A 288358-nucleotide genomic window follows, 5' to 3' on the forward strand; every position below is an offset into this window, starting at 1 on the left:
GATATGCTTGGACTAGAAGTTGAAAAGATGCTTTGCAGGGGGGGGAAGACACTCATTGATATCTTCTAAAAGCTGCAGCTTTTCTGGGGAACCATTTGCTAGCCATACATTCCCAGACTTGCTTAAAGTGAATCAGTACCAAGTCCAGTTACACACCCTCTTTGAAGCCAGAGGCCCATAATAGGCATAGCAAAGATTTCAAGCTTTCACCTTAGCTTTTGCAGCAGAAAAGAATGTCTCTCCCTCTATCTTGGGAAAAATTGATGGACATGTTGCATCCAACAGAATTGATTCAAAGGTTCCATTATAGGGAACAAATGGTTTTGAGTTTAGAGATAAAAGCTGTGATGGAAAAGTCTCTAATCTCAGAAGAAACTATGCAGATGTTTAAAATCTCAGAACAAGTTAATTGTCAGATTCAGCATCAGGGAAACTTAAAGGGGTTGCTAAAAGACATATATGGAAATATTAAAAGCAAAGGAAAAAAGACACGAGCAAAGTGATTTGAATCAATATAACGAAGGGTTGCTCTGGGTCATGAAATATTCAGCTTATCAAAAGGAAATTTATTTTTATTTATTTTTATTTGTCAATTGCTTACAAGATAATAGGTATAAGTAAAAACATAGTTATGAATACATGGATACATATAAGAAAAATAAAAATATATATAAAAGAAACAATAGGACAGGGACGGTAGGCACATTGGTGTGCTTATGCACGCCCCCTAAAGACCTCTTAGGAAAGGGGTGAGGTCAATAGAAGACAGTCTAAGGTTAAAGTTTTGGGGGTTTCGGGAAAAAACCACAGAGTCAGTTAGAGTATTCCAGACATTGACCACTCTGTTGCTGAAGTCGTATTTCCTGCAATCAAGTTTGGTGTGATTAACCTTCAGTTTGTATCTATTGTTTGCTCTTGTGTTGTTATGGTTGAAGCTGAAACATTCATTGACAGGTAGGACATTGCAATGTATGATTTTATATACTATACTTAGATTGGACCGAAGGCGGCGTAGTTCTAGGTTTTCTACATCCAGAATTTCAAGTCTGGTGGCATAAGGTATTCTACAACGAGTAGAGGAGTGGAGAACTCTTCTTGTGAAATATTTCTGGACTTTCTCAACTGTGTTAATATCAAATACGTAATGTGGGTTCCAGACTGATGAGTTGTATTCGAGTATTGGTCTAGCAAATGTTTTGTATGATCTAGTTAGTGTGATATTACCACAGAAAAAGCTACGTAAGATTAGGTTACAACTCTTAATGCCTTTTTGGCTATGTAGTTACAGTGGGCTCTAGCACTTAGGTCATTTGAGATGAGTACTCCAAGATCCTTGATAGAGTTTAGATCATCAACAAGGTCTTAACTATTCAGCGTGTATTTTATTTTCTGATTTTTTTGCCAATATGTAGGACAGAGCATTTATTTGTTGAGATTTGAAGTTGCCATTTGTTTGACCATTCTGATACATAGTCAAGGTCTTTTTGAAGGGTAGTAGTATTGTCTGTGGTGTTGAATAGCTTTACATCATCAGCGAAGAGAACGCAGTTGCTCTTGATATGATCACAGAGGTCATTTATGTGGAGTATGAAAAGAGTTGGTCCTAGAACACTGCCTTGGGGGACACCACTGTTGACAAGTACAGGATTTGATAGAACGCTCCCAATTTTGATCATTTGTTGTCTGTTTGACAGGAATGCTTCTATCCAGTTATGCAGGTGTCCAGAGATACCCTAAGATGTTAGTTTTAGTAGTAGTTTGTTGTGTACCACTGAATCAAAGGCTTTACAGAAGTGTATGTAGATTGTGCCTATTGCTTTGCCCTGATCGAGTTGTGTAGTCCATATGTTTTTGCAGTGTAAGAGTTGCAGATTACAGGATAGTTTTTTAATGAAACCAAATTGTTTATTAGAGAGTAGATTGTTTGTTTCTAAGTGGCAGATGATGTATTGGTTAATAATTGATTCCATGACTTTACAGGTGACGCAGCATAAAGAGATTGGTCTGTAATTTTCAACTAGGGTGGGATATCCCTTTTTTAAGATGGGGATGACCGTGGCTTGTGACCATAGGTTTGGCAAGGAGCTGGCCCTGAAAGATATTTCAAAGATTATGCCTAGAGGCTCTGCTATGGCAGTAGATAGCCTTTTTAAGAAGTAGGCACATATTCCATCCAGTCCAATAGATAGAGATGGTTTTAGATTGCGTAGTGCTTTTTCAACATTGTCTTCTGTAAAATCGATGTGTATTAGATCATTGTAGTTGTCTGTGGTTCGACTAGGAAATACTGGGCATGATCCATTGCTGTTTACAAATACTGAGCCAAAGAATATGTTAAAGAGGTTGGCTTTAATAGTATCATCATTGCAGTCTTTACCATTAGGTCCTTTCCTGGGTGGGATGGACCTTGAGTCTTTTAGTTTGTTGTTTACAAAATTGTAGAAAGCACAGGTGGAATTGGTGCATAGAAGGTTTTCTTCTTGTTTACTGTAATAATGGGTGCATTCAGTTTTTATCTGGTGGCATAAATTTTTGTATCGGCTTTTGAAGTTGGCAACGTGACCAGATTTGTTTTTCTGCCAGAGTGATTTCTTTTTGGATTGAAGCTTCCTTATTGTTTTGGGTAATTTTTTTTTCTGGTTTTGGGAGTTGTTAATGGTACATATAGTTTGATTACTCTTTTGACTTCAAGTAAAAATACTGTATGTTGTAATGGTCTTCTACAGTATTGCATCCAGAGAATAGAAATTGCCAATCAAGGGATGAGAGATCGTTGTTTATAAGATCATAGTTGCCTTTTTTGAAGTTATAATTGGGGATTTCATCGTTGTGATGATTTTTGTGTGGACGTATGTTGAGACAAAAGTCAACCATGTTGTGGTCACTGTTGGAAAAGGGTTCTTTAATTTGTATTCCATAAATTGAATTCAAACTATTGCAGAAGATGAGATTGAGGCAGTTGTTAAGTCTAGTGTTGTTGGTCTTACATGTCTTACATGCAACAAATTTGAAGAAATCGATTGCTTTGCAGTTGTGTGTCATACTCAAGAGCTGAGAAAAATTACAAAGCACAGTGATTCCCAATCTGCTTATATATTCATAAATGTTTCATGCCACCCCAATTATCACGATTCTGGGTGGTTTATTTAAAAAATTCTGGAGAATCAATGACAACAAAGCTAAAACTCCAATATCTCTCTGGTGGTCTCTTCTGGCATTTCATCTACCAGAGAGACCCTTGGGATTGATGCACAATCACAAGTGACATTGGAGCAATCCAATCAAGACCTTTGTTACATGACCAGTGGTGGGATTCAGCCAGTTCGCACCACTTCAAGAGAACTGGTTGTTAACTTTGTGAGCAGTTTGGTGAACTGGTTGTTGGAAGAAATCATTAAGGCAGAGAACCGGTTGTTAAATTATTTGAATGCCACCATTGTACATGACCATTCCAATCAGTGACAAGAAACACCGGCAAACTACGTATCAGCTTTCTAGGATGAACCTTCAGCTCCTTCAGGAATTCTAAAGGTGTATTGGAATGGAGCAAGTAAATATATCCTACTTCCACTGGGGATAGGCAGCCAAACAACATATCATTATCTGACCAGAGCAAAGAATTAATGGAAAGTAAGAATGCTAGACTTAGATTCTCCTAGCAACTCAATTCCAACTGATCTCTATAGCTAAGTTTCAAGCAGAAGTTGCACACCCAATTATTTGGTTGTCTTGGTCATACATGTCAGATCATCCATCCTATCCATCAATAAATCATGAATAACAAAGATCTTACTTCAAACGCAAGGTGTCTAACAGCAGCAGCTATACCCAAGAGCTTCCAAAGAAACAATAACTTGGTTCAGACAATTTTGAGAATGATCAAACAAGTCTAAACCAATACTCCAGCTATGCCCATGAGTGGGCTATGCTCCATTTCCCCCCATTTTTCCCACTGCCCATAACCAGGGGTGGAATTCTCCCGGTTCAGACTGGTTCGGGCAAACCCCTTGTTACGATGATCAGCCGGCTCCAAACAGGTTCGCTCTGATGAGCATGGGCCCACCCACCTGCCTCTGCTCTTTCCTGTGCTTTATGTCTTTTTGTTAGAGCACAGCTGATTCACGCAGCAGAGCGGTTTGCTGTGCCTCAACTGTTTTCTTCAGCTGCAGTTGAAGGTAAGTATTAGCTTTTTTAAATGTGGAGCACACACATGCGTGTGTGCGAAGCATGTGCTTACCAAACCAGTTGTTATACTGGTTGAATCACACCCCTGCCCATAACAATCTTGATTGACTTCTCCTGCCCTCAGTTGGATTCAACTACTTGCACACCACCCAAGCCAAGGAAACAAGTCATATATACCTCAGGGAAGTAAATCTTCTCCAAACATATATACTAAATACCAGCAAAAACATTCTGACAGGATGCAAGAAAAGAAAGAGACATAGCAAAAGGAAATAGGAGGTGTGATGATCCAGTGGACCAAACCTTTATAGTGACCAAGCTGACACATCTCTGTTATTCTTTGGCCCCAGTATTGATCAGTTTAATTCCATTTATTTGTTTATCATATTTATATGGCTGTCCTTAACTAAATAGTACAAGATTTGTTCCTGAAGTAAATAGTAAAATATTTGTTCTGTTAGTTTTTGTTTACAGGCATGAAACTTTCACAATTCATCCTGAATCCTATAATTATAATGAATTATATATAATTATCATAAAAGCTAGTTTGTTGGGCAGGACAAATATGTGAAACCAGTTTTGCAAAACTTTCATAGATCCTATGCATATGTATATAACGTGCAGGGACAAATCACATTCCTGGGGAGGAAACAGAACTGAGGGCAAAGGTTAGAAGTCCTGTATTAAACAGAGCATCTGATATTTCAGTAGAAAGGATAGCTGGGCTATGCCTAATACCTTGCTTTGAAATACATGACAGAATCATTTTAGTTTACAAAATTCATCTTAGTTTTTAGTGAAAACTGCTTACTAAAAAGAAATGGATTGTATTGGACCAATTTTAATTGTATTACTATTTATTCTTGCAATTATGTTCCTTTTGAAAAATGGAAGTTCCAAGAATAACAGCTCTCCCAATCTCCCTCCAGGGCCCAGGGCCATACCCATTTTGGGAAATGTACACGTGATGGATCTGAAGAGGCCTTACAAAACAATGATAGATATAAAGCCTATGATTAACAAGCACGCATATGTTTTGCCAAAATTAGTTGAGATGGAACAAAATCTTGATAAGCTACCCAAGTAAGTCTCATGTGTTCCCTGATGATTTTCAACTCTATAAAATATTTTAAAAATAGAAATTTACTAGTATCTGAATATCCTGAACAGACTGTTTCAAGAACATATTTTTGTTAATGGATGTAAAATTTTCTAAATTTTCTAATTGTTTATTCAATTATTTTTTTAAATTTTCTAATTAAAAACAATGTTTAATTATTTATTCAGATTTTCCAAAATTATTCAACCCTCAGTGGGCTTTTGAGGAAATATAAATGCTATTAAGCTGAATGAAAAGGATATGAACTTAGCAGTACTCCTATTTATTGCATATTTTAAGCAGAATTATAAGTCAAATTGTAATACCTGGTTTCTTAAACCATCTTTATTTTATTTATTTATTTATTTTTGTCAATTGCTTACAAAATAATACCATGTTTCTCCAACAATACGACCTCCCGCAATAGGAAGACCCAGCATGTTTTCTAGGCATAAAATGAAATTAAGCCCTTCCCCCCAAAATTAGGCCTTTTAAAACATGCAAAATGGGGGGAAGGGCGGGGGGACTTGCCCTTAGGAGCGCCCCGCGGGCAGCAATTCCTTGCCACCAGCTGCTCCTAATGGGCGATCATGGCAGAGCGTGGAGAGTTCCCTACTCCTGCCAAGCACCTTTGCGGCAGACCCAAGACCTTCAGCGCCCGCCGCTGTTGATTTCCCTTCTGCCCATGCCGCCACCGCATTTGGAGCTGCCACTTCCACATTTGGAGGACCACTGCTGTTTGGAGCACCGCTGCCGTTTGGAGCTGCCGCTTCTGCATTTGGAGCTGCCGCTGCATTTGGAGCTGCCGCTTCCATGTTTGGAGCGCTGCCGCTGTTTGGAGCACTGCTGCTGTTTGGAGCTGCCGCTTCCGCATTTGGAGCTGCTGCTGCGTTTGGAGCTGCCGCTTCCGCATTTGGAACCCCATCGCTGTTTGAAGCACTGCCGCTGTTTGGAGTTGCCATGTCCGCATTTGGAGCTGCCGCCGCGTTTGGAGCTGCTGCTTCCGCGTTTGGAACACTGCCGCTGTTTGGAGCACCACCACCATTTGGAGCGCCGCCGCCACTCCAAACACGGGGGCAGCTCCAAATGCAGAAGTGGCAGCTCCAAACATGACGGCGGTGCTCCAAATGGCAGCGGCACTCCAAACACGGAAGCGGCAGCTCCAAACATGATGGCGCTGCTCCAAATGGCGGCGGCACTCCAAACACAGAAGCGGCAGCTCAAAACGTGGTGGTGGAATGGGCAGAAGGGAAAGCAACAGCGGCGGGTGCCAAAGGTCTTGGGTCTGCAGCAAAGGTGTTTGGTGGGAGTAGGGAGCTCTCTGCGCTTCGCCATGATCACCCGTTAGGAGTGGCTGGTGGCAAGGCTGCCCGCGGGGCACTCTAGATGAGGATGCAAGAGGGGGAATTAAGTCACCACCGAAAAGACAGCCTAGCCGTTTTTTCGGGGCTCAAAAAAATATAAGACCCGGCCTTATTTTATGAGAAACACGGTAAAAACATAGTTATGAATACATGGATACATATAAGAAAAATAAAAATAAAAGAAACAATAGGACAGGGACAGTAGGCAGGTTGGTGCGTTTAAGCACGCCCCCCTCTTAGGAAAGGGGTGAGGTCAATAGAAGACAGTCTAAGGTTAAAGTTTTGGGGGTTTCGGGAAAAAACCACAGAGTCAGTTAGAGTATTCCAGACATTGACCACTCTGTTGCTGAAGTCGTATTTCCTGCAATCAAGTTTGGTGTGATTAACCTTCAGTTTGTATCTATTGTTTGCTCTTGTGTTGTTATGGTTGAAGCTGAAACATTCATTGACAGGTAGGACATTGCAATGTATGATTTTATATACTATACTTAGATTGGACCGAAGGCGGCGTAGTTCTAGGTTTTCTACATCCAGAATTTCAAGTCTGGTGGCATAAGGTATTCTACAACGAGTAGAGGAGTGGAGAACTCTTCTTGTGAAATATTTCTGGACTTTCTCAACTGTGTTAATATCAGATACGTAATGTGGGTTCCAGACTGATGAGCTGTATTCGAGTATTGGTCTAGCAAATGTTTTGTATGCTCTAGTTAGTAGTGTAATATTACCAGAGAAAAAGCTACATAAGATTAGGTTAACAACTGTTAACGTCTTTTTGGCTATGTAGTTACAGTGGGCTCTAGCACTTAGGTCATTAGAGATGAGTACTCCAAGATCCTTGACAGAGTTTGGATCATCAACAAGGTCTTGACTATTCAGAAGTTACCATTTGTTTGACCATTCTGATACATAGTCAAGGTCTTTTTGAAGGGTAGTAGTATTGTCTGTGGTGTTGAATAGCTTTACATCATCAGCGAAGAGAACGCAGTTGCTCTTGATATGATCACAGAGGTCATTTATGTGGAGTATGAAAAGAGTTGGTCCTAGAACACTGCCTTGGGGGACACCACTGTTGACAAGTACAGGATTTGATAGAACGCTCCCAATTTTGATCATTTGTTGTCTGTTTGACAGGAATGCTTCTATCCAGTTATGCAGGTGTCCAGAGATACCCTAAGATGTTAGTTTTAGTAGTAGTTTGTTGTGTACCACTGAATCAAAGGCTTTACAGAAGTGTATGTAGATTGTGCCTATTGCTTTGCCCTGATCGAGTTGTGTAGTCCATATGTTTTTGCAGTGTAAGAGTTGCAGATTACAGGATAGTTTTTTAATGAAACCAAATTGTTTATTAGAGAGTAGATTGTTTGTTTCTAAGTGGCAGATGATGTATTGGTTAATAATTGATTCCATGACTTTACAGGTGACGCAGCATAAAGAGATTGGTCTGTAATTTTCAACTAGGGTGGGATATCCCTTTTTTAAGATGGGGATGACCGTGGCTTGTGACCATAGGTTTGGCAAGGAGCTGGCCCTGAAAGATATTTCAAAGATTATGCCTAGAGGCTCTGCTATGGCAGTAGATAGCCTTTTTAAGAAGTAGGCACATATTCCATCCAGTCCAATAGATAGAGATGGTTTTAGATTGTGTAGTGCTTTTTCAACGTTGTCTTCTGTAAAATCGATATGTATTAGATCATTGTAGTTGTCTGTGGTTCGACTAGGAAATACTGGGCATGATCCATTGCTGTTTACAAATACTGAGCCAAAGAATGTGTTAAAGAGGTTGGCTTTAGTCATCGTTGCAGTCTTTACCATTAGGTCCTTTCAGGGGTGGGATGGACCTTGAGTCTTTTAGTTTGTTGTTTACAAAATTGTAGAAAGTGTGGGTGGAATTGGTGCATAGAAGGTTTTCCTCTTGTTTACTGTGATAATTGGTGGATTCAGTTTTTATTTTATTTTTCAATTTTTTTATGTTTTTATGTTTTCATGTTTTGTGTTTTGTTTGTGTATGTTTGTTTATTGAAAATTAATAAAATTTTGAAGAAAAAAAAGAAGGTTTTCCTCTTGTTTAATGTGAGGAAAGAATACAAAATTTAACTGTGCGAAAAGAATACAAAATAGACCTATTTGATCAGGGGTAAACAAAAAGTATTTTAATAAATGATTGAAAAATCCTTTATGGACTTTTGCTGAAATCAATTAAATAAAATGTGTTATGTTTTATTCATTAATTAAAAAGTGTTAATACAGGAAGTATATATCATATGTTAAAGAAGGGAAAGACAATAAGCTTGTTTGGAACTGCTGTATAGACAATTAGAATTCACTTGTTTTTCTAATATCTTTTTCCCCCTGCACTTTTTCTTTTATATTTTTAATTTTGTTTAACTTTCTGTTTTGTATTTTCTCAATAGGTGGTCTCTCAAATACCTAGGACCTATGCCATGTAATGTTTATATGTCACAATCAGCCCGTTAAATCACATGTATAAGCAAACTGGTAACCAGTTCTACTGGTGGAGGAAGGGTATCACATAGGCATATGAAGGCATGTCTGACACTGCCTACATTGCCACATTCTGAACTACTTAATGAAGTTGCTTCCAAGAGCAACCGCTTGCAAAGCAAGTGTATTGCATGGCATGAGTAGGGCAAGCATAACATCAATTTTCTTTCATGGATACAAAGTACCTACAAAAAAACCAAACAGCTAAGATAGGCTCAAGATCCAGATGGATCTTGAAAGACTAGAACACTGAGCTGTATCTAACAAAATGAAATACAGTGTAGAGAAAAGTAAAGTCCTACAGTTAGGCAGGAAAAACCAAAAGTACACATATAGACTGGGTGAAACCAGGCTCAATAGCAGTAACTGTGAGAGAGATCTTGGAGTCTTAGTGGACAACCAGCTAAATATGAGCCAGCAGTGTGCAGCAGCAGCCAAAAAAAGCTAATGCAATCCTAAATTGCATTAACAGAGGGATACAATCGAGATCAAGTGAGGTACTAATAGCACTCTATAAAGCCTTAGTAAGACCACACCTAGAGTATTGCATCCAGTTTTGTTCACCACATTATAAAAAAGATGTTGAAACTCTAGAAAAAGTACAGAGAAGAGCAACCAGGATGATTAGGGGACTGAAGGCTAAAACATACAATGAACGGTTGCAGGAACTGGGCTTGGCTAGTCTAGTAAAGAGAAGGACCAGGGGAGACATGTAATGGTCTTCCAATATTTGAGGGGCTGCCACAGGGAGGAAGGGGTCAAGCTATTTTCTAAAGCGCCTGTAGACCAGACAAGGAATAATGGATGGAAACTGAACAAGGAGAGATTTAACCTGGAAATAAGGAGAAACTTTCTGACAGTGAGAACAATCAACCGATGGAACAGCTTGCCTTTGGAAGTTGTGGGAGCACCATCACTTGAGACTTTAAAGAAGAGATTGGACTGCCATTTGACTGAAATGGTGTAGGGTCTCCCGCTTGGGCAGGGGTTTGGACTAGATGACCTACAAGATCCCTTCCAACTCTGATTATCTGTTATCTGTTATCTTTGTAAATTGACTTTTATGACCAAAATGTACTAAGGAAAAGAAAATAACATGGTCCCTTCTATATCCTTTCTTAGAATACTCTTCTTCTAGCATTTTTCCTGAAGGGAAAGAAGGGAGGAAGGAGAGGAAGGGAGAGAGGGATGGAGGAAGGGAGGGAAGGGAGGAAGGAAGGAAAGAAGGAAGGAAGGACACATTTTCCCTTAGCATGTATGATAAGAGGGAACAAAAAGAACCCAATTGCAGCCATGTATAGAAATGTGCATATAGTACATAACCTCAACTTTTGTGCCAACCCTATGCAAATGCCAAGGGAGATGCCCATTTAGATGAGGAGTTTCAATTGTGTGGCAGTTCTTATCCACAGTACATATTTCAGCCCAGTGGTGGGATTCAATTCTTTTTACTACTAGTTCTGTGGGCATGGCTTTGTAGGTGTGGTGTGGCTTGGTGGGTGTGGCTTAGTGAGCGTGGCAGGGAAAGGGTACTGTAAAATCTCCATTCCCTCCCCACTACTGGGGGAAGGTTACTGCAAAATCCCATACCCTCCCACCTCACTAACCTGCTTTCCAGCTCCGTTGTCCTGTGCAGGGCAACAAAAGAAGACCCAGCCAATCAGCTGGGACTCAGGATGCAGAGAACAGATGGGGGCGGGGCCAGTTAGAGGTGGTATTTGCCGGTTCTCCAAACTACTCAAAATTTCTGCTACCGGTTCTACAGAACTGATCTGAACCTGTTGAATGCCACCTCTGTTCCAGCCCTCCCATACAGATAGGCCTTCAGCGATACAAGAAGAGAGAAAGTTTGTCACAGAAATCTTTGTTGTCCAAATAAAAGATCATGCAGAAAACAGAAAACATTCACCTTTTCCTACTCAGAGAGACATGAAAAATCTTTTATCATTAAGTGAAAACATTGGCTAAATAATTGTCTAAATAATGGCTCAAGAAGTTAGATCTTCTTTGGGTTTGATATTGATTAGTTCAATTCTATTTGCAGAATTCCTTAACTGAATGGTGAAATGTTTACCATGAAGGTTTATTTATTTATTTATTTATTTATTTGATTTGCCAATTGTTTACAAGATAATAAGTATAAGTGTATACATAGTTGTGAATACATGAAATGGGTACATATAAGAAAAATAAAAGAATAAGAGAAACAATAGGACAGGGACGGTAGGCACGATGGTGCGCTTATGCACGCCCCCTACAGACCTCTTAGGAAAGGGGTGAGGTCAATAGTAGACAGTCTAAGGTTAAAGTTTTTGGGGTTTGGGGAAGAAACTACAGAGTCGGGTAGAGTATTCCAGACATTGACCACTCTATTGCTGAAGTCGTATTTCCTGCAATCAAGTTTGGTGCGGTTTACTTTGAGTTTGTATCTATTGTGTGCTCTTGTGTTGTTATGGTTGAAGCTGAAGTATTCATTGACAGGTAGGACATTGCAATGTATGATTTTATATACCATGCTTAAGTCAGACCGAAGACGGCGTAATTCAAGGTTTTCTAGTTTTAGAATTTCAAGTCTGGTGTCATAAGGTATTCTACAACGAGTAGAAGAGTGGAGAACTCTTCTTGTGAAATATTTCTGGACTTTCTCAATTGTGCTAATATCAGATACGTAATGAGGGTTCCAGACTGATGAACTGTATTCGAGTATTGGTCTAGCAAATGTTTTGTATGCTCTGGTTAGTAGTGTGATATTACCAGAGAAAAAACTACGTAGGATTAGGTTAAAAACTCTTAATGCCTTTTTGGCTATGTAGTTGCAGTGGGCTCTAGCACTTAGATCATTAGAGGTGAGTATTCCAAGGTCCTTTACAGAGCTTGGGTCATCAACAAGATCTTGACTATTCAGCTTGTATTTTATTTTCTGATTTTTTTTTGCCAATATGTAAGACAGAGCATTTATTTGTTGAGATTTGAAGTTGCCATTTGTTTGACCATTCAGATACATAGTCAAGATCTTTTTGTAGGGTAGCAGTATTGTCTGTGGTATTGAACAGCTTTACATCATCAGCGAGAGAACGCAATTGCTCTTAATATGATCACAGAGGTCGTTTATGTAGAGTATGAAGAGAGTTGGTCCTAGAACACTGCCCTGGGGGACACCACTATTGACAGGTACAGAATTTGATAGAACGCTCCCGATTTTGACCATTTGTTGTCTGTTTGACAGGAATGCTTCTATCCAGTTATTCAGTTGTCCAGAGATACCATAGGATTTTATTTTTAGGAGTAGTTTGTCGTGTACCACTGAATCAAAGGCTTTACAGAAGTCTATGTAGATTGCGTCTATTGCTTTGCCCTGGTCGAGTTGTGTCGTCCATATGTTTTTGCAGTGTAAGAGTTGCAGATTACAGGATAGTTTTTTTCTGAAACCAAATTGTTTATTGGAGAGTAGGTTGTTTGTCTCTAAGTGGAGGATGATGGATTGGTTAATAATTGATTCCATGACTTTACAGGTGACGCAGCATAAGGAGATTGGCCTGTAATTTTCAATAAAATATTATTACCATCTGTTCTAAAAGTCAGACTGTTGAAAAATTCAAACAAGTTTAAACTTTTTTGCAAAGGTTTTGCAGATCCTGCTCATACATAGATAAATTCAGGTCATGTTAAGGGGGAGGAGAGAGAAAACAAGGGAAAGGAGAGAGATTCTCTCTTATACAGATGATTCTGATGATTCAGTAGAACGAGTAGATTAGGCTATGCCTACTTCAGTGCTTTGAAATACATGCTTGTATCACTTCAGTTTGTAGAATTCATTGTAATTATTACTGAAAACTAATTACTAAAAGGAAATGGATTGGACTGGAACAATTTTAATTGTATTACTATTTATTCTTGCAATTATGTTCCTTTTGAACAAGGAAAGATCCTGGAAAACCAGCTGTCCCAATCTCCCCCCAGGACCCAGGACTATACCCATTTTGGGAAATCTGCACATGATGGGTCTGAAGAGGCCTTACAAAACAATGATTGGGGTAAAACATGATGATTAACAAGTATCTTTACCATTCTTTGTCAAAATTTGTTGAGATAACACAAAAATATGATAACTTGTTCAGATAAGTCTTGTGTGTTCACTGAAGTTTTTCAATGTCTATGGACATATTTTAAAAATGAGATTTACCTAATATTTGAATATATACTGCTTGAACAAGGGGTTGGATTAGAAGACCTCTAAGGTCCCTTCCAACTCTGTTATTTTGTTATGTTTATGAGTCCTGGAAGAATTATTCAAATAAAATATTTTTGTAAATGAATATTTGGAAATTGAGTGATGGCAACTGGACTTCTCTTCTTTTTTGGTTTGAAACATTTGGCTGCTTATCCAAATAGCTTCAAGTTGGGACCCCATATACCATATGTCCTCCAGGCTGGTTCCAAGAGGTATGTAAGTCTATTGCTATTTCTCACTTAATCTAGATAGGCTATTAGGACCCATCTAGGAGAAGGATTTTTGACCAATGACCCTTACCAACTCTCTGCATACTCATTTAACTACCCTGGAGTGTCCTTAACTATACGGAGTCTTCTGCCCCAACTTGTTCAGACTGAAGAAGCTACTTGGATAAGCAGCCAAAAGTTTCAAACCAAAAAAGAAAAGAAGTCCACTTGCTATGACTCAACTTCTAGGCAACTCTACCTGGAGTACTGAAAGTCTTCACTGACATTTATTATTAGATGTAAAATTTTGTAACTGTTTATTCAGATTTGCAGAGCTGCTTCAAAATCCATGGAAATGTACATGCTGTTAAGCTTAACTTTTTGAATGATTTCATATGTATGTATGTTCTTAGAGGCACTGTTATGTTTTAAGCAAAATTCTAATTAAAATAATTTCTGCAGGGAGCAACATTAGGTGCAAGATTTTCTTACAGCTTTTTAAGAAGAGGAGGGGGCTATTTTCCTGATTTTCAGAGTCATTTATGAGAAAATATTTTAATTTCTTTCCTTAAGGAATTCCCATGATCATCTTAAGAAACTACAAGGGCACAACAGGAAAGTTTCTGTATGGTCCTTTCAACAACCGGGCAGAGTCTCTTTTAAGTAAAATTCAACTATGTCCAGCAATAGAGGCTTCAAGGCAGCTTTGCAAAATGCTGGAATATAAGTAAACTTCTTGTGCAGTCTTTATCTTCAGTGTCCTATGTAGTTGAGCCCTTTATGGGAATGTTTATGAGAAACATTTATCAATTTGACATGATCATCTGGAGTCAGGGGTGGGATTCAAATTTTTTAACAACCGGTTCTGTGGGCATGGCTTAGTTGGTGGGTGTGGCCTGGTGGTCATGTGACTGGGTGGACATAGCTTGGTGGTCATGTGACTGGCTGGGCATGGCCAACTCAACATCACTCACATCGAGGCACACATCTCCTCGCCTGGCCTCTCATGACTGTGGGATGCTGCAACAGTCGTAAGTGTGAAAAATGGTCATATGTCACTTTTTTCAGTGCCACTGTAACTTTGAATGGTCACTCCATACAAGCAAAGTACCAGCAAAGGAGGGGGAAAAAACTCCAGAGACGTTCCTGAGACAGGAAGTCCAGTCCTGCCAAGAATGTAATAAGGGTTAATAGAGAGGCAGTTTCTGTAAGCAACACCAGAATGTTTCCTTCCTGATCCCAACTGTTAATAGAGGGAACTAGAGAATAAAAAGTAATGGCAAAATTGTAGTAAAAACATTTTGCACCCTACACACACACACCCACACACACCCACACACACACCCCACACACATCAGGTTTGATTCCACTTCTTTGAAAATTTGGTGTGAAGTGTCCCAATGTTATGCATGTATTTCTCTTTATTTTTCTCCTTATATACATAGTTATATACATACCGTGTTTCTCACATAATAAGGCCGGGCCTTATTTTTTTTGAGCCCCGAAAAAATGGCTAGGCCGTCTTTTCGGGGGTAACTTAATTTCCCCCCTTTCATCCTCATCTAGAGCGCCCCGCGGGCAGCCTCGCCACCAGCCGCTCCTAACGGGCGATCATGGCGAAGCGCAGAGAGCTCCCTACTCCCACCAAACACCTTTGCTGCAGACCCAAGACCTTTGGCACCTGCCGCTGTTGCTTTCCCTTCTGCCCATTCCGCTGCCGTTTGGAGTGCCGTTGGAGCTGCTGCCGCCGTTTGGAGCTGCCTCTGCCGTTTGGAGCTGCCTCTGCCATTTGGAGCCGCCGCCGCCGTTTGAAGCTGCCGCTTCCGCGTTTGGAGCACTACCGCTGTTTGAAGCACCACCGCCACTCCAAACACGGCGGCAGCTCCAAACACGGAAGCGGCAGCTCCAAACGTGACGGCGGCACTCCAAGCGGTGGCGGCGGCTCCAAACAGCAGAGGCAGCTCCAAACACGGAAGCGGAGCCACCGCCGCCATTTGGAGCTGCCGCCGTCGTTTGGAGTGCCGTTGGAGCTGCCTCTGCCGTTTGGAGCTGCCTCTGCCGTTTGGAGCTGCCTCTGCCGTTTGGAGCCGCCGCCGCCGTTTGAAGCTGCCGCTTCGCATTTGGAGCACTGCCGCCGTTTGGAGCACCACCGCCACTCCAAACACGGCGGCAGCTCCAAACACAGAAGCGGCAGCTCCAAACGTGACGGCGGCACTCCAAACGGCGGCGGCGGCTCCAAACGGCAGAGGCAGCTCCAAACACGGAAGCGAGCCACCGCCGCCGTTTGGAGCTGCCGCCGCTGTTTGGAGTGCCGCCGTCACATTTGGAGCTGCTGCTTCCGCATTTGGAGCACTGCCGCTGTTTGGAGCACCACCGCCACTCCAAACATGGCGGCAGCTCCAAACGCGGAAGCGGCAGCTCCAAACGTGACGGCGGCACTCCAAACGACGGTGGCAGCTCCAACGGCGGCGGGGCTCCGCTTCCGTGTTTGGAGCTGCCTCTGCCGTTTGGAGCCGCCGCCGCCGTTGGAGTGCTGCCGTCACGTTTGGAGCTGCCGCTTCCGTGTTTGGAGCTGCCGCCGTGTTTGGAGTGGTGGTGGTGCTCCAAACGGCGGCAGCAGCTCCAAACGGCAGAGGCAGCTCCAAACGGCAGAGGCAGCTCCAAACGGTGGCGGCGGCTCCAAACGGCAGAGGCAGCTCCAAACGGCGGCAGCAGCTCCAACGGCACTCCAAACAGCGGTGGTAGCTCCAACGGCACTCCAAATGGCAAGTCCCCCCACCCTTCCCCCTATTTTGCATGTTTTAAACTAGGCCTAAATTTGGGGGGAGGGGCTTAATTTGATTTTATGCCTAGAAAACATGCTGGGTCTTCCTATTGGTGGAGGCCGTATTGTTGGAGAAACACGGTAGTTATCCATTCCTTTCCTTTGAGCAACGTTTCTGCCAGTTTCTCTTCCCTGATGCACAGTATGGTCTAACCTTGATGGAAACCAATAATTTGTAGAGCCAGTTCTTAGTGTCCAGTTAGTGATGGAAATGGCAGTGTACAATAACATTGTTAAAATATAAAAAACAACATATGGAAATTAAAAATTTAGAAAATTTAGAATTTAAAGGATGACTTAAAATTTGTTGAAAATTACTTTAAAAACCAAAGGGAGAGCTCTCAGGGGGCCAACCAATTTTACACATTTGACTGCAACACCTCATCAAAAGCAAAAATATTTTTAAAAAAGAGACAAAAGCTTTCTTTTCTAATAAAAAATAAGGCAAGAGCTTCCACTTTTGACTAAAAGCCAAATTACAGCTACTCAGTAATGAATAACCTATGTAAATTTTAAAAAGAACTACAGAAAGCATCAAATTACACTTGTTTATCCTCCTTAGCCACTCTGCATATTGAAAAATAAAAGAATAACTTTACCAGATAATAAGTAAAGCAAAGGAAACTAACCTTAGAATTTCAAATGTAGATTCTCCAAATAGCCCCAAAACTTTTCTTCAAATTTATCAGTCCACACAACTTCAGTTCCCAACTAAATAGTCCCTGAACATTCACATTTCTTTTCTAATTATTATCACAATTCCATCATCCTTACTAAAGTCATAACAAAAATAGTTTCAAAAATACTGATTTATTCCAAGAAGAAAAATTAATTATGTGCTGAAAGAAAGCCTCTGTCAGACATAAAACTAAACAAAAAAGAAAAAGAAAAATGCTTAGAAATTAGAATGTTGGCACTAGAGTCCTTTATGGGGCTAAGCCCCAGCTGAATGACAAGATAGGAAATAGGAAATTCTCTAGAATTGTGTGAAAATATCAGCTGAATAATTACTCAAAGAAGTACGTAACTGTTGCTCTTTGGATCCAGTACATTAATAGACTAAATGATTCCATTTGATGGATTCCTTATCTGAAATGTTGTTAACAAACAAGAGGATTTCATAATCCAATCCTTAAAAGGTATTGTTCCAAGTATTGGATTACTGTGCAGTTCAAATACATTTAAATATGTTTTGCAATGCTTTAAGCACCACCCACACTGTAAGATAGTGAATGGTAAACAGATAGAAAACCATGGCAAGGTTGGAAGTCATTCAGCATAAGGGCAGTCTGATTATTGAATAGAAATAGTAGCTGGGCTCTGCTTAGTGCAATAGTTTGAAATACATGTTTGCATCATTGCAGTTTTCAGATTTCATTCTAATTGTTCTGAAAACTGCTTCAGAAAGAAAATGGCTTGGATTGGACTTGTTTTATTATTATTGATATTTATTCTTACAGTTTTATTCCTTTTCAAAATGGGTAGTTCCCAGAGTAACAGCTCCCAAAACCTTCCACCTGGACCCAGGACCATACCCATTTTGGGAAATCTGCACATAATGGATTTCAAGAGGCCTTATAAGACAATGATAAAGGTAAACCTGATGATTAACAGCTATGAATGTTCTTTGCCAAAATGTACTGATGCTGATATAAAAGTTTAGCAATTTATCAGGTTATCCAGTTAACTGGAATAAGGTTGATATGCTCCCTGTTGGTTCTCAGGGGTCTATGGAAAGCTATAACAATGACATTAACTTGGTGTTTGCATTTGTTTACATATGCTGCAAGGATTATACAAATAAAAATCTTTGTTAATCGGATGTACATTTTTCTAATTGTTTATCTGAAACTTAAACGGGTGGTTAAAATTGCCTATGACTATGTAAAGGAAGGGAAATGTAAAAATTTTACATTAATATATGTATTAATATAATAATCTGTAGGTTAACATATTATAATAAGTTATATTCTTAGTGAAATGCCCATTGTTCAAAACCTTTGGCTCTATTTCCTGCTCCAGCGAATTTTTCCAAACAGCTGAGTGAAAAACATAATTTTGAACCTTACTCACAGGATTTTAATTCCAGTTTAAACATGACAAGGTTCAAAGAATTAAAGGATTGGAAATGTCTCCCCTTCTCCCCCCACCCCCAAGATTTTGCAGCTCGCTTTAACTTTTTGAAGTTGTTTTACAAAAGTGTATGAAATAATTATTTAAAAAAACCGTCAGGTGTTGTTATAAAATATTTTTAAAATAACTGCATGGGTTTTTGCACTAGATTCCTTTAAATTCTGATATATTATATTGTTTAGAAAATAAATTCAAAGCTGTTGCATTTTTATAGAAGCAGATGAGGTTGTTGCTATTATGCACAATAATCTTTCACATTTCAGACTGGTAAAATGAGAGAATATGTGATAAACGGTGTCATTATAGACTGCATTGAAAAAAAATCCTTCATCCATAGTTCATTGCTGAACATGTGAGGTAGTCTAAAGTTCCCATTTTTACAGCAGAAATGGGGACATTTGTAAACAGGATGACTGGGAAGGAATGAGTAGAAAAACATAATGTTTCAAGACAGAAGCAAATATATTGATAATTTTAAGTACGTTCCTGTTTTTGTTGTAAGTAGCTAATTCTTCCAAACCATTTTGATTGGAAGATCCTTATCAGCCCTGTCCTGTCCTTTAGAATTAAAAGGATATACTTGCAACCTTCGGTGGCAATGAAAGATAGGAGTGGGTTCTGCAGCAGCAGAGGAAAATAACATACCACATCAAGTCCAACATAAATGATTAATAATGTAATGAAAATGTAGTACTTGAAGGACAACTCGGGAGCTTGGAAGTCAGACTTTCCCTGCTTTAGCAGGTGATGGTGTCAGCCCCTTCCTGTCACTTTAGGAAAGATTACAAAATACAGAGAAGTTTCCTGATTTAGACACAGGACAGATCTGAGAATAACTGCTGCCATTTTATTTTCTAGGCACTTCTTAAAACTGTTTCATTTTCTTGAGGTGTTAGAGCTTATGCACAGCTGAGCAGTCAATGTGCCATGTTGTGTGCAGTGGATCAAGAATGGTGCTGTGTGGAGGGATAGAAATTAATACATCAGAAATTGTTATTATTGAAAATGTTCTTCCTGCATAGCTAACTTCTTTAAAATTTCCAAAACTTGACCAAATTCTGTCATGAGTAACCAGTGGACAATAGTACTTGTATACTTGTTAAAAAAATAAAAACAGTATAATGACTTATACCACAAAAGAAAGAAAGAAATACTTCAACGTTGGATTTGTGAGACATGATTTGTAACAGTATTTTCCTTATGTGAAACTAATTGTTGATCAGAACTGTCTCTCATTTTTCATCTGCTGAATTCCAGTTGGCAAAAGAATATGGTCCTATTTTCCATCTTCAAATGGGAGGCCAGGAAATGGTGGTGCTGACTGGCTATGAGACGGTCAAAGAGGCATTGGTGAAACACGCAGAGGCATTTTCAGGGAGACCTATTGTCCCCATTTTTGAGGATTATACAAAGGGGTTTGGTAAGTTGTTTATTCTGGATTGCAGTTGACACTCCTTGCAAAACTCTAATCAATATTATGTACAACTCACTCAGAAATACAACAAAAATATGTTGGTAATAAATGGTAATAAACAGTATTTAAAAAGAACATTTTTTTTCAACCAATGCATGCACTTACACCCAAATTTATTGCACCAAACTAAGATGGAAGCAACCAGTAGTGTTTGATCTTTGCATCTCTCTCTCTCTCTTCCCCCCTCTCTTTCTCCCTGTGTGTCTCATGATTTGTTTAGCAACCCTATCACATAAAAACCTTTTCATCAGAACTATTTACAGATGATAAACAAGGATTACATGTAGAATGTTTAATCTGAAGTTTTCATAGAGGTAACATCAGAGAACTTGGAGGGCTTCTGGAAATCACAACAGATTGACTTGACTTAATCCAGGGGTGGGATTCAAAAATCCCAACAACCAGTTTGTTGTGCGGTTGCTGGGTGGGTGTGGCCATGGTGGGCGTGGCCTTCTGGAACTTCTTGGAGGGCTGTTTTTTGCCTTCCCCAGGGCCCAGAGGCATCCCTCGGGCCTCTGGGAGAGCGAAAACTGCCTCCTCTGGGTTCCAGAGACCTCTGGAAGCTGGAAACAGGCCCATTTCCAGACTTCCAGAAGGCCCGTTTTTCACCTTCCCAGAGCCACCATGCAGACGCTGCACTTACTTGCATCCAAAATGCACCATGTGGAGACTCCTGGAATGGGCGGGGCAGGATGGGCAGAGCTAGCTGGTCAGTTCAACTACCAGTTCGGCAAACCAGGTGTAAATTTAACATCCAGTTTGCCTGAACTGGTCTGAACTGGCTGAATCCAACCCCTGACTTAATCCCTCAGTGCTAATAGAGGCATCTAGAGAACAAAAGATATGCCAATTTTTTATTTATTAAATATAATGGTCACCTATCTAACTACAGGATAACTCTGTAAGGAATAATTGTACTAACAGTAAGAATCCAATCCTTGAACATGTTTGTTTACTTGTTTGCAAATTTAGGGTGCAGGAAACCCCAGTATCATGCATGCATTGTTCTTCATTTGCCCCAAATAATGGTACCTGAGAATTTGCACAGCCAAGTCAGTAGTAAATGTTGGAATAAGCTGGTCCACTGTCTAAGGAAGGAAGTGTGGGTATGGGAGGGGGTGGTCTCCCAAAGTTCCATTTGGATTATCTCCTGCTATTTTTCCTTGCAAGAGACCCCAGGGATATTTTTAGAAGCTGAACTGCAATCCTTAGTCATCATAGGCAGCTTAAATTTTAAACTTCACACTTAAGCACACTGATTTTCAACTTGAACTCTTCTTTACCTCTCCAGGTATTGTTATGGCTCATGGTGAGAACTGGAGGCAGATGCGGCAGTTTTCATTATCTGCATTACGGGCTTATGGAATGGGCAAGAGGATTGTTGAAGACAAAATCAGTGAAGAGTGCAGTGTCTTGATAAAAACATATGAGACTTATGAAGGTGAGTTGGTATTCCATCCTACAGACTTACCAGTTATCTTTCAAGACAATCTGTGCATAGAAAATCTAGAGGAACCTTTTCAGGAAAAATGTGCTAATAACTGTTATTTATGAGGAATTGTTATACGAAATTAGCTGTTGAAGTTTACAGGATAACTTGTTTCCAATATGAACACTACTTTTGCATATGAAAAGGTGTTAGGAATTGGACTTACTTGTTCCTTCAGGCTTTCAGTCAGTGATATTCATGTTTTCCAATTAAGTAGAATAAGTTAAAAACCTAAGCACCAAACCAACAACATCCACCACGATTCTTGGCTCTCCAAGTGATCCACTTTCCTATACCCTCTCATTCATTTCCACCCAGGCATTCCCCTCTTTTAACACTCTACCTATCACCACAAGATCACATTGAGATTATTGCACAATTCCCTCTTAAATCCATGGCTCAGAATGCTATTATCTTCATTCCATGGAACATAATATGCAACTTTCACCAATGTATAAATTCATATTTTCATCCCACATGTCAGGCATACCAAATTTTGAAAGAATGAAGAATGAATGTGGCTAATAAAAATATCAACATCTTTCTCTGTATTTAATGAAATTATTATGGTAGCTCCCATCTTAATACTACATTTTTTTCTCATTAACAATTCATTGCTTGCAATGTATTAAATAATCAGGACGCATTAAACTTGCTAAAACCTTCCTGGAGTCAGCAATATTTCCATATGTTATCTGGAAATACATTGGTCATGATGATCATCTGCTTTAGGAATTAGGTAGTGGAAACTGCATTAAGAAAGAGTGACAAAATAGTGGATGCAAAATCTTCTGAGAAATGTATCAAAGTTAACCTAAGTCTAGTGTCTATTAGTTCTGTTGACAATTTCAGCGTCTCTTTATGGTCCAGCACTCTGTTCCAGATTATATGACTCTCTGTTAACTTAATTCTGCAATGATGGGTGAGGAGTTAGGTCTTTAAGACATCTTATTATAACAGTCTCAAATTTTGAAAGGAATACAATCATTTTGAATAACAGCAAAAACAAATTGTAGATAAAAGTGAGTTAGCTTAATCTCTGATGAGAAGAGCTGGGACTCTGCCCTTCATGATAGAGAGGGGATCTATGCTCTGAAGCCTTAGATCTATTTGTTAAAAGCTTTTGTGTTACTCATTTTATTTTTCCTGCTGCTGGCAACATGGCCTATCTTCAGCTGTTCTTCCACTTCCACTTTGAACAGAGGGACTAGAATGCTCCATTTTATCTGTCATCAGAAACGTAACTGCTTCTCACTCCAAAGAAAGCATATCTCTAGTGCTGCATTCATGTGTAGCTATTTCTGTTTTTAAAAGGATAGGTTACAGAATTATTCTTTGTGTTACTGTCAGTAAATATTAGTTCATAAACCTGCATCTCTTGCTATCTTCTATATCTCTGCAGAGTGCAAACTAGTTTCTATGATAAATGCTATGTATAATCAATCTTATCCTCAATCTTAATGTGACGAAGAACAGGTTTCATTCTGGGATTCTTTCACAATTCTGTTTTAATTTATTGCTCATGACCAGGAAAGCCATTTGAGCCAGCAACAATTCTGAAAGCTGCAGCTGCCAATATCATAGTTTCTTTTTTACTTGGCAAGAGGTTTGAATATGAAGATGCTACACTTCTAAGACTACTGGAGTTAATTGAAGAAAATATACACCTTGTAGTAACCCCTGCTGTGTTGGTAATGTAATCTTTCATATGAAGAAATACATCATCCCTACAGTTTATTAAGATTTAATTTGTGAAATTTGGATCTTAATTAATTAGAAAACTTGATTTATCATATCTTTAGCACTCACATATTTCATAGTTGATAATAATGATGGTGATTTTGGAGAATGTGGAACAAACCTATTTGGATAAAAATGCTTTGAGATGTCTACCAGAAAATATATTCCTAGTATTCAGCTCTCTTAATATGTTTCTTCTCTTATTATTCTATACTGTTTCAGGTATATAATATGTTTCCCATGTTGGGATTCCTTTTGGGTGCTCATAAAAAAATCTTGAATAACAAAAAAGAGTACCATGAATTCATACAGGCCACATTCCTTGAAAATATCAAAGAGTTTGATGAAAATATTCAGAGGACTTTTATTGATGCATTTCTTGTTCAGCAGGAAAAGGTAATAAAGCATTTTATTACATATAGTATGTGAGGAATTGTAACTGATGTTTTTTTCTTTCACATGTTTTAAAAATATTCTGGCTGGTACCAGAAAACATGCAGTTGGGGAAAATCCTTGCTTTAGAAATGTCCAAGAAAATAATTTCCTGGAGTGAAAGCAAGGAGTGAATATGTGAGTATAGTTTGGAATGTGTGCAACCCAGTGGTGGTATTCAGCCGGTTCTCCCCTAATTGGGCAAACCAATAGTGAGAATTTGGTGTGGGTCACCGAACCAGTAGTAAGTTCTGGCTAGCCACACTCCCGACCTGGTCGCCCTTCCGCCCGATGCTCACTCACCTACCCGCCTGAGATTCACCTAAGGTATTTCTTCCCCCCCCCCCGACAATCAGCTGTACATAGATAAGCTGTGCCAGGATTCCCCTTGCTGAGGCCCAGGAAGGCAAAAAATGGTTCAGACCCTTCCCCCATTTGTTGCCTTCCTGAGCTTCAGAGGAGCGTTAGGGGAGCAAAAATGCCCCCCAGAGGCTCTTTTGAGGCCAGGAAACTCCCAAAATGGAGCTTGGAGGGGTGCTGTGCGCCCTTCCCATGCTTTGTTTTTTTTCTTCCTGAGCCCAGAGGAGCTTTAAGGGAGCAAAAACACCCCCTAGAGGCTCCTCTAAGGCCCAGAAAGCCCCCAAAACAGGTGGGGGCTGCAAAAGAAAAGGCACGCTCACCAAGCCATGCCCAAAGAACCGGTAGTAAAAAGTTTTGAATCCCACCACACGTGTAACCTCATTCTCAGGTTCTGTGGGGATATAAACTTGAAACAAAAATAGTAAAAATTAATAACCTCCATCAGCAAGAACATTATTAAACAGCCAAGGCTGATTAAAACATTGATCATGTTTAAAACTTCATGAAACAATATTCAACAGGAGCTGTAAGCAGAGGTGGGATTCAAAAATTTTAACAACCAGTTCTGTGGCTTAGGTGGTGGGCGTGGCTTGTGGTCATGTTATTGGCTGGGCATGGCCAACTCAATATCACTCACATCGAGGCACGCATCTCCTCGCCTGGCCTCTCATGACTGTGGGGATGCTACAACAGTCATAAGTGTGAAAAATGGTCATAAGTCACTTTTTTCAGTGATATTGTAACTTTGAATGGTCACAAATACACAAACAAAGTACCAGCAAAGAAGGGGGAAAAAGGTCCAGAGACGTTCCTGAGACAGGAAGTCCAGTCCTGCCAAGAATGTAATCAGGGTTAACGGAGAGGCAGTTTCTGTGAGCAACACCAGAATGTTTCCTTCCTGCCTTTCTTACAGGATTAGGCCAGTAATTTCTTCCAACAACCAGTTCTCCGAACTGCTTAGAATGTTAACAACTGGTTCTAGTGATTAGGTACGAACTGGTAGAATCCCACCCCTGGCCATAAGCACCTCCAGGGTATAAGATTTCCCATTATTTGGCAACTCCACATCTTCCTGAATTCTTGAGAGATGACTCTCAGAAAGTCTTCTTGCAGCATCCTTGCTGGCCAACAGATTCACTGTCCATGTGATGTCTTTATTCCTTGCATATCTATTAAAGCTACTGCAATGCTGGTAGACCTCTAACTGGATTTTTTCCCTGTAAAAAGTAACACTGTTTTTTGTAGAAGTTGAGTGAAGAAGTCACATGGGGGTCTCACTTAACAACCCCTTTTCTCAATGTCCAATTATAGTTATAAGTCAAATATTCCAGTAGGGAAATAGTCAGGTGAGCCCTTGGGAAGCAACCTTTTTATCTTTATTTACTTTATAAACATTGGGATATTAATTATTGTGATATGGGTTGGGATATATAGTGAATGCTCTTCTGATTGGTCCAGAAACTGATCTGTGCAGGAGAAGAGGAAAGCCATTCTTTCTTTTTAAAGAAATTGTAGCCTAGGGAAATCCATGGGAAAGGGAAGGTTTGCTCTAAAACCTGAAGTCTTTCTTCTTCGTGATAGTTAAAATAAAATCCCTCTTCATGAAAGAAATCATTGACCTGGCATGTATTGAGAAGAACTGGCAGAGAGATGTGGAGGAAGTTGATCAAAATTTATCTCCAAGCTCATTCCTGGTTCTTCGATTGACATCATTCACTGGGACATAATGTGCAACAGCCACTTGACCTATGCACTTTACTTCATAGCCACAGCAAAAGGATGTCCTGAGTTCATGTATCCTGACATTACATTTTTGTCATTTCTGTGGTAATTGATCCTAATTTTAATTCTGCTGCATACATTGATAAATGCCAATCTACAAGATTAAGTTGTCTTCATTTAGATCAAATTCCTTTTCCTTTTTCTCTTAAATTCCAAAACAGGAAACATTTTACTTTTTCTTTATTTCAATTCATTCAGTAATTCATGGTCTCTGCCATATCTTTTTCATTATTAAAAGTCACAGTCTTATTTAACCCTGCCCATAAACAGATGTGCCCATAAACCCTAGTATCCATCAGCTTTTTGGTCAATCAAGACCTTGACATAATTCTTTGTGGAAGGATATGAGTGTTAGGCTCCCTGCTAATCACAGAACACCAAAGATGGGGACCACATCAACTCTTTTCCAGTCCTCTTAAAAATCCAAGATTTTTAAAATATATGGTACAATGCTCCTGAGATAACATCTGCCAGCTCCTTCAAAACTCTGGGATGTAATCCATCTGGTGATTTATATTAAGATCAGACAGGTGTACTCTTACATTCCCTTGCTTATTTTAATTTTTATTTCTAGTCTGTCTTTTACAATTATGTTTTGGTTGGGCTATAGGTTCTTTTTGCGTGAAGACTTATTCAAAAAATGAATTGAGCAGCTCTGCTTTCTCTCTACTGCCTTTTACTTCCTTGCCATCTTCATCCTTTAGTGGATCGTCTGTTTCCCTGACTATTTTCTTTTTATTTATATGATGACAAAAAAACTTTTTAAAAACTATCTTTGACTTTTGTTGCAAGTCCTTATTCATTCTGAGCTTTTGCTTTCCTGACTTCATATTTGCAGTTTTGGGCTATGTTGAAATTCTGCCTTATTTATGTGTCCCTCTTTCCATTTTTTGTACTTCACCTTTTTGTCTGTCAGTTTATCAGAAGGATAACCTTGTAACCATGTTAGTTTCTTTTTGGCTTTCTTTTTATTTTTCAGTGGTATTGTGTTGGACTGGACTTTTATGATCATATTTTTTTCAGATTTTCCCACACTCCTTGAGTTGTTTTCCCCTTTAGAACTTTTATCCATTGAATTTTTTTAGGCTCTCTTTGGGTTTGTTAAAATCAGCTCTTTTAAAGATTAAGACACTGGTTAGATTATATTCTATTCCTTGTGTTTGCATTATATTGAGTTCAAATATGTTCTAGCAACTTCAACTCCCTCTATAATTTCTTCTCTGTTAGTAAGAATATAATATATTCTTATATTCCAATATAACGTGTCCTCTAGTTCCCTCCTCTACCTTTTGGGTAGCAAAGTTATCAGCTAAGTTGGTTAGGAATCTGTTTGATCTGTTTGATCTCCCACTTGCTGCAGAGTTTGTCTCCCAGTTGATATCACAGTAGTTAAGTCTCCCATTACTACTATGATTTTTTCCTACATTTATTTATTTATTTATTTGATTTGCCAATTGTTTACAAGATAATAAGTATAAGTGTATACATAGTTGTGAATACATGAAATGGGTACATATGAGAAAAATAAAAGAAGAATAAGAGAAACAATAGGACAGGGGCGGTATGCACGTTGGTGCGCTTATGCACGCCCCCTACAGACCTCTTAGGAAAGGGGTGAGGTCAATAGTAGACAGTCTAAGGTTAAAGTTTTTGGGGTTTGGGGAAGAAACTACAGAGTTGGGTAGAGTATTCCAGACATTGACCACTCTATTGCTGAAGTCGTATTTCCTGCAATCAAGTTTGGTGCGGTTAACTTTGAGTTTGTATCTATTGTGTGCTCTTGTGTTGTTATGGTTGAAGCTGAAGTATTCATTGACAGGTAGGACATTGCAATGTATGATTTTATATACCATGCTTAAATCAGACTGAAGACGGCGTAATTCAAGGTTTTCTAGTTCTAGAATTTCAAGTCTGGTGGCATAAGGTATTCTACAACGAGTAGAGGAGTGGAGAACTCTTCTTGTGAAATATTTCTGGACTTTCTCAATTGTGCTAATATCAGATATGTAATGTGGGTTCCAGACTGATGAACTGTATTCGAGTATTGGTCTAGCAAATGTTTTGTATGCTCTGGTTAGTAGTGTGATATTACCAGAGAAAAAGCTACGTAGGATTAGGTTAACAACTCTTAATGCCTTTTTGGCTATGTAGTTGCAGTGGGCTCTAGCACTTAGATCATTAGAGGTGAGTATTCCAAGGTCCTTTACAGAACTTGGGTCATCAACAAGATCTTGACTATTCAGCTTGTATTTTATTTTCTGATTTTTTTTGCCAATATGTAAGACAGAGCATTTATTTGTTGAGATTTGAAGTTCCCATTTGTTTGACCATTCTGATACATAGTCAAGATCTTTTTGTAGGGTAGCAGTATTGTCTGTGGTATTGAACAGCTTTACATCATCAGTGAAAAGAACGCAATTGCTCTTAATATGATCACAGAGGTCATTTATGTAGAGTATGAAGAGAGTTGGTCCTAGAACACTGCCTTGGGGGACACCACTATTGACAGGTACAGAATTTGATAGGACGCTCCCAATTTTGACCATTTGTTGTCTGTTTGCCAGGAATGCTTCTATCCAGTTATTCAGTTGTCCAGAGATACCATAGGATTTTATTTTTAGGAGTAGTTTGTCGTGTACCACTGAATCAAAGGCTTTACAGAAGTCTATGTAGATTGCGTCTATTGCTTTGCCCTGGTCGAGTTGTGTCGTCCATATGTTTTTGCAGTGTAAGAGTTGCAGATTACAGGATAGTTTTTTTCTGAAACCAAATTGTTTATTGGAGAGTAGGTTGTTTGTCTCTAAGTGGAGGATGATGGATTGGTTAATAATTGATTCCATGACTTTACAGGTGACGCAGCATAAGGAGATTGGTCTGTAATTTTCAACTAGGCTTGGGTCTCCCTTTTTGAAGATGGTGATGACTGTGGCTTGTGACCATAGGTTAGGCAAGGAGCTGGTCCTGAAAGATTTTTCAAAGATTATGCTTAGAGGTTTGGCTATGGCAGTGGATAGCTTTTTTAAGAAGTAGGCACATATTCCATCCGGTCCAATAGATAGAGATGGTTTTAGATTGCGTAGTGCTTTTTCAACATTGTCTTCTGTAAAATCGATATGTATTAGATCATTGTTGTTATCTGTGGTACGGCTAGGAAATACTGGGCATGATCCATTGCTGTTTACAAATACTGAGCTGAAGAATGTGTTAAAGATGTTGGCTTTAGTGGTGTCGTCGTTGCAGTCTTTACCATCAGGTCCTATCAAGGGTGGGATGGAGCTTGAGTCTTTTAGTTTGTTGTTTACAAAATTGTAAAAAGCACGGGTGGAATTGGTGCTTAGAAGGTTTTCCTCTTGTTTAATGTGATAATTGGTGCATTCGGTCTTTATCTGGTGGCATAAATTTTTGTATCGGCTTTTGAAATTGGCAACGTGACCAGATTTGTTTTTCCGCCAGAGTGATCTCTTTTGGATTGAAGTTTCCTTATTGTTATGGGTAATCTGCTTTTTTGTTTTGTTTTGGGAGTTGTTGTTGGTACATATAGTTTGATGACTCTTTTGACTTCAAGTAAAAATATGTTGTAATGGTCTTCAACAGTATTGCATCCAGTGAATAGAGATTGCCAATCAAGGGATGAGAGATCGTTGTCTATAAGATCATAGTTGCCTTTTTTGAAGTTACAATTGGGGATTACATCATTGTGGTGATTTTTGTGTGGGCGTATGTTGAGACAAAAGTCAATCATATTGTGGTCACTGCTGGAAAAGGGTTCTTTAGTTTGTATTCCGTAAATTAAATTCAAACTATTGCAGAGGATGAGATTGAGGCAGTTGTTTAGTCTAGTGTTGTTGGTTACTAGTTGTTCCAGTCCCAGATTTGTAATAGCATTGTAGAAGGTTGTGTGTATGATTTCAGTTGTACATTCATTTAGGGTCCAGTCAATATGAGGTAGATTGAAATCACCAAGAAAGATAAAAGGGTATGGGCAGGATGCACCCCATGTTAGTAATGTATTTAGCTTGTTTACATGTTCAATGTCATAATCAGGTGCTCTGTAATATAGTCAGAATTGAATTGTGATATTTAAGGATAGTTCACAGATGATGGTCTCAGGAAGAGCAAGCTCCTGGGTAACTTGGATATTTTTTAGATGTAAGGACTTTTTATAGAAGATAGCAACACCACCTCCTCTACAAATTTCACGATCTGATCGGTAAACATGATAGTCCCTTACTGTGGTAATGGAGTCAGGGAGAGATGCATTGAGCCATGTTTCACAGACAAATATAATGTCGAATTTAGCCATATTTAGTAGGAGGAAAAATTCAGGTATTTTATTCACGAGGCTTCTTGCATTGAGTAGTTTGCATTTAAGGCCAGTAGTAGTTGGAATTGAGGTAGTTAGGGGCGTGCATGCCTAGTCTTGGGTGATGGTGGATCGGTTGAGGTAGGGTTGTGGTTGAGGGTTAAAGCTGAGTTGCGGGTTGTGTGGCTTACTTTTGATACAGTCAGCATGGTAGTCAATGTACAGGTCCTTCTCTCCATTGTCTAGACGTTTTTTGAGTTCAGTGCGGAGTACACAGGAGCGGGCACGTTGCTGTATGGTTAGGTCAGGGCGACAACGGAGGTTCTTATGGTTGGTGTTGGTTTTGGTGAGTGAATTTATAGTGTAAATGAATTTACATTTGCTTGATTCATTTTTGCAGATGACCCTGCACAAGCGTGGGGCCACAGAGCCGTCTCTGTTTTTGAGCTCTCGGCCAATGCAGGAAATGTCAAGTATTTCATCAGCGGAGATGGTTGATGCTTGATAATCACTGATGATGTTTCGGACAGTTGTGATGTCATCATTGTCATTGATGTCCTCTAGACCAAATAAGATGGCGTTTGGATGTTTCCGTTCACGCTCAACAGCTTCTCTGATGAGGATTGGGATATCAATATTTGTCTGGGTTGTGTTTATTTGTGGATTGGGCTTTGGATTGGGTTGTGGTTGTTGGGTAGAGATGTGGTTTGTAGCTATTGGATGTTCAGGTTTTTATGCGTTGTGTCTTTTTTTTCAAGGTTGGATATTCTTTCTTTTACGGCGTCCAGGGATGCTACTATGGTGTTAAGGGATGTTTCAATGGTTTCGATGGTATCAACTCTTTCAGACAGATCCAGTTTGGGTCTGCATGATTTGCAGAGATATGGAAACTCATTGGATGATTCTAGGTATTGAATCATTTGCTCAGGTAATCCCAAGCAGTCATGATGAGCGTATTTTTTACACAGAGAACATTTGATGGAGTTTTCATTATCCTTTAGATTTTTGTAGCATTTAAGGCATGTGCAGGAGTCTTGTGGTTCATTGGTGGGGATTATCTTCTCTTTAGGTTGTGGTTTGACATTGGATTTTCTTTTTGGCATGGTAGGTTTGTTAAGATAGTACGTTGATTGAATTAATTAAAGGAACAATTTTGGGTAATCTATATAGCCAATATCACATCAAACAATCAATTGCAGTAATCTCTCTAGTCAGATAATATTCCTGAGCAACAATCAGCCTAATCAATTAATTACTCTAATCACTAATCAATTAATTTATTTTCAATTAATTAATCAATTAATTAATCAATCAACCTAATCAATTAATTACTCTAAACACTAATCAATTAATTACACTAATCATTAATCACACTGTTCATTTAAATTCACTAAATCATTGATTTTACTATTCAATTAAATTACATGAATCTTGATCTTTTCAACTAGTCAGTAATCACACTATTTGCACTAAACATTCTAGTCACACTAATCAATTAGGACAATAAATCAATTGAACCATTAATAAAATATTTTATAGAAATTGATTATCTAACCGTTGATATAGGTGATGAGGTAGAAAAGTTGTAAGTTTTGAGGTAATGAGTTAATCAGTGTTTGATTAAAGTAATGAGGTAGTATTAAGAGTCTGCAAGGAAAGGGTTAATGCTGTTGTTGACTGAGAGGAATTTGTTGCTCTTAGTAATAGTAGATTGCTATTACTCTGTAGTTGTAACACGATGCTCAAAGGGTTTTTGAAATAGTGTAAAACTTTCTTAAAGCTCTTCAAGTTGAGTAGTAGAAAAAAAAAACAGTCACGTGTGGCTTGGGTTAACTTATCCGATCTGTCCTTTACTTCCAACTAAATCTGGTAGTAACTCCGGATCGTTAATCGCAGCTATTTTCCTCCTTAGAGTTCCACTTTCCAAGGAAAATTCCACTGCAGAAATTGGAGTGATTTTCCACCAGGATTAAGCACGCTGTTGCAAGATCGCTCCTTTCCTTTTACTTCAGCCACAGCTTTGATCTAGCCACGCCAAGTCTCTTCTTAGTTCGGATGGAGGGGCCCTCTTCGGGTACGAGCCTCAGGGCTTTTTCCTCCCTCCTTGTTTATTTCTTTTTTCTGCCAGCTAACAGATGTGAAAACTGCGTGGGGGATATTAAAAGAAATGCATTGTCTGGCGTGGAAGACAACTTCTATCAGCTGTGTGAGGGATTCAAATGAAGGTAGGTTATTTGCTCTCTGTAGGCAGGCTCCGAGTGAAGGAGAGGGCTTTGTTTCTCTGGGGAAGGAGAGGAGGGCTCCGGATCTGTTAGCAGGAATATTTGGGCTCCACCGGCTTCAGAATCTAGCGTTTTTGGGCTTGTTTTTTGGGCTCAGGTTTACTCACGGTTACTGATGTAACAGCATCTTTAAAAGTGGTTTCTGGTGCGGGTGATGGCTTTATAGGGAGGTAATGCTTCAGGAGCGAGGTCTTCACCTTCCTAGTTGGGCGTCGCCATCTTGATTGGTAACATATATTTGTCCATTGATTAGCAAAGAGTTCACCTATTTCTTCTGCTTGGCTGTGGGGGGGATGTAGTATACATCTATAGCAATGTCTTTGTTTCTCTTTTATATTGACCCATATGGATTCTAGGAGATTTTCATCCTTGGTTTTGTGTATTTCTGTAGAGGTATAGTAATCTTTTATATATAATAAACTCTCACGATATCCCGACACTGGAAATTTGGAGGCCACTACTTTATATAAGCAGAAATCTACATGATCATAATTGGTCAATCATGGTCATAATTAATCATGCTCATTATTAATATATAACCCGAATTTTAACCCTAATATTTATTACAGATAAGTAACAAAGTGTACTCCAGTTCTTGTGAACTACATCTCTCACAATCTCCTGACACTAAAAATTTGGAGGCCACTGTAACATCTGTTCATGTATGTAAATTATAGAATACATTGAATGTCCTTGATATGTTTTCTTTATACTCTTCAGGAGAATAAGAAGTCAATAGATAGCTATTTCCATAATGATAACCTTATAGGTCTTGTGGATAACCTATTTATTGCTGGCATGGATACAACTTCAAACACTTTGTGCTGGGCAATACTCCTAATGATGAAGTATCCAGAAGTTCAGAGTAAGCAGTTTTTATTTGACTGATTTTCAATAAAAAGATAAAAATACCTGCCAAATAACAAGGGGTGGGAGAATAAGAAGCAAGAACGAGTTGCCCTATTTATTTATATTTGAAGGTATTAATGTGAGGTGAGAGTGAATATATAAGATGTCACCATATGAAGGCTTCACACATGTACTTCAGAGATTTCTGAAAGATATATCAGTCACAGAATGTGTGTTATGCACTTATCACCTCTCATTACTGCTGAATATGAGATAAGGCTGGAGAGAGTTTTCAACTATGAATTATACATTCCAAGCACAATCATCCCTTAATAGACTTCTTATATCTCACTAATCATTTCATAATTTATAGACCTTAAAATATAAATAATCAGTGATTAATCAATCTTTTTCTGCATGGGCATAATCATAGAATAAGACATATGGTGAATAAAGAAAAAAAAGTACAGTAAGAAAAATTACAAGCATTGATCACAAATGATTATCTTCAGATTTGTGTGATGACCCAGGGTGTGGCACAAAGGCAACACAGTTAGATAATCAGTAGGAGTCCCTTTATTAGCTCAAACTTTGCCCCCAGGGTTACCTTCTGGCTGGAGAAAACTCTCCCAGGAACAGCCTTTGGCTGCAGAGAATCGAATCCAAAATGTGGTCAACAAAAACTGTAACTATAAGTCCAATCAAGGCAAGATAAGTCCAGCAGGGCAAGAGAAAGAATTCCAGACGTGAAGGAACAGCAGTAATTCAACACAGTTGGGAGTATGCCAAGAATGCAGATAACCAAAGTCAACACAAGATAAACTCATGTTTGTTCCCAGAAGACCCCGGACCTCAGCTTGCATCTGTTTTAAACTCTCATTCCCAGGTGTGGCTAATGAAGAGAATCAGGGTCCTTTCCTCCCCCATAAGCCATGGAACCCATGTTGTTCTCTTCTCCATTCCTCTCTGCATGCCCTAGGATGAAGATGGGATGGGCCTGGGTCTTCCTCTGAACTCCCTCTTCCTTGTTCTAACTCTCCGCTGCTCTGCCCAGCCGGACTTTGCCCTTCCCCAGCCTCCTCCACAGCCAACGGAGCCACACTCCCATTCCCTGTCAGCTGCTTGTCTTCCTTTTCGGATTCAGATTACAACAGGAGCATAACAATCTATACTATAAATGTACTTTGGAATTTTTGCATAAAATCTCCTTTAAAACAAAATTGATGTGATTCTATTCTCCCAGAGAAAGTCCAAGAAGAAATTGCCAAAGAGATTGGGGTTCGTCAGCCAAGAACAGAAGACCGAGTCAAAATGTCTTATACCAATGCTGTAATTCATGAAATTCAAAGGTTTGCTGATATTGTTCCAACCAATTTCCCCCATGCAACCACCAAGGATATAACTTTCAAAGGTTTCTTCATTCCCAAGGTAGTTTTTGTGAAATAATAATCTATGCTTGTTTTTTTCCTTAAACTTTTTTGAACTACTATGTTTCTCCATGCATAGTATTTATTACACAGTACTATTAATACTATAGTAAATTTAAGTATATAATACTATAGTATGTTTAAATATATTTGTTATACTTAATACTATACTATTACATATAATAATAATCTTAAAAATAATTTCCCTGTGTTATCAGACATAAAGGATTTATATTCTTTGCAGTCATGTGGTCATTAGCTGTCTTTGTGAGAGTCGGTCCATTCTCCACCATTCAGTCAGAACTGAAGAAGTTTCTTGGATGAGAAGTGAAACCACTTCTAGCAAAAGAAGAAAGTCCAGTTGCTTTTTAAAAGAAAGCACCTTTGGGACTCTGTCAAAGCAATTAACCTAATCAGGGCAAATTATCTTTTTTTTATTATTTGATGGAAGAATTTGGCACTGATAGGCTCTTGCAAACAAAAGGAAATTCAAGAGGATATACCTTTTTCCCCACAAACACATACATCCTTTTCAAGATTTCATATTATATAGATTTCAAAGGGCCAATAAGATAGTCTAGGTGGACATTTTACCAAATCCTTTTTCTGACTGCAATCCAGTTAATTTAACAGTTAAAACAAAAGCAATTTCTTTTAGATGGAGACTAATTGAAGAAATACTTCAAAAAGAATGGATTGGGGAGTACCATAAAAAAAACTAAATGAGGTTTTCGGATAAAAATATGGAGATAAAGACTGTGACAACAACAAGGTTATAGCTGAGGGTATTTTGTTCACTGCAATTCACAAGAAATAATGCACAGTAGATTAGAAGAAAATGTTTAAAAGGATGAATTACATAAAGCCCTAATAGACTCCACTATTTTATATCAAATTAAGTTTTTATAACAACTATCTATGTTAACTGTGAGAGAAATAGAAACTAAATTATTAGTCTTTGGTACTAAGTCTTTTGTACAGGGATGGGATTCCACCAGTATAACAACCGGTTTGCGATCACCCCTGTACAAAAGATTTAGCGAGATGAATGTCTTATTGAGGATGTTATTTTTATTTCAAGCTATATCGATGTTGTCAATTGTTTTACCTTTAAAACAATGGCATAACATTTCATTATAATAATTTCTACAGCAATGTGTTAAATGGAAAATACTCTTCTTTATATAATTTCAATGTTTAGGGAATGCATATTGTTCCATTGCTGTCATCGGTGCTCCATGATGAATCCCAGTGGGAGAAACCTCATGAATTCTATCCTGAGCATTTTCTTGACTCAGAAGGAAAATTTGTGAAGAAAGATGCATTCATGCCATTTTCTGCAGGTAACATCAGTTAGGAATAGTTAGGAAGGTTCATTAAGATTATAATTATTCATTTGAGGCAATGTGACTATGGAAAGCCATGTAAAATAGTTTAAGAAGCCAAAAATCCCACCATTTTTGCTATGTATGCTTTCTTCCAGGTTACAGAGTATGTGCTGGTGAGAACCTTGCCAAAATGGAGCTCTTCCTCTTCTTTACCAACCTCCTCCAGAGATTTACCTTCCAGCCACCTTCAGGAACATCTAAAGATGATCTGGACCTGACTCCTGCTCTTGGATTTATCACCCCTCCCATGCCTTACAAGACCTGCGCTGTGTTATCTTGATCTGACAGAAGAAGAAGAAAAACTCATAATAAGCTGTTTCTCACCTTTAAAATGCCTTTATTTTGACAGAGGGACAAAATCTGACAACCTGATTCCATATTGCATTATATTAATTATAATTATTTTGTTTGAATTCCACCTTTATTGTTTTAACAAATAACTCAAGAAAGTGAACATATCTAATACACTATCCTAGCCCTTATTTTCCCCAAGTTCTTTGGGCTAAGAAGAGAGACTGGGCCAAAGTCACCCCCGCTAGAACTCACAGTTTCCTGGTGATTAGCCCAAAGTCAACCAACTAGATTTCACGGCTAAAGTACGACCTGAACTCACAATCTCCTGTTTTCTAGGCTGGTGTCTTAACCACTAGATCAAACTGTCTATTGTTTAGGCTTCATGTGTTGCCTTAAAGAAGAATAGCAATAATCTATAGAAACATAAATTATAGGTTCTGATAGAGATGAACAGAAGGGAAATCTTGAAAAGCAAGGTGCTTTGTATCATTATTACTGAATTTTTCTTTTGTACAAATGATACAAAGCACTTTGTTTCCTTTGGCGTTTACTATTTTTTCTCCTTTCTGTTTCTGTTTAGAAAGTTTTGTCTCTTTTATTTTAAGTATTTTAATTACTTTTTAAAAAGCAGTCTCTCTCTCGTTTTCTTTTTTTCTTTTCTTTTTTGCAATAGTCCTAATTGTAAATTCATATATTTGCTTTATAAACCTAGTTGTCATTTCTATTATTTCTTCAAAATCCAATAAAATAATATTTTACATCAGGAAATTCCACAAGGCCTCCAGCAACAAATCGGGATATTGGGGGGAGGGGGGGCTATTGCCAAAACCAATGAGATAGAGCTGAATGCCGCATGACCTAACATCTCTTTGCCCAACACCTCCAGAGGAAATCTCACAAGGCAAGCTATGGGGTCAATATCATCCATTATGATCAAGATCCCCCAGGATCTGAGGCAGATCTTATATGAGACAAACTACCCTTTAGGGGAGTCTTTACAATCTATTGTTAAACAAGTTTGCCAATATAAATATTTTGATAAGAACATAGTGTCGTACATTATGTTGCGGGGGTAAAAGGTCTTTAATCCATTTTGATGGCTTCCCTGATTATTCTATTGTTGAAGTGTTCAGTATTGGAGATTGATTTGGTTCCTTCAAAATTAATTTCATGTCCTGTGGCTTTAAGGTGCTGGAAAAGGGAGGAAGTATTTTCTTCTTTTCTGACTGTGTTCTTGTGTTCTGCGATGCATGCATTTATTCTCCCAGCCACAAAAACCAACACTGGACCCAAAACAACACATGACGCCACCACCAATCTCCCTCACCAGACTCAAACCCAAACCCACCCCATAGACGAAAGGCAACCACCGTCCAGAAACCAGACCACAGCTGCATCACCAGCTGCCACACACCCCGATCCTCAAACCAAGCAAACAGACACACGCCATGAACACATAGCCAGGCCTCAAACTCGGAGCCAAACCAAAACCCAGAATGTCATATCACAGCCACCCACTCTGGATATATCATGGAACTCAGGAGGTTACACTACAAAACCTCAGGATGTTACAACACAGCCAACAACCCAGGAGATTATAGCACAATACCCAGGATGTCACAACAATAAAACTCAGAAGGTCATCACACAGCCCATTACCCAGGTCATTACAACCCAGGAGATTACAGCACAAGACCCAGGATTTCAAAACAATAGAACTCAGAAGGTCATTACACAGCCCACTACCCAGGTCGTTACAACACAGGAGGCTGATAGACACACAGCCAATACCTCAGCCACACATGTTCTTACGAAAAAGCCAGCCAATTTGCAGACATCAACTCCATTAACCAATCAAGAGGTGACAGCACACCAGCCTCCCCACTAGTATTTATAGAAAGACGGCAGCTCAGATCATGCTTTGCTCGCACAAGCATGAAGCCGAAAGCACCAGCCTGAAGATGGTGAGTGGGACCTCGTCGAAACATCACCTCCCTACACTTACTTGGGAGCCAGACGGGCCTAATGGGGAGTCCTGGGAGGGGTGGGGCGGAGTGAGAGTGCCAGTCGGTAGTCGGAACTACCAGTTCGCTGAACTGGATGTAAAATTAACATCCGGTTTGTCCCAGTCTGAAGCGGCTGAATCCCATCCCTGATAATATGCATATATTACCAAATAAAAATCCCTGTTTATGATCAGACATGCCACATTTCAAAGTATGAGGAATAAGTATAACCCATAAAAGTTCTCAAAATCCTTCTTTGTATTTAGTGAAATGATTATGGCAGTGCCCGTGCTATTTAAAATTACATTTATTCTCACATCAATTCCTTGTTTACAAACAAATAATTATAAATCATCAAGATGCAGTAAACTTGCTAAAACTTTTGTGGAGTCAGCAATATTTCCAGGTGCTATCTGGAAGTGTGTTGGCCATGATCATTGTTTAGTTTAGAAATTACAACTGTTTACATTTCATTAAGAAAGGGAAACAAAATAGTGGATGCAAAATCTTTTAAGAAATATTTCAAAGTTCACATATCAAAATGCCTGTGTGAATCTAGTGTTTATAAATCTAGTGTTTATTAGCTCTGTTGACAATTTCAGTTTATCTTCATGGTTGGGCACTCTCTGTTCTAGATGATATGACTCTCTGTTAACTCAGTCCTGAAATCATGGGAGGAGAGTTAGGTCCTTAAAAACTTTTATTGGAACACTTTGCAAGGAATGCATTCATTTTGAACAACAGCAAAAACAAATTGTAGATAAAAGCGCGAAAGTTCCTTCTCTGATGTGGATAGCTGAGGCTCTGCTCTTGACTATAGAGAGAGGAACTGTGTCCTCCGAAGCCTTAGATCTATTTGTTAATCTAAAAGCTTTTGTCTTTCTCATTTTATTTTTCCTGCTGCTGGCAACATGGCCTATCTTCAGCTGTTCTTCCACTTCCACTTTGAACAGAGGGACTAGAATGCTCCATTTTATCTGTCATCAGAAACGTAACTGCTTCTCACTCCAAAGAAAGCATATCTCTAGTACTGCATTCATGTGTAACTATTTCTGTTTTTAAAAGGATAGGTTACAGAATTATTCTTTGTGTTACTGTCAGTAAATATTAGTTCATAAACCTGCATCTCTTGCTATCTTCTATATCTCTGCAGAGTGCAAACTAGTTTCTATGATAAATGCTATGTATAATCAATCTTATCCTCAATCTTAAAGTGACAAAGAGCAGGTTTCATTCTGGGATTCTTTCACAATTCTGTTTTAATTTATTGCTCATTGTTAAGTTTGGAGAATAATGGAGACCAGACATCTGACCAGTGACTTCAAACTCTTTAATAACAGTAGATAGAACAGAACAGAGCAAGGCTATGGGCAGCAGTAACCCTTTTATAGGGTTGGCTGCTACCCTATTAACCAATAATATGTGCAACAAGTTCAACTAATACCCAATAAGAAGTGTCCTAATATGGGCCAATCAGGGACTTGTTATGGACCAATCTTTGTTCGTTGTTTAAGGACCAATCAGGTGTGCAGGCTTTCAAAACCCGCTTTGCATTTGGGCTTAGTTACTTTTTATTGATTCACAACACCCCTCCCCCTTGGGCTCCTTTTGAGGGGAGCTGTAACAAAATCCTCAAGATAGACAGGCCGTTTGGTCTGTCTGGATGATTTCCGTGGTTCCACCGGGTTTGGCCTAAAGTCCGGTTCCGGTGGAGCATTTGGATGATCTCTGTTAAGCTCCGTTTCGCTGCACGGAAATTCCGTGCTGCTTTCGTTGTGGTTGTCCCCACCAATCAGTGTTTCTTTGGGGTTTCACAGTTCGGTTTCCCCCGTGTTCACGTCCCATGGGAAAGTCAACTCCCTCCCTGCTTCGATTCCCGGTACTTCGCTGGGCCGTAGGGTTTCCGTTGGCCTGCTATCTGTCATATCGAAGTCAATTTCCTCGATATTTCCTCCCCCCTCAGTTGGTGAACCCGGGGAGCCATGGGCGCTGGGTGGTAATCTCGAACGGAGTTGGTCTATGTGGCGTTTCCACACCCTCCCATCGTCTGTTAGCAGGTGGTAAGATCTAGGCCCTGTGAGGTGGGTGACGGTTGCGGGTATCCATAAAGGGTCGCCGGAGAAGTTTTTGGCAAAGATTAAATCGCCTACCTTAAATTCCTGGCATTTGCTGCTGGAGCCGAAAGGCTTTTCGGGTGCGTATGCGGGGTGGAGCCGGTCAAGGTGCGATCGTAGTTTCCGCCCCATGAGAAGTTCGGGCGAGCGTTTTGTTGGTAACGCTGTGGGGCGTGATGTGCTGCAACAATAAAATTCGATTGATTTTTCATCGATGTCGCCGAATTCCATTTTGTGGAGGGTCTTTTTTACAAACTGTACCATGCGCTCTGCACGTCCGTTCGCCGCAGGGTGCGCGGGCGAGGTTAGCGCATGGCAGATGCCCCGGTCAGCAAGATATTGTTCAAATGGTAATGCTGTGAACTGTGGGCCGTTATCTGAAACCAGAACGTCCGGAAAACCATGTGTGGCAAATAGTCTGTTTAATTTGTTGATAACTGAGTCTGTTGTAGTTGTGTTCATTCGATGGATCTCGAGCCAATTTGAATAGGCATCGACTGTAATAAGGAAAGTGTGCCCTTTCGTAGGCCCCGCAAAGTCAATATGAATACGGGACCATGGTCCCCTCGGAGTTTCCCATTCGGTTGGGCTTGCTTTAGGTGGGGCGTTGCTGACGTCCTGGCAACGTTGACAAGTAGCGACCCAGGCCTCGATTCTTTTGTCGATTCCCGGCCACCAGGCGTAGCTCCGTGTGAGTGCTTTCATTCGCACGATGCCCGGATGTCCGTCGTGCAATACCGCTAAAACAGTTTAGGGTGGCCCGGTAGTTTCCTCAAATTCTCAGTGACCCATCAGGCTTGATAGGCGTCACTATTGGGGTTTCCCACCGGGCGTGGTCGGTGGGTTCCAGCACGCCCTGTGCTATTAGCTTATCGAGTTGTTCGTCGATTTTAGGTTTCAGGTCAAACGGTACCCGACGCGGCTTAAGGCGGATGGGTGCTACCTCAGGGTTCAAGTTAAATGAGATCGGGGTCCCCTTGTACTTGCCTAGTCCATTCGCGAAAATGTCTTGGAATTCTTGCACGAGGGCTTCCTCCCAATCGTTGCTCTCGGCACGGTGGACTCCGGCTACAGTGATTCCGAGAGGTCTGAACCATTGCAGGCCTAAAAGACTAGGCCGGTCACGGTCAACGACAGTCAGTGGCAGTGCGACGGTGCGGTCCTTGAAAGAGACCTGGAATCGGCGGGACCCGACAACGGGAATTCGGTTACCCTGGTAATCTTTGAGTATAACCCTTTGAGGGTTGAGGTCTTGGCGGCGAATCGTCGGAACGAGCTGTTGGAGTGTCTTCCAGGACACCATCGAGAGGGATGATCCTGAGTCCACCTCCATTACACAAGGTTTGTTTTCGATAGCGACCTTCACTCTGATTTTCCCGGCATCTAGGGATGTAGCATGGCCTATGGTAATTGTCTGGTGGGTCTCTTCCCGCCTGGTTTCTTCCCGCCTGGTGGAAGTGGTGGACGGTTTGTTTCTGTAGGAGTGGCTTCCCCATTGGTGATTCAGTTTGTCTCGGGGTGTGCCGATGAATCCTGAAGACTGGCATTTGGCCTGTCGGGGTTTGGAGTTGGAGTTTTGTTTGCTTCTGCAAACCTTTGCGATGTGACCTCTTTTCCGCAAACGCGGCAGAGTGCGCGAGGAATTTACAGCTGGATCGTGGGTGATTCGCTCCACATCCTGCACAAGGTCGAAGTGAGCGTTGTGTGAACTGGTCTCGTTCAGTTCGGAGTCGGTTGACCTCTTCCTCATCACTTTCTGACGGGTATTCTAGGTCTTCGTGGTGAGTCGATACCGGGTGTCTCTCTGAGCAAGGCGAGGTATCATTGGCGAGTTGACGTAGCGGTGCGCTGGTGCGGCGTATTCGGGCTGCCGACTTCTTGGTTGCTTCTGCTGCAGTGGCTTCTTTAAGGGCATCGGTGAGGCTGATGTCCCCCTTAGCCATGATTTTGCTCTGGATCGTGCAGTCTTCTAGGCCCAGAACTATTAACCAATAATATGTGCAACAAGTTCAACTAATACCCAATAAGAAGTGTCCTAATATTGGCCAATCAGGGACTTGTTATGGACCAATCCTTGTTCGTTGTTTAAGGACCAATCAGGTGTGCAGGCTTTCAAAACCCGCTTTGCATTTGGGCTTAGTTACTTTTTATTGATTCACAACACTCATGACCAGGAAAGCCATTTGAGCCAGCAACAATTCTGAAAGCTGCAGCTGCTAATGTCATAGTTTCTTTTTTACTTGGCAAGAGGTTTGAATATGAAAATGCTACACTTCTAAGACTACTGGAAATACTTGAAGAAAATATATGCCTTGCAGAAACCCCTGCTATATTGGTAAATGTAATCTTTCATATGAAGAAAAACTTCATCCCTACAGTTTAGCAAGGTTTAATTTAACAGATAACAGATAATCAGAGTTGGAAGGGAAATTGTAGGTCATCTAGTCCAGGGGTCCCCAACCACCGGGCCGCGGACCGGTCCCGGTCCGTGGATCACTCTGTACTGGGCCGCAAAGAAAAAAAAATAAAAAAAATGGCAGCTTTCTTCGCCTTCGGTGAATGCTGCTGGGATCAGGGATCAAGGACACAAATGAAAGAAGGGGAGGGAGGAAGCAACCAAAGCCTGTCCTGCTCTCCGGCTCAGTGGCTTCGGTTTCCTCCCACCTCGTTCCTCTCTCAGTCGCTCTCTCGCTCCTCCACCAGCCCAGGAAGAAACTGCTTCAAAGAAGCCGGCAGGGTGGCTTTTCCTGTCGGCGCAGCTTCCCCGAAGCGCCCGTTCACCCCCACCCCGCCGCCAATCAATCCAGGTTCAATCCAGTGCTCCATTCTGCCTGCCTGCCTGCCTTCGTTTCTGGTAGTTTTGGAGCAGCTTCGGCTGAGAATAATAACTATTCGCCTCTTTTACTCAGCCGAAGCTGCTCCGAAACTACCAGAAACCAAGGCAGGCAGGCAGGCAGGCAGAACGGAGCACTGGATTGAACCACGGGCGGCGGGGCAGGGCGGGGATGAACGGGTGCTTCGGAGGAGCTGCGCTCCGAAACCACCAGAAACGAAGGCAGGCAGGCAGAACGGAGCACAGGATTGAACCGTGGGCGGCGGGGTGGGGGTGAACGGGCGCTTCGGAAGAGCTGCGCCGACAGGAAAAGCCACCCTGCAGGCTTCTTTGAAGCAGTTTCTTCCTGGGCTGGTGGAGGAGCGAGAGAGCGACTGAGAGAGGAACGAGGCAGACACCTGAGGGATGAGGCTGAGGGAGGGAGGGAGACACCTGAGGGATGGAGCTGATGAAGGCAGGGCCGAGAGGGGCTTCTCAGCCGTCCTGCAGGGACTATCTGTCACTCAGGGTTGCAATGAGGAGGCATTGGCGCTCCCTGAACTTGGTGATTTGCTGGCAGACGTTTTATTACCCGACTAGGTAACAACATCAGATGTTATCTAGTCAGATAATGAAACGTCTGCAAGCAAACCACCAAACTCGGACTCTTCCCCCCCCCCCCCGTCCTTGAAAAAGTGTTTCTGCGTGAAACTGGTCCCTGGCACAAAAAAGGTTGGGGACCACTGATCTAGTCCAACCCCCCACCCAAGTGGGAGACCCTACACAATTTCTGACAGATGGCAGTCCAATCTCTTCTTGAAAGTCCCAAGTGATGTGAGATTTATATTTTGTAAGATTTAGATCTTAATTAATTAGAACACTTGATTTATCATATCTTCAGCACCCACATATTTCATGGCTGATGACAATGATGGTGATTTTGTAGACCAGGTGTGTCAAACTGGCTGCCCATTGGCTGGATATGCTACATGCAATCCACACCCATCCCAGTTCCACAAAGGGGAAAAACATTGTGATATGCCACGTGATATCACGAGTTTGACGCCTGTTTTGTAGACTGTGGAAGAAATTGATAAAAATGCTTTGAGAAGTCTATCAGGGAATATATTCATAGTATTCAGCTCTGTTAATATCTCTCTTATTCTATACTGTTTCAGATGTATAATGTGTTTCCCAAGTTGGGATTCCTTTTGGGTCTTCGTAAGACAATAATGAATAACCGAAAAAAGTACCATGATTTCATACAGGCGACTTCTTCTTTTTCTTCAGCGTTTGTCTCGCGCTCTGGCGAGGTCCGCTAATGTCCTTGAGTACTGCTTCCACGCCTCTCTGTCTGCCACGTATGTCGGGTCTGCCTTCGCGATCTCTAGATCGGCCTTGATCGTGTCCATCCAGCGTTGCTTAGGTCTACCACGCGGTCTCGCTCCTCCGACAATCACCTTCATCGCAGATTTGATGATGGATTCTTTCTTGGCGCGACTCACATGGCCGAACCATCGTAGCCGGGACTGCCTCATGACCGTGGGGATGGGCACGACGTTGAACCGTCTGCGCACTTCTTCATTCCTGACGCGATCGACACAGGCGACATTCCTTGAAAATCTCAAAGAGTTTGATGAAAATAACCAAAGGACTTTTATTGATGCATTTCTTGTTCGTCAGAAAGAGGTAATAAAGCATTTTAAGTATGCCAGGAATTATGGGTTATTTTATTTCTTTCACATGTTTTACAAATATTCTGGCTGGTACTAGAAGCATGCAGCTGGGGAAAATTTTTGCTTTAGAAATTAAAATACTTATACTGAAAAAGTAAAAGGTCCAATCTTATCAGTCCTGATAAAACCACAGAAGGAAAACATTCCTGCTGTTGCTGCTCCTTCATGTTTATCTCTAAAAACAGCATATAAAAGTTAAACATTTAAAAAAGAAGCAAGGGTACCCGGTTAAAAAGTTTAAAAGGCCTAAAAATAATTGAAATATTAAAACATTAAAACTACATAGATTAAGATTTTAAAAACTAAAGTGAGCTATTGTAAACTGAAACCAGAACCTCTAAAAATGTCAGGGAAAACCATTTCTTGGAGTGAAAGTGAGTTGTGAGTAGGTGAGTGGCCAACAGATTCACTATTTGTGTGATGTCTTTATTCCTTGCATGTCTGTTAAAGCTACTACAATGCTTATACACCTCTAACTGGAATTTTTCCCTGTAAAAAGCAACATTGTTTTTTTGTAGCAGTTGAGTGAAGTCACATGGGGGTCTCCTTTAACAACCACTTTTCTCAATGTCCAATTGTGGTCATAAGTCAAATATTATCTGTAGTTCCACTTCTATTGTCTCTTATTGAGGGATAATTCCAGCAGGGAGATAGTCAGGTGAGCCCTTGGGAAGCAACCTTTTTATCTTTATTTACTGTATAAACATTGGGATATTAATTATTGTGATATGGGTTGGGATATGTAGTGAATGCTCTTCTGATTGGTCCAGAAACTGGTCAGTGCAGGAGAAGAGGAAAGCCATTCTTTCTTTTTTTAGAAATAGTAGCCTAGGGAAATCCATGGAAAAGTGAAGGTTTGCTCTAAAACCTGAAGTCTTTCTTCTTAGTGATAGTTAAAATAAAATCCCTCTTCATGAAAGAAAGCATTGATTGAGAAGAACTGGCAAAGAGATGTGGAGGAAGTTAATCACAATTTTAATGGGTTTTTTTTAATCTTATTTATTTATTTTGATTTGTCAATCACTTACAAGATAATAGGTGTAAGTATATACATAGTTATGAATACATGAAATGGGTACATATAAAAAAAATAAAATGAACAATAGGACAGGGACAGTAGGCACGTTGGTGCATTTATACACGTCTCGTACAGACCTCTTAGGAAAGGGGTGAGGTCAATAGTAGACAGTCTAAGGTTAAAGTTTTGGGGGTTTGGGGAAGAAACCACAGAGTCAGTAGAGTATTCCAGACATTGACCCCTCTGTTGCTGAAGTCACATTTCCTGCAATCAAGTTTGGTGCGGTTAACCTTGAGTTTGTATCTATTGTGTGCTCTTGTGTTGTTATGATTGAAGCTGAAGTATTCATTGACAGGTAAGTCATTGCAATGTATGATTTTATATCTATACTTAGATCGGACCGAAGACGGCATAATTCTAGGTTTTCTAGGTCTAGAATTTCAAGTCTAGTGGCATAGGGTATTCTACAACGAGTAGAGGAGTGGAGAACTCTTCTTGTGAAATGTTTCTCGACTTTCTCAACTGCGTTAATATCAGATACGTAATGTGGGTTCCAGACTGATGAGCTGTATTCGAGTATTGGTCTAGCAAATGTTTTGTATGCTCTTGTTTAGTAGTGTGATATTACCAGAGAAAAAGCTACGTAGGATTAGGTTAACAACTCTTAATGCCTTTTTGGCTATGTTGTTACAGTGGGCTCTAGCACTTAGATCATTAGAGATGAGTATTCCAAGGTCCTTTACAGAGCTTGGCTCATCAACGAGGTCTTGACTATTCAGCTTGTATTTTATTTTCCGATTTATTTATTTTTTGGCAATATGTAAGACAGAGCATTTATTAGTTGAGATTTGAAGTTGCCATTTGTTTGGCCACTCTGATACATAGTCAAGATCTTTTTGAAGGGTAGCAGTATTGTCTGTGGTATTGAACAGCTTTACATCATCAGCGAAGAGAACACAGTTGCTCTTAATGTGATCACAGAAGTCATTTATGTAGAGTATAAAGAGAGTTGGTCCTAGAACACTGCCTTGGGGGACACCACTATTGACAGGTACAGAATTTGATAGGACAGTCCCAATTTTGACAGAAATGCTTCTATTCAGTTATGCAGTTGTCCAGAGATACCATAAGATTTTAGTTTTAGGAGTAGTTTGTCGTGTACCACTGAATCAAAGGCTTTACAGAAGTCTATGTAGATTGCGTCTATTGTTTTGCCCTGATCGAGTTGTGTAGTCCATATGTTTTTGCAGTGTAAGAGTTGCAGATTACAGGATAGTTTTTTTCTGAAACCAAATTGTTTATTGGAGAGTAGGTTGTTTGTCTCTAAGTGGAGGATAATGGATTGGTTAATAATTGATTCCATGACTTTACAGGTGACGCAGCATAAGGAAATTGGTCTGTAATTTTCAACTAGGCTTTTTGAAGATGGGGATGACCATGGCTTGTGACCTTAGGTTAGGCAAGGAGCTGGTCCTGAAAGATTTTTCAAAGATTATGCTTAGAAGTTCTGCTATGGCAGTGGATAGCTTTTTAAAGAAGTAGGCACATATTCCGTCTGGTCCAATAGATAGAGATGGTTTTAGATTACATAGTGCTTTTTCAACATTGTCTTCTGTAAAATCGATACGTATTAGATCATTGTAGTTTTCTGTGGTTTGGCTAGGAAATACTGGGCGTGATCCATAGCTGTTTACAAATACTGAGCCAAAGAATGTGTTAAAGATGTTGGCTTTAATGGTGTCGTCGTTGCAGTCTTTACCATGAGGTCCTATCAGGGGTGGGATGGACCTTGAGTCTTTTAGTTTGTTGTTTACAAAATTATAAAAAGCGCGGGTAGAATTGGTGCATAGAAGGTTTTCCTCTTGTTTAATGTGATAATTGGTGCATTCAGTCTTTATCTGGTGGCATAAATTTTTGTATCGGTTTTTGAAGTTGGCAACGTGACCAGATTTGTTTTTCTGCCAGAGTGATCTCTTTTTGAATTGAAGGTTTTTTTATTGTTATGGGTAATCGGTTTTTTGTTTTGTTTTGTTTTGGGAGTTGTTATTGGTACATATAGTTTGATGACTCTTTTGACTCCAAGTAAAAATATGTTGTAATGGTCTTCAATAGTATTGCATCCAGTGAATAGAGATTGCCAGTCAAGGGTTAAGAGATCATTGTCTATAAGATCATAGTTGCCTTTTTTGAAGTTATAATTGGGGATTACGTCATTGTGATGATTTTTGGGTGGGTGTATGTTGAGACAAAAGTCAATCATATTGTGGTCACTGTTGCAAAAGGGTTCTTTAGTTTGTATTCCATAAATTAAATTCAAACTATTTCAGAAGATGAGATTGTGGCAGTTGTTAAGTCTAGTATTGTTGGTTACTAGTTGTTCCAGTCCCAGATTTGTAACAGCATTGTAGAAGGTTGCATGTATGGATTCAGTTGTACATTCGTTTAGGGTCCAGTTAATATGAGGTAGAATGAAGTCACCAAGATAAAAGCGTGTGGGCAGGATGTTGCCCATGTTAGTAGTGAATTTAGCTTGTTTACATCTTCGATGTCATAATCAGGTGCTCTGTAACATAGTAAGAATCGAAATGTGATATTTAAAGATAGTTCACAGATGATGGTCTCAGGAAGAGCAAGCTCCTGGGTAACTTGGATGTTTTTTAGATTAGGGACTTTTTATAAAAGATAGCAACACCACCTCCTCTATGAATTTCACAATCTGATCAGTAAACATGGTAGTCTCTGACTGTGGTAATGGAGTCAGGGAGAGATGCATTGAGCCGTGTTTCACAGACAAATATGATGTCGAATTTAGCCATATTTAGTAAGAGGAGAAATTCAGGTATTTTATTCACAAGGCTTCTTGCATTGAGTAGCTTGCATTTAAGGCCAGCTGTAGTTGGAATTGAGGTAGTTTAGGGGCGTGTGTGCCTAGTCTTGGGTGATGGTGGATTGGTTGAAGTAGGGTTGTGGTTGAAGGTTAAAGCTGAGTTGTGGGTTGTGTGACTTACTTTTGATACAGCCAGCACGGCAGTCAATGTACAGATCCTTCTCTCCATTGTCTTTGCGGAGTACACGGGAGCAGACACATTGCTGTATAGTTAGGTCAGGGCGAGAACGGAGGTTCTTATAGTTGGTGTTGCTTTTTGCAAGTGAATTTATAGTATAAATGAATTTACGTTTGCTTGATTCATTTTTGCAAATGACCCTGCAGAAGCGTGGGGCCACAGAGCTGTCTCTGTTTTTGAGCTCTCGGCCAATGCAGGAAATGTCATGTATTTCATCAGGGGAGATGGTTGATGCTTGATAATCACTGATGATGTTTCGGACAGTTGTGATGTCATCATTGTCATTGATGTCCTCTAGACCAAATAAGATGCCGTTTGGATGTTTCCGTTCGTGGTCAACAGCTTCTCTGATGAGGATTGGGATATCATTGTCCCTCTTTCCAGTTTTTGTACTTGTCCTTTGTGTCTTTCAGTTTATCAGAGGGATCTTTGTGTAACCATGTTAGTTTCTTCTTGGATTTATTTTTATTTTTCAGTGGTATTGGACTGGACTTTTATGATCATATTTTTTCAGAGTTTTCCACACTCCTTGTTTTCCCCTTTAGAATTTTTATCCATGGAATTTTTCTTAGGCTGTCTTTGAGTTTGTTAAAATCAGCTCTTTTAAAGTTTAAGACACTGGTTAGATTCTATTCTATTCTTTGTGTTTGCATTATATTGAGTTCAAATATGAACTCTCCCCCAAGATTCCAGGAACTTCAACTCTCTCTATAATTTCTTCTCTATTAGTAAGAATTGGGTCCAGTATAGCTTTTCCTCTAGTTTCTTCCTCTACCTTTTGGATAACAAAGTTGTCAGCTAAGTTGGTTAGGAATCTGTTTGATCTCCCACTTGCTGCAAAGTTTGTCTCCCAGTTGATATCACAGTAGTTAAAGTCTCCCATTACTACTATGATATGTTTCCTATATACATTTGTTCATTGATTAGCAAAGAGTTCCTCTATTTCTTCTGCTTGGCTGAGGGGCCTGTAGTATACATCTATAGCAATGTCTTTGTTTCTCTTTTATATTGACCCATATGGATTCTAGGAGTTTTTCATCCTTGGTTTTGTGTATTTCTGTAGAGATGTAGTGATCTTTTATATATAATACAATTCCACCTCCTCTTTTGTTAGGTCTGTTTCTTTTGAATAATTTGTATCTTTCCATCAGTACATTCCAGTCATGAGTTTCATCCCACCAAGTTTCAGTAATGGCAACTGTATCATACCTGCCTTCAAGTTTACCCTGTTTGTTCACTAAACTTTGGGTTTTTTCTTTTTTTCTTTCTTCTTTCTCTTTACTCTCTACATTCTTATGTGATTGGTTATCTAGTGGTTTTTGTTTGGAATTAGGTCCTAATGGTGATGGTCATGAAAAATTGGTCTCCCTCCCCCCCTTGATTTTAGTTTAAAGCTCTTTTGATAGAAAAAAAAAACTATGACCTCTAATTTAAAGTCTATTTTGCAAGCCACTCTACTATTGTTTGCACCACAATACAGATAGTCCTTGAATTATGAAAGCAATTCAGCCTGGAATTTCTGATGCTGAGTGATGGTTGGGAAGCATAACCTAATTGCTTAGTGATGGGAATCCCTGTATTTCCAACTGCTATTGTTAACTGGATTGAAGTGGTTGTTAGGTAAGGACTTCCTCACAACTTCCTATGGCTTCCCACAATCAAAGCCAGCAGGGGAGAAGCCAACAGGAAGTTGCCATCCCAGGGGGCTTCCAAACAGCCAGCAGGTTGGCAAATAGTTGGTGCCAAGTGTGGGATGACATGCAGGGGTATGTAAGTGGCGGGAGCAGCATAGTGCAAGCACAGAATGGCTTGGAATGATTGCTGCCAGATGGGGAGAGAACTGAGAGTGTGCATAGGATTGTGTGGTGTGCAAGGGAGCAAGGGAGGGGGTGTCAAGTCTTGGGAAGGAGTGTGGTGTTGCGTAGAGGGGCAAGTGGAGAAACTTACTCCAGAAAATCCCTGCTGGGTCCCCATTATCTTTATGGAGAAAACAGCAAGGAAAATTGCAAAAGGCAAGTACGTAATCACAGCCACTGAACTATAGTAAGTGCTAGATGGGTGCCAAGCGCCCAAAGCAGGATCATGTAATTGTGGGACTGCTCCGATGGTTGGAACTCCAAGAACTGGTTGCAATCACCATTTGTTTACTATCATTTCAACTCGAAATGCTCCTAGAATGAATGGTCACAAGTTAAAGACTATTTCTAGGAGGTACATATGTGATATATTCTGAGTGCTTATATTTTTCTTTCGTTTGTTTAATAAGGCTTTATACAAGTTGAAATCTCGAGTCTAGATTTAATCATGCTCACAATCACTGTAACTATATTGATATTCTTTATCCTATTATAAATAATATTCCTAAGACTTATGACAGATAAGCAACACAGTATATTCCAGTTCTTGTGAACTATAACTCTCACAATCTCCTGGAGGCCGTTGTAATATCTGTTCATGTCTGTAGATTATAGAAATACATTGAATGTCCTTGATATCTTTTCTTTATACTCTTCAGGAAAATAAGAAGTCAACACATAGCTATTTCCATAATGATAATATTTTAGTTCTTTTGGATAACCTATTTGGTGCTTGCATGGAGACAGTCTCAAGTACATTGTGCTGGACCATACTCCTAATGATGAAGTATCGAGAAGTTCAGAGTAAGCAGTTTTCATTTGACTGAATTTCAGTAAAAATATATAACTATCTGACAAATAACAAGGGGTGGGAAAATAAAAAGCAAGAATAAGTTTCCCTACCTATTTATATCTGAAGGAATTAATGTGATGTGAGATTGAATATAAGATGTTGCCATATGAAGGGTTCACACATGTACTTCAGAGATTTCGGAAAGGTACACCAGCCACAGAATGTGCGTTATGCACCTATCACCTCCCATTACTGCTGAATATGAGTGAAAAACGAAGACAGCTTTTTGCTAAGAATGATATATTCCAGTCATAATGCTACCTTAATTGATTTCTTCTACTTCACTAAACATTTCATAAAATAAGACATGTAGTGAATAAAAAGGGGTGGGGAATACAAGCATAGATCACAAATGGTTATCTTCAGATCTCTACTATGAATTGGAATTTCTCTACTCTACTTGATGTGATTCTATTCTCCCAGGGAAAGTCCAAGAAGAAATTGCAAAAGAAATTGGGGTTCGTCAGCCAAGGATAGAAGATCGAACCAAAATGCCTTATACCAATGCAGCAATTCATGAAATTCCAAGGATATAACTTTCAAAGGCTTCTTCATTCCCAAGGTGATTGCTGTGAAATAATCCCATTCAAATCTTTCTTTGTTCATTATAAACAATTTATGACCATCATTGAGCCCAGAATTTTAATCATACCGTATATACTCGAGTATAAGTCGACCCGAATATAAGCCGAGGCACCTAATTTTACACAAAAAAACTGGGAAAACTTATTGACTCGAGTATAAGCCGAGGGTGGGAAATGCAGCAGCTACTGGTAAATTTCAAAAATAAAAATAATTAATTTGGGAAACGATCTCACTATCATGAAAGGTTTAATTGATTCACTAACCCAAAAGAAGATGATGATGATGACAGCGGGAGGCAGGAGTCACTCTCTTCCCCTCCCTCGGAGGCCCCTGAGTCAGGAGTCGCTACCGCCGGCGCGCCCCAGTCCCGCGTCGCCTCGGGAAGGGAAAGGCAAAAAGGAAGAGCCGCGGCAGCACTTTGCAACAGCAGCAGTGGCACCGGAGGCTCAGGCTCAGCGGCTCCTGGTTTTGCCCCACCCTTCCCAAGGCAACGCGGGACCGGAGCCGCACTGGCGGCAGCAACTCCCAACAGCCCCAGCCGGACACCTGAGCGGAGATGGGGAGAAGGCAAAGCGACGGAAGATCCTTCAGGGAAACTGAGGGGAGACTCACCCTTGGTCCAGATGAGCCCCTTCCCGCCCCTAAGGAAGCAGAGGCAGCCAGCAAGGGCAGGCAAGCCCCTTCACAGACTCCGTCCGTCCTCACTCCCACCCACCCACCCACCCAAAGCCACGAAGTCCCCAATCGCGCAGCCCAGAATCGCCCTCCCTCAGAAGGCAGCAACGACACCCGCCAGCGCGTGGAGCAGGACGGCCCGGAGATCGTTGGCTGCCTCTTCGCAGCACGGGAGGCCTCCCCGGCTGGCCAGCTGCTCTCCTCCTTCTCTGCCTGGGGAGGCTTCTTGTGCTGCAAAAGAGGCGGCTAATGATCCCCGGCTCCACTGGGCTTCTCCAACATCCGGCACCACCCTGTTCTATGTGCCGGGCCCGGCAAGTCCGAGCAGCCAGCGTGTGGAGCAGGACGGCGCCGGAGATAGTTGGCTGCCTCTTTCGCAGCACGGGAGGCCTCCCCCGGCTGGCCAGCTGTTCTCCTCCTTCTCTGCCTGCGCTCAGCACTGCCGCGGCTCTTCCTTTTGCCTTTCCCTTCCCGAGGCGACGCGGACTGGGGCCGCACCGGCGGCAGCAACTCCCGACAGCCCCAGCCGTACACCTGAGCGGAGCCCGGGCGGAACTGCCTGTTGCCGCCGTGGGTGCCGTTGCGGGCGCCTGGCTGCCCAAGTAAAGAACAGGGCCGCGCCAGACCATCGGAGAAGCGGAGCAAAGCCAGACACCAGCAGCCGCTCCTCGGCACAGAAAGCCTCCCCAACCAGCCGGGCCGGTCTCCTCCTCCTCGGTCACACAGAACAAACAGGCAGAGAAGGAGGAGAGCAGCTGGCCAGCCGGGGAGGCCTCCCGTGCTGCGAAAGAGGCAGCCAACGATCTCCGCGCCGTCCTGCTCCACGCGCTGCCTTGCGGCCGGCACATAGAACAGGGCGGTGCTGGATGTTGAAGAAGCCGAGCGGAGCCGAAGCCACCTCGGCTCGCGTTGTTTTCTGAGCCCACGAGCCTAGAGCCAGGGCGCTTTCATTGCACGGCGGAGCTTCTTGTCTCGGGAAAAACCGGGCGTCGTTGCTGCCCCCTGAGGGGAGGGCGATTCTGGGCTGCGCGATTGGGGGACTTCGTGGCTTTGGGTGGGTGGGTGGGTGGGAGTGAGGTTGGACAGAGTCTGTGAAGCGGGGCTTGCCTGCCCTTGCTGGCTGCCTCTGCTTCCTTAGGGCGGGAAGGGGGCTCATCTGGACCAAGGGTGAGTCTCCCCTCAGTTTCCCTGAAGGATCTTCCGTCGCTTTTGCCTTCTCCCTACATCTTCCCTCTGTTAAAATTCCCCCACACACACACACACTTATTTTCGGGCGGATAGATTTCGTGTCTGAGCATTCTCACATGAGGTGAGTCTTCCCCCCACCCTAAAAACAGTTAAAAAAAGAAAAAACATATCCTCATGCAAGAACTTTTCTGCTTCCGATTACCCCCATGCTTAAAAGTTGCAAAGGAAACACGGAAGCAGGGAAGCGCCTGCCCAGCTCCGGATCTCCACACCATTTTTTTTTCAGAGGGATTTGACTCGTATAAGCCGAGGGGGGTTTTTTCAGCACAAAAAATGGGCTGAAAAACTAGGCTTATACTCGAGTATATACAGTAAGTCATGATGGACATAAAGTGCATCACCATGTGACCATGCCCAATTTTAATTACCTTTTTTGTGGCACTCATTAAGCAAACATTGGGGTCATAAAGTGAATGCTGTGAATACTGGGTTCATTAAATGAACCCAGTATTCACTGTAGCACTTTTTGGCCAGAAATTGAAAGTAAATGCTGGTTTCTTGCAAAAACATAAATTGTAGTCATATGATCACAGGAGGCTGCAAACAACCATAAATGTGGGCTGGTTGCCAAGTACCCAAAATATGGCTATGTGACCATCCTGGGTGGGAAGTTCAGGACATTGGAACTTCAAATCTGGCTTGTTTTTCAGGGTCTGTTGTAAGTGCAACTGATTGCCAACTGATCAGTAGTAAGTCGAGGATTCTCTGTAAGTAAAATGCAATTTTAAATCCTGTTTAACACTGAATATAGGTGATAATCTATTTGCTTGTTTTTTCCTTAAACTTTTTTGAACAAATATATTTATCTATGTATAGTGTTTATGTCTCATTATTTAAAAATGTGTATATTTACAATACTACCTTTAAAATTTCATTATAAAGCTTCTTTTAAAAAAATATAACTTTATTGAATTTTCAAAACTAGAAAGAAAAAAGATATAAAAAAGAATAACTTTCAACTTCAGTACAAGTACAAATATATAATAAAATAACCTCTTATTTTAATGTTAAACAAAAGTTAAACATAATATATGGAACATACATAATAACCAGAAGCAATAACAATATAAATATTTTTATAATCAAAACAAATCTAGTTATCATATCACCAAATCAGTGTTTCATTTGTATCCTTTTCGGGCAAGCAGTCCAAAAGTAGTTTCCAAGTAGAAACAAAGCAAGACAAATGTTTGTTTTTCATCAAAGTATTAAATTTTGCCACCTCAGCTAGCTCCATTAATTTCAGAAACCATTTCTGTGAAGGAGTAGAGGTTTTATTTGGAGGTTTACATATCTTTCTACCAGTATGCATATAAAAGTTTTGCTGCTGTTATCTTATATAAAAACAAAATTCCATGTTTCCTTTCAATCTGTGCATTCGGCATGCTTTAAAAAAAGGGTTCGTTTTAATTGCACATCATTTTTTTAATATCTTCTGAATCAAAGTATGTATTTGATCCAAGTGTTTCTCAGCTCTCTTGCAAGTCCACCAAAATGGATAAATATACCTTCACATTTATTACATTTCCAGCACTTATTTGACATTCCCTTATAGAATTTTGACAAATTATCAGAATTAAATACCAATGATATATCATTTTATTAAAAAAAAATCAAATGAAAATGTAACTGAATGTTAACTTCAGTCTTTTTTCTGCATGTTTTCAATTAGTAGAACATAATATATAACGTTTTTCACCCATTTAACCATACAATGTTTAATGCTTTTATGTTCCTGATTATTTTCAAGAGTAATTTATATACTTTAGCAATAAGATGTTAATCATTAGTCTCTTTGAAAATCCGGGTTTTTTTCATCTACAAAAACAAAGTTCTTTCTATCTCTTTTAAGTCTGTCAATTGTCGATAGTTAAATTAGTGATAAATGTGACCGTCCTTTTCCAATTCTTCTCATTTCTCATTTAGGTTCTCTTTCAGTAAAAGCCAATAAATCAGCATGTCAACTAATTATGTGTAACTGCCATTTCTCTTTAAAAACTTCATGTGATAAATCCTTCCATTCTGCACCATTCAGTCAGAAATGAAGAAGTGTCTTGGATGAGAAGCAAAATGTCTTCTAGCAAAACATTGCCATTTCACAGGGCCAATAAGATAGATTAGATAGACATTTTACCAAAACCTTTTCTGACCACAATCTAGTTAATGTAACAGTTAAAACAAAACCAATTTCTTTTACATGGAGACTAATTGAAGCAATACTTCAAAAAGAATGGATTGGGGAGTACTGTAAGAGGTTTTTTATAATAATTTGGATAAAGGTACATAGGTAAAGACTATGACATCAGCAAGGCTACAGCTGAGGGTATTTTATTCACTATAACTCACAAGAAAACATGCACAGTAGATTAGAAGATTTTTTTAAAAAAGATGAATTACAGAAAGCTTTTATGACAATCATCTATGTTAACTGAGAGAGAAATAGAAACTAAATTAAAATATGTGTAGCAGAAAAGTTTTGAGTTTGCTAAGAAGTCAGGAAAATTGCAAACTTATAAGCTCAGAGAGCAGTGTTCTGTTGGTACAGGTGTGACATATACAGGTGTGGTTCTGTAAAATAAAAGAGAGACTCCAGTTTTTTGTGTGATTATAAGTCAACATATTTATTCAGCTGAACAAAGATGGGTCCCTCTGAAGGAGAAGGAACCCAGAGCATAGTGCAAGGCAGTTATTTATACTTTTTCTTTATTTTCATTTCATTACATAATATGCAGCTGGCACCCTACAGATAAGATATGGAAAAGAATGTAAAGAACATCTAATGAAGAAATTGAAGTATTTGAGCATATTAGCTGGTTTTAAAATTAATCAAAAGAACAGAAAGATGTTGACTAAAATATGAGACCAAAGGATGAAAAAAAATAGAGAAGAAGGTTAAAAATCTAGGGGTCACCCTGACCAATATGATTTGCATATTGTTTTATAAAAACTATTCTAAAATATGGAACGATGATAAAAAGAACTTAGCCAGGCCCAGCACCGATGCCTCTCCCACATGGCAGCCGCCATCTTGGCTAGGCCGCTGGCACCAGCCCACCACCTTCCCTTGCCCACCTCCTCCTCCTGCCGCCGCCGCCACTTGCCCAGTCGAGAGCCGACTCCTGGGCCGGACATCCTCATCGCAGCAAGCTAGAAGACTGAGGAGGACCCCGGCATAGTTGGCTAGCCAACTTGCCTGTCTCCTTTTTGGTAAGTTGCTTTTTTATATTTATGGTTTTTTTTTACTATCTGTTTTTGTTTTTATTAATCATAAAAACAAAACAGATGATAAAGAAATAAATAAACACTTAAATAAAAATTATTTTACTATTTATATTGATATTTCTTAAGAAGAAACATCAAGATAAATAGTAAAATAATTTTTATTTATGTGTTTATTTCTTTAGTATCTGTTTTGTTTTTATGATTAATAAAAACAAAAACAGATAGTAAAAAAAAATATAAATACATAAATAAAGAAAAGCAACTTACCAAAAGGGAGACAGGCAACTTCTTCTTACATTGATATTATAGCTGTATACAATCTATAACATCAATGTAACAAGAAGTTGCCTGTCTCCCTTTTGGTAAATTGCTTTTTATGTTTTATTTTTTTTAAACATAAACAAAACAAACAAACATAAACCATCTTCAGTTACATAGTGTGTTGGTTGGTACAAATCACTTGTGCACAATCTCTGCAGTCTTTCCCTTCCAATTTGCATTACTCCTTATATCATAAATCCACTATGTATATTTATATTATTACTATTATTAATTACTTACTAGACTACTAATATTATATCATTTGATGTGAGCAAATCACCATTTTTACTTAATTTATTTTATAATGTTCATTTCATCATCACCAATCTATTCTACAACAATATATCCTTACTTTACCTTACCTCTGTAATTCTATTATCCTTATATTATAAAGTATTATAAAATATTTCATAAATGAAAAAGCAAAGCAGAAACAAATATCAATTAGTACAGCAGTGTAACAGAAAAATTATTTAAATTTCTTTGTATTGACTTATTTCTAATTTTGTTAATTATATCAACATGTTTATAATTATCAACCTTCTGTATTTAATTCATACATACGTTCTCCGCCTAATTTCTTCCTCTTATCTCTATCCATTTCTGTACATTGTAATTTTTTAATTTCATTTTCATCTATGGGGATCTCTTCATTTTTCCACGATTGTGCACACAATTCTAGCCACTGTTAACACATGTAACATTAAATATGTATTGTACTCCCTTTATGTGGGTACCAACAAAATATTTCTGGTTTTAAAATTTAAATCTATATGTTGCTTTACCGTTTTTGCTAACCTGGACACTATATCCTCTTGAATAGCTACACTAGCAGTGCCCAGTTCATATATTCCAGTTTTTTAAACTGAGGAATAAATTTCAGAAAAAGAATTCAGTATTGCTCTGTAAATGTAATCTAACTTCTTAGATGATTTTGTACTATGATCTTTTTTTTTGTACTATATATCTGCATAAGGCTGTAAAAAGCTTCAGTATATCTTTAAGCTGCATTCTAAAAAGGTTAAGCGACCAAACATGGCTTCCCCTGGCTTCTCTCTCTCTGCTATAGAGAGAGCATTCCATTAGGGACTGTTGGTCCAGGTAAGTAGTCTTGGCTAGGAAAGATTTTTTTGCCACTACTGGCACAATATAACAAACTCTCTTGGTTTGTTAATAGTATTTCCATTTCAAATGTTTCTTTTTCAATTAATCAATTGTAATTATGAAGCCATTCATAATTATCAGCCAAAGAATTATCAGCCATTCTTTTATATACACAGTGCAACATCTTTTTTATAGACTGTCATTTTCAAATCCACTTTCAGTTCCGTCTCATTCTTGTCTGGTGAAACTTGTTCCTCTTCCATAACATCCTTTAAACACTAACTAGCTATAGTGTCAGGGACTTTTAAAAGTAACTGAATATTACTGATCTCCATTCCTCGCCTGCTTTCTTTGCTTGCCACTGCCTTCACCACTCAACTTAAAACAACAATCGAGTCCAAACCACTGTTGATTTTTTTTTTTTTTTGCAGCATATTGCCAAGATGAAAAGGCAAATGAATTTGTCTGCTTTCTTCGTCAAGAAAACAAAAGGAGATCCAAAAGAGTCACAACTACAACCATTGGAGTCTGAGGAAAGCAGAGCCAGCACATCATCCATAAAGAAAGTGGAGCCAGCACATCATCCACACCAGAACCAGAGGAAAGAGCCAGTACATCATCCACACCAGGACCAGAGGAAACAGCCAGCACATCATCCATCGAAGAAAGCGGAGCCAGTACATCATCCACACCACAACCAGAGGAAGGAGCCAGCACATCATCAGGTACTGGAAGAGCTGAATCAGACATTGAAGGGAGCCTTCCTGACTGCTGGACACTGCAACAGTACAATAATTTTAGGGAAAAATATGATGGACTGGACGTTTCCCAGAAAAAATTAGGTTGCAAGTATTGCAGAAGATTTGAAATTTTGACCAAAGAAAAAAGTGTCCACGGAGCTGAGGAGTGGAAGAATTACCAAATTGAACCATCAGGAAGGAGTAAAGAGATCCAACAAGCTTCCCTCAGAAAGAAATTGAAGGAACATTTCTCATCTAAGTCTCACAACATCTGTATAGAGAAGTTAAAGCAATGTGAGCAGGATGCCATAAGCAAAGGACTGGAGAAGATGAGTGAGAAATATCTGGGTAGTACATGTAGAGTGTTTATTACAGTTTATAGTCTGGCACAAACGTGCAGACCATTTTCATATATAGAAGATCTGATTGAGTTACAAAAAAGAAATGGTGTAGATTTGGGAACAGGGTTGCATTCATGTAGAACTGCAGTTGCAATAGTAGATTTCATTGCAAAAGATATCAGGAAACATTTATTTACCAAAATTATTGAGAAAACTCACAAAATCTGTTTGATAATTGATGAAGCCTCAACAATATCTTCCAAACCAGTTTTTATACTGTACTTAAAAGTTGAGGGTCCAGTTTTCTCACCAACAATTTTCCTTGAACTAGTCGAATTAGATAGACAAGATGCAGAGACGATATATTGTTTGGTTATAGAAAGTTTGGATAAAGTTGGGTTTAATAGAAACTATCTGGAGAAACATTTAATTAGATTTTGCTCTGATGGAGCCAGTGTTATGCTTGGGAGAAAATCTGGGATAAGCACTAGGATAGCCAAAGATTATTATGTTATAATATTAATATTATATAATATTATATTATATTATAAGTATTATATTATAATATTATAATATGGCACTGTTTAAACCATCGTCTGCAACTTGTTTTAGATTATTCTATTAGGGAAATAAAGCAAATCAATCATTTTCAAATTTTTATTGATAAAATATATTCTGTTTTCCATCAATCGAATAAGAACCTAATTGAACTTAACAAAATTTCCGAACAACTTGAGATTGAAATTATAAAAATTTGTAGAGTTTTTGGACCAAGATATGGGCTGCCTGTAGTTTAAGATAAATCCTAGCTGTGTGGCGGGGTTATCCAGTGCTACATCAGTTTTTCTGTTCAAATAAAAAATTCTCTGGTATGGCTGCCCGTTTTGAAAACTCATATTTTCTCACTGATTTGGCCTTGATGATTGATGTGCTAACTGAAATATCTCTCCTTTCTAATGCATTGCAAGCGAGAAACATAGATATTATAAAGGCTGAAAAACTTGTGCTAAGATCAATTAGATCATTTGAAATTATTATAGAGGAAAAGGGTTCATATGAAAATAAGGTTGATGAATTAATTACTTCAGAAACCTTTAAAAATATAAATTTTATACAAAATCATCGATTTGTGGGACTTCCTTGTGAAAAACTTATACAAAGCATTGTAACTAGTGTGAAGAAAAGATTGATGGATTGTGAACATTTAAAAACGGTCTGCCAATTTGAAGACATTGATCAATTAAAATTTCTAAATTATTTGGAGCCAGAATATTGGAACATTGAAGAAGTGGTGGTTCCATTGAGAGCAGTGAAGGACAATTGGTTGCATATGGTCAAATTTTCAATTATGAAATCGATATTAATGATTATCGTGATTTTATAGAAAATGTACTAAAAGATTCTAAAAATTATACAATTCCTTGCAGCATTAAAAAGGCTAGAGATATTATTAAAACTATTGCAGTCAGTTCAGCAGAGGCGGAAAGGGGCTTCTCGCAGATGAACATAATATGTTCAGAAGGTAGAAGTCGCTTTACAGTTTCCAATATTACAAACCTCCTGACCATCAGTCTAATTGACTTACCTGTGCAAGAATGGGACCCTGTTCCTATAGTAAAGAAGTGGTTATGGACACATCACACAGCTGATGATGCTCGTGTTAAACACAAGAAAACTGTAACTCAGGACGATAATAGAAAAGAAATTTGGGAGTACTTTAAATAAGTTTTATTGTTTTTTGTAAAGTTTTGTTATGTAATAGTTTTTGATTAATATTTTAAAATGTTGTAACAATGTAGTTTTGTGCACCTTTACATTATTTAAGCATTAAAGACATGACATAATAAACTACCTTTTGTTTTGGTATATCTTTTTTAATACGTGATGTTGAGTTGGCCTCGCCCAGCCCTCTGCAGCCCTCCCCATAGCTGCCCGTGCCCCGCCTTGCCCTCTCCAGGGTTCGTCAGGCCTTGGAAACTGGCAAAAAGCACTTGCTAAGCAATTGGCCACTAAGCGAGGACCTGGTCATTAAGTGAGGACCACTTAAAATTGGGTTGCCAGCCACATGGCCACCTGCCCGGGCCTTGCCTGGGCCTCCCCAGGCCTTGGAAACTGGCAAAAAGTACTTGCTGTGCAGTTGACCACTAAGCGAGCACCTGGTCATTAAGTGAGGACCACTTAAATTTGGGTTGCCAGCCACATGGCCATGCCCACCCCAGTCACATGACCACATAGCCATGCCCACCCCAGTCACATGACCACGTAGCCATGCCCAATCAGCAAGCCACTCCCCCCAGTCACATGGCCACCAAGCCACACCCACAAATTAGGCCACACCCACAGAACCAGTTGTTAAGAAATTTGAATCCCACCCCTGACTAGAATGGGACCAAATGATCCTACATTAGTTCACCAATTTAAGATCCATTATGAGGAGAATATACTAGGAAGCTTTGTATTTTAGAGAATTTAAAGACCTAAAAGCTACCTGAACATGTCTACATGCAAGACAGGTGACTGCACATCTAAACCTATGCATTCTTAATGGTTCCATAAGTGCAGGCCACCCAGCAAAAAATACCTATTGGGTGAAGGGGCCAGGAGGAAAATCTATAGTTGATTATTGCATAGCATCATGTGAACTTTAAAAAATTTTATGAAAGAAAGAGGTAGACTCATGAACTGGAAAGTGGCCACTATTCAATAATTATAACTCTGACACTCTTTAAGAGCTACCCATCAATAACCTAATAGTTATGATACCCAGATGAAAATTAAATGGATGGAAAAAATGCAACTGAAGCCACTAAATGCTAACCCCAGAGCTGTGGTGGGATTCAATTTTTTTTTACTACTGGTTCTGTGGGTGTGGCTAGGTCGGCATGGTTAGGGGGTCATGTGACTGGGTAGGCATGGCTAGGTGGCCATGTGACCGGGTGGGCATGGCTAGGTAGTCACAATCCTTGTTCCACCTATGAGGCTTCCCCCATCTGGATCTTTTGCAATCCCCCAAAGGGTCAAAGGAAACCAGAGTCCATACAACTCTGAACCTTTAAGGCAAACCAAATACAAGTGGTCCTCGCTTAATGGCCGGTTGCTTAGGAAGTGTTCTAATTTATGACTGACCTCCCCAGAGCTACTTGACCTGTTTTTGAAGTTTTGACAGCCATGCGTGCGCACACACACACGCACACACAGACACATACATTTATGACCAGTTACAACTTCCCACACAGTCATGTGACTGAGGTTTTCTATGTTTTTTGCCAGTTTCCAACAATTCCTTCTGGTTTCTGGTTAAAAATGCCCATTGGGGAAAATGGACTTGTTTAACAACCACAGTGTTTGCTTAATGACCACAAGGTTCACTTAATGGCCATGGTGTTTGCCTAACCCAGGGGTCTGCATTTGTTTGAGTAGCAGAACATCTTAGAAAATCCATTTAAATCAGAGTGGTACAAGCTAACAGGAATTATATCTCAGGAAACTGTCTGGCAGAAGTAATAGATCAAGCAGAAGATGGGCAAAGTCCCTACTTCCTTCTCAGTTGATTGGACAGAGATGGGAAAATATCAGTTGAATCAAGAAGGTATATCACTGTTGCTCTTGAGATCCAGTACATTAATAGAGTAAATAATTCCATTTACTGGATTCCTTATCTGAAATGTTGTTAATAAGCAAGAGGATTTCATAATCCAATATTACTCATTAAAAGATGTTCCAAGGTTTGGATTACTGCAAAGTTCAAATAAGTTTAAACTTGTTTTTCAATGTTTTCATTTAAGGATAGGCACCACCCATTCAAATATCACAGTGAACGGTAAACAATCAAACATAGAGCCAATGCCTAGGTAGGAAACAGCCAAGGCAAAGTTGGAAGTGATTTAGTGTAAGGGGCAGTCTGATGATTCAGTAGAAATGACTAGCTGAGTTTCTGCTTAGTGCAATAGTCTGAAATATATGTTTGCATCATTTCAGTTCGCAGATTCATTGTAATTGTTCTGAAAACTGCATCGGAAAAGACATGGCTTGGATTGGACTTGTTTTATTATTATTGATATTCCTTCTTACAGTTTTATTCCTTTTCAAAATGGGTAGTTCCCAGAATTACAGCTCCAAAAACCTACCTGGACCCAGGACCCTACCCATTTTGGGAAATCTGCACATAATGGATTTCAAGAGGCCTTATAAGACAATGATAAAGGTATTGACTAATGATTAACAACTTCTAATGTTCTTTGCTAAAGTGTATTGATGCTAATATAAAAGTTTAGCAATTTATCAGGTTATCCGGTTAACTGGAATAAGGTTGATATGCTCCCTGTTGGTTCTGCAGGAGTCTATGGAAATGTATAAAATTGACATTGACTTGGCATTGCATTTGTTTATATACGTACAAAAATTACACAAACAAAAATCTTTGTTAATAGGATGTACATTTTTCTGTTTATCTGAAACTTGAATGGTTAAAATTGCCTATGATTGTGTAGAGCAGGGGTGTCAAACTTATGTCATCACATTGTCACATGACGTATTGTGACTTCGCTAAACTCGGGTTGGCCATAGCCAACCCATGGGCCAAAGATTTGACACCCTTGGTGTAATGGAAGATATATGTATTAAGAGGAATTCTTAGGTTAACATATTTTAAGAAAATATAAGAAGATATATATTTTAAGATATATATTATGAGTAACAATTATCCAAATCTTTTTTACTGTATTTTCTGCTGCAGGATATTTTTCCAAAATACTGAGTGAAAAACATAATTCTGAACCTAACTTACAGGCTGATAAACCCAGGCTAAATATGAGAAGATTCAAAGACTCAAAGGATTGGAATCCTGCCCCCATTCCCATCCCAGGGTGGGATTCCATTTAATTCATTTTGTGGCTTGCTAAAACATTTTGAAGTTTTTAGCAATAGCAATAGCACTTAGACTTATATACCGCTTTACAGTGCTTTATAGCCCTCTCTAAGCAGTTTGGAGAGTCAGCATATTGGCCCCAACAATTTGGGTCCTCATTTTACCCACCTCGGAAGGATGGAAGGCTGAGTCAACCTTGAGCCTGGTGAGATTTGAACTGCCAAATTGCAGTCATCTGGCAGTTAGCAGAAGTAGCCTGCAGTACTGCACTCTAACCACTGCATCACCACGGCTCATTTTACAGAAGAGTTTGATTTTTTTTTAAAAAAAAAAATAGAAATCTCAGGTGTGATTATAATTTTTTTTAAATAGCTGCAAGGGATTTCGCAGTAGATTACTTTACATTCTGATATTTTTATATTTTTATAAAAATAAATTAAGTTCCCCGACTGTTGCCTGTCACTTTAGGAAAGATTGCAAAGCACCAAGAGTTTCCTGATTTAGACACAGGTTAGATCTGGGAATCACTGTTGGCATCTTATTTTCTGTGCATTTCTTAAAAGTGTTTCACTTTCTTCAGTTGTAGGTGCTTGTGCACAGCTAAGCAGTCAATGTGCAGTGTTGTGTGTGGTTGATCAAGAATGGTATTGCCCATGGAGGCATAGAAATGAATATATCAGAAATTATTATTATTGAAAGTTATTTCTGATGTCTTAAGTACACTGCAAAATATAAAATATATACTGTTTAAAGTATACTTTATACTTCAAAAGTATAACAGCATATAACAGAAAGTTAGCCTTGAGTTTGTGAGATATTACTTTTTAAAGAATTCTCTTTACATGAGTCTAATTGTTGATCAGAATTTTGTCTTTTTTCATCTGCTGAATTCCAGTTGTCAAAAGAATATGGTCCCATTTTCCATTTTCAAATGGGATGCCAAAAAATGGTGGTGCTGACTGGCTATGAGACAGTGAAAGAAGCTCTGGTGAACCAGGCAGAGGCATTTGGAGAGAGGCCCATTATCCCCATTTTGGAGGATTATGCAAAGAACTTTGGTAAGTTATTTCATTCTGGATCGTATTTCACAACCCTTTCAAAAATCTGATCAGTATTATGTACATGTAATCCACATTTAGCAACTGCCTCAGATAGTGACTCTTTGCTAATATAAAGGTAGTAAATGGTAATAAAAAGTAAAGAAAAACCATCATTTTTCAATCAATGCATATATTTACACCCAAATTTCTGTGCATCAGACTGAGAGTAATGCTGGCATTTCTTCACAACAGAACTTTATCCAAATATGGTGGCAACAACTGATGAGCTTTAACACACACACCCCTCCTCTCTCTCTCTCACTCACATGATTTCCTCAGCAACCATGTCACATAGCAAACATTTTGCCAGAACCAATCATTAACCAATGATTGATAAACAAGGATTCCCTCTAAAACAGTGATCCCCAACCTTTTTGACGCCGCGGCCCGGTACCGGCATCAGCTGGGCGCCGCGGCCCGGTACTGGCATCAGCTGGGCGCTGCCATCTTTTTTTGATGAAAAGTGCTTCCGGTGACCTCACCAGAAGCACGTTTCATCAAAAAGATGGCGGCGCAAGCTCGGTGAGCTTTTCCGGGTAGAAATGGCTTTCTACCCAGAAAAGCTCACGAGCTGCGCCGCCATCTTTTTGATGAAACGTGCTTCGGTGAGCTTTCTCTCGGAAAAGCACACCGGAAGCACTTTTTCATCAAAAAGATGGCGGCGCCAGCAAGCCCGCCCGGTAGGAGTTGTTCCGCGGACGGTACCGGTCCACGGACCGGTGGTTGGGGACCCCTGCTCTAAAACATTTCACCTGAAGTTGTCATCGATAGTAACCTCAGAGAACTTGTTCAGCTTTTGGAAATCTAAACAAGATAGATAAAAATATTTATTTTGCTGCCTTGATTTACTGTATTTTTCAGACTATAAGGCACTCCAAACCATAAGACGCGCTTAGCTTTTGGGGAGGAAAACAAGAAAAAAAAAATCTGCCTCTGCCTCCCAGCAATCTGCCTCCTTGCAGCAAACAGCAAACAGCCTGGTCAGTTTCAGCACAGCCTGATTTAGCACGAGCAGCTGATTGGTGGTTGGATGGGCCTCCCAGAATATCAACAATCAGCTGTTTCAGGTTGCAGGGACCTCCATTGCCTATCGCTGTCTCCGCGCACCCCATTTTTGGCCTCTGCATCCTGTTTTCGGCCTCCGCGTGCTCTTTTTTCAGCCTTCGTGTGCCCCATTTTTGGCCTGTTCCGATCCCCGCTGCTTGGGACTATTTACATTTTAATGGTATAATTTTCCTGATACAAATTGATTTTCAACTTAATCTCTTCTCTCTACTCCATTTCAGGTGTTATATTTGCTCATGGTGAAAACTGGAGAGTGATGCGGCGGTTTTCAATATCTGCATTGCGTGATTATGGAATGGGAAAGAGGATTGTTGAAGACAAAATTACTGAAGAGTGCAGTGTTTTGACCAAAACATTTGAGACTTATGAAGGTGAATTGATATTTCCTCATACAGATTTAGCAAATTATCTTTCTGTGAATAGAGGTCTTAGAAGAATATTTTTCAGAAAAATATGCCAAGAACTATTCTTTATGGGGAATTGTTATACTAAACTAGCTATTAAAGAGTATAGAACAAGGATGTCAAATGCATGTTGTCACGGCAGCATCACGTGACGTATCTGGACTTTTTTTCTCATTCGCTAACCTGGGCGTAGGCGTGGCCAGCAAGTGACACATCCAGCCCATGGGCCAGGAGTTTGACATCCCTGGTATAGAATGATAAATTGTTTCAGTAGGAGCACTAAATTCTATACGTGAAACTGTTTGGTCATACTGCTGACTACTCTTACCAAAAAGAACTGGTCTTAGCATAGTACAAGATAAAAACATTCCAACTTCAGCTTTTTCTTTTACACATTAATATATAATTAGCTATTTCTATAACAACAAATCTTTCTGATCAATAAAACCGAGGTCAAAGTCTCATTTATGTATCAAAATGCCTGTACATCCTTTATAAGTCTAGTATTTATTAGTTCTGTTAACAATGGAGTCATAACATCTAGAACAGACACACTTTGTTATGATTCCATGTTATGAGTCCTGCAATCATGGGTGGAGAGTAAAGTACTTATTGGAACAGTTTCAAATGCACTCATTTTTAATAACTGCAGAAAATGTAAATTGTAAATTAAAATGAGAACGTTTCCTCTCTGCTGGGACTCTGCCCTTCATTATAGAGAGGGATCTGTGTTCTGAAGCCTTAGATCTATTTGTTAAAAGCTTTTATGTTGCTCATTTTATTCTTCATGCTGCCAGCAACATGGTCTAGCCTTAACTATTCTTCTATTCCACAGTGGGACTAGAATGTTGCTGCACCTTTTTGTCTATGATCAGAAATGCAACCGCTTCTAATTCCAAATAATGTATATCTCTATATAACATTAATGTGTAACTCCCTCTGGCTCAAAAGGATGGGTTACATAATTATTCTTTGTGTTACTGTCAGTAAATTTTAGTTCATAAACCTGTATCTCCTGCTATCTTCTATATCTATGTAGAGTACAAACTAGTTTCTGTGATAAATGCTATGTATAAGGAATCTTATCCTCAATCTTAATGTGACGAAGAACAGGTTTCATTCTTTCACAATTCTGTTTTAATTTATTGCTGATGACCAGGAAAGCCATTTGAGCCAGCAACAATTCTGAGAGCTGCAGCCGCCAATATCATAGTTTCTTTTTTACTTGGCAAGAGATTTGAATATGAAGATGCTACACTTCTAAGACTCCTGGAAATACTTGAAGAAAATTTACACCTTGCAGGAACCCCTGCTGTGTGGGTAATGTGAAATTTCATATGAAATAAACTTCATTCCTACAGTGTGTAAAGGATTAATTCATAAGGTTAGGAACTCAATCGATTAGAAATCTTAGTTAACCATAGCTCCAGAACCCATGTATTTTATTGTCATTGTTGATGATGATTTTGTAGACTATGGAACAAACCTTATTTGGATAAAAATGCTTTGAGAGGTCTACCAGAGAATATATTTATTGTATTCAGCTCTGTTAATATGCTACCTCTCTTATAATTGTTTCAGATGTATAATGTGTTTCCCAAGTTGAGATTCCTTTTGGGTGCTCATAAAAAAATAATGAATAACCGAAAGGAGCTGCATGATTTCATACAGGCCACGTTCCTTGAAAATCTCAAAGATCTGGATGAAAATAACCAGAGGAGTTTTATTGATGCATTTCTTGTTCGACAGAAAGAGGTAAGAGCATTCCAAATATGCAAAGAATTATAGCTGATTTTTTTTTTCTTTTGCATGTTTTAAAAATATTCTGGCTGGTACCAGAATACATGCAGCTGGAGAAAATCCTTGTTTTAGAAATGTCCAAGAAAATAATTTCCTGGAATGAAAGCAAGAAGTGAATATGTCTGTATAGTTTGGACTCTCCACATCTTCAGGTTCTATGGGGAATATAAATTATAAAATATAAAAATTAATAAAAATTATTAACCTCCACCAATATGGCCATCATTAATTAGGATATGAGATTTCCCATTATTTGACAGCTCCACATCTTCCTGAATTCTTGATAGATGGCTTTCAATTCTTTCTGCAGCTTCCTTGCTGGCCAACAGATTCACTGTTTGTGTGATGTCTTTATTCCTTGCATATCTATTAAAGCTATTACAATGTTTGTATAATTTTCCCTATAAAAAGCAATACTGTTTGTTTGTAGCAGTTGAGTGAAGCAGTCATATGGGGGTCTTGCTTAACAACCACTTTTTTCAATGTCCAATTGTGGTCATAAGTCAAATATTATCTGTAGTTTCACGTCTATTGTCTCTCATGGAGGGATAATTCCAGTAGGGAGATACAGGTGAAACTTGAAAAATTAGAATATTATGCAAAAGTTCATTTATTTCAGTAATGCAACTTAAAAGGTGAAACTAATATATGAGATAGACTCATTACATGCAAAGCAAGATAGTTCAAGCCATGATTTGTCATAATTGAGATGGATGGAAGTTATTTACCACACCTTTAGCTGGTTTTATAGCAAAGATGTGTTTGTTATATTTAATGTAGATTAACAGGGACTGATTTAAGCTTAGACATATTTACACCACTGAAATGTAAGTCCCCTTAACAAATCTAAGTACTATATAACCCATTAATTTCAGTGGGTCTACTAGTTATGATTAGTATGATTCAACCCAAAATTTAATTTTGCTCACAGGACTGTTGTTACAACTTTATTTATTTATTTATTTGATTTGAAGGACATCTGATTCCCAGGTAATTCCAGGTGGCCTACATAATTAAAAGAAGACAAAAAAGAAAAGAATATGCACATCTAGACAAAACCACTTAATGTAAAACAAAAGAAAATGACGCTGGGCTCAATAAATAACCTAACCCCAAATGGGAGAAAATCCCATTGTCAAAGACATAGGTAACCCCTGTACAGTGAGAGACATGCAAATCTCTGGCGGCATGCTGTTCCAGATGACTACACAAGAGAGAAAGTGTGCTTCCAGGGTCCTATTAGATGACTAATTAAAGGGACTGGACCACTCCTACTCTTCCCAATGTTATTTGATGGGCAGAAACCACTGAAGAAACATGGTTTCTCAAATAATGAAGTCCTCTTCCATGAAGGACTTTATAAGTGACAATCAGTATTTGAAGTCATGTGGCTATCAAGGCAATTCACACAGCACTGATGACACATGGGCATTTAAAACATCCCCATTACTAGCTGTGTTGCTGCATTCTCTCTTGCTTACAAGTGCATGAAACATCAAAACAAAAACTATAAATTCCTGCTCTTTTAGAGTAAGATCATATATGAATTTTTATAACATGGCAGTTCAGGAATTTTGGCATACCCTTCTTCATATGAAAATGTGCTTTAAAAAGGAGGGGTTACATGGCGAAATATAGAGAAATACATTCTGGTTTTTTTTTTAAAGTCAGTAAAAAAAGTCATAAAAAGATTTGATGACTGGGAGAGAATCCACAAATGTTAGCTTTTTTCCCTCCTTCTATAAGGGAAAAATTGTTGTAGAGAGATAGTTGACTTTGCATCTCTCTTCCAGTTGCAGGAAGTACTCCTCTGATATCACAAAGAAGTAGAATAGAAATAACACTGGAGTATTTTGAGAAAAGCAGCAAATCTCTTGAACCTTTCTTATTCTTGGCAGAGGGAGAGGTAAGAGAATCTTAGCCAGGTCTGAAGTTAGGCTCATCAATTCCAATGAAACAAAAGATTGGAGGGGGAGTAGTTCAATATTTTTTATAAGAATTGTTAATCGAAACCAACTTTTTAACCTTTAATGTAATGACAAAAATAAGACTCGACAAGTGCCAACTTCCACAATGTTGCTGTGGCATTAAACTCCTGTTTAATGTTAACTCCTTTTTTTTTTGGCTTTCAAAACGAAGAGTTATCTTTCGGCACTTTTCTGATGATGAGAATGAGAATCTTGACTCTGCTGTTTATAATAATACTATCATTTAGATTGGAGTTCCCTAATACACTCATTTTAAGGGTTAAAAAAACAAACATTCTGGGTAAGTAGGTGGGAAGCAATTCCAGCCACCTAATTTGTGCCATACTCCCGCAATTAAAACCAAAACCAAAAACACTGATATGGCAAACTTCAGGAATCACCCCATACATCCCTGGACAGTTTGAGCTTTTGGAGAGATCACTGAAGCTGCGTTTGCAATGCCCTTGGTGAGTGAACAACTGAACTATCTTGTCATTCAGCTGGAGCATAGCCTCATAAAGGACTCTGGTGCCAACATTCTAATTTCTAAGCACTTTTTTTTTTTTTTTTTTTTTAGTTTTATGTCTGACAGGGGCTTTCTTTTAGTACATAATTAATTTTTCTTCTTGGAATAAATCAGTATTTTTGAAACTATTTTTATTATGACTTTAGTAAGGATGATGGAATTGTGATAATAATTAGAAAAGAAATGTGAATGTTCAGGGACTATTTAGTTGGGAGTTGAAGTTGTGTGGACTGATAAATTTGAAGAAAAGTTTTGGGGCTATTTGGAGAATCTACATTTGAAATTCTAAGGTTAGTTTCCTTTACTTATTATCTGAGAAAGTTATTCTTTTATTTTTCAATATGCAGAGTGGCTAAGGAGGATAAACAAGTGTAATCTGATGCTTTCTGCAGTTCTTTTTAAAATTTACATAGGTTATTCATTACTGAGTAGCTGTAATTTGGCTTCTAGTCAAAAGTGGAAGCTCTTGTCTTATTTTTTATTGGAAAAGAAAGCTTTTGTCTCTTTTTTAAAAATATTTTTGCTTTTGATGAGGTGTTGCAGTCAAATGTGTAAAATTGGTTGGCCCCCTGAGAGCTCTCCCTTTGGTTTTTAAAGTAATTTTCAACAAATTTTAAGTCATCCTTTAAATTCTAAATTTTCTAAATTTTTAATTTCCATATGTTGTTTTTTATATTTTAACAATGTTATTGTACACTGCCATTTCCATCACTAACTGGACACTAAGAACTGGCTCTACAAATTATCGGTTTCCATCAAGGTTAGACCATACTTTGCATCAGGGAAGAGAAACTGGCAGAAATGTTGCTCAAAGGAAAGGAATGGATAACTATGTATATAAGGAGAAAAATAAAGAGAAATACATGCATAACATCAGGACACTTCACACCAAATTTTCAAAGAAGTGGAATCAAACCTGATGTGTGTGTGGGTGTATGGGTGTGTGTAGGGTGCAAAATGTTTTTACTACAATTTTGCCATTACTTTTTATTCTCTAGTTCCCTCTATTAACAGTTGGGATCAGGCCAAAATAGCAATAGCAAATATTGCTTCTCTGTCTTGTTTGGATTGGCAGAAGCTCTCCTGGTTCTCTGAGGTTATTGCCCAGGGAAAATTCAGGTGAAAAGTCCTACAGAAACCAATCACACATCTGAAATTATTGTCATCTGTGATCCAAAATGAAACAACTCACCAAAGCCCTTTGAAACATCCCTAAAAACGGGGACGGAGGCTCTCTCTGCAAATGCATCTGCTTGGTTCACTAGAGCCTCTTTGACCGTCTCGTAGCCAGTCAGCACCACCATCTCCTGGAATCCCAGTCTGAGGCGGAAAATGGGACCATATTTTTTGGACAACTGAAATTCAACAGATGAAAAACAAAAGACTATTTGATCAACAATTAATAATAAATCATGTACAGAATTTTGTTTAAACTTTAATGTCTCACTATTCAAAGACTGAGATCATGTTATTTTCTGTTTTTGCTTTATGGCATGTTATGATGCTGTATTTTGATGATTTTTAATTTTCATTTTATCTCATTTATTATAGTGTATGTGTACCAAATCAAAATGAACCTCATATAATAAGAGAGTTCTTGCACTCCAGACGGGTGGGATTCTACAGGTTCGCACCTATTCGCTAGAACCGGTTGTTAACATTCTAAGCAGTTCAGAGAACTGGTTGTTAGAAGAAATTACTGGCCTAATCCTGTAAGGAAGGCAGGAAGGAAACATTCTGGTGTTGCTTACAGAAACTGCCTCTCCATTAACCCTTATTACATTCTTGGCAGGACTGGACTTCCTGTCTCAGGAACTCTGGAGTTTTCCCCTCCTTTGCTGGTACTCTTATATGGAGTGACCATTCAAAGTTACAGTGGCACTGAAAAAGTGACTTATGGCCATTTTTCACACTCGACTTTGCACCATCCCCACAGTCATGAGAGGCCAGGCGAGGAGATGAGTGAGTGATTTTGGCCACACCAGATAAAACATGACCACCAAGCCATGTCCACCCAGTCACATGACCACAGCCACGCCACCAACTTTGTTAAAAAATTGAATCCCACCCTGGTGAGGGCAATGAAATTGGGGAAGGCACAGCAAGGCTTGGAAAGGTGGACAAGGGTAAGGAAGGTTGCAAATGGCAAGCATGTGACTTTCTAGGGTCACGGGCTCAAGGTTGACTCAGCCTTCCATCCTTCCGAGGTGGATAAAATGTGGACTCAAATTGTTGGAGGCAATATGCTGACTCTGTAGACCACTTTGAGAGGGCTGTAAAGCACTATAAAGTGGTATATAAGTCTAAGTGCTATTGCTATTGCTAAGTGCAAGAGAATTGTCAAGCACCCAGATCATGATCACAAAATTGTGGGGGTTCTGGGATTGTTGGTACTCCAGGAATGATCACAACAACCATTTGTTCAGTGTCATCATAATTTAAAACACTCCCTGAATGAATGGTTGTAAGTTAAGGACTACTTGTAGGAAGTATATATGAGATCTATTCAGGATGGTTGTTTTTAAAAAATGCTTTAATAAAGCTTTATATAAGCAGATTTTTATACAATCTCTTGACATTGTGTAAAAGATGTCACAAAATTTAAAGGCCACTATTACATCTGTTTGTTTATTTAGATTGTAGGAATACATTGAATTTCCTTGATATCTTTTCTTTATACTTTTCAGGAGATTAAGAAATCAACAGACAGTTATTTCCATAATGATAACCTTATAACTCTTGTGGATAATTTATTTAGTGCTGGCATGGATACAACTTCAAACACTTTGTGCTGGGCCATACTCTTAATGATGAAGTATCCAGATGTTCAGAGTAAGCAGTTTTCATTAACTGGAGTTCAATAAAAATATATACTTACCTTGCAAATAACAAGGGGTGAGAGAATAAGAAGCAAGAATGAGTTACCCCGTCTATTTACAGGTGAAACTCAAAAAATTAGAATATCGTGCAAAAGTTCATTTATTTCAATAATGCAACTTAAAAGGTGAAACTAATATATGAGATAGACTCATTACATGCAAAGCAAGATAGTTCAAGCCGTGATATTATGTCATAAGTGAGATGAGTATGGCTTACAGCTCATGAAAACCCCAAATCCCCAATCTCAGAAAATTAGAATATTACATGCAATCAATAAAACAAGGATTGTATATAGAACAATATCGGACCTCTGAAAAGTATAAGCATGCATATGTACTCAGTACTTGGTTTGGGCCCCTTTTGCAGCAATTACTGCCTCAATGTGATGTGGCATGGAAGCTATCAGCCTGTGGCACTGCTGAGGTATTATGGAAGACCAGGATGCTTCAATAGCGGCCTTCAACTCTTCTGCATTGTTCGGTCTCATGTCTCTCATCTTTCTCTTGGCAATGCCCCATAGATCCTCCATGGGGTTCAGGTCAGGCGACTTTGCTGGCCAATCAAGAACAGTAACCCCACGGTCATTGAACCAGGTTTTGGTGCATTTGGCAGTGTGGGCAGGTGCCAAGTCTTGCTGGAAAATGAAGTCAGCATCCCCATAAAGCTTGTCTACAGAAGGAAGCATGAAGTGCTCCAAAATCTCCTGGTAGACGGCTGCGTTGACCCTGGACTTAATGAAGCACAGTGGACCAACACCAGCAGATAACATGACTCCACAAATCAACATAGACTGTGGAAACTTCACACTGGACTTCAAGCATCTTGCAGTGTGTACCTCTCCATTCTTCCTCCAGACTCTGGGTCCTTGGTTTCCAAATGAGATGCAAAAGTTGCTCTCATCAGAAAAGAGGACTTTGGACCACTGAGCAACAGACTAATTCTGTTTTTCTTTAGCCCAAGTAAGATGCTTCTGACATTGTTTGTTGTTCAGGAGCGGCTTGACAAGAGGAATACGACATTTGAAGCCCATGTCCAGGATCCGTCTGTATGTGGTGGCTCTTGATGCACTGACTCCAGCCTCAGTCCACTCCTTGTGAAGGTCCCCAACACTTTTGAATGGCCCTTTCCTGACAATCCTCTCCAGGCTGTGGTCATCCCTGCTGCTTGTGCACCTTTTTCTTCCACACTTTTCCCTTCCACATAACTTTCTATTAATGTGCTTTGATACAGCACTTTGGGAACATCCAACTTCTTTTGTAATTGCCTTTTGAGGCTTTCCCTCCTTATGGAGGGTGTCAACAATGGTTTTCTGTACAAAAAGGTCAGCAGTCAGGTTAGCAGTCTTTCCCATGATTGTAATTCCTACTGAACCTGACTGAGAAGACCATTTAAAGGCTCAGGAACCCTTTGCAGGTGTTATGGCTTAATTAGCTGATTATGGTGGGACACTTTGAGCCTAGAATATTGAACCTTTTCACAATATTCTAATTTTCTGAGATTGTGGATTTGGGATTTTCATGAGCTGTAAGCCATAATCATCAAAATCACAAATCACAGCTTGAACTATCTTGCTTTGCATGTAATGAGTCTATCTCATATATTAGTTTCACCTTTTAAGTTGCATTACTGAAATAAATGAACTTTTGCATGATATTCTAATTTTTCGAGTTTCACCGGTATATTTGAAGAAATTAATGTGAGGTGAGAGTGTCAGCATAAGATGGGCTTACACTCACACATGTACCTTCAGAGATTTCTTAGAGGCGTACCAGCCACAGAATGTGCATTATGCACCTATCACCTCCCATTGCTGCTGAATATAAGCTAAGATTGAAAACAGCTTTTTGCTAAGAATGACATATTCCAAGCACAATCTTCCTGTAATTTATTTCTTCTACTTCACTAAGTATTTAATAGTTTCTATTTCTATTTAAAATATAAATAATAACTCATTAATTAACCTTTTTTTCTGTATGGAGATAATCATAGAATAAGACATACAGCATAGTGAATAAAAGCAAAAAAAATACAGAAAGAAAATTACAAGCGTAGATCACAAAATGTTATCTTCAGAACTATATTATAAATGTACTTTGGAACTGTTGCATGAACTCCCCTTTAAAACAAAATTCAAATTATGGAATCATCTTGATGTGATTCTATTCTCCCAGGGAAAATCCAAGAAGAAATTGCCCAAGAGATTGGGGTTCGTCAGCCAAGGACAGAAGATCGAGTTAAAATGCATTACACCAATGCTGTCATTCATGAAATTCAAAGGTTTGCTGATATTGTTCCAACCAATTTGCCCCATGCAACCACCATGGACATAACTTTCAAAGGCTTCTTCATTCCCAAGGTGATTGCTGTGAAATAATCCCATTGTTAATGTTCCAATCATACTTTGTACAGTATAAACAATTTATGACTATTATTGAACCCACAATTTCAATCATAAGTCTTGACAGATGTAAAGTGTGTCACCATGTGACCATGCCCAATATTATGACTGTTTTTCTGGCAGTTGTTAAGCAAACCTTGAGCTCTTGGGATTCAAAAACATTTACTACCGGTTCTGTAGGCATGGCTTGGTGGGTGTGGCAGGGGAAGGATACTGTAAAAACTCCAGTCAGATGTGGTATTTGCCGATTCTCCAAACTACTCAAAATTTCTGCTACCAGTTCTCCAGAACTGGTCAGAACCTGCTGAATACCACCTTTGCTCTTAAAGCATATACCATAATCATTGTCAGCTCATTGTTCGCTATGGCATCTGATTCAGCTATGCCACAAACAATATCTATGCATAATGAACACATGCTTTGAACAACCCAAGTGGTGACACTTGGACTTCACCAAATAGAGAACATTGAGACCAAATAGACTACATACAGGTAGTAGAGGGGGTATTCAGCAGGTTCTGACCAGTTCTGGAGAACCAGTAGCAGAAACTTTGAGTATTTTGGAGAACCAGCAAATACCATCTCTGACTGGCCCCGTCCCCATCTATTCACTGCCTCCCAAGTCCCAGCTGATTGGCTGGGTCTTCTTTTATTGCCCTGCACAGGAGAATGGAGCTGGAAAGCAGGTTAGTGGGGTGGGGTGGGGAGGGGAGGGAATGGGGATTTTGCAGTATCCTTCCCCTGGAGTGAGGTGGGAATTGAGATTTTATAGTATCTTTTCCCTGCCATGCCCGCCAAGCCACGCCACGCCCACCAAACCATGTCTACAGAACCAGTAGTAAAAAATTTTGAACCCCACCACTGACAGGTAGTCCTCAAGTTATGGATGTAATGGAGCCTGCCATTTCCATTTGTAACCTGAGGACTCATGGGAGTGAATCTCGTACCTTGAGCAAGATCACTCTCTTCTTTCACCCATGCATTTGCTAATTGAATACAAGGCTAGTTAAGTGCACATGAAGTATTTCATGGTCAGTAGTGGGTTTCCAAATTGTTTCCTACCAGTTCTATGAAAGCACATGAGATCTAGTTATCATATCTCCAAATCAACTTCAGATCTTACATAATTTTATTGAGTATGATAAATGTGGATTTCTACCTAGAGGATAACTAAGGGACAATATGAGAACTGTTTTGAATACAATGGAGTATGTCTAATATCAAATGAGAAATAAGTAGCACTTTTTGTATGTTGAGGAGGCCTTCAATAATTTGAACTGGGATGTTATGTTCAGCATTGTAGAAGATGTGGTCTTTGGGGATAATTCTCTTGGAATCCAGTAAGTCTATTTATGCATTCCAGAAAGCACATATTACCAGTTTTGAATTTACAGGAACCCCAGAATGATACAGAACATCTAATGAAGAAAGTGAAGCATTTGGGCATATTAGCTGGTTTTAAAATTAATCAATAGAAGAGAAAGATCTTCACAATAAAATAATAGAAAAGGAGATGAAAAAATAGATAAGATGATTAAATATTTATAGGGGTCACATTGACCAATATGAATTGCATTTTGTTTTAGGAAAACAGGGTTAAAATATAAAATGATGTTACAAAAGATCTAGTGGGATGGGACAAATTATTGTCTTTATTGAGTAGAATTTTGATGGATGTCTTATTCAGGATGTTATTTTTATTTCAGATTAGACTGATATTGTCAATTAATATTGCCTTTTAAGCAATGACATAAAATTGCATTATAATATTGTTACAGAAATGTTTTAAAGGCAAAATGTTCTTCTTTATATAATTTTTAGGGAATGCACATACTTCCCTTGCTGACTTCTGTGCTCCATGATGAATCCCAGTGGGAGAAACCTCATGAATTCTATCCTGAGCATTTTCTTGACTCTGAAGGAACGTTTGTGAAGAGGGATGCGTTCATGCCTTTCTCTGCAGGTAACATCACTCTGTGTGTGTGAAAAGGTATCCTTGAAAGAGTATCAGTGTAGCAGGTGGGTTAGGAGGGTTCATTATTTCTTTAAAATGATTCCTTTGAGGTAATATGACATTGGGAAGCCATGTAAAATAGTTTAAGAAACCAATAAACCCACCTTTTCTTGCCATGTATGCTTTCTTCCAGGTCAGAGAGTATGTGTTGGTGAGAATCTTGCCAAAATGGAGCTCTTCCTCTTCTTTACCAACCTCCTCCAGAGATTTACCTTCCAGCCACCTTCAGGAACATCTAAAGATGATCTGGACCTGACTCCTGCTCTTGGACTTACCACTCCCCCCCTGCCTTACAAGACCTGCGCTGTGTTATCTTGATCTGACAGAAAAAAAGTCATAACAAGTTGTTTTCTCAGACTTTAAATGTCTTTGCATTGATGGAGAGGCAAAATCTGACCACCAGATTCAATATTGTTTAAGTTTTATGTATTGTGTAAAAGCTGAATAGCAATGATCTATATAGACACATTAAAAACATTGATTCTGATGGGGAAGAACAGTAGGGAAATCACGAAAAACAAAGTGCTTCATATCATTATTACTGAATTTTTCTTTTGGGGCCATTAGTTTCCTTTGGCTTTTACTATTTTTCTTATTTCTGTTTCTGTTTAGATTTTTTTTTTGTCTTTTTTCCTGTATTTTTAATTTTTTAAAAGGAATCTCGTTTTTCTTTTTTGTAATAGTTCTAAGTGCAATTGTATTTGCTTTGTAAATGTAATTATCAACTTTATTGTTATTTCAAAAAATAATACAATAATATTAGAAGTAGTAGTAGCAACAACAGTAGTAATCACATCATCATCATGACAAAAAGTCCAGCTTTAGAATACAGTATATAATCAGGAAATTCTGACCAAAGGCCAAATTCGGGTAACAAATTAGATTCAGCAACACCAACAGCCTCCTTTTTTGATAGAAGGGAGGGAGCTTCTATTTCTTTGATACATAAAAGGATTTGCCTAGTATTGTATTGCCTCAAATCATTATTTAATGTGGATGGGAAAAGAAGACTAAATGTCCTTTTAAATAAATATATACATCCTTTATGAGACTGTATTTGTTCCTAAGAAAAACAGATAGTCCACAACTTACAACCACAATTGGAATCAGAAACTCAGTCATTCAACAAAGCAGTTGTTAAATGAGATTGCCTTGTTCAAAAACAGCAATTACAGCACTCCTGGAATTATGGTCATTAAATGAACTCCTGGGTCCTTAAGCAGAAAGAAAGAGTTGCCTGCCAAATTCAGCTCCCTGTGTAGAAGGGAACTGCTTTTTTGAGGGGGCAGCTACAGGAACAGAGCTTGGATCTTTAGGATATATGAGCTCTGTTTCTCATCCCACCATCGAAGTTCAATTCCCTCAGCCTGCTCCTAAAAATGAGAGTGAGTCCTTTCAGCAGGCAACATCACCTTGCAAACTTCCCTGCCAGATTTTCCTTTGACTTTCTGGGGGAAGCTGGCAGAAAAGAATACCATTGACATGGAGGCAGGGGAGTGGGAGTGGGACATTTTATGGTGGCTGTCATTACTGTAGAGTCATTAAATGATAGGTTTTAAGTTGAGGACTGCCAGTACATGAGGGATAACTAGAGATATATCAGGGAGAATAAGAACAAGGGTTGGGGATGGTGAGTATTTTAAGGGGAGAAACAGTGACACCATGGTGATTGACAACCATGGGAAGATATCATCAGACACAGCAGACAGGTCATTCTTGGGGAAGGCTGCCCTGGTGTTTGGTATCACTGTTGCACTGCAGCCACTACTGCTTCACCTTAAAGCTTTCAAGGCCCCAGCTGTTGCTTGGCTGGCAGCCAATATCAGGTTAATATGTAATAAATTATTCTGGCATGCGTTACTGAATGGCTCTGTGTGCATTGGAGGGAAGGAGGCGAACGTGGCCACCTGGGTTTAAGCCTGACTCATCAGTTGATATTCCAGGGTAATATGTGTGTAATCATTGTCATGCCAGAAACTTGGATGGCTATTTTGGAAATGTCTACAATGGCACTGAAAGGATATGAGGAGAGAGTTTGGCCAAGTACAGGTGAGAGCCTGTATTAAGAATTACCTTGGGGATGGTAAGGGTAGTGAGATTAATTTAATTTAATTCATTTGATATAGGTTCTGTCTGACTGCAGAATAACTCATGAGTACATTGCAATATAAATTAAATAAATAGAATAAACAAACTAAAATACAATATATTTTAAAAAGAACAAATAAAGAACAATTTTTAAAAACAATGTAGAAGAAGCAAAATAGCAAATCCAGCCAGCAATGCACAATATATAGATAGATAGATAGATATGCTCCACAAGGGAATCCAGTCACTCTTCTTCAAGTCCTATGAAAACGGTCAGGTCTTTAAGACTCTCAAGAACACCATCAAGATGGCAGCTTCTAGACGGAGAGAAATAGGAGACTGACGCACATCCAAACAATGAGGACATCACTTAAGTGAATAGCTGCATCCAGGCCCAAAAAACCAGTGAAACTTCTTCAAAGAGAAGACAAAAAAGATTGCCTGTGTGTACTCCAGAAGGTAGCTCCTTGTTAGGAAACAATAAAGCATTAGGGACCAAACAAGAAATATCAGGCCTACAAAGGGAGCCTGCAAAGGGTACTAGGTCAATCCATAGCCCATTTCTAAAACGTATTTGCATCATAACCATTTAAAAGCTATAGAGATCTTCTGAGCAGCAGCGTAACTATCATTGGTTACTATCCTGGTGAGCGTTCCTTTTCTGTGAAGCTTGAATAAAGGGAAATGAGAATAAATAAATATAAAGATTTAACATTTAAAAATAATCTACAACAAAAAAGTTTGCTAAGAATTTGGATTATCAGCATTTAAAATAGATAAAGGGAGTTAGCTGAATTTGGACATTGTGTATTTTAAAATGCTTTTAATTAATTAAACAAATTAAATAAATAAATAAATAAATAAATAGTACATGCCTCTGTGTGAAAGAGGACTGTTTTGGGTTTTCAAGAGAAACTTTCAGTGAATTTTTCTAAACAAAAAGAGGAGGTTATAAGTGGTCCCTGAATAATAGAACCCTGTTCTATGAAAGGCTTCAAAGGTTATAACCAGCACTTTGAGTTGCTCCTAGCAGTATACCGACGCAGTTCAAGAAGCAGAACTGCATCTTCTGAGTGGCCTTCAAGGGCAGTTGTATGAGAGTGCATTGCACTAGTGCAAGTGTGCAGTGACCAGACCATGAATGACTCTTGAGGTTGTGAGACAAGACCAAAGCAGGGGTGGTATTCAAATGCTTTTATTACTGGTTCTGTGGGCGTGGCTTGGTGGGCGTGGCAGGGGAAGGTTACTGTAAAATCTCCAGTCAGAGGCGGTTCTCCGAACTATTCAAAATTTCCAGTACCGGTTCTCCAGAACTGGTCAGAACCTGCTGAAAACCAATTCTGGGCCAAAGCCACCATAACTAAAGGCGGTAAATGTTATATTCTGGGCATGGGTGCAAGTAACTGAAACGAGTCATTGACTTAGTGAACTTCAACTCTTTATTAAGGATCAGAAACAGAGAGCAAAACCCTTGGGCAGCAGTAGCCCTTTTATAGAGCTAGCTACTGACCTGTTAACCAATGACCTGTGTCCACATGCTTAACTTTTGCCCAATGAAAGATGTTAAACTAATAGCCAATCAGGTTGCTCCGTGAGGACCAATCCCAGTTCGCTATCCAAGGGCCAATCCAAAGTGCAGGATTTCAAGCCTGCTTAACATAATGTTAATAAGTTTTATTAAATGGTTTTTTGTTAGTTCATAACAGTAAAAGCACATAAACAGGATGGACAAAAGCCAGGAAAAGCTCCTTCAGGGAATGGAACCAAGTTATTAAGGAAACAAAAGAACGAAAGTTGGGCCTGAGCCCCTACCCAATTCTCACCAGCAGCTAAAAAACAAAGGAGTTGGGTCTTGACGCATGGTAAGCCCCTCCCCAACAACAAAGCAAGGATTTGGGGGAATAAAAGGAGTCCTAAAGCCTACCGACTTTAACTCATTTTTGATTCAGACTTGGTGGTTTCCATCCCTCTGGCTAGCATCTGGCATCCTAGTTGAGGATGTTGCATAAGTGTGGATGAGAGAGAGTGTATGTGTATGAAAGAGCAAGCAGATATACTTTGTCATCAGTAAATTTGCTGTTATTTTAAATTCACTGGGTCCCCATGTATTCTAAACAACCATTTGTGCCTCAGTGTTCAATTGAAACTGATTTGAGTGTGGCAATTTTCCAGGGCAGTATGTGTGTGAATGAGTTACCTGAGAGCACACGTGCATAACAAGGGTCTCTCAGTCTAAATATGGATGTAAGTGATATTTAAGCAAGTTCAAATATCATGAAATTGTGGATCCAAGACCTCCAGATTATGTATTAGCCCCAAAGTTGGTACATAGAATAACAATTGGAAGGGACCTGGGAGGTCTTCTAGTCCAACCCCCTGCTCAAGCAAGAGACCTATATCATTCCAGACAAATGCCTGTCCAATCTCTTCTTAAAAGCCTCCAGTGATGGAGCACCCACAGCTTCTGAAGGCAAACTGTTCCATTGGTTAATTATTCTCACTGTCAGGAAGTTTCTCCTTAATTCCAGATTTGGGGGGGAGGAGATGGGGGGGTAACCTGTGAAGCTAACCTAAGCCCCGCCCCCTCATAGGGGTTTGCTTTGAAGGACCTGGAGCCAGGGCGATTCTCTCTTAATTGAAGCACTTGAGAGGGAGGGAGGGAGGGCAAGCAAGAGGGACGGCTTTATCTTCAGGGTTTCAAAAGAAATGCCAGAGCAAAGAAAAGTTAAGTAGCCTCAGGGAGAAAGGGAGGGAAGGACTGACAAACAAATATGTTTTCTCAGCATATAAAGTGGAAAAAATGAAAAGGGCCCAGTGGTAGTCACATACGAAAATTTGCATACATTGCCCCCATTTTTGTGCCAACACTGTGCAATGCCAAGGGAGATGCCAATTTAGATGAGAGGTTTTAGCTGTCTGGCAGCTCTCACCTACAACATATATCCCACTCCTCCCATACAGATAGGCCTCTGAGACCCCAGTGCCTCAAGAAGAGAGAAAGTTTGTCCAAAAAAAAACACCTGTTGGAAGAAAAATCTGCTCCAGTTCCAAGCCGGGAGAAAGGGACTGGAAATAAAATGGAGTCTGATTGGAAAGAAGGACTCTGTTTATTGATGAGCAGAACCAACAACAATGTAGTGAGTTGCTTGTGTCTTTTGCTATTCTAAAGGTGGTGGGTTCATCCTATTATGTCCTAAAGGTCATGTCCTGTCTTTCTTAATCCCTTAATCAACCGGAGCTGAAGATCTTTTGTTTGTGAATAGATTGGCCCAGTCTTTCTTGATGGGTACAAAATATCCATCTCTAAAGACTTCAGGCCAGGGGTGGGATTCTATGGGTTCGGGCAAACTAGTGACTCCAATGATCAGCTGTTGGGCCCACCTGCCCACCCTGGCTCTAGTCTGTGCTTTATTTCTGGATTTTCCAGCTCAGCTGATTCGTGCAGCACAGCGGATTGCCACGCGTCAGCTGTTTTACACACAGGGCTTGCAGCAGAAGGTGAGTTGCAAACACTGTGAGGGCAAAGCGCACACTCCCCAAACCAGTTGTTACACCGGTTGAATCCCACCCCTGCTTCAGGCATCTGCTGGAGGCTGTTGGGGCTGCTTTTTGCCTTTGTTAAGATTTTTCTCCATTTCTCCTTTAGAGAAATATAGTATTCTGCCTCTTTTAATACTCCCCAAAATATTTCATTCTCTGGGGGAGGAGACTTCCTACAAAACCTTTGTGGCCAAATAAGAAAACTTTTTTCCTACTCACAAAGACATGGAAAATTCTTTATCATTAATCCAATGTGAAAACATTGGCTCAATAAGTAACGATATAATTACTCAAGAAGGCATGTGTCTTTCGTTCTTCGGACCCAGTATTGCTTAATTTAATTCCATTTGTTGGGATTCTTAACTGTTGAGTGAAACATTTACATGAAGGCTATATAGAATATTATTAACATCTGTCCTAATTGTTGGACTGTTGCACAGTTTAAACTTGTTTCCAAAGGTTTCATAGATACCATGCAGTTCAGGTCACGTTAATGGGGAGGAGAGAGAAAACAAGGGAAAGAAGAGAGGTTCTCTCTTATACAGGGCATGTTGATGATTCAGTAGAACGAGTAGATTAGGCTATGCCTACTTCAGTGCTTTGAAATACATGCTTGTATCACTTCAGTTTGTAGAATTCATTGTAATTATTACTGAAAACTAATTACTAAAAGGAAATGGATTGGACTGGAACAATTTTAATTGTATTACTATTTATTCTTGCAATTATGTTCCTTTTGAAAAAGGAAAGATCCTGGAAACCCAGCTGTCCCAATCTCCCCCCAGGACCCAGGACTATACCCATTTTGGGAAATCTGCACATGATGGATCTGAAGAGGCCTTACAAAACAATGATTGAGGTAAAACATGATGATTAACAAGTATCTTTACCATTCTTTGTCAAAATTTGTTGAGATAACACAAAAATATGATAACTTGCTCAGATAAGTCTTGTGTGTTCGCTGAAGTTTTTCAATGTCTATGGACATATTTTAAAAATGAGATTTACCTAATATTTGAATATATACTGCTTGAACAAGGGGTTGGATTAGAAGACCTCTAAGGTCCCTTCCAACTCTGTTATTCTGTTATATTTATGAGTCCAGGAAGAATTATTCAAATAAATTTTTTTTGTAAATGAATGTCTGGAAATTGAGTGATGGCAACTGGACTTCTCTTCTTTTTTGGTTTGAAACATTTGGCTGCTTATACAAATAGCTTCAAGTTGGGACCCCATATACTATACATCCTCCAGGCTGGTTCCAAGTGGTATGTAAGTCTAAGTACTATTGCTATTTCTCACCTAATCTAGATAGGCTATTAGGACCCATCTAGGAGAAGGATTTTTGACCAATGACCCTTATCAACTCTCTGCATACTCACTTAACTACCCTGGAGTGTCCTTAACTATACGGGGTCTCCTGCCCCAACTTGTTCAGACTGAAGAAGCTACTTGGATAAGCAGCCAAAAGTTTCAAACCAAAAAAGAAAAAAAGTCCACTTGCCAGGACTCAACTTCTAGGCAACTCTACCTGGAGTACTGAAAGTCTTCACTGACATTTATTATGAGATGTAAAATTTTGTAACTGTTTATTCAGATTTGCAGAGCTGCTTCAAAATCCATGGAAATATACATGCTGTTAAGCTGAATGATTTCATATGTATGTTCTTAGAGGCACTGTTATGTTTTAAGCAAAATTCTAATTAAAATAATTTCTGCAAGGAGCAACATTAGGTGCAAGATTTTCTTACAGCTTTTTAAGAAGAGGAGGGGGCTATTTTTCTGATTTTCAGAGTCATTTATGAAAAACTATTTTAATTTCTTTCCTTAAGGAATTCCCATGACCATCTTAAGAAACTACAAAGGCACAATAGGAAAGTTTCTGTATGGTCCTTTCAACAACCGGGCAGAGTCTCTTTTAAGTAAAATTCAACTCTATGTCCAGCAATAGAGGCTTCAAGGCAGCTTTGCAAAATGCTGGAATATAAGTAAACTTCTTGTGCAGTCTTTATCTTCAGTGTCCTATGTAGTTGAGTCCTTTATGGGAATGTTTATGAGAAACATTTATCAATTTGACATGATCATCTGGAGTCAGGGGTGGGGTTCAAATTTTTTAACAACTGGTTCTGTGGGAGTAGCTTAGTTGGTGGGTGTGGCTTGGTGGTCATGTGACTGGGTGGACATAGCTTGGTGGTCATGTGACTTGCTGGGCGTGGCCAACTCAACATCACTCACATCGAGGCACACATCTCCTCGCCTGGCCTCTCATGACTGTGGGGATGCTGCAACAGTCGTAAGTGTGAAAAATGGTCATAAGTCGCTTTTTTCAGTGCCACTGTAACTTTGAATGGTCACTCCACACAAGCAAAGTACTAGCAAAGGAGGGGAAAAAAACTCCAGAGACGTTCCTGAGACAGGAAGTCCAGTCCTGCCAAGAATGCAATAAGGGTTAACGGAGAGGCAGTTTCTGTAAGCAACACCAGAATGTTTCCTTCCTGCCTTCCTTACAGGATTAGGCCAGTAATTTCTTCTAACAACCAGTTCTCTGAACTGCTTAGAATGTTAACAACCGGTTCTAGCGAATAGGTGCGAACCTGTAGAATCCCACCCCTGTCTGGAGTGCAAGAACTATCTTATTATATGAGGTTCATTTTGATTTGGTACACATACACTATAATAAATGAGATAAAATGAAAATTAAAAATCATAAAAATACAGCATCATAACATGCCATAAAGCAAAAGCAGAAAATAACATGATCTCAGTCTTGGAATAGTGAGACATTAAAGTTTAAACAATATTCTGTACATGATTTATTATTAATTGTTGATCAAATAGTCTTTTGTTTTTCATCTGTTGAATTTCAGTTGTCCAAAAAATATGGTCCCGTTTTCTGCCTCAGACTGGGATTCCAGGAGATGGTGGTACTGACTGGCTACGAGACGGTCAAAGAGGCTCTAGTGAACCAAGCAGATGCATTTGCAGAGAGAGCCTCCGTCCCCGTTTTTAGGGATGTTTCAAAGGGCTTTGGTGAGTTGTTTCATTTTGGATCACAGATGACAATAATTTCAGATGTGTGATTGGTATTCTGTAGGACTTTTCACCTGAATTTTTCCTGGGCAATAACCTCAGAGAGCTTCTGCCAATCCAAACAAGACAGAGAAGCAATATTTGCTATTGCTATTTTGGCCTGATCCCAACTGTTAATAGAGGGAACTAGAGAATAAAAAGTAATGGCAAAATTGTAGTAAAAACATTTTGAACCCTACACACACCCATACACCCACATACACATCAGGATTGATTCCACTTCTTTGAAAATTTGGTGTGAAGTGTCCCAATGTTATGCATGTATTTCTCTTTATTTTTATCCTTATATACATAGTTATCCATTCCTTTCCTTTGAGCAACATTTCTGCCAGTTTCTCTTCCCTGATGCAAAGTATGGTCTAACCTTGATGGAAACCGATAATTTGTAGAGCCAGTTCTTAGTGTCCAGTTAGTGATGGAAATGGCAGTGTACAATAACATTGTTAAAATATAAAAAACAACATATGGAAATTAAAAATTTAGAAAATTTAGAATGTAAAGGATGATTTAAAATTTGTTGAAAATTACTTTAAAAACCAAAGGGAGAGCTCTCAGGGGGCCAACCAATTTTACACATTTGACTGCAACACCTCATCAAAAGCAAAAATATTTTTAAAAAAGAGACAAAAGCTTTCTTTTCCAATAAAAAATAAGACAAGAGCTTCCACTTTTGACTAAAAGCCAAATTACAGCTACTCAGTAATGAATAACCTATGTAAATTTTAAAAAGAACTACAGAAAGCATCAAATTACACTTGTTTATCCTCCTTAGCTACTCTGCATATTGAAAAATAAAAGAATAACTTTCCCAGATAATAAGTAAAGCAAAGGAAACTAACCTTAGAATTTCAAATGTAGATTCTCCAAATAGCCCCAAAACTTTTCTTCAAATTTATCAGTCCACACAACTTCAGTTCCCAACTAAATAGTCCCTGAACATTCACATTTCTTTTCTAATTATTATCACAATTCCATCATCCTTACTAAAGTCATAACAAAAATATTTTCAAAAATACTGATTTATTCCAAGCAGAAAATTAATTATGTGCTAAAAGAAAGCCTCTGTCAGACATAAAACTAAACAAAAAAGAAGAAGAAAAATGCTTAGAAATTAGAATGTTGGCACTAGAGTCCTTTATGGGGCTATGCCCCAGCTGAATGACAAGATAGTTCAGTTGTTCACTCACCAAGGGCATTGCAAACGCAGCTTCAGTGATCTCTCCAAAAGCTCAAACTGTCCAGGGATGTATGGGGTGATTCCTGAAATTTGCCATATCAGTGTTTTTGGTTTTTGTTTTAATTGCGGGAGTGTGGCACAAATTAGGTGGCACAAATTAGCACCTCTTGCACTCGTTGGGGGGAGGATTTTTTTTTGCAAAGCTCGATCTTGCGCAGGCATATCAACAATTGCCGGTTGCTTCCGAGACGGCAGAGGCACAAACTATTGTAACACATAGGGGGGCTTTTAAATGCAACAGATTGCAATTTGGTGTCAGCGTGGCCCCAGGCGTTTTCCAAAGCCTGATGGAACGCCTCCTCCACGGACTAAAAGGGGTGGTTCCCTATTTAGATGATGTATTGATATCCGCCGGAAATAAAAAACAACTAAAGGACCGGCTAAGGGCAGTCTTGCAAAACTTTAGAGAAGCAGGACTCAAGGTCAAAAAAGAAAAATGCCAACTTGCCACAAATCGGGTCGAGTTCCTAGAATATCTTATTGATGAAGCAGGAATCCACCCCACTGGAAAAAAAATACGGGCGATAAAAGAAGCACCCAGACCCAAAAACAAAATGGACTTGCAGGCATTCTTGGGACTCATTAATTTTTATAATGTCTTTTTGCCGCAGAAGGCAACAATAGCGGAACCACTACATAGACTACTCGATAAAAAAGCCAGCTGGAAATGGGGCTGACAAGAAGAAGCTGCATTCCAAAGAATTAAGGACTTAATCACATCCAAATCTGTATTAATCCAATACAGCGACACGCTACCACTGACTGTCACCTGCGACGCTTCACCATTCGGCGTAGGCGCAATACTTAGCCACACACTACCTGATGGCAGAGAGGCACCGATCGCCTTTTATTCCAAAACGCTGTCCAAAGCTGAAAGAGACTACAGCCAACTGGATAGAGAAGCTTTGGCTGCTATCTCGGGGGTAAAACGTTTTCACGAATATCTTTATGGTAGGACATTTTCTTTGATTACCGACCACAAGCCACTGCTAGGAATCCTGGCAGGAGACAGGGCCACTCCCAACATCCTGTCTCCAAGGATGACAAGATGGTCGGAATTTCTTGCAGCCTACAATTACAAGCTCGTCTATCGGCCAGGAAAAGCCATACCCCACGCTGACGCATTGAGCCTCTCACCCCTACCAGACCATGACGACGACTCAGCTCCCACCACACGCACCCTGCAAATTGAAACAATATCGAAACTGCCCATCACCGCATCGGACATCGCAAGGGAAACCACAAAAGATGCAATAATGGCCCAAATCCTGAACTGGGTGGGGAAGGGCTGGCCGGAAAACGACAAAAACGAGATGTTTAAACCATTCAAAACATGCCAAACAGAGCTGTCAATTGAAAAAGGATGCATCTTGTGGGGGGATAGGGTTGTTGTTCCATGAAAATTACAAGAAGACGTACTGAACATGTTACATGAGGGACACCCGGGCATGGTAAAAATGAAGTCCCTGGCCAGAAGCTACGTCTGGTGGCCAGGAATAGACAAAGACATCGAAACCTGGGTAAGAACATGTAATAAATGCCAGTCATCCAGACCTACTCCTCCTTTAGCACCGGTCCTTGACTGGGAGACACCCAGAGGCCCCTAGTCAAGGATCCACATAGACTTCGCCGGACCCACAAAGGGATATATTTTTAATCATCGTTGATGCTTATTCGAACTGGTTAGAGGTCAGCATCATGAGTTCAACAACGACTGAAGCCGTCACTAATCAACTAAAGAAACTCTTCGCCACTCATGGTCTACCAGATGTATTAGTATCGGACAATGGCCCACAGTTCACAGCTTTAGCTTTTGAACAATTCCTCGCAGAGCAAGGTATACGACATGCTCTGACAGTGCCAGCTCATCCGGCGGTGAACGGAAGGGTGGAACGCATGGTTTGATACATGAAAGAAGCATTAGAAAAACTTGAAGGGGGCGACATGCAAGACAAAATCAATACCATGCTCACCATTCGACATATAATGCCGTGCACATCAACAAACAAGAGCCCAGCTGAACTTTTAATGGGCAGAAAATTGCGCACATATCTGGACAGACTACACCCCACCTACAACCCCAAGAAGCCACCAGACTCCTCCAGTAAGTACCGCACGTTCATACCAGGCGACCTGGTATACGCAAAAAATCTTACCAGAGACCCGTTGTGGTTACTGGCCACGATAACACAAATCACAGGCCCCCAATCGTACCGGCTAGAGACAACTGACGGCAGAACATGGAAAAGACACATCGACCAACTACGGTCTCGACACATCGAACACAACACCGACACACCCCGGAACATGGTGCAAACACATTCACAAAACCAAATAGACAATAATAATAAAACCAGAGAGGGCGGGGGGACCCTTAAATAATAAAGGAAAGGAAAACCCTCCATTAACAAACCACCAACCAGAAACTGAAAACCCAAAAAGAAATAAAAACTACTTACCATTTGGCGAATTCGAAAGAAAAGAGCTGGAGGAGAACCAGGGAAGAAGCAGCCGAGCCGACTCTACCTGCCCAAGCATGCCAGAAGGGAGCGACAACGCCCGTCCAACCAAACCAACAAAGCACGGTGGGAGTGGCACAGCTGAATCACCCTTCCAGGAGGTTCCAGAGAGAAGAACGGGAGAGACGGAGAGCCTGTCCGAACCGACCGAGGTCAATGCAGAGACTGAACTGCGCAGGTCAACTAGGACCCACAAAAGCCCCGCCTACTTACACGACTACGTCACATAACGTTGGATCAAACCAAGAGGGGAGGGGTGTAGTATACTTGTTTTGCATACTCGTAATACTGCCTTCCTATTGGACAGATACTGCCACCTCGCGATTGGTAGATAACGACAGTTCTGTTTGGCCGCCTAAGCGGCGGGAGTTTTAAATAAATGCCATTGGTTGCGAGCCGCGAGCAGCCGCTATAAAAGGGGCTGCCGCGGCTCGACTTTAGTTGAAGTTACTGACAGTTAAATAAAGAGCTGAACTCAACTCCAGTCTCGAGTCTACTTTGTTCTGGCGATAGAACAATAATCATTGTCCAAAACAATTTAAGCTCTGAACAAAGCTATACAAATGTGAATAAAGCTATACTAAAAGACTTTAATCTGGTTCCAGGTCAAGGACACAAGTCTCATGGCTGGAGAACCAGCAAAGTGGATTTCATCTGTTGTTCTAAAGTTTAAGTCTGTACATTTCTTCAACATCACGGAAGGGAGAGAGACAAATTTCTTTCCTCTGTAAGGTCCCAGAAGTTTCCCTGAGCCACGGAGATGCCAAAGAGTGCGACTCGAGTTGAGGCTTGCAAAAATAAGAGCTTTTTTATTCTTTGGCCAAAGCAAAAAGTCTGGGTGAATACTATGTCCAAAACATACAGACAAAATGCATGTAAGGAATAGCCACACCCTGTGAGAGTGGCTCAGAGTGTTATATACATTTTACGCTGATAGAAACAAAGTTTATCCAATCAGAGACAAAGGTTTGTTATTAATGTGGGCAATGTCTTGCTCATGCCCTCCCCTTCCTTATCCATGGAATGTTCTTTGTCCATGCTCTGTCCATACTTTGTTATTTTACACAGTATCCCTTGTCCTTGTGTGTTCATGCTCCTATGCAGCCCCCCCTCACCACCACCACCACCACCACCACCACCCCGTGCTTATCTATGGAGCAGGATGTTCCTGGGAATTGTCTCCAAGGATGTGTCTAGCTCTGAAGCAAATTGCAGAGGCGAGAAACAAGATAGAAAAGGATACAATTCTCTTGCAGAATGAATTCTTAACAAATGATTTCCATCCTTAGCAAAACAGTACAAGCAACTTCTTTAACAGATGCAAAGAGCAAAGGTTAGATTGATTCATGTCAAAATGTCCTTTCCCCTCTATGAAGATGGAGGGAGACTAGATGGATTTATTGCAGTTAACTGGAAGCTACTTTTGCTTGCACTTTGATTGAAAGATAGACCTATTCTGGAGACAGAATCTGCTATATTTAATTAAACAACAGAAAGAGATTATATTAAGAAATAAACATGGTTATTTGACCCAGGATGATCTATTTATAACTTTTAGAATGATTTGGGATAGATAAGATGCCAGGAGAAATTTTCTATAAGTGGATTACAGTAACAGCTTGCTAACAGTTTTGAAACTTTAATTTTGTTCTGTTTTACTATTATTGTTCTTCCTGTTAACTGCTTTGTCATTAATATAACATATAGAAAACAGATCAATACATTTCAAATAGATTTAGTCAGGGGTGGGATTCAACCGGTGTTACTACCGGTTCAGTACTTACCCTTTTTTTTTTTAGCTTTGTATTTTAAATTGGTTTTGGATGAAATAAAAAATATATTTTTTAAAAAAGAAACAACCTGTTTTTTTACATCTTTTATATTTGATAATCTAACAATTGTGGAAATACCTTCAAAAGAGATAATATGCATTACAATGGTGATACTTTGCTGTTACAAATGGATTTTAAATTTGACTTCTTGTCTTAACCTTCTCATTTCAGGTATTATTTTTTCTCATGGTGAGAACTGGAAAGTGATGCGACGATTCACATTATCCACATTACGGAACTATGGAATGGGCAAGAGGACTATTGAAGACAAAATCATTGAAGAGTGTAATGTCTTGACAAAGGCAATTAAGGCTAATGCAGGTGGGTTTTCATTTCCCCCTAATGCTTTACTAGGTAGCTTTCAGGACAAATGAAGAGTGTGAAATCATAATACCTTAAGAGACAGAGCAACTAGAATGCTGCCAAGGAATCAGCAGGTCAAAGGCAGCTTAGAGCACAGTAGAAATGTGGGTAGGGCAAGAGGCTCAGAAAAGGTCTTCCTTAGCTTTTGGGGCTGGAAAAGTGATGGATGGAGAGAAGCAGTTTCAGACTTACAAAATTCTGTTAGTGTAACTGTACAATAAACTAGAATTAGCTCATCTGATCATGTTTCCTGTCTGGTCTATCTAATAAGCTGACAGGATATCAACATCCTTTCTGGTAATATTCGTCGTGGGAATAGTTTCTTATTTCAAATTCTTGAATAGTTAGTTTTGTACAATCGAACAATCTCTTACAAATGAACATTTTAGGCTTACTAATTTGTTATTGTAACGTCCCAGAAGTTCCCCCAAGCCACTGAGATGCCAAAGAGAGTGAGACTCGAGACAAGGCTTGCAAAAAATAATAGCTTTTTATTTATGGCCAAAGCAAAAAGACTGGGTGAAACTATTTCTAAACCACAGGCAAAAAAGCATGTAAGGAATAGCCACACCTCTGGGAGAGTGGCTCAGAGTATTATATACATTTTTCCAGTTAGAAACAAAGTTTACCCAATTAGAGACAAAGGTTCATTACCAACGTGGGTCTTTATCTTCAAAGGTTTCATTGTTGAGGCCCCTGTCTCTGCCCTCCTTGTCTATGGATCATCCTTATAGCCCTGTGGGAAGGTTTTCCCCTCCTTAGCCAAGTTTTTTATTCAGCAGAATGCTTTCAGGTAACTCCCTACTCTGGTTCCTTTATCTATGGGCCTGATATTCCTGGATAACAATTTATGTTTTCAAGGATGTGCCTAGAGAGAAATAGAAGCAAGATAACAACTTTGCACTAACCCCAACCAGTATCAAAGTTACAATTTACTAAGCTAGAATTAGTTCCTAAGAATTAATTTCTGACAATATAAGCAGGAGCCAATAACAAAGGTTAATTCATAACAAATGATTTCTAGCAGTATATCATATCAGAAGCAAACAGCAAATATTGGTTTAATCCAGCGGTTCTCAACCTGTGGGTTGTGACCCCTTTGGGGGTTGAACGACCCTTTCATAGGGGTCGCCTAAGACCATTAGAAAACACATATTTTCTATGGTCTTAGGAACCGAGACATCAGCCTGGCATGTTCTACTTCCGTTGTCCCCCACCGCTGGAAGGTGAGTGTCCACGCGCAGCCCAACCATAAGTAGGCATGCAACTTTCGCAGCTGGCCGGGTGAAGTGCTCCTGGGCAGCAGCCAGGCTCCCTCGGCTGGCTCTGTGCTCAGGCACCCCACCTCGGGCAGAGGCTCAGCCGTGGCTGGCGAGGAGAAGCAAGCGGGGCCGCTTGGACAAAGGGCAGCTTGGCTGCTAGAAAGCTTGCCTGCCGCTCAGCCCGGCCTCACATGTGTCTGGCCGGGCGCGGCCCACCTGCTTCCGCCACAGTCAGAGAGCGCAGAGAGGCCAAGCCTGGAGGCTGCGGCTGCCTCCTGCCACCCAGGTGCTCCTGCTTCACCTGTAATCGGGAGGAGGAGAAAGCGGTGCTGGGGGGGCTGGCCGGGGGCACCATCAATCTGCCCTTCTGGGCCAGGTGTGGAAGGAGCCCAAGGAGGGGAGGGGCTTCCCACAGGAGAAAGACCAGCCCCGCTGCCCTTCTCTTGATGGTGACAGAGGGAGACGGCCTGGGGCAGGCTGGCCAATGCTCCCAGCCAGGCAGGGGTAGGAAGAGCAGGGTTGCAGGACCACCGGGGCCAGGCATCCCCTTCCCAGCAACCACTCTTCCAAGGCTTGCCGTTGGGGGCTCTGGGAAGGGCTGGACAGGCAAGCAGCACTGGGGCGAAGCGCTCCGTCTCTGGAGAGGCATCCGCATGGGTGGAAAAGTTTCACCTGGGTGGGCAAAGGGGCACTGCGAGCCCCGTGGGCAAAAGGGGTGCCAGGGCTGGAGCGAGGTGGGTGGTTTCCTCTGTTTGGGCCCAGCCCAGCCACTCCCCCCGGCCAACCTCAGCAAAGGCGAACGTAGGCAGCTCAGCATCCCTCCCCCACTGCAGCCCCCTCTAGAGCGTCTGCCCAAGAGGCTGGAGACAGCCCAAGAATCCCACTGCCCCTGCAGCTGCTGCCTGGCCTTTGGGCCAAAAGGCCATTGGGTCCCCTGGAAGAGGTTGAAGAAACCTTGTTCACATGGGCATAGAAGGGAGGGAAACCCCATGGGAAGTGGCAACAGAGGCCAAAGGGTGGCGTGGAAAGGCCCACAGGGGACCTCCAGGTCTCCCCCAGGTCCTTTCCTTGCAACTCAAGCCAGAGTCTGGCTCCCCTATGGCCGGAGCCCCTTGGCCTATGCTGGGATTGCTTGTGGGGGGTCCTGGAGCCTTTCTCCCACACAGAGGAGGGGGGAGCGGCACTGGCCTGGGCGAGCATTCTGGGGCTTCCCTCAGGCCGCTCCCCATCTGACTCCAGCACCAAGGCTCTGCCAGGGGAGGGGGGCTCTGACCCCAGGGCTCCCACCTCCCCCGCAGGCCGCAGTAGCAAAATTACAGTTTAGCAATGAAAATAATTTTATGATTGGGGGTCACCACAACATGAGGAACTGTATTAAAGGGTTGCATCATTAGGAAGGTCGAGAACCACTGGTTTAATCAATAACAAATATATAGTAGCATAAGCAATTCATAATAAAAGCAAATAGCCAATATTACTTTGATCACTATACTACTTCAGTATAATATAAGGGAGGATTGCTAGAGTATAATTATCCATATAAGGATAGAAGCTTGTTGTGAACTGGAGTTGTTGCTCCTTCCTACTTTAGGTCAATAATAATAATGTTTCAGTTTCTCAAAGAACATAAACACATCATCTAGGTGCATGAAATGATATACTGTACTTTATACTCTACCAATTTCTCCAACAAAAGTACTGTTTATTAATTGTCAACACTGAATTCCTCTGTATGATAATTTCAATTCAGTTATAAGTATCAAATTGAAATTGGGACACTTATTTATTTATTTACCAAGCAGATTTATTTGACTGCCAAATGCACACACAGTGACTCTGGGTAATGTACAACATTCCTCACTATTCATCATCATACCTAATTGATACCCTATATAGAGAGAAAATCATTCCATATTTTCCAGAATATTGATCCTTGAACCCCTCCCCCCTCCCAGCTTATAAAATATGTTGGATGAGTCTAGCACACAATATCAGAGCTGCAAAAATCAGCATAACCATGGGATAGCAGCAAAGAGATAACCATTGGCATATATGTTTGTTTAAATTTTTGCAACCCAGAATAGCAATATATTTATGTTGAATGATCTGAGAATTTTCAGATGAAATAAAATATTATCTCTGGGTACTGACTGTTTAAATGGTAAATCTGTTGTTAAAACGGGCATAATCTGAAATTAAAATGTAATTATTACCAGAACATTCATTTTTATCACAAAATTCCCCCCAAACAATTTGTAGTTTTCAATGTTTCCATTTTTCCATATTAAAATGACTTTCCAAATTTCATTCCTTAAAATCATTATTTTAAAATAACATACAACTCATATTTGTCTTAGTAATATCCAAATATTACTTTAAACCAGTTTTCCCCCTCAGTTTGATTTCATCTTCTGGTTTCATATTTTTTGTTACCATTTTAGTCTTCTGGCTATTAATCTTGAGACTTGCTAATAAACTAAAGTCCTTTAATTTTTCCATTCTCAAATCTGTCTAGTGGGATTTCTAGAATTAATGCCAAGTTATCCACATTCTTTTAAAATCTTCACTCCAATAATTATCTGTTCTTGTCTTCAAATGCTGTTTTATCTTCATTTAGGCTATAAATTCTCAATATGAAAAGTCTTAGCTACCTGTAGATTAACTTCCACCCCAACATTAGCCATCCAGGAGTGGCATGGATCTAATGAACAAGTGAACAAGTGAACAGGAGTGGCATGGATCTAATGAACAAGCTAAAAGTCATGAAGACCCTGGCCACTTTGAATCTGAGGGATTCATCAGGCTCAAATGGTTAGGCATCTTCACAATTTGATGTAAGAGCAAATCTGAGCTATTTTATCTGTGACGTACTCTGCAAGTTCCTTTGCTCAGCCCTGAACAAGGACAATAGATTTTCGCCCACCCAACGAACCCTCTTATCCATGATTAAACTATATATGAGGGAGGCCTTATTACAGACTGACCAGACATTTAATAACAGCAGCCAAAGCCAGGGCCTCTGTAAGTCTGCTGCTCAGGAAATAGAGTTGAGTTTAGGAAGCTCCAACAAAAGTGGAGCTATAGTGGTATATGACACATGGATAGAATTTTCCAAAAACATCCTATCTCCCCTCTCCCACCATACCTCCTCTGTAACCACTGAGATATACTAACCACCCCTAATCCCCCAGGTCCCAATATCCCACAACCTAGTTCCCCAAATAGGGGATCCTTGCCCAGAATCACTCTGAAACAAGATGGGCAGCAAATAAATGTAATAATAAAAATGAAATTCCCACATCTCTCAACCAAATATATGCAACTGAAGGGACAGGAGTAATCTAGGTCCCTGGGCATTTTAACACTCATTCTCAGTGCCCAGGAACACAAACACTACCCTTTATTCGTCAGCTATTCAGCCACTCCACCAAGATATTACATCTAGACTACACAAAGATCCCATGGTCTTACCAGAAGAATCAGTGCCTTACACAGGGAGAATCAATCTTTGCCCACAACGTAACCTGTAATCAGAGGATAACATTCAGACAACAAAATCTGACAGAACCACAACATGGTCATCACACCATCCTTTCTGGTGTGATGAAGAATGATGAAGACAAGATGATTCCCATACAGTGATCCACAACAAGAACAAGTCCTCCACTGTTACTAATTCTTCCCAGTTCATTCACCCAATATCATCTTGCTCTGATTTCCCAAAAAGAGAAGCAAAAGCTCTCCATTCAATAAGCTATAGGGAACCAGTCCTCAGCAAAATCTACTTAAGTGTCAAGCCACCACCATAATTAAGAAGCCAAATTTTGCTAGCTTGTGACTGTGCACCACTGCTGCCTAACACATAACCTCGCTCACCACCCCAGGAGAAACCCTCCCCCAACCTTTGACTATCAACACAGACAAAACACTCCTGTTGTTACTGCTTGCTGTCACAAAAAGAAAAAAGAAAACCCTCAGGACTGCCACCAAAAACCAGGTCTCTACTACCACTCATTCATTCATTCATTTATTTTATTTATTTGATTTGTCAATCACTTACATGATAATAGGTATAAGTATAAACATATAGTAGTTATGAATACATGAAATGGATACATGTAAGAAAAATAAAAAGAATCCATAGGACAGGGACAGTAGGCACAATGGTGCACTTATGCATGCCCCCTACAGACCTCTTAGGAAAGGGGTGAGTGTGCTATATTAGCATACTCCAAACCCTGACACCTGATTGGCCCGCACGGGCCGCAACCGGATTGGTTGACTCAGCAGCCGTGATTGGCACGCTGGGAATCTACCGCAATTGGCCGAGCCGATCACGGGAGATTCAAAGCGCTGCCATTGGCCGCCGAGCCACGAGCAATCCCTATATGAAGGGTTGCCGCGGCTCCAGTTTTCTTGTACTGAACTGAACACAAATAAAGAGCTGAAAGTTACTATGGTCTCGCGTCTCTCTGGGAACCGATCCTCCCTGATCTAACAGTGAGGTCAATAGTAGACAGTCTAAGGTTAAAGTTTTTGGGGTTTGGGGAAGAAACCACAGTCAGGTAGAGTATTCCAGACATTTGTTTTGTTCTTCTAAGTTGGCTTCTTCTTTATAGAACTCCTCCCCCTCTGGTTTATTGTGTTCTTGTGTATGCTGAGTCACCATTTCTAATTTCTGTAATACATAATTACACATTTCAAGTTTAATTTTTATCATGTCCCTTGTATCTTGCATATCTGATCTTATGTCTTGTAAGTCCAGTCTTATATCAACAAGTAGCTCCTCCATTATATCTTCTCCTTTTTTTCTTTTTCTTTCCTCTTCCTTAATAGTTGAAATCCTCTTCTTTGATAGATATATTCAATCCAGGTCCAGTATCTTATTTCAGCCAATATCTTTTGAGTTTATTTTCAACAATTCATACTCTTGAATCTTTATTCCACATCTTCTAATTAGCCTCCCAACTGTTTCCCAAATTACCGGGTGGTTCTATGACAATAATAAAGTTCCTTTTATTTTCTTTCAAGTTCCAAGATCCAAAGTCTCAGAAAGACCAGACGCTTGTTTTAAAACATATTAAAGTTTTCCTATACCATCAGGTGGCACTCTTGAGTCTTTTTCTTTTTAACTTTCTTTGTTGAACATGATGTTTTTATTAAGTTCGCTAATTTCAATCATTAGCTATTCTTTTCAACACACTCAATTCCAGCATTTAGTTATGTCCTTTAAGTGCGCACAATTCAATATCTGTCCAGTGTAATTTTTAAACCTTTGTTGTTTTAATGTATTTTCTTTTACATTTCTCCTCCAGATTAGTCCAGTAAAATAATCAAATCCAAATTTAAAAACCCATTTTCTTTTTTTCTTTTTTTGTAAATTTTATTTGAGTTTTCACAAAAAGAAAAGAAATACAAGTAAAACATCTTTTTTGAAAGCAGCATAATCCCGGGTTACATCTCTTCGTACAGACACAAATTCAAGTTCATGCTAATTTTTATATTCCATTCCATATCTTATTACTATTCTACATTTTCTACATACTTCTCCCCTCTTTTAACTTTCTTAATTTTATTTTATTTATTTCATCTCAATTCAAATCATTGTACTTATATTCTTTGTCTGTCCTGTTTTAACTGTCTACTATCTTTTCTCATTAAACAAAATTTCTCCTGTAATCACTGATTGGAGTATGACGCCTTTATATCATTCCCCTAAAATTATAACACAATATAATACATAACTTCCATTCGGATTCTGCTTGGCACATTCTAAAACTACACACTGTATTCTTGAAAAAAGAAAACAAATTATAAATGTATAATATAATTAAAACAACAATCCATTCCAATTCAATTCTATCATCAATATTAATATTCATTTAAATCTTAACATTTTGCATATTACTCTTCAGATAAATATCATACTTCTATGGGAACAATTATAAACTTTCCATAGTTAATTCCCCCCCCCTTCACTTATATTTTATAAAACATTGACTAATTAAAATGTTCCCGTTCCTTCCTAATTCAATTTTCTCATTTATTTTATTTCATTTATTTTATTCACAAACATTTCCCCAAACCACAAACATTTTCCCAAACCACAACTACTTTATCTCTCTTTTTAATCATATGTTGTTTCCAATTTTCTAAAATTATTTCTATTGCAAATATAACAATACAATCTTATGTACCTTCACAGAATCCCTTTTTCAGTTAGATTTTCACCCATTATCTCTAAATAGGTCCTGTTTCTTTACATCTTGCTCCAAGCCTTTGTAACTTCTCTTCCTTTCCTTCTTCCCTCTCTTCTTCTCTCTCCCCTTTTTACCCCCCTGTCTCTCCACCTCCATTTCCCTCTTCTGTATTCCCCTTTTCTGTTGCTTTCCAACATTATATCCACTTTTCAAATTATTTTTCCCTTCTTTGGCTGTTTTTTTTAGTCTTAAATTTTCCATTCTCTTTTCCCCCCTTTCCCCTTTCTTCCTCACATAGAGTTACTTGTTCATTAAAGATGGCTTCTTCTTTGTCCCAGTCTTCTTGTTTTGCAGTCTTTTCTTGTTGTTTCTCGTAGTTGCAGATCTCCATTTCTAAGAATTGAAAAACAAAGCCAAAAGAGCCCTTCCCTTCTTGTGCATCTTCTTTGTATTTTTTAAGTTCCATTTTCAATTCATCCAGAAGCGATGCCATTGTAAAAAAAATTTAAACAACCACCCAATTGGTTTTAGTCATTCAAATATAATAACCAAAAATCCAAAAGTCACCAGACAATCCAAATACACGCAAGCTGTTTCTTTTTACACTTTCTTTTTTTTTTCACTTTCTCTTCCTGGGGTTACTATTTAGTTGCAAAATCTCAGTTAAAATGTATCTTTTAGAAGTCTTGTTGAAGCTTTACTTTAGATTCTTTTGAAGTCCAGGCAGTCTCCTCCCTCCAGATCCTGCCCTTATTCTTTTCCTCCCCTTCCTGCTTATAAAAGGAAAAGTTTTTAATGTCCAGAAATCTTTATTGTCCCTTTGGCATTTAGTTGTTTTTTCAGCTTAATTGCCTATTGATGCCAAAGCGGATTTTTCCGATTTCTTATTCCGATCTCTTAGTTGTCAATGTAAGGAAGGAGAGAGAAGAAAAAAAATATTTCCCTTTTCACTTTCTTTCGTTGCTTCTGACCTTCTTTGGGAGCAATGTTATCTTTTGTTCCAGGGTACCTTAATTGTTGTTTTTTTCAGCTTAACCCGATCAGCCAAAAACTTTTACTTCTTATCTTCCTCCTGCACTTTCTTTTCCGGTTGAGTTCTTCTTTGAAGCAGCCATTTCTGACCACCACTCCTACCGCCTTCGGGAAAGGGAGTTTGGCCAGCTGAGGAGGAGAGATGCGACTCCCCTCGACCCTGCTGGTGATCTCCCCCCTCTTCACCACCTCTACGGGGTGGTTTAGCCCCGAAACCAGCCGGCTCGGGGCGCTCCAGCGGCGAGCCCAGTCACGATCACGGATTCCTGTCTGTCACTGAAGCCCTGCAAACTGGAACCAAAAACCCATTTTCTTTCTCACTTTCTCTGGTCGCCGCTTCCACACACTTTCCTCCAAAATAGCCCTTTAATTTGATATGGGGGTACCTCAAAAGCAATGTCCTTTGCCTGGTTCACACTCTGCCTGCTACTTCTCTCTCCAGCACAAAACTTAGTTTCCCGGAATGTTCTTTGTCTTTGTAGTGGCCATTTTAAGACCACTGCTGCAGCTTGCCTTCGGGAGGGATTTTCCTGTCAGGGATGAGAGTTGCGGCTCTCCTCAACCCTCCAGGTGATTTCCCCCTTCTTCACCACCCCACCAGGGTGGTTCCAGTCCCGATCGGGACCTTCCAGCAAGAGAGCTCGGGCGAAACTGTGCACGATCGCGGATTCTGCATCGACACCGACGAGGAACAAACCGGAAGTCAAGTATTCCAGACATTGACCACTCTGTTGCTGAAGTGGTATTTTCTGCAATCAAGTTTGGTGCAGTTAACCTTGAGTTTGTATTTATTGTGTGCTCTTGTATTGTTATGGTTGAAGCTGAAGTATTCATTGACAGGTAGGACGTTGCAATGTATGATTTTATATAGTATACTTAGATCAGACTGAAGGCAGCGTAGTTCTAGGTTTTCTAGGTCTAGAATTTCAAGTCTGGTGGCATAAGGTATTCTGCAACGAGTAGAGGAATGGAGAACTCTTCTTGTGAAATATTTTTGGACTTTCTCAACTGTGTTAATATCAGATACGTAATGTGGGTTCCAGACTGATAAGCTGTATTTGAGTATTGGTCTAGCAAATGTTTTGTATGCTCTAGTTGGTAGTGTGATATTACCAGAGAAAAAGCTACATAGGATTAAGCTAACAACTCTTAATGCCTTTTTGGCTATGTACTTACAGTGGGCTTTAGCACTTAGATCATTAGATCAGCTGCCAGCTGCATTGCACCAGTAAGCATAATCGAGCAAGCTTCCTCCAAAGGGTTCCTGGTGCAGCTCCCACCAGTGATGTCAATCAGCAGAAGCAAAGAACCAGTACATCTCTCTCTTGTCACTGCCAACAGCCTGAAAGGAAGTCTGAATCCTGAAGTCTAGCACATTGGATCAAGGTCTGACTCAGTAAACTGGTGCTCCACCAGAGTGTGCCAAACATAACCAGATAGGCTCCAGAGTCTCCACCAAAACACCATGCCTCTCATGCCTTCCTCCAACAATCCCACACATTGTAACCCAGCATTTCCCATCCAATACCCTACAATAATCCAAATTGAAATATTTTTGAAACTTGGCAGCCATCTGCTTTTTAAAACTGTGATCATTTAATGAGATTATATCCAGAGTTTACCCTTAAGGACTTCCTCAATTGCAAAGAAACCATTACTGATGTATGAACAATAAAAATACAGTTGTGCCTCTGTGACAATCAGTTTCCATTCAAGTAGTTGTTCACATTTTTAAATTCAAATACCTTCTATTTTATCAGCATTGACTGCAGTTTCTATGATATGCTCCCTTTATGTAAGCTGATTTTGACTCTAAATTCATTAGCAATTGTGAGAAGTACATAAAAATGAATCAACAGACTTTTGATAATCTGATCCATAGGATGCTTTATTAGGAAAATACTGCAGTGTGGACCCCTTGACTCTAAAACCATGTTTAGGAGAGAAGGAGACACCCCCATTTAGTGAATACAGCTTATATAGGTTTATCAAATCACATGGTTACATAACACTTCCTGTTTCCCATATATGGACATTATACAATGGTTTCATAAGAAAGTTCCAACCTTCCATGGACAACTCCCAACATTGTCATTATAGTTAGATTTCCTGTTATTCAAATTCCAGAAGATTATAAGAGAACATTAATATCTCTTAATGTGATTTATAATGTCAGAGCACCCCAGCACATACCTCTAACTTATGCCAAGTACATAGTTTTGCAATCTTGTATTTTTTTCTAGCAGAAAACACGTTACGTAAATGTTCTGAGCTTTAAAAGTTCAGACTGTGAACACAAAATGGTTTCAGTTCGGCTCTTTATATTCTCAGGTGTAATAACCAAATTTTCAGCATTCATTCAGAATTCTATTTTGATCTATTGTTTGTTGTCCAGGAAATCCATTTGATGTCCAAAGAGTTATAACTGCTGCTGTTTCCAACATCATAGTTTCTATTCTACTTGGGAAGCGCTATGACTATGAAGATCCCACATTTCTACGACTTCTGGAAATAATCACTGAAAATATACATCTTTCAGGGACCCCAAATATATTGGTAATCTAATATTTCATTTGAAGAAAAAATATGTGAGGTGTAGGCAGATGTACATCATTTTGCTTTATTGCTAAGCAAAGCATGTTGCTTGTCATAGCAAGATTGTGTTCAAATAATAAAATGAACATGATATCATGATTCAAATTTTATATAGTTGCATTGAAATATCTGATGTAAGTATGCAAGTCACTTTTTTCGGCTGTGACATCACTGACTGTCTCTTCTTTCTATAAGCAAATGTCCATGTTACTTTTGAATGCACTCAAATTGTAGGGTTGGCAGCCTTCTATTGAAAATGCCATTTCAATCTCTTTCCCTCTCTCTCACACACAAACACACTTTACTCCACAACTCGAAAAGTACTACATAGTTTCCTTGATTTGAACTTGCATTCAATTTCTTAGATTGACCATTCTCATTGCTTGTTTGGGAATCAACAGGATGCGAGTATGAGGAACTCATTTAAGAATATATTGAAAAATGAACATTTCTTCTTCCAATAATTGTATGGAGGTTTAGTTCATGAGATTTGGGCTTTAGTGAATTTGAAATTTTGACTATGTATAGCTTCCTCAATTATCTGCTTTTGCTTATTATTGGGGTTTATTTTTGTTGACTTATGGAACATCATTTTCATTAAAATGCTTTAAGATGTCTGACAACTGTATTCAGATTATTCAATGTTCTTAATATATATATATATTTCTTCATCTTTCTTTCAGCTATATAACATATTTCCTATGTTGGGCTTCCTTTTGGGTGCACGTAAAAAAGTAACAAATAACAGAAAGGAGTTCCATGATTTCCTACAGACTACCTTCATAGAATATGTCAAAAATCTTGATGAAAATGACCCAAGGAATTTTATTGATTCATTTCTTATTCAGCAAAGAGAGGTAATGGATTATTTTATATATGCCTTGAAGTACAAGTGTTTTTTAGTATTTTTACATGTGCTTGGTGAAAATTCTTGCTTTAGAAATTTGTGTGTGTGTGAACAGGAGGGGGGACCAAATTTGTTGTCCTTTCTAATCATTCTTTGTTTCAGAGCCTGCAATCATGTCAATTACAGCCAATTTACTGTGTTCTTGTTATTATTGTTGTTGTTTGCATTGAAGAGACCTTCAATATGTATATTCTGATCAAACCTTTGGTGGGCCAGTTGATTTTTTTTTTTTGATTTTTTTTTTTGGTATAACCATTTTATTGTATATAATCAGGTACATCAGGGAGACAGCAGAGAATGTGGGCTGGAGCAGGCGTGGAATAAATATTAAAATCTTCAGACTGGGGAAGAGATAGTGGAGGATTGCAAGTTGACTTTTGCAGGGGATGGAGGGCAGCTAATGGTTGGTGTCCCTTCTTTTCTGGCTATAGTCTGAAAACATTAAGATGTGATTTCAAAACATGAGACCTAAAGGTCCTGCTTTTTCATATCAGATTGGATGTAGGAAAAACATCAATTATCTGGGACTTAACCACTGGCCTGGCACTTATTATGGAGGCCTGGCAGAGAGAACTGGAGATTGTTAATGAAATTAATGAAATCTTTAAGAATTTTACTGACTGGACATTTCATCTGAAAGAATGTTGTGTTCAATTCTGGGACCTTATTTTCAAAAGGCTAATGATAAGCTAGAGAGAATTCAAAGGCTAACAGCAAAGATGATTCAGGAATGTGAGGACATGCCGTATGAGAATAGGCTGAAGGAACTTGGGATGTTCAATTTGGAGAGAGAAAAATTTAATGAAGACATGATAGCTACATTCAGAGGTATTAGGAAAAGTTACCCAGAAGGTAGATGGGAGCTATTTTTCAAATTTCAAAGTAGGACTAGAAATTTCAGGTATAAGTTGAAGCTATCTAAATATTGTTGAAATATAAGGAAAATATGGTAGGATCTGTACAATAATGGAATCATCTGTCTACTGTATGCAGCTTGTGAGTTCTCTATCTTTGGAGATTTTCTTAAAGACTAAAGTGATCTTTCACAGATGGGCTAATTGATATTCCTTCAATGCTGCAAAGAGTTGGAGAAGATGGTTACTATGATCTCTTCTTACTCTACAATACTTTGATTGTATGATGATAATTTGCTTGATTTTGCATGTTTGCTGCTACCAAATGTAGACAAGACAGAATAATGGTACAGCTAGGGTGCCTTCCCACTTGCTACATGAAGCATATATATAATCCTGAAGACTTGGAATTTAACCCAAACATAGTGAAACTCCTGTTGTACTTTGAAGAGAACAATGGTTTATTTTATGAAACACCTGAAAAATAGCAGTGTTCTTTGAAAATGTTGTTGAAGTCCAAGCTGATCAACAATAAATCGTTATTATGGCCATTAGATCAGAAAACACTACATAGAAGCACATAGACCTAAAATTATAGATAAGAGTAAAAAGTAGGCATAAAATACAATAAAATGACATAAAAATAACATTAACGTGATAAAATAAAAATAACAACAATGATCACCAAGTTCAATGCTAATCTTCAGTCGTTTAGCATTAGATCTTCCCATGCTATGTAGCATATCGGGCAGCAAGGGACTTCTAGTACTTTTGGTTTGGGATGAGTACATCAGTGTCTTCCCATATGATGTTTAAAATCTTTAAGTTGTCTATGAACATTCTTCACCATATATTTTGAGGGCATTCTCATGATCGTTTGGCACCAAAGGGGATCCATCTCATTGCCCATCTTGGAAATCTGATTATTCTCCATAATGGAGTATATGATCTGCATGTTCAAGTTTTCTGGGTGCATTATGTTATGTACAGGTGAAAGTCGAAAAATTAGAATACCGTGCAAAAGTTCATTTATTTCAGTAATGCAACTTAAAAGGTGAAACTAATATATGAGATAGACTCATTACATGCAAAGCAAGATAGTTCAAGCCGTGATTTGCCATAATTGTGATGATTATGGCTTACAGCTCATGAAAACCCCAAATCCACAATCTCAGAAAATTAGAATATTACATGCAATCAATAAAACTAGGATTGTACATAGAACAATATTGGACCTCTGAAAAGTATAAGCATGCATATGCACTCAGTACTTGGTTTGGGCCCCTTTTGCAGCAATTACTGCTTCAATGTGGCATGGCATGGAAGCTATCAGCCTGTGGCACTGCTGAGGTGTTATGGAAGACTAGGATGCTTCAATAGTGGCCTTCAGCTCTTCTGCATTGTTCAGTCTCATGTCTCTCATCTTTCTCTTGGCAATGCCCCATAGATTCTCTATGGCGGTCAGGTGAGTTTGGTGGCCAATCAAGAACAGTAACCCCACGGTCATTGAACCAGGGTTTGGTGCTTTTGGCAGTGTGGGCAGGTGCCAAATCCTGCTGGAAAATGAAGTCAGCATCCCCATAAAGCTCGTCTGTGGAAGGAAGCATGAAGTGCTCCAAAATCTCCTGGTAGACGGCTGTGTTGACCCTGGACTTAATGAAGCACAGTGGACCAACACCAGCAGATTACATGGCTCCACAAATCAACACAGAATGTGGAAACTTCACACTGGACTTCAAGCATCTTGCAATGTGCATCTCTCCATTCTTCCTCCAGACTCTGGGTCCTTGGTTTCCAAATGAGATGCAAAAGTTGCTCTCATCAGAAAAGAGGACTTTGGAACACTGAGCAACAGACCGGTTCTGTTTTTCTTTAGCCCAGGTAAGATGCTTCTGACGTTTGTTGTTCAGGAGTGGCTTGACAAGAGGAATACGACATTTGAAGGCCATGTCCAGGATCCATCTGTGTATGGTGGCTCTTGATGCACTGACTCCAGCCTCAGTCCACTCCCCAACACTTTTGAATGGCCTTTTCCTGACAATCCTCTCCAGGCTGCGGTCATCCCTGCTGCTTTTTCTTCCACACTTTTCGCTTCCACATAACTTTCTATTAATGTGCTTTGATACAGCACTTTGAGAACATCCAACTTCTTTTGCAATTACCTTTTGAGGCTTTCCCTCCTTATGGAGAGTGTCAGTGATGGTTTTCTGCACAACTGTCAGGTCAGCAGTCTTTCCCATTATTGTGATTCCTACTGAACCAGACTGAGAGACCATTTAAAGGCTCAGGAACCCTTTGCAGGTGTTATGGCTTAATTAGCTGATTAGAGTGGGACACTTTCAGCCTAGAATATTGAACCTTTTCACAATATTCTAATTTTCTGAGATTGTGGATTTGGGGTTTTCATGAGCTGTAAGCCATAATCATCTCAATTATGACAAATCACGGCTTGAACTATCTTGCTTTGCATGTAATGAGTCTATCTCATATATTAGTTTCACCTTTTAAGTTGCATTACTGAAATAAATGAACTTTTGCACGATATTCTAATTTTTTGAGTTTCACCTGTATTTTGCAGGAGAAACTCTTTTGGAGCACTTCTTCATTAGTAACATGGTCAAAATAGAGAGTCTTTAGGGTTCAATGAAAGCATCATTGTTGGAAGACAAAGTCTTTTGTTAATACTCGCTGATACCTTTCAAGTCTCACTGGCATAAAGAACTTATAAATAATCTACAGTCATAGGGGGAATAAATAGAACAAACATAGGCATAAAATTGGGTAACTGAAAAAGTACATCAGAGTCCTGGTCAGATAGAAGTGACAGATAAGCACGATACTTTTTTTAGTGTTTTTTTTTTTAAGATGGGATAGATGAATGTCTTCTGATATTCACTGGAAAAAGAGCAAGAAAGGAACATGTTGCTCCCCAGAGCTGTCCCCACATGGAAATATACACTGCTGAAGTGAGATGCTTGTAAAACGTTCCCACAGGACTGTGGAGGGAAGCAGTCCAACCTGGCCAAGATGAAGGACGAAGGAGAGAGGGGATGATAGCACGTGCCCACAATCTATGAATTGTGGGGTTGGATACCAGACTTACATTGGTTTGGAAATCAGTACCCCAAGTACATTGCCCTGAATGATCAATGAAAAGAAAAACTTTGCATTTTCTGTGTCATCTCTCTTCTATTGTCACTAATTGTCTCAGTCTTCATAAACGGCACATGTTTAAAACAAACACATCTTTTTCTATGCAAGTATTCAGCAAATAGATGGGTGGTTTCAAAATATGATACATAAATAAGCAAAATTAAATAATGGCAGTTGTCATTTCTTTTCAGAAATTACTTTCTTGTTCACACACATCCATTTCATGTTAGATGAGAGAATAACATTTTTCCCCAGGATCACATTCACAATTTGCTGCAAAACCTTTAACAATTTCTTCATTTCACACAATTCTTGACACTATCTATGTTAGCTTAATGATGATTCAAAACATCTTGGAAGAATTTTCAGTATAATATTCAGAACATTTATATATTTTTTCAAGTCTCTTATGTTGCAAACCACTATCAATGTATATGATAAATAGAAAGTTTTGGTATAAATGCAATGATCATAATAATTCCTATCATAATAACAACAAATTAAACAAACCAATACAGTAACCCATTCTCCCTTTCTACAGTTTTTTAAATTTTTAGTACAGAAAATTAAAATATAAGTTCGGGGGGGATTTTACAAGAACAATACCAAACTAAATAAAGACATTAAAATGTGAAAAGACAAAAAAACAAAAACACATATTATCCTTCCTAGCTGAGCACTGACAAATATATTGCAACAGTAATAGCTTTCTTCCACTGCAAGTCAGGTTCAAGATTTATAAACTTCTAGTTCTATTTGGAGCCACTGACCTGTTATACATCTAACTATTATAATAGTTAACCAGTTAATCAACAACAAACTAACTCTTGTAAACAACCTGTTGTAATGAGCTCATAGAAATTCTACAAGTTTCTTATCTACCACAAATCACTCCAATCATTATCTCTAATCCATAGAAGATCAAATATCCTTGTTTGATTCTTATTAAGTCATAAATCTCGGTTGTAAATGTCTCTGCAGCATCCATTGTTTAAAAGGTCCCTCTGGAGGCACAGGATTCATCTTTCAGAAAATCTAGTCCTTCACTTATTATGTTATTATTATAACATATCCATTATGTCTGAATTTCTTGTATTCATGTCCTGATCAATCTTTTCTGCCGATCTGTAATTTTTAGACCAGGTTCTTCCTTCTTCATGTCTGACACAAACAAATCAGATTCCAATTTATCAAATTGAAGATCAAGTCCAACTGTTATTTTCTGCTGTGGAGTATCATCCTATACTTGATTTAGAACCGTTGTTAACCCATCAATCTTTTTTGTGTACAACTTTTTTTTAAAAAGGCTATAAGTTAGAAAGCATTCTTTTTTCAAAATCTTCCCAGAAAGCTTTATCTCCATTTTGAAAAACACACTTTTCCTTCCAAGGAAAGAGAAATAGACACATCATTAAAACAAGAGAGGGAGATAAGTTAATTTTTTATCTCCATAGAGATAAGGTAATTTTTCCCCCAGGGTGAAAAGTAATCAAAAGAAAGGAAATTTCCCATTTCTTTCTTTCTTTCTATAAAAAAAAATGGTAAAAATAAAATCCTTATAATCCAATGTAAATTGGGTGACTTTCACTACCAGAAAATGAATTATGACTTCTTACAGAAAGTGAAAATATTTTATAGTTCAATAATAAACAATGAGAGAACAAAGAAAAAATTGTAAAGAGTTGTCAGATGTCAGAAATCAACTAGACCATTAAAGTACAGATAAAAAATAGAGACATTTTAAAAGTGCAATTAAAATCAAGGCATGTTTAAAACAACTGAACAGCTGAAGGGCAAATATAGTTAAAAAAAACCCGACCTTCTAATTGCTCCTTACCAAGAATTGCAATTTTCAAGATCTCTTTACTCCGAAGGCTCATGATCATTCAAAAATCTTAGATTCTTCCAAGCTGCTCACGTTTAATTCTAGGGAGTAGAGCCACCAAATAATCAGCTATTCAGTGGCAGGCAGGACAGAAAAAAATTGCCTGCCACTCTCAGCACACCATCTTGGGGAAAGTCCTTCTTGGGAAAAGTCTCTCAGCTGCCCATTCTCCTTATTGTGTTTTCCATCCTGGTTATAATTCTATGGTCTAATGCTTTTGGGAATGATGAACTTTTGTTCTTCCTTCTGTTCTTCCTTTTGCCAATTATATATTTTAGATTGATGACAGAGATTGTCAGAGAAAAGGGTGAAATAAAAATGCGAAAGAAAGAAAGAAAGGTTAATATATAGTAGGTTCAATGCACTATGTCAATGTCTTTCTCTGTATAGTCACCAATGTTCCTGATTAATATAGATCAGGGATCCCCAACCTTTTCGACGCCTTGCGGCCCGGTTCGGCGTCAGCTGGGCTGCCGCGCCCGGTTCCGGCATCAGCTGGGCGCGCCATCTTTTTGACGAAAATCACTTCCGGTGACGCGTCACGGAAGTGATTTTTCGTCAAAAATGGCGGCCCAGCGCTCGGGTGAGTGAGCTTTTCGGGTAGAAATGGCTTTCTACTCGGAAAAAGCTCACCCGAAGCGCTGGCGCCGCCATCTTTTTGATGAAAAATTGCTTTTTTACCAAAAAAGATGGCGGCGCCCAGCAACCAGCGGCCCGGTAAGGCTTGTTCCATGCGCCCGGTACGCAGTCCAGCTGGACCGCGGTTGGGGACCCCTGATATAGATGACTTTTCTCTGCATTTATTCCCTTTATTTTCTTTACTGTAAAGAAGCACAGCATCTCCACTGTTTTTGGATGACAGCTTCAATAGTCCTTTAACATTTTGTAAAAGGTAAATGATGCTCCCAAATATGGACTCCACTAAAGTATATAGTCCACTGATGAAGTGTCCTATTAATCTTCTAGAATTTAGGTTGTATGAGTATATTGTATTTCCTTGATAGTTGTTCTCTTTTTTAAAATATACTTCAGGAGAATAAGAAGATGGCTAATGGATATTTCCATAATGAAAATCTTAAAGCTGTTTCGAGTAACTTATTTGCTGCTGGTACAGAAACAACTGGAAGCACTCTGCGCTGGGCCATACTCCTGATGATGAAATACCCAGAAATCCAGAGTAAGCATGTTTCATTGTATTGTCTTCCAATCAAAAATAGAATAGTTAGTAAAAAAAGACTTTTGGTAGATGAGAGTATTATTTGAACAAGGGAAAATAGGAAGTAAGAATAAATTGTCCTTTCTGTTGATATTTTAAGGAACTCATCAATGTAAGAATATGAAGAAAGAAGTATAAGATATTTCTGCATTGACAGTTCACGCATGTTTGTTTGTTTGTTTGATTGGTTTGTCAATTGCTTACAAGATAATAGGTTTAAGTAAAAACATAGTTATGAATACATTGATACATGTAAGAAAAATAAAAGAAACAATAGGATAGGGATGGTAGGCACATTGGTGCACTTAAGCACGCCCCCTACAGACCTCTTAGGAAAGGGGTGAGTTCAATAGTAGGCAGTCTAAGATTAAAGTTTTTGGGGTTTGGGAAAGAAACCACAGAGTCAGGTAGAGTATTCCAGACATTGACCACTCTGTTGCTGAAGTTGTATTTCCTGCAATCAAGTTTGGTGCGATTAACCTTGAGTTTGTATCTATTGTTTGCTCTTGTGTTGTTATGGTTGAAGCTGAAGTATTAATTGACAGGTAGGACATTGCAATGTATGATTTTATATACTATACTTAGATCGGACTGAAGGCAACGTAGTTGTAGGTTTTCTAGGTCTAGAATTTCGAGTCTGGTGGCATAAGGTATTCTGCAATGAGTAGAGGAGGGGAGAACTCTTCTTGTGAAATATTTCTGGACTTTCTCAACTGTGTTAATATCAGATACATGATATGGGTTCCAGACTGATGAGCTGTATTTGTGTATTGGTCTAGCAAATGTTTTGTATGCTCTACATTACCAGAGAAAAAGTTACGTAAGATTAGGTTAACAACTCTTAATGGCTTTTTGGCTATGTAGACACAGTGGGCTCTAGCACTTAGATCATTAGAGATGAGTACTCCAAGATCCTTGACAGAGTTTGGATCATCAACAACGTCTTGACTATTCAGCCTGTATTTTATTTTCTGATTTTTTTTGCTAATATGTAAGACAGAGCATTTATTTGTTGAGATTTGAAGTTGCCATTTGTTTGACCATTCTGATACATAGTCAAGGTCTTTTTGAAGGGTAGTAGTATTGTCTGCGGTGTTGAATAGCTTTACATCGTCAGCGAAGAGAACGCAGTTGCTCTTAATATAATCACAGAGGTCATTTATGTAGAGTATGAAGAGAGTTGGTCCTAGAACACTGCCTTGGCGGACACCACTGTTGACAGGTACAGAATTTGATAGGACGCTCCCAATTTTGTCCATTTGTTGTCTGTTTGACAGGAATGCTTCTATCCAGTTTTGCAGATGTCCAGGGATACCATAAGGTTTTAGTTTTAGTAGCAGTTTGTCGTGTACCACTGAATCAAAGGCTTTACAGAAGTCTATGTAGATTACCTGTATTGCTTTGTCCTGATCGAGTTGCGTAGTCCATATGTTTTTGCAGTGTAAGAGTTGCAGATTACAGGATAGTTTTTTTCTGAAACCAAATTGTTTATTAGAGAGTAGGTTGTTTGTCTCTAAGTGGAGGATAATGGATTGATTAATAATTGATTCCATGACTTTACAGGTGACGCAGCATAAAGAGATTGGTCTGTAATTTTCAACTAGGCTAGGGTCTCCCTTTTTGAAGATGGGGATGACCGTGGCTTGTGACCATAGTTTTGGCAAGGAACTGGTCTTGAAAGATTTTTCAAAGTTTATGCTTAGAGGTTCTGCTATGGCAGTGGGTAGCTTTTTTAAGAAGTAGGCACATATTCCATCCGGTCCAATAGATAGAGATGGTTTTAGATTGCGTAGTGCTTTTTCAGCATTGTCTTCTGTAAAATCGATATGTATTAGATCATTGTAGTTGTCTGTGGTTCGACTAGGAAATACTGGGCATGATCCATTGCTGTTTACAAATACTGAGCTAAGGAATGTGTTAAAGAGGTTGGCTTTAATGGTGTCATCATCATTGCAGTCTTTACCATTAGGTCCTTTCAGGGGTGGGATGGACCTTGAGTCTTTCAGTTTGTTATTTACAAAATTAGAAAGCGCGGGTGGAATTGGTGCATAGAAAGTTTTCCTCTTGTTTAATGTGATAATTGGTGCATTCAGTCTTTATCTGGTGGCATAAATTTTTGTATCGACTTTTGAAGTTGGCAATGTGACCAGATTTGTTTTTCCGCCAAAGTGATTTCTTTTTGGATTGAAGCTTCCTTATTGTTATGGGTAATCTGTTTTTTTCTGGTTTTTGAAGTTGTTATTGGTACATATAGTTTGATGACTCTTTCGACTTCAAGTAAAAATATGTTGTAATGATCTTCAACAGTACTGCATCCAGTGAATAGAAATATTATACTATTATATTATGAATAGAAATGTATACTTCATTTTGTGCTTTCATCACCCACTCTATTATTTCTTAGAAGAATAGCACATCACACCCTAATATGAGCCAAGACTGAATACACTGTTCTGTTAAGAAAGTTGTATTCCAATCATGATATGACTTTGACTCATCTCTATGTGCTCCACCCAACATTTCATTCCTTCTAGAGTTTGAAAATGTAAACTGATAGTCAATTGATTGCTCATTTCTCCTCTGGATACAAATATTCATAAACAAGGAAAAAGATGGCAAAATGCTAACATAAAAGATCATAACTTTGTGTTATTAGGCATGCACTACAAATGTATTTAGCTATTTAATAATTCTGAATCTATTTAAGTTAAAACTTTCAAACATTATCCTTAGTATTTTTAAATATTGTCATTAACATTTTCTGTATCTATTTTCTTTAGAGATAAATATTGTGTTTCTCTAATGTACAGATAGTCGTCAACTTACAACCACAACTGGAACTGGCACTTCCATTGCTAAGTGAGGCAGTTATTAACTGAGTCATACCCAATTTTTTTTAAAAAAAATTTTTTTGCAACAGTTAAGTGAATCACCACAGTTGTTAATTAAATCATGTGCTCATTAAGCAAATCCAGCTTCCCAAATTGACCCTGCTTGTCAGAAGCCAGCTGGGAAATTCACAAATTACCATCGCTTGACCACAGGGAGATGCAACTATCCTAAAAACCTGCTGGTTGTCAAGTGATTGGATTTTGATCTCATAACCATAGGGGTGCTATAATGGTTGCAAGTGTGAGTAATTTCTTCAGTGCCATTGTAACTTCAAGCAGTTGCTAAATAAATGGTTGTAAGTCAAAGATTATCTGTGCAACCAAGTCCTTCATGTTTTATCCTTCACAATTTGAAAGTTTTACATAAACTCTCATTTAAAATAAAATTCAATCAATGAGTCATCTTCATACATAATCTATTCTCCCAGGTAAGGTCCAAGAAGAAATTGCAAAAGAAATTGGGGTTCGTCAGCCAAGGATAGAAGATCGATCCAAAATGCCTTATACCGATGCAGTAATTCATGAGATTCAAAGGTTTGCTGATATTATTCCAACCAACTTGCCCCATGCAACCACCAAGGATATAACTTTCAAAGGCTTCTTCATTCCCAAGGTGATCAGTTTGAAATTACTGCATTGTACAGGTTCCAATCTTTTTTAGTACTGTATAAATCATTTTTACATAGTAAAATGGACTTTTAGGAGTTCAGTCAGAATAGAGCTGAAAGGCTCCTTGGGGATCGTCTAGTCCAACCTCCTGCTCAACAAGAAACCCTAAATCATTTCAGACAAGTGACTATCCAGTCTCTTCTTAAAAACCTCCAGTGATGAAGCACCCGCAGCTTCTGAAGGCAAACTGTCCCACTGGTTAATTGTTCTCACTGTCAGGACATTTCTCCTTAATTCCAGATTGCTTCTCTCCTTGATTAGTTTCCATCCATTGTTTTTTTTTTTTTTTTGTCCTGCCTTCTGGTGCTTTGGAAAATAAGTTGACTCCCTTCTCTTTATGGCAACTTCTCAAATACTAGAATACTGTTATCATGTCTCCCCCCCCCACACACACACATTCTTTTCTCTAGGCTAGCCAAACCCAAACTGCAGCCATTCCTCATATGTTTTGTCCCCAGGCCCTTAATCATCTTATTTGCTCTTCTTTGCACTTTTTCCGAACTCTCAACATCTTTTTTGTAATGTAGTGACCAAAATTGGATGCAGTATTCCAGGTGTGGCCTTACTAACGCTTTATAAAGTGGTACTAATTCTATGCCTATGTTTATACAACCAAGGATTGTATTAGCTTTTTTAGCTGCTGCTGCACACTGGTGTCTCGTATTTAAATAATCATCCACTAGAACTCCAAGATCCCTCTCACAATTACTGTTTTTGAGCCAGGTTTAACCTAATCTGTACTTGTACCTTTGGATTTTCCTGTCTAGGTGTAAAACTTTGCTTTTCTCCACATTAAATTTCATTTTGTTGGATAGGGCCCATTGTTCAAGTCTGTCAAGATCTTTTTGGACCCTGAGCTTATCTTGGGGGGTGTTGGCTATTCCTGTCAGCGTGCACTAGTGTCACCTACAAATTTGATGAGTTCCTCTTCTGTTCTCTCATCTAAGTCATTTATGGAGATATTGAAGATACTGGACCTGAGATGGAATCTTGTAGTACCCCACTGCTTATTTCCCTCCATGTAGATGTAGTTATTGAGTATTGAGCACTGATAATCTATTTCCCTATTTTTCCTTACAATGTTTTTAAACCTTTGTGTTTCTTCTTGCCTAGTATTTATTCAAATTTCATATATTTCCAGTGCTGTTTTTGAAATTTAATGATTTCTATAACAATGTATTAAATAGGCACACTTTTTTAATATAGATTTCCCCCTTTTGATGTTTAGGGTATGCAAATTGTTCCTTTGCTATCATCAGTGCTCCATGATGAATCTCAGTGGGAGAAACCCTATCAATTCTATCCTGAGCATTTTCTTGATTCTGAAGGAAAATTTGTGAAGAGGGATGCATTCATGCCATTTTCTGCAGGTAATATTATCTATATATGTGTGCATGCATAATGGGTAATGCTTTGTGTTTTGGAAAGTAAAGCTCACAAGACACAGCAGAAAATTTGAAAAAGTGATAATAAAACAATGATGTAATAAACTTCCATTTAACAGAGTTTAGAATAAGACTGTCTGATGCTCCCACAAACTTACACTGCCAATGAGACTGCACTATTTAATGGCAACCATTTTCTAAAAACAGTTAAGCTTCTGAACATAAAACAACAACAGTTATTTGAGCGGTGGTGGGATTAAAATTTTTTTACTACCAGTTCTGTGGGCATGGTTTGGTGGGCATGGCAGGGGAAGGATACTGCAAAATCTCCATTCTCTCCCCACTCCAGGGGGAAGGATACTGCAAAATCGTCATTCCCTCCCCACTCCAGGGGGAAGGATACTGCAAAATCTCCATTCTCTTCCCACTCCTGGGGGAAGGATACTGCAAAATCGTCATTCCCTCCCCACCCCACTAACCTGCTTTCCAGCTCTGTTCTCCTGTGCAGGGCAACAAAAGAAGGCCCAGCTGATCAACTGGGACTTGGGAAGCAGAGAAGAGATGGGAGCAGGGGCAGTCAGAGGTGGTATTTGCTGGTTCTCTGAACTACTCAAAATTTCCGCTACTGGTTCTCCAGAAATGGTCAGAACCTGCTGAATATCACCTCTATATTTGAGGGACTGTCTCATCCCATTGGAATTGGCCCGCCCCAACCATGCCAGCAGAGGAGCATGCTGCAGGCGCCATTGGCCAGAGTATTCCAGCTGGCAGGGAGAAGAGCCTTCTCTGTCATTGCATCTGCCCCTTGAAACATCTTACTACCCGGAGTGAGCTCAGATCCAATCCTCCTGACCTTCTGCAAGAGTTTAAAGACTTGGCTCTGTCACTTGGCTTCAGGCTCCAATGTGGGGATTTCATGCTGGAGATGGCTAAAAAGTTAATAATAGATTTCACCTCCTCCTCTTCTCATCCTACTCTCTCCCTCCTCATATTTGGAGGCTTGAGCATTTGTATTTTATAGTATGTTTTTTTATTATTTATAGGTGTTGTATAATTAATATTTAATATTGTAAACCACCCAGAGTTACCCTGTGGTAATATAGGAAGCTAATAAATTTAATAAGAAATAAAAATAAATGAGAAATAACTAAGTGAAGGATTTGTGTGCACCTAGAAACAAATAAGGTGATTATTACCATAGAAGCCAGCATAGATTTGTTAAAAACAGATTATGGCACACAAACATTATTGCCTTTTGCGATAAAAGTAACTAAATTAATAGACCAGTGAAATGTTGTCAACATAACATACTTAGATTTCAGCAAAGTATTTGACAAAGTAGCCCCAACCTACTTCTTGGTAAGATAGAAAATATGGGATAGACAGTACCACCACTAGAGTAATAATTCACAATTGACTGACCAGCTGGTAGTCTTCAATGGGAGTTACAGCTACATGGAGGGAAACATGCAGTGGAGTACCACAAAGTTTGGTCTTAGCCTCAGTACTCTTCAACATTTTTATAAATGATCTTGATGAAGGGATAGAAGAGGAACTCATCAAATTTGCAGATGACAATGAACTGGGGGGAATAGAAGTAACAGGGGTGGACATGATAACTCTGATGACCCATAGTCTCTCAAAATAACCCAAAACCCAAAACATATATTAAAGTCCGATAAAGCCTTCAACTTAACTTCACTGTTTTATTAGGCACAGTTTAAAGTCACAAAAATAAATAATGAGGCAAATAAAAAACCAAAACAAACCGCATTGATGAGAGTTCCGAAGCAAGCCAAGATAACTAATTATAAACTCCAGGAGAATAACCAAGAAAAGTCCATGGGAAGAATGCTAGCAAAGATAAGCCTTTTTCAAGGTAAACACTAATTGACTCCAGCAATTCTAACTATGTAGTTGAAAACTTATATACACAGCTCCCACCTGCAAGCCACGAGGAGGATCATGGTAATCTCCTCTTGAGTAGACCTCTCTTTTCCCTGATCCTCTCCCTGCGTGATCTAGGATGGATAGGGGATGGGCCTGGATCCTCCTCTGACTGCTCAGCTGGCCTCTGCCCTTCCCCAGTCTCCTCCACCACCTCTGGAGCCACACTCCCACTCCCTGTTGGCTGTTCCTCCTCTTCCTCGGAGTCAGACTCCACCAGGGGCATGGCAATAACTGTCTTCCAGTACAAGAGGAGCTGTCACAAAGAGGGGATTGACTTATTCTCTAGGTCACTAGAGGGCTGGACAAGAAGTAATGGGTGGAAGCTTGTTAAAGGAAGATACAACCTAGAAGTAAGGTAGAATTTTCTGACTGTAAGAGAAAATAACCAATAGAATAGCTTGCCTCTTAGGGCTATAGGTGCTCCATCATTGGAGGTTTCCAGAAATAGTCTGTACAACCATTTGACTGAGACAGTATAAGCAGAGGGTTGGACTAGAAGACCATCAAGGTCACTTCCAGATCTATGATTCTGTGAAGGAGTCTATGAAGGATGTTATGGCAGTCATATACTATAACTCACAAAGGCATTGTTTATGTCAGGGGTCCCTGCAAGGGTGAGCTGTGAGGGGTTTACAACTGGACAGCAGAAACAGTTGGCAAGCATGCACAGGCACATCCCCACTTAGGCAAGTAGCGGGCTAGCGCATACTGCTTGTGCAAATGGACCTGCGTGCACGCTTGCCAGCTGCTCACATACAACCATCCCCTCTCCCCTGCACTGGTTCACAAAGCGGGAAACACTGGGTAATTCCAGTTTATGTCATCACTAGATAGGTTTTTCAATCATTATATATCTGAAGTCAATATTTATCAAAACGAGGACCTAAAGATACTTACTAAGAACATGAAGGCATTCTTGGAAATTGTCTAACTCATTCTTTGGGAAAAGGATTCATAAATGGTAGAACATATTAATGCATACTTTCCCCCCTAAAAACTGCAAGATTCATCATTGAGCTTATGGATCAGGGGAATATTCTGACAACTAAGAGTTTAAAGGAAGATTTAATAGATGTCCCCTCCCTCACAAATTAACTTTCAATAAAAGTATACCTGTAGTTGTAATTACAATCTCCACCTCGAGTGGGGTGCTCAGTCAATCTTCTTTTCAAGGCATCAGTGTAGAATGGTACTTATGAAGCAGTGGTGGGATTCATTTTTTTTTTTTTTACTACCGGTTCTGTAGGCATGACTTGGTGGATGTGGCAGGGGAAGGATACTATAAAAGTCAGTCAGAGGTCGTATTTGCAGGTTCTCCTCAACTACTCAAAATGTCTGCTACCGGCTCTCCAGATCTGGTCAGAACCTGCTGAATACCACCTTTGTTATGAAGGCTCATCCTTCTTTTAAGATTAGCATGCTTATGACACATGCTTTATTTTTATTTTATTGTTATTTAAAATATGAATGTCTTGTCATAACTTTGTGTCTTACTCGTCTCTCCATGACAATCTGACACTAGAAAGCTATGTAAAATGGTTGAAGAAACCAATAAGCATTCTTTCTTTCTTTTTTTTTGCATATATGCTTTCTTCCAGGTCGAAGAATATGTGCAGGTGAGACCCTTGCCAAAATGGAGCTCTTCCTCTTCTTTACCAACCTCCTGCAGAAATTTACCTTCCATCCACCCCCAGGAATATCTAAAAATGATCTGAATCTAATGCCTGCGCTTGGATTTACAACCCCTCCTATATCTTATAAGACCTGTGCCACTCCATGTTCATAAGACACAAGACCTTCATAACCGTTTTCAGTATTGGATAATATAATTCTGTATGGTTTGGCTTAAGAGGCTGTCTGAAACTGTACTATAATGATTTGCATACACACAAAATCTAGATTCTGAGAGTGAAAAGGGTAAAGAAATCATGCTAAGTGCTTGGAACGCTTATTATTTTTGTTTGTTTCCTTTTATCTTTTTCCCCCTCCTATTTCATTTTGTTAAGTTTTGATTTTTGTTAAATTCATTTTAAGCAATACAGATTTTTCCACCATAATTATATATACTGTATATATGCATTTATTTGTTACAAGTTATCAATGTTAACAAAAGCAACAATAATAATTGAAAAAGTCCATGTTCTAATCTAGACTTCTTAGTTTCTGTGGACATAGTATAGTTGGATTTCATTAAAAAAATTGACAAAGTAGACCACAACATACTACTCGATCAGCTAGAAAAATGCAAGATAGACAGCATCACCACCAGATGGATTTGTAACTGGCTGACAAGCTACATTCAACGTGTGGTCCTTAATACAACTACATTTACATGTAATTACATGTAGTTACTTACAACTACTTAATGGAACTATATCTACATGAAGGAAAGTAAGCAGTGGGGTACCCCAAGGTTCTGTTTTAAGCCCAGTACTTTTCAATACCTTTGTAAGCGATTTAGTTGAGAAGAACTCATCAAATTTGCAGATTACACCAAGATGGCAGGAATAGCCAACAGCCCTGAAAATAGGCTCAAGATCCAGATAGATCTCGACAAACATGAACAATGGGCCCTATCTAACAAAATGAAATGCAGTGCATAGAAAAGGTTTTAAACTTAGGTAAGCAAAACCAAATGTACAGGTACAGATTAGGTGAAATTTCGCTCAATAGCAGTAACAGTGAGAGGGATCTTGGAGTCCTAGTGGACAGCCACGTAAATATGAGCCAACAGTGTTCTGCAGCCACCCAAAAAAGCCAGTGCAATCCCAGGCAGCAATAATAGAGGGATAGAATCAAGATCATATTAAGTATTAATACTGCTTGATAAGACCTTGGTAAGACCACACTTGGAATATTATATCCAGTTTTGGTCACCACAATACAAAAAAGATGTTGAGAGTCTAGAAAGAGTGCAGAGAAGAACAGCAGAGGATTATCTGCTATAGATTCCTGTTCTGATTTTTATAAGGAATAAAATATTCTAAAATATTAAAACAATTCGGTCTGCTCACTCCTTTGACCTGTTCTCTGATGTGTTTCATCAGCAGTAGCAATATAATGAAGAAATGCAGTACACGTATGCCAGAAAATTGTAATTTATATACAAAGCAGTACACCTTAATGTTAGGATATTAAAATCATATGTTGACACAGAACTTAGCTGAAGGGGGAAAAAAAGTGGTACCAATAGGAAACAACAACATTTAACATTACTGAGAATTCATTTTACAAAAAATAAAAAAGGTTTATTTAGAGATAATTATTGCTGGATATTCCTAGAAACAGAATGGCAGATATTTCAAGTGGGAAGATGTAACTGTGTCAGTTGGGATGAACATCTTGACAAGGCTAAAGATTTTGTTCAAATAGATTCCTCCAAAAACCAAAGAAAAATTTACCAGCAGAAGTCACTTGAAGAGACGAGCAACTGATTTTATATAATCTGATAAAAGACTGAGGACTAAAATTCAAAACTTTACAACACTTGAAATAATGTATTGGACAAGCAGCCAATTGTGTTACCAGGTTAGATGTTTAACTGGGATGAGATTGATTAAAACACTGAATTGTCAGGTTGAATAAGAAAGGGTTGAATACTCTTCCTTTAAAGGTTTTTTTTTTAGCTAAATAAAAGAAAAATAACATGTTTTGTGCCTTCAACAGTCACATATTGGAAGCATTGATGTCAATCTGTTAAATGTAAACATCTCTATCAAAAATGTATAGACTTAAATAGATTGTGGGGGAAATGAAGTAGCTGTATGAACTTTTTACCATGATTTCTAGAGAAAAAAACTCAGATGAGGATGGAAGATGCATGTTAAGCTTTCAGACTGAATCTGGAAAATCAGTTGTTTTGATTTATGTGCAGAATGCCAAAATAAAATTTTGTGAAATATTGTTATAGTTTTTGTCTCTCAATTTTTCTTGAAAATGCAGAGGAAGTTACAATATCTTAATCATTTTAGATATGATTGTGATTCTTTTTTCCCCTTATATGATTAAAATTTTATCCCAAAGAAACTTAGGCAAACTCCAAATGTCCTGTGGCACTCACTCTTATCATCATGAAGTGCTTTGAGAAATTGGTCTGCTGGCACATCATTTCTGGTCTTCCATATATATTTGATAAACACCAGTTTGAATGCAGAAGAAATAGATCTACAGAGCACACTATAGCCATCACTCTTCACACTGCTCTGACTCATCTAGAACAGCGGGGGGGGGGGCTATGTGAGGATGCTTTTTGTAGATTTTAGCTCTGTTTTTAACACAATACTTCTCCATAGACTTATGGATCTTGGACTTTCTTATTCAATCTGCCTTTGGATTATGGATTTCCCGTCTGGCCACTCTCAGAGGGTCAGATTAGGTAATCATATCTCTTCAGTTCTTATTCTTAACACTGGTACGCCACAAGGTTGCGTGTTGAGTCCCTTACTCTATATGTACATGACTGCATTCCCATTCATGCTAGTAATACTATTACTAAATTTGCAGATGATACAACAGTGGTGGGACTCATCTCCAGGAGGGATGAGTCTGCCTATTGAGATGAGATGGACCGGTTGCTTTTGTGGTATGGAGATAATAACTTGGTCCTTAACACCAATAAGTCTAAGGAGCTTATAGTGGACTATAGAAGGAATAGATCAGACATCCAGCCGTTGCTTTTCAATGGAGACCAAGTGGAGCAAGTGGCCAGTTTTAAGTTTCTGGGTGTTACCATAAAAGAAGACCTGACCTGGGGTGCTCATATTGCAGCACTGGTCAAAAGGGCCCAGCAAAGATTATATTACCTGAGACTTCTCAGAAAACAACAACTGAATGAGAAACTGCTGGTGACCTTCTACTGCTGCACCATAGAGAGTATCTTAACTTACTGCACCTGTGTATGGTTTGCCAATTGCACAGTGGCAGGTAGGAAAGCACTCCAGAGGGTTAATGTCATTGCCCAGAAGATCATTGGTTGCCCTCTCCCCTCTTTGGAGAAGCTTTATAGCTCCCGCTGCCTTAAGAAAGTTCAAAACATTCTCAAAGATCCATCTCATTCTGGGCACACACACCCCTTTTTTAAACCTTTATTAATCATTAAAAAAAGAATAAATACAAAATACAATTCATTAAAACAAAACACTATAAACATTACATATCAATTTGATGGCGCTTATGTACCAAATGTTGTTCCAATACATATTTCATATTTCTGGTTATTTCTCATACATTAACCTCTATAAACTATTCCTTATTTACTTGTTGATTTTTATCATTTATCCATTTGTACTAGTTTTCCCAGACTGTATAACTTTGAGTCTTCCTTTTCTTTTAATTTTAGAGTAAGTTTATCCATTTCAGCGGAATCGTAGATTTTTTGGATTATTAAACTCTGTTGGCATGTGCTCTCCTTTCCAACACTGTGCAAGTGCTAGTCTCGCTGCAGTGATCATATGCAAAATTAAATATTTTATCTCTTTTGTGAAGTCTCCCTTTATTATCCCCAGTAGAAAAATTTCTGCTTTGAGTTCTATTTGAAAGATCGTAATTTCTTTTATCCATGTTCGTATTTTTATCCAATATTTCTTAATTCTCAGACAGAGCCACCATACATGGAAGAAGGTGCACTGTGGCTGCTTGTATTTCCAGCAGATTGGGCTTAAATTAGGATACATTTTGGCTAATCTCGAAGGGGCCAGATACCACTGATAACACATTTTATATTGATTCTCTTTATATACTGCCAATTTCATAATCATATAATTCTTTTTCCAAATTCTTTCCCAGTTTTCCAAATCAATGTTGTGTCCCACATTTCTTGCCCATGCTATCATCAGGTTGGGCACCCTTTTTTTGAACTATTATTATCTGGCGGATGGTACAGCATAATAAAAACAAGGACAAACAGGCTGAAAAACAGCTTCTATCCTGGAGCAGTGACTATATTGAATTCTATTGTATAGTGCAATATTAATGCAGTATCGGGTTTTCAATTCAATTGTATAGAATGTGAAGGATGTGTGTTTGTGTTTTATTTTTATAGCTATAATGTACACTGAAGATGGCATTTAATTTCGTTGTACGAGGTGCAATGACGATAAAGTAAACTAAAACATTTCTGCATATACTGTATGTCATGGCTATTTCATCTGGGGAGTATCCTACACAGAAACTTCAGTCCATAAAATTTATTTAAGGCTAAATACATGTTCAATACTTTACTGTTAACCAACCTTATAGATGTTGAGGTAGCAGAATGCTGCTAATGTGGATAATAACCCAATATTTGTAAGCCTTGTCTCCTGGAGGGATTCAGTTGGAAGAGTCACAGGCAGGGAAAGTGGTGTTGCCTAGCATCCAGGAGGGGAAGTTATTGTTGGCCTCATAAGACCAAGTGGCAGACCTAGCATCCCCCCTCCCCCATTCAAGGACCAGCCAGGTAGAGAAAGGTTGAACAAAGGCATTTAGGAAGGTTATCGGCCAGAAAGAATTTCACCCATCAAAAAACATAATCAGGGTCACACTACCCTGATATAAGGGAAGCTGCATGCCTCACATATCCTTTGGAGACAACTCTTTACGTCCCCACTGTGTTGCGTTCTAAAAGGAAATGGCTTGGATTGGACGTTTTATTATGATTACTATTTATTCTTATGGTTATATTCCTTTTCAAAATGGGTAGTTCCCAGAGTAACAGCTCCCAAAATCTTCTACCTGGACCCAGAACCATGTTGATTTTGGGAAATCTGCACTCAATGGATGTGAACAGGCCTTATAAGACAATGTTAAAGGTAAACCTGATGATTAATAACTATGAATGTTCTTTGCCAAAATATATTGATGCTGATATAAATTTTAGCAATTAATCAGGTTATCCAGTTAACTGATATGCTCCTGGCTGATTCTAAGGAGTCTATGAAAATCTATAAAAAGGACATTAACTTGGTGTTTGCATTTGTTTAAATATGCCACAACAATTATTCAAAGAAAAATCTTTGTTAGTAGGATGAATTTTTTTCTGTTTATCTCAACCTTGAATAGATGGTTGAAATTGCTTATGACTGTGTAAAGGAAGAAAATGTAAAAATAGTTACATTAATATATGTACTAAGATAGATTCCTAGGTTAACATATTTTAAGAATATATATATTCTAGCATTTGAATCTTTAAGAATATAATTATTCATTTGGGACAATGTAACATTGGGAAGTTATAGTTTAAAATATTTTAAGAAAGCAATAAAGCCACCTGTTTGCCATGTATGTTTTCTTCCAGGTCAGAGAGTATGTGCTAAGAAGAACCTTGTTGAAATGGAGCTCTTCCTCTTCTTTATCAACCTCTTTCAAAGATTTACTTCTAGCCACCCCCAGAAACATCTAAAGATGATCTGGACCTCACCTCTGTTTTTGGACTCTCCCCCTCATACTTTACAAAACTTGTGTTGTTAATCCAACAGAAAAGAATCGTAACAAGGCATTTTCTCAGCCTTTGAAATGGCTTTGTTTTGACAGAGGTAAAATCTGACAACATAATTCCATATTTATTTTTTATTTATTTTTTTGTCTCCCATCTTTATTATTATAAACAACCCAATTTGGTGAACATTTGCAATACATCTGCCTCTTCCTATTTTCTCCACAATAACAATTGTGAGGTGGTTTGGCCTGAGAGTGTGTGTCTTGCCCAAAATCACCCATGTGGTATTCATGGCTGAGGTGGGTCTTGAACACATGATCTCCTGCTTTCTAGCCTGGTACCTTGATCACTAAACTAAACTGGCTCTGTATATTATTTAGGTTGCATATGTTGTTTAAAACCTAAATTGTAATGATCTACACAAGATCTTGCCACACTAAGCACACTACTATCTGTATACAATATACTCTGCAAAGGGAAGAATTATTTTCACCCTATTTCTCATACACACAGAATCTGAACTGAGTTGCCTCTTATTCCTCTGAAATGCATCCCTTCTCTCTTGGGGATCCACCTCCTTACTACCCTGTTTCTCCAACAATACGGCCTCCCCCAATAGGAAGTCCCAACATGTTTTATAGGCATGAAATGAAATTAAGCCCCCTTCCGGTTTGCGAGGCTTCGGCAGCGGCAGGGATTTGCGATCCAGCGCGATCCCTGCCGAGCTCACTGCCAAGGTTCCCCCGATCCGTTTGGATCTGGGGGATATAGCTGCCCTGCAGGGGCAGCTGAAGACAGGGGGATCTGGAAAGGGGGCAAGGGGTGTCGCAGACCCCCTCCCCAGCCAGAAAAACCCCCTTTTCCCGAGGCAGAGGAGCGGCGGTCAGCAATGGCCGTCATGAAGAAACCTGCAAACGGATAAGATTGTGCAGGAGGAAGAAAATCGGAGAAATTGTGAGAGTTGTTTCTGGACCGGGATAAAGTTGCCAAGGGATAAGAAAGTTTCCTGGGGCTTGAAAATTGCTACGGAGAAGTTGCTACATTGTTTCCAGAGAGAGTTGCAAGCGGCGCACAGAATTCTAAAAGGGAAAGTTGTTTTTTTTTCTTCACTCTCCTTCCTAACATGACAGCGGATGGAACAACAAGAGAAATCTGAAAATCTAGGTAATTAAATACTGAAGAGATAAGGATTTCTGAATGGTGTTTTTTTTAAAAAAAAAATACTTTAAATTTTTTTTTTTTTTTTTTTGCTGTGATTGGGAAGGGAGAGGGAAAAATTGGATTAGAATTTGAAAATAAGGAGAAGACTGCCTGGATTTTTAAAGAGCTATAAATACTAACAAGGCTTCTGAAAGATATATATTAAATGGAACTTTGTGATCAAACTCCAATCCCAGAAAGAGAAAGTGAAGGAGAAAGTGCTTAAAAGAATTAACCTACTTGGATTGCTTGGTGATTTTACTACTTTTGAGAATTATCTCTGATTAAAAGCACTTGGGTGGTTGCTTGGGAAAACTTTTTCTCTTTATAATGGCATTACTTGTGGACAGATTGAAACTTTTATATCAAAAATATGAGAAAGAAAAGCAAGAAGGGAAAGATGTTTTTGATACTCTTTTTCAGTATTTAGAAATGGCAGTCTACACTTATGTAAAATTGAATGGACAACAGGACGACTGGGACAAAGAAGAAGCCATTTTTGATGAACAAGTGACTTTGGCTGGGGAAGGAAAGGAGAAAGAGAAAAAGGAAAAGAGACTTTAAGACCTATAAAAGCAATCAAAAAAGAGAAAAACAAGATGAAAAAGAGATATTATGTTAGAAGACAACAGAAAGGAGGAAAGCAGAGAAAAAGGGAGGTGGAGAGGCAAAGGGGTAAAGAGGACAGAGAGAAGAATAAGCAAGGGAGAAAGGGGACGAGAAGCCTCAATAGTAGAGAGCAAGATGTAAAGAAACAAGAGTTTTTTAGAGATAATGGGTAAACTTTATTGATAAAGGGATTCTAAAGGTACATAAGATTGTTTTTTATATTTGTATTTAGAAATAATTTTAGAAAGTTGGAAATAAGGTGTAATTTAAAGTGTGATAAAATGTTTAATATAACTTAGAGAAACTTGTCTTAAGAAAAGGGGAACATTTTATGAAATAAGGATTTGAGATATGATGTGTGTGTGGGGGGGGGGGGGAAATAATGGTGGAAAATATAAGTATTCCCAAAAGGCATGTTATTTAATTGAAATGGATAAAATGGTTAAGATATAAAGGAGTTGGAGAGAAAGATACAAATGAATGTCAATATAAATCAGATTGTGTTATTTCAGTGGAAATTTTTTTTTGAAAGAGATTTGAAGTAGGAGAAGCAGGAATACCTTAATGAAATAATGATTTAAAATATGTGACGTGGGGGGGAATAATTATGGAAAGTAGGTGCTCCCACAAAAGTATGTTAATTAATTGAATAGTAATGTGCTAAGTGTTTATGATATAAAATAATATGAATATTAATGTATAGATTAGTATTGGTAATGATAATATTGTACAATTTTAGAATGTACCAAATAGAATCCCAATGTAAGTTAGGTATTTTATATTAAGTATTATAAATGTAGGGGAAAGAGGTAAAGGCGTCATACTCCAATTAGTGTACAGGAGAAGCTTTTTTTTAAAGAAGAAAGATAAATCGATAGCTGGAAATAAACAGACAAAGAATAATAAATATTATGATTTGAATTGAGATGAGATAAATAAAATAAAATTAAGAGAATCTAAGAGAGAGAAGAAGCTATATATAAAATTGAAAGTGGTAATAATGATATGGAATGGCATATAAAATGAATATGAATTTGAGTTGGTGTCTGTACAAAGAGTTTTGACCCGGGATTAAGCAACTTTCAGAAAAGATGGTGGTTTTTTTTATGTTTATATGTTTTGTGTTCTTATGTGTTTATGTTTGAATGAGTTAATAAAACCTTGGAGAAAGGTTAGAAAAGGACAATGGAGAGAAAGATAGAAGAAAATAAAGCAAGTTAGAAAGGGAAAATATGTGATTGTAAGGAAATGTGTTAATGTCAAACTTTCAAATAATTTTTAGAAATTTTTAGAAAAAAGGTTTTATGTTTATCTTGTATGTTTTGTATGCTTTTAAAAATTAATAAAATTTGTTTTAAAAAAAAGAAATGAAATTAAGCCCCTCCCCCCCAAATTAAGGCCTATATTAAAACATGCAAAATGGGGGGGAATGGTGGGGGGGCTTGCCATTAGGAAGTACTTTTGTTGCACACCCGGATATGGTGCTGCCTGCGTTGACCCCGATACGAAGTGCCCCACCAACGCCGAGGTCAACATCTAAGCTGTCGCCGCCCGCCCGAAGATGCAAGGAGGGGGAATTAAGTCACCCCCGAAAAGACAACCTAGCCATTTTGGGGGGGCTCAAAAAAAATAAGACCCGGCCTTATTATATGAGAAACACGGTATATTTCATCACATTTATGTAGATTCAAAGAATATACAAGAATCAAAGAATATACAAAATTCAAAGGGTTTGGTTAGTAATATGGAGAAGATTGAATAATTTGAGTTGGTGAATTTAAAGTCTTTGCATTCTATGAAAACAATTATCAATAAGTGCTTCCAATTGAGTACTACCTTCTTATTTGTTTAAGATCTCTTATCAGGCTTCTGTCTAAGCTTGAAAATAACTGTTGCTCCTTTAAAAGTTGCATTCACTTTATTGTGGAATAGCATTGCCATTTCATAAATGGACTTCAAGATTATGTCTAACTATATTATAACACATTCAAATGTGTATAACATCAAATACAACTTTGATTCCCCAAATTAGGTAGCTACATTTTCCAACCATCATAGATTAAAAAAAAAAAAATCCACTAAGCTCACTCAGGTTTATCTAAAAGGCAGAAAGGGGTGTGGATAAGTCTGACAAACTGACAAGGTAAGAATCTGGCATTCATGCTTTTTAGCAGAGTTAATGGTGGTAAGTTATCCTCCAGAACATTTCCTTGAGCAGGAAAGCCCTTGCTGTGTAACATCTTAGCTAGATTTGTTGCAATGAGACGGTTGTACCCTTTCCTACGATGCTTGGGCAATGTATAACCATGGATCATAGTAGCAAATTGGTCTGTCAGACCCCAGGAGATGGGGCATCCATGTTCATCCAAAATGCACATGCTGGGGAAACAGCAAATGAGGTTGATGAGGTATTTCAGGCATTGGTCACTTCCTCCTCGGGACCAGGTGTTATTCAGCAGACTTGCATGAGATGCATCAAGGGATGTCAGTTTGGGTGCAGGAACTAACCTAAAAAAGTTATTTGCTTAACATTTACTGTAAAAACTTAGGATAAATAAATATAGGAACACATGGGGGAATTGAATCATTTTATGTTCGCAAAGAAATACCCAAAAGTAGGACTTTTAAGACATAATTTGTTCAATAGGGCAAACGGGGAGAAAAATGTTCAGTTCTGGAGTCTTCCTTTCCCCCCACCCAAACAGATAATTACAACCTTCAGAGTAAGTTTATTAAACTTAAAAATTCTCCAGAGAATTTCAGAAATTACTGGGGTAATAGGGGCAAACTTTTATATCCACTCTTCATACATTAAAATTGTACTTTGATATTTATTGAAAAGGACCATTTCTATTAAAAAAACCTGTAATAATACAGTTAGACATACGGAAGTTGAACATCTGGAAGTGCATCTGGGTCAGGGTAGATTACCATTTTGAAAGAAGACAACTTCACATTGACATGCTTCGCATCAGCAATAGTCCTGGAAGTTTTGTATAAGCCATCCTGTAAACCTATGTTCAAAAAAAAATTATATTTTAAATAAAGCATCTAAACAAAACACCATCTTTAAATATAACCAAAACTATTAATGATCTATAAAACTACAAATATTGCAATCTTGCTTAAAATACTTGGACATTTTTGGAAACTATTTTGGAATGAATAAAAATAAAAAGAATTCAAGTTTATGAAACCAAATCTGCAGTCAAATTGGTATCAACATTTATTTATTTATTTTTATTTATTTATTTATTTGATTTGCCAATTGTTTACAAGATAATAAGTATAAGTGTATACATGGTTGTGAATACAAAACATGCTGGATTACTCAAGTAATAAATTCATTCTTATTTGCCAGAAACATCTTAGGGGCACCTAACACATGACAGAAAGAAATCCAGCGAAATAGTCATTCACAAGAACATTCAATCAATTATTTGCCACTAAGTCACAATCAATTCTTAGAGATCAGACAGATTTTGTCCATGACAATCTGTCCCTAATTTAGTGCTTCAGGTTTTCCCACAGTGTGCCCATTACCGCTATAATCAAGTCCATTCATTTTGCTGGTGATTACTCTAATTTTTTTTGCTTTCCTTCCTTTGATATTGCTATGCAGACTGATCTTTGCTAATGGAGCCACTCCCTTATCCTTTATCTAGCTGCTGCCCAATATAAGTGCCTGTTTAGCCAGGCAGCAGCAACAACATTTATACCTTGGAGGACTCTGCTGGGGATAAATGCACTTGGCATACAATTACCAGTTGACCATTGCCATATTGAAAGTGGTATTGTGCTAAACCGATTGTCATTCTGTCAATTAATATCTATTTCAAATAAAAATTGCATGTTTCCTGGAATGTTTGTACTGGAGATGGACTCTCCAGCTAAATAAGGAAACTGCTGTGGAAAACTATCCAGTTGGATTGGTTCACATTCAATTTTTATCATCATGTGCACCTATACGCTAACAGTAACTGCCAGATTTGGAAAAGATAACGGGGTGTACAAAAGAGAAGGTGATCAGATCTTAAAGAAAGTAGACTGAATTCTTTAAAATTCAGTTGGAAGCAAGAATGGCTCATCAGAAATAGGCAGGACAACATCATATTCCATAGCTTGCCTATTCACCAGAAAAGGAAGAAAAAATAATGTTAAAGCCTACCCACAAATATTCCACATATTGTTGGAAGTGGGGGAATTTCTGAGGAAACTCTTGTTTGATAAAAATGAAGCTGTTAGTCTTGGTGGTACGTGGTATTGTCCAAGGAGTATAGAAGAATGCTGATTCAATTAGTCTAGAGCAGAAAATGCCCATTAATGTGTTATATAAATATGAGTGGAAAGAGGCTTAAGCTTGTTCTTTACACAGGGAATTGAAGTAGAGAAAAGAACTGAACTCCAAAGAGTGTCAGAAGGGTACTATTGACCTTTCTTTTAATTATTTGTACACAAAGTTAAGTATCAACTTAAAGTTAAGAATAGAAGCAATAGTCACTGGAAGCAAAGATTAAGAAATCTACTATATTAATACAAAATTAAATCTATTGATAAAAATAAATGCAAACTTATTGGAGTTCACTTTTCTTTTATCACTTTTTCTTTTATCAGTTATTGCTTAAAAGTAATAACTCACCTAGGTTTAAAGGTTATCTTGTAAATGTGTATTTTGTCATCCCTTGAAGAATCTGTGACATAGGCTACCACCTATTAGTATATGTCATTTGCAAACACCCCAAAGTCACTTAGATAAGCTGGGAGGTGTAGAAATTTGATAAATAAATAAATTCTTCTGGGAGTAGGGATCTATAATTAATTTCAGAGGGATTATTATATAGAGCAGTACTCATTGCCACTTGAGCATAACACTCCTTTCATTTCCCAGCAAGGTTTCTCTAAGCCTATTGGTCTTATCTTCTCTTTGCTTTCAGTACCACTAGATGTCAATTTAGGCATAGTGGCAGAATTTCAGAGGTATGTGTTTCTCTCCTTGACTTATTATAGGAAGAGGCAGTCAGAAGGACCTGTTGGAAGCTAGAAAGGACAGCCATGGAGGCACACTGGAGAAAATATTCTCTGCTTCTCCTTCCTTTGAGGCTGGCCAAGGAATAGTAATGAAGCACAAGAAGTGATCTTATCAAATCTCAGCCATTTTATCTCATTATAGCTTTGGCTGAATAGAAAGAATGTCAGGAAACAGAGGAAAAGGAAGAGGCACCTTCATGGTGCTAAGTCTCTGTGATGATTGGGATGCTGAAGTTACCAGTCAACGGATAACAACACTGGGCACCTCCTCTCAGTTTATATTCCAGCAGCTGAAAACAAGTAGGATTTGGGAAGGGCAGGTCTAAGGAAGAATGACCATTCCATCCTGTGATAACTGTTAGGACAATAGGATTAGGAATCATTTTAAGGTCAGGGTGGGCTACTATTGATGGGATATAGATAAACTGTAGATATAAGCAAATCTCATTTTTAAATTATTTTGTTCCTTTATTTCTGTGTTAACAAAATACCTACAGGTGAAACTCGAAAAATTAGAATATCGTGCAAAAGTTCATTTATTTCATTAATGCAACTTAAAAGGTGAAACTAATATATGAGATAGACTCATTACATGCAAAGCAAGACAGTTCAAGCCGTGATTTGTCATAATTAGATGATTATGGTTTACAGCTCATGAAAACTCCAAATCCACAATCTCAGAAAATTAGAATAGTACATTCAATCAATAAAATAAAGATTGTACATAGAACAATATCAGACCTCTGAAAAGTATAAGCATGCATATGTACTCAGTACTTGGTTTAGGCCCCTTTTGCAGCAATTACTGCCTCAATGCGGCGTGGCATGGAAGCTATCAACCTGTGGCACTGCTGAGGTATTATGGAAGACCAGGATGCTTCAATAGTGGCCTTCAGCTCTTCTGCATTGTTCAGTCTCATGTCTCTCATCTTTCTCTTGGCAATGCCCCATAGATTCTCTATGGGTTCAGGTCAGGCGAGTTTGCTGGCCAATCAAGCACAGTAATCTCACGGTCACTGAACCAGGGTTTGGTGCTTTTGGCAGTGTGGGCAGGTGCCAAATCCTGCTGGAAAATGAAGTCAGCATCCCCATAAAGCTTGTCTGTGGAAGGAAGCATGAAGTGCTCCAAAATCTCCTGGAAGGCGGCTGCATTGACCCTGGACTTAATGAAGCACAGTGACCAACACTAGCAGATGACATGGCTCCCCAAATCAACACAGACTGTGGAAACTTCACACTGGACTTCAAGCATCTTGCAGTGTGTGCCTCTCCATTCTTCCTCCAGACTCTGGGTCCTTGGTTTCCAAATGAGATGAAAAAGTTGCTCTCATCAGAAAAGACGACTTTGGACCACTGAGCAACAGACCAGTTCTGTTTTTCTTTAGCCCAGGTAAGACGCTTCTGATGTTGTTTGTTGTTCAGGAGTGGCTTGACAAGAGGAATACGACATTTGAAGCCCATGTCCAGAATCCGTCTGTGTGTGGTGGCTCTTGATGCACTGACTCCAGCCTCAGTCCACTCCTTGTGAAAGTCCCCAACACTTTTGAATGGCCTTTTCCTGACAAACTTCTCCAGGCTGTGGTCACCCCTGCTGCTTGTGCACCTTTTTCTTCCACACTTTTCCCTTCCACGTAACTTTCTATTAATGTGCTTTGATTCAGCACTTTGGGAACATCCAACTTCTTTTGCAATTACCTTTTGAGGCTTTCCCTCCTTATGGAGGGAATGGTTTTCTGCACAACTGTCAGGTCAGCAGTCTTTCCCATGATTGTGATTCCTACTGAACCTGACTGAGAGACCATTTAAAGGCTCAGGAACCCTTAGCAGGTGTTATGGCTTAATTAGCTGATTAGAGTGGGACACTTTGAACCTAGAATATTGAACCTTTTCACAATATTCTAATTTTCTGAGATTGTGGATTTGGGGTTTTCATGAGCTGTAAGCCATAATCATCTCAATTATGACAAATCACGGCTTGAACTATCTTGCTTTGCATGTAATGAGTCTATCTCATATATTAGTTTCACCTTTTAAGTTGCATTACTGAAATAAATGAACTTTTGCACGATATTCTAATTTTTCGAGTTTCACCTGTATGCTATCCTATATTTTTCCCATGTGCCTTAGAAATTTTAAAATGTCAGAACAAGATTTTAATGTTCTGACAAGGATAATAAAGAAAAAGATCCTCCATGCCAAGGAAGCATGCCATTGGTCCTCACAAGCTTTCCTCCTGTTTAGAATCAAAATAGTATAAGTTTAAAGTTATATCAGGTAATTTAGAGAAGAAAATGGTGCTTCTAAGGAGCTCCAATCCAACCACATTACTCTGCTTGCTAAACAAGATTCATATGAGAAATGATATGGTTCCTGCACTTGGAGAATCAAAAAAAGTTGCTTACTTGTTCCAGTTACCTTCTGTTTCTCTCAGGAGAAACTGTTTCTCTCAGGAGAAACATCTCATCATAAAAGACTGATGAAAAAACAGAAACCTATTAAGTATCTGGTTTACCTGTATTATCAGTGTTATTATTATTCTATTTGAAGCAGCTTTTCTCACTTGGTAGACTCTGGGATAGTCTGGGATAATAGATGGTATAATTAAGCATATTGGTGTAAAAAATGAGTGGAGAAAGACTTTGACATCATATACGATTCATGACTCACTGTTGAAATTCTCAGCATTGCACCACCAGAATTTTTCAGCCTCTCATTTTAAAATATTTTTAAAAATTCAGGATAATCATTACTGTGTTCTTTTTCACAGCAAAGAAAACTTTTACCTTGTATCTGGAAGGCTTGCTCCCAGTTTATAGCTTCTGGGTTCTCCAACAGTGCCTGGTAAGCTTGCAGATTTTTGTAGAAAACAGCACAGGCATTTGTAAAGTAGTCTAGGGCATCACTTTTGGACTATGTGTGAAAAAAGCAATATCTTAATTCAATTCAAAATATTATGTATGCAGATATGCGCCTAATTTGTTGCTATGGGTCAAGGTCATAAAAATGAAATGAGGAGGTCTGCAGATCAGGGCACTGACTAGATGCAGATTACTGGGAAAACATACAAGGAACTGCAGCTAGGATACCAGTTGGGAGTTTTCTTGGCTCAGGAAGGAAAAACAAACTACTTTCAATCTGGAAAATGGTTAAGAGAGCCACTGCAATCCTTTTCCTATGCTGCCTGGACTGCATTCACGTAATACATTACATAAAACAAAACAATTGAATTGAAATGGCCACTAGCCACTGAATTCAACCCTACTCTATATGCAGGGACCAAATAAAAATAACTTCAACAAATGTCTACCTAGACTTTGCTTGAGATCATACAATTGAAAGGAAGTCCACCATTTTCCTTAGGAAAAGCAGGCCTTTAGAAAGATGGTTAAGGGCCACAATGAGTATAATCTTCCTTTTTTAGGAATTACAGTACAATAGAGATAACACATTCACCACTTTCTGCTTATTTCATTTCAATGTTATGTTTGGTATTATTGATTTGATCTTCTCAGAGGCTATCAGAACTTTTCATTTCCACTTTCAGTTCTACTTATTATTATAACTAAATCTGAAATGTCAATTAAAATTAATTATAGTTTAGAGGAAGGGTAGGTAAACCACAGTCCCTAGCTCACTGACTTTCTCACTTTTCTCTAAAATTTCTCCAATTGATTTTGCTGAGCCTCTTCCCTAAAAGCTCTTTTTTTTTTTTTTTACAGCTACATTCTAAATGAAGTGCTTGGTGCCTACCCAGCAATCAGAGTTGCATTTAGACCCAAACAGTTGTCCGCTCCTGATTTAGAGAAACAATCATTACTTAGAAATTGGTTGGTTCCTTGAAAACATAGTTAAGATAACCAATGACAACCACAGTTTTGACATAAAAGCAAAGTAGAATAAAAATGAAAGCAAGAGTAGCCAGGACATTGAATTTTGTAACTCTACACGTTAATATAGAACAACATCCCACATTTTTGGAATACACCAACTCAGGAACAGCTGTATAAATTTTAGATTAATGCCTCCAATGTTCATTGTGCATTTCAGGGTATTTAGGATAGATCCTTTACAAGTACTGCTTTACCTCTTTTTGTCGGCGAGTAATCACAGCTTTAAATTCTGGCCATGAATCCACAATCACTTCCTTTTTGAATGGATTTCCCCTGTTTATATTCAACACTGCTCCATAAACCTTCAAAAAAAAGGTGAGCTTACAAAGTTTTATTAAACAAAAACACTTTTAAAAATTTGTTTCTTTAAGTTCTTGCATGTTCTCAAAGCTTTCACTAATTGGCACTATTTCCAACTTCAACATTTATTGACATCTTCATTCAGACTAGCAGCATTTTCAGCTTTAGACACTTAAAGTATTAGAAACAACTATTAAATGTTACAAGACAAAGTCAAATGAATGGGAAAAGCATTTAGATTTTCATTTTGTTTAAACAATGGAAAATTGCTCTAAATTCTAGCATTGCTGTCAACAATTTTAATAGATCTTAAATTACAGTTTATTCAACAAAAAAGAATTGATTATAATTTCCAGATTTTGATTGTATTTGTTCAGAAAAGGAGTAAGTTAATTATCCTGCTGTAGATATAATAAGAGCAATATTTTATCCAAACATTGAAACTAAGGTTTTGTGTTCTAGAAAACAATACTGACTTTACTATAGTTTAACATTTTTTGACATCCATATTCTTTTTAATTATGTACCTATTAAATGGAAACAGGCAGCTGACCAACAGAAATGGATTCTGTATTAGCTGTGTATGGACTAGTCTTTCAAAATCAGGAAAATAAATTTACACTCTCCCTCTCCCCAAAATTATTCCCCCAAAAGCATCAGTGAAACCCCAGTGCTATTTGCAACTTATAAATGAATTGCTTACAGACTTATTTAGGGATGTGTACAATGAGATAGTGTCCTTTTACTAGAACTCTTATGTAAAACCTAATATATAGAGACAGGTAGTCATCAACTTACAATGCAACTGGACTGGATTTCCACTTGTAAGTCATTACAATGCTAAGTTGAGGAACCCATGCAAACAGACCCAATTTTACAACATTTTTTACAGCATTCATTATGCAAATCGTCACGGTCATTAAGCAAATCTGTGACTGGTAAGTGAATGCTGCTGTCGATGCTGCTGTTGAAAGTGCAAATGTTTGTTGCCAGAAACCAACCAAAAATACCGGAAACTGGCAAAAAAAATGCAAATACTGGTCTTATGGCCACAGGATGTTGCAACATGTTATGAAGGTAAGCCGGTTGCCAAGCACCCAAAATGCAGTCATGGGAGGATGGGGGAAAGATGGGATGTGGCACATTTTATGACAACCAGAAGTTTTACAAGCAATAAGGCACTCATTCAGGGTCTGTCATAATTTCAAATGGTCATTAAGCAACTGGTTGCAAGTTGAAAACTATCAGTATGTACATGCATCGGAAGGCCTTGTATATAGGTAGTCCTCACCAGTGGTGGTCTGCAACTGGTTTAACAACTGGTTCTGTGAGCGCATGCTAATGCACACTTTGCACATGCACACAGCATTCAGTAAAGAACAATTTGAACCTCTCCAGCTCACCTTCTAGCCTTCCCTGGTAATTAGAACAGCTGAGGCACGGTAATCCACTGTGCCGTGTGAATCAGCTGAGCTGCAAAAGAAGGAAATGTAAGACAGGATCGGGCAGGGGCAGGGCCAGCTGATTGTTGCAACTACCGGTTCACTGGAACCAGTCCAAACCGGCAGCAGCCCACCACTGGTCCTCACTTAATTAACATTTGTTTAGTGACCGCAGTTACAATAGTGCTGAACAAATGATACTTAAACTTAGTCCTTGAAGTTATGGGCTGTCTCTATACTCTGCTGCCCCCCACTGGCCCTGCTGCCCTACAGCCCAACACCGCAACAGTTCCTGCTCCTGGCCCGTTTTGTTAGATGCTGCAGAGTTCAGTACTCTCTACTCCTATTTGACATGTAAATGAAGCTGCTGGGTTAGGTCATCCATTGCAATGATATATGTTATTACACCAGCTGCTTATCTTCATCCCTAGTGAATGAATTGACACTGTTGATGTCCTACCTATTTTGATTTCTAGAAGCTGTTAAGAACTGATGGGGAACAGCAGATATCAATTAAACCCTCATAAGACCAGAGGTGATATTCAGCAGGTTCTGACCAGTTCTGGAGAATCGGTAGCGGAAATTTTGAGTAGTTTGGAGAACCGGCAAATGCCACCTCTGACTGGCCCCGCCCCCATCTATTCTCTGCCTCCTGAGAATAATGGTTATTATGTTTGCTGCCCAGAATCACTATGTTAGATGAGTGGTTATATACATGTGACAAATAAATAAAAATGGCTTGATTTGATCTTTTTTTCTTTTCATGTATTTTAATATCTTATCTTGAATTATCTACATTACCTTGAGGGATTCAGGAAAACACTTCTTTAACATTTGTTCTAGAATCTGCAGTTTTGTGGAACAGTTAAGCACCAACATCTTCACTTGCCCATTTAACAGCAACCTAGTACAAAAGGAGTTATCTGGAAACAAAGAGAACTTTGATGGATTGCACGAATGGCATTCCTAGATTTTACTCAATGCTTTGTAAGATTAGCATTGCCTTAAATATTAAGATGAATTTTATCTTAAATTCTTTGTAAAGATGTCTTTACATTTACTAATACAATAAAGAGGGCTCTGAATATTCAATACCAACTGAAATTGTACCATACACACAAATTGTCTCATGGAGCTTGGTGGCCTCAAGAATAAACCATTCAAGGCTTTATGGTGGAACTCGACATATTACAGGTAGTCCTCAACATATGACAGTAATGTCATATGTCCCATTCATGTCAGGAGTCAAGGTTTATGTTAAATGAAGCATATAATTAATAACCTCCCTGTCCCTGCTTTCTCTGATGTTCCTTAAATGATTGCATGGGTCAAATTAGGTAGAGCATGGGGTGACTTGGGGATGAGGAAAACTATGGGAGGCCTAGTGCTGGCACAGGTGCATCTGGGAGTCCTCCCCCACCCTGCCCCTTTGATTCCCTAAAGACCTATGGGCCTTCTCCAGACACCATGTCATAATCCAATACTTATCTTTTGAAGATATCCAGGCCACATGGCACAATCGAGAAGAAATCCTGCGGTTTTGCTTCCCTTCTCAGTGTAAATCAGGGGTGTCAAACTCAATTTCATCAGGGTTGTGGTGGACCTCAGATGGCCAGATGGGGCCATTGTGGGAGTGACCAGTTCAACGTCACTCAGGTCGGGGGGATGCCTGTGGTGGACTGGGGGGACCTTTTCCTTCCTTCCATCCTTCCTTTTCCCTTCCCTCTTCTTTCTTTCTTCTTCCTTCCCCTTTCCTTTTTTCCTTCCTTGTTCTCTTCCCCTCTTTCCTTCTTTTTCTTTCTTTCCTCTTTCCCATCCCTTCTTGGGAGGCTCAAATGCAAAAGGAAAAACACTTCTCAATGCCTCCTTGCCTTGTGATCAAATGCCACTTTTGCTTTGTGGCCACTTGAAAGACTGAAAACAAACCAGGCTGTTTATCTCATGCTTGCATTTAGTGGGGGCATTAACAGACAACAGTACAGCAAAACTGTCAAAATGGTAACTGTGATAGTTGATCAGTGCTCCTGTTTTTTATGTGCAACACCTTTAGCATTTAGGAACTCAGCTAAGTTAGTTGCTTTTCTATTAATACATAATCCTTAAAAGGGTTGTCTTATAGGGACCCTGCATGGTCTAATTCAGAGATTCCCAACCTTTTTGGTACCTTTTTGGTTTCATGGAAGACAATTTTTCCATGGACCAGTGTGTGTGTGTGTGAGAGAGAGAAAGAGAGAGAGAGAGAGGTGTACAGTTTGGGAAAGAGGCAGACACAGAAGTGGTAATTAAATAATGGGTGGGCCACACACTGAGTAAAATAAGTGTGGAATTGTTTTATTTAAGGCCTGCCACCAGATGATTTTGTTCCAGTCCAGAAGAAAATCAGAATAAAGACATGGAAAAGCCTTCACAGGAAAGTCTTTTTTTGTTCTGCTCTTGAGGAAAATTAGAAAACACAGAGAAATCTTCAGTGGAAGAGGCTCTTTGCCTCTACTCCAGAAGAAACCCCCCATCAAAGACCTGGAGAAGCAGAAACAGAGTGAATGACCACCACCTGCACTTTTCAATAGTTCAGCACAGTGTTTCCCTTCTAGATTAGACCTGTGACTTTCTGCTTCTAAGAAAGTGGGAAGGACGGTGGGGGAGAAGACGGTGGGGGAGAAGATAAGGTGGGGGTTATGTTGTAACTTTGAACAATCATTAAATGACCTGTCATACCTCAAGGATTACCTGGAATTGCAAATCAGCATTTTAATCCCCGGTGGACATTACTTCATTGATTTTGTACCAGTACTTATTAGATGATTGCTTTCTGTCCTTTTTTCCATTCATTAGCAATCATCTAATTACACATTACAATTCTGACTTTATGTATTGAATATTAGTTCCTTCACTAAAGGCTACCCAAAGCAATACACAATGAACAAAAATCAGGCATTATTGCTGAAAAAATACCATATCCTGTACAGTACAGGAAAATTTTAAACTATATTGCCTTTCAAGCTCAGTGATACCATATACTAAGAAAATATATAGAAGCTTTCAACTGAGATAGTGGAAGAGTGCATGTAAAAAGAAGGAATCCCAAACTAACAACACAGAAATTATACTGCCTGGATTTAGAACCTATAGTATTGGTAGAATGACAGACTAAAAATAAATTCATCGGAAGTTTTGCATTTCAAAATTAAGTACTTTTAAAAACATCTATCCATTTAAAGGAATTACTGATAAATTAGGGAACCCTGAATACTTAATGCATTCATCTGTCTAGACAACCATTTCAAAAGCCATAATCCTCATTCTCATATATAGCTGGAGCTGACTTCACATACCTGGAGTTGACTCTACACAGTTGCAGAACTCAGATGCAGAACACAGTCCAAACATGAAGAGGGAGCTGCACTTCATATATATATATATATATAGAAAGAAAGTAGCTCCACTTGTGGAGGAGGGATTTGAAATACCGGCCAAATAATCCAAAGATATATTCTGCATGTATTTTGTTACACATGTCCTCCTCTGCAATTATGCTTGCATTTATTGCAACAAAAGATGCTTTGACATACTTTAAATTAGAATTGTTATTATTCAATACAATCAAGTCATTCTCAGTTCATTATTGTGGAATTTTCAAAAATTGCACAATTGTGAAAAGTAGGTAGCTTCTCTGCCTTCAAAGCATTCAGCTTCTGATATTTGATACCCATTTTCTTTTATATGTTTGCCAGGGAAAGTTTCTGTATGCAACCCTATCTCTTCACAATCTTATTTGCCTGACTGAATCTTTTGTGGATCATGGTTTACAGGAGTATCATCTACAAGTACAACAGGAATGAGGATGTTTTTTGCAGCTAGTGGTACTTTAATTGGAGTGTTTAGGAGGAAATGTGAGATAGGGGTGTCAAGGAATGTAAATACATTAAGCATATCAAACGTAAATTTATTTTATTGCTTAAGCCATACCACACACACATACACCCATAGAAATTCATTGTGCCTCAGATTTCAGCAGAATGATCCTGAAATGATGTATGGACCAAAGAAAAGAAACATGAGTCACATATATCTCCCTTGTAGGGTGGTTGAAAAGGGAAAAGAAACTTCAAATAAAAACTCATAAAACACCTGTAAAAATATATCCTACAGAAATAAAGGTAATTGTTTCTAGAATAGTTTATTCTGGAACATAGGACGACTGTTGTGGTCTATCTAAACTAAAGTAATTGCATGTCTACAGAAATTTTTTAGTTAAAACATTTATATTTAAACTAAACTGAAATTTTAAAAAGCAGTATAAGTTTCCTTATTAGGCAGTAAACACTTTCTTTTTGATTATTTTAAGGCAATATTATTTTGTTTCTTGTTAGCAGCTGCTTCAGCCAAATTGTCCTTGACAATTTACATAAGTCTACAAACTAGTGACTTAAATCTTTATCCCAGAGAGCTACAAAATCATTGCAGAATAGAAACACATCACACAGGCTGAAAAATTAAAATACAATATTATAGAAAATGTAGATTTACAATATGATGTATTTACACATTTTAACTAAAATCTGTCTCTCAAACATGCCGCCTTAAGCTTCTGACGTCCCTTATGTCGTAATCATACATACCTCTGGGAATCAGACTACTGTAAGTTTTCCTCATAGAAACATGTACTCGTATTTGTCGGCGTGATAAGACGACTTCTTTTTGCCCTGAAAACATGCCCAATTGGGGGTCGCCTTATATGCCGGGTCGCCTTATACGCCGGCAACAGTAATTGGGAAGCACTGCGTGCTGCTCATAGGGAAAGCTGAGGTGTTTCTTTGCAAGACCATGGAATCGATCCGTGAGCTGGGTGAGCAGCCAGCTTTTTTCTAAATAAATTACAGATATCTCATTGACAACACAGTATTCTTTAGGGTTGAATCAAAAAAGCACGTTTATTTTTTAAATATACAACTCTTTCAAAAAATGAAAAAGGACATCTAGCCAAGGTGATAAATACAGTAATTTGTCTTATTTTCCAAAAGTGAATATCCTTTGAAAATTAACAGAAAGGAACACAACCCTGAGAGAAAGAATTATCCCTTAAACTTGTTCTTAAATCCAAGGAGAATCAGGTATTATTTTCTTTCAACTGTAATCTGAGTGAAGAATGATACCCTATAATTAAAATAGTTCAATTTTAGGCTTCTCCTACTTTTAAGTATTAATTTCAATATCCATGAGAACCAATTATACTTCAAAGTATAGCAGGCAATAGCAGGTCTATTGCTTGATTATATACAAGATTGGTCTTTTTAAATATAGAAATAAAATTAACATTCTCATTAGAAGTGATTGGACATCTTAATGTTTAGTATTAACTAGGATACTTCAAGCAACCAATGATATTGCCTGATATCTAAAGGGAGAACAAAGACAATAAGCACAGTCCACTTTAAAGATTTTCTCCCACCATCTGGAAGGAGCAAATACTTACCCCTTTGGTGGCCAAGTGAGCAGCTTGTTCAGCAACAATTTAAGAGAATGACAATGATTAATCTTTCCTGAAACTAATGCTACCTTTCCCCCCTAGACCTATGTCTAAAGACAAAAATGGAAGAAGCAACTGCTTTTTCCATTTAAGATCTAGAAATTGAAGTATTATAGGTTCTCAAACAGGAATAATGCTGATCGAGGTTAGTGTTTTGACACTCATTCTTTCTCTCAGATACAATTCCAAGTGAAGAAAGACACCTCAACCTGCTGTATAATTCTCTTTGCAGCTAAAGGAGCAGAGTGAAAGAAACCACATTTAAGAATCCTGGAGCATTAGCCTAAGTAAGCAGCTTATATTCTTTATCCACATCCACAAAAAATTGCAGGTGACAAATATCTAGTTCCAGGAGGCAGGGGAAAAAATAAACTCCTACCCACTGATTTTTTTTAGAGCTAGAAACTTGTTGCTCATTAGCTCTGAGTTTAAATGAGTCGTGAGTCTCCAGTGAAAACTTGTTTATGCTTAAATCGGCTTGCCAATGAAGCAATTAAATGTTGTTATCTGCATTTGTATATGTTTCTCAAGCAGCAGGTCTGCTCGCATCTAAATTACGCCAGCATATTCAAAAAGAAACTACAACCCAAAACCAGGGGGAATTTTCTGTTTGGTACTATATAGTAGTAAGCAAGCCATATGTGGAATACTGGTCAAAAGGCTTTTAAAAACTTATTTTGTCATGTGATCAACATGAAGAGTTTTGCATCAAATCTTAATGGTAATTAGTCAAAAGAATGGGACTAGCTTGTTACTGAGAAGCCTATCTTTACCCCAATAAAATTGTAGATGATATTTTCTTAATTACATCCCAAATTTCCACAATGTCACTGAAGAATTGCAGAATATAAATCACGTTAGGAAAACTTATTTCTTTCAAAGATTTCCTTGGAAGACGAAAGGAACTAAAGATACAGGCCATTTCACTGTTCTTCTGTGCATCGATGGTCTGCCATTTCATATAATTGTTCTAGAAATGCCATCATATTTTTCATCTCATCTGATTGCTTGATGATATTCATGTCATCAAGAAGAGCGTGTGGATTTCCAATCTTCAAAACCTCATTCTATAAAATAGAAAGTGTAACAGTACAAAATGAAATTAAAATGAGTGGAATACTTTTTATTCAATGGCATATGTTCAAGACAAGTTAAGACTTCTTATTGTTGGGAAGTACTTGAAACATACTGCCACTATTTCTACTCACCTGAAGAGCAGGTAGTTTGAAATACTCCACTGAAAGATCAGGAATACCTAGGTCATGTTTAACATCTCTATGAAATAACTGGAAAGAATGGAGAAAGCAATTAATATATAGAACACCAAATGTCCCCATACAGATAGTCAATTGGAAATGGAAAAATTGTTAAATCAAGGTACCCATATGACTGGACCCAATTTTATAATCATGTTAATGGCAATCATTAAGTGAATCAGGTGGTTATCTGAATACATTCTCCCAAATGGGTGCTATAATTAGCAAAAAATACAGGCAGTCCTTAACTTACAACCACAATTGTGCCCCAAATTTCCATTGCTAACCAAGACAGTTAAGTGAATTTTGCTCCATTTTATATTTTTTTGCCAGAGTTGTTAAGTGAATCACTCCAGTTGTTAAGTTAGTAACATGGTTGTTAAGTGAATCTGGCTTCCTCATTGACTTCTGTTTGTCAGAAAGTAACAAAAGGTGATCACATGACCCCAGGATGCTGCAACCAACATAAATACATGTCAAATGTCCAAATTTAGATTATGTGACCAGGGGGATGCAGCAATGGTTGTAAATGTGAAAAATGATTCTAAGTCATTCTTTTCAGTACCATTATAACTTTGAATTGTCACTAAATCTAAGTCGAGGATTACCTGTATTGCAAATTGTGATCATGTGTCTGTGGGATACTGTAATTAGTCATAAATGTGAACTGGTTGCCAAGCAGCCAATATGCAACTTTTACCATGGCTGGAACAACTTGAAGAGCCATAAAGAACTATTCCAAGGCTGACGTAATATCAAACAGTCATGAAACAACTGCTTGTAAATTGAAGACTACCTGTATCTGCTTCCAGAAAAAAGAGACTGTTATTTTCAGTTCTCAGATTGCTTTGTCAAAGAAAAAGAAAGTCTTGTATAATTCTTATGGCCAGAAATAAATCCAGTATTGGCTCCCAAATACCTCATCTGCTTCTGCTTCTAATGTTGTCAGCTCATGTTTTAATGGTTTTATTTTCTTCTGAAGTATTTGAATTTTGTCATCCACTGTACGTAATGTTAACAAATCTTTGCTTATTTCTTCCTATGGTTAAAATGAAAGAAGATGACAACAAATGTATTTAAAGTAAGGATATATTGCATTTGTGTTAGAATTAAGACAAATTTGATGTAAGTCATAAAGTTTATGTAACATATTTCTTCTCTCTCTCCTGGATAGTGCTGTCAAGAGAACTTTGAATTCCTAGACCAATATACATTACTTTAATGAAGGGCTTCTGGCAAGGGATGGGCTACACACAGTGGCGGGTTTCAAAATGGTTTACCACTGGTTCGGTGGGTGTGGCTCGTTGGGCGCGCTTTGCGCATACGCACACTTTGCACATGCACAGAGGCTTTCCTACTCACCTCCTGAAATACTGTGTGGTCCCTGTGTCTTCAACAGCTGTCATGCGGCAATCTCCTGTGCCGCGCAAAGCAGCTGCACTTCAAAGGCAGGAAATAAAGGACAGTTTGGCAGCCCGGGCGGGCCCAACAGCAGATCGTTTGAGAGAACCGGTTCGGTCTCAGCTGATTTTCGGCACTACCGGCTCGACAGAACTGATAGCATCTCACCTCTGGCTACACATCACAAGAACCAGGAAGAACATGTTTGGAAAACTGATTTGGCTTATCCAAAGGGTTTTAAGCTAAAATTGGAAGGGGAGGGAGATCAAGTTTTAGGACGTGATCCCAAGCATAAACCTCAAGACTTTCAATCAAGTGGTGAGAAGGGAAACTCAGATACAAAACAGGGGATGTAGGAAGCAAATGCAGAGTCAGTCAAAAAGGACTCAGATGCCTATATACAAATGTTCAAAGTATGAGGAATAAACAAGGTGAACTTGAAAGTACATGAGGCCAGATACGACATTGTTGCCATTACTGAAACTTTGGTAGGATGAAACCCATGACTTTAATGTACTACTAGAAGGATTTAAATTGTTCAAAAGAAACAGACCTGACAAAAGAGGAGGTGGGTTTATATTGTATGTAACAAATAATTACACTTCTACAGAAATGAAAAACAAAACAAAACCTTCTTGAATCAATTTGGGTTAACACCTTTGAGGAGCACCAGCCCACTGTTAGTCCCCACCAGAAGCTTGATTGGCTGTGCAATACTTCTAATTCAATTCAAACATTTCCCTTTAACAGCTGCTAAGTTTTTGGAAAATACTATAAATCCAAAACAGAATCAAATATTACATAACCCTAATAATTGTCAACATTGCTGAATCAGTTGGACCAAAATTGACTCCATCAATAGACTTTATGCAAAGAAGCATAAATAAAAAATTGATTTGCCCATTCAAAAGGGAAATTTGAATAAACCTAATTAATCCTTTGAATCAAACCACAATAATGCACCATTTTTTAAAGTCCATAACTCTCCTTAAAAAAAAATAGATTAAAAAGGAAAGAACAGTAATGATATGATATTCCTTTTTATAAGTATCAGAGCATTTTGCAATGTATGAAAGATTAATAGATTTATTATAACATGTTACAGGTGCTTGGCTTAGTAATAACATATGAATGGAAATAATGAAGTCAAGTAAGATTGTTCATTGATTTTGTAGCAACATTCTAACATAGCTAATGGGAAAATCTCATTCGTGGAACATTGTTTAGTATATCACATTAACTATTTATTCACACAATGTACTATATAAATTCTCAAAATCCATCCTCTCTTCCATATTTACCTCCAAATGCTTCAATCCTTCTTCCATTAAAATATACTTTTCCTGTTCTTCTTTTAGAAGCTTGTGTACATTGCTCAGATAATTCAGCTCATCCACAGGAACTTCCAAAGTTTCAATACATTTCAGAAGCCTTCAATAAATTGTTAAACAACATTATAATTTTATGCTAATGCTATCATGATTATCTGTAATATATGAAATCATGCAATGAAAATATCAAACCAAATAGGAGATAATTTGATACTAGTTACTATGCTAAAATGTTTCGTTGTTGAAGATCAATGAAGTTCTTAAATTTGTAATATATTTTGCTCCCCACCATTTCTGCACCGATCTTTTGCATCAACAACACAGTTTGCGTGAACATTTTTGTGGCCATTTGTAGCTTCCCTCAGGTCATGCAACTGCAATTTATTTTGGACAAAGATGGTGTTTCCTTCCAGTTTCCAGCAAAAACCACCCATAGCAAACAATGAGTTTGCTTAACAAAGTCAATGGAGGAAAGCTTCCCTGGATTTGTTTTATAACCATATGATTCACTTAGAAACTGCAGTGATTCGGTTACCTATGGCAATTTTTTAAATAAAACCTGGCACGAGTCACTTAACAACCACCTTGCTTAGCAACAGAAATTCTGATCGTAAGTTGAGACTACCTGTGTACCTTATTTTCTTACACCTGCATAAAAGGGTGGAGGTACAGAAGAGAACAGCTGCATACTAGAATCTTCGACATTGTAATTTATACATTAACATACCAACTCAAATAAATATGCTACTTCTCTTTATCATTTCATCTTTTAATAAGTCGAATGTCTTTTATTAGATTCTAATAATTGAGCAATAATTCTGATTCTAGATGCTATTGGCAGAAATATTAAAATTCAGGAACCAATGCCATTCTGATGTTTTTTATTATAAAAGTGGAAAAAATTAAGAAATGATTTCTAAAAAAAACCTGCTGTCAGTGACAAGCTAAACATGACCCAACATGTGGCACAGTTGCTCCCAAAATAACTAATACAGTTGCAGGGTACGTTAGAAGCACTATATAAATAACAGGTGAAGTCCTAATTCCCCTGTTTTATGTGCAGTGCTTTCTTGAGCATATTTGGAATTCAGAGGAATATCAGAAACACCATTTCAATTTGATTGCTACATTAATTGCTATTACTTGGCTATTAATGACGTAAGAAAAGACACCCCCTTTCTATTTGTACTAATACTTGATGTACAGAGGTAGTCCTCATTTATTGACCACTTGTACAATGACTGTTTTAAATTGTGATGGCCCTGAACTTAGAACTTACTAGTTATACTTACAGCTAATCTGCAATGTTCCGGATGTCATAGCTCCCATCTGGTCATGTGATTGAGATTCAGGCACTTGGGAACCAATTCACATTTATGATGTGCCACCCATACCCCATGGTCACATTATGGAGATTTGCAATCCTTCCTGCTGGCTTCTCACAAGCAATGTCAATGAGGAAGATGGCAGGAAGGTCATACATTGCTCCATCTATTCTCCAACCCTCCTGGACTACTGCAACTTGCTCCCCAAACTTGCATGCTGTCTCTAGCCTTTTAAGCCCGCCTCATTCATGCATGTTCTTATGCAGCCTCCCAGGACCTATCCCAAGCTCCTTATTTGGGATTCCACTTTCTGCTTAATGACATGCACATATTGGGATTAAAATGACAGCCATGACTGTCGGGATCATGCAATGTGGTCATTTGGCATGCTTTACCACCACATTGCTTAGTGAAGGCAATCCTAGCCCCCATTGCTATCATAATCTGAAGACTAGCTGTCTCTCAAGTTCATGGCAGTATGCTTCAGTACCTCACTGCTGGCATAGAAAAAAAAAACCTAGTTGAGCTGCAGGATCCAGATAGTCAAGATGCTGCTGGTTAGTGCAAAAACAGTGATCCTCAACTTAACAAATGTAATGGAGCCTGCCAATTACATTCATAACCCAAGGATTTATTAATTGATGTTAAATGAACATGATCCCCCCCGCTTTCCCCAATGTATTAATCAAATGCATAGGTTTTTAAGTGCACATGAGGTATCTCAGGGTGGGGAAGACCATGGATGGGGGGGAGAGGAACCTAGTGCTGGAACAGGCCATCTGCTTCCAACCACCCAAAGCCTCCCTCTATCCACTGAGATGTATCATGTTCCCTTGAGGTCCCCATAGTTGCTTCCCCCTTCCTGCATCTTGCCCCGCTGGGCCTGCAAAGGTTCTTACATCTAAGGAAAACAGCTTCACCAGCATCTGAGTAAAAGAGGCTGAGCTTGCAATTCAGTCCAAAGGAAACAAGCTCTGCGTTGACTGATTATCGCCACTGCCTACATGCCCCAATTCCTGAAGCTGCTGATTCAAACCAGCCACCCAATAGCAAGCAGAAGGCTGCTGCGGCGCTGCCCAGGCTGGGACCAAACGAGGTGGGCAGGGATGCTGGTCTTGTGGAAGACAAGCTAAAGGTTTTTTTTTTTTTTTTACTCAGAAGCTGATGAAGCTGTTTTCCTTAGATCTTGCATTCTTACAGCTTCACCAGTGCCTGAGTAAAAGATGGCCACTTTTCCGCCACAAGGGTCAGCCTGTTCTGGGGTTCTGGAAATCTTTGAAAGGTAAGTGAGAGATCAGAAACAGGGTGGGGAGGAGCAAGTGGAACTTTAGGGTGGGGGCGGGAGCTAGGAAAGCAGGCCCAGTGTCTGTGCAGACCTGGTGGGGGTGGGATGGGGGGAATAGGCAGAGGGCATGTTGCAGTATCACTTCACTCAGTCGTAAGGATGAACAGCTGCTGTGGTGCTGCAACATATGTAACTTTGGGACTGGGACTTAAGTACTTTTTTGGGCGGTGGGGGCTACTTTTGAATCAGTTTGCTAAATGAACTGTCATAACTCAAGCAATACCTGTATTATACTTCTAAGTGCAGACAACTTATTTTAAATCTTTTTTCAGGATAAAACTTACTGAATTCAAAAGCATTTATTATCCTAACGTTGGATTAACATTGGCATGAGTGTTGGGTTGCTATTGTTTAGGTGGTTTCTTTACCTTTCCTTGAGGATACTCAGGTGCTTTTCAGTTTCATTATAATCTTGTGTAATTTCATAGAGAATAGCTCTGTAAAGAGAGAGAACATATTAGCATTTTTCACCCATATGCACATTATAATGCTTTCATGTCCTTGCCTGGAAAAAGTGTTAATAGCAGATATAAAATCGTTTCCACCCCAAGATATCCTCAGTGTAAACAGGATTGATTTGTGTCTTGCTTTTGAACGTTACCTGTGTAATCGTTAGCATTTATATAATGTGTTGATTTTATGTAACAACACCAGATGCATTTGTTTACAGGCAATTAAGTGCAACCAAAACCATTGTGCAAAAATTCAATAGGGTTAGCAATAAATACTAATTCCATTTCCTCCAGATGTGTGTTTACATGCACTCTGTGCAACTGCAACCACTGTGCAAGTGAAGAAGTTGTTTGTTATTGCCAAAAATCCAGAAAATACCAGTGCTGCATTTCAGATGTGAAATTTGGGTGAAATCAGTGCAATTTGGGTGAAATCAGTGCAATCAAAATGATTGTGTAATTAAAGCAATCATTTAAATTTTCAAAAATCCAGCTAATAATCAAAATCAGTATCTTTTTTCATTCCCCAAATTCTTTTAATTAGAAATTATTATTAATGATAACTGAATTTATTAATTTAGGCAAAACATCCCAAAAGGGAGAAGATATTTGGAGAAAATAATGAGTACTTACATTATTGTCCAGTGGATCTTAGATTCTAGACTCTTTTTAATGCTCTTTGGGAGTCGTTGGCATTTCACTTTTTTTTTTGAAGATACAGTCATGAATTTTGTTTCTGGAGATTCTGTTTCAATTGCAAAAAGTAAGAATGCTAAAAAAAACTTCCATCTAAATCTGGTTAGACTGCTGGCTCTATAACACATACTTAGTGTTATACAGTTCAAGTGAGATATCGGCAGTATGTTCTCATTAAAAGATTCCCTTTATAAACAACAGAGAAATTACAACAAATAAATTTAAACCAATGTTACAAAATCCTGGACTGGTTCTCAAAATATTAGGGTTTGTTTAGTTTTTTCATATCAGCTTTATTGCAGTACAATTCTAGGGAAACAACCAACAAAAAGGGCGGAATGACATTAAACAAATTTTCCATGTGATTCTTAATTAAGGGATTACATAGCTCCATTTGGCATCCAGTTTTAATTTTTCTGATTTAAAGTTCAATGCTGTTTGTTTCGACATTTATACAAGCTTCTCAATATGCATCTCAAATAACGGACATAATTGACCCTTACATATTAAACACAGTTCATCTATTTATTGTCTTTTTGTCTGCTAAATAAAAGCCTAGAAATAATTATAACCTTATATAGTTCTTCTATACCCGTCAGCTGCAGTTATATGATGTCTATACCAGAAAATCTTGATATATTATTGTAGAATCCCTCCAGATCAAGATATTATAAAATAAATAAATATAGATTTCATGTCATTGCTGAGTGATTCAATAACTATTTGTCATTTAAAACTAACTTGATAAATAACAGGAGTAGCCACTGGACAACAGCACTGAAATAATTATTTTCTACATGGAGAATTACAATTATATGGATTTTTGCTTCAATAATAATAGTTTTATAAGCATATCAAGTGTATAGTTATATTTCTGATTCATTTCCTATAGGATGACAAAAGAAAAATCTTCAAAAATGTATGTATGATTAATAAAACATTTCTATAAAACTTTTGTGGATTACTAAGGAAAGGGAGCGCACAGGTCTTGGCTAGTTAGAGTTTGAAAGGTAACTGATTTTTTTTTAGTTTCCCAAGAATAAAAATAACACAAAACTCTTTGGTTTTGCTAGTTTAACTTGTTCTGTGAAATATGTCTACCAAAATTAACATTATCTTCTATTATTTGGTTTTAAGTTTGAGACATATTTTAAATTTATTTTCAATTCATATAGTTATTTGATGCAAAGGACACTGAGATTTTTAAATAATTTGAATGAGTATTTTCTTTTTATTGTCCAACCTATGTATACATTGCATTCAAAGAGTATTCAGACCCCTTCACTTTTGTCAATTTTGTTATGCTGCAGTCTGATTCTACAGTTGTTGAAATTCATTTTTTCCTAATTAATCTACACTCCATAATGTAGAGTGAAAACATAATGACAGAGTGAAAACAGAATTTTAGAAATGTCTGTAAATCAACATGACAAATATTTTCTTTTGTTGATCACTGCCCCAGCTTTGTCCCAAATTCTGTAGGACAAAGACAGTTAAGAGACAAGAATACTTCAAAACAACTGCACTATAAATACTAATATGTCTTACCCATTTTCAGGTTCTCATCAATAAGAAATGTAAAACAATACCTTCAAGAAACTGTGTTTCCTCTTCCACTTCCATCTTCGGAATCACTAATACTTCTCACTATAGAAAACATGATGTTTATATTTTAAAAATATGCAACATATTTTTTTAAAATGTATGCTCTATACAGCTTGGCTTATCAACCTTCATGATAGCTTATGCTAACCTTTTTATGCATTTAAATATCTCCACTCATAATCTTACTCTTTACTTTTATCAATCCTGTTATGTCACTGGAATCAAGTTCTACCAAATAGCAGGGCTTTCTTCTGTCTGAAGCTTTCTTCTGCCATTCTTTACAAATTTCCTTTATAAATAGGCATTTTATGTAGTATGTATGAAATGTTAGAATTTTTTATCTTATTTCTAAGGTAATTACTGCAATCATTCTCATACTGAGTCTAAAATGTTCTCTCCAATCATATCAAATATCATCTTTACCCACATAATTTGATTTGATTTCCTTATTGCATCTTATTGCATACTAATAAACAGCTTTAAAGAGAAAGATGATTTAAGTTACTAAATAGTCCTCACACTGTGGTCCCTAAATGCCATATAATTCACTGGACTATACTTCTAACTAGATAAACTTAGAATTATGCAGTACTGTAAATTATTAGTGCTGTGCAAAGGATCTGAAGGGCACTTCTCAAACCATGCAGTACAAGAAAAGCATCCTCCCCCAAATAATGCTCTCTGAAAGATTTGATCTAGCTGTTTCCAGTCTTTTCCATAGCACTTATGTACATAATGCTGAACCCAACACAGGATAACTTTTTCAGCAAAGTAAAACTCTTCATTTGCAAAATCCTAGAAGGAACTACGCTGCAATGCATGTGCTTCAAATGACCAAGTGCCATGCTTCCTTTGTGACAATACACTGCAAATTCACTGTAAAGCCCCAATAATGATCAACAGCATTTACTTTACATCAGGACATATTTCTATGATAGTTGCTGATACAGCTTAGCATCTTTTGAAACTGCTCAGCAACATATAATTTTTCTGGAAGACAACACAAATTCATTATTTTTTTCTTCACATTTAGCTACAAAGGACTCATTAAGTGATGAGGTTACTCTAATTCATTGCAAAAGAACACATGGTGATATATAGCAACATGTCTTGCTATATTTTAGTTCACAGAGACCAGTAATCAGAACTGAAATCCCCATATAAAGTTCATATTCACTCAATGGCTTCTGCTTTTGTTTTACCTATTATAGGAAGTTGGCACCCACCCCTCTCCTAGAAAATTGAAATGTCCTGGGAAATATTAAAAAGGCAGAATATTTCCTCTAAAAAGAGTAGAAACTCAGAAACAGCAACTCACCTCAGAAGCAGAAACTGACCCCCACCTTTGTTAATGGGTGGGCCATTAAGGCCTGGGCCAGAATACTTTACATTACAAAGATCTCCAAGTAAAACTATAGCAATAGCCCAAAGCCCTTTCAGTGCATCATCCAGCAAGGCTCAACCAAGCCTGGAACTCAGGACAGCCTACAGAGTTGCCTCTGCATGGCCTCATGGGAGTCTGACAACCAATTAGAAACAAGCTTCAATTCAAATCCCAACAAAGGTTATAAAACCCAGGCACTCTCAGCACCTCAGCCCTTTTCTTGATCTCTTCCTTCACCTTTAAGCATGTGATTATCCTTCCTTTTTCACTCTGGAGATCCAGGCCATGTGGTCCTGTCCACCATGAAACCATCTTTCCAAACAGCCTCCATGTTTCCAGTGTCTTTTTCCCCACTTGGAACTGAACCCAGAAGGATATTTCTTCCAACACTACATTATGTCCAATAAAGGATTTCAATAGCTCAGTAAACTATATAAAAATAAATTCTTACAAAAATAGGTACTTCATCTTATGACTGATTCTCAGCATTTGCTGTGTTTGCTTTATAATAGAATTAGTTTTAAAAGGGTGGGACAGAAAATTGGTGTCCACACCAAAAAAATAAATAGATATAGCCCCATTCTTTTCACCAACACTTCAAAAGTACTGAGCCCTTGATATAATAACTATTCAGCAAGTTTATTGTAGAGCATCTATACCTCCTAGTGGCCAGTCTACTTCAATAGTATATATTTATAAACAATGCCTATCTAATACACATGCAGCTGTATCAGTAAAAAAAAAAAAAAAAAGAGTAGACAGGTATGTATTCAGTCATATATAAAAAGGTGACATAAAAAGCTAATAATACAGATAATACTTGACTTATGACCATTGAGCCCCAAATTTCTATTGCTAAGTAAAACATTTGTTAAGTGAATTTCACCCCATTTTACGACCTTTCTCACCATAGTTAAGTGAATTACTGCAGTTGAATAACAGGATTATTAAATGATTCTGGTTTCCCCATGGACTCTGCTTGTCAGGTCACAGAAGCCTACTTATAACAATTTCCAGTGGAATCTCTGCTGTCCAAATACCCCTATAATTGAAGTGAGAATTTTGCATTTCATTTCCCAATGTCCCAGCTACTTTTAATGATATTAATAAGGTCACCAGTGAGGAGTAGGATTCTCCATCACTCTGCCATTTTGGGGGTCCAGAAACATAGCCCGCTCTACAAAGCAAAGACACTGGAGCCTTGTGCAGCCTTGTAAACAATGGGTTAACTTTGGCAACTTTCTGAAAGGGCTTGCTAATTGTTCCCGATGGAGTTGCTGGAGGTGGCTAATAGCAATAGCACTTAGACTTATATACCACTTTACAGCCCTTTCTAAGCAGTTTACAAAGTCAGCATATTACTCCTAACAATCCGGGTCCTCATTCTACCGATCTCTGAAGGATGGAAGGCTGAGTCAACTTTGAGCGTGGCGAGATTCAAACTGCCAAATTGCAGGCAGTCTTTCTCACCATCTTCGTCAATTTTATAGTTAATTTTAATGCCAATATTTGTTATTGTAATATTTTAATGCTGTATTGTTGCTTTTACTTATTGTAAGTCGCCTGGACTCGCCTCTTGGCGAGATGGCCGACACATATATTTTCATAACAAATATTTTTAAAAACCTATGCTTTATTCAGCCAAACATGGCGAAGCACACCTCCACTTAAACCTGTCCTTTGAATACGGTTTCGCCGGCTGAAAACGCCACCGCAGCTATTTTGCCTCATGCAGCACCGAGATTACAATGCTCCAACAACCCCATTCGCTTTTCAAACACCACACGGGAGTACCATACATTGCAATTTATCCTACAGAAGTAATCCGCAGCGGCTGAAAGCCTGGGCTCTTCTACCTTCCGAACTCCGTACTGAAATTCCAGTTGCCACAGTACAAGCTACCCACCTATTCCAGAACTCACCGTTTTTATTTCTACGGTTACTCCCTCTCCAGATTGGCCGGTAGTGCGAATTCAAAAATTGCGGGCGTTCTGAGTTTCCCCGCAGATGTTAGTGCGCAGGCGTTAAGGGAGGGCAATTGCGCTTGCGTGTCTGGGTCAGCTTTCAACGCAACGGCGTCTGCGCAAAGAAGTCGATCTTCCTCGTCAGTGAAAAGTGGTGGCGTCGTTTAAGTAGGTATTGTTTGGGCAGCCGCAAGTGCTGGTTGATGTGGCTGAGGTCCTTTTTTTTTTTTTAACCTAACACACGGAGTCGCAAACCACTGTTAGGCCAATTTGAGTTTTGCGGGCTGCATGAACTCCGCTTGTACGATGATTCCTTTATTGTGTCACGGTGCCCGAGAAAATTAGGCTAATTGTAGAAATTATAGATACGTTTCTATGGGTCAGTGTGCCGTCTGAACACAGCTTGTGATTTTGTGTTGGTTCACTTTGACGTATCAATCGGTTCTCCTATCTCGGAGCTACCACCGCTCTTACCCGTCTTCCTCTTTTGCAAGGAAGTGTCTGCAAACCTATACATTTTCCTTGTCGGGGGACTGGGAAGTATGAATGCAAGTCTCTTAAGTGCCAAATCTCCTCACTTGCCTTGTAAAATTATAATTACCCTTTATACTCAAGATTCACACGTTTTACTTTTTTATGTTTGATCAAAAGTTGGATGCCTTTTTAAAAAAGGCATCATGAGTTTATAAAGCTGGTTTTTTAAAAATTATTAACTTAGTATATAGGTATTGCTCTCACCCAGTGACCCTAACAGCTATTCTTCCCTATGGCATTTTCACCGAGGTCACCTGTTCAGGTGAACAGAAAGCAGGCAGTGTTTTTCTTTCTTTGTTCAATCCATATTCTGATAGGTGGAGATATCAAGTAGCTTGCCTAATAGCTCTAAACAATCCTCGGTCTTCCTGGTCCTTTTGTGCTCCCAATCTGTTGAGATTATTTGTAGGTGTGCTATTACTGAATTGCACTTAGGTTCTGAGTTGTCAACTTGAGAAAATAGTTAAAAGAGACAGACAGTCTGTGCAAAACAAATTTGAAAGTTGTTTTGAAATGAGAATCTCAGAAGAATCTCTGTAAATCACAACTTGTTCTTTTTCCCATTAACGAAAACAGATGCATCTAGTTTAACATGGAAGCATATAAAAGGAAGATCTACCACTTTGGGTTTCTTAAAAATAACTAAATGCTTCATTAATTTTATCCAGCTCTTGGAACACAGGAACATCTTCACAACTGCTTTAGTAGAAAATGTTACGGGTCAAGAATGGACTTCAGCGTCATTGGCCCTTACATTGCAGGAGAGAAGCAAGTGTTCCTGCCGTCAGACCGAGTTGGCGTTTGCTGCATCAGCATGTACTCCATCCTGAATGGGCTGCGATGGCTAAAAAGCAGCTAAAGGGCAAAAGCCCTGAAGAGTTGATATGGCACACTCCAGAGGGAATTGCCATCAAACCACTGTATTCTACAAGTGACACAGCAGGCTTTCCTGAAGAATTACCTGGAGTAAAGCCCTTCACTAGAGGTCCTTATCCTACCATGTATACATACAGGCCTTGGACCATCCGCCAATATGCTGGCTTCAGTACCGTGGAGGAAAGCAACAAGTTTTATAAAGATAACATCAAGGGTGAGACGTGTTCCTTAGGAAATGGGCATTAAGGACAATGTTGTGGTTGTAAATTTTAAATATATTTTTGTACCTGTCAGTCTTGACTTCCAGATGAATCCCTGCAGTCTCGGGGACCACCCTTTTAGAAGTAGGTTTCTCTTTCTATATCCTAGAGCTGAAAGTTGCTAGTCCAAAATCACCTATCTGTCTTCATGCCTAAGCAGGACTAAAACTCATGGTCTCCCAATTGCTAGCCAGGTGCTTTTATCCACTAAATCAAATTAGCTCTCAGTTGTAACTATATTTACTTATATTAATTTATTTACATATTTATATGTAATTAATATCAGAAATAAGTTGCTTAGGAATTAATAGCACCCTGTCAGGATTATCATATACAGCATTCAGTTTACATTTTATGTTTTTGTAAGTATTTGCTCAGAAAAGATGTAATTTATTTCATTAGAAAGTCTGAGAAGCGTTGAATATTTTCTCTGCTCAATAATAAATTGCTCAACTGCAGTTCCTGTAAATACATAATATGAAACCTATTTAAATATTTAGATGTATTTCATTAATAAAATTGCTTACAATAACAGAAATAGAAAGAACAGTTCTGCCACAACAAATAGCCCTCTATGCTTACTCAGAATAACTCAACACTGGAAGATTGGGGAACCTTCGATGAAAATTGGGCTGCAGGATGAAAGAAAGCCTTGTGTAATTGGACACTTGCTTATGCAACATTGAATTATTTCCTAAGTTTTAATGTGAATCCTTTGGTCTGTATTGTTTTGAACAACTAATACGCCTTTTCAGTTAAATTCCATCTAACAAAGATGAAGATACAATTATATAGGTCATATTTTATATTTTTACTAAATTATTAATTTCATTTTCAAGCTGGTCAGCAGGGTTTATCCGTCGCATTTGATTTAGCAACTCATCGTGGTTATGACTCGGATAATCCTCGAGTTCGAGGTGATGTTGGAATGGCTGGAGTTGCCATTGACACAGTAGAAGATACTAAAATTCTTTTTGATGGAATTCCCTTGGAGAAAATGTCTGTTTCAATGACAATGAATGGGGCGGTAATTCCTATCCTAGCTACATTCATTGTTACTGGGGAAGAACAAGGAGTGCCTCAATCCAAGCTGACAGGGACAATACAAAATGATATACTGAAAGAATTCATGGTTCGAAATACGTACATTTTCCCACCAGAACCATCAATGCAAATAATTGCTGACATCTTCCAATATACATCAAAGGTATTGCTTAGTTTTGTTTCTTTTAATTACCACGTGGTTATCGTGTATAAGGATCAGTGTTTGTTACAAAAAAAATTGTACGTATTTTCTTACAGCACATGCCAAAATTTAATTCTATTTCTATCAGTGGATACCATATGCAAGAGGCTGGAGCTGATGCTATTTTGGAGTTAGCATATACAATAGCTGATGGTTTGGAGTACTGTAGAACTGGACTTAAAGCTGGTCTTACCATTGATGAATTTGCACCAAGGTATATTAATTTAGGTTGTTGTTTTTTTGGTGGTGGTGGGGAGGTGTCTTTTTTATCCTCAGTCTGTTCTGTTCTATACTTCCTATCAGGATTCCCAGTTCATAAGTAACTCAATATATAATTATTAACTTTATGTATTTGTTTGTGGCTTAATTACATTTGTAGGTGAAAGTACTATATTACAATATACTACTAATTTAAATTAAAACATTCATAAAACTTCTGCTTTCACTGTGGACTACATATAGTTTCCATCCCTCTGAAAATATAGTATTTGTTGTTCTTACATAGAAATTACGTAGAAAAAAACCAGTTTATAGGCCATGATTCCGTTATCTTTTAGTAAATTGCCTGTAGTTTTACTAGCCTAAAGAAAATGAGGATTTAAAAAAAATTAAATTGAACTATGTTGTTTATTTAATACACAAGTTTTATATTACCATTTATTCCAGATATGATCTTAAGTTATTTTATTGCAGGCTTTCTTTCTTCTGGGGAATTGGTATGAACTTCTATATGGAAATAGCTAAATTAAGAGCTGGGAGACGGCTTTGGGCTCACTTAATAGAGAAAATGTTTCAGCCCAAGGACACCAAATCACTTCTCCTTCGAGCTCATTGTCAGACTTCAGGATGGTCTCTAACTGAGCAGGTACAAATCAGAGTATCAGTTATGATGACATGCAAATTTTAAAGAAGTAAATATGGTGTAGACTCAACATGTTGCTTTCCTGAAAGCACTTTTGTTTATAACTTAAGGTACATCCAATTCATACCCCCAAACCACCATTGCTGAATTTGGAGAAGATTCTGGGATCAGCTGAGGACAGGAGGAGGTGGGGAAGTTAGTTTCCTGGAATCTGCAGCATAATGGCTGGGATAAGAAAAAAATGAAAGCATTACACTCCACAAGCATTTTAATTATTTCATCCATCATTAAAGATATTCCCAGATTTTCCTGCAGCCTAATATCTTGTGTTTGTGGACACGTTACATAGTAATACATATTTTTGATTAAAATTTTATAAATGAAGAAAGAGAACTTAGGCACTCAATATATTCATGACTCTTCACTTTGTTAGTGTTAGAACTGTTCAGAGTATAAAAAAGTGGTGTTTCACATTAGTGAGAGAAGCACCTGTCCTTAAAACCTTAAAGCAACTAGAGTCTTTGGGTCATTTATTTGAAGACAATCAGTTGCTTCTCTGCCAATCTTAGCATTAGTATTGTTGTAAGCGGACAGATTAACAGACAATCAGAGACAATTTTGAAGTATCTCCTTCAGTTTCGGTTTCCAGAGGATGTGATGTCTTTAATACTCTAAGAAAGGATGCTTTCTTTATGCTAATATACTTTTTGAAGTGCTTTTGAAGTTATGTACAGATTTAGTAGATATGTTCTAAGACAGCCAAATGGCAATTTAGGTAGGAATTCTGGGGAGTGTTCTTGGCACATCTGAAGGACATCATGTTAAGAAAAGCTACTTTAAGATGTCTTATAAAAATAGTTTCCTTTATAATGTATTTGATCTTCTGATTCCCCACCCTCCATTCCATCATTGGGAGCATCCCAACCAATGTAAATGACTCACTTTCATTTGGTTATGATAAGTTCTGCAGAATAATATTTATATTACTGTAGTATATTTTTAAATACAATTTTGTTAAAATTTCCAGGATATAACTGATGTCAAAGTCTAATTCAGTAATATTACCCAGAACATTGCTGTGCTCAAAAGATAACATGTATTCCTCTGCATCAGTTTCATTTTTTTAAAGTAAAGTTACGATTTTTGTAACAGGATCCTTACAATAACATTATCCGCACCACAATTGAAGCAATGGCAGCTGTGTTTGGTGGTACCCAGTCCTTGCATACAAATTCATTTGATGAAGCTTTAGGACTGCCAACTGTGAAAAGTGCACGAATTGCAAGGAATACACAGATAATAATACAAGAAGAATCTGGCATACCCAAAGTTGCTGATCCATGGGGTGGTTCATTTCTAATGGAATCTCTTACCAATGATGTTTATGAAGCCGCTTTAAAGGTCAGTTTGTTTATTATAGAGAATGGGTAATAAGAAGATGCTGATAATCTTTTATATGAGCTCAGAAACAATTACTAGCTCGCTTCTTTATATTGATATATTCCCTCTTTAACAGCTTTATAGATTCCTATTTACCCAACAAACCCCCACCCCAAATTTCTGATTAGCTAGCAATAAATTTTACTTTTTCACTGATGAGTCAGCAGATGGCTTTGTACAAATCCACACAGTTTTCTTGGAAATGTTTTCAGAAGTAGTTTACCATTTTCTTCCTGTAACTGAAAAGGACTGCAACTGGGCTCAAGTCACTCCAACTGGCTTTAGGCCAAAGACAGGTTTGTGGATTAAGAGAGAAACCAGTTAAGCCTAAGTTAAGAACATAAACTTTATAATAAGAAATAACTCAATATGTTGAATTTGGGGGTTAGGTGTGTGCCATTTGTAGAAGAACTTTCAAGTTCTTTCATTTTAAGTTGGAGCTAATTTTAAACTATATCATAGGACATCAATCCTTTTAAGAATTAGGAATTGTATTTTCTTATATTAACTACTTGTTTATAAAGAAGGTTCTTATTTATTCCTTTTGGGTAACTATTTTTTCTTTCATAGGGAGCCTAAATGTTTTATTAAATATTATATTAAACGATAAGCACACTTAACAACTTTTCTTTGTTAGCTCATCAATGAGATTGAGGAGATGGGTGGAATGGCCAAAGCTGTAGCTGAAGGAATACCAAAACTTCACATTGAAGAATGTGCTGCTCGAAGACAAGCCAGGATTGATTCTGGTAAGAAAACCAGAATTATTTATTCTTCAACTGTGTAAGCATTTAAAAGATCTTCTCTTATCTCACTGAAGTTAATATATGTGCATGAATTTGATTCCAACTTCATGTATGTTTTAAAATTCTGTTCCAAAATAAGTTTAAAACAGTGAAGAAGTTGAGGCTTTTTAGCAACATTGCCAATAAAAGAAGAGCATTAGAACATTGTATTGTTTGGCATGAAGACTGCTGTTAGTTGTGCATGACCAATGAGACTATTTATGTTTCTCAAGCAGTATTGCATAACTTTTAAAATAGAAGAATAAAGACTGGTCTCTTCCACTCCCATTGTCAAATCTTTTGGACAGATCAAAGCCTTTAAGTTCACTTAAGTAATTATTTGGATTCTTTCCTGCTCAACAGCTTATTAAGACAAATGCTATACCGTATTTTTCAGAATATGACATCCCCCCCCCCCCCAAAAAAAAAAAAAAAGTGGGTGGAAATGTCTGCATCTTATACATGAATACAGGCCCGGTTTTGGCCTCCGCAGATTCTATTTTCTCCCTGGCAAATAGAAATGCAACATATAGTTCCTTCTACCCATACATAAACTGATAATTTTGAGTCTACAATTAATTACTTCCATAGGCACATATTAACCACACATTAATAAATGTGTGTATAAAATGTTTTTTAAAAAAACATTCTATTGCTTTCATTTTTAGATACAATTTTTAAAGTTTATATCATATAAAGAAAACAGCGCAAAATAATGTTGCTTTAGTACATAAAAGAAATGATAATTCAATTTATAATATTGTATATATATTTGAGAAAAAAGGAGTACTATATATATTGATTATAAACAGAGGAATTCTTACTTTCTCATATCAGAGACATCTTCTGCATTGAGCAAAACCATTACAGCTGATTTCTATATTTTCTAAACATCTATTCAATATAACAATTGGCAATTTTTTTATAAAACGAGATTGTGCAAGATTGATGATCAAAGGTAATGTCATCTGCAGTTTATATGCTAGAGACACAGTCAATACTTTTGCATCAGCTTTTAACTAGGAAACTAGTTATTAACTTGTACAACTAATCAAATCTCTTCCAGCCTTCAAAATCACATTTTTATGTGAGAACAGTTTCAGTGAGAAAAGCCAGAAAAACTTTATTTAAAAGGCATCATTATAAACTTTAATAGATTAGTGCAGAAAGCTAAATATACATCTTATATTTTAGAGATTTAGTTCATGTTTTAGAGATTTAATAATTTCTGTTATTTCTTGGTGGTAATTAAATTATTCTTTAAGATTTGTAATTAATTTCCAAAGGAAAATTTATAAAATTGCAATAGAATGTCTCCTTAATTGCATACTCAGTATAGTTTCAGTTTAACAAATCAAATTATTATGCATTGAAATATTAATGGAGCAAAGTGAAGAGTCATGAATGGGGTTTGCTTTGGCTGCAAAAACCATTCTTAGGTGCTGCTGTTAGAGCAGGGGTCTCCAACCTTGGCAACTTTAAGACTTGTGGACTTCAACTCCTAGAAGGCTGAGGAATTCTGGGAGTTGAAGTCCACAAGTCTTAACGTTGCTAAGGCTGGATAACTCTGTGTTAGAGAATATATGAACTGAGTAGTGACTGATCAGTGCCTTATTTCTGATTAACCACTATAATGCAACCTTCAATTATCATTAAATGTTACATGTTTTATATTTGAAGCATAGATGTCTGATCATTTGTAATAAAGGGATGTACTCAGAAAGTATTCAGACCCCCTTCACTTTTGTCAATTTTGTTATGCTGCAGCCTGATTCTACAGTTGTTGAAATTCACTTTTTTTCTCATTAATCTACACTCAGTACCCCATAATGACAAAGTAAAAACAGATTTTTAGAAATGTCTGTAAATTTACTAAAAAGAAAAAAACCTGAAATATCACATTGGCATAAGTATTCAGACCTTTTGCAACAACACTTGAAATTTAGCTCAAGTGTCTCCCAATTCTCTTGATCGATGCTGACAAGTTTCTATACCTTGATTGGAGTCCAACTGTGGTAAATTAAATTGATTTGAGATGATTTGGAAAGGCACACACCTCTCTATAGAAGGCCTCTCACACACTGTACCAAAAGCCATGAGGTTAAAGGAATTGCCTATAGAGCTCAAGAGGCAGGATTATTGCAAGCACAGATCTGGGGAGGGCTACAATAAAATTTCTGCTGCACTGAAGGTTCCTAAGACTCCAGTGGCCTTCATAATTCTCAAATGGAAGAAATTTGGCACAACCAGGACTCTTCCAAGAGCTGGTCATCTGGTCAAACAGAGCAATCAGGTCTTAGTAAGAGAGGTGACCAAGAACCCGATGGTCACTTTGACTGAGCTCCAGAGCTCCTGTGTGGCGATGGGACTGAGTTCCAGAAGGACAACCATCACTGCAGCCCTCTACCCTTCTGGACTTTATGGCAGAGTGGCTAGACGGAAGCCTCTACTTAGTGCAAAACACATGAAAGCCTGCTTGAGTTTGGAAAAAAGCACCTGAAGGACTCTCAGACTGCAAGGAAAAATATTTTATGGTTTAATGATGCCAAGATCGAACTGTTTGGCCTTAATTGTAAATGTTATGTCTGGAAGAAACCAGGCACCGCTTGTCACCTGTCCAATGTCATCCCAAGAATGAAACATGGTGGTGGCAGCATCATGTGAGGGTGTTTTTCAGCAGCAGGGACTGGGAGACTGGTCAGGGTTGAGGGGAAGCTGAATGAAACAAACTACAGGGATATCCTCAATGAAAACCTGTTTCACAGTGCTTAGGACCTTAGACTGGGCTGAAAGTTCACTTTCCGATCTGACAATGATCCTAGGCACACAGCCAAGATAACACAGTAATGGCATAAGGACAACTTTGTGAATGTCCTATAGTGGCCCAGTCAGAGCCCTGTTGAACCATATGGAATATCTCTGGAGGGACCTGAAAATAACTGCCCACTGATAGTTGCCATCTGTCCTGACTGAGCTTGAGAGGATTTGCAAGGAAGAATGGCAGAAAATCCTCCCAATCCAGGTGTGCAAAGCTTGTCTCATCATACCCCAAAATACTTGAGGCTATTATTGCTGTCAAATGTGCTTCAACAAGGTACTGAGTAAAGGGTCTGAATCAGAGGTATTCAAGTTCTGACCAGTTCTGGAAAACTGGTAGCGGAAATTTTGAGTAGTTCAGAGAACTGGCAAACACCACCTCTGACTGGCCCCGCCCCCATCTATTCACTGCCTCCCGAGTCCCAGCTGATTGGCTGGGTCTTCTTTGGTTGCCCCACACAAGAGAACAGAGCTGGAAAGCAGGTTAGTGGGGGTGGGGAGGGAATGGGGATTTTGCAGTATCCTTCCCCCAGGAGTGGGGAGGAAATGGAGATTTTACAGAATCCTTCCCCAGCCATTCCCACCAAGCCAGGCCACACCCACAGAGCTGGTAGTAAAAAAAATTGAATACCACCACTGATCTGAATACTTATGCCAATGTAATATTTCAGATTTGTTTGTTTTTAATAAATGCACAGAGATTTCTAAAATTCTGTTTCCAGTTTGTCATTATGGGATACTGAATGTAGATTAATGAGAAAATAGATGAATTTCAACAACTGAGGAATCAGGCTGTAGCATAACAAAACGGACAAAAGTGAAGGGGGCCTGAATACTTTCTGAATGCACCGTACATTGGAATACCTCAACTTCTCTGTATGTGTGTGTCTCTGTGTCTGTAAAATCTATTTTATATTGAATATGTTTCAATTTGAACTGATTTCACTTTGTGAACTGATTTCAGCTGACTGCAAATACAGGATAACAAAAATTATTATTATTTAAATATTTGAAAAATAACAGGTTCAGAAGTAATTGTTGGAGTAAACAAATACCAGTTAGAAAAAGAAGAGACTGTTGAAGTTTTGGCAATTGATAATACATCGGTCCGTAACAAACAGATTGAGAAGCTGATAAAGGTAAATGCTGTGCAGTTTTTTTAAGAAAAAAAAAAGATGTTTTGTTTTTCATTTTCTCAACAATAGGGTTATGGTCAAATTGCTCAGCAACAGATTATTTTTTTAAAAAAGAATGCTTCATATCCTTTTTAAGAGTGCTTTATATGAGCTGTTCCTTATTTATGGCTGAGTTTTGTGCTGGAGGTTTCTAGTGCAATCTCTTAGCCCCAGCTATCCAGTTATGATCTTTTCTATGGAAGCTTCCAGATGACTGTAAATGTATGCAATTTGGAATTTTACAGTGCAGGTTTATAGAAAATACATGCAAAAATCTGGTTCCCCTTCCCCATAGCACCAAGAGTACTGTTTACACTTTTCTTTTTTCCTTAAAGGTGAAAGCTTGCAGAGATGAAGTAGCAGCCCAGAAGTGTCTCACTGCTTTAACTGAATGTGCAGCTACAAGACAAGGTAACTTGCTAGCCCTGGCAGTAGAAGCTGCACGCACAAGGTAGGTGGAAAGGATTGTGCACATTTATCAAATAACTAAATGGACTTTAGAGTACTGTTTTGGTTCACCTTGTGTGGAGTTGACAAGCACAGTGCCTCCCTACACTCAATCTGCAAAGCAACATTTGAGGCTCACCCAAGGTTTTCATGGTATGAAGGAAAATGGAGATAAATTACCTTTAAAATACCTGTTTGTCCATTGCTTCCAAATATATATATCAAAGAGATTACTGCAGAACTGAAGAAGCTTCTTGGATGAGAAGTGAAACATTAAGGAAAAACAAAGCAGAGTTGCCTTTGGGGGTGGGGGAGAACCTTTGGAATAACCATGACCTGGATGATTGAGAATCTCCAGAGACAGATGAGATTATATACTAAAGAATTTGGTCTAGTGGTTAAGGCACCAGGCTAGATTTAGCAATTGGATGTGCTAAAACCTAGTTTTAATTTATTCATCTGTAATTCTGAATGCCTGCCACCATGTTGACATGAAAGCCTACACAAGATTTGTAAAAGCCTATACTGTAGCTGAGAAACTGATATAATCACATATCTCAATCATGCTATTCATTGTAATGCATTCTGCTGAAAACAGTAAATTTCTGTCAATCACTTCAAAAACAGTTCTCCCTGAGTATTTAATGCCACACAACTTAATAGGAGCCAGTGGGGTTTAGCAATTAAAGTGTGGATTAACAGCAGAACTTCACTGAGTGATCTTAGGCCAGTCATAGCCCATCCTACCTCATAGGTTTTTTTTCCAGGGGGGGTAGATGAGAAGCGGGAGCATGGTATATATTACCTTGCATTTTTGAACAAAAATCAAGATATATATGTAAACTATTATAAATTAAATATTGTTGAAGTGGAGAACATGTAGATAAGTATGCTATTCGTAGAGTATGCTGTTGTTGTACAAGAATATAGCTTTTGCTAATGTTATATTTTGATAGTTTATATCTCTTCAAAAGAAATAAATCTAATGTTTTGATTGTATACTTGCTTCAGATGTACAGTTGGTGAAATAACAGATGCAATGAAAAAGGTATTTGGTGAGCATAGAGCCAGTGATCGCATGGTGAGTGGCGCATATCGTCAGGAATTTGGGGAGAGTGATGAGATTACTCAAGCCATCAGCAGGTAAGACATGTACTCTTTTCCTCTGTGTTTATGTATTATTTTCCAAGAGCTCAAATTCTCTACAGGTAGTCCTTGACTTACGACTGCTTGCTTAGGGAAGCAAAGAGAGATCTCCAAAAGGAACTTACAACCCCCGTTTCAAAGTTCCAATGGCCACCCTGCATGATCTCACGATTGCATTTTGGGTGGTTGGCAACCAGCCCATATTTACAGCTGTTTGGCAGTGTGACAGTCATTTATGACTTTTTTTACTTGAAAATAGTGTTTAATTCCAGCTTCCAACAAAAATGGCTAACTAGGCTTGCTTAACAACCACCACGTTTAGTTAGCAACCATGGAGTTTGCTTAATGACCACTGCAAGAAATCATAAAATTGAGCAGTCACATGGTGACTCAATGATTGGCACAACCTATGGTTGTATGTTGAGGACTAACTAGTTTATCTTAGGTCTTATATATTTTCTCTTCATTGTTAAATTAGGAGGTTGCTTTCTCTCTTTTCGTTTCTTTAAGCCAGTTATATTTCTTCAGTAAATGTAATTCTTCAAAATTTTGTAAGATCCACTAATATCTTCAAAGCTTTTGTATCTTTCTGCATATCTACATTTTTTTAATGTTTCTATATAAGAACTCCACATTATTTTTTTAATTTAATTGTTTAATAATTCATTAATTTAATCATTTTCCTAATGAGATTTGACAATATTCAATATTTTGAAATTAAAATTTAGCAAATAAGTATATTTTGAATATGATTTTAAAAAATCTTTTAATTTTCAGTTTTAAAACTGATATGTACATGTAATTTTATGCTCATGGTGTTTACACAATTCAAAGTTATGTCTGTACATTGCAAATGATAACCCTATCGCTTCCAGGTTGTGTGTGACATAAACTTCCATGTCTCTTGGTTTCCTTAAAGCCTTCTTTTTCCTGCTTATATATTCACTAGATTTCTTTCTATCAGCTTTTTTCCGCTACCTTTCACCTATTTCCCTCAATTTTCTCCTATTCTTTCTCTCTCTACTTTTCTATACCCAATCCTCTACATCCAATCCTTTATCCCTCCTTCTCCTTTGCTTTATTATTTATTTATATTCTGCCAGTTACTTTCATAAATAACTCAAGGCAGTGAACAAAACCTAATACTCCTTTCTCATCCTATGTTCCCCACAACAACACTCCTGTATATTGATCTGAGAGACTGACTGGCCTAAGATCACCCAGCCAGCTTTCAGGCCTAAGGTGGGATTAGAACTCAGTCTCCAGGTTTCAAGCCTGGTACCTTCAGACTAGAGCAAACTGGCTTTATTTCTTTGTTCCAAAAGAACATAAGCCCTCAGCGATCTTTACACTCATTAGTTGAAACAATGCTTGCATTTACTAATGACCTTAATATGCCTTAATAGTGACTCAATTCTGCACTATTTTTAAAATGCACAAGACTGCCCAACAATAATTGGGGGGGGATATTAGCAGGGGTGGGATCCAACAGGATTAACTACCAGTTCGGTGATTTATGAGGTTCGGTGATTTACGATGTGCTACACTGCACGCAGGCACACCTGTAAATCATCATCAGCACGCTGAGTGCAGAGAAGCAGCCTTTGAAAAAGTCCTTTTTTCCTGCTTTTTTAACTGCAGCTGTGCCTCGCATGGCAGCTGAAGTTGAAACAGAAGGAAATAAAGGTCAGATAAGAACCCAGGCGGGCGGGTGGGCAAAAACATCTGCAGACATAGAACCAGTTCTATGTCTGCTGCTCTTCAGAGCTACCGGTTCTACAGAGGTGGACAGAACCTGTAGAAACCCACCCCTGGATATTAGTAAAAAACAAGAATGAAAACCCAACCAGTATAAAATCAATACAACAAACTATATCATACACACATAGCTGGAGCTAGAAATAACAAGTCATGTTACCTTTTTTCTTAAGAGGAGAATCTATGTGCAGGTAGACCTTGATAAAAAATAGTTTTTTGTGACCAATTGAAGTTACAATGGCCCTGAAAAAAGTGATTTATTACCGTTTTTCATACTTATGACTGTTGTACCATCTCCATCGTCACATGATGAAGATTCCGATACTTGGCAACTGATTCATATTTATGATGGTTACAGTATCCCAGGATCATGTGATCACTGTTTGCTATCTTCTGACAAGCAAAGCCAATGGGGAAGCTTAGCTGTGTTGCTAACTGAACAGCTGTGGCAATGTTGTAAAATGGGACTAAATTCACTTAACACCTGTCTCACAACAGAAATTTGGAGCTCAATTATGGTAATAAGTCAGGGTCTACCTGCATTTATATTGGAGATATGTATATGAGGAAGAAAATAATAAATCATAGAAAATTCAAAAATAGCTCACTCAATTTAAAATCTTGTCCTCTTCTTTTGCAGTGCAGCCCTCAACATGCCATTACAATGCATGTGTAGTTCTTGCAATAGTGCACCCCCAATGTGATTCCTTAATGAATTTTTTTTATTTTCTTGGATTAACAGTGAACATGTTTAGTAGTTCTGTAGTACTCTGTCTGCTTTTTTTTTTTTTTAGAGTTAATAAGTTTCTGGAACGGGAAGGTCGTAGACCACGTCTTTTGGTTGCTAAAATGGGCCAGGATGGCCATGATAGAGGAGCCAAAGTAATTGCTACAGGATTTGCTGACCTTGGTTTTGATGTAGATATAGGTCCACTATTCCAGGTATTTAGCCTTTTAATTGTTTCGATGCTTGCTTTCTGATTGATTGATTGATTGATTGATTGATTGAATCAACTATGTTCTCTCCCAAGTGACTCAAAAAATGCTAAAATATTAAATAGTTAGAAAAAAAGAATTTAGAAAAAAGCACCAGTTTGCTACAGTAGTTCATACAGTTTCATTTCTGCTGTTGTATATGAAAAATACACACTTAATTTTGACATGTTCTTTATTTGCTATTTCTTGCTTAGACACCCCTTGAAGTGGCCCAGCAAGCTGTAGATGCTGATGTGCACTGTGTAGGGGTGAGCACACTAGCTGCCGGTCACAAAACTCTTGTTCCTGAACTTATCAAACAGCTAAACAGCCTTGGACGTCCTGATATTCTTGTCATGTGTGGAGGTGTCATCCCTCCTCAGGTATTGAGATTATTCAGTTCCCCTTGTTACTATAAACTTTGGGAGAAGTTTTATTTTATATCTGGAATTATTTGTTTGTGGTGTATTGGTGGGTTGTTTTTACATTTTTCTATCTTTTCCATTTCTTACAAATTGTTAACATCATTCAAGGATTTTTTTCCCATCTACCATATGTTGTTAAATAATCAACATCAAGAACTTGATGCTAAATATTTTCAAAATACTAAAGGTACAAAATATATCCAGCTGCACAACAACCTCTCACATTCATTAAATTACCAAGAAAAATATTTTGCAGTTACAGTTGGGAAAATATACCTTTGGGTACAAAAACGTCTAAGTCAACAGTGTACCCATAGATCATTTTTAAATATATATAAACAAAGAAACTAATCTCAACCTATACTAAATACAAAGCCTGTTTTTTTCCATGTATTTTTTTTCCTTTTGAGCATTCTTCACTTTAATAGCTGTGGGCCTAATAATCATGGTAACCCCCTTGTGCAGGAAGTAATATGCACTTTTGTGAGGATTTTTAATATTAGATTAATACTTGCTTAGAAATTGCAGATTTCTCAATGGCTTCAAGCAATGCAACTCCCTATGGCTATGCAAATTGAGAGAATTTGTAATAAGAGCATCAATGTTCTAGCCCTGTCTTGATGTTTTCCTACTTGCTACCATCTCAGCAGGCCACCATGAAAGTATCATGTTGCAATACATGTTCTCAGAATTTTACTAGCAAAATCTTATCTATATATGTTGATGGTCCTTTTTCTCTCCCTGAATAGGATTATGACTACCTGTATGACTCTGGCGTTTCCAATATATTTGGCCCAGGAACCCGAATACCTAAAGCAGCTGTCCAGGTTCTTGATGATATTGAAAAATGTCTGGATAAGAGGCAGCAATCACTATAAACCGTTATCACTGAATATTTCATTCTGCACATTATATACCTGTACATATTTATTATATGAATGTGATATGATCAATTGCAAGGAAAATAATCAATTTAAATCAGCTTCAATGCCTGATGTTTTGTTGTGCTTTCTAAGAAAGTAGAAAATGCATGTGGGGTTAAACATGAGAAAAATTTTTATGAATGGGTATGTATGAAAATTGATCAATAAAATCAAAATGGCACAATAAAAATTCAGTTGAATGTTTAAATAGCTATTGCATAGAAGTTATTTCAGATATATATTCTAGCAGCTTTATTTTACAATCCAAGCATTTAAATAAATTGTAAAATAAAATTGCTAGAATTGAGTAGAGAGGCAATATCTCAAATGTATTCAAATTTAGCTGTTAAACTTTTGGCACAAATATGTCATTGGGATAGTTTATACAATGGAAACTTTATTGATGTAACGAGCAATATGCACAGAATTAAATATTCATGTGGATGTTAGTCCTTACATGTTAATGAGACACCCCCTCATAGATACATTGTTTTAAAAAATTGTTAATGTTTTAATTGTATATTTTTTGACTTGTAAGCCACCCAGAGTTATTGAGATGGGCAGCAATAGAGAATGAGTGAAATGAAAGAATGAGCTACAATACCACAATCTGTAAGAAACCAATTACTAGAAGTATTCAGGAGTTCTTTAACACAGAAGAGATATATCACTTAACACAAGTTATAATAATACAATTTTTTAAATCATGATTTATTGAATAGATCTCAGTTGTCGTAGCTTTACAATAAATTATTTCATGAATATTGGCTTAATAAAGCTCTGAGCAAATGTATACATACACAAAATAAAATGGAAGAAATTGCATGATTTAAGAATATGTCACAGAATACTTGTAAGAAACTTTTTGTTGTTGCAACAGAAAGGAAAGGAAAATATTTTAGCATGCTGATAATTTTGGAGATCTTCATGAGCTTTTACAGGGAAAAGCTTATAGAATTGTTCTTACTATAATTAAAGTTTAGTTTTCAAAGTTTCTGTTCTTAAGAAACTTACCAGTGCTTTGTATTTGTTTCAGAAACGAAGTTTAAGATAGGCTGGAAAATAGATTATTAAAAAAATACTTGTTCTTTCTTAAGACATCTTGTATGTCTTTTGGGTATTAGAAGTACACATTCTTGATAATTCATTTTACAGGTAAACAATTGAAACAATGAAAAAAATGCAATATGTGATACAAAATTCACTTTATTGTGGGTTCAAGCATTTCAATACTCCCAACTAAAAAACAGAAAACCTGGCCTAACTCTTCTATCCTGTCATCCCTTAATAAATGTAAACAATTAGGCTTCTAAACAGTAAGGCTTCCATGAAACACATACAACTGTTTTGAATTTCTGACAAAAGGGAGTATACTTCCAGTCTCCATTACAGGTAGTCTTCAATAGGCAACAATTGTGACCAGCATCTCTGTTGTTAAGTGAAGCAGTTGCTAAATGGGAAATTACATGACTGCCTATATTTCCCTGCTGCCCTGCCTTTTGGACTGTTCATTCCAGTGCCAGGATGATTAAAAAAAGAAGGAAATTGATGTTTGTACAGGTAGTTCTTGTTTACCAACTGCCTTAACCAGAGATTATTTGAAATTACCATGGTGTTGGAAAACAGATTTAAGACCAATGCCTGCATTTACAATCTTTGAAGCTTCCCTCAGTCTTGTGATAGCCATTACTATCCTTTACTTACCTGGCCTGTTGTGTTTCTTTTTTTTTTTCTTTTTCTTTTTCTTTGCCTCACATCCAGACCAGATGGATAGTAGAGGAAGGGATTATAAGAGAGCGACTAAGACACAATGACAAATATACAGTGGGGACTACATATAGAAAGGAATACACTTGCACTTCTGAGTACAAACATCCTGATGTATTCCCTATTGTTTTTTGCTTATTGTAATTCCTAATGTGAGATCGGGAAAAGGACAAAACCTCAGTCAAATAATTCCGCTGAAACGAGGATTCACTTTAACTGAACTAGTGGCTGTGAAAAAAATTGGCGGTTTAAGCGATTTACCGATCTGATGGTTTTTGCTTCAGGGGCTGTTTATTGCTTCATTTCCACCTATGAATTTGCAAAGTGAGTCAAGTTATGTGCCAATTGGCTCCTTCCGCCTCTTTTGCCCATTTGGTTAGAACCCGGCTAAGTATGCATTAGGTTTTGTGATTATTTGGTGCTACAAAGTCCCTGTTGTGTGTCTTGACAGTGGGACACTGCAACTCTCAATCCTAAGGGAATCATTCATGCCTTTTCTGGTTGATGAAGCCTCTCCCTTTGGAAGTGGAGAGTCAGAGGGTGCAACTATTCATTTTTATTTTGCGTCGCTACATAAAGCGCATTTAAAGAACCCCATCCCTGTTTTTGATAACATTTACTCCGGAGCTGGTGAGTCACGCTTTGTCCACCTGGGTGCCCGCGATTACTCACCCTCTAGAGATGGGTCTCTCCAAGCTGAAGGCAAACAGGAGGAAGGAGGACGGGCCAAGCCCACCTCCACCCCTTCGGCGCTTACCTTCCTGAGGCAGGGGCGCCATCTCCTTCGCTGCCACGACTCAGTCCGCCGAGCCAAAGCCGCCAAGTGTTCCCGCTCACTTTTCAAGTTTTGAGCGCTTTTGGGATTAAAGCTCCCCAAATAAGCCTGTGGCGCTTCTCCGTGGTTTCCGACGTCAGGGGCACTTCGCCTGCGATGGGGCCTCTTTGGCAGAGCGGAGCGCGCTTCTTTGAAGTCGAAGGGAGCTGAAGGGACTTGAAGCCACTGGGAAGAACTGCGGGGGACGTTGGGCTATTTTCACTTTTGAGTCGGACTTTATGCGATGCGCGAAGTGTTTTTTACACGCACACACCAAAGAGAAATGAGGACACGCAAGACTTTAAAACGGGAATTCTACAGAGCAGAAATGTTGGGCTCGGGCTCCGTAAGGAAAATCGAAACAAATTCCGATGCATCAACCAGTACTGAGAGGATTGGAGAGAAAAGAAGCAGCGCCGTGGAATTGGTTAAATTAATTTGACTCTGCCGTGTGAAAAAGCCACCCGGCTTCAGTGAAGCCTTCAGCACAAGAAACCAGCCTCCTTTCAACACGCACGCCTAAACAGGGAAGGGACACCGTCCCCGCCCACAAGAGGGCGGGCCTTCCTCTTGCCCAATCCCGAGTCCTGCTGGAGAGTCCTCGCCCGCGGCGTTCACTTGGCGAGAGTGCGCCTGTGCAAGTTGTTCCAGCTACTCTCGGGTCGTTGGGGGGGATTGATTGTTCCGCCATTATTGTTTATCTCCTTTGCGCGGCTTCACTCACTCTCCGTCAAGATGCCGCGGATCATGATAAAAGGGGGCGTGTGGAGGAACACAGAGGTAACGTTTTCACGCTTTCCCAATCTTTTTCGAGCCAGAGTTGCTCTCTTTCTTATATAGGGCCTTTGCGGTTAAGGCCATGGCGGCGGACAAGCGCATGCGCAAAGGGCCCTGACGCCTGCGTGGAAGAGAAAATGGATCTGGCTAGCGGGTCCTTTTTTAATTATTATTGCGTCGGGATGGCAGCTTACATCTTGCATAACGCCAAATAACAAGCGAAGCTAAATTCAGTGTCTGTTTCCTTCTCTATTGGGAGACGAACTTCCTCTCCCGGTCTCAATGACAACCAGCGTAATAACAAGTTAGACAAGGAGTGGGAAGCGCTGGTTGTTGGACTGCCATGGTGCAGGGCAGGGGTCTTCAAACTTGACAGATTTAAAACTTGTGGATTTTCAACTCCCAGAATTCCTCTTCCAGTCATGTTAGCTCAGGAATTCTGGGAGTTGAAGTCCACAAGTTTTAATTCTGTCAAGTTTGAGGTCTGCTTGGGTGGCAGGTTGGACTAGATGGCCTACAAGGTCCCTTCCAACTCTGTTATTCTGTTGTTTTGGTCCACTGAAGCCTCCTGGGTGACTTTGGACACTCTCGCCCTAACCTCCTTTCACAGGATTTGTGTTGAGGGGGGGAGAAACAGGACAAGGGAGAACCACCCGTGCTGCTTTTAGGTCCTGTAGATACAAATCAAGCATGCCTAAGTGCAGGATCCAATCTGGGTCGGTCATCGGCGCCCGATATTTTAGTCTACCGAGTTTTTGGACTTGCGCTGGAGCTCATCCTCAGAGAATAGTTTTTTTTCCCTCTTACATAAGTGCTGATAAGATTGCGAACCATTTTTTATGGTTGTTTCAAATTGGCTGCCTTGTATCTTCTAAACTGTTGGCCAGATGTTAAGGCGTAATAGGAAACCTGTGGCTCTTCCCTTCAGTTTCATTAAACATGGCCAGGGCCTTAAGAAAGACTGAAGCCAATTCCATGATAGATCTTTTCTGAAAGAGGGAAATTTTGAGCCTGAAATATAAATGTGCATGGATTTTCAGATAGGGATATTGTAGCTGGGCTGCAAAAATGTATTTGGTGTGGCAGAGAATTCTCTGAATGTGTTTGCTGCCATCTAGCCATCATTTGAATTTTTGTATCCTTAGTGCATTCCTGCTGTTGCATGTAAATTTACACTGAATATGTGAGTGAACATTGGAAAGTTGTATAATTTGGAATGAAAACTTAATTATGTCAATTATGTGCATGCTCTTCCAGTGATTTGTTTTAAATATAGGTAGTTTTTGACTTATCACCAGAAGGGAGGCCAAAATTTCCATTGCTAAGTAAGACAAGTGATTTCTGCCCCATTTTATGAACATTTTTGCCACAGTTAAGCAAATCACTGCAGATGTTAAGTGAATCCTCTGGTTATTGAGTCTGTCTTCCTCAGTTGACTTTGCCTGTTGGAAGCCAGCTGGGAAGGTTATAAATGCCAATCATATGATCCTGGGACAGTGCAACTGTCTTAAATACATGTCATTTGCATTTTGATCATGTGACTGTCAGGATACTGCAACTGTTATATGAAAACCACTCAATCAATTTTTTCAGTGCCATTGAAATTTGAATGATCACTGAATGAATAATTGTAAATTGAGGACTATCTATAATGGAGCCTGAACCAAAGCAGTATACTAATCAAGCCATCCATACCTGACATTTTTTACTATCTTGTCTAATCTAAATTATAAGGAAAAAGCAGGTAAACTGCAAAAAGTATTTTGGAATTCATTTTCACACAGATAATGCATTCAGTAAAATAAGAGACAAATGGATAGTTCAGTGTTTGCCAGACTTGGCAGTCTACTTATCATCAAGCTGCCAGGATTGAAAAGCATTGGGCTAGTTATATATTCAGTTGTGTTGGCAGTCATAGAGGAACATGTCTATTAACAAGAGCCATAACTGTACCTGAATATTCTAATAAAAAGCCATCACAGAAGTCTGCTCCATCAGTTTTATCTACTGGAACATGCTGGTCCATACAAGGTCCAGCTCACCTCGTTTTCTTAGTAAACCATCCCAAATCTTCTGTTTTCAATTTCATTTAATTTTTCTTCTTACATTAAGGGAGGAAGAAGGGAAAGGAAAGGGGTGGGTTATGAAAGGGAACAAAATTGACCTTTAGTGCAAGCCTGGCCCCTTTTTATAAGAATTTTTGATTGCAACTGAAAACAAAACCTGTTAAATAAATACTGTAATAAACAAAACTCTTCTTTTCTTTTAAGGATGAAATTCTTAAAGCAGCTGTAATGAAATATGGCAAAAACCAGTGGTCCCGTATTGCATCTTTGTTGCACAGAAAATCAGCAAAGCAGTGCAAAGCCAGATGGTAAAATAATTTCATGTAATTTTAAAGTAAATGTTGGTGAGAAATTTAGATGGCAGAGGCCTTCTAAAAATAAATTATTTCTACAAGAAAACATAGTTTTGAAATTAATGTCAGTAATACATGTAAAAAAAATTATACAAAAGAAATCCAAGCAAGAAATTCATTTCTTAATACTGAAGGTCAGTGCTGATATTTTTAATGTATTCTTATATTTGATAGAAATTTATTGTTAAGCAACAAAATTTTCATTTTGAATAAGGTATGAATGGCTAGACCCAAGTATTAAGAAGACAGAATGGTCACGAGAGGAAGAAGAGAAATTGCTCCATTTGGCCAAACTTATGCCAACTCAGTGGAGAACTATTGCGCCAATTATTGGACGAACTGCTGCCCAGTGTTTGGAGCATTATGAATTTTTATTGTAAGTAATTTTTCGTTGTAATGGGAGGATATATTTGTATATATTGGAAGACTTCCTGCTGTATAAACTTTTTGAAGAAAACTTTGAAATGCTTAGTAATACAGGAATTATAGTATTCCTAAAATTTTGCTTTGATTCTTTTTCTTATAGCATTCTAGAAATTGCAGTGATTACTAAATTATGTAATTTTCTTAGCAGTGTTGTTTCTTATCTTTGTGCTGTTTTTTGTATCATCTTGATAGAGATAAAGCTGCTCAAAGGGACAATGAGGAAGAAACTGCTGATGACCCTAGAAAACTTAAACCTGGAGAAATTGATCCAAACCCAGAAACTAAGCCAGCCAGGCCAGATCCTATTGATATGGATGAGGGTATACTTGATTTATTTTTCAAATTATGTCTACCTTTGGTCGAAGCAGTCCCTGAATATTTTTCCTTTTGTGTTTTATGTTTTTAAATTAATGTTTCACTTATTTACTTTCTTCATTAAATCAATAGTATGATAGTCTTAGTAGCTACAAGAGGGGGGAAGGAAGGAAGGAAGAAAAAAGTTGGTTGAGCTAGACTTGAGGGAGTCTTTCTCTTATAAACACAGAATGGGCTAATAATAATAGCCTTAGGCTGGGTTGCCCCTAAATGTGCTTTTCTCCCTATGCATATCCTGGTGTGCTCATTGTTTTCTGAGGATCTCTAGGAAATACAGTTTAGGGTTAGGATACTTAAAGCACTCTTTCGATAAAGAGTGAACTAACAGCATGACTAAGAATCCATGTTAGGGATTATATCACGGTGACAAAACATCATTTCTCTGTCTGCTGATAGCTGCCCTGTTTAAAACTGAGTCCTATTGAGGAGGAATGGGTCACAAGACCATCTATCATTATGAGGACTTGGACTGTGACTAGACAGATCCAGTTGAAATGGCAAAGCCTTATGAAATAAACTGGAGTGAGTTTGATTTTCTGACTCCCAAAGTCCCAAAATGAAAGAAATGAATAGGGTTCTCCAGTCATCAAATTAACAGTGTTAGCTTGGTCACCTTTTTGTTAGACCCAGCCAGTTTCACTCAGTGTTGACAGATAAGGAGAGATCATGTCCATCCTATATTTACAGAATGCTGCAGGGTTTGATGCTCCTTCCCCTTCTGTTTAACACTGCATAAAACTGTTAGGTGATTTCATCCATCAGTTCATGGTTACTTATACATCATGGCTATGGGGTGGCTTAATGATAGTGTCAAAATCTTAGAATCTCTAGTACTTATTCAAAGAGCAGGTGGCAGTTGTGACCAAAAAAGCTTTTTACACAGGTACATCTAGTGTGCCAGTTGCACTTTTCTTGGACTGGGGAGCCTTCAGACAGTCATTCAAGCCCTGGTCACCTTATGATTGAATTTATAGAGAGAGCTGTATATAGAGCTGCCCTTGCAGACCATCCAGAAGCTAAGCTGGTCCAGAATGCCACACACAGGCACTATTGGTACATTATGCACACACGACCTACTGTTTCATCAGTTGTTCTAGTTACCAGTCAGCTTCCAGGAGCACTTCAGGTTGCTAATTATTACATTTAAAGTTGTTCTTGGCAGAGCATCTGGCTATGTAAGAGATTGCTTATCTTCATTTGTTTTGCCCATCCCAGTAAGACCAAGCAGGGTGACTCTGTTCTAATTCCCATTCAAACAATGTCACCTTGTGGTATCCAGGAAGTGTATCAATTTTATTGCAATGCTGATCCTCTAGAATAATATCCTCCCAGAGACACATTTAGGAAAACTGTTGAAAACATGGTTGTTCTTCTAGGTTGTGTGATAAAGTGGTTATAGAGTCCCCATTAGTTATGTTTGCTATGGTGGATGTATTGCTTTTTTGCTTGGCCCGGATCTTTTCACTTACGTTTAAATCTATTGGTCTATTTTTGTATATAAGCCATCCAAACTCATCAAGGAGTTGGGCAGCCTCAAAATTGGTTTGAATAAATAGATGATGATCTTATCCAATAGTGCTGGGTATACTTTAGATTATAGTTTACAGTAGCTTCCTTAATTCACACGTGTGATGTTACCAGTGGCCTTGCAATGCAGTTTTCTGAATATTGTCAAACTACTGGGCCTAACAAATCAGAAAAGAGAAGCTGAATGTAAACTGTTCTAGAAAATGGTGTTTAAGCCTTACATTTTTCAGTCTGAGATTCTATCCTCATTAATGTAGAAACAAATCATTATTTAATATGGAGTTAAATTTTTCCCTTGAAGATAGAGCTATAATGGATATAAGTTAAGAATTCTGTCAAGCTGAATGAGTTCAAAGAAGACATAAGTGATGTAGAATTTGTATTAAGGTTTTTTTGTCCAACTTTTGAAAGACTTTTCTGATCCTATGGTGGCTGTTTGTAAATGAATGAATGGTAACTTTGTATATTTGTTTTGCAGATGAACTTGAGATGCTCTCTGAAGCTAGAGCTCGTTTGGCTAACACTCAGGGAAAGAAAGCCAAAAGGAAAGCAAGAGAGAAGCAGTTGGAAGAAGCCAGGTAAGCCTACATCTCAAGTACTTTCATTGAATGCTGTTGCTTCCAATCAGATTTAAGATTAAATCGTAAATCGTAACAAAGTTTTCATGCTTCAGTTTGGCATAGATAGCTTGGATTTTTCAGGATTTGTTTTGTATGCATAGCAAATCTATGTGATGGATTCTAAGCCTAACTCCTTGCAGCTCCTAATACATTTGAATCTAAATGAATATACTCCATCCCCTCCCTTATCTGATTAACTTTCTGCATAATTGTGCAGAATTTCACACATAATTGTGATAAAGCTAGAACTAATCACATATTTGAAATATTGTCTTTAAACCTAGACTTTTTCACACAGATTTTTTGTCTTTAAAAATTCAACAATTAAATGGAGATTTGGTTTTTTAAAAAAATAAAGTATGGATATTTTGTTTCCTTCAACAAAAGAGGTCTATATGTTATACATAGCCTTTAATATTCACTTCAAACTTGATTTTACTCCTCAGGCGTCTTGCTGCTCTACAAAAAAGGAGAGAACTCCGAGCTGCAGGAATTGAGATCCAGAAAAAAAGAAAAAAGAAAAGAGGAGTAGATTACAATGCTGAAATCCCATTTGAGAAGAAACCTGCTCCTGGTTTCTATGATACATCAGAAGAAAACTATCAGGCACTGGATGCAGATTTTAGGAAACTAAGACAACAAGATTTGGATGGGGAATTGAGATCGTAAGTAGAATTTGGATTAAAGTAGTACATGGAGCAAAATCTTGTGATACATCAAATTCTGTCTGAGGTCTCACAAAGCTTAAACATTGATGTTGTTCCAGTTGTAAATGTTTCTCTTCATACACAGCAAGAGCAGCCATTTATCTCCCAAGGGTTTCTAATTGTTTAGGAAAACATAAGGATTGCAGAAGGATGGGAATACCTTTCTTTTTGCATAGAGATAGTGAATAATTTTTTTCCACTATTTTAAATCTAGCCAGTTGCATTTACTAATCCCTATAATTTAAAAGTAATAAAGCATTGGAATTTTTTTAGGATTAATCTTCTTGTAAATATAGGGTAACCATATTTTGTACAGCTTCCTCAAAAGATATCTGAAAGGCTGCCCTCCATTTGTGCTCCCGCTTCATCTTATAATTTTAACCATCTTAATATTTATCAGTGCTAAATCTTCCTGAAAAAATGGCAACAACGTATTTCAGATACAGATTATAAATAAAATAATGTACAGATAGTCCTTGATTTGTGACTGGTCGCTTAACAATAGTTTAAAGTTAGGATGGCCTTGAAAAGGGTGCTGTAAGTAAAGCACTTCCAAATGATGCACCTGCCTCCCCATGATCACATGATTGCAATTTGGGCACTTGGGAACCAGTTCACACTTAAAACCAATTGTGATTATATGATTGCTATTTATAATAGTCTCTGCTGGCTTTGCCAGGAAGTCAGTGCTTTCTGCTGTTGGGAGGCATTTGTGCATGCTCTATCCTGGGCCTCCAGGGCCCTAAGGTACCCCATGCTCCTTATTTTACTGCTGCCTTCCCGCTCTGGTGCTTAAAACCTCCCTGCCAAAATCTAAGCACATTAAACCTCCACTTGTGCAATTCTTAGAAAAAGGGGTGTGTGCCTTTGGCCTGGATGGCAGGAAAGGCAGGGCAGGGTAGAGCAAGAAGGAGCCCAAGAGGAGAAGAACAATAAAGCATGTTCTTTCCCCTTTCCTTTTCCTCCCCTTTGTCTGGTCTCTCTCTCTCACTTTATCCCACTTTTTTATGCTCTTCTCACTCATTCTCAAACTCAGCCTCCTCTCTCTTTTATACACTGTTATACCATTTCTGTTTTCTCTCTTTTGTTTCTGCTTAGGCACTCGGCTCTGATTTGTCTTCCTTTCTCCCTCTTTTTCCACTCTCTCCCTTTCTCCCCTGACTTTGGAGAAGCACCAGCAGTGAGCAGCATGTCAAAGTTACAGTGGTAGTGAATGAGGGAGGCTTACAATCTTTCCTCAGAGTTCCAGTTGTTTTAGTCCAGGTGCTTGGCACTCATCTTGCAGTTACAATGTTGCAGTGAGTCACAGACATATGATTGCATTTTCCAATATTTCCTACCTTCTTTACATAAACAAAGTCAACAGGGAAGCCAGCAGAAAGTTGGAAGTTGCTCCTGCGCCCACCCTCACTGCTTTTTTGCCCACCTGCACTTAGCAGTGCCTGCCCGTGGCACTTGCACACCCACGTCTGCCAGTTTGCTTGCCTGAGACTCCCCATCTCTTCCCATTTGACCCGCGTAGTCCTGAAATTATAACAGCAATTGGGACATATCCAGGATTGCTGTCACGAGGATCTTGTGCTATTGCTCTCATTACATTTTGATGAAAAGTAAAACATAATACATACTAATAACCAAGATTATAAAAGGATTTGCAAACAACTGGATTCATTGAAATTTAAGATGATAGCTCCTATGAACAACAATCTTTCTATAAATTTTATCTCTTTCCTATCCAGTTTTGAAGCATGTCAGATAATCTTTGCAAAACCCTTGTATTTAACTTTTTTTTAAACTTTATTAGGGAGAAAGAAGGAAGAGAGCGAAAAAAAGATAAGCAACAGCTGAAACGGAAAAAAGAATCTGATTTACCGTCAGCAATTCTTCAGACTAGTGGTGTTTCAGAATTTACTAAAAAAAGAAGTAAACTGGTGCTTCCAGCTCCTCAGGTACATTGCTTGTTATTATCTCTGGTGATTCTTCTGTTAGTGTGGAAAAGAAATGTCTTCCAAGTTTCTTTAATAATGGAAACAGAACGCTCATCAGTAGAAGCACAAATTGTGTTTCATTTAGTATTGGAGGCTACAATAACAAATGAGTTGTGATGCAGTTCCTTATGTCAGTGTATGCAAATCAATCTGCCTCTCTCTTTGTGTATCTCTGTGTGTAATCCATGTGGTCAGAGATAGTGAGATAATGAAGGTAGAACTATAAAGGCAATGGTTTTATTATGATCTAGACAACCCATGTCCCCTTGGATAATCATTTCAGAAATATTTCCTTACCTAAACAAAGAAACAGAATGACCAAGTGCTAGTAAAAAAGCAGTGGGAGTAGGTGTGACTTCTAGCTTTCCACCAGCTTTCCCATTGACTTTCTTTGTGGGAATCTGGCAAGGGGCATTGGAAATCTCCCTTTCCCGGCAGGTAAAAAAAGTGACTACTGCTGGGTGGAGAAGAGAGGGGTTATAAGATTGGCTGGGAAACTGTCATGGAGCATTGAAAATAAAGAAGCAGCACACAGTACCACTGAAGAAGCCACAATTTCCCCAAATTTCATGGGTCCTAGATACCTCAAGTGGGCTAACGTCCATAGGTTAGCCTGTTTGAGATGTCTTGGTTCAAAAATTGTTGCCTTATAAGGTGTCATTTCTCCCAGTTAGAGAAATGACAAAAGGTTTAGTAATATATGGATAAAAGATTGTGTATTAGAATAAATGTTACGAGATTGCTTCCCTGTCCGCTGTGAGCCGCACACCTGTTAATTGTCATTAGCACGCTGCGTGCCGAGAAGCAGCCTTTGAATGTGAGAATCTATACAACCTATAAGTAAGGATTATGAAAGGATAGCACAAAAGATTTGTAACCAACTGACACACTGTATGTATATAACTGGAGGATGGTTTTATGTTTTTTATGTTTTTTCTGTATATGTCTTAAAAGTAAAATATAAAAATATAATAAATGTTACTGTTTAATTTGTTGTTTTAAGTGTTATCTATCTTGGCCTTGTTCCCCATAGTTTTCCTCACTTCCAATTATCCTCTCCTTGTTAATGTCATGATTTACCTTCTAAGCATCATTATGGCTGTACTCTTAAGAAATCAGGAAAAGTGACAGGAAGACAGGAAATCTGGTTAGCTTAGCTAACACCATTTTATCCTTCAGATCATTAGCAAATCTTTTCCCTTCATTTTTCTTATTGCCATGGGCTCATTTTATAGTTCCCCTTTTCACCTCTCATCAGAAGTTTTCCTGTTTTGAGAAATATTCTGCATATATTTATTGGCACTCAGTATCACTGTCTCAGGTATTAGGCAGGGGTGGGATACGACAGGGTTAACTACTAGTTCGGGATTTACGAGCTTCCCTGCCTGCTGTGAGCCACACGCTTGTTAATCCTTGTTAATCGTCATTAGCACGCTGTGTGCGGAGAAGCAGCCTTTGAAACAAACCTCTTTTCCTGCTTTTTTTAACTGCAGCTGTGCCTTGTTCGGCAGCTGAAGTTGAAAAAGCAGGAAATAAAGGTCAGGTAAGAGCCCGGGCAGGCGGGTGGGCAAAAACATCAGCAGACATAGAACCGGTTCTATGTCTGCTGCTCTTCAGAGCTACCGGTTCTACAGAGGTGGACAGAACCAGTAGAAACCCACCCCTGGTATTAGGATTGCTGAGGGAAGGTTACCATTTGGTGGGAGAAGGTATTCCGAACCTTTTTAAATGAATAGTAGTTGCATTCATAGTGATGAGGCAAAGTGGCAACGGTTATGCAGGACTTTCTATATTCTGCTTGTTAAGGAGCTTGGATGTTTACTATACTTAGTTTAAAATCCATTAAATATATTTTGTGGTTTACGGTGTAGTCTTAAAGATGAGAAACTTTATTTTCATCAACTGCTAACTGGAAGGACAAGTAGCTCTTCTGTATTAGCTATAATGAAGAAAGGAATTATCCATGACTAACCAGTTAAGGGTTTTGTTCTTTATTGCCTCTAGGTCAGGGGTGTCAAATTCAATTTCATTGAGGGCCTCATCAGGGCTTTGGTTTACCTTGGGCATAGCCGACTGAATGGGTGTAGCCCGCTTGACATCACTTCCCAAACTGCTGGCATGTTTCCTCTTAGCACTGGGTAGACCGGGCCAAAGCAATGCGGGCCGGCCCCTTACATTTTCCAGGATGGCCCCATGAGTAGGATCTGACCATATAGCGAGCCAAATTTGGCCCACGGGCCTTGTGTTTGACACCCTTGCTCGAGGTGGGATATGTAGCACAAGCCCTGTCTTCTTTTAGAACACCATTTTTTTTTCCTGAAGTTAAAAGTTGGGATTTTTACTAACTGTTGCCAATGTCTGTATATTGCAAACCTGCAGTCTTGTTTCTTATTTCATTTGCTCTTTTAAGATTTCAGATACAGAACTTGAGGAAGTAGTTAAAGTTGGTCAAGCAAGTGAGATTGCCCGTCAAACAGCAGAAGAATCTGGAATTACAAATTCTGCTTCCAGCACGCTCTTATCAGAATACAATGTAACCAACAACAGCATTGCCCTTCGAACACCTAAAACACCTGCAGCTCAGGACAGAATCCTACAGGTAATGCCTAAACAAACACTGATTCACTTGCAAATTGTCCTGCAACTTCCATTACTATCGTTCTTCCTGCCATGGAATAAAAACAGAGAAGGGCTAAATACCAAGCAGATAATTTTTTACGTATTTATTTGGTTCCTATATATAAATAGATAATTATTGTGACTTGGTGGAAACAGTTTTGGTATGTTCTCCTTTTGAGGAGTGGGGACACTGCAAACCTATTCAGAGTGTGAAGGGGGGGGGGTAAATGCAGAAGCAGCTCAAATATAAGGTTAAAAAAGAGACTCTGTAACCAAAGTGAACTCTAATTTAAAACATTCAGACAATGATTAAGACTGTAATTCCTTGTTCAGAGACATTAGGTGTATGTTGGTAATTCTGTGTATCTGTATATGGTGATTCATAATTGTTTTACAATTGTTATTGTAATTGGTGATTTTGAAAAATATTTATTGTGTATTTTGTATGTCTTCCCTACAGGAAGCTCAGAATTTAATGGCACTTACAAATGTGGATACCCCCTTGAAAGGGGGTCTTAATACACCCTTACATGAAAGTGATTTCTCTGGAATAACACCTCAGAGACAAGTTGTTCAGACACCAAATACTGTGCTTTCAACTCCCTTCAGGTAAATTAGATTCTTGAGTTGTTGAGAAGGGCATTTTAGATTTTCCTGCAAAAAATGAGGGATATTTTCTGCTTGGATGGTTAGGTTGATTCCTAAGACAATTCCCAGAAGCCTCTTAACAAATAGGTCTCTGTTACACAGAGGAAATTTGAATAGTTGTGGTTCAGTATATTGAACAACCTCACTGAAGCATCCTACAATAAGGATGAAGTGGTACTTTTCGTATATAGAGTTGCACCCTTAAGGATCTTTACAAAGAAAATAAAGGTACAGTTATATAGGTATATGTGAAACATAAAGGTGTGTTTTAGGTAAGAACAGAAGAACCTTCCTGCAATGCTTCTTTAGAACGTTTTAAATTGGCTGCATTATGATAAAACAAAATTTGAGATGGTGCTAATATTCTGAATTCTGCTCAAAACATGTTGAGGTTTGCATGCATAGATTTGATGAGACCCTGAAAAGAGTTCCTTGCTCCTTTGTGGGTTGTTGTTGTTGTTGTTTTTACCTCAAAGCTATGAGAGTGAGTAGTAGTTCATAGATTTTTTTAATGTTTTCAAAAGTATTTTGAAATATCAAGAATTCTCCTTGGTTAATTTTTATGCTGGTTTTGAGTCCTAGTGACAATTTAAATGTAATGTATATGTTAAAATAAGTTCGAAAAAGAACAGGAAGCTTCTTTATCTTCGAGTACAATTCCTGCTTTATTATTATTATTATATACACAACAGTATGAAGTCACAGCTGCCAGTTCTTTAGGTGGTGTTGGCTTTCATACACATCAAGTAAGATGCCACAGTGTATCAGTATAGTACATGTATGGATTCAAGCAGGGTAGCCTTTTGTATTTGATAGATGGAAATTTTGTCAATGTACAGTGGTGTCCAAAATTTTTGGTATGGTGCCCAGTGTTCCAGAAACCATTTGGATCATGGCTGGTTTACTATTTTTACAGTGCATTATTGTAATTATTATTAGACATTTTTGCTTGCTTTATAGCCAAAGAAAAAAACAGTTTCTGCTTAGCTGTATAATAGTAATACTCAGGAGCAAAAACAGACACTACTACATTCACAGGCACCAGTCTGTATAAACTAGCAAAATCTGCATTTAAATGCACTCTGAAAATCACTGGCAACCAAGTTGAAAAATATGCAGTATGCACGTACAGAAAGCCTATTTTCAAATTCAATCCGAAAACTCAACATCAGCAAGTCAGAGAAATATGCAGCGTCCACAGAAATAATAAACTAAACAAGATTCAAGAGCCTATCTATGTTCAACTGTTCAAGATAGAATTATTAGAGATATATTTTTGAAAAGGCTGTTTATTGGTTTCAAATCTTGAGTTTCAAGATTTATTTAAAGATGAAGATTGTGATTCAGAGAAGTTGTTACGTGAGAAATAACAGGCTCATTGACTGGTGAACAGGAGACTGTCTCTGATATACCCAAGATAGAACTGCTGAATTTTTCCTTCCAAATCTTCTAGCTTACTGTGTCTGTCCGATCTCATCTACTTTGTTCAGCAAACAAAATTCCTTTTTGCTACCTCTTTTCTATGCCCTTATAGTTTTGTTAGCTGCTGATTAAAAACATAAAACACAATGATATTAGCAAGTGTTCTGATGAATATATTTAAGTGGTTTATACATTACCTCAATTACTGATGCATTCTACCAATTTTGTATTTTTCTAGGACTCCTACTCATGGAGCTGAAAGTCTGACTCCTCATAGTGGAATGACTCCCAAGCCAGTGATAGGAGTGACACCAGGCAGAACTCCATTGCGTGATAAACTAAATATTAATCCTGAGGAGGGGTTGGCAGATTACAGTGATCCATCCTATACAAAACATATGGTAGGTAAGAAAATATTTTCATCAAAAATCCAGCCAAGACTAATTTCAATGTTTTCAGTTAAGTACAACAAAAACGACATGATTCATCATTTTTTATTGCAACTATGGTGATCAGAGATAGAGATGGGAGCATCTTGGTGATCTCCCAGTGCTCCCTCTGACCCTAGGATTGATTGGGAAATGATTATCGTTGACTTTTGCAAGCTGGGGTTATGATTCATAAGCATCTGTAGAAGGAAAAAGATGAAAAGAGGTTGCTAGGATCCTAGTAAGTTTGCAAGAAATTGTGATTGAAAAAGAATAAACATCTTATTTTAAACTTTGCAATACTAGTGCTTGGTAAGAATTTTTACGTGCCACAATTTAACTGCTGGTTTGCCGCTTCTTTATTGTAAGGAACAACTGAGAACAAACTGAACAAACACAGCCAGTTTGGTCTAATGGTTAAAGCACCAAGCTAGAAAGTGGGAGATCCAGAGTTCAAGTCCCACATTAGCTATAAAAACCATCTGGATGACTTTGGATGAGTCACTCTCAACCCAATCCACCCTCACAGTGTGGTTGTTGTGGAGAAAACAAGGAAGAAGCAGTATTGTATATGTTTGCTGCCTTGAGTTACTTGTAAACATAAAGACAAAAAGAAACAACAAAAAAAGAAATTTATAGTGAAATGTGGTTTGTTAGGTTAGAAATGAATTATATTGTGAATTTTTCATAATTTTTTGCCATTTTTATATATACCTGAAAATGATTTCAACTATTCTTCTAGAGAAAAAAGCATATTTGATTTTAGGAAAGCATTTTTTTTTCTTGTATTGCCTTTATTCAATTCTTTTAACATTTTGTAGGAAAGAGAATCCCGTGAAAATTTGCGTCTAGGATTGATGGGTCTTCCTGCTCCAAAGAACGACTTTGAAATTGTTCTGCCAGAAAATGCAGAGAAGGAGCTTGAGGATCATAATGCAGATGATACATACATAGAAGATGCGGCTGATGCAGATGCTCGCAAACAGGTAAAATGTATAAAAGAGGAGTTGGCAGCAATTAATTTGTCATCATAGAACAAAAGGATGCTTATAATATATCTTCCCAAGTATTATGATTATTTAGATTATATGTCCTGCTTCTAAGGAATATTCTCTAACAGAGCTAACGATAAATAAATGCAAACTCTGTTAAAATGATAAATTGCAAAAAATGCAATTAAAAATATTAGAGATCAGAGTATCAGAACACAGAAGATATCTTCCTGAGGCATGGAAGTATAAGAATGGGATTCAGATAAGGCTCCTTCAGAAAACATTCAATAGGCAACATCCAGCAGACTTATGATTGTTAGAAGAACATGCAGGTTGAGCTTTGTAGCTCTTCAGTCATTACGTATAAATGGATTATTTGAGTTATTATCCTGTGGTTGAAGATAATTTTTAAATTAAGATTCTTGGCCGTGGTCTACATTCAGGCATCTCTCTGGCGTTATTTGAAAGCTTATACCTAACTACATCTTAACCTTGCACACTGCATGAATTCCACCATTGTGGTTAGACTTTGACTCACTGTATTATGCAATCCCAATAAACTTTTGAGTAAATCATGGGTAAGTAACTGTGACTAAGGTAATGATCACTTCCTAAACCAATAAATATTTAGGAGACAGTTATATAAACCACCTATATACTTCATTATCAGTGAAAAAACAACTGCTAAATTGCTGGTTCTCAGAAAAGCAGTTAAAAAATGAGACAGTACTTGGAGATATATTCATTTTAGAATGGGAAATTGTTCAGTTACTGACTTTCTGCACCATACTTTTGAGATTAGGACAATACAGAGACCAATACTAACTATTGTGTATAAACCTAGACAGTACGGGTGGGGTGGTTTCTCCTGCTGAGTCCTGTCATTTGCAATTTGGATTTGGCAATGTTGATTTCCTATAATATGATAGTTTTTATTTGCTGGCTTAGAAACCAGGAGGCTGTGAGTTGTAATCCTGCCTTAGCCATGAAAAACCAGCTGAGCCACTCTCTTAGCCCATCTCACCTCATAAGGTTGCTGTTGTGGGGAAAATAGAAAGAGGAGGAAGTACTAGTATATTTGCTAATTTGAATTGTATTTGAAAAAAAAGGCAGGATATTTTTTTTTTAAAGTCTGGGACAAATTGTTCCACTTTATGGAAGAATGATTTTGTATTGTGGAATGGGATTTCTTTTTAAAAAAAATTATTTGCAGCACTACATTTCTCTGCTCTATATTTGGTTTAGGACACTGTTTTCTCTAACAGATTTTGTTGGCTTTTCACTGTGCTGTGTTGCTGAGAAGTCATGCAAAAACTCACCCTAATTGCTGAAATCTCTTTCCAGACCATTCGAGAAATGGAGCGTCTAAAGGCTTTAAAGCGAATGCACAAAGCTGTTCAAAAAGATCTACCCAGACCTTCTGAAGTAAGTTATTCCTAATTCTAATAAATATGGGCCTATTTCCGTAAGAGGGTAAAAGAATAAATCTTGCAAAGTTATACTATAGGAGTTAATTGTGAGGTCTGAGGTGGAGAAAGGGCCCTTTAGGATCATTCTTTTTTTTTTAAAGTATCCCTTTCAGAAAACCCATTGATGTAGTTTTGATTGATTACAATTTTTTTTTTAAACAGTTAAGTATTTCTAATTTTTTGTAAGCTTAAAATGTGTTTATCTGTGCTCTAGTAGCAGAGTACATGAATCTAAAAACAGTAGAATTTAGATTATAAGAGGTTGCTCCTAAGTGACAATGTGAATGATTTTTGTTGGTTTGTTTTAGGTAAATGAAACAATCCTGAGACCTTTAAACGTAGAGCCACCTCTAACTGATTTACAGAAGAGTGAAGAACTGATTAAGAAAGAGATGATCACTATGCTCCACTTTGATCTTGTGCATCATCCTTACGGGGAGGTCCCCAGCAGCAAGAAGATGAAAGTTCCAGGACTGGGAGCCAGTAGCACAGAACATATAGCATATCTTGAACACAATCCATATGAAAAGTTTTCAAAAGAAGAGCTCAAGAAGGTCATACAATATTTATTGGTATCATTTTGGTCCCTGTTTTGTCTGCTTACAATAACTCTATTTCACACACACACACAAAAGTACTTCAAAAAGCGTTCTTCTTTCAAGTTGAGAACATTTATAAAGCAGGGGTTGGGCAATTCTTTTGGTACCAGAGTGAGTTTAGGGCTGAATATGCGTATTTGTGTTTATAAGTATGGCCTCACCAGCTGTGCTAGAAAAGACAATTTATTAATCTGTTGCTGCAACCAAGCAGTTGACTAGCGGGCTATCACTGTGCACTGTGGTGTTAGATATGTGGGTTTTGTTTGAAGATTCTCCTGATATTTTGCTCTCTAGTATAGCAATGCACTAATGCAGCTACCAGGTACTAAAAATCTAGGATGCAGGTCTGATCCACCCAAATAGCTTGCAGGTCTGATCCACCCAAACATCTGATTCACAGGGCCTTGTGCAGAGGTTTGTCTCCTCAGAAACCTTCAACCTTCCCTATGTATGCTTACACTTTCTCCCAATGTAGTTTTTCTTTCAGCTACCTCATACTTTGTCTAAATTGGTGGGTGGAATATCAAAGGATTCCACCTTTATATGGCCTTGTCTAAAATATGAGGACTTGAAGTTGTACTGGTTGATAAAATCATGCCTGTACATGACCCAGCTGGAGCTCCCAGTTTTTTTCATCTCTCCTGCACCTTATCCAAAGAGGGATGGCATGAAGTAGCCAGAATTAGCAGAAACTACATTTCACTTCACCCCAACTGTTGTCCTCTCCTGTCCTGTTTTGCAGTTGCTCCTTCCCATTGTCCCTGGGACACGTATTGCACTAAAAGACTGGAACACAATTTTGGATTTTTAAGTTAGTCCTGTTTCACATTTCTGATGTAAAATATTTTTCTGAGAATGTTTAGAACTTGTACTAAAGGTTCATTATATATCTAAGAAGTTGCTGCTTGATTATTTGGATTTCTTAACGTTTTGATTGACTTTCTAACCAGTTTATTACCTATTAATACAACACATTTGATATGGCTCATCATAAATCGAGTCAACTTATTTGTGAATCTCAAACACTTTCTATTTCATCTTCCAATTTCATTATCTTGCAATTTTGGAAATCAAGAATAAGTTAAGTGTAAGGCTTTTAGATTTTTAGTTGGTGCTGGCATTGAGGGGAAAATAATGAAGAAAGGAAGGAAATTAAAGCTTATGTTTCAGTTTCTCAGATCAATTTTTCTGGTTATTTCAGATAAAGTCTTTCCCTAAAACATTTATTCTTTCAGGTTTTTATCTAAGCAGTGTCCCAGTTAGACCTAATAGATCCAGCTATCAGTTTCATGATTTTGTAGTTCCATAATGTGAATACAGTGGGGGCCACCTCTCATTGTTCTTTTTGTAGCTCCAAGTAGATCCTGACACCTTGATAAAAGGCTTACACTCAGCTTGTTCAGGTTGATCTATGATGCCAAAGTGTATGGAACTGTAAAAAATCAATATTCAGTAGTGAAAATGGATTCTAAAATTTTAAGGACAGGAAACTTGAAAGAGAAGTAAGAATTTTTTTATTTATTGACCATGTATTGGCCTGTATAAAATACAGATGATTCTTGACTTACAACAGTTCATTTTGTAACTGAAGTTACAACAGCAGTGAAAAATTTGACTTAACCAGCATTTTTTCACACTTATGACCATTGCAGCATCCCCATGGTCTTGTGATTTACTGTGATGCTTGACAACTGACTCACATTTATGACAATTGCAGTGTCCCAGAGTCATGTGATCCCCTTTTACAAACTTTGAACAAGCAAAGTCAATGGGGAAACCAGATTCACTTAACAACTGTGTTACTAATTTAAAAACTCCAGTGATTCACTTAACAAATGAGAAAAGTCATAAAACCGGCAAAAGTCACTTAATAAATTTCTCACTTAGCAACATAAATTTTGGGCTCAATTGTGGTCGTAAGTTGAGGACTACCTGTATGTTCTTCCTATAGCAAAAATGCTCCTATAAACTTTCATTGTATGTATATATTTAATTAGATTTAAATCCTACCGTTTCTTTCAGGAGGTCGAGATGATTGCCATGGCACTATCTCCTATTTTTTTCTCCACAACCACCACTCTGAGGAAGTTGATCTCAGAGTAACTGGATCAAAGTCATAGTTGAAGTGCAGCAAAAAGTTTACTACAACTTTTTTTATTCCAAACAGGCCGAAGACCTTCTGGCCCAAGAGATGGAAGTTGTGAAGCAAGGGATGAGCCATGGAGATCTTTCAAATGAAGCTTATAATCAGGTGTGGGAGGAATGTTACAGCCAGGTACTGTTCCTTCCTGGGCAGAGTCGCTACACAAGAGCCAATTTGGCCAGTAAAAAGGATAGGATTGAATCACTTGAAAAGAGATTAGAGGTTAGTATAATCCTTTTTGTCTTGATTCTGTGGCAGTTTTTATTAGTTAAAAAAAATATAATTTAGATCCTGAATTAAGGCAATGGTAAACTTTTTATGCACTGTGACTAAGAGGAAAAAATGGGATGTCCTGGGGAGAGAGAAAGAATATAAAAGTAAAAAGTAAAACTTACCTACTGACGAACAACTGAATACTTTATAGTTTTAACCATAATCCTTTCGGCTTATGTATTAGCCAGGGGAAAAATGAATAAGATGTGTTTGAAATTTTCTCAAATGGAATGAGAATTTATCATCACCTTTCTGCTCCTAGGATGACATTTCCGAATGCCATCACCAGGATTAGCTGTGCTAGAAATAGCTAACATCATTGGTTCATGAGCCCAGAAAAAACATTTAGATTGTATAAAGGTGTTTCAAATTTACGTTGGATGTGGAAATGTGGAAAATATACACACTTTATCATGTCTGGTGGACTTGCAAAAAATATCACCTTTGTACTGACCAACTTCCTTTGCATTCCATAACCTTAAATCCTAGACATGATTATTGAATGGGATTCTATAAAGTTGGATACTTGAGAAAAAGAGACTGGTAAATACCGTATTTTTTGGAGTATAAGACACACCTAGTTTTGAGGAGGAAAATAAGAAAAAAAAATCTCTGCCTCCCAGCAATTTGCCTCCTTGCAGCAAGCAGCCTGTTTCAGTTTCAGCACAGTCTGATTAGCACAAACAGCTGATTGTCGGTGGGATCGGCTTCCAACTATCAGCCTATTGCCACCTCCGCATGCCCCATTTTCAGCCTCCGCACACCCCGTTTTCGGCCTCCACGTGGCCCATTTTTCACCCGTTCCGGGCGGCGAGGATCAGAATGGGTGGAAAATAGGTCACGCAGAGGCCAAAAATGGGACGCAGAGGCAAAAAATGGGGCGCACGGAGGCGGCAATAGGCAATGGCAATCCCTGCAGCCTGAAACAGCTGATTGTCGGGAGGCTGATCCAACCGACAATTAGCTGCTTGTGCTAACCCTGTTGTGCTGAAACTGAAACAAGCTGCTAGGAGGTAGAGGCCAAAGGGTGTGGGCCGGCAGGTGGGCAGGCCTTCGGCAACATTCGCTGTATAAGACGCACAGACATTTTCACCCACTTTTGGAGGTGGAAAAAGTGTGTCTTATACTCCAAAAATATGTTACATTAGCCTCTGAATTAGGGTTAAATCATCAATAATCTTAATAAGTTATGTTGAAACCAGAAACACTGTACTTTGCTAGTCTACCATGGTAATGGATGTTTCTCTCAAGTTTCAAAGACATGATTTGCCATGCATGATATTTAAGGGCTTTCATAAAGTACTCAGGCTTCTGTGCTTATGATCTGGAATGGATATTGTTATCATCCAAAACCATACTCAAGTCTACCAATTTTGCAAATTTGCAAAAGATTTGCAAATACATAGTAATGCTATTGTATAATAGATTATCTGTGACTTTGTTTTATGTAGCTACACTTGCATAAAATTAGTATTTGTGTCATCTAAATGAACATGTGTGGGTTTAATGATTTAGGAGTAACAAATATAAATTATTTATGAATATTGCATTTGAAGTGTATTCTATGTGGAAGATGTAGCTGAAATTAACACAAACGCCTGGTAAAGGTAAAAATAGTCTGTTTATTTTTCAAAGAACTTGCAGTATGTAGAACACACTTAATAGCCCAGCAGAGTGCACTATTGCTCTTCATGTCTTTCATTAAATGGTCATATAATGTGGAAGAGGAACTGTTTTCTTAAATATTCCAACATAGTATTTTTCTCAAAAATGAAAATTATGTGGTATCTTAAATATGAATATTAAATATTCACTCAGATTTTTGACCCTGTAGATTAAGGCTCCCAATTTGTTGATATTTACGTGAAAGAAAACTTCAAGTTCAGTAGGGGTTTATTTCTTAATACACAAACACATATTGCAATCTAAAATCATGCTACAAATGAAATATTTTTTTTTAAACTATTGTCTTCACGTGTCTTCATGTGCATTGTTCGTTAGTCTTGTCTAGAATTTAGATAATGATTTTTAATCTTCCTTTGATTCTCCTACATGCCCCTTAGGTATTTTGCTTTCAACAAATAATAGCACACAAACTGAATTATTTATTGTACCATTTTATTAAATTATACATAAATGTAAGGTGAATCCTCTGATTTTACATAAGTGTATGATTATGGGCTTCCTAAGTCCATATACTATTCACTGAGATACATGAATCTGTTTCCTTCAAATTTAGAAAACATACTCACTTCGTTTTTTTGCTGAAATCTGCTAAAATCTATTTTGTAGGATGTCAGTGCAGGGCTTCATGCTCTCATATATATATAGGCAGATTGGGAAGGAACAAGCCAATTTTCTGTGATTGTCCTTTCTTTCTGTCTGCTGCAAAGGATAGAGAAAGAAGATGAATCCATTCTTCTGGCATATGCTGTTTGGTTACTACATTTACATGAAATAGTGGCAAAAAGAACCCCAATGCTGCGGATCAAGTTCCCCACCATTCTTTTAAGGCTGGAATTTCTCTACATTACCCAAAGTTACCGGTAGCGGTGCGACCCGGTAAGGCGACCCCCAACTTTCCACTCAAAATTGTTTGATCCCCCCTCTTCGCGCCTTCCACTTTTGCTTTTTTTTGAGGCCTTTTGTGCCGTGGAAGAGCGGAAGCGAAAGGAGCGAGCCTTTCCGCTCCCAGGACGGGGGGGGTGGGGGGGGGGGGGGGGGGGGGGGGGGGGGGGGGGGGGGGGGTCGGGGGGGGGCGTGCCTCGGGAAGGAAGAACCAGGGCCGCGCGCCTGCAAGCGCCGCCGCGCTCCTTGGGCCGGGGGGGGGCCAGCGCGCCCGCCAGGGCCGCGGCCGCGGTTCCTGGAGTGGCGGGCTCCCGTCCCATCTTCTAAAGGTCGCCAGCAGGCTTCCCAATTCTTTTGCGGGGGGGCACCGGACCCCAATTGGGCTGTTTTCAGGGCAAGGGTCGTCGGCAAATCGGTCTTCCTTTGAGCCATGTGTCCAATACAGATTTAAACTCCTAAAAAGATGTGGTACAATTTAGTGTCCTAATAAAGGAATCCTGACTGGTTAACTACAGAGAATATAGTGCTTTTTCTCCCTATCCCTGATCGGAATGCATACCCAAGTGCTGCACTCTCCCATAAATCAGTCTTTCCATTTAGTTCTTTACGTGTAGCATGTTTCATTCCCTTCAAGGACCTGTTGGATTTGGGGTGCGTTGGTTGCTTCATTTCCGTCTGCACTGTCTTTGCCAAAACCCATGTCAACTTCTTTTTTCAACATGCATTATTTTTAAAGTACATTTCATCTCTTTTCACCTACTACCTTTTTATTTCTATTTCATTGTTATTGTCAAGTAGGCCCTGATAGCAGGCAGTTCTGTCACATCTTGTGGCAGTAGTAAACAATTGTGTGCTGATACTAATTTTCACATAAGTTTTTAAAAGTTGGGGACATATTTGTTTTTGGGATGTTCTGTAGCTCCCCTGAGTGAGTAGCATAAAATTCAGACTACAGAACAAAAAGAGTAGTAATTTAGTGCAAAACCTTGGTGTAGAATTTGAGAATATGTGATGGTGGTGGGGTTTTATTATCCATCATTGGCCACAAATTTGGAATGTCAAGATGCATCTCCAACTCAACCAGTTAAAGATTTTAAATAATATTCAGAAATAGAGAAAATCCATTTTTCTGAACGTTTTGAATAGGAAAATATTTCCATTACTCAAATTCAGATGGCTTTGTGAAATGTGTGCTTATGTTTAATAAACAGAGTAGGGTTGCTGAGCCTCAGTGGCACAGTGGTTAGAGTGCAATCATGCAAACTACTTCTGCTGACAGCCAGGTGCCTACAATTTGGCAGATTGAATCCCACCAGGCTCAAGGTTGACTCAGCCTTCCATCCTTCTGAGGTGGGTAAAATGAGGTCCCAGATTGTTGGGGCCAATATGCTGACTCTGTAAATCGCCTAGAGAGGGCTGTAAAGCACTGTGAAGCGGTATATAAGTCTAAGTGCTATTGCTATAGTAACTTTGTATTCTATTTAGACTGACTTGAATATAGATACTGAACCATATGTATGAATGTATCTGACATTGTGCTTCTCGATTCTATTCATTTCATTCTGTTTGCCTTTATTTTCACAATCCATTTATTTGTGACTCAGTATGAATTTTCATGTTTTCCATTTTTTTGTTTTATTATTGAACTTGCTACATTTATATACCACATTTGTAACAGAGCGATTTACAATTTAAATTAGGGAGTTTTTTTAATGGAGCATGCTGGCTTTTACACACTAATGTCAGTAATGTAATTTTTATTGCAGGAATCAGTAAAATTAATGTAAATGTATAAATATTTGTTTTGTATTTGTAGAACTAGAGACAGACAGACAGATAGAAATAGACTGTGCAATCAAAACTGCAGTCTCTACAATTAAACACATAGCTTTATCATTGTGGTTTATCAAAAATGACGTCGGCTGCTCCTGCTTGTTTCCTTTTCCTAATAGAAGCAACTAAATGTTCAGTTTTGCAAATGAATCAATATTCTGATGCTGGTTTGTTTAGGGAGGATTCTGAAGGGGGGAAACAAACTTTCTGTATCCTTTAGAATATACTTGTTAGAGTTGCAATAGGAATTGTCAAATATTTCCATTTGTTTAAAAAATGGCTTTTTAACATGGTACCTGCCATTTTGAATTTTCCATCAACTTTTGTGCTATGATATGATAAAGAGTGGAATTAACCAGTTATTTTAGGAGAATTTCCTTTTTAGTTTACAGCCAACATCCTTAAGTATTAACATTTATATACTAACGTTTATTTCACTCTATAAAAGTTCATGATTTTAAAATTCCATAATTCATCTTGAAGTGATTCTTTAGGTCATGAAATGGTTTTCAGAACCTTTATTTGGCTTAATGAAAATTGTTCAAAATTCATCCAGATAGAACATAGGCACAGGCTATTTATGGAACACTGGATCCTATCAGCTATACTGTAGTGTTGTGTTTGCTCCAGAATTTTCCCCAGAATGTATATGAAAAAAGACAAATACATTAATTCCACAAGGATTAATTTTATGAGTTATCTTTAACGTTACTGATATCTTTAGCTTTACTGTCTTATCTTTCATTTGTTCTTTTTTAAACTTGGACTTCCCTGTCTGTTCTGTTCTCTTATTTCCATTCTACCAGAATCCCACATTTGCACTGTTGAACAGTGTGGAAAGGTTGATTTGCAAAGATAAGTTACATATGTAAACACTTAAAATTCTCCTATAAAAAATCTGAGTGTACTATCTTAGGGAAGAAGATAAATGTAAGATATAACATCCCTCCTTTTACAGCTGAACGCTGTGTTTTGTGTGTGTGTGTGAGAGAGAGAGAGATGTAATCATTAGATAATCATGCCACATTCTTGATTGGATTGTCAACAGATTAACCGAGGTCATATGACTACTGAAGCTAAGAGAGCTGCCAAGATGGAAAAAAAGCTAAAGATACTGCTTGGTGGTTATCAGTCTCGAGCCATGGGACTCATAAAACAATTAAATGACTTGTGGGATCAAATTGAACAAGCTCATCTTGAACTGTGCACATTTGAAGAATTAAAGAAGCATGAAGATGCAGCTATCCCAAGGCGACTGGAGGTAAAATTGTGGAGTGTTAATCTACAAGCTTTAATAAATGACAGTGGTAAAAGAAATAAACTAAGTAATGCAGTATTTGTAAATTCATTTTTTTTAAAGATTGTATATCATACAATCATTATATTTAGATTTCCTTTTAGATTTGCCTTTGCTATACAGTGCATATCATTTTATTCTTCCTACTTTTTTGAACATTTCATAAAGTATATTAGAAATTAGCTCTCTCTACATAGTATTGCTGAACTCCAGATTTCTGTCACTTCCCACTGAAAATAAAGACTTGTCTGTGTGGCTTTTTAGGAAGGTTTTAATATAATCCTTTACTTTCATACTAAGGATAGCATCCTATTCCTTCCAGGTTATTTCATGCTAACTTTATTACATTTGCTCTTACAGTGCCTAAAAGAAGATGTTCAACGGCAACAGGAAAGAGAAAAAGAACTTCAGCAAAGATTTGCAGAATTTGTGCTGGATAAGGAAACATTTCAGTCAAAATATTAAGCCTCCTATTTTCCTTTTACCATTGTTTGTAACATTTTTCAGATGCAGCTGATAAATTATGACATGTGTCTCCCATCAAAATTAAGCACAAGCAAATGTGCTAGTAAATTTATATTGTACTTTAAGAAGATGCTTTGTACCTCACTGTCATGTACCTTTTCCTTCAGAAGAAAGAAGTAGAAATGCATATATCCTGATTTAACAAGCATAATTTGCATGCTGTAAAAATGCTATACAGGGTAAACATTCCACACCAACCTTTTAATTCACCATACAATTATTTTGTTAAAGTTACTGTTTCCTTGTCCTTTTAGAATTTCACCTGAGATCAAGGAAAAGTATATATTTAAAACAGTCTTTGTGCCACTAATTACTGTGAATCTGGAATGTTAAGCGGTGTATTAAAATGTATTTGTGTCTTAACGACTTGAAATTTGTTTGCAAATTATTTTTCTAAATTTCATTCTAAATTGAAACTAGGTAACAGCATTTATTATCATTCAAATAATATTCATATTATTATGGAATTTATGTATTTTATGTTTCATTTTGTGGCTATTTTGTTGATCATAAAATAAAAATTACAAGTTCATGAAACTTAATGTGTATGACATGAGGGTAGACTGAGAATATCTGGTGAAGATTACCTCAGACTTCAAACATGGAACTTGAAAGTATATGTTCACATAGTCTTGGTAGATAGACTCTGTTTTCCTGCCGCCCCCCCTGCTGTTAATTCAGCAGAACTCTAGCTGTTGGAGCCTTTAGGGTCTATAATTGCCTGGAAGCAGCTTGTCTGCAGCTAGGAAACTACTTGAGGACCTCCACGGCATTTCATAAGTTGGCCTTCTTGGGATGTACTCCCCTGGCATAACCCATTCTCGCTTTAAGAAGAACCCAAACTCAAGTTTTATAGTCCCTCATCCCTCCCCCATCTGCTTCCACTACCTCCCTGTGTTGTCGCCCCCCTTCTTCTTTTTGTTGTTAGTTGCAGTGTCGTGTCTGACCCATCGCGATCCCAGGGACAACATTCCTTCAGACCTTCCTGTTCTCTACCATCTTCTGGAGTCCATTTGAGCTCACGCCTACTGCTTCAGTGACTCCATCTAGCCACTTCATTCTCTGTTGTCCCCTTCTATTGCCCTCAATCTTTCCCAGCATTAAGCTGTTCTCCAATGAGTCCTTCCTTCTCATTAGGTGGCCAAAGTACTTGAGTTTCATCTTCCAGATCTGATCCCCCTTTCTTACTTGATGTCTTATCACCACCCCTGCCAGTTTTTTCCATCCCAGTGCCTCATATTTTCCCCCATGCACTCCTTGTCATAAAGGTTGCAATAGTCCCAAATAAGTCCAAAGACTTAACAGTAGTTACTTCTAAAGCAAAACCCTCTTGTGTGAGATCCATTGTAAATGAAAGAATGTAGCATAAAAATAGAGTGATACTCAATTTTCATTTATTCCAGAGACTTAACGCAGGAGAAATTCCTGAATAATTCTGCCGAAAAGCACTTGAGCTTTTAAATTCATGTTAAATTTCAGTAAAATGAGATTTAAGTGCCTGACATTTCTTTTTCCATTTTTAAAATAGCAAAGGAATAGAAATACAACCAAGAATGAAAGTGAAAATCATACTGGTAGTTTTGGATCCTGAAGAGAAAACTGTTAATCTCTCAAATCATTCCTGTTAGTGCTTCAACAAAGGAATTATTGGAATGAAAATGGTTTGGTTTGGTTTGAACATAGAACACTTCTTTGTTGAGAGGAGATAGTATCTGATAACAGTAGTAATTTTGCATCTAACCAACTTGGGGTTATCAGTGATGTAAAAGTATATAGACGTACTTTGCAGATGCAACTCTTTCTGATGAATTTTTAGAACTAAAAATGCCTATAAAAATGAAAATGTAAACAAGTCCCTGTAACTACCGTAAGTATATTTAAGTAAAGGCACTAAGGAAGTTCTCATCAAAATGTCCCCTTCTAACTTTACAATTATAGAAACCTTCCCATTTATAGATAGATATTTTTATTGGTATCTTTGTGGTAAATACAGTGAGACCATCTTCAATCGTAACTACATTGAATGTTATTCTCTGCACACTAGAATTTTTAAAGAAAATTTTCTTAGTTACATAAGAAAGCAATAATTTCATCTGAATTAACTAGTATTTTTTCAAAAAAGCACTACAGAAAGAAATTGAACTTCTCTGCAATAAAGTAACATGAATTGAGGTAGGTGATCATACTTCAGTATTCTCAGAGATTCCCCTTATATTGTGGGCAAATGCTCAGCTATCAGAGGAGGAACAAATAATAGTACTGGGTTAAACAGCCATTTGGATGCAGTTTTATGAATTCTAAAATCCAACAATTCTAGAGAGCAAAATTGAAGAAAGATACTTTTTTATTGTTAAATCAACAGGTGAATTGAATTAGTCAGGTTATAATAAATGCCAGCAGTCTCTTCAATTACACAGGGAATAATAGTTGATAGAAAATCACCTGCATCTGATTTGTCCAGACTTTGAACACAAGATGCTTCCATCCTTTCTTCTCCCCTAACCATCTACCCTCTGATTTTTAGTCTATAGCTTTACCAGACTTGAGCTCTGGGATGTATAAGTCAAGAATTTCAGTGTATATGTTTAGACAAGATTTCCTTCTTTTGATCACTGGGGTATCTCCAGGTTAGAACAAAGGTAGTTGCATATTTAAATGAAAGGGTTTAAAACGAGATAAAGCATTAATTTAAATCCCATTACCCATCACTAGCATTTACAACAACAAAGGTTAAATTTCTATTGATTCAGATTTTTAAATCCCTGCTATTTGTTTCAGGCAAATGTCTTGGGAGCGTACAGAATATTTCTTCTGCACTACATCTCTGTCTTTAATACTTCCTCTTTAGTCCATTTGGTACAAGTGTAAAGTGCCATCACAATTATGCCAAAGTAAACAGAACTTTGTAAGCAAGGATTTAGTGCTCTGCAAAACTTGTCTTTTAAAGCCTCGGAAACATTTAACAGGCACACTTGGGCTGGTGTAGTTGGGAGACATCTAGGTAGCCCTCCTGAAAAATTAGTGCTCTGCAAAACTAAGCCTGATTTAAGGAATAAGTTAGTACTTGCTCACCTTGCCTTAACAGAGTTCCAATCCAGCTTCCAATTGGATGGGATGGCAAAGTAGCAAGTCCATGGGATGGGTGATGGTGTCTTTACAATCTTTTCAATTACCTAAAGCTGAGTTGGGGTGAAGTTGCCAGGTGATGTTCCTTCCCACTTCAATTCAAAACAGGCACCTTCCTGTCGGGAGCTTCTTTCAGGGTACTTTTAAATTGTGGATTTAGCACTATTTCTGAAAGGTTCCTTTTGAAACCACTTGTACTGCAAAACAAGCCATCTTGTAAAACCCACCCCCTCTCCTGCTTCACCCTACACAAAGGAAAGTGATTGGTTGGTGTGATTGCCTCCACCTGGGGACCTTCGATGGAAGGGCAAACAAAGCCAGACAAATCAACCAGTGGCTTTTCTCAACTTTCCCCACATTAAATCTCTTGAGAGGGAGCCCCATTCCTTGGCTTCCAGCAGCTGAATTGGGCTTAGCAAAGAGGGTAGGAAAAATTATATTGGCATTTTTTTTTTTTTTTTTTTGGTCAAGTCAAGAACAGGAAGAAATGTACATGTGTCTGATTCCCATTTTCACAAGATCCTGAAAACTATCTTCAGCCAGATCTTCAGACATTAGTATGTTACCACTGGGCTCATTTTTATTTTGTTTTTTGGAATTGATATTTATTGGCCTGGCTTTTCTTGTGCACCAGGGCCTGGCTTGCAAAATGGGGCAGTATACAATCCTGCACTATAAGCAAAGAAATAAGAACAAGGAGGACCCTTGAAACTTGCACAAGGAAGTTCCATTGTGAGAGATATGGGTGAATTACTTCAAGATAATTTTGGGGGAAAATATGACAGATCAGTCTGTTTCATATTTAGGAGCCACTAAATCTCTCTCTAGTTAAGATGTAACTGCATTGCCTAAACAATTTGTGGATAATCAGGTTCCCACATCCCATTTGACTCAGAGGTGGTTCTGACCAGTTCTGGAGAACCGTTAGCAGAAATTTTGAGTAGTTCAGAGAACCAGCAAATACCACCTCTGACTTCCCCCGCCCCCATCTATTCTCTGCCTCCCAAGCCCCAACTGATCAGCTGGGTCTTCTTTTGTTGCCCTGCACAGGAGAACGGAGCTGAAAAGAAGGTTAGTGGGGTGGGGAGGGAATGGGATTTTGCAGTAACCTTCCCCCAGGAGTGGGGAGGGAATGGAGATTTTACAGTATCCTTTCCCCTGTCATGCCCACCAAGCCATGCCCACCAAGCCACACCACGCCCACCAAACTGGTAGTAAAAAAAACTAATCCCACCACTGATTTGACTCACTATCTTTTCACAGTAAAACAATATTTCAGTATATTTATTTAACAGCATACGCTGTCCACTATTAAAGGAAATCCTATTTACATAAAGGAAAGGCATAAAGCCTAAATACAAACTAACAGCCAAACAGGATTAAAAGAATTAAAGTTTAAAAGTTATACATCCTGAGGAAATCAAATTATCTTTAGCCTAAGAAAAATGTGCACTTTCAATATAGAGAACTGTCCGGTAAGCGAAGCACAGAGAAGAGGTGCAATGCAGCTATTAAGAACATGATTGATCTCACTACTACAGCTAAAGGGCATTCCATCAATATCCTTTTTCTGGCTTCATCATATGGAGTTGTTTAGCATCACTAAAACACTCTATTATTTAGAGTGTTTATAGTACATACAATATATTTAGACAGAGTGGTTTCTGTTAATTATTAAAACAATAAGCAAGATACATTAACAAAATTATACAATAAAACAAAAGATATACAGCTATAGATGTCAACAGCTGGAAAGTGATTGGAGACTGTCACAAGGTGTTTGAAAGCCAGAAGTCTATTTAGGTACTTCTGTGTCTTTTCCATTTGGATTCAATCAGATTGGATTTATATTCACAGGGAAACTATTGCTCCTGGCAGAGCATAATAACAACATGTGGGATTTCACAATCATTGACTATTTCTTTTCTCTTACATGAATTCATTTTAAAAGACAGTCTCTTACAGAACAAACACAACTTCTCAAAAGAAATCCTGCAGCTAAGCCTTTAAAATATACACAGTATATACAAGATGGAAATGAATATTTATTTATTTAGGTCTACTATTTCAAACTTTATAATGACAATGATGGGGTGACACTTCAATAGGTATCACACCTGGAATTTTGTCCTTATCGGCTCTTCCCTAAAAAATTGAACCTAGGTTTGAGTTAACCATCACAAAACTAACATCTTAGCAAATTCTGCTTCTGATCCCACAAGACTTTGCAATGGGATCTTTTCCTGTTTTGTCCTCTTCTTTACCTGAGCAATTTTTAAACAGGTAAAAAAAAGGTTAAAACATAGGATTATGCACTTAATGGAAGAATTTGTCTGATTAGGTTATGGTCTGAGGTGGACTACAGACAAAACCAGAGAGTTGCTGTTTTCAATTACATGCGATAACTAAGTCGTCAATGTAAGAACTTTTAATATTAATGGATCAGGTAGTAAAAGTAGTGTCACATACCCAGTGTTGATTGCATGCATAAAAGAAACAAGATAAACAAGGAGCTGGAAAACATATTATAGTTAAACTATCTTCTCCTCTGCCATAGTGGCTATGTAGGTGAATGCTGATCTGGATGTTTCTAGAAATCTGGCAAGTGGTTTTGCACACCTGGTTTCAAGGTGGAGAATTTGAGATATAAATAGTGTAGGGTTTGAGCAGGTCAAAGTTGTGGTGGTGGGGACACAAAGAAGTAGTAAAATGAAATCATAAACACTCAGGAGAGGAAGACAAATATGTTTCTTAAGCTATCCCAGAGGAGAATGGAAAGGTAGGATAGTGTAATGGGGCTGTGAGACCAAGGTTTGAGCCCACACTTAGTTATGAACACTCACTGCTAATATGATCTGCAGTCCATTATTCTGTATTTTGACCAAGTGGCCATATTTATTAATATTTCTTTTTGACATTCAGTACAGTTTAGTTGACTATAGTTTATTGTGAATGTTGTAATGGCATGAAAAGGAGCCTCCCCATGGTACCGCTTCACTGTTGGCCTAATCCCTGGAAAACTGAGATGTATAAATATGGATACAGTTTCACAGGGGATCACAGGATACACATCAAGAGCTCATCTGGACATTTTTCTACATTTCAGGAATATAACTCAGCTGAAACCTTTCATATGCTTTTTCCTTGTATACAGTTCTGAAATTGTGGTTTTGTGTCTATATTTGATCTTCTTCGCCTTCAAAATACATCAGACAGTTGATATTCTGATATTAGGGCGTTGGAAGCAAATGCTTTAATAAGATAAATAATTGAGACTGTGTTGAAATCCGGTATTTTAAAATTTTTCATCCAAGCTATAACAATAATCTTTAGGGAAAATAAAATCTAAAAAATTTCCAGTGTAGGATGGTCTTACTTAATGATGAATTGGCCAATACAATTTCCTCAGTAATCTAGAACATAATGCCCAAAGGCTCAACTGAATTGTAGCCACTATGCAGTAGAGAAAGTTTAAGAAGGAAATATGTTTGCCAGCTCCTCTTTGGTTATCTCCTTTGTCTTATGAGTACAATCAGCATTGGGTACATTGGCATTACTTCTATTACCTGACCCATTGCCAATCTTTGGTCCATTGATTCTATATTCAATATTCTTGTTTATATTATTGCCTTAGGCTTTTTTTTTTTTTTTTGAGCAAGTGCTTTTGAAGTACTGAATGGTCATTAAAAATAAAGTACTGCCCATGTAGTGCTGGAGATAGGAAAGAAATGCCTCTATACAATCTTATGTCAATTATTTACTGAATGGAAATACAGACACAGCTATGGCACTATCTTTGGATGTTTTTGAAAGGAAACGCTACCTCAAAAGAACATGCATGGAACAGCAGGATGGGAGATATTTTGTTTTAAAACTTTCTTTTTTTAAAAAAAAAAAAAACAAGTTTTATTAATTTTCAAAACACACAAGTCATCATTATTCATTACATGTTTAAACCTTTTTCCATTATAAATTTAACAAGTCAGATAAACTATAAATTCTTGTTTTAAACCATTTCCATATAAATACATAAAACCTCTTATCTCAATTTCCCTTTTGTTTCTCTTTGTACTTGGGGGGGTTTGGGTTTTTGGGTTTGGTGGGGGGGGGGGGGGGGGGGGGGGGGGGGGGGTTTGGCGCCCCCCCCCCCCCCCGCCCCCCCTTCTCCTCCCTGGGGGCGTCGGGGGGCTTCCCGGTGGGGGGGGGGGGGGGGGGGGGGGCGGGGGGGGGGGGGGCGCCGCAGCGCCGGCCCTCCCCCTCCCGCCCAAAACATTAACTTCTATGTCCAAACCAATAAGTTGCTTTGTTGTATATCATCTAGTTGTGCATATAAATCAAGTTATACAAATTAAATACATAAACAATCTCTGAATGACAGTGTATTGCATTCATTATCTGTATTGTTCCATAATATAGCCATTGAAAGCTAATTTTGGTATCATACAATCCAACTCCCAACTGTGCTGAATTCATTTAAGGGATGGTGATCTAAGGGGTAGCCCAGTGGTGGGATTCAAATATTTTTTACTACCAGTTCTGTGGGCATAGCTTGGTGGGTGTGGCAGGGGAAGGATACTGTAAAATCTCCAGTCAGAAGTGGTATTTGCCGGTTTTCCGAACTGCCCAAAATTTCCACTACCGGTTCTTCAGAACTGGGTCAGAACCTACTGAATACCACCTCTGGTGTAGTCTGAGCTAATTTGGGTTGATTCTTAATTTTACTGGAGGACAGAGAGTTGCTTCTGATTTCAAAGACTACCAGCAGGAAAATAAATGCCTGAGGCAATGCATCTGGGAAAGTGGGTAGAGAAACCTATGCAGTGGAAGAGTTCAATCTTTATTCCCACTCATTCTCTTTATGGAAAAAAAAGAGCAAGTGCAAACTTGCAAGAGCAAGTTGTGAGGGGAATTATTTTACATACAGCAGACACTTTTAAGGAATGAAACCTATAGAAATGAAATGGATTAAACTGTATTTCTTTTTATTGCAAAGAAATTAGTGACTAACAAAACTATTCTTGGGGTTTCATTATAGTTGTTTATTTTACAAATAAACATTTTTAATATACAAAATGCCAGTTATGTAAAGCATACAATAGTCCCAGAAGCTGTCATTTTGATTGATGGTGTGGATTCCCTCTTCATCACAGCCATGTTAATGATTACATTGGCTCCTTAGGTTTTTTCTTAAAGTATCCCTACAAGTAATAAAAGTAGTAGAAAACATGCCCAGATAAAACCTTTTGTCAGCAGAAGCAGTTAAAAAAACATGAATGGAAAAGAGCCAGCAAACACAGCCATCAGAACCTGATATTTCTAGTTTAAATTGTCTTTCTCATTTTAAACAGTCTGCTACTTTTTGGAAACCTTCTAAACCAGGGGTCCCCCGCCGGTGCGGACGACGTCGGGACAACTCCGGCGCTGGTGCTGGGCCTTTTTTTGGGCTTCGGTGGCTTTTCCGGGGCTCCCGGGCCTTTCTCAAGATGGCGAGCGGTGAGCTTTCGGGGCCTTTCTACCCGCCCGGGGCCGCTCTTTTGATAAAAGTGCTCGGTGAGGTCACCGGAGCACCTTGGATGGCGGGGTGTTGTGTGGCGCCCAGCGTGCGTCCGCGGCGCAAAAGGTTGGGGATCCTGTTCCTATACTCCACTGTTCTCCTATACATCCACTGCTCTTCCAGAGCCTACATAATCCCTGAATGGTGCTTGTGATGCCTCTGTTGAAGCCAGGGGCCTAATCTCTCCTACAACCCATAACAAAATGGCTCTGGAGGGGAGCACTAGGTTACTTGAGCAGAGGCACTCTCAGCTAGTAGATTAAAATGACCAATAGGAGCTTGACTGATGTCATTTCTTGACCATCTCCTTGTCAACATTGTTAATGAGGTATTGTAGAATGTTTGTATACCAAGACTTCTAGGAGAAGTGGAAACACATTATGACATTGGGATAGGTAAAAATGAACATATGGTGCCTCTGCAATAGGCAGGGGATGAGGCAAAGACATGTCCTATAAAAATGGTTAGTGGGATGTTTTTGAAATACCTAGATGAACCTCTAGTTTTGATCCTTTTCGTAGAACAATAATCATCTTGAGGAGAAAATGAACAGCAAGTAAAACATCATCACGATAGTATGGCAATGATGGAGATAACTGCACAATTCTTAAACATACATAACCATAGACATACCATAAGCTTAACATAACCCACAGCTATAGCTTTTTCCTCTTCCCAAATTCTGCACTGTAGTATCCATACATTGTATAAATTCATGGTGATCCATGATGCATGTTGCAAATAATATTTGGGTTTATTTGTATTGTTGACTTTCCAAAAAAATTAAGTCTCCAGGCAATTTGTTGGATCAATAAGTCTAGACCAAATTTAAATGAGACATTTTGACTTTGCAGCAATATTATTTTGCAAGGCAAGCATCTCTGCTTTGACAGCAGTTTTAGTACCCAATTCTGAAGTTTTAGATTACAACTGGCAGATGATAGATATAGACAAATCAAAGGAATAACATACCCTTTTTATATTTGGCAAATTGGTTAGAGATTATTTTGTTCTGTATAAAAGTTGGACAGTATAGCGCAACTTTTATGCCACTGCCAGCTAAAACAAAACATTGCTTACTTTTAGAAAGTGACAAAATTAAACTTGAACAGTACTCTAAGAGTAGTGCATTAGCAGATTAAATCACAACTGACTGCATAAAGAAAAACCCTATTTTGTTCTATACATACTCATTTTTTCTTCTCTTCAAGATGGTATTTCTCAGTGTGTGCATGTTAATTAAAATCCTATGACTAACATACACTCTGTAAATCCATGTGGAAAAGTATTGAAGTGTGGAGTTTTGCTTTGTACCTGCAATAATCACCGCATGGATTCCCAGTCTCTCGGGAACACTTAATGTAACTCTTTGATTCATAGCTGTTCTTTGCTGTTTGCTTAAACATCTCCAACCTGATCCACTTCAGTTTCCAGCTGGTTGATTGCTGAAGTCCTAACAAATCTTCAGGGAGCCAGTTTGGGAAATGCTCGTGAATTAGTTCTACTAAAGATGAAAGTTTATGAATTTTATAAGGATTGAATGATCATCTGCTTATGTGACTTAAGAAGGAGGGAGGAAATCTATGACATCCTAGTAAATATACTAGGTGCTGCAAGAGTAAATCTGGCAGCCAAGTTGAAATGGGCTACAACCTTGAACGTTTATGACTTTCTTACTAGGTTTTGACAAATGACAGAAATGACTGGTATTTTAGATTGCAAAGAGTGCCAATCTGTGGATAATTTTAGAGAATGATGCACTGTTCATCTGTAAATATATGTATTACTATTACTGCTGCTACTACTACTACTACTATTATTATTATTATTATTATTATTATTATTATTATTATTATTATTATTATTATTATTATATTTGATTCACAGTCTGGGACTGGTAAACACTTAACAGTTCAAGTCCTAACCAAGGACCTAAGAGCTGTTACAATAATGTCTAGACAATTATTTTTTTTTGCAAAGTGAGGATATTAAGGTCTAATACATTCAAAATTTCCTTTTCCCTTTGGGTATTGCTCCAAGGGATCCTGTTAGTATTGGTACAACCATTGATCTCTTCCTTCACAATTGCTCAACATCAATTTACAGACCATGATATTTCATTATTTTTTCTAGCTGTTTCTTTTTAATTCGTGCATCACCTGGTATTGCAATATCAATGAACCAGCCTTTTTTCTTTTCCACAATAGAGATGTCAGGCGCATTGGGGGGCAGATGTCTGTCTGTTTGAATATGAAGATCCCACAGGATCTGTTCATTTTCAAGAACTTTGTCAGCTTGGCATTCCCAGTAATTTTTGCTACATTCGAAGTCAAAATTTGGCAAAACTTCCAAGGTATGATTTTGGCAACTCGATCATGATTTTGTAGATAATCAGCCTGTGAAATTTTGCTGCAGTCACTGATAAAATGATCATGATGATGATGATGATGATGATTTGTAGGTCTTATTTTCAATATTCTAAGTTTTTGATGTTGTAACAACCCCCTCCCCTAAAAAGAGGGAAATTCCAGTCTGATTCTCCCATTTTTCCAATGTATTTCACAAAAAAATATTGCATAGGAAATATGGAGTAACAGCATAATATCTGGACTGGTTGTTCTAGGAACAGTTCAGCCAGGGGTGGGATTCTACAAGTTCACACCTATTCGGTAGAAGTTGTTGTTAATATTCTAAGCAGTTCGGAGAACCGGTTGTTAGAAGAAATTACTGGCCTAATCCTGTAAGGAAGGCAGGAAGGAAGCATTCTGGTGTTGCTTACAGAAACTGCCTCTCCGTTAATCCTTATTATATTCTTGGCAGGATTAGACTTCCTGTCTCAGGAACGTCTCTGGAGTTTTTTTTCTTCTCCTTTGCTGGTACTTTGCTTGTGTGGAGTGACCATTCAAAGTTAAAATGGCACTGAAAAAAGTGACTTATGATCATTTTTCACACATGACTGTTGCAGCATCCTCACAGTCATGAGAAGCCATGCAAGGAGATGCATGCCTCGATGTGAGTGATATTGAGTTGGTCACATCTAGCCAATAACATGACCACCAAGCCACGTCCACCCAGTCACATGACCATCAAGCCACACCCACCACCTAAGCTACACCCACAGAACTGGTTGTTAAAAAATTTGAATCCCACCCCTGAGTTCAGCTGGAAGCATTCTAAGATAGATCATGTACACTCAGTTTATTAACTTCTACAACTCTGTCTATCCAACCAATTTGACCTGACATCTATCTACTCTGTTTGTATATAAATATAGTTAGCAGGTAAAGTCAATAACAAAGTTAAACTTCAAAGCCCTCTATTAACAATCTATTGTTGTATTTCATTCACAGAAAGTCCATAACAGCTTCTACTCTACCATATTAAACCACCACAATCTCTGTCTCTGGTCTGTCCAGGGTCAAATATACTTATTTGATTGTTAATAATAAGGTTTTCCTTTAACTGGAATCTTTCCCAAGAATTGGATTTCATTTCCCCAAAATAAAAAGTTTCTGTTATAGATATCATAGCAGCATTTGTTTTTTTAAAAAAACCTCCCACAGATTGAAACACATCTTTTAACATTTGTTTTCCAGTTAAATATAATGTTTATTCCCCAATCCCCATCATTTTTCTTAAGAAAAGTCCAGTTCATCACTCATCAGTTCTATCAACCCTAAGTCTTTAGAATCCATGTCCATGTCTATAACAAGCCTGCAGTTTCCTTCTCCTTCAAATCTGCCACCAACAAATTAGATCCCAATCCATCCAATTTTAAGTCCAGTTTAACTGCTATTACTTGTATCTAGGTATTATCTTTAGATTGATTTAAAATCATTGTTACTTTATCACAATTTTATTTTTCAATTTGAACTTATAGGTTGAAAAGCATTTTCCCCTGAAAGGCTTCCCAAAGGGCTTTATCCTCAAGTTGATGCATTATTTGCATTTTTATATACTCCAAGACTCTCCTACAACTGAGCTTTTATAACTAAGCATAAACAGTTCCTCTCAAGGATAGGAGAATTAGATGTAGCATAACAAAATGACCCCAAAGAAGGTTGAGATAATATTTCCCACAATAGAAATGAATAGAAATAAATGAAATTCCTATCAAAGGTTAAAAAAAAAATAAGACTAGAGCTTTTAAAAATTAATAGAATGTAAAATCCTTGTGGGGAAATCCAGTGAAATGTAATTCAAATCAGATCATTTTCACTACCCAGGAAATCACCAATGACTTCCATACAGAGAAAGCAAAAATGATTCTTAACAGCAAAATAAAGCAGTAAAAAATGCCAAAAATTCATGTTAAAATCCAGTAAGGGGATAGAATAAATCAGCATTCAACCAGTTGATTAACATTTAAAGATAAGAATCAAAATGAAGAAGAAAAATTCAAAATGTATAGTTAAAACCAAGGCATGCTTAAAACAAACAGCTGAAAGAAAAAGATAGAGAACCAATCTTCTAGCCATTCCTACCAAAAATTGCAACTGTTGAGATTCCACTTCCCAGATAGGTCTACCATCATCCAAGGGCCATCTTGAGCCATTCCAAATTGCTCCCATGCCCTCAAAGAACCAGCTTTGGCAGCAAAATCAGCTGTTAGTCCACAGGAAAAAAAGATCATCCTGCTTAGCATACCATTTTCAGAGGACCCAAAATTAATTTTAAAATCTTATTGTAAAAGTTTTAAAATTCTAATTTTATCTTTATTTATCTAAAATATCTAATTTTATTTAGTCCATTTATAACTTTCCAAGATGAGAATTGTAGTTACCTTTTTGCTGTTTACTTAAGTTTATAGTTAAAATTTTCTTTCATTTGGAATTATGTGAATCTGCTGACCTATGAACACTGATGTTTTCACTGTTGTCATTCCAAAGGTCTCTAATACCTTACAAGTAGTTAATGAGCAGTCAGAAGTAGTTATTTTCTAAATGTAATTCTTCTTCTTCCATGTCTAGATCAAACTTTAAAATGCCAAAATGAAGCTACCTTCTTGACTCTATTCTTGGCTTTGGTGATTGACCAAAAATAAGTCATTATCGGTACATATTTCTGGTAGTTACTGTCAGCTTTGGAAGCTATATTAGCACCAAAAGCTTCCATGCTGCCACATTCTTGAGCCTGGGAAGATGGGAGGGGGGAATTGCATGGAGCATATGTAGCAGACATAATAGCATTCTTCTCTAGAGTCAAGGTCATGTTGTTCCTGCACCTGGCTGAGGAGGAGTAGAGGGGACGTCTCAAGTTGGCATGGATAGTGATTGGGGCATGTGATGGAATGATGGGGGCAAGGGGCGGATTTGTAATATTTTCCTTATTGGAGGGAGGGAAACCCGGAACTTTCAGATTCGGGATTTCCCAGATGTGCCAGTTTACTACTCTAATAAAAGGGAACTTTGAGAATATGTCTGGTTCGGAGTTACATACCCGCACATGGAACGGGCTCTGTATCTCTCCACATTCACATAGTGTGTTGTCACTAAGAGCCTCCAATTGAGCATATTGGTTTTACATTTAGACACTTCAATTCTCTACCTATTTAAATGTGATTAAAAAGTGAGGATTGCAAACTTAAGTGTTCCACTTCATTTATGAGCAAGATGGCTAATCCCATCATAGTTTAGTCCTCAGAAAATTTGCAGAAAACTGCTGTCCTGAAGTCTCCTTGCAGGAAGCAGCTGTCCAGAATATACAGTAGTACATTGGGTGATCTTTCATCCTCTCCTTATGTGGAGAGATTCCTAGGAACACATTTGCCATAGTTTTCAATTTGCTATGTATCCCCTGGAAATCACTGAGTTTACATATTCTTAAACAATATGATTAATTTGGTTTTCATTTAGTGAGATATATAAATGAAAATTTGCAAAATATGATTTATGAATTAGAGTGTAATGTTAATTTGAATAATTGTGGTTTATTTACAAGTTATAAACAAACTATGGTTTAGCACAATTTGTAATCACTCTCTATTGTTTTCTTTTTTAAAAAAAATTGCAAGAAAGCCAAAAATTAGTTTTTCTTTGAAAATATTTGCCAAATGTAAAAATCAAACAAAATTGGGCTAGATATGTACATGCTAAGCTTTTTAAATTTTATTTTTAGATATGGCTGTTCACTTTAGTTGACTTCATATCATTTTGTAGCCTCCATATGACTGAACATTTGTTTTATTGCATCTTACAGTTTATGATGAGGAAATTATGCTAAATTACCCAGGGGAATGGTTGTGATTAAACTATTTGTTGTTGTTTCCTAAACTAAATTAACTTATTCCCCCAAAGAACCATACCTGGAATGTAGATATAATGTTCTCATATATTTCTCAAATGATTGGAATCTGACGAAGGGACAGCTGTATTCTCTCTCTCTCCCTCCCTCCCTCCCTCCCTCCCTCCCTCTCCCCCCCTTCTCTTTCTCCATCTTTAGTTTGTTGGATAAAATTTTGGGCTGCCTTGCAAATCTAAGCTTATGATTTAGACCACTTACATAGATCTGGTTTTGTTCCTGATAAACTGGCAGAAGCATTAAAACTCCTTTCTTTGCAATGCTGAGTTTGTATGAAGCATCAGATCTTCTCAAATGAAGTCCACTTCACATACAAAAAACTCAGCAACACACATACACCCATCCCACCCACAAGGTTCTCCCAAACTTTTAGTTCTTTGGAACTTTGGAGACACAAATGTGACTGAATCCTTAAAATACAAGATTTCCCCTTGGATAAATTGCTTTCATATTATTTTCTAGACAGACTGTTATATCATACAAGTCTTTAGAAACAGTCATATCTTACCATAATTTATAAAATAAAGAAAATATGGTCAGGATTTCTTAAGTTGTAGTAATAAAAACTGTAATAATAAAAACTTAGCATGCTTAATTTTATTCTTACAACTCTATGGGGCTCAACATGTCCATAATTGTTATTGTATGAGGAGACCTCATGAGGAATCTAAGTAGTCAAAGAGTAGAAGGAGTCTGATAACATCTTTTCAGAGAAACATGTTTTATCAAAAAACATATTACTTATCAGATTCCTTCTGCTTTTTCACATAATTGCCAAGTTACTCTTAAATGCTGAAGTCTGAATCCATCCCTTTAGAATGGCATCTTAACAGATGGTATACAGAAGCAATCTTTTCAATAAAACCAGGTAGACAGAATTTTAATGGGTGTGAATCCTGTTTGCTGCTTGCCTTTTCTATATAATTACCTTGTCGCAAAGTTTTGTTTTGAATCACTGCTTATATTCTGAGGGATGCTCAACTTAAACTGAATTAGAACTAGTCATATATACAGTGAACCTACTGAAAACAGTGGGATTTAAATTAAGCATGACTAACTCGGCACAAATCCCAAAGATTTCAGTGGGCCTACTGACTGCAATTACATCCAGTTTAAAGGGTTTTTTAAAATGCACTCCATAAATGCCAATACAGTTTTAATGATCAGTTCTGAAAATCGGTCCTAAACCCCCTCTTTAAATATTTCCCTAAACTAGAGCGGATGATGATTCCAACTGGGACTGCACACTGACCTATTCTGATATGCTTTCTCCTTTTGCTGATTGAAATTATGGTCTGAAAGGAGTTTTGTGCACGTGCGTTCAGCAAAATATTTGACAAAGTGTCCCATGACATTCTGAATAGCCAATTAATTAAATATAAACTAACTAGTACAATTTTTTTTTTTTTTTGAAAAAGGGCTGGTTCAAAAATTGTACTCATAGAGTGCTAATGAATGATTCCTCATTAAATACAATAAGGTATTATGTGAGTTGCCACAAAGATCTACCCTGGGCGTTGTAGACTTCAGAGTTTTTCAAACAGATTTGGATGAAGTTATAGACAGAATGTTTATCAAATATGCAGTGACACAGAATAGGGTGGAGTACCCTCCAAGAAATAAATAACATTCAAAATAATCTTGATACTTTGTAGCAATTGGCTGAAAATAACATAATGAAATTTAACAGAGACAAATGCAAAATTCTCTATTTAGAAAACCGAAATCAAATGCACATGTATAGGATTGGGGATACTTGGCTTGGTAACAGTATTTATGGAAAAAAATCTTGGCACAACAGTTGGTAACTAATTTAATATGAGTCAGCAGTATGCTGTGGCAGCAAAAACTAGTAAATGCAATTTTAGGCTGCATGAATCACAGACGTATGGTTTCCAAATCTCAGGCAGTAATTGTTCCACTTTATTCTGCATTTGTTAGATCCCAGTTAGCATCACTATGTTTAAGAAGACTTCAAACAAGAACCATTTCAGAGAAGTGCAACAAGGATGACTAGAGCACCAGAAATGTAATTTTAAGAAGAGAAATATACATAGAAGAGAATACACAGAAGGAAAATTGTCAAGACTGTTCTCAATAATCTCAGCAGGCAGGACACAAAATAATTAAATTCAGTTATTGGAAAGCAGATTCTGATTTGCTGATCAAAAATGCTTTGTAATAGTAGAACAATTGAGTGATGGAAGAAGTATCTGGGTGTGTTCAAAGAGAAGTTTTGCAGTCGTCTCTCTGGGATTTTTGCACTGAGGATGGGGTCAGTTTAAAAGAGCTTTTTAACACTAGGATTTTTAATGCTAGGATTCTTTTTAACGCTAGAATTCTTAGATTAAATGTAAAAGTAATGTCCCATTCACCATGCTTTCTTTCATAACACTCAATACACAAAAATGGCATAGTTAGCTGGCAAAGACACAACAAACAGGATAGTGATGGAGAAAGACATTTAAACACTGATGAGTTTAAATATTTTGCTGCCTGAGTTGAATGAAAAATACCCTCTCTTTCTTGTTGGATGCTTTTGGATTTTACACAGTTATTGCAAAGATAAAAATGAGAATCCCTTTATCTCTTAGAAGAGAGGCAAGATATAAATATAATAGACAAAGATGAATAGATGATCTGGTAAAACCACAATTGCGTGTCTTTGCATGACTTGCTGGGATTGTAGGATATGATTTCCAGATCAACGAAACCTTGGGAAATTTTAAGGCTTGTTTTATTTGTTTATTATTCAATTTATGTAGCCAACCTCTTAAAGCTGGATGGCAGAGCAACATACAATTAAAATAACAACAACACATATAAGAGCTGTAATGGCGCATTGATTAGAATTTAGTATTGCAGACTAAACTCTGCCAACTGCCAGCAGTTCAATCCTGATTGGCTCAAGATTGACTCAGTCTTCCATCCTTCCAAAGTCAGTAAAATGAGGACCCAGATTGTTGGGGCAATATGCTGACTCTGTAAACTGCTTAGAGAGGGCTGTAGAGCACTATAAAGTGGTATATAAGTCTAGCTGCTATTGCTATTGCTACACACAAATCCAAACCCAATCATAAAACATAATAAAGCATAAAATACATCTTGAAAAAAGGAATTTAATGATCAGAAGAATAACAATCAGAAATGTTTACAAATGATCCTGATTTTTATGGAAAAAGTCCTCTTTTGACTTGGAAGTTTTTTGTAACTATAGTCCAAATTCCAGTCTTTCCCAATGAACTTAAGTATGATATGATTCTTAGCTACTGGTCATATCTGCCAAAAAGCTTTCAGAGAATTTCCTCACCATATTACAAATTGTATGAGTTATATGAAAAACTGGGAAATGATTCAACTAGCAGCTTTGGGTTAATTTGTAGATCTTAATAATGACTTTTTATTTCATGTATTATTGTAATATTGGGCTGTCTTGCTACAAGAATGCTTCCTGGTATAAAATAACAAATATTTGCAAACAAGCCAGCCAATAATGAGGCAGTAGAAAAAGTACCCATGCCCTTCCCTACTGCATACAAAGAGGTAGGAACATATTGGATGTAATGGCAGTGCAAAAACCAAAGGTCCCCAGCCTGTGCTCTATGCCCAAATAAGCCTATGCCAAGAAGTTCTGATTAAATTTAGATTAGAAATTCATGTATTGAAACAGACATGAGTTGATCTGAGCTTGGGATCTGATGGCTGTTAAGTATGGTCGGTGGGTCCCATAGAAAGACGAGGCTCGAGTAGTGAACAACAGCTCTTTATTTAGCCAATAGATTCTGAGACAACAGCCCTAGCCGCGGCAGCTCTTTTTATAGAGCTGGCCGCGGCTAGGTAGCCAATGACAGGTTTTTGAGCTTGCCGCGCTTGGTTTTGCCCAATCGCGGCAACCCCCATACGAGCCAATCAAGAGTGCTTTACAACGTCCAATCACGGCTTGGCTCTTCCGGACCAATAGGAATGCAGGCCTACAAGCCTGCTAATATGGAACAATGGCCAAATCACTTTATTGTGAATTACTTCAAGACTGAATCTGCAAAAGATGTCTTCATAGGCTACAATGGGGGATGTGATGAATACCCTAGAACAGGGGTGTCAAACTCAAGGCCCACTGGTTAGATCTGGCCTGGAGAGTGTTTAGATCTGGCCCTCAGGGCCGGCCGGAAAACAGCAAAGGACTGGCCCATGGTGCTTTTGCCAGCGAGAATGGAGCTCAGGGACCATGTGCCGCTCCTCTGCATCCCATTTTTGGCTGCAACAGCCTCCTGCAGTCCTCTGCCAGCTCCATTTTCACTGACAGAGGGCTATCAAAACAAACTAAAAACAAAACAAAAGGAGAAATGTTTCCCCTTTTGCATTTGAGCATGCAAGAAGGGAGAGGAGAGGAGAAAGGGAAAGAGGAAAGAAAAAGAAGGAAAGATGGGAAAAGAGCAAGGAAGGAAAAACAAGGAAAGAGAAGAAGAAAGCAGAAAGGAGAATGAAGAGGGAAGGAAAAAGAAGTAAAGGGAAAAAGGAAGGAAGGAGATTAGAATGAGAGTGAGGGACTTTCTCAGAAAATTCCTGCCCTAGCATTTGGCCATCACAGGTGCCCCCGACACGAGTCCCATGTTAAGCCCTCCATGGCCATGCCCACTCCAGCACACCCACCATGGCTATGCCCACCTCCAGCCCTCCAAGGACAAACACAACCCTAATGTGGCCCTCAATGAAATTTGATCTAACAAACATTAATAACAGAACATTATGTTTGATAGAACATAAATAACAGAGAACCTATAGGAAGCAAGAAATAACTGCCACATAATATAATTTAGGAAATATTTAACTCACATGGAATAATATATAAATTTTAATTGGGGGTTTTTTTGTTTTTTTTTTTTTGTTTTTTTTTTTTTTTTTGTTTTTTTTTTTTTTTTTTTTTTTTTTTTTTTTAATTAAATTATTTTTTAAAAAAAAAAAAAAAAAAATTACACCGCCGCGCTATATGGATACATCTTTTTGAAAAAAAAAACCAAAATTCTAGCCCAATTTTTTCCATTTAAAAAATTAAATTATTAAACTCAAACCAAATTCACAGTCACGCGGATGGGGTCAGGGCGTTTCTACTGTTCTGTCCTTTTTTTTTTTTTTTTTTTCAGTCTGATGTATTCAAACTTCATCTGCATTACTATTTTAATGTTCTAAGAAGTTTTCTTCTGTTGGGCTTTGAAAGTAGCTGGGGTAACTTTTGGTGTACAGAACTAGTTCTTTGTTTGCCTGACTACCCTCTCTCATTTACTCTCACCTTTACTCTCATATTCACATGTATATAATAATATCTTCAAGATAAATGTAATTAGTAATCTAATAACCCAGATTCTAAATAGATTGGTCTGGCAGAAATACCAGCATGTCTATCCCACCAGGTGATTGGAAAATATATTCAACTTAATAATTTTCAATTTAAGGTCACCTCAAATTTTCTCCACCACATATTATAAATTAAATAGTTCAAAATTGATTTGTACATTGATACCGGATATAATTATTATGAGCTCTAGGCTGTCCTCCTACACATAAAATATAAACAGTCCTCCTACACATAAAATATAAACAGAATGATGCCCATCCTTGCTGTTGCTGAAATGGAGGCATCTTGAATTTAAGAATTTGAGGAAAATGCACAATTATCTCAGAATGAAAACTGACAGAAAATATGGTTCTTCAAACAGACAAAAACATGGGCACTAATTTCTATAATGTCTAACTAAATTCTGAAGATAATTGATTATTGGACTTCAACTCACTTGGTGTAGTCATACCAAACTTATAACAATACTTGCTGTTTAGGTTGATTACTTTCCTCGATGACTGATGTTGACTGATGTGCTTGCACCTCTGTGATAGTAGCTTTCTCACTAAATCTATCTTCAGTGATGTGGTTCAAAATTCAGTAAGTGCCACGATCACTAAAATTCTGTTCTTTTTCCTTCCCATGAATAGTCTATTACCTCAATAAGAACCATGTTCCTAAAAGCTACTGGTATGGCTTAGATTTGTTAGAGCAAATGTGATTATTTTATTATTGCAAGCTGTTTAAAATCTCCAGCAACTTAACATTGTCATCTGAAACCATTCTTTTATCATCAGCAAGCCTGTCCAATGTTTTACAAAACAAAAGGAAAGGTCAGCTAAGAAGGTCTATAAAAATAAAAATCTAAAGTACATCAAATATTTTGAGACAGTGGCTGAAATGAAAAGCATGGTCTGTAAAGGGCAGCCATGAAATAGCACCAAAAACTTCAGATCCCTAAGAATACTGGACACTATTATTGCTGTAATGCAAGATCTAGGTGATATAAGTCAATCAGTTTGAAAAAAATATAAACTTAAATACTTACTATTCTTGAATGCCCATTTTTTTCAAGGAACCTGAGGTTGGATTGAGTATAAGGGCTGCTTCTGCCATTACGATAGTTGAGTAATTTGTCTCAAATTGTAATAGTGTAGGTTTGTGGAAGCAGTAATATGAGTAGCTATCTGAATGTCTTCAACTAATGCAACATAGCATAAGATATTCTAAGCAGTCTGTCCTGAACATGCTAGCCAGATGCTTTCAGGTGAAAATTCACCCTAAGTGTTGATACTAACTGAATCAGCTTCTGTAGGTGGAGGAGCCATCTTGTGCTACTTAGACAAATAGTGAATATTTCCATTATACAAGATAACTCAACTCATATCTGCTTCCCCTAATTTAATTGGAGGTATAGAGATTGCAGCCATACCTACCTCACCCACTCTTTCCTTTCAGGCAACTCTGCAAGGTAAGTGCAGTCGTGCCAGGCTCATCCTATGAAACATTCTTGCCAAATATTTGCTGCCATGCAGAAGATGACATTCTGCAGATAAATTTGATAAGCATGGTTCTCTTGGACATAAAAAAAGCCTGAAAGTGAAAGCAGCCTCTATTCTGATTATTTCATATGCAGACCTGAAACAGATACTCACAGATCATTCTCTGACACTTAGGAAGTAATGGTAAAACCTTGGATGTCTGCTGTTTGGGCACATTTTTCTCAGATGGAATGGAGGATTCTGTAAGTGATTAGCAGTTTCCAGTTCCCAACATGTGTATCCACAGCTCACCAACCAGGAAACTGATCAGAATGCACTGGCCACTTAAGCATTTCTACTTGCATCTTAAGTAACCCAATTGTCAGTAATAATTATTTCAGCATTATTAACATTGCAAAGGAAGTGTGCCCCAGCACCATGGTTAAGGAAATCCCTTTTCAAAGAATTCCTTTCCACAGAAAAAATCCACTGCCTTTTAAACAGTCTTATTTAATTTAGATCAGAAGTTACACTGAGCGTATGATAGTTGCTGAAGTCGTATTTCCTGCAATCAAGTTTGGTGCGATTAACATTGAATTTGTATCTATTGTGTGCTCTTGTGTTGTTATGGTTGAAGCTGAAGTATTCATTAACATGTAGGACATTGCAATGTATGATTTTATATACTATAATTAGATCGGACCGAAGGCGGCGTAATTGTAGGTTTTCTAGGTCTAGAATTTCGAGTCTGGTGGCATAAGGTATTCTGCAAGGAGTAGAGGAGTGGAGAACTCTTCTTGTGCAATATTTCTGGACTTTCTCAACTGTGTTAATATCAAATACGTAATGTGGGTTCCAGACTGATAACCTGTATTCAAGTATTGGTCTAGCAAATGTTTTGTATGCTCTAGTTAGTGGTGTAATATTACCAGAGAAAAAGCTACGTAAGATTAGGTTAACAACTCTTAATGCCTTTTTGGCTATGTAGATACAGTGGGCTTTAGCACTTAGGTCATTAGAGATGAGTACTCCAAGATCCTTGACAGAGTTTGGATAATCAACAAGGTCTTGACTATTCAGCCTGTATTTTATTTTCTGATTTCTTTTGCCAATATGTAGGACAGAGCATTTATTTGTTGAAATTTGAAGTTGCCATTTGTTTGACCATTCTGATACATAGTCGAGGTCTTTTTGAAGGCTAGCAGTATTGTCGGTGGTGTTGAATAGCTTTACATCATCAGTGAAGAGAACGCAGTTGCTCTTGATATGATCACAGAGGTCATTTATGTAGAGTATGAAAAGAGTTGGTCCTAGAACACTGCCTTGGGGGACACCACTGTTGACAGGTACAGAATTTGATAGGACGCTCCCAATTTTGACCATTTGTTGTCTGTTTGACAGGAATGCTTCTATCCACTTATGCAGGTGTCCAGAGATACCATAAGATTTTACTTTTAGGAGTAGTTTGTCGTGTACCACTGAATCAAAGCCTTTACAGAAGTCTTTGTAGATTGCATCTATTGCTTTGCCCTGATCGAGTTGTGTAGTCCATATGTTTTGCAGTGTAAGAGTTGCAGATTACATGATAGTTTTTTCCTGAAACCAAATTGTTTATTAGAGAGTAGGTTGTTTGTTTCTAAGTGGAGGATGATGGATTGGTTAATAATTGATTCCATGACTTTACAGGTGACGCAGCATAAAGAGATTGGTCTGTAATTTTCAACTAGGCTAGAGTCTCCCTTTTTGGGGATGGGGATGACCGTGGCTTGTGACCATAATTTTGGCAAGGAGCTGGTCCTGAAAGATTTTTCAAAGATTATGCTAAGAGGTTTTGCTATGGCAGTGGATAGCTTTTTAAGAAGTAGGCACATATTCTGTCCTGTCCAATAGATAGAGATGGTTTTAGATTGCGTAGTGCTTTTTCAACATTGTCTTCTGTAAAATCGATATGTATTAGATCATTGTAGTTGTCTGTGGTTCGACTAGGAAATACTGGCCATGATCCATTGCTGTTTACAAATACTGAACCAAAGAATGTGTTAAAGAGGTTGGCTTTAATAGTGTGGTCATTGCAGTTTTTACCATTAGGTCCTAGGGGTGGGATGGACCTTGAGTATTTTAGTTTGTTATTTACAAAATTGTAGAAAGCGCGGGTGGAATTGGTGTGTAGAAAGTTTTCTTCTTGTTTAATGTGATAATTGGTGCATTCAGTTTTTATCTGGTGGCATAAATTTTTGTATCGGCTTTTGAAGTTGGCAATGTGACCAGATTTGTTTTTCCACCAAAATGATCTCTTTTTGGATTGAAGCTTCCTTATTGTTTTGAGTAATTTGTTTTTTCTGGTTTGGGGAGTTGTTATTGGTACATATAGTTTGATGACTCTTTTGACTTCATGTAAAAATATGTTGTAATGGTCTTCAATAGTATTGCATCCAGTGAATAGAAATTGCCAATCAAGAGATGAGAGATTGTTGTCTATAAGATCATAGTTGCCTTTTTTGAAGTTATAATTGGGGATCCCATTGTTATGATTATTTTTGTGTGGACGTATGTTGAGACAAAAGTCATGTTGTGGTCATCATTGGAAAAGGGTTCTTTAATTTGTATTCCATAAATTGAATTCAAACTATTGCAGAAGATGAGATCGAGGCAGTTGTTAAGTCTAGTATTGTTGGTTACTAGGTTATTTCAGTAATACTGCAATCACATAGAAAACTTTGTCTTCAATGGGGAAAGTGTCTTTACTCAAAACAGATTATACAATCAATGGAATGCAAAAGATGAAAATAGCTCAGGGGTGGGATCCGACAGGGTTAACTACCGTTTTGGTGATTTATGAGGTTCAGTGATCTACGATGTGCTTCCCTGCATGCTGCGTGACACCTGTAAATCGTCATCAGCTTGCTGCCTGGACAGCTGAACAGCACTGAGTGCAGAGAAACAGCCTTTGAAAAAGCACTTTTTTCCTGCTTTTTCAACCTCAGCTGCTGTGCAAGGCACAGCTGCAGTTGAAAAAGCAGGAAAAAAGTGCTTTTTCAAATAAAGGTCAGGTAAGAACCCAGGCGGGTGGGTGGGCCAAAACATCAGCAGACATAGAACCGGTTCTACAGAACTGGACAGAACCGGTAGAATCCCACCCCTGAAATAGCTGTATATCTTGCATGCATGGCTGCAATTCTAATTGGTCATTATTAATGACCAATGCAACATGGTAAGACTACGCTGCTTCTAGGAACTTCTATTCGTCATCCTTTTCTTATAAGAGACAAGGACTAGCACAACAGTTGTGAGGTGCGGGGAGGAATAGAATAGAAGAGTTGGAAGGGACCTTGGAGGTTTTCTAGTCCAACCCCCTGCTTAGGCAGGAAACCCTATGCCATTTCAGACAAATCGAGGGCTTAGGGCTCTGCCCTGGGTTTGTGATGATCAACAATTTTATCAATAATTTGGCTGGAGGAATTGAGGGAGATATAACATTTGTAAATGCCATAAAACTAGAAGGGTGGCTGCAGAAGAAACAAGTTGCTTTGGAAGAAATAAGTTTTAAAAGATCTAGACAAATAAGAAAATATTTAGTAATAGCCTTTATTGTACATCATGTATACAACGAAATTCGTTTAGCCTCAACTGGTGCTATCAATAGCAGAAAATACAATACAACATGAATAGTATAGAGCGGTGGTGGCTAAACTTTTTGGGTTCCTGTGCCAAAAATTGTGTGCACGCATGCACTCGCGTGCCAGCACCCAGAAGGCAATGTGTGTGCCCCCCTCCATGAGCAATCCCTACCACCACCAACCCCTTACCTGCACTGCATCTCCTAGCTGATTTTTGGCCTCCCAGAGCTTGAGGAAAACTTCTGCTGCCTTTGCAGGCCAAAAAATGGGCCTGTTTCATCACTTCCAGTATTTCCGGAAATATAGGAAGTGATGAAACGGGCCTATTTTTTGGCCTGCAAAGGCTTTCCTCAAGCCTCTGGGAAGCTGAAAAAAGCCTCAAACAGGCCGAAAATCAGCTGTAAGATGCGTGCATGCGCAGTGAGGTAAGTTTGCCTGCAGTTCGCAGTGCTGGCACAAATGGCTTTAATGCTTTAATGCCATTTGTGACGGCACCTGTGGCATGTGTGCCATAGATTCACCATCACAGGTATAGAGAATAATCCCTATATAAGCAATTGGGAGAAAATAAAAGAAAACTAGTCATAACAGAAAATAAAAGACAACATGGATAATATAGAGAATAATCCCTATACAACCAATTGGGGGGAAAACACTAGTCATACGTTTCCATATGTACTTGGAGTGATTGTAATTGTGTTTAGAAGTCTAGCAGCCCATGGGTAGAAGCTGTTTTTAAGCCTGTTTGTCCGGCTGGCTACCCTTCAATGTCTTCTTCCCAATGGTAAAAGTGAAAAGAGACACTGGCCAGGGTGTGAGTCATCCCCATTTGTAGCTTGGGATTGAACTATGGGGTTCTTGGTGCTCTCTGAGTTCAGTTGTTTGCTTGACTACACGGGTGATGTTACCTAGCCTGGTAACATAATGTCTGCAAGCAAACAACCAAGATCATTAAACACCAAGGACCCCACAGAACTAGACAGACTTGAATAGTAGGATGAAACGAATAGATAAAATGTATACATGAAGAAATGTATAGTTTTATAGTCTGATTAGGAAACATGAAAGACCCAAGAATAGGATGGGGGAGACCAAACTTCCTAGTAGAATATGTGAAAAGGATTTGGATATCTTCATTAACCACAAGGATGAACCAGCAACATGATGAAATTGTTAAAAAGGCAAATTCTGTCTTGAGGTGCATTAACAAGAGTATTGAATCCTGATCTGAACTAATTGTTCTGCTCTACTGTGTCCTGATCAGACTCCACTTGCAATAGTGTGTCCAGTACTGGATACCACCATTCAAAACCATAGTGACAATTTGAAGCAACTTTTCTGGGGGGGAGGGGGCTACATGATGAAGGTCCTAGAAACTAATCCCCATTAAAATTGTTAAGGGATCAGGTATGTTTAGCCTACAGAGGGATAAGAGAGAGAGGTGTTATACAGTCTTCAACTATCTGAAGATTTTCACATAGAAGTGGTAGTAGATTTATTCTCTATTGCTTCAGAGAGTTAAAATTACAAAGAAAGAGGTTGAATGGTCATCTATCAGAGGTGCTTTAATAGATCCTGCATGAACATAGCATTGAAATAGATAACTTATAAGAATCCTTCTCAGTATATGAATCTATAAAACAATCAATAGAATCAAGTTAGGACCAAACAAACCTATTTCAATCCAGTTTATCAGTTTCACCTACACCACAGTCAGACATGCTCATCTGGAAAACAGCCACAGAATGCATGTTTGCAATTCTAATTGTCCCTGAGAGATGGACCATTTTCAGAATAATCAGCACTCTTTTAAAATTTGGGGTGGAGATCCTTACAATGGAATGGGATGGGACGGGACAAGATAGATATAAGCAGACAATATTCAGAGATTAAAGGGTTTTTTTTTTGTCCTGGGATTCTCATATTCATAGATTTATTTATATATGACAGATTTGTGAGTTCCAAATGGAAATTATCACTGAACAGGGATTCTCCATCTGCTGTTCAATATGCACTTATGTACTTCACATGTGCTGCTTGCCATTTTTAACTGATCAAAATGGCATAAAACAAGATTAGAATCAAAAGATCAAATGGAATTCCCTGATGTCACCCTTTAAGAGTTTCAGGTGGGGATAAAGCAAAGCCTGTAACTCTATACCTTGTGATGTCCAAATTGTGACCGTTGCATAGGAAATCTCCTTTCTCTCTTATAGCCCCCAATGGACTTTCACTGATGAATGAATGGGCCATCTGTTTAATCTCATGATTAACATATGTGGTATGTAGTCACAAATGTTTTCTCCTCAATCTAGATTGGCTACCTTTTTCAACATTCAAGTCCAACAGCATAATCCTATTAGTAAGGGATAATGTAATAATGATAAATTCCATAATTCATTATGTGTTTTTCAACCCCTTGAGACTCTGAATAATGGTTAGTTTCAGACAAATATTTGAAATGTAAATTACACCCAAACCTAGATAATAATTCTTTAAAATCCTCTATGGCTGATAAGAATAGTGTCAGAGTAACCATGATTACTCTTTTCATGAAACAACATGATACTGCTTCCTCAGGCAGTAATTTATGATCATACTACCTTAGATTTAAATATTGTTAAAACCACAACAAAGCATTAATTTCCCCCCCCCATTCCTGGGACTTAGTCTCTTAGGTCAGAGTTTGAGGGGAGAATTAATAAGATCACAAAGTCATGTTCTGATATACCATTTTTATACTGAGCACCTATACAATTGATTTAGAATTGTGCATAATAATTAATGGGCACCACAGAGCTTTTGATAGTACTTATGTTTGGGCTCTACATACAACTCTGATTACTTAATAATGTTGCTGGCCATGTGGCCACAAGAAACCTGTTTTAAAACATCTGCACCCTCTAAGCATATCACAAATAGATTTAAGGAGCTATTAAATACAAAAGTAATCCCATGTGCCTCTAATATAAGGATTTCCAAGTGTGTGCTGTAGAATCTTAATAGGAATTCTAACCTGTCTTGTCAGTTTATAGTTGACCAGACATGTGTATATATATCCCATAATTTCCTGCAACTTGTTGGTTTTTTCAAAACAAAAATCTTTACAGGTTGATGTGAAGAAGAATGGTATCCTTTGTCATAGGGGATATTCAATATAGTTTGATGTAAATTGAACTCTAATATATCTAGTGGGCACCAGACTTCCTACCCCTATGGTAAATAGTATCTGAAGGTAGCAAATCTGGAAAAGATTGTCCAGGCCTAAGATGATCAACTCTTATTGGAGTTATTTCAGATCTCCCAAGCACAAGTCTTTCCTAGCAAAGCTCCTTGAAAGCTTCAGATTAGCTCCCAACATGGCAGCGGACGGCGCCCCTCATCCTCCTTTTTTTCTTTTTTTAAAAAAATTAAAAAGAAAAAATTAATAATGATAATAAAAAGATTGTATACTGATAAATTGACAAAAGAAAAAGCAAAATGCCAGCTTCTAAGATTTTCTTTATTTCTAAGAAAGTATTGGGTTACAAGGTTTCTTAGAAAAATATTTGTAGTATTGATTATGTTTATTATAAGAAAAACAGCAGCTAAATAATATTAATCTTGCAGACAGCTCTGCCTCCTTTCTCACCAAACCTGGAATATGCAGATGATGAGAGCATGATCCCTGAGCAGTCATTCCATTAAAGATAAGACTCAAGTGAAGAAACATCTAGAACTACAGTAAATAAAAACACATTTTTCCAGAGGCAAAAACCATCTCATTTTAAAAATGTGTTTTTATAGGTAAACCAATTTTTTTTTAAATTGTATTCTGTTAATGCAAGAGTTTAATAGCCTATTTGGTTCTCTTATAATTGGAATACAGAAGATATGATTTAAAAGGTCTTTCCATTTTTATCCTTTCATATATGATCTTATAAACAACGATCTCTCATCCCTTGATTGGCAATTTCTATTCACTGGATGCAATATTGTAGAAGACCATTACAACATATTTTTACTTGAAGTCAAAAGAGTCATCAAACTATATGTACCAATAACAACTCCCAAAACCAGAAAAAACAAATTACCCAGAACAATAGGAAGCTTCAATCCAAAAAGAAATCACAGAAAAACAAATCTGGTCACATTGCCAACTTCAAAAGCCAATACAAAAATTTATGCCACCAGACAAAAACTGAATGCACCAATTATCACATTAAACAAGAAGAAAACCTTCCACCCGCACTTTCTACAATTTTGGAAAAAACAAACTAAAAGACTCAAGGTCCATCCCACCCCTGAAAGGACCTAATGGTAAAAACTGCAATGACCACACTATTAAAGCCAACCTCTTTAACACATTCTTTGGCTCAGTATTTGTAAACAGCAATGGATCATGCCCAATATTTCCTAGTCGAACCACAGACAACTACAATGATCTAATACATATTGATTTTACAGAAGACAATGTTGAAAAAGCACTACGCAATCTAAAACCATCTCTATCTATTGGACAGGACGGAATATGTGCCTACTTCTTAAAAAAGCTATCCACTGCCATAGCAGAACCTCTTAGCATAATCTTTGAAAAATCTTTCAGGACCAGCTCCTTGCCAAAATTATGGTCACAAGCCACGGTCATTCCCATCTTCAAAAAGGGAGACCCCAGTCTAGTTGAAAATTACAGACCAATCTCTTTATGCTGCGTCACCTGTAAAGTCATGGAATCAATTATTAACCAATCCATCATCCTCCACTTAGAAACAAACAACCTACTCTCTAATAAACAATTTGGTTTCAGGAAAAAACTATCATGTAATCTGCAACTCTTACAATGCAAAAACATACGCACTACACAACTCGATCAGGGCAAAACAATAGACGCAATCTACAAAGACTTCTGTAAAGCCTTTGATTCAGTGGTACACGACAAACTACTCCTAAATGTAAAATCTTATGGTATCTCTGGACACCTGCATAAGTGGATAGAAGCATTCCTGTCAAACAGACAACAAATGGTCAAAATTGGGAGCGTCCTATCAAATTTTGTACCTGTCAACAGTGGTGTCCTCCAAGGCAGTGTTCTAGGACCAACTCTCTTCATACTCTACATAAATGACCTCTGTGATCATATTGAGCAACTGCGTTCGCTTTGCTGATGATGTAAAGCTATTCAACACCACCGACAATACTACTAGCCTTCAAAAAGACCTCAACTATGTATCAGAATGGTCAAACAAATGGCAACTTCAAATCTCAACAAATAAATGCTCTGTCTTACATATTGGCAAAAAAAATCAGAAAATAAAATACAAGCTGAATGGTCAAGACCTTGTTGATGATCCAAACTCTGTCAAGGACCTTGGAGTACTCATCTCTAATGATCTAAGTGCTAGAGCCCATAGCCAAAAAGGTGTTAAGAGTTGTTAACCTAATGCTACATAGTTTTTCTCTGGTACTATTACACTACTAACTAGAGCATACAAAACATTTGCTAGACCAATACTTGAATACAGCTCATCAGTCTGGAACCCGCATTACGTATTTGATATTAACACAGTTGATAAAGTCCAGAAATATTTCACAAGAAGAGTTCTCCACTCCTCTACTCCTTGCAGAATACCTTATGCCACCAGACTCGAAATTCTAGACCTAGAAAACCTACAATTACGCCGCCTTCAGTCCGATCTAAGTATAATATATAAAATCATACATTGCAATGTCCTACCTGTCAATGAATACTTCAGCTTCAACCATAACAACACAAGAGCACACAATAGATACAAACTCAAGGTTAATCACACCAAACTTGATTGCAGGAAATACGACTTCAGCAACAGCGTGATCAATGTCTGGAATACTCTACCTGACTCTGTGGTTTCTTCCCCAAACCCCAAAAACTTTAACCTTAGACTGTCTACTATTGACCTCACCCCTTTCCTAAGAGGTCTGTAGGGGGCGTGCATAAGTGCACCAACGTGCCTACCATCCCTGTCCTATTGTTTCTTTTTATTTTTCTTATATGTATCCTATATGTATCTTATATATATTTCTTATATGTATTTCATGTGTTCATAACTATGTTTATACCTATACCTGTTATCTTATAATTGCTTGACAAAATAAATAAATAAATAAAATAATTAAATAAATAAACTTGATGAGCATAGCTATGCATGGCAATTCAGTGTTCTGGCCCAAGCCATAGCTGAGTTATTCAATACATGTTTAGCCATGTTAAAATGCTATTTGGAGGGTTTAACAACTTCTGTTTGATATATTAACTCTTTTTATTCTGCTGGATCATTATTAAAAGACGCAGCTTTCCCATAGGAAGAGTTGATAGCCACAGTTGATGGTTAGAGATTATGAAAAGAAGGACTGCCATAATATTGTTTTTGTAGCTTATGGAATTTAACTTCTGATTGCCTGTTACAGATTGTTGATCGGCTCCATAGTCTGATGCAGTTGTAAGCTTTAGCAATGCTGAGAGTTGTGGTGCGATTCAGAGTCAGATTTTGAGGACTTCTGTCAGGTTTTCAATAGCACTGGACAGTGGTGGGATTCACATTTTTTTTTTACTACCAGTTCTGTGGGCATGGCTTGATGGGTGTGGCAAATCTCCAGTCAGAGATGGTATTTGCCGGCTCTCCAAATTACTCAAAATTTCTGCTACCGATTCTCCAGAATTGGTCAGAACCTGCTGAATACCACCTCTGGCACTGGATGATTTGTTAATAACTGGCCAACAGTTTGTAGGAAAGCATTTTCGCCAGTTCAGTACTGGCTAATGTTGAAGTAAGTGGGCACTTCATATTTCATTCTCAAGAGATTACAAAATGCAAATGCTAACCCCAGAGGTGGTATTCAGCAGGTTCTGACCAGTTCTGGAGATCTGGTAGCAGAAATTTTGAGTAGTTTGGAGAACCGGCAAATACCACCTCTGACTGGAGATTTTACAGTATCCTTTCCCCTGCCAGGCCCACCAAGCCACGCCCACAGAACCAGTAGTAAAAAAAATTGAATCCCACCACTGGCCAACCCTGCCTGAGATCAAGGAAACATTTGCTTCTAAAATTGTGTAGATTAGATAAGCCTTCCTACACCTGGGCTTCCCAGTCTTAAGACATCCAGAATTCCAACTATCATTGCTGGTGGAACTGTAAACCCAACATATCTCAATGTCAGGTTTCAGAAAGCTAAATTAATATTGTAGACCATGATACATTCTGTTTCTCCATATAAATCAAATATTCATTTTGTAGTATAAAACATTGTCAGTGTTCTGATTTCTTTTTGTGCTCGATTCAGGTAAGGGATTTATAAAATAATTGTTACCTTGTTCTATTAACATATTGATAAATACCACTAACATGTACAGGGAAGATGGGAAACAGATGTCCTGGTGGCAGTGTCATAGCTAAGCTTTTGTATCTTGTCATATCACTTTGGAAAGCAATTTTCAACAAGTCAATGCTTATATTCAACTTGGAGTCATGTAACAAGGAGATGCAAAGAAGGAATCTGCCCTTAGAAATGCTCCTTTTTAAACATTTCCTTTCAGGAACTGAGAAAGATATCCTGTTTTATTGGCAGAATTATCTTTATCAATGTCCTTGACTGAAAAGAATGTACCCCTCCTATTCTATAAATGGAAGTCTCATTTTTTTCACAGCAGCAGTAATGATGTAGGATAAATGCATGGGATTAACCTCCATCTGGGATGATGGCTAATGCCTCACACTGCAGCTGAGAATCATTAACTCCAAGTTGTCATTAATATCCCAAAAATGCTCCGTGCCTGTTCAGTTATTATTGGCACATTCTGAAAGGAAGGAAAGAAAGATTGAAGTAAATACATAAAGAAATTTCATTAAAAAAGAGAAAAGAATACCCCACTCTTTCTTGAAGGGAAAGGCAGAGGGTGGAATGGGAAACAGAAATCTTCCTGGCATCAGATAGTGAAGCTTAGGGTTCCCAGGTAGGCCAAAATCCTATGGGAGATTGGATTTGCACTCCCCGTGCCATGAGAGAACAGCTCATGGAGAAGAAGTCCTACCTATGCCCCATTCTGGAGGAATTAAGCTGGCAGGCACTCAACTGGAAATTTCCTGAGTTTAGTCATGCTATATATAGCTACAGAGGCCCTTTCCACATATAACAGAATAACAGAGGTCTTCTATTACAAGGTCCTGCTCAAGCAGGAGACCCTGTACCATGTCAGATAAATAACTGTCCAATCTCTTCTTTAAAATTTCCTGTGATGAAGTACCCACAACTTATGGAGGCAAGTCATTCCACTGGTAAATTGTTCTCATGCTCAGGAAATTTCTCCTTCTAGGTTGGGGTTCTCCCCTTGTTTAGTTTCCATCTTGTCATATTTATTCTGTGATTCACTTAGATAGTGGCTAGGTCTAAGCAGTCAGTTTCTTAATAGCAACTTACTTATATACTGCTTCACAGTGCTTTTCAGCACTCTCTAAGTAGTTTATAGAGTCAACGGATTGCCCCCAACAATCTGGGTCCTCGTTTTACTGACCTCGAAAGGGTGGAAGGCTTAGTCAACCTTGGGCTGGTGAGAATTGAACTGCTGGCAGTTGGCAGAGTTTGCCTGCAATATTACATCCTAACCACTGAGTCACCATGGGCTCATTCCAAAGCTCTCATTCCATGGTGTATATTGTTGTGGTAGGGATAGTGGTGGTGGTTGGGGTTGTTTAAGAACCTTGGGGAGGGTGGCACATCCATGACACAGATATGAAGTGCCACTAAACGTATGTTTTTCCTGCTCTTTCACTATGACCTCCAGCAAATGCTTTCTTACTTTCTTTTATCCCACATACTCATTCCATTCCATTCATTAATAAACAAGGTAAGGAGATGGATAGCTATAAAATAAATATAGTTGTTTTTTTTTGTAAATTTCAATTTAAAAAACTGACAAGGAACCCACTATTTTTTTTTCTGGTTAGTACAGGTAGTCCTCAAGTTATGGTGGCAATTGGAACTGGAATTTCATTGCTAAGCAGTTGTGTCTGTAGTCCGAACTGCCATTGTTAGCTGAATCACAACAAACAAAGATCCCCTCTCAACATCTTATAAGCTTCCTAAAATCAAAGTCAGTGGTCGCTGAACGAATGGTCATAAGTTGAGGCCTACCTGTCGAACCAAGATCTGGACCACTGGAAAGTTGCTGTGTATCAGATTACCCCTACTTCTTATCAGACCAATTTGTGCAATTCAATGGAGGGATTCAATTTTTTTTTTTACTACCAGTTCTGTGGGCGTTGCTTGGTGGGTGTGGCTTGGTGGGTGTGTGGCTTGGTGGGCATGGTAGGGGAAGGATACTGTAAAATCTCCATTCCTCCCCCACTCCTGTGGGAAGGTTACTGCAAAATCACCATTTCCTCCCCACCCCACTAACCTGCTTTCCATCTCCGTTCTCCTGTGCAAGGCAACAAAAGAAGACCCAGCCGATCAGCTGGGACTCGGGAGGCAAAGAATAGATGGGGGCGGGGCCAGTCAGAGGTGGTATTTACCCATTCTCCGAACTACTCAAAATTTCCACTACCAATTCTTTGGAACTGGTCAGAACCTGCTGAATACCACCTCTGGTGCAGTTGTTAACAGACAGACTTACACTATTTGTTCTGTTCATAGAGGAATTAACCTATAAATCTGCTATTTCTATTTCTTGGGGAATTGGAATTCAAGGGACAATCATTTTAGCAATAACATGAAATCATCTGGGTGATTTTAGTTATCAATTATATCTGAACCTAAATTTCTGAGGGAAGTTAGAAGATGTAAGAAGGATTGATTTCACTTGTCTTGTTTTTCCTCCCTCGGGCTTTATAGCACATGGATGTTTTTTCAGTTCATTTACATACAGCTTTATGTACTCAATTCAGTTTATCCATTTCTCAGAAAGTTAATTTGAATTTGTGTATGGGCTGTATTGCAAGATATTTGGAAACTGCTTTAAAATGTTAGACCCGTCACCTTTGAGAACACACGTAGTATATAAACTAACCTTTCAAACTGATCCAGATTTCAGTATTCCCAAACCACTTCTTAAATTTTAGCATACATGAACTTTGGATAAAGGCATTTTAGATTATTTCAGCAGTTCCAGCCAATGCACCTGGAACTTGCTTGGGTAGGAAATAATGATCTGCATTATGGAATAACCTTGGTAAATACTCAAATGGCTGTAGATACAGCAAGCAAAAGATCAACAGGTATGCACTGTCTGAGCCATTCTCTTAAAACTCGAGTTTTGAATTGTACACAAAAGGTTACCAGGGAAGCCAGGATACCCTTTTTCTGGTTATATGTGAACTGATGTAAGTTAACCTGAAGGTGCTTTTTTCAAGAGGCGACTGGACTTTCTGGTTCTACTTTGAAGACAGAACCGAAGAAACTTCTTGGATGAGAAGCAAAACATCTTCAAAGAAAAACCAGAAAGTCCAGTTGCCTCTTGAAAAAGCACCTTTGAGATAACATGATCTGGATGACTGAGAATCTCCATAGACACAATGTAAGCCAACTTTATTTTTGCCCTGGCTGTAGTCTCCTTGAAAGGCAACTCTGTGAACTACTGTTGAATGGCACTAAAGTGATGGAGGTAATCTTTTGATTTGAATCTGGATTTTCACCAAAGGGAACTGCCAAGAAGTCTTCCTGTTTGGTGCCAATGTCTGGAAATTCAATGCACATGTACAAAGGGAAGCTAGTTTATCATTGCTGGGTTACAGCAGTATTAAGTTTTCATTGTCAATTACGTACAGAGCAAGTTGGAGCCAATACAAGGCTGGAGGGTGAAAATTCCAATCTTGTATCAATTCAGAGCCTCATCCTACAATTAGAATAGTAGCCATAAAACTTCAACTGAGATTACTCTGGGAATTTTAAAGCTTAGGCCCTACAGATGAACTTGCAAAAGAAATGAGTAAATGTGCAGCAGAATGAAGAAGCTCTGTAAGCCATTAGTTCACTAAGTGGAGTGAAAAATCAGAGTGCCTGGCTGTTACTTCAAGCCAAGGCTGGACTTGCTTTTGCTTTGAAAGCCTGATTGGATAAAGTATTTTTATTAACTTCACATTTTCCTGCTCATTTTCTTTTCCTCTGCTTTTCATATGGCTGGCTCGGAGCAACTGTGTGCCTGAAAGTGATGTTTATTGGTCCTGACAGGTTGCAACACCCCTGCAAGCTTCCCACAGACAAATCCCAGAGCGCAGACCACAAAACCAGAGGAGCCTCATCTGTTGCTCGTATTGAGGAATTGCTCAAGCATCTTTTCTTGTCTCTTCCTCTGCCATATGCATCTTGTCCCTTTCTTTGAAAGAGGTCATAAGTAGCAAATTGCTTCAAAAGCAAGTGGTTTATGGGCACACCTATCCACATGTCAGGAGCAGAACAGGAGACATATGTATCACGTAGAGCGTCAGATCATTTCTTTTGCTGATTCCCCATTGAATCAAATACACATGAGCTGTCAATCTCTAAAGTGACAGATTCTACACAATCAGACATTAACAATTACATCTGAAACAAAGTTTGCTACTCTGGATGCTGCCTTCTCTAAGCCTAAACCACTGGTGGGGTTTGAATTATTTTACTATTGGTTCTGTGGGTGTGGCTTGGTGGGAGTGGCATGGCTTGGTGGGCGTGGAAGGAGAAGGATACTGCAAAATCTCCATTCCCTCCCACTCCTGGGGGAAAGTTACTGCAAAATCCCATTCCCTCCCCACCCACTAACCTGCTTTCCAGCTCCATTCTCCTGGGCAGGGCAACCAAAGAAGACCCGGCCGATCAGCTGGGACTCGGGAGGCAGAGAATAGATGGGGGCAGGGCCACTCAGAGGGGGTATTTGCTGGTTCTCTGATCTACTCAAAATTTCCCGCTACCGGTTGTCCAGAACTGGTCAGAACCTGCTGAATACCACCTCTGGCCAAAACCAAGGACTTGTTTAAATAATGGGCAAGAATTAATTGGGCTGAAACAACGAATGTCATTCATCAATCCAGTGAATCCTGAAGAACTTTTCCTTGCCTGCATATTTCTATATGTGGCATATTTTTGCTTTCTGGGATTACATCAGAGGCTGATGACCATTCACTACTGTTGCATTTATTGAATGTATTGGCTTTGGATATTTCACAGCAAGAAAAACTTTTTTTAATACTGGTATGCTCAACATACGCTCTGTCTGCACCTTGCCCTTCAGCTGACTTCCCTAAGGAGCTTCTAATCTTGCATGTATTTTTCCAACCATCCCAAAAATACCTTCAGAGAAAGCAGTACTTTGTGAGACGGGTAGCACATAATTCACAAAATGAGAAAACTCTGGAAACTGTGGTTGCCCGGTAGCTGGATCTTGCCTTTTAATAATTGAGAGCAAAAACTGATCAATCCTTACTTCTGCAAATCACATGGCAGGTCAATCTATGAAACGTTCATACCTCATGAACACCATACAAAGATCATTTTGTCTGTTGTGTGGTAATATATCAGAAAATTATTCCAAAAGAGTCTCTATCAATGGGTAGTTCAGATTTTCTTTTCCTACAGGATCAAACACAGCTGCTGCCTTCAGTATTGGATCGTTGAGTAGGAATTTTTGCTTCATATACAGGAAGGCATTCCAGTTAATGTTGTTGCCTCAGCACAGAACTTGGCTATTTCAAAAGATCTATCAGGATTTGCCTCTTGACCACCTGTGCTGCAGGAAAATCTATAAACATATCTTGGTAAGACTTATGAAAGACATTCTTCATGATGTCAGCAGATTATTTTTGTTCACAAGTATGATTGATGGCTCAATAAAACATCTAGTAGGTCCACATATCATGGCAAGATACAATCTGTGCAGGCTGAAGAAACATACTAAAGTTCTCAGATTATAGCATTATTCCATGCAGAAACTCGACGTTCATTTCTAATCTGAACTCTTAACTGTATTCATTGATCTGCTCCCTCAGATTCTAGATAATGCATGTTTCATCTGTTCTAAGGCTTTCAGTGGAATGGCGATTTGAAATATCATTTAAGAACATATCAAATATTTAAATCCCTTTAAAGAGTGCAAGATATGTCTAGCCACTAAGTTACCTAGTTTTTAACACACTGATAATTTATATATATAAAAGCAAATTACCACTCACGCAACATCACGAAATCTCCAGAACCGTAAAGCCTACAAACTTGAAATTTGGCACCTATGTTCCTCTTGGCTTCTAGGTGCTTGCTAAGAAAGGATTTTTCGAAATGACCATCAAATCATTAGTATTTCTTAATACAGTAATTAACACACTCTGATGCTAAGGAATTCTACTCTCCCTCCCCACCTGAAAAGAACTCTGTTCCAACTGCTAGTTGACTCACATTCCATTACCTCACCTTAGTAACTCCACAGCCATTTGCACCACTCAGGTGACCTGAAGACACAGACAAACCTCCAAGTTGCCTCAGCAACTCCTAAAAGGATGCAAACTACACTTCAAAACAGGAAGCTGCTTTGACATCAAAGGTTGTAGTATTTATATTACCCACCATCCAGTCAGAGCTGAAGAAGATCCTTGGATGAGAAACAAAACATCTTCAAAGAAAAACCAGAAAGTCCTGAAAAAAGCACCTTTGGGACAACAGTTGGAGAATTGTATTTTACAACATTTTTACTGAATAGATAGATGATAGATGGATGGATGGATGGATTAGATAGATAGATAGATAGATAGATAGATAGATAGATAGATAGATAGATAGATAGATAGATGATAGATAGATAGATAGATAGATAGATAGATAGATAGATAGATAGATAGATAGATAGATAGATGGATAGATAGATAGATAGATAGATAGATAGATGGATAGAATGATAGATAGATAGATAGATAGATGGGAAGGAATGGAAAGGAATGGAAAGGAAAAAGGCAAGGCAAGGCAAGGCAAGGCAAGGCAAGACAAGGCAAGGCAAGGCAAGGAAAGGAAAGGAAAGGAAAGGAGGAAAGGAAAGGAGGAAAGAAAGAAAAGAAAAGAGGAAAGAAGGAAAAGAAAGGAAAGGAGGAAAGAAGGAAAGGAAAGGAAAGGGGAAAGGAAAGGAAAGGGGAAAGGAAAGGGGAAAGGAAAGGGGAAAGGAAAGGGGAAAGGAAAGGAAACCCTTATGTGTTTCAAACACCAATCACCACTGAGCCAACGGATTGTGAACTGAATTTCTCATGCATAGCCTGATCACCTAGTTTCATCGCGAAGCATGGGTATCCAGCTAGTGTATTTGAATATAAGTAGCTCAGGTTGGTAGTTGGGCTGTTGGTCTGAGCTCCGAGCTTGGCAATTTGGTTGCAAACGTTTCATCACCATTCGAGGAAACATTGTCAGTGCTCTTTGAATTGTACTCGTCTGTCAGAGCACGGGTCTTTAAATATCATTTTATATGATGCAAATTAATGTTGATGTTGTTTGTTCAGCTACTTCTGAGTCATGGTCTAACGTTGAACTGTTTGATTGGCTGGCTGTTGTTACTGAGGCATGGTCTTTGGTTTTAAGTAAATTAATGTTGTTTGTTTGGATACTGCTGAGATATGGTCTGGTTTTGATCTGTTTGAATGGCTGGTTGTTGTTACTGAGTTGTGGTCCCATTTCTTGTGAGCTGATGGGTCCCAACCTAACAAATAACATCCACACTAATTTGCATCTCAGTATTTAAAGATCACTGCTCTGACAGACGAGCACAATTCAAAGTGCACTGGCAATGTCTCCTCAAATGGTGATGAAATGTTTGCAACAAAATTGTCGAGCTCAGAGCTCAGACCAACAGCCCATACTGATAATATAACGTGCTGAGATATGTTATGAGTTACCACTGAGTTGCAGAGTTTAAGGACAATTTAAATTTTTTTAATGCTCATTGCAAAATGAAATCTGTTCTCTGAGAAATTCTTTTCTTTCGGTTCTTTTGTCAAAATATATCAAAAATATCCAAAGTAAATATACCAAAAGCATGAGAACATCATGAGGATGGGGGGGAAAAACCCCACCCCACGCCCTATATTTTATGCTAAATAGCATACACAGCCAGCACTATAAATTTTTCTGTCACTTGATTTCATCTACAGCAGCATCAGAACTCTGCCCCTGCTGATCATCACTCTGAGACACACTTGTTCAGGCTGAGTCTTAGATACATTTTTCATTATCCTTACAGTATTTTCTGCATCTTCTTGATTTATTTTGGGATATTCTGAGGCCTAAATGAACCGTGACGGTTTTAGTAAGCAAGAATTGGAATAACTTGTTTCCCTTGTTGAAACTGCCATCCCTATTCAGTGATTTTTATTTTTATCGTTTCTTTAAAAAAAACATGTTTTGTGATAGTTATTTCTGGATAGCATCACTGCACTCTAATCCAATGGGGTCAATTTGATAGTAAGCACCATGGCTGCTAAGCAAAATATCACATGATTGACAACTTATGTCTTCACTTCCTCTTCGGTTGTTAAGCAAAGCTTGCAATTTTATTTCTATCTTTTTCATTAATTCTGCTTGTTGGAAGTCACTTATGAAGCATACAAATTATGATCACAGGACTGTGGGATGGAACAATGGTCATAAGTGTGCACCAGTTGCAAAGACCATATGACTGCAGAACAGCACAATGGTCATAAATGGGAATATTAGGTCGCAAAGCTATTTTTTTACACTGTTGAAACTTTGGATGGTCATTAAATGAGGCAGTTGGTAAGTGAAAACTGCCTGTTTCCTTTGTTATATTATGAATTGCACCACTGAAATCCTGAGAAATTACAATCCCTTGTTCAACAAAAATGATTTTTTTTCTTTTTCAAAGTGTTGCAGATATTTAGTTTGTTCCCTGCAAAATAGGGGGATCTAGGTGAAATTGAATTGTAGTTTTGCTTAAATATCTGTTCAAGAAGAGTGAAACATTATGCTTTTTTTTAAAAAAAAAAGTTTGGTTAAAACAAGGCCTTTGCTGCAGCACTTGAGCAATTTTAAAGATAAAGTAAGATAAAATATTCTTGGAATACAAAAGGCCCCCGGCTTCAACTGTCAGGGCACTTTTGAAGATAAAAGCTAGTTTTGAGTAAGGATGCCCTTCTCTTGAGCTTTTAAGCAATTTTTTTAAAAATGTTCTTTTGAAACATGACTCTTCATTTTAAGCAGTTTGGGTGGGGGGGAGTTATCGGCAAGCAGGAAGCAATTATTTAAAATAAAAAAGGAATCTTACTGGCTTCAGTGACTATCAGGCATTCCCAAAGTTTTACCACATATGAAGAGCCAGGCAAATCCTAGGCAGCAGTTCCTCTAATATAAGCTTTTATATTCTCAGATACCACCATACCAGAGGTGGTATTCAGCAGATTCTGACCAGTTCTGGAGACCCAGTAACGGACATTTTGAGTAGTTCAGAGAACCAGCAAATATCACCTCTGACTGGCCCCTCGCCCATCTATTCTCTGACTCCCGAGTCCCAGCTGATCAGCTAGGTCTTCTTTTGTTGCCCTGTACAGGAGAACGGAGCTGGAAAGCAGGTTAGTGGCGTGGTGAGGGAATGGGGATTTTGCAGTATCCTTCCCCTGCCATGCCCACCAAGTCACGACCACCAAGCCATGCTCACCAAGCCACACCATACCCACCAAGCCATGCTCACAGAACCAGTAGTAAAAAAATTTTGAATCCCACCATCATATCCAGTCAGCCCTAAGAGATCCTGTTGCAGGATGAGTGGCACATGATTGTACCTACACATACAGCAAGTATACAAGGATGTATCATTCAGGCAGGGGATTTTTTTGGGGCGGGGGGGAGTTCTGTCTAAAACATATTTTTCCTCATGTCCCCTCTCTTCCCCAAGCAGCATTTCCTGAAGTGTTTCTTTTTTCCTGACTCTCTAGGATGACTATCCAAAAAACATGGCCAGGTCAACTGACAAATATGTGGGGTAGAATGAACAGATGTATTGTTTATGGTGGGATGCAACAGACAGTAAGAAAACACAAGGGCATTTATTACTGAAGTGCATTCATTTTATTTTGTAAGATACAAATAAGATGTTAACACCTGAATGAGACAAAAGTATACTTGCAAAATGTATTCACGATCATTTAATATATGCTTGATAGGCATTTATGAAAAATAGGGATAGGGATCAAATGAAAAAAATGAGAAGAATACTTTAGGAACTTTAAATGAACACGTTCCATACATGTTCAGTATTGGCCTACAATTTACTCTAAAATTTTCACTGTTAGTTTGCCAGGATGGCTAACCCATTTATCACTGAAATGTATGGTGTTTTACAATTAAAACTAAGATTAGAGTGAACACAAGACAAAAACAAAATTATTGTATATATCTGTGAATAAACCCATCCATAGATAAAGTTGACGCTTGAATTTTTAACCAGCGTACAGTGAAATATGAACCACCAATAGATTAGCCAACCCTTAAAATGGCATGTGTTTTAATTTTCATAAGTGGTTTATCAATGGATACTATATATCTATATATCTGTATCTACTGTATCTATCATCTATCTATCTATCTATCTATCTATCTATCTATCTATCTATCATCTATATATCTATATATCTATTTATCTATCTATCCACCTGTACTCATGAATGAGCCTATCCAGAGGTAAATTGAATCCAATTTGGGCGGCATATTTTGGTGCCAAAAATTCTTATTTATGAACATATACAATGTCTACAGTAAAATATTAAAATATAATAAACATATAAAATTAGGAAAAGAAGAGTTTCCTTGAGTTTACCTCTACTCTTGCTAGAGAATAATCAGTTAAGGTTGGAAAGATACAAAATTTGATAACAACTTTGGTATTAGAAATATTTTTTTCCAATTCAGGGTGTCTCTTTTGGATACTTCCTCTTAAGTTGTCTTTGCCAGCAAATGGAACACAGTTTAGAAAACACTACCACTAAATCTTTGTGACAGGGTTGGCACATAAGGAAGAAGATAAACTAAGAGATATCCAGCATTGAGATTGATTCTTCAATGTAAGCACTTGAACTTGATTTGGTGACATCTTGGTAACCAAACAACTATGGATTAATTGGGTTAATATATCTGCAGAGTCTTAACTTTGGCCTTCAAAGGCAGACAAAGCTGTACATATTCAGTTGGACTTGCTTCCAATTATTCATGCTATTATGTAATAGACTTATGCGTTTTAGCAATTATTTTATCCTTTTAGATTTGAGAAAGCAGATATTTAAGGATGAGGTAAATAATTGCAAAATAACATTAAGGAATCTGCAACAGAGCAAACAAACTGATCCCTCATCTTCTATGGCTTGAGAAATCAAATTAGGGGAAGAAAGTGTGAAAGTGAGAGTTTCTGCTAGCAATGAAATTAAGATGGCATGCAGAGAGTAATTTTCTTTCCTCCCAAACTCCTGTTTTTCACTCACATATTACATTTACTGTAGATATTTAGGAGTACATGTAAAGTGTATTTTATGGACTCTTCAAAACTTAATTATAAAATGGTTCAGTTACTCACGCACACATTACTGGAACAAGCTAAGGTAAACTGAAACATAGGGCAAAACTGCTTGCAAAATGAATAAATCCATCAAGGAATTAAATAATTCCTTTTCAAAAGCCCACATAAGTAAGACTATAATCAAATAAAAGCATCTAAACCAATCTCTCCTCCTTCCTGCACCCCTCCCCTTCCCCCCGTCCTGATGTAGAACCAGATCTTGACTTCATGTGTTTGGGCAGAGGAACTTTCCATTCCAAAAATTTTGGATGTCTTAGCAACATGATGTCTTATGAATCAGATGGGCAGCAGCAGCACCTGTGAATATTTGTTTCTCATGTTCAGCTGCTATGGAGATTGAAAAGGTGTACAGTTTCCAGTGGAACTTAAAGATGAGCAAATCAGATCTGGCCACATCAGGCACACCTAACATCTGCTGAGTGTGGTTTACAAGCCAGATGTCAACATCATTTGATGTCACAGACAGCTATCCTTTCTATACTGACTGGCTTCATCTTAAAATCTTTAAGAAGTAGCTTTTAAAAAATTCATGTATTTAACTTGCCATATTTTTCTCCCATAATTTTATATAAATATATTGAAATCTTATCACAATTAAAGATGATAATATTTGTCTCCTCAACCAGGGTGTAATGATTGGCTGACTCCCTATATACAACTGTGGAATTTAGGTACTAAGGTGTGGCTTTTTAACAAAACTCTGTTCAATAAACCACAATTGGCAGGATTCACCCATTACACCAAGCTATATCCCATGGTTCATAAATTGTAATAGATGGGTTTATATAATACTGTTAGGGATATACACCCTAGCAGAACCTGCATGGCAGTCAGGCAGGCAGGCAAATATGTGAGACAAACGTTTTTGTAGCTTACACTCAGTAAAACAGATACACTGTGCTAGTTAAATAGTTTATTCCAGTAATAGTTTTAGCATAGTCAAACAGTCCATATATCATACACTGGTTCAGTCCGTCCGGGGATTATTCAGTTGCAAAGTCCAGTGTCGAAAAAGAGGTCAGTAAACTTACAAATATCAGTCCAGTAATATATCTCTTCGCAGTAGAGATATGAAGAAGTCAAACCTCCTTTCTTCCTTCAGCAACAGGGAACACGCAGTTATCAAACAATCAATCCATCATCGTCAGCAAGCAATCCAGTAAGCTAGCAAGCAATCAAGTTATCTTGCTCCCTCTTATGGCAATTTTACAACCGCACCCAAAATTACATGCTTTGCAGTTTAAAGTGACACACACTTAAATTCACTATCATAGTTTATATATATTATTTTACCCAAACTACGTTAGGTAACCTTGTTATTCCTAACAAATACATTAAATCTATACAACACATATATCCGTATAATCAGGAGCCCCCAAAAAAGTAGTGTGTGTGTGTGTGTGTGCTCGCATGCGCGCACGCAGACATACACATACACACACACAAACACACACTCATTAAAAGAATTGTGTGTGCAAATGTTGCTGTAATTTTAGATTTAGGTCCCATGGAAAAGCAATTCTTTTGGAATGACAGAAGCTCTTTATCTGGAAACAGCCTCAGACTGACAATCAGCATTAGCATATGCAGAAAGAGAAAAGCAGCTGAAGAAGTTTCTGATTGAGATTTCTATATCTCTTTGTAGTACACAAACAACCTGATAAATAGATCTGTCCTGATTAATAAATTTCATGTGCTGTATAACTGAACCACCTGCTGAGAAAGTCACATCAGACTTATCGAAAAAAAATCTTGTGATGGACAAAATAGAGAGGCTTTCAATGTTCTTTGGCCAGAATTTCTATACCATAGCATATTAATTGATTGTCTCCAAACAAACCAAAAACAATAAATCCCAACACATTTATATCAAGACATTAGAAAACACATGTAAGACAAATCAATATTAAATTGGTATTTCTAGTGCCAAATTGGAAGTGATTCCACATTTCCTTCAGCAGCTAAGAATGAAGTGTTGATGTAAAAGCATATGGCTGACATAAGCAGTTAACTTTTTATTTATTTTTTAGGAAGAGTAGCTGATGTAGTCCTTCTCTGATCAAGAAAGTGGAAATTTTGTTGTGGTGACTTCTGGTGTCAAGCAGCTTCTTGGTCTTTTCAAACACTGTTCCCACAGAAATGCACACAATTAAATGCTCTTAGAAACAGAGATATGGTACAGATCACACTCATATCAGTCTATATCTGCCCTTACTAACCTGGTGTCCTGTCCCCCAAATCATTTGGAAATTCTGGGATTTGTCCAACACATTTGGAAGACACCAGGTTGTGGAACACTAGATTTTTAAAAAATCAATTAATGGTTTTTTAAAAAAAACCACAATAGTTTTAATAATAACACATGAGGAGGAGAAAGGCTGGAAAATGAAGTTTTAAGTAGAACCACACCAAAATATCTGACAATATTGCCAAAAGAGAGAAAGATTTATTTACATAAGATTTCATCTTCCACATCTTCTATACAGAAGCTACAGAAAGTCTGTACACCCCCCCATTAAAATATCAGGTTTTTGAGATGTAAAATATTGGACCAAGATAAATCACTTCAGTATTTAGTCCATCTTTAATATCTCATGTATCTTTTACATCTCAAAAACCTGGCATTTTTAAGATGTAATAAATGTTCTAGATAACATCCTTGTCTGCCCCACAACTCTTGATATATTGCCATAGTCCAAATGTTAACACTATAACCAAAAAGAACTGATGTTTGTTTAATACATAATGATACATCCAGAATCATATTAATTAACCTGTTAATTTTACCCTAAAATGTGACAATCATAGGACGAATCATAGGAGGTACTGTTCCAGTTCCCAAGTTGCCTCTAGCAAAGCAGTTACAACCACCCCTTAATTCAATGTTTAGGACTATCTCAGTTCAGTTCCAAAAAACTGCTTCAAACATGTAAAGGCACACATGGAGCAACTCTCAGTGCTTCATTGAAGCCGCTACCTCCTTTTCCTGAATCACAGTTTCCTGTATCAAGCCTGGAAATGGATGATTATGTGCCATCTTTTGATATTTTATTTATTTTATTTTATGAAGGATTTTGATTAGTAAAATAGTAAAAACTAATATTAAATTGAATATAAAGAAAAAAGAAAGAATAGTAAGAAGGAATAAAAAGTGCAAAAAGAAAAAGGAAGAAAGAAAAATAGAAAAGCATATGATAAAGAGAGAGCCAATTTGGTCTAGGCACCAGATTAGAAAGCAAGAGATGGTGAGTTCACATCCAGCCTTAGCCATGAAAGCCAACTGGGTGACCTTGGGCTAGTCTCTCTTTCTCAGCCCAATTCACCTCACAAGGTTGTTGTTATGAGGAAATAGGAAGAGGACAGTATATTGGATATATTTACTGCCTTAAGATATTTGTAAAAATAATAAGGTGGAATACAAATAAATAAATGAAAAGAAATATATAAAGAGGTGATTTCCAAGCGTCATTACAAGATATATAGACAAATTTAGTAACTTTTCACCCACTATAAACTTACAAATATTTGTCTCTTTATTCTATATTCTACCCCTTATCTATTAACGAAATCCATAAAACATCAACTTTTCAATCCTGGTGTCAGTAAAAAGGTATAGTGTATCCAAACTCGGATAAGTTGAGCCTCATCATTGGTTTTCATGGCTTCGTTTTGTTTTCTAAGCCATACAAGTCAACTACATTTTCTTCTTTCATGCTTCCAGCATTGGCATTCCACTTCATTCAGAAACAATACATCTAGCTTGCATGTTCTGTCAATTTCTAACAGACCTCCCAAATCAACCAGACAGGAAACATGACTATATGAGCTAATTCTACTTTCTTGTAAGCCTACATTAACAGAATGTTGAAAGACTGAAAGTATAAATCTCTTGCCAACATTTAAACAATTGGGTGGTCAATTAGGACAGGCCCTTCCTAAGTTTCTTTTTGGGACTGTCAAGCCATTGCATTCATTGTGTTATTTCGGTTATTTCTGTAGAAGTTTAGTGATTCTTGACATACAATGCAACTTCCCCAACTCTTTTGTTCTGTTTCTTTTGAACAGTTTATATCTTTCTAGCTGTACATTCTAATAATGGGTTCCATCTCACCAAGTTTTAGTAATGGCAACAATATCATACCTGCCTTCATATACTAGGACTTCAATGTCTCCCTGATTGCTCCCCAAACTCTAAACATTAGTGTATGGGTATCTGAGCTCTTTATGGCTGACCCTGCATTCCTGCTAAGTGATATGGTTGTGTGGAATGATATTATGAGGCTTCACTGACATACGATAGCAGTTCTGGCAATCCCAGTTGCCATTGTTAGGTGCATCCTGTGCAGTTGTAGCATCCCATGATCACGTGATTGTACTTTGTGGACTTCTGCCACTTCCCCATTGACTTTGCTTGTTGGAAATCAGCAGTGAAGATTGCAAATGGTGATCATGTGGCTGCCAGTCATTGCAACAAAATAATTGTGAGCTGGCTGCCAAGTATCTGAATTGCAATCACATGATTGTGGGAATGCTGTAACAGTTGCAACTATGAGGATTGGTCATAAGTACCCCTCATTCAGGGGTGGGATTCTACCAGTTCGCACCTATTCACTAGAACCGGTTGTTAACATTCTAAGTAGTTTGGAGAACCGGTTATTAGAAGAAATTACTGGCCTAATCCTGTAAGGAAGGCAGGATGGAAACATTCTGGTGTTGCTTACAGAAACTACCTCTCCATTAACCCTTATTACATCCTTGGCAGGACTAGACTTCCTGTGTCAGGAACTTTTCTGGAGGTTTTTTCCCTCCTTTGCTGGTACTTTGCTTGTGTGGAGTGACCATTCAAAGTTACAATGGCACTGAAAAAAGTGACTTATGACCATTTTTCACACTTACAACTGTTGCAGCATCCCCACAGTCATAAGAGGCCAGGCGAGGAGATGTGTGCCTCGATGTGAGTGATATTGAGTTAGCCACGCCCAGCCAATAAAATGACCACCAAGCCATGTCCACCCAGTTATATGACCACCAAGGCCACGCCCACCAATTAAGCCACACCCACAGAACCAGTGTTAAAAAATTTGAATCCCACCCCTGCCCTCATTCAGTGCTGTTATAACTTTGAACAGTCACTGAATGAGTGAACATTAAGTGAGAATTATATATATGTATCGACTATGTGTATGTAAGTGAAAAATTCTAAAGCCAAATTTAAAAAGAAAAGGTGAAAAAAGGCATATCTTGACATGGACATACATTTAACAAAGGAGAGGATGCTTAAGCTTTGAAGAAATCATATCAAAGCAAATATAAAAAGCTTGGTCCAAAAAATAAATGGAACCACATCTCAAAAATTTATAAGAAACTATACCAAAGGCTTTCTCAGCATCCAAAGAAATTACGACTTCTGGGTCTTGTTTATTTTGGAGTTAGAATAAGGATCTGATATTATCAGAAGCCCGACAGCTCTGTAGAAATCCAGCCAGAGCAGGCTGTACAGTTACTGAAAGAACAAGCTGTAACTCAAGGGCCAAAGTTGCTCTTAAAGTCTTAGAATCCACATTTATCAAAGAAGTAAATCTATAATCAGAATGCACAATAGGACCCTTGCTCAGTTTAGAAGTAACTATGGTATTTGCCTCACTAAAAAGGCCATTATACACCTCAGTAAGAGATAGAAACCCAATATACTTTTTGTTCCAATCTTCTGGAAAATCATTTGGGTTGAAGGTCTTCTCCATTTCTGCAGATTTAATTATAGTATCAGTTCTTTTAAGTGATAAGTGTGAAGAGAAATTAGTGACCTGAGCCACGGTGGCGGAATAGTTAGAATGCAGTATGGCGGGCACAGCCAGGAGTTTGATCCTGACTGGCTCAATGTTGATTCAGCCTTCCATCCTTCCAAGTTAAATGAGGACCCAGATTGTTGGGGGCAATATGCTGACCTGTAAATGCTTAGAGAGTGCTGTGAAACACTATGAATCAGTATATAAGTCTAAATGCTATTGCTATCTGGTCCTGTGATAAATGTGGTAGCTTTTTGTGAAACAAAATACAGCAATCTTCTATTGAAAAGAAATAGAAGTACATAATTTACAAACCTGGGTCCTGACTGACTTTCAGTTGGTATAAAGTGTTACTCCTACTATCTCCCTGTCTTTCTAATTCAAAAATAATTAATATCTTTGGAATCTGTATACATCACCTGTTTGAATTGAAAATAGACAGTACAATATTACACTGATTAGTTGAGTCTGAAAGCTAGTAGCGTACTAGAATTCTTTGCCTTTTCCTAGTTGAATAGCTTGGGGGAATGTAATAAAAATTCTATTTGGGAAATGTATCTTTTGTTACATTGATACTTAAGTGAGATTGAAGTCATCTGTAATACTCTGGAGATTGATGGGATGAATTATTAATTAATGATCTTTGACTTTCTTACTTTAAAAATTAACTACTGCCCAGATCTGCTGCTTCTTTGTAAAAACGTTATGCAATAATCCAGTCTAGAACAAATGCTTTAGTGTATCCTATAACAAGGGCAAAAATGTAATAAACATGAAAAAAAAATTATTTATTTCCCTTTGTTTATTACATTGTTTCTCTTTCAGCAAAAATGCAATCAAAGACCACTTTAAAATGAATTTAATTTTTTTCTAAACACAACAACATACTTCATAGGAACATAGTCAGAAATTATAGTGGTATCTATGCCATAAAGGTTTTTTTAATGTATTAGACTTTGCAGGAGTATCAAATTGGCAGCCCGGATGCATCACACACAGGCCATGCCCACCCCAGCTCCATGAATGGGAAAAACGTAGTGAAACATCACATGATGGCAATGTGACGCTGTGAGTTTGGCACTCATGTGTTAGAGAATGAGCTATCAAGAAATAATCTATTGAATACAATCTCAGTGTAGAGTATGAAAGGAAAAAAAGTCTATCTCCATTAGAAGATTAGGGAAACCTTTGTAGTCTCTAAGCTTGGTTTTTTGCTTGCAGACATTTTATTACCTGACTAATAGCATGATGCTAGCATGATGAAAAGTCATGTCTAATCATATGACCTACTCAGGTAATGAAACATCTGCAATCAAACAAACAACCATCCTCAGAGAGACCAAGTACTTTCCAGTTCAATCCTTAACTACAGATATTCTCTTCTATTGAGACTAGGGAAAAAATGGTCTATCTCTAGATCACCATTCTTCCATTTCATGTTTCCTGCTCGGTATTATATTAGGAGCCTCTGTGGCACAGTGGTTAGAGTGCAGTACTGCAAGCTACCTCTGCAGCCCAGCTACCTACAATTTGGCAGTTCAAATCTCACCAGGCTCCAGGTTGACTCAGCCTTCCATCCTTCCAAGGTGGGTAAAATGAGGACCCAGATTGTTGGGGGCAATAATGCTGATTCTGTAAACTGCTTAGAGAGGGCTGGAAAGCACTATAAAGAAGTATATAAGTCTAAGTGCTATTGCTATTTCAAAGATATTGCCTTCTTTTTCTGTTCTTTGCTTTCCGAACAAATTTTCCACTTTAAGAAATCTGAGAGAAATCTTTGGGAAACATGGGAAGCTTACAAATAAATAAAATATTGTTTGGAACTTGTGTAAAATGTCAGTGACAGAGCCATGGCAACTCCACAATATATTCACTGTTTGAAAATGGCTTCTGTCACCTTCATGTTGTTGCTGTTTCTAATACAAAGGAACAACATGGAAAGCACCAGGATGGTGATGGAGTTCGAAGGTATTGCGCACCTGTTTGTTATGTCTTTGACCTTACCTATTTATTGCAATAAAATTGCAATATAATGAATATTGTTCCATAAAGCATCCTTCAGAATTCAGAAACACAGCTTTCCTTCATGGAAAATCAAACCTATATTACTCTGTAACCCAAAAAGCAAACTGGGAAGGTAGAATTAAAAATACCGTGGCATGTACGGAACGAATGCTGGTATTGCATTATTTGTGTCTATGTGTTACTACAAAATCAAGACCAAATCTGGATTTCTAAGAATTTCAAATGAAATTATCCCAAGGGGGACAAGAAGCATTTATTATTTGATCCAGGTGGCTGTTTTTCTTTCTGATTCATATACGTTTGCTTTTAAATTATATAGTATTCCCCCACCTCTCTTCATGTTGAGCTTCTTTTTCTTCACCCCACTTTATGTGCTGTCTGGATTTGCATCTGTTTTTCCTTTACCTCTTTTACTTTTCCTTCATTATTTACTTTTGTAAGCGAACTGATGTTTTTATTCAATTCCCTTGGGTTTTTGCCCAGATTTTTAGTGTTTTAAAAAATCTTTCAAACTGTCCCATTCTTCTGGTTACCTTCCATTCCATAGCACTGTCTGGGACCTGTTTCCAATTATGTATGTTTTGTCTTGTTTACTAGATTTTTCTTCTCCCGTATGCTGTTACAGTTGCTTTTTCAGCTGGGGTGGAGCTGACAGAAGCCAGAGTGAAGCACACTTTTTCTTCCATTTTTCTATTTTCAAGTCTGTTGCTTATTTATCTTTGCCTGTGAAATAATGTCAGCAGCTACTTATGGCTATGGAAAGTTTATTCTTAAATGCTTATAACTGGGACAGGTAGAATATAACTTCCTATACCACCTTTTGTAAGTCATAATAGAAAAAAAATGAAAGATCAAGGAAACAAATCTCTTGTTTTTCATACTGTTCTTCCTTTCTAAAATGTAAGCTGGTGTCATATATGGATCTTCATGAAAAATGGTGTTTCAGATGAGTGATCTCTCTTCTATTTTGATTGCTGCTGCTTGTGACTGATTTTCAAAACAAACTTATAGGTACTGCTTTAACCAAAGGCCTACTGCAATTTTCTCCCACGACAAAAATGGGGAAATCTGGAGGTTACATTATGTTATGCCTTGCATGAAAGATTTCATGTCTATCGAAACAAGAAAGGGAGTACAATGTTTGCACCCAACTTAAGCCTATAATTGGGACATAGAAAGTTAACAAATACTACATAAGACAGTCGAGTCTTATGATGAATGATTACAGGAACTGGGCATGGCTAATGAAGAGAAGGACCAGGGGACACATGATAGCAGTCTTCCAATATTTGAGATGCTGCCCCAGAGAGGAAGAGGTCAGGCTATTTTCCAAAGCACCCAAAGGCCAGACAAAGAATAATGGATGCAAACTGAACAAGGAGAGATTCAACCTGGAAATAAAAAGACATTTTCTGACAGTAAGAGCAATCAACCAGTGGAACAGCTTGCCTTCAGAAGTTGTGGGAACATCATCACTGGAAGCTTTCAAGAAGAGACTGGACTGCCATCTGTCAATATGGTGTAGGGTCTGCTTGGGCGGGGTGTTGGACTAGATGACCTACAAGACTCCTTCCAAATCTGTTAATCTGTATCTGTATCTATAAATGAATCAGGTTAACGTGTAGTGTATTTTAGTGCAGGCACAGAGGCCTTCTCCAACACTCACTGCTATCTAGGAATAAATCTGGGTGTTTGATTCCATGCATTTCTTGGTTTGAATGATATAGTCCTACATATGTTCATGGTCGGTTAGTTGGCCTGGCTAATTATGTATTGACTTTGCAAATGATTCAGAATTTATAGTAGTGTCATGCAGATTAGGGGCAGCCTTGCCAATTCCATCCAAAGGATATAATTTCCTGTGGAAAACTTATGGTTTTGTAGTTGCAGAGGGCAACTACTTTTGGTCTCCAAGAGGAAGCATGGCATTGCATAATCTTGCATCACCTCACTGGAATATCTTTCAGAGTGCTTTAATAGTTTGCATTTCTGTCTTAATAGGATTTGGAGTTTCATCTTTTTACTAAAGTCTGTATTTTATGACCTGTGATTTTTAGCCTTTTGCAGGACAATAGGGACAGCGGTCTGCAACTAAAATCTCCTCTGTAGGGTGCTGAACATAACTACCAGAAGCAAAATGAGTTTGCTGCAGAGCCTTCACTTATAATTACAGAACTGATCCCAAGAACAACACCAGAGCTTTCTGTCCAGAAGAGTCCAGTGCTAAGAGAACACAGCTAAGATACTGTGCAAAAACCTCAAACTCCCAGGCCCCCACTAGAGCACCGGCATTGAGGAAGGCACAGGCCACCCAAAGGAATGAAGAGGGAATTTATATAAAGCTGTCCTTCAGGTTTATCTATTTTTCAAAAACTCACTTTTGTCATAATTGGTACTACTACTAGTACTACAAATGGTACTACCATGTTTCTCACAAAATAAGGCTGGGCCTTATTTTATTTTTTTGAGCCCTGAAAAAACGGCTAGGATGCCTTTTTGGGGGTGAATTAATTTCTCCCTGCCCTGTGCACCAACGCCGTCTCCAACAACAGCATTTGAGTCGCTCCCGCTTTTCCCCCGTCCATGTAACAACAGGAAAAAAAGATTTTGAGGTACCTGGGAGCGCCGCACGCTGCATTTTGGTTTAATCCCGAGTGGCTAGGTGGGTGTGAGAAGAGCCGAGCAAGCGTCTCTGCTGCTGTTACCCTTGGTGCTCCAGCCTCGGGCTCTGCAAGTTTGCAAAAGTCCCGGTGCGCAGCTCGTTCCTGCATTCCAAGCGCCCAGGCCGAGCTGCAGCTGTCCCTCTCTCACCAGAGCCATCTCCAACAACAGCAGCAGCAGCAGCGGGAACCATGGAAGTTACGGAGGTGGCTCCCCCACCCAAGAAGCGACTGAAACAGCTCCATGGTTCCCGCCACTGCTGTCATTGTGATGCTCGCTCAGCTCTTCTCACATGCACCCAGCCACTCGGAATTAAACCAAAATGCAGTGTGTGGCGCTCCCAGGTACCTCAAAATGTTTTTTTTCCTGTTGTTCTGGGGACGGGGGGAAAGTGGGAGCGACTCAGATGCTGTTGTTGGAGACGGCACTGGCGAGAGAGGTGCCAGCACCAGTGGGAACCGGGGAAGCTACAGAGGCCTGAGAAGCAGCTGAAACACTGCCGGATATCCACGCCAATGCCGATCGCCTGCTGACCTGGGTAAGGGAGGGGTAAGGGAGCCCTCCGTGCTCCATCATGATTGGCTGTTAGGAGCGGCTGATGGTGAGGCATAGCTGCCTGCGGGGCACTCCTAATGGCAAGTTCCCCCCCGCCTCCCCCCCCCAATTTTGCATGTTTTAAACTAGGTCTAAATTTGGGGGGAGGGGCTTAATTTCATTTTATGCCTAGAAAATATGCTGGGTGGGAGCGTATTATTAGAGAAACATGGTACTACTCATCCAGTTTTGGTCTCCACATTATAAAAAAGATGTTGAGACTCTAGAAAAAATACAGAGAAGAGCAACCAGGATGATTAGAGGACTGGAGACTAAAACTTATGAAGAACAGTTACAGGAACTGGGCTTGGGTAGTCTAGTGAAGAGAAGGACCAGGGGAGACATGATAGTAGTCTTCCAATATTTGAGGGGCAGCCACAGAGATGAGGGGGTCAAGCTATTTTCTAAAGCACCTGTAGGTCAGACAAGGAATAATGGATAAAAAATGAACAAGGAGAGATTTAACCTGGAAATAAGGAGAAACTTTCTGACAGTGAGAACAATCAACCAATAGAACAGCTTGCCCTCAGAAGTTGTTGGAGCACCATAACTTAAGACTTTCAAGAAGAGATTGGACCTGTCAGAAATGATGTAGGTCTCCTGCTTGGACAGGGGGTTGGACTAGATGACCTACAAGGTCCCTTCTAACTCTGATTATATCTTATCTGTTACTTAATGCATGGTCTTTATGGAAATTGAATTGTCTTTTTAAAATAAATTAGACATCGCTGTGACATATTGGACCATCCTTTGAGAGAGAGTTAGTGCAGTCTGATGTAACCAGAATGAACATGAAATTTTAGGCTGGCCATATTTTTCCCCACAATGTTGGACAGTCAGTGATCATCTAAGAAGAAGATATATCACAAATAGAAAAATAATTGTAGTGGCATTAGATGCAATAAAAAGTCAATATCTGCTTACCTAACCAGATAAACAGAATGTCACAGGTGGGTAAAAAAAACTCATTTGAGGAGCCTTCCTTCAAAAATTGTTTTCTACAATGCACCATGATATGTAGGTAATATATATTATGCACATTTACTAGAAAAGCAGGCTGTGCTCCCTGGTCATGTAAAAAGGAACAGCTGTAGCTGAGGAGCTGAACATGTTTCAATCATCAGGATTCAAGTACCCATGCAAACTTTTTTTGATGTGAATATTTGTCTTGTAATAGATAAAAAGAACCGTGAAAAGTATCCAGATGTATGGGGCATGACCAGTTTGCTTCTAGGTAGCTCCCAATCAGAAATTCTCAAATGTTCATTTATATTTGATATTGTTGAATGAGAATATTGGCCAAGAATGAGAGAAGGAATAATTTTCAAATTTCTCATTATACTTGCATTTATATTTCTAGTATATAATAATTAATTATGATGAAAATTCATGTAAAAAAACTATGCTTGGGGATAAACAAAAATAAAAAGCCCTGAACACTTCTGTTTTTTATTTTTGTTCTTTTTTAACCACAGTGCTAATCCAGCATGGCATGCATAATATGCACCAAGAAGCACCAGTCCAGGGATTTAACTTCATGCCATGAATCAGTGGTTCATAGAATATAAGATAAAAAGACATTCAATCCTGATTTAAAGCATTTCCACATGAAGCATCATAAACAGAACCAGTCTGATTTTAAAAAATGTAAGTAAGAGGAAAATCAATGGCTGCTTGCTTTGATTGATTGCATGTGGCATTGATCATAAATATGACACACACACACACATGCACACATACACACCTGTTCCAGCCCAGAGGAGCTAATACAATAAATACAACCAGAGAAGAATGATAGATTCAAGAAGCAAAGATAATTTGGGGGCATTCTTATCAATCTGTATAAAGTCTAAGGATGGATGGTTGCATGGAGAGAGAAAGAGAGAGAGAGAGACAAAGAAAGAGAGAAGATGGATAGCTAGATAGCTAGGTAGACAGACAAACAGATATAGATACTTACAGAGGTAGTCCTTGACTTACTGTTAAGCAAACTGGTTCTTAAGTGAATTGTGTCAAGTTTTACAACCTGTTTTGCCATGGTTGTTAAGTGAACCACTGGACTTAATTGAATCACATGGTCATTAAGCAAATCCAGCTTCCCCCATTAGCTTTGCTTCTCAGGAATTGACCGGGAAGGTTGCATATGGTGATCCCATGACCATAAGATGTTGTAACTGTCATAAGTATATGTCAATTGCCAAACACCTGGATTCTGATCACATGACCCTGGGGGTGTTGTGATGTAAGTGTATCAATTGTAAGTCACCTTTTTCAGTGCTGTTGTAACTCTGAATGGTCACTAAATGAATAGTTGTAAGTCAAGGACTACCTGTAGATCAGGGGTGTCAAATTCGTATCATCATGGTAGTGTCACATGATGTATCGAGACTTTTTCCCCCTTTGCTAAACTGGGTATGGGCATGGCCAGTGCGTGATGCATCTGGCCCCCGGATTATGAGCCCTGCTGTAGATACGATAGATGATTTATTCCCCATGCTGGCTTCAATTTTGGGAATTGAAGTCCAGACATTTTAAGGTTGCTAAGGCTGAGAAACACTGCCATAGATCATATCATAACGTGAATAAACTGTTAAGCATGAGCACAAAATATGTAGCATAGACAACTGAATAATATATGAACGTACAAATGCTTAAGGGTCAAGCTTTTTAATGGCATACAAGAAATATATGTATATTTAGAGGCTATGGACCCTAAACTGCCTTCAAATAGTACAGAACATAACTAAATAGAGTAGAGTAGAGTAAAGTAGAGTAGAGTAGAGTAGAGTAGAGTAGAGTAGAGTAGAGTAGAGTAGAGTAGAGTGAGTAAAGTAGAATAGAATACAATAGAATAGAATACAATAGAATACAATAGAATAGAATTCTGTATTGGCCAAGTGTGATTGGACACACAAGGAATTTGTCTTGTGTGTAAATTTGTAGATATTTCCATGTGTTTGTCATCCCAAAATAATGAGACTTTTTTCTCCTCTGACATACCAGAATAATTTAGCAGGAGAGGCCACTAGGTCTGAATGGAAAGGTATAGCCTAGGCTAAATATAATTAAGAATCAATGGAACGAAAACAATCTCACTCAGAAATAAGTGTAAAGCAATTTGCCAAGGACATCCATCTATCCAATTCTGTGTTTGTTATCTATGAAACCTTGAAAAATTAGAGTTCCCAGTTTCCTTGAATGTTTGCCAAACTTGACTGGGAGTCTACAATAACCACATATACAAGGTTAGCACTGAAAATCGTATTTTAGCTTTAGTATTTTTTTAAAAATCACATGGTTACAGTTGCTATCAACATCATTCTGGAATGCTTTTGTTGATTGAAGATGATAGCTGAAAATTCAGAGGAAAAAATTAAAGTAAAGCACAAGCATATTTAAGCATAATTGCCTTAAAAACCAAATTGGCAGTAATATAATCTATGTTTTTGTTAAAAATGAAACATCCCAGAAGACTGACTCTCACACAGAAATGGCAAAAGAAAAACAGCTCGTTTCAAGTAGCATGTGGACAGGATCCAGCCAAAATGAGCCACTTGTAAATTGAGTAAAGGGTTGCTCAAATGTCACAGCTGCCATGGCGATTGTGAGGTGAGTCTAAAATATTTGTTGCCTTGAAGGTTTGGTTTGATTGCAAGGATACAGAGGACACGTCTGTAGGAATTGTTTAATGTGGTGTGGGCAAAACTGCAATGTGGGGTGTAATTGCCACACTAATATAATTGTCGTCGCTCATGATATTGTTGTTTTCTGCCTTGTCCCATGACTGAAACACAAAACAGTGATCTTAAGCACACATTGGATATATTTCTGGGAAGGCTACTTTCTTCATACATGTAAGACTGTTGCATGATTTTTCAGGAAAAGATTCCCATATTTTTTTATTAGATTTACATCCCATTTTTATTTTGTATAACCAAGATACTATACCTATGGCTGCCTTCACTTACATACCTTGCAATAAAAATCTTGTGAGATATGTCGGACTAAGGGGCATCCGGAATCACCCAATCAGCTTCTATGTCTAAGGGAGAATGAAAACTCATAGCTCCCACTCTCTAGTCCTGCACTTTTAACTATTACACCACAGAAACCTGCCTTAGACTAAGTTGATTTCCAAACTACCTATTTCAACCCCACATAGAAATTCATTCTCCTAATGCCAGACTGGAGTCTTTCCCACCACCTGTCAAGACATCAGCTGATGCTAATATTTCATGTGAAAAGGAACCTTCGTTCTTTGGATAGGATTGCAGTCATCTAGCCTGGATAATATCCATGGTTATCTAGAGCATAAATAACTAAAGCCAGTCAACTCTCTCTGGAAAGTCTTGCAGTTAATTTAGCAGATTACCTACAGAACTGGCTTCACCCCATCACATCAGCCCATCCCACTCATTCAGGCAGGGAAGGCATGCTACACATCCCATCAGTTGGAGAGTTCTAACTGATGGGGGTCAAGGAATAGGACCTTTTCTGCTGATGCCCCTGCTTTGTGGGACATCTTACCCCCAGAGGTGAGGACCTTCCACAAAGGGGTCAACTGAAAACCTGGCTGCATAGCCTTGTATAGGGGACACTAAGGAACACACACAGTCATGGCGCCACTGGTTGGCCCCATGAGAACCTTCTCCATACTTGTATGAACAACTCTTAATTTCCCCATCTTGGATCTTTCCATCTCTTGCAATTTTATAATGTTGTTTTAGATTTTTAGATTTTTAATCTTAAATTATTTGGTTTTATTGTATTGTATTGTATTGTACACTGCCCAGAGCTCCTCTGTGAGGGAGATGGGCAGTTAAGGAGTTAAATAACTAAATAAATTCTATACAAGTGGTGTGTACACATAGAGGTTGTGTGTGTGTGTGTGTGTGTGTGTGTAATGAAAACAGTTCCTCCTGTCCTCCTGAGTTGTCAATTTAAAAAGTATATTGGTAGGAAATACAAATTATTTCCCCTCCTCTGTTGTTGATGCTACAATTGTGATACAACCATACAGTTATGCTCATTGCCATCACAAACCCCTTCCAATGCCCTTCCTCCCTTCCATTGTACAATGTTGTTCAATATATTTTCTCTGATTTCTTAATGTTTTCTTTTCTGGGTGAAATGTCATGTTTTTTTCTCAGTTGCCAAGGCAACCCAAAGTGAACCTTTTTGTGGCCACCTGTACTCACTCTTAGTCAGCTCCAGCTCATCTTTGCCCCATCATTTTTTTTCCTTCTCTTTCAGGACTGCTGAATTTTTCTCTTTTCACCACCTGTTTTCTACCAGACCAACAGCAAAATATCAAAAAATGACTGAACTACAAATGTTGCCAGTTGCCTGTAAGTCATGATTGTGGCAGTAAGTCATGATTGTGCAACTTTTTAGCTTGCCTGAGCCTTATCGAGTGAAGCAGAATTGCCTTGGGCCACATATAAAATGTATAATATAGTTAATGTATATAAATAACATACTTCCTTTATTTTCTTGTGGGGGCTGCTTTACTAGCTGTCTAGGGCCACATGTGGCCCACAGGCTATGGGTTGGACAAGCCTACCCTAAATTATAAATTATACCACCCCCCTTAATTCAGAAAAGAATAAAATAAATGAACTGAGCCAACTATTGATTTATAACTAGGATGAGCAACATGTAGCCCTCTGGAAAATAAAGGACAGCCGAGAGCCCGGGCAGGCGGGTGGGCCAAACAGATGACCAAAAGGTTGTGGCACCGAACTGATTTGGTGTCTGCTGCTCTTCAGAGCTACCAAGTTCTATAGAACTGGGCCGAACAGGTAGCATCCCATCCCTGCTAACATTGGTTGATGGACTTTGTGCCTCAGAAGTATCTGGAAGGCCATTGCTTCCTCTCTGACACATTCTACGTAGTCCTTTTCACCCTCAATCAATCATTCAGTCATCCTTCAGATTTTGGATCATGGTTACCTGAAATAATATACTTAGGGTGTAATTACTATAATGGTGCACCATAACTGAAATTGTTGTTGTTTGTGCCCTGATTTTTCTCTTTCTTGAAATAATAGACAGTAGTCTTTCTGTGTGTTGGTGTAAGTTTAGATAGAGCTGTATAGTACTTACCAGGAAAAGATCTCTATAAAAATATCTACAGATGGGTCAGATAGAAGCATTAAAATGTATTGGGGTGGTTGTTAGTCAAATAAGTTTTCTGTTTAAGTAAAGTGAAAAGAAAACTTTTATATTTTTAATACCATCATAATTCAGTACAAAGAGCAATTCACACTGTACAAAGTAAGAAATTGCCAGATAAATTTTTTTGCTGCTATGTACCATGCTTTCATCTCTATCTTAATTCATTTGTCACTGTTGACAGTAATGAATTTATGCTTGCAGAATTTTCCACCAGGGCTCCTGGAACAGATACTCTCTCAACTGGGAAAGCTCTTGTCATCAGGGGAGAGATACTGTCCTCCCAGCCTATTTCTCTATTATCTATCTTAAGCATCCTTTGCTTTTGGTACTGCGTTCACCAGGTCCTAACTACATCTGATCCAAAATTATCCCTGATAATCAGAGGAAGAGTTTCACAGAGGCAGGCAAAGTTGGCTCCCAAGCTTACTTAATTGCACTTGGCCAGATCTGTGGTAACTTTATGCTGAGTAAAGCCATCTGGAACCACCATCTATGCTAATTTCTTTGTTATGGTTATTGCTAAGGTTTAACAATCTCAATTAGGAATTCATAACATTGTAAGTCCAGGCAAGGCAAATCACCATTTTTAAAATATGTGAGGTTTCTTTGATTGATTGACTGAATGCCATGATTTACATACTTTGGGGAAGTACTATGCAATCTATATGATTGCCATAACTAGAATTAGAATTAGAAGAACTTTATTGTCATTGTACAAGTACAACGAAACTGTGGATGCACCCCAGCAACTGTTTGCAATACAATAAAACCAAAGCACTTTAAAATGAAGATAAGAAAGATAGAGTACCCAATTTGAGAGTACAATATCTACGAATATACACAAAATATACATCCAGCACTGACTGTAATGCTTAGCCGAGTATAATACACAAGACATGGATTGTACTGTAATATGTTATTATACATCTGAATGGGGTATTGAGATTTCACATCTTTTCACATCTTAATGAGGTAGTGACTTCGTGTTTATTTGCGGTTCAGATGGCCCAGGGAAAGAAACTATTTGTTAGTCTAGTGGTGTGCGATTTTATTGACCTAAAATGCCATCCAGATGGCAGCAGGTCAAAAAGATAATTTCCAGGGTGTGAGGGGTCTTCTATAATGGCCTTGATTCTGCTTTGGCAGCGGGACCTGGCTAAGTCTTCCAGGGAGGGCAGAGGGCAACCAATGATCTTTTGAGCTGTGTTTATCACCCTCTGTACAGTTTTCCTGTCCTCAACTGTGGAGCCCGCATACCACACACCCAGACAATATGTCAGAGTGCTCTCCACAGAGGCTTTATAGAAAGCCAGATTGTTCTTCCTAAGAACCCGCAGGAAGTGCAGCCACTGCTGAGCCTTCTTCACTATGGCCTTGGTATTAGGGGACCAGGAGATATCAGCTGAAATATGGATGCCAAGGAATCTGATCGTAGGGACAGTTTCCACTCATTCTCTGTTGATGATGAGTGGGGCGTGGTCCTGTCCATGTTTCTTGAAGTCCATAATCAGTTCTTTGGTTTTATGGACATTCAGTAACAGATTGTTCCGTGAACACCAGACAGACAGGTTCTCTACTTCTGCCCTATATGCTGTCTCATCCTCTTCGGAGATGAGACCAATCACGGTCGTGTCGTCCGCAAACTTTATGATGGTGTTTGTTGTGTGGCTTGGTGAGCAGTCAAAGGTGTACAAGGCATATAGCAGAGGGCTCAAGACACAACCCTGGGTGGAACCAGTACTAAGTTTTAATGCCAGTTTACTGCTGTGTAAAATACAGGTAAGTCTGGCAAACATTTTTTTTTAATTTCTCCACAGCCATGAGGATGTACACTGCCGTATTGAAATCCTAAGGAGAAAAGTAATCTGTTCCACTTGGTAAATTTAGCAGGGGAAAGTTGGGGCTAACATTCACCAGCGTGCAAGAAGGGCATGCTGGTTCCACTTTGGGGGAAAATATACATATGTTTTTTAGTGCCAGATAGGCTTCACTGCAGACCACAGTCATTTATGATTTCACAAATTAGACCTGGAAGAGGAAGAGGTATCTTCCATTTATTCTACATGGAAATCACAATTTCTTCCATCTCTAAACTCTCCTGCAGTTATTTTGGAAATATTTATTTATAAAGATGATGTGAAAGAAGCTGAATAACTCTCCTGTGATGACCCGGGGCATGACACAAAAATAACCAAGTCACAAAAATAGAAGAAAGTCCCTTTAATGCCTCCAACTTGGCCCCAATGTCCAATTATCCTCGGCTGGATATCAGACTCATAAAGAAAACAGTTTATGGAGGGAGTAAATGCAGTCTGCACCCAAAGTAAAGTTAATTCAAAATAAAAAACCCAACACACCACACTGAAGGAATTATTACTGCAGGCAAGGATGATTAATTGCAGACTTCTACCAGATAACGCAGCAACCACAGTTGGGAGGAAGCCAAAGCACAGATAAGCTCCAACAAGAATGCACGATTTGCTTCCAGTAACTTTGCCATGCGCAGTTTGTCCTTTTAAACCAAAAAATGATGAAATTAATTAATGATGGAATGCTTCAATTTTTATATGCAAAGGTGAAGAGAGAATGTCTGAGCAGTAAACTAACAATCATCACCTAATTATGGGGATTTCTTTAGTTCTGAAGATCATCACTGCACCCAAGGGTTGCATGTCTACATGTATACTGGAGCTTTATGCAAAAATGTTATGCTTTCTAATGATTTTATTGCTTTTGTAAATTTATTTATACTGCAAGTATTGTCCCATGGGCCTGACAGTTGTTGCTTCCAATTCATGCATACAACACTTTAAAAATATCTCTCTGAACACCCTACATTCTTTGCCTCAGTTATTTCCTGTGGGAGGGAACTTTTGAGGTAGATTATATGTTTCAAACTGAACTATTTCCTTAGATTCATTTTAAATTTACTGCATGTCAAATTGACTTGAGCTTTGCTCCCATAGATGCTTACTGATAGGTCAGGATAAAAAGGAGCATCTGGCTGGTTTTTCATCAAACCAGTCATTATCATGTATTCCAACCTTATAGAGAAGCAAGGCTTACTCATATAAACAGAAGTGTCTGAAAGGACATCCAGGAGTCTGGCTTCTTATATGCAACCAAGAAATATCAACAAATTGAGTTTAGAAAGTCAGCCCTTTTCTGTGTAACCAAAAAAAAAAAAAAATTAAATAACAATTTTCTTCTTTCCATCTCCTTGGAATAAATATAGATTTATTAAGGAAATTACATCAACCTTTCCCATGTGGAAAGGAAAGTTCTCTTTTGTTTCTTGGCATACTTTGAATTGGCTGCAATAAATTGAAATACAGTAGTTATGTCCAGGGGTTTCCAGCAAGGCTTTACCCACTGTCAAAAATGTTGCATTGGTAATCATTGGCCCATTTAAAGCCATTGGTTTCTAGCAGTTAAAACAAGAGACAACACTATGGAAATGCTCATTCCACCTCCATTTCCATCCCCCAGTTTTTCGGAAGGGCTTTGAAGCTGAGCTATTTGTCTTTACTGCCACAGACCCTCAATATGTCAAGACCACCATGGGGCCACGTTCCCTCTAGCTAACCAAAGGCTATAAAAAAGAAAGAAAAAAAGAAAGCCATATAGTTTGCCTCCTTTTCCCATTCATACTTGGTATGATTAGCTGGTGAGTTGTCAGAAATTGGAAGAATAACTGGGGAAGGCAACTGCAAAACCTCTAAGACCTTGTCCCTTTTTTAACCTGAAATAATAGCATCTCATTCAGCTGCTGTGTCTTTGGATCTCTATGTGGGGGGGGGGAATGAACTCAAGAGACAGGATAATAAGAGAACAGGGCATGAGCCTGCCAAAATGCATTCCAGCTCTCAAGTGTAGCAATAGGGGGAAATGTTTAAACCTCACTTTGATATATATATATATATCATCATTGAGGTGCAAATAAATCATCCCAGAAAGCAAATAAAGGTAACACAGTGGGATCACCTAGGTGTGGAGATGAATAGCTCAAAGATCCACCATGGAAGTGTCTTGTATCGTTAGTGCTAGAATTACAATCATTGGAGAAGCCAACTGGAATATAAGAGGTAGTGTCAGAGCAGTGTGTGTGAATAAGGTTGAAAGCTCACTAGTATCCTAATTACTCAGGAAGAACAGATGAACATAAGTAAAGTGCTGAGCAGTAACCAACTCGATGGCATCAAACTCGAGAAAATATTTTTTAATAAAAAGGTTATTTTTATTTTTTAAACATCTCTTCAAATGAGCAACGTAATTCCAGGTTACAACATTTATAATAGTCATAATTACATTTCCAACTTATCTAATTTCATATCAAATCATTATCTATTCCACTGATCTTTAAATAAGTTCTCACTTCATATTTCAATTCAACATCAAAAACATTTCATCCTCACATATATTTTCCACTCTTTATCCCCTATTATTTCCATTTTCAGCTTACTACCTATTTTATTTTACATTATTCATTATTATCTTCATTAACTTTCTCAAAGCCGATATATAATAAACAAACAAAAAAGAGTAAAAATAAAATAAAACTAATATATTCAGGATCCACATGGTATATCCTCCAGTCTACAATAAATCTTATATTTATTCCAGAGATATTAATATAACCATTTCATATTTTTACTTTGTTTCCACATGTAGATCTTTGATCATTTCCAAGAGGTGGTATGAGTTTTGTACATGTGAAGCTGCTGCTTCAGCATGGGGCTGTAGCTGCTTTGCTAGCTATTTGGCTAGGTTTTGTAGTGGTGCTCCTCTGGAGCTGACTATGGGTCTGAGAGGTATGCCTTCTTTGTGTAGTTTTGGGAGGCCGTATAGTTTGGGGCATCTGGAAGATTTTTCTCTTGAGATGATCGTCTGTTGGAAAGCATAGGCAGTTAGCAAGACATCCCCAATAAAGGAGTGGTTCTGCAGGTGGTGACCACAGACCACTTCTCAGTTTCTATGCTTTCTGGCTGATGGTTTGGTCACTTTTGAATGCTGGTGGTGCTTTCACTCTAGTGGTAGCATGAGATGGAGTCTACAACCTATACAAGTGGCTCAGGTAGTGCAGCTCATCCAAGATGGCGAGCTGTGGCAAGAAGGTTTGCTGTGTCTGTCAGCGTAGTGTCCAGAACATGGAGGCACTACCAGGAGACAGGTCAGTACATCAGGAGATGTGGAGGAGGCCGTAGGAGGGCAACAACCCAGCATCAGGACTGCTACCTCCGCCTTTGTGCAAGGAGGGACAGGAGGAGCACTGCCAGAGCCCTGCAAAATGACCTCCAGCAGGCCACAAATGTGCATGTGGCTGCTCAAACAGTCAGAAACAGACTCCATGAGGGTGGTATGAGGGCCCAACGTCCACAGGTGGGGGTTGTGCTTACAGCCCAACACTGTGCAGGACATTTGGCATTTGCCAGAGAACACCAAGATTGGCAAATTCACCACTGGCGCCCTGTGCTATTCACAGATGAAAGCAGGTTCCTTGAGCACATGTGACAGACGTGACAGGGTCTGGAGATGCCGTGGAGAATGTTCTGCTGCCTGCAACATCCTCCAGCATGACCGGTTTGGCTGTGGGTCAGTAATGGTGTGGGGTGGCATTTCTTTAGGGGGCCACACAGCCCTCCGTGTGCTCGCCAGAGGTAGCCTGACTGCCATTAGTTACCAAGATGGGATTCTCAGACCCCTTGTGAGACCATAGGCTGGTGCGGTTGGCCCTGGGTTCCTCCTAATGCAAGATAATGCTAGACCTCATGTGGCTGGAGTGTGTTAGCAGTTCCTGCAAGATGAAGGCATTGATGCTATGGACTGGCCCGCCCATTCCCCAGACCTGAATCCAATTGTGCACATCTGGGACATCATGTCTCGCTCCATCCACCAATGCCACATTGCACCACAGACTGTCCAGGAGTTAAGGGGTGCTTTAGCCCAGGTGTGGGAGGAGTTCCCTCAGGAGACCATCCGCCACCTCATCAGGAGCATGCCCAGGCATTGTAGGGAGGTCATACAGGCACATGGAGGCCACACACACTACTGAGCCTCATTTTGACTTGTTTTAAGGACATTACATCAAAGTTGGATCAGCCTGTAGTATTTATTTCCACTTTAATTTTGAGTGTAACTCCAAATCCAGACCTCCATGGGTTGCTAATCTTCAGGCTTGTGTCTTCGGCTTTGTGCTTCTCGGAGGAAGCACAAAGAAGCACAAAGCCGAAGACACAAGCCTGAAGATGATGAATGAGACTTCATCGAAACGTCACCTAGATACTTCCAATTTTATGTGGGAGAAAACCCGAATAACCAAAGATCTACATACAAATACCCGCAAAAACCTCAGAATATATATATATATATATATATATATATATATATATATATATATATATATATATATATATATATATATATATATATAATAAATTATTAATTATATCAATAGAAATATCTTATACACAATATACTATACAAATTATTCTAAAATGGGCTCTCTTACACAAAAGTTTGTTCAACACCATGAGATCAGAATAGGACTCACTACTCCTCTCCATGTATTAATTATACACTAAATAGTTATCTAAGTAGGATTTTTCATTATTTTATTAGAAACATGGATTTTTGTTCATCTCATCAGTGTCTTACTCAAGGGAACATATTAAACCTGAGTCATTAACTTTCAGGAATACACGTCAAGATCTGAATCTCCAAGAGAACACACAGTCCTACAACTGCAGATCAGAGGGTTCCAAAACACTTATTGTACTATGAAGCCAATACTAGGAAGAAAGCACAAAGGGGAAAATCCTGTTATCCCTACATCTGCTTATCTGAATCAGTAGATATGAAGTCCACATCCCTGTGGAGAAAAAGAATTTTCTCACTGGAGTCTGATTCAAACAAGAATTTCTCAGTTATCCAAAGATCTGGCTCATGGTCTGACACTGTGTCACATGTCCTACGAGGCAGCAAAGCTTCTGGTTCGCCATGATAACTTTTGATATTTGCCATCATCAAGATATATGTGTTTAATCAGGCTCTTGACAGGTAAGGATTGTGAAAAGGGGATAGTTTGTTCTCCCAAGCTGTTCGATCTCTAAGGCCCCTATTTATTTTGGAATAGAATGAATAACATTGTGCTGAAACGGAAATTAAAAAAGCAGGGCTGTAATTTACAGTAGGGAGAACAGCAGATGTAAGGGCTTTCCTCCTCTTTTTTCCTCCACCTCTTTTCACTACTCTAGTTCCAAAATTGATGCAGCTGAAAGAAGGTTTAAACCTTCCTTTATTGCTGGCAACAATTGGGGGTGGGGGGAGATCACAATTACCACATTCTGTATGCTTGCCAAAGAAGTGAACTGCTTCAACATATACACACACACTTTATCAAAACCAAATGCCCCTGAAATCAGAATGTTGCAAAACCTACTTCAAGATGTCCATTGAAATATATCCCCAATGATGCAAGAGGAGAGAGAGAAATAGGTTCTTTAATATAGCATTTAAAAATAAAACAATTGCTTGCCAGCAAAGCATTCTCTCCTTTCTGGTTTTTATAAAACGGTCTCCGTTTTTTTTCCATCCATAAAAAAAAAGTTCCAGCAGTTTTCTTTGAAAAGAGACTCCAGACAAGCACCTCCATCGCAAAGAGTTTCACATTCTTCTAATGAGATGTGATCCGTGGTTTGAACTAGGAGGCAATCTAAGCAATGGGAGTATCCCTTTATTGTGCATTTGTTTTTGTTTTGTTTTTCCTTTGCCAGGAGCAGAGCTTCCTTCTTCTTAAAAATTTCTTCAGCAATGCTATACAACTACAATATTAGAATAAATGTTTAGAATTCTTTTTTTAGGAAGAATAATAACTTGGATATTGGCATCAAATAAAAAAAAAGTTAGTCCTAAAGGGTATTTCCCATCTACTTAATATCCACATCCTATTATAAAACAAAGCAACAATAATAAAAAGGAAAGAATTTGGTTTGGAAACATTCTTTGCAGACCTTGGTTTCAAGCAGATAAGAGAATAAGTATTTACAAATTTAGGCAAAATTAATAATATGAATAATCAAGATTATGGGCAATCTCTTATATTTTTAATCAGAAATAAATTCCACTGCATTCAGTGTGGCTTATACCCAAATCACAGGGAGATAGTAAAAAAAAATCATTTAAATCCTGATAAACTGCTTTGGAAGAGCATCTTAACAACAATGTCAAATGAGACAGAAAGCCTTTATTAAATATTCCAGGTCAATATGTGTGGAAGGGTGCTAGGGAAGAGAATAATGGTGAAATGTTCTACTCTCACCTATGCCTATTCAGCAGACTGTTGGACCCAATCCTGCACACCTCTATAAACCTAGTTTTAAAAACATTATCATTATCATCATAAAGGCAGAGTTTTAATGATTATCATGCATATATCAAAACTTTTCTAGTAGTCTACTTCTTACTTGCCAGAAAGTTGAATTTTAATATTGTTAACAAGGCTGGCTTTTCCATTCAGTAGAAATATAAAAGAAGGAGCTTTTTCTTACTCCAACTCTACAGATATTATTAGCAGGATTGAAATCCAAGTAATGTTCACCTTTCCCTTTTAGAAGTTCAATTATTCTGAAACTTTGGGCTCTATCTTTTAGGAACAAGAGTGCCTACGATGATGAAAGAGGTATTCTCCACAAATTCTTTTGAAAGGAATGACATAACCTAGCAACATTTTCATAATAATAAGCCCAATCCTTATCACATCATTTTCTGTCTGGATTAAATCATTATACCCAGACAGATTGGGAAGTGAGCTGCAAAACAGGTAATGAAATTGATCCAACGTAAAATGTTTTCTATTATTAAAGAAAGTGAGGTATGCAGTTAATTGTTACTTACTTGTTCAGTTTTGGGAAGGTGTAAAGCCTTAGTAGCAAACAGATGGAGTTGCTTCCTTGATTTGTTAAATGAAAAAGGCCTTATAAAGAAGAAAGACAAAGGACTAAAAGTAGAAGTGTCACTTTTCCAAGTATGTGTACTCCTTTTATATCTGTGATGCACATTTCATCCATGCTTGTACAACTAGCAAGGATCAATAGAATAAGATAACTGATTATTGCTAAGCACCAGGCTCTCTTAATGTGGGGAAAAGGAGGAGGGGTTAAAACTTACAAATATAGGGAAATTAACAATAAGCCACAAAACCCCAACTCAACATTCCTCATTCCACAGTGAGGAAAAGCAGAGCTGCTACATCTTTTGGTAAACTTTTGAATGCTTTTAAAGAGGATTAGGTCAGCTCTCCCTCTTTTCACAGGAAATAAGAGAACTTTGCTTTCCTCTCCTCTATGTTGTTAGAATCCTTGAGAAATGTTGATGTTAATATACATACACTGACACACACCAGGACTGAGCCACTAGACAAAATGAATGATGAAGTACGGGTTGCAGGAGGAAACTGACAGATACAAAAGGGCTTGGGAATGAAATGCAGGGAGAGACAAAGGAGGCTGGCTGGAGAGAAGAACATTGTAATCCATGGGGAGGCAGGGAGGGGGTTGTTGTTAAACAATTACATTTTAAGGTTACTGTGTAAATTCTGTTCCTTTTTAATATGCATAATGATGCTGTAAGGTATGCTGCTTTGGGGTACAATGTTTCATCATTCTGAGAACGCCAGATTTAATGGCCACCTCTGGAGAGAGGGCATTTCTCCTCCCCCCTACCAACTCTTGTCTGATCGCATCCCAATGTTAGCCAACTCTGCCTCCAGGATAATGAGCGTCAGATGCAAGCATGGCAGAGCCCAAGTTGTCACAAATTTGCCAAAAACTTTTGTTGTTCTCTAAGTGAATTGAAGAGGAATCAAAAGAATCCAAATTCTGCTTTGTGTTATCAGAAATTAAAAAAGAAAGACACCCATTGCCCCCACCCCTCACAAGGCTGCCAGGAATAGCATGTTATGGTCATTGGAGCTGGCTGTCTTAGTCTGTGGCTCTGGTAATATCACAGCAGCTGATATTGGCCTGCCAGGGCTAGGGTAATAACAGCATTTTCATCATCTGTATCTGAAACATACGATGGAGGAGAAACAGCTGGCCATTGCAATAGGATCGTGGTACTTTCCTCTGGCTGTTTCTTCTCTCATTTCACCTGTCTGGTGATCCATGGGGCACTGGACAATAAGCAGCCCCATCGATGAGCATCCCCCTTCAGACCTTATCAAATGGCACCCTTGGAATCACAGCGTGGATTTTAATCCAGGGATGCCATGGTTGGAAGATGCTGAGAGAATTCATTTATCCTGGAAATTTTTTTGGTCATTGTCAGAGGAAAACAGACTCATTAGCTTCCCAGCTTTCAACCGAGTGGGCTACAGGACATCTTTCTCTTGCGCTGCACAGCAGTAGAGCAAATAGTAATATGAGCCATTTCAGGGAAGTCTTGCAGAATCAGAGGAAATGTGATTCTGCTATTGGTCACATTGAGGAAGAACATCCCATAGGAGAACTGTGAACATGGAATGGTTCATTCAAGGATATCATCAGCAAGGGATAGGAAGAGATAGCCAGTAGATGTTAGATACTGTGAGTTTTTCTTTGAAAATGCTAGAAGCAACTGAAGTGAAGATACTATATTTGAATTACACCTGCAATTATCTTTCCTAAACTTTTTAAAGCTTCAGTATGGATTGTTACTATTGTACAGTATAAGTCAAAGCAGTCATTTGACTGAAACAGCAAATCAAGCTGCACATATGAATTATGTACAAGCATCCTCCAAACTTTCTACAACTCTGATTCTTTTTATTTATAATTTTTACTATGTATGTTCACCTGTGTTAATACACTGCAATTTGTTTCACTGCTGCTAACTTGCTGTCCTGATGGCAGGCAAAAGGATTCAGTAGAGCCTGAGAGGCAAAATATTTTACTTTAAATTGCTTTGTATGATTCATTAATTTTGTTCTGCTTTAACATAAAGTTAGGTTTGGTATCCCAGTATTACTACAAGTAGTAAGAGTAGTGTTATTATTTAGCATCCTTAGTTTATGGCTAGCAGGGAGTGTACAACTTCGATCAGCAACCTTTACTTTCTAAAGCAACCCTTATTATATTTGTCAACAGATGGTGCTCTTACTCCACAGTGAGGGTAAGAATTGGTGACATTTTTTTTACTATTATCCTCCTGAGGATGCTACCAAGAATTGACCATGTATATCAGAGATATGGCTCTCTGCATCCATGGCTCAGGCAATCCAGCCTTGCTGATTTATGGTGCAAAGCCTTTCCAAAATTATTAAGTTTTCATAAATGCACCTGATTAAATCTATCATGCACTGAAACTAAAGTCTAATTAAATTTAGCACGAAATCTAAATATAAAGGTCCCAACTCAAATCTCAGTTTAATTCTGATCTCATTAGAGATCATATGTTTCAACATGGCTTCATAGTACAGTATGAAGTGGGGGTTCCAGAATCACTGAGTTGGTGCATATGAAGTGTTCTAATAATTTGGGTAAAGCTTGCCATAAAAATACCAAGTCTTTCTTGGTGCAATTACTAGAATGGAATCATACTGATTTCTGGAGCGCTGTTTCTGTGAGTAATCAATCAATAATTGTAATGTATAAGTAGAGAGATACATTTTTTGATAATTATTATTTTTAAACGGGGTGAGGGTTAGAGATCCAAAGTTAGTGTTATTTTAACCTATCCACCCTCTTGAAGGTTTTTCAAGGTCATGATTTCCAAGTCTTGGAAATAGTTTGTTCAGAAACTGGGTGGAGAAGTGGTCAGGAGAGGCAATCTGAACTGATTTCTCTCTATAAAGCTACAGTCCTGTGACTGACTTCAGAGGAAATTTAAGAAACCATTGGATTGCAGGCTGGGTTATGTAAAATAAAGTTTATTAAAAACAACTTTTGAACTGGGGAGTGCATAATTACGTTCAGACACTAAGATAAATCCCTGAAATTCAGTGGAAAATTATATTCTGATCCATGCATAAGTCCGGAACCAGATCTGTTTGCCCTGGAATTCATAAGGATCAATTTCTTCAAGCATAAATTTGTGAATGAACTTTGACTAGAAAAATCTAGATCTTGCCATTTAGATCAGATAGTTTGTTTAACTGGGCACCATTTTCCACTATGTAGTTGTAATGCCAACATGAAATAACCCTCACTTCCACACAAATTATTTGGCAATATGTGCTATAACACAGTGTTAAGTGTTCTATATAGCCATTTGGAACACAGTGCATCATATTCACATTTTGCCATACCACATTGTGAGTATTACTAGATGGAAGGACTTTTGGCACAGAAGAGAGGGCATATTTCATGGCAGCTCAAGGAAAATAGAATTTTGGCAGGCACATGCCACAGTGAGGCAGGAGTTTTCATATAAGAAATCCCTGCTACTCCATTTAGACTTGAGCACTTGGGATACATTTTAAAAGAAAATCTAAATGAAATGCAGGTTGAGCTGTTATGGAGAAAGTGGTGGAGAGCACATGAAGTCAAAGGCTGGTGCTTGAATCTATCCAGAGTTGGAGTTGAAAGTATAAAATTAAGGAAAAGGCAGAAGCAGGTGTTAGCATTCAGGCAGAAGCTGGATTTTATTCAAGTAAAGTCCTATCAAAAGTAGAACTTGCTTCATCTGCTATGTATTAACCAAATTCTCAGAGGTCTTGATTTTATAGACAAGGCAAAATAGGTGGCATAGATTTACTAGACTGTATATAAAGATCGTAATTTCAGGATGAATAACAAATCCACATTAATCTTTAAGATTAAATACAGTTCAGTTCCATTTCTTCAAAGTAGATTCCATAGTAACTCTATTCCAAGACAGATAGATAGATACAGGAGTGGGATTCTATAGGTTTGCACCTATTCGCTAGAACTGGTTGTTAACATTCTAAGCAGTTTGGAGAACCGGTTGTTAGAATAAATTACTGGCCTAATACTGTAAGGAAGGCAGGAAGGAAACATTCTGGTGTTGCTTACAGAAACTGCCTTTCCGTTAACCCTTATTATATTCTTGTCAGGACTAGACTTCCTGTGTCAGGAACGTCTCTGGAGTTTTTTTCCCCTCCTTTGCTGGTACTTTGCTTGTGTGGAGTGACCATTCAAAGTTACAATGGCACTGAAAAAAGTGACTTATGACCATTTTTCACACTTACAACTGTTGCAACATCCCCACAGTCATGAGAGGCCAGGCGAGAGGATGCGTGCCTTGATGTGAGTGATATTGAGTTGGCCACGCCCAGTCAATAACATGACCACCAAGCCACACGCACCATGCCCATAGAACCGGTTGTTAAAAAATTTGAATCCCACCCCTGGATAGATAGATAGATAGATAGATAGATAGATAGATAGATAGATAGATAGATAGATAGATAGATAGATAGATAGATGATAGATAGATAGATAGATAGATAGATAGATATGTAGGCTGCCCCAAATTTAAAACTGAAATGGCTGTGATAGTCTGACTCACAGACGAACACAATACAGAAGCCTGATGATGGCAGATGAGATTCTGCCGAAACGTTGCTACAACTTTAAAAGCACAACTACAATGATGTGGGAAAATACCCGAACAAAGCTGAATACCATACATGTAAGTACCCGTGAAAACTTAAGAAAATGTATGTATGTATGTATGTATGTATGTATGTATGTATGTATGTATGGTATTCAGCTTTGTTTGGGTATTTTCCCACGTCATTATAGTTGTGCTTTTAAAGTTGTAGCAACATTTTGGCAGAATCTCATCTGCCATCATCAGGCTTCTGTACTGTGTTCGTCTGTGAGTCAGACTTTTACAATACAGGAACACAATGTTGCCAGCCAATCAAGACAAAAAAAGCCACAAAACTGACAGAAGATATTAGAAACACCAATCAAGCAGAACACAGCAAACTCCAAGACCAATAAACACAGACCAAGACTCCCAACCAATCAGGATGAAGAAAAAACCATTCTGGCACAGTAGTAGGCTAGTCCCAAGTTTAAAACTGAAACCACTGTAAAAGTCTGACTCACAGATGAACACAATACAGAAGCCTGATGATGGCAGATGAGATTCTGCCAAAAAGTTGCTACAACTTTAAAAGTACAACTATAATGACGTGGGAAAATACCCAAACAAAGCTGAATACCACACATATAAATACCTGCAAAAACTTAAGAAAACCTATATATATATACATACATACATACATATACATATACATATACATATACATATACATATACATTCTTAAAACTCTCCAATGTTCACAACTTCTGAAGACAAGCCATTCCATTGATTAGTTCTTATTGTCAGGACATTTCTTTTTAGTTCTAGGTTGGATCTCTCTTTGGTAAGATATTTGTTAATTCTTGTCCTGCCCTCAGGTACTTTGGAATATAAATTTATCCCTTCTTTGTGATAGTCTCTCAAATATTGGAAGACTGCTACCATGTCACCACTAGTCTTTCTCTTTGTTAGACTAGACATATCCAGTTCTTTCAACCATTCACCATACCTTTTAACCTCTAGTTCTCTTATCATCTGTGTTGCTCTTCTCTGTTCTCTTTCTAGTGACTCAATATCTTTTTTTAAATATATCACAGTGAGCAAAATTGGATGCAGTCTTTCAAGTGTGGTCTTACTAAAACACTATATAGCGGCACTAATACGTCACATGTTCTTGATACTATTCCTCTAGGACTGCATTGGCTTTTTTGGAACTTGCAGCACTACTGGCTCATATTTAAGTGGTTGTCCACTAGGACTCCTAGATCCCTCTCTCAGTTGGAATGGGACATGATGGCACCATTTCAGTGCCATCATCTTGCCATGGCCATATCACCATGGTCACCTCAGTATAGCCATCTTGGCATGGGACAAATTGCCACAGGAAACTTGCCACAGGACAACTCGGCGCATCCCCCTGTGGCACTTTCCTTTGTGGGAGCGGCCATTGACCACAGTGTCACAACAGGTTGTGTCTCTGGACCCAGGTCTGGTCTCCCATGGGCATGGCCAGTCAGTCAGATTGGAGCACATCTGGCTCACTGTCTGCAATGTCACCATCACAGCTGCTATTCACCAGGGAATTTTCCACTCAGGCTGCATTCTCTTTTTTCCCTGTGGGCTCTCATTGGAGGGTGAAATCCATGCCAGTCTCAGTGTTGTGGACCTCTTGTTTGGTATGTTGTGCTGGACCCTGATGGCTCCTGAGCAGGGAGAGGAACAAGCATGGAGTGTGACTGCTGTCTGACAACTATCGATGACTCCTGTTTAGCCTCCCTTTCGTGCTAGAAAGCAAGGTGAGGAAGTCTTCAGAGAAAGGAGGCAAACCAATACTCGAATACAGCTCATCAGTCTGGAATCCACACTGCATATCAAACATTAATACAATTGACAGAGTCCAGAAGTATTTCACGAGAAGAGTACTACACTCCTCTGCTCCCAACAGAATACCCTATATCACCAGGCTTGAGATTTTGGGCTTGGACAACCTTGAACTATGCCACCAACAGTTAGACTTAAGCGTAGCACACAAAATTATCTGCTACAATGTCCTATTGAAGTAGTCAATGACTACTTCAGCTTCAACCACAACAATACAAGAGCACACAACAAATACCACTTCAAACTTGATTGCAGAGTGTACGACTTCAGCAACAGAGCGGTCAATGCCTGGAATGCACTACCTGACTCTGTTGTTACATCCTCTAACCCCCACTCCTTTAACCTCAAACTATCCACTGTTGACCTCACCTCATTCCTAAGAGGTCTGTAAGGGACGTGCATAAGTGCACCATCGTGCCTACCATCCTATTGTCCCCATTTATTCGTACCTATTTCCTGTATTCTTACTCATGTTTATACTTATATCGATTACCTTGTAAGCGATTGACAAATAAAATAAATAAAATAAAATAAATAAATAAAATCCCCCTATGAAAGGTGAGTCCAGTGCAGCATGCCAAAGGAGAGGTCCACAATGCCAAGACTGGCATGGATGCTGCCCTCCCAGGAAGACCCACGGGGAAAAATACATGGGTGGGACACACCTCTCTTGAGTGGGCAGCACAATGCTGAGACTGGCAGGGACATCACCCTCCCTTGAGGACCCACAGGGAAAAGGGAATGGCCGAATGCAGCTCAGGCAGAAGTTCTCCCCAGCAGATGGGCAGCAGTGGGACATGCCTCAGTGGGATGTGCAGCGACAGGGACACCACAAACAGCCACGTGGAGCAGACAGGCTCCAACCTGACCGACCATCCACACCCATGGAAAGTTGAGATGTGGCCCATTGTGACACCATGGTCAATGGCTGCCTCCTTGGAAGGGAGATGCTGCAGGAGAGGGGCATGGAAAGTTGTCCCATGGCAAGTTTCCCATGGCAATTTGTCCTGCGCTGAGGTGGTTGTGGCAAGATGGTCATGGCAAGATGGTGGCGCCAAAGTGTCATAGACCCTCTCCTAGTTACTGTTGTCAGCCCATGTGCCACCTATTCTATATCTGTGCGTTTGGTTTTTATTGCCTGCATGTAAAATCATTGCCAGTGAATTGCATTTTATTAGATAGGGCCCAGTGTTCAAATCTCCCTGGATCCTTCTAGATTTTGAGCATATCATCTAGAGGGTTGGCTATTCCTCCAAGCTTGGTGTCATCTGCAAATTGGATTAATTCCTTTTCTATGCCCCCATCTAAGTCATTTATAAAGATGTTGAATGCCTAAGACAGAACCTTGAGGTACCCTACTGCATACTTCCCTCCATCTAGATGTAATTTTATTGAGGACTACATATTAAGTACAATATGTTAGCCAATTACAAATCCATCTGGTGCTGAGGCTGTCTATCCCACAGTTTTCTATCTTACCAAATAATAGGTTGTGATCTGCTTTGTCAAATGTGTTATAGAAGTCTGCTATGTCTACAGCATTTCACTGGTACACCAATTTAGTCTCTTTGTGAAAGAATGCAATAAGATTTGTTTGGCAGGATCAGTTTTGAGAAACCCATGTTGACTTCTAGTTTACTTCTAGGTGTTTTCTGATCTGTCGCTCGATTATCTTTTTCAGGATCTTTCCAGGTATTTGTGTCAGGTTGATTGGCCTATACTTTCCTCAATCCATTTTCCCCCTTTTTTGAAGATGGGAGCCACATGAGCTCTTTTCCAGTCCTCTGGCAGTTCCCCAGTGCCCCAGGATGTTTAAAAGATATGGTTCAGTGGTTCCGAGATCACGTCTTCCAGCTCCTTCAGAACTCTGGGATGTAATTTCAGCTTACTTCCTAGGTAGAAGATATGTAGGAAGTATATTACTTAGGAAATATGTATAGGAGATGTATTGCTTTTACACCATTATAAAACTGCAGTAAGTGCGACGTGGCAATTTTAAGTCCTGGTTTATTTTGGCTGAGCTGCCTTTGAATAGCCATGTTTGGAGAATAAGACTCAATTTCTTGTAGAGAAGGAAAAATAACCCAATTGTAATGTAAAGTACAGAAATAGTTGCAAAATGTTTTTTTTTTTTTTTTTTTTAGAAAAGATGATACAGTGAGCAGCCTAGGGAAAAACACCTGGGCTGTCAGTTGCCCAGTTATTAAATCACTTCTGCTCTGTATAGACTGTGCTATAATTCTTCTGCCTTCTCCCAAAGAATCCCAAGAATTATTGCTTAATGCATTGGCAAGAATGGCCTATTAAAGAGACTTCCTTCCACACTTGTCTCTCTCTAGAGGCAGGGAATGTCTGTATAACTGTGGGCCTTTTCTTCCTTGCCTCATTACACAGCTGGCAACATTTTTTGCCATGATATTGATTTCATCTTGTTCCCAGCCCATGAACGAGACAAGACTTAGTTGTCTTTAGCTGTACTGATGTCAATGTAGCATTTTCCCATTGATTCACGTGTGGCCCAAGGGCAGCCTCAGGAAGTGTAAACTGCGCTAGACCTGGTCACCCATTGCCTTGGAGGGAAGTCATGTGAAGAAGAGACAATGGAGATAGCAAGTTTCATGCCAACTGAGTTTTCTGTTTAAGTCAGGATGGATGGACAGTTTTTCAATTCAGCAAAGAATAACTTATTACAGAACAAAAAAGCAGAGAGTAGAATAAATGCCGAGCCTGTTTGGTGCAGTGGTTAAGGCATCAGGCTAGAAACCAGGAGACTGTGCTTCTAGTCCCGCTTTAGGCACAAAGCCAGATGGATGACCTTGGGCCAGTCTCTCTCACTCTTGCTTTCTCGGCCCTAGGAAGGAGGTAATGCCAAACCACTTCCAAGATCTTGCCAAGAAAACTGCAGTCACCAAGAATCAAGATTGACTTGAAGGTGCCAAAAAAAGAAAAAAGGAAGAAGAAGAAAAGCACATCTTTCAAATTGGAGAAATATGGAGCTGGGATTGCAGTAGTCCATGTTTTTAACTTATTTATACCTGTACATCGCTGTGAAGGTAGCTATGTTTGCTGAATAAAGCTCTAGAAGACTCTCCAAACTGAATGAGTGAGCCACAAAATGGCAGTTGCAGCAGGATTTTCATTCTTCTGCCTAGGCTTACAATCTTTCTAAAGGCCTCTGTGAGATACTAAACACTGGATTTAAGAAAGTACTCAGAACTGTCACTCCTCTTATTTCAAAAGGAACACTGAACTTCATTTTTTTTAAAGCAAGGTGAAAATATTGCCAGATGTTGGAGAAAAAGATCATTCTACCACTGAACCCAAGATCGAGAAAATTCTATATTTTACAACATCCAACTTCTCTAATAGTACATATGAAAGAAAGAAAAATTGTCTCTTGATCTGAGTGTTGTGAATCAATAAAAGATGATATTCTAAATGCAAATCAGGGGTTGAAAACCTGCAGACTTGATTGGTCCTTGTACAACAACTTGGGATTGGGCCAGAACTAGACCCTGATTGGCCACTTTGGGAATACTTCTTATTGGTTAGTAGTTTGAACCTGTTGCAAGTTCATTGGTTAATGAGGTAGCAGCTAACCCTATAAAAGGGTTACTGCTGCCCATAGCTTTGCTCTGTTCCATTCTGATTCCTGTTATTATTAAAGAGTTGAAGTCACTGGTCAGATGTCTGGTCTCCTTATTCTCCAAACTTAACACTGGCGACGAGGGTGGGATCCGGAGACCGAAGAGCTGACTAAACCTACAGAGCAACCTACAGAGCACGTGGTTGATCACGCACCATCAACGGCAACATGGCCAGCGGTGTCGTACCACCCGCTCCATTCGACCCAGAAACCGAAGACTGGGAGTCATACATGGATAGGTTCCAGATGTTTCTGGAGACCAACAACCTAAAAAATGCAACAGCAGGAAAAAAAAGAGCTATCTTTCTAACTCACTGCAGGCCGACCGTGTTTAAGATGGCAAAGTCACTTGCCAGGCCAGCAGAGGTAAAAGAGATGGACTGGGACGTCCTCGAGCCGTTACTACGGGCTCACTACGCACCTACGGTGCCGACCCTCGTCAGAAGACACGAATATTACTGGAGGGACCAACAGAAAGGTGAAAGCCTTGCCGATTACATCGCGGACCTCCGAAACCTGGGAGGCCTCTGCGGATTCGCAAATTTAGAAGAAGCTCTCCGGGATCGCCTGGTTCTGGGCCTAGAAGACGGCACGATCCAGAGTAAAATTATGGCTAAGGGAGACATCAGCCTCACCAACGCCCTTAAGGAAGCCTTGGCAGCAGAGGCGACCAAGAAGTCGGCAGCCCGAATGCGCCGCACCGACGCACCGCTACGCAAACTCGCCACGGATACCTCGCCTCGCTCAGAGAGACACCCGGTATCAACTCACCACGAAGACCTAGAGTCCCCGTCCGACAGCGATGAGGAAGAGGTCAACCGACTTCGAACAGAGAGAGACCAGTCCACACAACACTCATTTCGACCGTGCGCCGGCTGTGGAGCCAATCACCCACGAGCCGGCTGCAAATTCCTTGACGCACTCTGCCGCCATTGCGGGAGACGAGGTCACATCGCAAAGGTTTGCAGAAGCAAACAGAATTCCAAACCCCGACAGGCCGAATGCCAATCTTCAGGATTCTTCGGCACACACCGAGAAAAAGTGAACCACTCCTACAGAAACAAACCGTCCACCACTTCCACCAGGCGCGAAGAAACCCGGCGGAAAGAGACCCACCAAACAATCACCATAGGCCACGCTACATCCCTTGATGCCGGGAAAATCCGAGTGAAGGTCGCCATCGAAAACAAACCTTGCGTGATGGAGGTAGACTCGGGATCTTCCCTCTCGATGGTGTCGTGGAAAACGCTCCAACAGCTCATTCCCGCGATCCGCCGCCAAGACCTTAACCCTCAAAGGGTTATAATCAAAGATTATCAGGGAAACAGAATTCCCGTTATCGGATCCCGCAGATTCCAGGTCTCATTCAAGGACCGCACCGTCGCACTACCACTGACTGTTGTGGATCGAGACAGGCCTAGTCTTCTAGGCCTTCAATGGTTCGGGCCGCTCAGAATCACTGTAGCCGGAGTCCACAAGGCCGAAAGCATCGATTGGGAGGAAGACCTCGTGCAAGAATTCCAAGACGTTTTCGCGAACGGACTAGGCAAGTATAAGGGGACCCCAATCTCATTTAACTTGAACCCTGAGATAGCACCCATTCGCCTTAAACCGCGTCGGGTGCCGTTCGCCTTGAAGCCTAAAATCGACGAACAACTCGATAAGCTAATAGCGCAGGGCGTACTGGAACCCACCGACCACGCCCGTTGGGAAACCCCGATAGTGACGCCTATCAAGCCTGATGGGTCCTTAAGAATTTGCGGAGACTACCGGGCTACATTAAACCACGCACTACAGCAAAGTGCTTATCCAGTACCTGTAGTACAACATTTGCTCCATTCCCTGGGCGGCGGGAAAGTTTTCGCCAAACTAGATCAAGCCCAGGCGTATCAACAATTGCCGGTAAACCCAACCACAGCTGAGGCACAAATGATCGTAACACATAGAGGCGCATTTAAATGCAACCGGCTCCAATTCGGGGTAAGCGTCGCCCCTGGAATCTTCCAGAGTTTAATGGAAAGGTTATTACAGGGGATAAAAGGCATTGTCCCATATTTCGACGATGTACTCATCGCCGCCCCTAACAGAGACATTCTAGAAAAAAGACTCAGAGAGGTTTTACGAAGATTCCAGAATGCAGGCCTCAGAGTAAAAAAGGATAAATGCCAGTTATGTACCGAAAGAGTAGAATTTTTGGGATATCTCCTGGACAGCCAAGGAATTCATCCCACCGAAGACAAATTACGAGCAATTAAAAAGGCACCCACTCCAAGGAACAAGGCTGACCTACAGGCGTTCCTTGGACTTATCAATTTCTATAATGTTTTTTTACCCCACAAAGCAACAGTAGCTGAACCATTGCATAGACTATTAGACAAAAAAGCAACGTGGATTTGGGGGCAACAGGAACAACATGCTTTCCAACAAGTAAAGAAATTGCTAACTTCGGATTCAGTACTTATGCAGTACAACGAGACTCTGCCGCTCACGATCACGTGTGACGCATCGCCTTTTGGGGTTGGGGCAATTCTGGCCCACGTGTTACCAAACGGAGCGGAAGCCCCCATCGCGTTTTTTTCACGAACCTTAGCTAAAGCTGAACGAAATTATAGTCAGCTGGACAAAGAAGCTTTAGCTATTGTTGCTGCAGTTAAAAGATTTCATGAATATGTTTATGGCCGTGCATTTACAATAATCACTGATCATAAACCGCTGCTGGGGATCATTGCGGGAAATAAACCAACCCCGTATATATTGTCCCCCAGAATGACCCGTTGGTCCGAATTCTTGGCGGCCTACAACTACACCTTGCAACACCGCCCGGGGAAATCGATTCTCCACGCTGATGCGTTGAGCAGAACACCGCTTCCAGACTCTGTTGTGGATCCAGCCCCAACCATCTCAACACTCCAGATCGAAGCTCTACAGGCACCACCCTTGACGGCTAGAGACATTGCTTTTGAAACGAAACGCGACCCAGTTCTGCGACACATACTCCGCTGGGTTGAACGGGGGTGGCCGACGGACCAAATAGCACCTGAATGGGTGCCTTTCAAAGCCCGCCAAACCGAGCTGTTTTCCCAAAAAGGCTGTATCTTGTGGGGCGATCGAGTCGTAATCCCTGACAAATTGCAACAGACTGTTTTAGCGGTATTGCATGAGGGACATCCGGGTATTGTGCGGATGAAATCACTCGCACGCAGCTACGCTTGGTGGCCGGGAATCGACAAAAGAATCGAGGCCTGGGTCGCTACTTGCCAACGTTGCCAGGACGTCAGCAACGCCCCACCTAAAGCAAGCCCAACCGAATGGGAAACGCCGAGGGGACCGTGGTCCCGTATTCATATTGACTTTGCGGGGCCTACCAAAGGGCACACTTTCCTGATTACTGTCGATGCCTATTCTAACTGGCTCGAGATTCATCGAATGCACACAACTACAACAGACTCAGTTATTAATAAATTAAACAGACTATTTGCCACACACGGGTTTCCGGACGTGTTGGTCTCGGACAACGGCCCTCAGTTCACTGCATTGCCCTTTGAGCAATATCTTGCCGATCGGGGCATCCGCCATGCGTTAACCTCGCCCGCGCACCCTGCGGCGAATGGACGTGCAGAACGCATGGTACAATTCGTAAAAAAGACCCTTCACAAAATGGAATTTGGCAACATCGACGAGAAAATCAATCGAATTCTCTTGTTGCAACACATCACGCCTCACAGCGTGACCAACAAAACGCCCGCTGAACTTCTTATGGGGCGGAAACTCCGATCGCACCTTGACCGGCTCCACCCCGCTTTCGCACCAGAAAAGCCTTTCGGTTCCAGCAGCAAATGCCGGGGATTTAAGGTAGGCGATTTAATCTTTGCCAAAAACTTTTCCGGCGACCCGCTATGGATACCCGCAACCGTTACCCACCTCACCGGGCCTAGATCTTACCGCCTGCTTACAGAAAATGGGAGGGTGTGGAAACGCCACATAGACCAGCTCCGGTCGAGATTACCACCCAGCGGTCATGACCCCCCGGTTTCTCCAACTCAAGGGGGAGGAAGCATCGAGGAGGGTGACTTTGATACAATTAATAGCGGGCCAACGGAGGCCCTACAGCCCAGCGAAACACCGGAGCGTGAAGCGGGAAGGGAGTTGACTTTTCCAGGGAACTTTAATACGGGGGAAACTGAACTGCTAAACCCCGAAGAAACACGGAGTAGCAGAGACAACCACAGCGAAGGCAGCACGGAATCACCGTGCAGCGAAATAGAATTTAATAAAGGTCATCCAAACGCTCCACCGGAACCGGACATTCGACAAAACCCGGTGGAGCCTCGGAAATCATCCAGGCAGACCAAACGGCCTGCCTATCTTGAGGATTTTATTACAGCTCCCCTCAAACGGAACCCAAGGGGGAGGGGTGTTGTGAATCAATAAAAGTTGATATTCTAAATGCAAATCAGGGGTTGAAAACCTGCAGACTTGATTGGTCCTTGTACAACAACTTGGGATTGGGCCAGAACTAGACCCTGATTGGCCACTTTGGGAATACTTCTTATTGGTTAGTAGTTTGAACCTGTTGCAAGTTCATTGGTTAATGAGGTAGCAGCTAACCCTATAAAAGGGTTACTGCTGCCCATAGCTTTGCTCTGTTCCATTCTGATTCCTGTTATTATTAAAGAGTTGAAGTCACTGGTCAGATGTCTGGTCTCCTTATTCTCCAAACTTAACACTGAGGACATTTGAAAATAAGGTCATTTTGACCTTCTCCTCCCCCCCAAAAGAGCTGGCACACCCCAATATTTGTGTTGGTTGATTAATCATTTATGTGAATGCTGATTGTATTCTGCTTTTCAAGAACTCCTCCCATCATGTCTTCTGAAAACTGCCTTCAGTCTTTCCTTGCTCTCAGTATTTGTATTTTAAAAAGAAGATTCTTCTTTTTAAATTCTTCTCTCTTAGCTTCCAAAAGCAGCAATAACTAGTGAATAATCTGAAATATTTCTTTGCCCCATAATCATTTATTCAGAATTTTTTTTATTTTCTGATCTGTCTCTCTGTCTCTGTCTCTGTCTCTGTCTGTCTGTCTGTCTGTCTGTCTCTCTCTCTCTCTCTCTCTCTCTCTCTCTCTCTCTCACACACACACACACACACACACACACACACACGTTTTGTTTCTACTGCTGTTGCCTTCTAAAAACATGGTTCCTTAACTGGACTTCAGTGGACTGCTAGCTCTGTGCTTGGGCTTCTGGAAAGGAGGAGACTTCCAACAGACTCATCGTTCTACATCCTGTTTATTCTCCTTCTTCTCCTCTTTGGACATATGGACTTCACAATAGTGGACAGAGGTTCCCAAAAGACTGGAATATTATGGATTCCAATCCCAAATCAGGCAGCCTTCCTGCTCAGAATCTGTGCCAATTGGAGTCCAGTGCACAGATACTTTGCAGGTATGGGATTAACATTAAAACAACAAGGAAAAAATGGAGGGGGGATGTGCTCCCCCCTCTTTCTTTTCAGCACCAAGTCCATCACCCCCTGTTATCTAGCCTCAGGTTAAAGAATGGGAAGGTGCTACAGAAAATCTCATGGATGTTGGCTAGCACAAGGAAGCAGAGAAATTTGTACAACTGTCCTCCTTAAAAAAAATCAACACTCAACTCCCATAAATCCTAAAATGACCTTTTCTCATTTCTGATGCAACTGCACAGCTACTGTAGCTGGTATCATTTTAAAAATCAACAATTTGAAAGACTCAACAAGAAAAATGTATTTTTTTAAAAAAAAAATGCAATGGGAAAAACATTCATATTCCATGCACTGTGCTCCAGCACACACATACACTTTTTGTATACCGCCTACATTCTACCTGACACAATTTGCCATAGTCTAACTTTCAGCAAGTTTGAAAGGGGTTAATGAATGGGAAGGTGAAACTTTTCTTAGAATTCCATTAAAGTCTGACTAGAGGCAAAGCCAAGGCCATTCCAAGTACCCAATGATTATGAATAAAGCCTGGAGTTCTCAACTTACTTGAGGAATGTTAGATATGAAACCACAATCAAGCTTCAATCTCCTCAACACAGCATGTTCCACAGGCCAATCCTCATGTTTGCTGGGGGAAAAAAAATGCATTCTGCAGAAATAGGGTTTTGTTACAGGACCTCAGTGCAGATATTTTTCTCTGTTAGTATATAATCTGCACTGTTGATCCAGGCATTGACTGTTGCTTCTAATTTTATAACTGCACACAAATGTTATGCCATGTGATTCTTTTTCTCCTCCTCATT

At 38.6% G+C, this 288358-nt stretch overlaps 9 protein-coding genes across 18 annotated transcripts; 7 read left to right on the forward strand and 2 right to left on the reverse strand.

Annotated features, from left to right (window-relative positions):
• The first annotated feature begins 12869 nt into the window (after positions 1-12869).
• Positions 12870-37412, forward strand: LOC113422629 (cytochrome P450 2K1-like). Of its 4 annotated transcripts, XM_087949161.1 has the most exons (10): positions 13061-13184; positions 17875-18008; positions 19805-19967; positions 21313-21462; positions 23041-23201; positions 23473-23646; positions 33130-33274; positions 34502-34686; positions 35887-36028; positions 36169-37412. In XM_087949161.1, the coding sequence occupies exons 2-10, from the start codon at positions 17892-17894 to the stop codon at positions 36351-36353; spliced, it is 1422 nt and encodes a 473-aa protein (XP_087805287.1). In that variant the 5' UTR covers positions 13061-13184; positions 17875-17891; the 3' UTR covers positions 36354-37412. The 4 variants fall into 4 exon arrangements, with proteins under 4 accessions (XP_087805286.1, XP_087805287.1, XP_087805288.1 ...); XM_087949160.1 differs by lacking the exon at positions 17875-18008 and having other exon boundaries at positions 12870-13184; XM_026683720.2 differs by lacking the exon at positions 13061-13184 and having other exon boundaries at positions 17660-18008.
• LOC113422628 (cytochrome P450 2K4-like) lies at positions 14599-123655 on the forward strand. Of its 3 annotated transcripts, XR_015746423.1 has the most exons (10): positions 85265-85571; positions 87580-87742; positions 93562-93711; positions 104643-104803; positions 105526-105699; positions 112674-112818; positions 116177-116361; positions 117646-117787; positions 119516-119681; positions 121351-123655. XR_015746423.1 is itself a non-coding variant. In XM_087949150.1 (9 exons), the coding sequence occupies exons 2-9, from the start codon at positions 87631-87633 to the stop codon at positions 121536-121538; spliced, it is 1257 nt and encodes a 418-aa protein (XP_087805276.1). In that variant the 5' UTR covers positions 14599-14621; positions 87580-87630; the 3' UTR covers positions 121539-123655. The 3 variants fall into 3 exon arrangements, 2 of the variants coding, with proteins under 2 accessions (XP_087805276.1, XP_026539502.2); XM_087949150.1 differs by lacking the exons at positions 85265-85571; positions 119516-119681 and adding an exon at positions 14599-14621; XM_026683717.2 differs by lacking the exon at positions 119516-119681.
• On the forward strand, positions 42666-52363 carry LOC148133068 (cytochrome P450 2K6-like). The gene is made up of 5 exons (XM_087953006.1): positions 42666-42822; positions 44478-44567; positions 44905-44988; positions 51634-51778; positions 52251-52363. The coding sequence occupies exons 2-5, from the start codon at positions 44478-44480 to the stop codon at positions 52361-52363; spliced, it is 432 nt and encodes a 143-aa protein (XP_087809132.1). The 5' UTR covers positions 42666-42822.
• Positions 56632-63887, forward strand: LOC148133069 (E3 SUMO-protein ligase KIAA1586-like). The gene is made up of 3 exons (XM_087953113.1): positions 56632-56658; positions 59521-60573; positions 63849-63887. Exons 1-3 carry the CDS (start codon positions 56632-56634, stop codon positions 63885-63887), a joined length of 1119 nt encoding a protein of 372 aa, XP_087809239.1.
• LOC148133070 (cytochrome P450 2K1-like) lies at positions 63876-80128 on the forward strand. Its single transcript, XM_026683721.2, has 9 exons — positions 63876-64267; positions 65826-65988; positions 67317-67466; positions 68659-68819; positions 69081-69254; positions 74480-74624; positions 76844-77028; positions 78892-79033; positions 79218-80128. The coding sequence occupies exons 1-9, from the start codon at positions 64088-64090 to the stop codon at positions 79400-79402; spliced, it is 1485 nt and encodes a 494-aa protein (XP_026539506.1). The 5' UTR covers positions 63876-64087; the 3' UTR covers positions 79403-80128.
• A 6692-nt stretch (positions 123656-130347) lies between the features above and the next one.
• On the reverse strand, positions 130348-145235 carry GLYATL3 (glycine-N-acyltransferase like 3). Its single transcript, XM_026683711.2, has 6 exons — positions 145109-145235; positions 140437-140558; positions 138088-138195; positions 136787-136913; positions 131863-131989; positions 130348-131483 (listed from the first exon to the last, which is right to left on the reverse strand). The coding sequence occupies exons 2-6, from the start codon at positions 140512-140514 to the stop codon at positions 131060-131062; spliced, it is 864 nt and encodes a 287-aa protein (XP_026539496.1). The 5' UTR covers positions 140515-140558; positions 145109-145235; the 3' UTR covers positions 130348-131059.
• On the reverse strand, positions 144541-157995 carry CENPQ (centromere protein Q). 4 transcript variants are annotated; one of them, XM_026683716.2, is made up of 8 exons: positions 157880-157995; positions 154558-154615; positions 152906-153017; positions 152189-152257; positions 149121-149250; positions 147338-147457; positions 146371-146448; positions 144541-146229 (listed from the first exon to the last, which is right to left on the reverse strand). In XM_026683716.2, the coding sequence occupies exons 2-8, from the start codon at positions 154589-154591 to the stop codon at positions 146086-146088; spliced, it is 687 nt and encodes a 228-aa protein (XP_026539501.2). In that variant the 5' UTR covers positions 154592-154615; positions 157880-157995; the 3' UTR covers positions 144541-146085. The 4 variants fall into 4 exon arrangements, with proteins under 4 accessions (XP_026539501.2, XP_087805296.1, XP_087805298.1 ...); XM_087949170.1 differs by lacking the exon at positions 157880-157995 and adding an exon at positions 157757-157854; XM_087949172.1 differs by lacking the exon at positions 154558-154615 and having other exon boundaries at positions 157880-157993.
• MMUT (methylmalonyl-CoA mutase) lies at positions 157992-174423 on the forward strand. Of its 2 annotated transcripts, none has more exons than XM_026683712.2 (13): positions 157992-158089; positions 159124-159545; positions 160431-160798; positions 160894-161051; positions 161531-161702; positions 162852-163100; positions 163777-163888; positions 167765-167880; positions 168252-168367; positions 169375-169506; positions 172062-172209; positions 172458-172625; positions 173417-174423. In XM_026683712.2, the coding sequence occupies exons 2-13, from the start codon at positions 159167-159169 to the stop codon at positions 173543-173545; spliced, it is 2247 nt and encodes a 748-aa protein (XP_026539497.2). In that variant the 5' UTR covers positions 157992-158089; positions 159124-159166; the 3' UTR covers positions 173546-174423. The 2 variants fall into 2 exon arrangements, with proteins under 2 accessions (XP_026539497.2, XP_026539499.2); XM_026683714.2 differs by having other exon boundaries at positions 158043-158135.
• A 2377-nt stretch (positions 174424-176800) lies between these two features.
• Positions 176801-202199, forward strand: CDC5L (cell division cycle 5 like). The gene is made up of 16 exons (XM_026683742.2): positions 176801-176951; positions 179219-179322; positions 179582-179743; positions 179986-180113; positions 182174-182273; positions 182762-182980; positions 184827-184971; positions 187421-187609; positions 188090-188238; positions 189938-190100; positions 190949-191113; positions 192464-192544; positions 192897-193142; positions 195355-195552; positions 201053-201265; positions 201662-202199. Exons 1-16 carry the CDS (start codon positions 176907-176909, stop codon positions 201764-201766), a joined length of 2412 nt encoding a protein of 803 aa, XP_026539527.2. The 5' UTR covers positions 176801-176906; the 3' UTR covers positions 201767-202199.
• The last annotated feature ends 86159 nt before the right edge of the window (positions 202200-288358 follow it).

Source organism: Notechis scutatus, chromosome 1 (genome assembly GCF_049901735.1).
Source record: "Notechis scutatus isolate UNSWTSFEM ecotype Mainland chromosome 1, rNotScu1.2, whole genome shotgun sequence".
Taxonomy (NCBI): Eukaryota; Metazoa; Chordata; class Lepidosauria; order Squamata; family Elapidae; genus Notechis; species Notechis scutatus.

Excerpts from the sequence above, each read along its gene's own strand:
- GLYATL3 (XM_026683711.2), bottom strand. The coding sequence starts at position 140,514 with ATGTTGGTGCTTAACTGTTCCACAAAACTGCAGATTCTAGAACAAATG. Across the intron at positions 138,196-140,436 it reads GTTTTCCTGAATCCCTCAAG|GTTTATGGAGCAGTGTTGAA; the intron begins GTAATGTAGATA and ends TTTTTTTTGAAG. Across the intron at positions 131,990-136,786 it reads GCAAGCCTTCCAGATACAAG|GTTTACAGGATGGCTTATAC; the intron begins GTAAAAGTTTTC and ends TTTTGAACATAG.
- LOC148133069 (XM_087953113.1), top strand. The coding sequence starts at position 56,632 with ATGACATCAGCAAGGCTACAGCTGAGG. Across the intron at positions 56,659-59,520 it reads CAGCAAGGCTACAGCTGAGG|CAGAGCCAGCACATCATCCA; the intron begins GTATTTTATTCA and ends GTCTGAGGAAAG. Across the intron at positions 60,574-63,848 it reads GGATAGCCAAAGATTATTAT|GATAGGCACCACCCATTCAA; the intron begins GTTATAATATTA and ends TTTTCATTTAAG.
- LOC113422629 (XM_087949160.1), top strand. The coding sequence starts at position 13,002 with ATGGATTGGACTGGAACAATTTTAATTGTATTACTATTTATTCTTGCA. Across the intron at positions 21,463-23,040 it reads AACATATGAGACTTATGAAG|GAAAGCCATTTGAGCCAGCA; the intron begins GTGAGTTGGTAT and ends GCTCATGACCAG. Across the intron at positions 23,647-33,129 it reads TTCTTGTTCAGCAGGAAAAG|GAGAATAAGAAGTCAATAGA; the intron begins GTAATAAAGCAT and ends TATACTCTTCAG.
- MMUT (XM_026683712.2), top strand. The coding sequence starts at position 159,167 with ATGTTACGGGTCAAGAATGGACTTCAGCGTCATTGGCCCTTACATTGC. Across the intron at positions 161,052-161,530 it reads ATTGATGAATTTGCACCAAG|GCTTTCTTTCTTCTGGGGAA; the intron begins GTATATTAATTT and ends ATTTTATTGCAG. Across the intron at positions 161,703-162,851 it reads GATGGTCTCTAACTGAGCAG|GATCCTTACAATAACATTAT; the intron begins GTACAAATCAGA and ends TTTTTGTAACAG.
- LOC113422628 (XM_026683717.2), top strand. The coding sequence starts at position 85,389 with ATGGATTGGACTGGAACAATTTTAATTGTATTACTATTTATTCTTGCA. Across the intron at positions 87,743-93,561 it reads GGATGTTTCAAAGGGCTTTG|GTATTATTTTTTCTCATGGT; the intron begins GTGAGTTGTTTC and ends TTCTCATTTCAG. Across the intron at positions 104,804-105,525 it reads CAGGGACCCCAAATATATTG|CTATATAACATATTTCCTAT; the intron begins GTAATCTAATAT and ends TCTTTCTTTCAG.
- CENPQ (XM_026683716.2), bottom strand. The coding sequence starts at position 154,591 with ATGGAAGTGGAAGAGGAAACACAGTTTCTTGAAG. Across the intron at positions 147,458-149,120 it reads AAGGATTGAAGCATTTGGAG|GAAGAAATAAGCAAAGATTT; the intron begins GTAAATATGGAA and ends TTTTAACCATAG. Across the intron at positions 146,230-146,370 it reads TCAAACTACCTGCTCTTCAG|AATGAGGTTTTGAAGATTGG; the intron begins GTGAGTAGAAAT and ends TCTATTTTATAG.
- LOC148133068 (XM_087953006.1), top strand. The coding sequence starts at position 44,478 with ATGTATAATGTGTTTCCCAAGTTGGGATTCCTTTTGGGTCTTCGTAAG. Across the intron at positions 44,568-44,904 it reads AGTACCATGATTTCATACAG|GCGACATTCCTTGAAAATCT; the intron begins GCGACTTCTTCT and ends CGATCGACACAG. Across the intron at positions 51,779-52,250 it reads GAAGTATCGAGAAGTTCAGA|GGAAAGTCCAAGAAGAAATT; the intron begins GTAAGCAGTTTT and ends CTATTCTCCCAG.
- LOC148133070 (XM_026683721.2), top strand. The coding sequence starts at position 64,088 with ATGGCTTGGATTGGACTTGTTTTATTATTATTGATATTCCTTCTTACA. Across the intron at positions 65,989-67,316 it reads GGATTATGCAAAGAACTTTG|GTGTTATATTTGCTCATGGT; the intron begins GTAAGTTATTTC and ends ACTCCATTTCAG. Across the intron at positions 77,029-78,891 it reads AAGGCTTCTTCATTCCCAAG|GGAATGCACATACTTCCCTT; the intron begins GTGATTGCTGTG and ends TATAATTTTTAG.
- CDC5L (XM_026683742.2), top strand. The coding sequence starts at position 176,907 with ATGCCGCGGATCATGATAAAAGGGGGCGTGTGGAGGAACACAGAG. Across the intron at positions 176,952-179,218 it reads GCGTGTGGAGGAACACAGAG|GATGAAATTCTTAAAGCAGC; the intron begins GTAACGTTTTCA and ends TTTTCTTTTAAG. Across the intron at positions 201,266-201,661 it reads CTATCCCAAGGCGACTGGAG|TGCCTAAAAGAAGATGTTCA; the intron begins GTAAAATTGTGG and ends TTGCTCTTACAG.